Source organism: Anas platyrhynchos, chromosome 13 (assembly GCF_047663525.1).
Source record: "Anas platyrhynchos isolate ZD024472 breed Pekin duck chromosome 13, IASCAAS_PekinDuck_T2T, whole genome shotgun sequence".
Classification (NCBI taxonomy): domain Eukaryota; kingdom Metazoa; phylum Chordata; class Aves; order Anseriformes; family Anatidae; genus Anas; species Anas platyrhynchos.
The window spans coordinates 17,569,875-17,811,205 of NC_092599.1; the positions used below are offsets into that span (position 1 = coordinate 17,569,875).

A 241,331-nucleotide genomic window follows, 5' to 3' on the forward strand; every position below is an offset into this window, starting at 1 on the left:
TTACATAACCAAATTTGTCACTGAAAGGATGGGGTTTTTGTGCAAGGGCAATGAAAGGGCAGTCACTGTGCAGAGTGTTCCCATCTTGTTTCAAGTGCATTGTGTTCTCAGCCAGCTGTCCCAAAGGTATTGCCTTGCCATTTGTTGGAGGGACAATCGTGACTGCAGGTTTGCTACAGCTGGAGCTGTGAAAATGAAAATATATCTCTTTAGTGGCTGCCAGGAGGAAAGACCTGAACCCCTGAGTTGGGGAGAAACACAAATACCTGTATATGAAGGAGAGTGCGAACTATGAAATGAAGGACATTATTTCGAGTTTTAACCTCCTGTTGGTTTTTTTTTTTTTTTTTTCCCAAAACTGGAGAGATGAGAATTGGGTTTCCCATGACAAATCCAGCATTTGCCTGACCATTTTAAATAACCACAGTCGTGGAGGTAGGCGTTTCTGCCAAGCATTGACTTTTACTTACAAACAATTACAATTCTCAAAACACTGACCAATACAGAAAAATATCATTGCTGTGCAATTTCACATACAAAATCTCTGATTTTATTTTTTTCTCCAAAAACATTAAATACTGTGCAGTAGAAATGTGTATTACAAGGGGAAATGTAATAAATGGTGGATGTGAAGGGCAAGAGAGAACTCACGCTGGTAACCCAGGCACACAGGGAGGCAAGCTGTTGTACTGCACAGCAGATGTTTGTTTCCAGCAGTAATGCAGGACTGTACATCCCAGTCAGTGCAGTGTTTTTAAAACTGAAGAAAAACCTCTTCACTAAACATAGATGCTGTAATTGTGACTGTACATAATCACTTTTTTAGTATTTTATTTTAAGTGCATATTTTTAAATAAAAGATTTAGATAAACAGCCTCTAAATTAGCAATCCCTGATGGATTTAACAGATGTAGGCAGCAGAAATCTGATTTATAAATAGGTAGCACTTCTAATGCATAATCTCTCTAACTAAAAGGTTCCTAAATATTGTTTTTACTAGGCTTTGTTCTTACAAATCACCATCTCTTCAAGTGGCATGCAGCGTGGGAGGGAAGCTAGCAGTGTAATGTGAATCAGAATGTGACTGATGGCAAAATATTCCAAAAACATTAATATCAGTGGAGTCCTATAGATTTCAGATTTCTGCCATGATGTTTCTCACCTTTTGCAGTAGAGCTACATGCTATTCTTTAAGTTATTCTTTAAGTTAAAAATAAAAAAAAAAAAAAAAAAAAAAAGGAAACAAGTCTAGTACTCATATTTATCAAGAAAAGCTTAGAAATGAAAACAGTTAACTAAGGCTGTCTTCATGGCAACAGGTTACTTTTTGAAAAATAGGCAGTATGTATAAAGTAATGAGTTGATGCATTACATTGGAGCATGTGGAGCTTTTAATCTTAAAATATAACTAAACCTCTAGCTAACCTGCTTTTTCCACAGTTTGAAGTAAGCATCCCTTTTACCCTACCTGCAAATCCTCTCCCCAGTTATTTATACCTTAGCCAAAGTGACTCAGATCATTTACACTGCTAGCATGGTATAGCCATTGATCTCTTAATTGTTATGAAATTCAGGGTCTGTTCCTTTCTTTGAATACCAGCAATCCCAATTCAATTCCAGCTTATAGTTCCATGAAGATATAGTGATGTGCTGTACCAGTTCTCAGTCTCTGCCCTGGAGGGTATTTGGCAGATATGTGAAAAGAGCCCTTGTTCTAGGAGGAATTGCAGAATCTGACTTTGCCTCATCTTTGCTAGGCTGAATGAACTCAGCTTCTCAGCCAGCCCTTGGGGACCCCTGGGTCCCCAGCCATGTTGGTTGCCCTGCACCAGCCTCTCAACATCCTCTTACTTGAGACGATTCTCAAGTAAGGTACAGGGCTCATGGTAGTCTCACCGTGTTCTCAGCAGTGCTGAGTATTGGTGATGATAATTTCTCTTGATCTGCTGGACCCACTTCTCCTAAGGAACTCTAGCACGCTCTTGCTCAGGTAACAAAATGGCTTCCGTTCCACTGTACTTGTTCCTGTTTGGTTTTAGTCACAAGAGAGTACAGGTTTGTTCTGTGGATTTTTATTTTATTTTATTTTATTTTATTTTATTTTATTTTATTTTATTTTATTTTATTTTATTTTATTTTATTTTATTTTATTTTTTATTTTTTAGTATGTGTTATTTTCCTGTAGAATCAGCCTGAAAAGGTAACTGTCTACAAGGTTGGCTCTGTCTCCCATTAATATCTATGCAGTACTGTTACGTAGGTGCTCTACATGGCAGCGGTTATGTACAAGGGATGGACATACTGGAAAGAGGCCATGAATATGATCAAAGGGCTGGAACACCTTTGGAAAGCACCTCTGGAAAGGAGCGGAGGCCGAGAGCTGGGACTGTTCAACGTGGGGAAGAGGAGGCTCTAGGGGGTCCCACCGGTGTCTATAAGTACCTGAGGGGAGAGGCCAAGGAGGATGGAGCCAGGCTCTCGTCAGTGGTGCCCAGTGCCAGGGCAGGAGGCAGTGGGCACAAACTGGAGGCTCTGTTGAAATGTCAGGAAGCATTTCTTCACTCCGTTGGTGACAGAGCACTGGCACAGGTTGCCCAGAGGTGGTGGAGTCTGCTCAGAAGCTGCCTGGATATGGGCCTGGGCCAGCAGCTCTGGGTGGCCCTGCTTGAGCAGGGTATCGGGGCAGGTGACCTGCAGAGGTCTCTTCCTACCTCAGCCATTTTGTGATTCTGTGAAATTGGTTTGCAGGTTGGTATATAACTTCCATTAGGAAGGTTTAAGAGGAGTTTAGGTTTGATTTTTTTTAGAAAACAGAGCCAAAAATATCCCAAAGCAAAATTAATAGAGCCATAGATATAGATACAGCCATAGAAGATTCCGAACTTGTCACTGGAAAAAATCTGAAACTGATGAGTATTGATTTTGGTTGAATGCCAATTTTTTCAAACCAAGCCTCCTCTTAAAAGACTGAGTAGTTTCCCCTAAATATAAAGATGAAGTATATTTTCAGTTGCCTTTTTGCCCATGCTCCCCCTGATGTCCTCCTGCCACCCTTCTGTCCCACAACTCTCCCCTGGTTCCTCCTGTTGGAGGTGCTGTGACTGGGCCCATCTAAAGCCTCTTTTTTTTTTTTTTTTTTTTCAAACCCTTGTTTTACAGCCAAAATGAGGTAGTTCACGGGGGGTTATTAGTGACAGCCTTTCACACAGACAGGTGATAATGCGAGCCCACTCAGGTCACAACATCCTGGAAACATTGGCTTTTCGCTGTGCAGTGCATCTTGTCAGAAAATGTCCCCCCTTTTTTATTTTATTTTTTTTATTTTTATTTTTTCCTTGCTGTATTTGGTTTATTGTTGCTGTAATGTTGTACTGGGTCTGCAGATCGCTGTATCTTTCTGGTCAGCAAATTGCAAAAGGAGATGTGTTGGCCTTTGCCATGTGAATTGTCCCTCGTTATGGCTCTTTAATATTAGAAATGTTGTCCTTCAGATCTTGTGAATGTTGTTATGTTTTTGTCTGAGGAATTGAATAGAGTGTTTAAACAAAAGCACAAGCTGCTGCCTTTCCTTACCTAACCAAGAAAGTTAAAAATACTTTTTATATGTCAGATCCAGGCTAAAATACAAAATTGCATCTTGAGATTCATATGTAGAAAAGCTCAGATGTTTTTGTTGCTGTGTTTGTGCATTGTAAAGCGAAAGCAGGACGTGAAAGACAACAAATCTCAGTAGTCTAAAATTACCCAGACACTCTGCTTGCATGGTCTGGCTTCTGTACCTCAGGTTACGGACAAAACACAGAGCAGCTGAAACACCTGCTGATCTCTTCCATGTTTACCATCTCTGAAATGAGCCTAATTGAAGAATAAGTGAGTTTCCATAGCATTTAGCTAAATACTGGGTTTCTCTTGGCTAGCATTTCTGTGTATGTGGTACTGAAATAGCTCCAACTCTGTAAAATAAGTAGTGGTAGCTGCATGATGCTTTAATAAGAACTGAATCAGTATCCAAGTTTTGTTGTATCTTGCTGTGTGCCTAATTTCAGTTGGGAAGAAAGAATATATTTCTCCTTTAAAAAAAAAAAAAAAAAAAAGGAAGCAGTCTTTGTTTTTAATTTGATCTATTTTCTTTTGCATCAAAAGTGAACTACTTTGTTCAAAACTGTTTTTGTTTGAAAATGCTTTAGGTGCTAAGATTTTTTTTTTTTTGTCCTCAGTGACGTTGTGTCAGAGAAGGTGGAATCAGTAGCTCTGGCCTTTTGCAAATCAAGCTGTCTTTCAGTTAAGGTTTTGCTGGGGAAGAAACTGTTCTACACACACTCTTGGTATTGGCATCAATTTACAAGATCTCATTGAGTAGATGCTACATTAATTTGGCTAATATGCAGTTTGGCATCTAGATGGCAGTCTGCAATTATGGTGGTTAAATAAACAAGAAAATGTGCCATCTAGCTAGCAGAAGACCGTGGAGAGAATTAGAGGAATGGTTGGTACAAATAGGCATGGCTGGTACAAAGTCTCCTTTGCTATGTGGCATGCATATAAGTAAGTACATGTGAAATGTCCCAGGGCATGTGGAGCATATGAATATCTGATGGAGCTTTTATTTTATTATTTTATTATTTTATTTTATTTTATTTTATTTTATTTTATTTTATTTTATTTTGCTTTGGTCTGCTCACAACAGAATGTCATGCATGGCTTGAATGCACAATCTGATAAATGCTCTCAGTTTCAGGGACTATCAGATACGTGAATCCTATAGCCTCATTTTCTTGGTGTAGGAAACAAGTAAGCTAGTTACTTAAAAAGAACCTGTAGGTAACTTAAAAAGAACCTGTTAATGTAAGACACTTCTCATGGACTTCAGTTTTTCTCACTGGCCCACTTTTGCTGCCCTTCACAAATTATGCAATTCATTTCATGTTCAACTACAACAATGAAAGTAAATTTGTAGAATGTTTTATGGTAAATGATGTTATATGTCCCTTTTCTTCAAAAATAAATTAAAAATAAAATCCTTCTATAAGATCTGTTACTAAATGCATCATTTCAGTCGTCTTTCTCCAGTTTTCACTGACATCAAGAGCTATAAACTATGGTTTAAGGACTTAACCTGCTGAGATAAACTATTAAATGTAGCCCCTAAACTTTTAGGAAAACATGCAAAATATTTTCCTAGATTTTTAAAATTTCATTGGAGTTGTTATTGTAGTATTTGTTAACTAGATTAGTTATTTGTGAAAGTTCTTCCAGTGTGATCTCTGGACTGAATATTTAATTTCCAAACATAATTTTGAGGATATTATTACTGCAAACGTAGCCCTATAATGCTTTTGGAACCTGTGTAATGCAGAGAGTACGAAATAGAAAGTGATTAACTTTGTTCCTCTTTCTTTCAGACAGTTCCTTGAAACATATTTATGCAATATGCATGTTATTATCCCTGTAGCCCAAACTGTATAGAGCACCCTAGCTGAGAACAACCAGTCCTCATTCCATTGTCTTCTATTTTGTGGTGACCATGGTACCCATGCAGTCTTATGCCAAAGCGGTGTTTGTATGCTTGGGTTTCAGAGAAAAGCAAACAAAAATATATTTTTACAGTATAGATTTGAGCTAAAATATTGTTTGCAAGACAGCCTATAAGTTTTGAAAGCAATTTATGTAGCATTTGATTTTTTAAATAATCTACTAATTCACTGCTAGTCAGTAGGAGATGCTTTCTGTAGCAAAGCATTTCTGATCGTGAATAAGGCTAAAATAATTTTCTATATCAGTTTAAAAAAAAAAGGAAAAAAAAAGAAAAAGGAACACATTTCATTGATAGTTTCTTAGAGGGGCAGGAAATCTTGTTTTCGAACTACCTGGAATTCTGAAAGTCCGTTCAATAATGACTGCCCCTGCAAAATTCATTTGCTGCTTATTCTTTCCCTTCTTATTCATAAGGAAAGTACTGACTTTTTTCTCTACCTTTTAACCATCTGATTGCAGGTCAGAACATAATTTTTTTTTTAATTCTGTTTTGGACTATGCCTAGTACTTAGCTCCAGCTGAACTCACTACACACAGTACAAGCAATCCATTTTAAAAGACCTGCTTATTCAATTGGCAGTTCTTGAGACGGGAATTGATATACAGTCTTTTTGCAGTTGTCATTAGGAACAGACATACCGATATGGGTCTGGAGACTCTTTCCTTTGCTAATTTGGGCAGTAGATTAGAGTTGCAAGTGCTGTCAGGCTTGCAGTGGTAGGGAGAGCAGACAGTATAGTGCGTAAAGTTGGACTTCATTACTGTTCATAGAATCACACAGTGGTTTGGGTTGGAAGGGACCCCAAAGCCCACCCAGTCCCAACCCCCTTCCACGAACAGGGACACTTCCCACCAGCCCAGGCTGCCCCCAGCTCCATCCAGCCTGGCCTTGGGCACTGCCAGGGATGGGGCAGCCACAGCTTTTCTGGGCAGCCCGGGCCAGTGCCCTCAGAGTAAAGAATTTCTTCCTTGTTCAACTACAAAAGTTACAGGTGTCCAGAAACATTCTGGAGGTGTACTATGGCTCTTTGATTTAGCGGCACCAGCTGACAGATCACAGAATCATAGAATGGCTTGGGTTGGAAGGGACCTCAAAGATCCCTTAGTTCCAACTCCCTGCCCTAGGCAGGGACGCCACCCACTAGATCAGGTTGCTCAGGGCCTCATCTAACCTGATCTTCATCACCTCCAGGGATGGGAAGTAATAGTCCTCTTCCTATTGCCTTGCTTTCAGGTTTTGGTGTGTCTAGTTTAGCACTATTCTGCACAGCGATAGATGTTCTGAGATAACTCGTGTTACATTGCTTTAAATCCTGGTGTTGCTTGTCTTTCACTAGTTTTTATCATGGGAAGAATTCTTCTTGTTAAGATCAAGCTATTTATCTTTTGCTTATCAGATTCTGTAGTTTTTCACTGAGTTACTCAACTTAGATCTATTCTGACATTATAGGGGAGAATGAAAAGAACAACTTTAATATACTTAATTAAATACATATTTCTCTATAACATTATCAGTACTATTTATGAGGAACTTCTCAAAAAACAGAAAAGGTCAAATATTTAGGATATTCAGTCTGAGATTCTTAGCCTGTGTTTTTTGAAAGGAGTTTCATTACATTGGCTGTTTGGATGACCATATGGGATTAATCTATAGAAAGTAAAATTTGCCACTTGTGATACTTTTTTTTTTTTTTTAACAGAATTTTTCCCTACAAAACATTGTATCTTTTCCACCCTTATTTAAGTGTTCTACTTGGAGACCATAAAGAATTCCTGTAAAAAGATTATTACAAACACTATAACCTTCTGCTTTGTGTATGAGGTACAACTCTTCCACATATTTGTGCCTCATATGAGCACATAGCAGTGTTATCACTCAGCAGTTTGAAGTCAGCTGTACTGCATATTACGTGATTGTGGATAGAAGATGAAAGAGGTTAATTGCACTGTTTAATACAGACATTTGAGGGCATTTAAATATATTTTACTTCCTTCCTCACTGAACTATTGAAAATAAAGCAAAACAATGAGGAGATGGGTTTGGATGAATAAATCTCACTGGTATTATTTAAACAGTGTCCATCTTCTAGTTTTGTAGCATTGACAAAAAATTAAAGGTTATTCTATTTCCTACTCCTATCATTGTTTAGAGTTTCCTGTAAAGATAGAGTGCTTTTTCTCACCCAGCACTGATATATTGGCATAACCTTCATATTTTTAGAGACTTATTGTTGCAGTGGAATCTGGGGTGAGAACCCCAGGATGACAGGGTAATAAGCACTGTGGGCAAAAATGAAAGTGATAGCATGTAACAGAGGCATTGTTATGACTATTGAAATCAAATGTATGAATAGTTTTTGGACATATCTGATTTTATTGGTTCACCTTCAGAGTACAAGGTGCCAGCTACCAAGGTACCAGCATTGTTAATAGTTTGGATTCTCTAATTTTACTGGCTAAACTCCAGATATTCTAGAGTTTTTTTCCTGCTGAGTAAAATAAATGCACCTGCACAACATGCTTCATACTAGTGTTTAATGGCTGTTACACTCTTCCAAGCTTCTTCTTTGTAAATCCTGTCATGACTCAGTCTTTCTAATTCCATACAAAGCAATATTCTCCTTGGTCATCTTTTACTAATGAATGTGAGAAATATTCAAATTAATAAATGTAGTCTGTGATTGTTAAAGTGAAATACTAAACTGAATGAGACATAGCAAATGGCAATGAGCAGTGGGCACAGGTCATGCCTACAAGGGAAAACAGAACAGCATTAGTGAGATTTTTGCTTGTTGCACCACCTACTAAAGTCAAATTACGCCTGGTTTACAGAAAATGCAAGTACAACTATTAGCCTTCAAGAAATGCTAGGACACTGTGTGCTGTTCCTTTTGAGAAATTTGCTTCCTGTCTGACACGCATATTAAGAACTAAGAGTAAATATTCAGATACTGTAATCATCTTGCCATCTTGGATTTGGGCTGCTTTACTATGCTGTGCTTGTTTTTCCATCCTAGGAAGCCATATGCGAAAGGCTCACAGAATCAGTCAGACAGAACGTCTGTTTTTTCTTCCTAGAAATGAAATAGCATTCACTTCTTAGAATCTAGATCGACCAGAAGGGTGATTCTTATGTGGTTAGCCTTTGATAATACCGTTACTGTGCAGCATTAATTAGTGGTACTCAGAGCATTTATTTATAGCTAGGTAAATATGTGCCTCTTAAAGAGGTTCATCTACCCTTCGAGAATATGTTAAAATTAGAAGGCACTGGTAGAGAGCTCATCTTTAAAAACAAAATTAATCTGCTTTTGGATTTCACAAATTCCATTTGTGTTAATAATGACATATTTAATATAGCAAAGTTTAAAACAACAACAAATGACAACAACAGCAAAAACAATTGAAGCTCCCACAGAAAACACGAAGCAGGTTGGAAAGTAACAAAAAGGAAATCTGGAAAACAATGTGCACAGATTAGTGAACCTAGGCAGAGAGTTGAATCCTAGCAAAAGCCAGTAAGCAAGTTTCACTTCTGATAATTTGACATCTTTTGAGTGAAAGATTCATTTTATATATATATATATGACACATCATATTTTAGAGATATCCTACATAGGTAAAAAAATAAAAGAGAATGGTGTAATAAAGAGTTACAGAGAGTCTTTCCTTGGTGATTCCTAAATGATTTCTGCATCTCTGAGCCTTCCTTACCCTGCTGTATCTGAACTTTCACTTTATCTGCTGTCATACAGCCTTTCAAGACAAAAATAAAATAAAAATCTCTAAGCCTATGTTAAGACTCACTCATATGGTATTCTATTGAGAAGCTACTAATTTCTGAAAAATTCACTAATGAGCTGAAGAAGCTGTCAATTTAAAAGAACTATTACGAATAGAAAAATATGGTGTTCGTGTTTTACAGATTTCATTTGCTATAGTTCCTAAAATTAGCTGGATTTTTACTTTTATTTTGATTGAACTTTATTTTACCTGTAGCAAAATACAGTAAATCTTCCTTTATATAGGAACCAATGTCTCAGACTTCAGAAGAAAGCTACCAACTGGAATATGATACCCTCTGTAATTTTATAACACTATTCAGATTGAATGTATGTTCAACTTGGAATATGTAGTATCTCCGAAATTAGGATTGTAATGAATCTCAAGAGGTCATGTGGGCAAGTAAAATTCCCTTCACTTCTTGTTTTTAAAAGCTACAGATTCTACTTGAATGAAAAATATTTTATGGTATTCCATCATGGCGATGTTAGATATAGCAGAACAACCTTTTTTGGTCCTTGTTAGCCCTTTGTTTCTTCTTCAAAGGCAGGAATTTTAAAAAGATGATGCTCAAGGTAAAAGAGAAGAAGTAAACAAGATGACACTATAAAGGTATTCCAAACAGGTTTTATGTTGGTCTGGAATTATATTGGTATCTAGCAGGAAGAATACCAAATTTCTAAATCAGTTCATTGGTCCTTGCCATTATCTTCCCTCAATACCCATGTGATTCCTTGCATTTAACGATAAAGATATAAAACAGATGTCTAGTTTGTGTACAGAACTTCTAAATTTATAATTAAGCAGCCATTTAGTTTTCAGTATGATTGGCTTGGGTTACCAGGAAAGACAAATTGGGAGACTTGATTGTTAATGACACACCTCTGTGTTTTTGTTTTGCTTTTCTTGTTTTATTTTCTTAATAGCCAACAAAGTTTCTGAGAGGAAATTGCTCCTGGTTCCTTTGGGATCAGATACACCTAACTCTTTGCATTTTAATCTATTTTATGTTTACTGAAGGGACCAAAGAATTTTCTGAGGTTTCGTAGTCTTTTCTATTGCTAGCATGTTTTGTTGTACCATTTACATCTAGAGCGTTTTAAGACCATCTGGAGCAAAGCTGTGTGCAAAAGAAAGTCATAACAAAATTCACATTCTTTATGTAAATCTATTCACTGAGCCCCTCCTATCACTAAGGCAAGTTTTTATCGTGTCCCCTCCCCTCCCCCCCCCCCCCAGGATGGATGTGATACTGCTGCTTATATAACAATGCAATAAGTTTCTCTGTTGGAGGAAAAAGTAAGGTAACCAAGCAACAAAAATCATTCTTGCCCTTAATGAAATTGCTTTCCCATAGTTAGGATACTAACACCAATGCTTTTAAGAATTGAACAGTGAAAGCTTCAGTGTGAATAAGTGCCTTTTAGCCTTCTCATTCTTCTTACATGTTTTTTAGTAATGCTCAAAATGTTTTGAAACCCCCTATTTGTAAAGAGAAGCTATGGTGCAGTGCTGTACTCAAACCCATGTGACTACAGCAAAATGCAGTTTTCTTCATCAGGATCCTGCCTTGGTATGCTTATTTGCACATGTAGATTGGAATACAGGATCAAGGCACTTTATTCTCTGATTCAGTAGATTTTTTTTTCATTTATTCAGATTTGACTATAATATAGAAGTGCTAGCATTTAAGAACTTAATGTGAAGTTTAACATGGTGTTTGCTGATACCTCAACTAAATTAGAAGATGTTTAAGCTAGTGATTATCCCTACTCTTTCTTTGTACACAGTGTTGTACTCAACACAATGTGACCTTCATTTTTGGTTGAGGCCGTTAGGTTCTAATGCAATAGAAATAATTGTGCATCTTATAATTTATAAACACTCAAATATTAGTAATACAATTAGATCACACAAACTTGGAAAAGTATCTTTGCAGACAAGAATACTCATGTCTGAGTACATAGTCTGAAGTTTTCAAGTCACCAAATCATGTTGGTACAGATTTATTGTACATATAAATGCCTTATTTTGTTCTGAGAATTCAGTACTAGAATATTTTTGGTGAATGTCACTTTTTTGAGCAACATTTTATATAAGAACATATGTTATTGGGTTTTGAAACATCTGGGCTTGGGAATGTTTTAGTCTGTATCAAACTCAACAGAACCTCCAGTGAAGAGACTGTTTTTTTTCAGGGATCCATGTGTTATTTGAGAATCTCAATTCAATGAATCAAGAAAGAGACATATCCACAGCTATGGTCAAGTCAGTGCTTGTTAGGTAAGATACTAATTTATTTTGTGTGTTCAAGGGGCCATATAAAATGCCTGAGATTCAATTACCTCAGCCTGCTGTGTTTTTTTTTTTTTTTTTTTTTTTTTTTTTTTTTTTTTGTTCCTCCCCCCAAGTAGCAGGAAGCAAAGTCTGGAATACTTCCTGAGAAAGAGAAGAGTAAAAATAGGCACCTGTATTTGTGGAGATGGATTGCAAACTGCACGGAGCTGAAATGACATTAAGAAATGGGGTTTCTACCTATGTTGATGAAATTAACATGAGAAGATATATTTTAGAAATATATGGATGGCGCCACCAGCCAGGCAGACTTGCAGGCTTTCCGCAGCTCCCCAGCACCCAAGAGCAGTGGCACCACCATGGTCATTGAAAAACAAGCAGGTGTTTGGTGGTTGGATTTTGAATTACAGGCATGTTAGGGGATGTGAATGGTGAAAGGGTCTTTATCAACTGTGGAGGATGAAAATTTTTCAGTGTTACTTTAATACAGATTTCTTGAGTTCATTCATTAATTCCTTTCAATTTCTGTTCATGTACTTCAGATGAAAAAGACACGAAATTCTTTCACAGAGGTTTGCGGAATAAGCTTAAGGGGATGGTGAACGTGGCAAGAAAATTAAGTACTAGATTTCAGATTAGGACCTAGTTAGTTTGACTACAAGAGAGATTTAGGTTCAAATGCCCTAACCCTTCCTGTTTCTGACCCCACTTGTATGTAGGATTGTTGCTGAAAATGGGCAATGGTAAATACTAGCACAAAAGCCATATACGAAGGAGGAGGTAACCAGTAACATTTGGAAAATATTGTACAACATATTTAGTATTATGTAGTGAAAGGTAGGGTTAACAGCATAAAAGTGGAAGGAAGCATTGTCATGTGCCATCTCCTTAAAGAATCTAGATGAGAAGAATGTTTTATGAGGCAATGTGTGGTGCAGGACGCAGATGTCTGGTTTAAATAGGAGGGAGGACTAATATGCTCATAGATAGGCAGTGGCAGGTTGAACAGAAAGCAAGCAAGTTCATGATGAATTTTGATATAGCCTTGTTTTCTCTGGGGACTAGGAGCATGGATGCAAAATTTGGCAATGTGTTGGTTTCTGTGCTTCAGAACGTGCACTTTCAGGTGTGGGTTGTTCTACTTTTTTGCATGTTTGAGTATTGCAGGGTGAAAAGATGTTGAGAATATGGCTGTACACCCCTTTTGACAGGACAGGGTGAAATAGCTGTATGATTTGTAACGGAGGGAAGTTTGTCAAATAGGTAGACACTAATTGTTCTGGAAATTACCACTGAAGAAATCAAACAATATTATGAATGGATGAGAGGATGACCAAAGAAAACCAAACTGCATGAGGATATGTTTAACAAAGAATAACATGGCAGATAGCTGGAAAAACATTGGGTTTAAAAGAAATAATTAAAAATGAGTAGAGCAATGGGATGCAGAGGTAACCATTAATATGGAACGAGAGCTTTTCACAGTGTCTTGGGGATTGGGATGGAGAAGTAGAACACCAAATGACAAATGAGTAAAATACTAGATGCAAGGAACAGGAGGAGGTCTGTCACATTAACACAAGTGAGTGGTGAGCTGCATCATGGACTGAAGAGAGTGTGTTTTGTGTGTTTGTTAAACAAGCATAATAGGATCATAAGATGATATCGCAACCAAAATAGTTGTGACTGTGCCATTTACTGTGTTGCACTGCACCACACTGCCATGTTGCTAGCAGGGGAAAAGGAGGAAGGAGCATTTTAGTGCAGTGAAGAAAACAGTGTCTGGGACACTGAGCAAGGGTCTGAGAGTAGAGAATGGGGATAGGGCAATTTGTAGTATCAAATCAGTGGAGACTGGAAAGACAAAGGAAGTTGTAATCCCAAATAATGGGAAATTATGAGGAGGAAAAGCAGAATGAGGGAGTGACCACAAGGGAACCACCTCACTGTAACAACATCTGTACCCCTTCTTTCTCCCCAGCATCTCTAATCTTCTGATCCCAAAGATGCAGGCCCAGCAGAGCTAAGTTAGGCCAGTCAGAACAACAAATCAGAGGCAGTCAAGGGAATAGTTCTGCAAGCAGCCATCTGTAAATGACCGTGCTTCTAGTTGAGAGAGTGTGAGTGCTCTGTGATTTATTGCCAAGCACCTCATTTTGGGCAGAATTAAAATCAAGACCTTTCTGTAGATTCTGGCTCTGTACTTAGTGGTTAGGTGAACCAGGCATGATCCTGTTCCTTATTAGGGATAAAAAATGGACAACAGACACTGAGTTGTATGTAAAAGAGAAAGAGGTTAACTGAATTAACCTGATCTCTCCTGTTAAATCTAATAGCATTGTGATTTTATAGCTTCCTTCAAAATCTTGGCAAAACTGGAAGGAAACTTTATCAAATGCTCTCTCTTTCAAGAAGCTGTATGAGAAAAGTACTTAAAAAGGTAACATGATGTGGGATACAATCTTGGGAAAATGGATAAGAAATTGAATTTGACCGATGATGGAAGAAAATAGTTAAATTTAGCTGCATTACTACGTCAATAATCCACTGCATTTGTAGTGCACTGTTTTAAAATTAGTCTCTATCAATGTTGAACAAGTCTGTGCAAAGCCATCAGTGGTTATTTACATACAATTTCCCAGACTACCAGGAAGACAGAAAAATAACAATCCAGAGTATAATCACGCTTTAACCTCTTGGTGCTTCAGTGAAATGGATATCAATTTCTTCTCCCAAGGATGTTGTATTGCTTAATTAATACTTGAAGCCCTGAGTGATTTGGGTAGAATGCTTGTTATGCAATTATAAAAGTATGAATTTATTATTAATGTTGGCCATGGAATTTTAATACTAGTTCATTTTTTTTTACCACTCTTTAACTATACTCTGCACTACACACTGATTTTCCTAGTTAAGCTGTAGTTTTCTATGTTGTGCAACTGAAGAACTAGTCAAGCTCTTTTTCTTTTCACTGAGAAATCAGTCGTTTCACTGAAGCTTACTTAAAAACATACTTTCTAGTAAGTTAACATTTCATAGCTGTCAAATCTGAGAATTTTTGAGAGGAAAGGCAATATTTGTTGTTTCCCTCTGACAGAAATTCCATAGTTCTTTTTCAACTTCACAAGTCATTATGTAGGGGTGTTAGGGAATGGCACAGGAGAACGTTTAACACAGCTCTCAAGTACTTTCCATCTTCCTCTCAGGAAAAAACAAACAAACAAAACACACACACACACACAAATATTCTTGAGGGCTTCCTTTCGCATGCAGAGAACTCATTATTATAGTTCACATTTTCTAAGAGGATTGATTTACTTTTAATTGTAGTGTGTTGTAAATATGGCAAAGCTGTCACCTCAAGGCACCCAGAGGAGGCAGGGCCCTGTGGCAGCAGGCGTGGGGAGGTGCTGTGCCCCTGTGCTGGTAGCAACCCGCACCCACAGTTACTCATCTGTCAGAGCAGAAACAGAAAAGTGCAACAACTTCCGAGAGCCTGGAGGTGTTTTATGGCTTTTCTGTTACTTCCTGAATAATCATCTTTTGGTGTTTCTTTCCCTCTCCAACCTGCCCAGCCCTTCCAGCCCTCCCAGCTGAGGTGTGCTCTGCTGAGCACTCCAGGCTGCATGAGACCTGGCCACCTGCACCCAGAGCACTGCGTTTGGAGATGAGGGAGACACAGCTGGTATTTCTAAATTCCTGCAGAGTCATGTTTTCTTTGACTGTCCCTAAACAAATATGAAGTACAATGAATATGAATACGAGTTAGAACTGGGGTAGGACTCCTTTGATTTGTTAATGCTTCTGTTGCTTCCAGTCTTCCCCAGGCCATGTATTAATGTGCAAATTCCCCTTGTGCAGCTTCTCCTTTGGCTCTTCAGTCGATCATTGTTTTTGCAGCTGTCCAGGACAGAGGCCAACTCACCTCTCCATGTGCCCTGCCTGAGTTATACCAGCCCGCTGTGTTTTTTAGAGTATTTTCTTTCTCTAACTTTCTACTTAAAAACAACAACAACAAACAAAAACCAGCAACAAAGAAAATACCACAAACAAAACAACAACAAACAAAAACACTTTAAATGTTAAACACTTGAGAAGAAAACTGTTACAAAATACATTGGGAGTGAAACTGGTAGGTACTGAATAGAATTTAATGGAAATGAAATATTTACAGAGCAGGGACTCAAAAGCGGTACAGGATTTTTTATGGACAGAAACCATATTCTAGATGGCCTTGGTCCAGCAAAGTGCTTAAGGCCCAGGGCAGTTTCATTGAGTTAATTGGGAATATGTATGTGTCTTTAAGTGCTTTGCTGGACCTCAGCCTTGGAAACACTAGGCTTTCATTTGAATTCCATTTTTAGTTTTTATTTTTACGTGAGGGTACAAATCTCAGCTGGTTCATTACCTCATTATTGTGACACCAGCAAGAGGCAATATCAATCAGTACAAATTGAAATCAAGGGTGATTTTAAAAAAATGAGTATTTAATAATTATCCTTAAGAAGCACTAAATCTGTCCCATTTGCAGTAAATGACTTTAAAAATCAAATTTACTTTTGAACTGAAGTGAACTAATATGTTTTGTTCTGTGATGATCAGCTTTATGGAAGAAAACATTTTATAAAATTTTCTTCAGTTCCTTTCAACTATTTAAATTCATAGATCTGTTTCATGGAGAACATATTTCTGAGACTTCTATTTTATTTAAATGAATCTACTTAGAAGAAAAAGGGTACAGGATATGAAGCAAGGATGTATATATCATTCACTGTTGAAGATGATAATTCAGTGTTTCGAAATACTGATTAATATGAAGTCATTCTCTGTTCAAATCTGATTGGATCAACATAATTATCCTTAGTAAAAGTGTCATTAACTTTTGATTTATATTATATGACCAAAATATAAGTGATTAATTTATGCAATTGAAAGCTGAAAATGTTAATTTGATATGAAACCATGAGTAGGAAAATCAATGTTTTACAAAAGACTCAGATAGTTAGCATAAGATCATGAGAGTGTTCAGAAGGATAACATTGACAGACATAAAATCTTGATGATAATGATTAATAATGTAAAAAGTCCATTTGGTGAGACTCAACACATGCCTGTCAATAAGTGTCTGTTTCCATGTTCCTGAGCTAAACTTGCATAAAATTGTTCTTTACTTAAAAGAGGAAAAAAAAAACAAAAACAAAACACAACAGTGGAATCAATCCAGAATGATTTTGCCTTGCAGACGGCATTTGGTATTTCACAACTGGTATTCTGTCAAGAATAACTTGTCTGTTCAAATTTAAGTATTTATTTTTACAACGTGATTATTATGGGGAGTATTGTATGACAGTCTAGCAAGAAAACCCCAGTGGTACCTGCTGACATTAAGATTTTCCTGAGCTGCTTGTGTGCTGAGTACAGGATGTTTCAATTTTCAGTGGTTTTAGAGAAATATAACTTGCCCTTCACAATATATTTCCTAGGCAACATTTTTGTTATGCTATATAATTCATCTGCAGACTCTGATGAGTATTGTCATTTGGAGAAAGAGTGGTGGTTTGTTTGTATATTTATTTTTGATTTTATTTTCCATGAGGCTGGACAGACTTCTCACTATACAAGACTTATTGGATCACCATCATATTGGAAAACAACCTGTCCGGAATATATTAGTATTATTAAATATTAACTGAAGGCATTGCTCTTCCTCCAGGCAGATGTCTTTTCTGAAGTGCAGAACTTGAAGCTCCTTCCTATGCAAGGAATAAAATCAGAACAGTTGTTCTGAACAATTTCAACTTGGTTACATGCCCCTAAATTCCTTTTATTTATTTATTTTTTAAAATTTAACTGCATATACTTATTACATTTATTTTTCAATGCTCTATAGTACCCATCTTTGAGGAAAGTGTTCAAGTGTATTTTTAAATATTTTCTTACACGCATCTGGTACAAGGTCCTATTTTTGCATATTCCTAACACTGAACAATGTAAATGTCAGTAACCACCCTAGGCTCTTCTCCCCTGGTAGTCCCCCTGTCTTATGAGGAATAAGGATGCTGACAGACAGAACTTTTCAAACTGTTTAAGTTTTGCTTTAATTCTACAGATCCTCAATGGAGCAAAACCTTCCTTCATTTCTGAATAAATGTCCTAAATAAATCTTTTACCCCTTCTTTAGACCACCTATGTCAAAATGAGTTTGTTTAATGAAGCAGTCATATTAAGAGTTCTGGCAGAAAAGTCATAAAAAGAAAGTGGAATAATGTAATTGGACTAGAATCTCCCTTAGGGGAGTTATAAGAATTCATGGAAAGATAGAATTAATCCATTCTTGGGAGTAAACTGACCAGGAAAAAAAAAAAAAAAAAGCATGACTACTGAGGTCACAATTTTTTTTATGCTTCAATGGATAGCATGATGCTATATCCCAGGTTTATTAAAGAGGTGGCAGATTATACAATCTGCTGAACCACTGAATACAGAGACATAGCATCACGTGGTATCTGTATGATGTCAGCTCTTAATGTCTTTCTTCCTCTTTGTCTGGAAATAAATTAGGGCTTGGATTTTTTTCTTTTATAGCTGTTTGAGGATATATCTTATGTGCCTGCTTTTCATAAATATTAGTATTCAGTTTGTGTAAGAAAGACATTATGACTATTTTTCAGTAGAACCTATTAATCTTGATACTCAGACTCTTGTTTGCATGTTTTAAAGTGATGCTTATTGGTTAAGCTGCCGTTTTTTTTTTTGTTTGTTTGTTTGTTTGTTTGTTTTGTTTTGTTTTGTTTTTTCCCTTTCATTTGCATTACCTGTGGAGAAAGATGTGTAGTATGAGGAGTTCTATTTCAGAATTAGAGAGCTTATTGCTTTATGTAGCAACTTCCACAATCACATCTTTGGTTTCCCTTCAGTCATCTAGTCTGCCTTCTCAGTAAGGTGACCGTATTTTGCTTTCTCTTTCACTGAAATAAGTATCCTGAAACCTCCTCACTATCCAGTTTTATTTGTGTCTAAATATCAGACTGACAAGGAATTTCACATTTTGTCTGTGCAATGATACGTGAGTATTAAATGCATTATGATGTGCGGTTGAACTTAAGTAACATGTAGGCTATAACTTCGTGGCACAGAGTTTTCTGACTTATGGGTTGTTTATACCAATCTATTTTGACAAGCAAACAAATCAGGCAGCAGCATGTAAATTGTGCAGATCTTTTTCAATGGGCTTAAGCTTGCTGATGTACCAACAATCTTGAAAGAATAAGGTTAAAAGTACATCTGCACAGACTTCCAGCAAAAGCCAGGGGTTGGTAGGTTTATTTTACAGCTACAGATCATGTTTCATGAATAAAAGTAGTTTAACATTTTTCTGGTTCTTAATCCTTTGTTCTTTATTTTATTTTATTGCTCTTAATACTTTGTTATCAGGGTTTCTTACTGAAAATAGACAATATACAGCTTCTTGGTACACTCACTAATTTTGATTCATACAGCCTTTGGAATAGTAACCCAGTAGCATCAGCTGACAATTATGAACCTGCAGCTGTGGCCTTCTTAAAAAAAATCATTCATAATCACAAGAGAACTGTTATCACACACATTTCTGATAAATGTTGTAGCAGCTGTAAAGAGGGGTATGAAAGATAACTAAACAAAGCCACTGACTCTTTCAGAATTTCTTTGACCTAAGTACAAAAAATTTAGGATGAATCACATCCAGTGTCATGTCAGGTGAAATCGCTTCACAATTTTCTCTGAAAAATATTTTGTCTCTATGTGCCACTAAAAGGCATTAGAAGACAAATTTCTAACCCCAAAATGTGCAGACTTTATATGTAAGTGTGCAGAATTAGTATTTTTCATACAGAAATATACAAAGTAACACAGAAAATATAAAGTAATATGGAAATTCAGTGTGCTATATGGAGACATTTGGAGACTGGAGACATTTGTAGGTCATTTTATTTGTTTTTTTCTTAATCTTTCTGGCTATCCTATATTCACATAAGCATGCTACTGGAAACTTAAGGGAGTGTAAATGTGTAGGACGGCAGGAACTGAACCGTACTTGCCCCAGCATTTATCATGGTACCGGCTCTGTCTGTGAGCGAGGTGCAGACTTACACATCAGTAAGCAGGTAGCACAAATACTGTGTACCTATTCCTCCTCCAGCACATGGCACAATTCTACACATTGTAAAAGTCTTGCAATTTTCTGGTCTTGTACGTTGTTTAGAAAAGTTAAATCATCATATTAACTAAGTAGTCAAATACAACTGAAACACTTTATTCTTTGGGGGAACAGGTGTAATTCTATTGACCTCATGAAAGTATTGTTTAATTTACTCTCATGTTCAGAAGCACTCTGGTTCTGTTAAATAAAATGAGTATGTTGTGATGGCAAGCATTGGGAATACCCAGAGCACATCTGTAGGCTCTCTTACCTTGCCTGAATGCCAGAGGGCAGGAAAAAGGCTTTTAGAAATCACTGACTAAAAAGCAACTGCAATGCATTAGGAACCTCAACAGCATGCAGTTCCTGCTGCCTATGCTTCTATAAAAGTGTGTGTACGTGGATGTGTATGTACAGACTGTCTTAGGAGATGTTTCTCTCATGGATACTTTTCCTGTGCTGTGGATAGTACGGCAAGGCACACAGGCCAAGCAGATGTTCCGTTTATTTCTTTATATTTCAGTGTCTAAGGATTGCTGGAATTTTTGTTTGTTTGTTTGTCTGAAAAGGCATAGATCTCAGCAAGAATTTCTTTTACAAAAATTGGAGATTTACTTTTTTTACTCCTATGTTTATGAAATTAAATGTCCCTGGAAAGCAAGCAGATGCTTGTTTGCCAGAATACTGTTTTAAATGGAAATATTTCAACAAATCAAAGCTAACAGTCAACCATGAAAGCAAATGACTGAATGTGGATCCCAAAAGCTTAGCTAAAACACTTTTTCTCTCTGAGTTGCTACGTGGATGTTGTAAAGGACAAATGTCTGCTTGGTTTGGGAACTTTAAGTCCAAGCACATGTGGGGCTGCCTTGTTCACTAAATGCAGCAATCTTCACTTTATGTAAGTGTTAAAGCAGGTGGTGAGTTTTTTTAATTATTATTTTAAATTGCATTTACCTAAGGTATGCACCCCTAAACCAGGAGGTTTTGGGCAGGAGGGAGGCACAACTTTTATAGGGAAAAGAGCAAGGGGGAGCTTTAGCAAAACTCTCCCTGTCCCTTGCAACTTCTCCCACATCTCTGTGTCTTTCTGGACCCTGCAGTAACTGATGTCTGCTTTAAAGCAAGCAAGAATGAAATAAAAAGGGAGCTTTGTTTCTGTCAACCTTTAATTGCATACAGCTTCTGAGAAAATTGGACTCTTGAGTCTCTTGTTCATACCTTGGCAGTATCACACAGTGAGAAACTGTAAGTAGTATTTTCTCCAATGGTCCCCTGACACTAATTTATTATGTCTTGGTGGCAGATTTTACTCTTGGTCTTTCACTGTGATCAGTGTAGGTATAATGTTTTGCGGACAGTGAATACCGTACTTCTTTGGAGCAATCAGCATTGTTTAACACGCTTGTGCTTTCAAATATAAATAACCCCCTCCCTCCAATTAATCGCAAAACAAGAAAGAAGTGATGCATAGATGTAATTAAAACCAATTTCTTAGTGGATGCATACAAAATACATTCACCGAATATTCCTTGGTTACTGGGTCTCTCTTTCTTTTTTTTTTTTTTTTTTTCTTTCTTAAAATAGACCTACATTCTAGCATAAACTTTAGCCTTTCTACATGCAAAACAGGAATTCTTATATTTTTGCTTGTACATCACTTTTTAATCTTTGAGATGTTAAAATAAAGCTAGATTTATTTATGGTAATATTTAATCTTGCTACATATAGAATCAATTCATCAAAAACAAAATCAGATCTCAATTTCTCTTACAATCTTATGAAAATACTTGAGACATGTGCCCAACTACCTGGCCTGCTAAGTCAAATCCTGCATATTCAAGGATCTGCATTGGCCAGTAAAGTATCAAGACATGTCTACTGGCAGAAACAAATATATGTATCTGTATATTTTATTTAGCTCACAGGAAAGTAAAACATGGATCTGCTTTTCTCATTGAAGGCCCAGGAACCTGAAGCTGTCTGGGGAAATATGAAGGCCCTATTTATGGCAACATAGGTAGAGGACCGGTTCTTTTGACACTTTGGTGAAACCACCATAGAGTTCCTCCTTTTATCACTTTTTTGGAAAAGCATTGCTGTTAGTGGATAGAGTGGCAATTCTGAAAGAAGTGCTATGATTGAGATGCTGTGTACACAGCTCACTTCGTTTGATCTTTTGGAACAAGAAGTGTCCCCAGTGATTCTCAGGAAAGACTTTTTATGCAACATTAATGCAGTTTATATGTTTTTTCAGTGTGTTCCTGCATTGCCTCTGATAGCATCATTCTCATCCAGTTCCAACCTAATAATAATTAAAAAGAAATAAATCAGAGGAAATTATTTTTTGCAATCTTGATAGTAATATATACTGTCAAAGTTGCGATTTGATCTCTGGGTTCTGTGCACTAATTTTTGTTATTGTTGTTTGATCGTGTCAGTGCCATTTAATTAGGTAATGCCAGAAACAAACAATTTTTTTTTACACATGTAGAAGATAGCCAGCAAATATTCCAGATTTGGGACTGCTTGTGTATTTTATAAAACTTTTAATAATACTGTTTTGTACAAGTATATTGTACCTGATTTAAATACTTCATAACGTGATTAACGACTACTGAGTTGAGGAAACATTAGAATATCTCATACTGCCATGTGTGCTTTGGAAATGTGTAGCCAAAATGTACAATATTTTTACACTTATTTCAAGATTGTGCATTGACTTACAACAAGAATTAGGTAAGAATTAAGAATCAATTTGTTGGAATGTCATCACCTGTACTGGAATTTTTTCAGTATTGTCTGTATACTTGCCAATGTTCATGTAACAGTCTGTTTATAGAGATTAATTTGTCTTCATAGCAGTTGCTAATTAAGATTGTTACATCAAGAGATTTTTAGATAAGAGTACTGAAGCTCATTTTGAAGCAAAGCTCAAGTAAAAAAAAAAAAGAAGCTGACTGTAAGACCATAAGAACAGACTGTCAGCCTGAATTGTTTATTGCTTTAAATGAAGTTATTGCCTCAAGTTTTCTAATTCAGTTCTGTGTTCTCTTAATTTCTTCCTATAGTAGCAGAGTTTCATGTTTTAGAGAGATGTAATTTTACCTCATTTGTCTTGATGGCAGGGAAAGGACATCTTGATGGCAGGGAAAGGACATGACCAGAGTTAGCATGCAGGTTTCCTCAGTTGCTATCACAAAAGTTTCAGTTTGTCACTAGAGTTTGATAGGTTGCTTTAAACAATCCTCAGGTAAGTGACTCTGGTGACTGTGGTGTATAGCTGAGTTTCTGCCTTAAGAATAGGTTACTTTCATTATGCTTGCAATTAAAATTGATGGCACTTTATTGATTGATTGATTGATTGGCAGAGATAATTTCTATAGCCATAAAATGTTTTAAATAGAGATGGGAAAAATGTGACACAAATAAACAGGATAGATATTACAGTGTTAGTTGATAACATTTCGGAACTCTATTTATTTGTGATAATAAGAAAAAGTCAGAAAGATAAACTCTGAAAGGATAGAATTAATTTACTTGACATGGAAGAATACAGGGGCATATGAGAATTAAAACAATGCTTCCTGAATGATCAAATGAAATAAATGAAAATGAGCTTGCAAGTATTTCCCGATATTAGAAACCTCTGTTTACCTGAAGACAATTTCCATGACCTTTTTTTTACAAAGATCACATAACAAAAGTGAATGTTAACTTATAGCATCTATCCTTAGTTATTATACCTCATTTCTTTCAGTGACTTTTTTGTTTGTTTGTTTGTTTGTTTCAGAGTAGGATATATCCACCAGAAATAGGACTGTTTCGTTGTCTTGTACCTGTTGTGGAAGATGGTGAATGGAATGGCTGATTCAGGAAAACCTTTAGAGAAGTGTCCACTTAAAGGTTACAGTTAAAGGTCTTACTGACTCAACTACCTACATCCTGAAAACTCACAATATTTTTCTGGAATTGCCAGAAACCTCTTTTTTTTGGTGTGCTGCACAACAGTTAGAAAGCATAAACCCCTGTCAATATGAAACATTGCGTTATATACATACTCTCACACAGGACTTGAAGTGATGGGGCAAAGAGAAGGCCCCATTTTCTTATGACCTGCTGTGGAGTTTATTGCAGAGCTGTTTTTTCCTCCTTTTCAACCACTTCGAGACTGTGTTTGCCTGTGATGTGTACAATATCCACAGCTTAAAATTAAATGGATGAGGTTTCAAGACTGCCTCTGACACAAACATTTTCAGCAGGAATTCTTTTCATTGTGTTCATTTTTAACTGCTGTGCAATGCAAATTATGCCTCTTACCTATCTCATTGTCTTGTAAATAATGCATAGACTAAATTACATGCCTAAACAAACCCATCGTCTTCTAAAAGGTTTTCCCATATAAGAACTGATACAAAATTCTGCAAGAACTGAAAATGAGACAGAAAGTAGATTTTCCAGGATTTTACTGTGTAGCTCTTTCAGCCTTTCAGAGAATAAACAGACTAGGTGATGACCACACAGCTAAAAATTCAGCTGAGAGAGAAAGTACCGTTCTCCTATTGCCTCACTGGAGCAGGCGTACTTTGAGCATGTTGCAGCTTTTAGCAGTGTTGCTGGGATGCTGTTCCTTTATTTCAGCTAGTGACTCATACTGCAGTGCAACCAGAGGCATCACATTCACATCACCTATCAGCTTATTATTCAGGGCAAAGTAATTGTTGATAGCACGTTAAAATCTTCTGCTGAATACTTCATTTATGAAACATTAGAATTTTCCTTTAAACCAAATCTCTTCAACATAAGCCAGCTTAATATTTCTATGATCTTCCCCCTCTTCCCCCCACCCCAGCTCTCTTACTAGTATGTTATTTCTAATAATATCTTTTTTGTTCTGTTTTTGTAACAGCTAACAGTGTGTGTTTGCAATCACAAATTTTATCTCAAGCCCTTCTACAAAGTCTGAAGATAAACACCTTTGAAATGTTGCATAACTTCTCAGTCTGAAGGCAGACTGAGACTTGCTAATGGGAGATATTGCTGGAAGAAGAAAAAGGTTTTCGGTGAGGGCTAGGAGGTTAAAAACAGAAGCTAAGATATTTGCACCAAGTGTAACAGGGAGTTTCATAGGAAAACCCAAAGTGCCATTTTTCCTTCTTGATTAGTATTTGTGTAAAAATCATTATTTATATTTAAATTGAGGTGTTTGTTGTTGTTGTTGTTGTTTCTATTTTCCCTTAAAAACCAAGTTTCTGGGATCTTCTGGACTCCACAAGTACTAAAAAATAATTCTCTTACATTTATTTATTTATTTATTTATAATATTGGCTTATTCTTTTTTCTTTTTTTTCTTTTTTTTTTATTCTATTTTTAAGGGTTAGTGTAACTATACCAATAGGCTGATGATTTTTATTATGCTAGTATCTGTAGGCTATAAAGGGATTTCAAAACTAATCGTTTTCCTCAGTATTTTGCTTCCCTAAAGATAACCTGTAACAGGAGAGCAAGGCAAGCAAACAGAAGCAAGTAAGATACAGAGATACAGAGCAGACACAGCAGCAAATCTCATGATATGTTCACACAAATCGTAATGTCCAGCATGTTTGTACATTTCGGAAACGTTCTCCTTTCAAATATTCATCAATATTCATCAGTACCCAATTAAGTTAAATCCATCTCTCAGGACATGCTACTGTTTTGCAGGTATTCCTTTTTAATAATATGCAGCTTAATTACAGTAAGATTATGCTGCAAAACTGAGGTATCTTTATTTTTTTCATTAACTGCCACTAAACCACTGTGACTGGCCTAATAAGATTCTGCCAGTCTGCATGTTTCTACCAAGCACATTTTATTTCATTATCTCTTAAATCCTCTTTAATTCTTATGGAACTATTGCCACAGGACCCGTTCATGCTTTCATTTTAATGAAGTAAATTGGAACAGGTTTTAATGTCTGTCTTCCATAAATTAAGCTCTGTGGCTAGGGAGACATGTAAAGGCTTCAGTTTAAATTCAGTAAGCTGGCTTGTTTAACATGTCAGTAGCAGTAAAAAAAAAAAAAAACCAGGAAAAACTTTTTCATGCTCTTTTTTGGACTTGGCCTCTTCATGCACAAGATGTGGAGGTGAGAAGCTTGATTTAACTGTGAATGAAGGACGAGAGGTTTTTCTGTGAATCGCCTTCCCACAATCATTAACTTTAAGAAACTAACTTGGAACAAGGCAAAATGATGATTTAAATGAAAGCTTCCATTAAATTGTATTGATGTTTCTGGCGTTTTAGGCTTGAGACATCTGTGAAAGCATTCTGAAGCAGAAGAAGAGTTTTCAGTTCTCCAAGAAAGGACAGAACAAGTAGAGAGAATGGAGTAGTAGGATTTGTGTATTCTTTGCAAGTGTTGAATGTTTTGTTTTTCCCCATCTTTCTCCTTCAACTTTATAATAGCCTTTTAATTCAGCAATGCATGACTTCTTAGAGCAATTTTATTCTTTTAGCTTTTAATATGCTTATTTTATTAAAGCAGTTTAAGAGACAGTATTCTCCTACATTCTGTCTTGAATGAATTGTTTCCTCTACTTGACTTAGTTTAACTGCTGCCATTAAAAAAGCCTGCAGAAGTAAACTGGAAGTTAGATACAGTTCTTCGAGGGGGGGTTGGGGGGTTGGGGGTTGGGGGGCTGGGGGGTGATGGACGACTGTCTTGGCTGTGTATGCATCAGCTCAGTTAATAAGAAGTCAGGTTTTTTCAGCATGAAGATTTGAGCTACAAATTTAGAAATTAAACCCAACTTTTTGAGTGCAAAGTGAAAAAGAGGTGGCAGGTGTTTCTTTTAGGTTACAGACAATCACCAAGAAATGGTCTCTTACTACTTAAGAACTAGAGTACTTCTGGAAAGGAGGGCACAATTTTGGCGGTGGTTGTTGTTAGGATTTGCATTTTTGAACAGAACTAAAATGACTGAAGTCATTCTCTTGCTTCAAAGTGTACAGCTCACACTTTAATGGTTGCTTTATAATGACCATTAGTTCTGTTCAGAAATCTGTTCAGAAACTAGAGAAGTCTTTTTTTTTTTTTTTTTTTTTTTTTTTTTTTTTTTTACCCAAAAGTATTGGAGTGTAATCCAAAAATAGAAAGGATTAATATTCACATTTTATGTATGTAGATGCAAAGCCACATGACCACCAGGGAAGCAGTGACAGAGTGAGCAAGAGAGCTCAGTCCCTCTCTGGTAACTCCATTACTCTGGATTTTCTTTGAGAGTGCCAGTAATATTACTTTTCTGTTTTTTTTTTTTTTCTGGTGATTTTCGTCCTCCTTCTTCCCTCACCCCCCAAACAAAATTTAATAAATCTTTGCAAAGCTTTGATTCAAGCACAATTGGAAATATATTTGCTTATTTATTGAGCATGTGCAGTAGCATACTAATGTGGTGCTAACCCAGACTGATGCACACATGTGATGTCTGTCAGTATAACAGGCAGCAAAGAAAATAAAAATAATAATAAAATTTCTATCTAGATACCTTTCTCCCCAAAGGCCCTACACAACTGCACCTTCTTAACCCTTTTAGATAACTGCCTAGGATTTTTATTCTCTTCACTGGTGTTTATTGTGTAGCCCTGAAAACATAACCCCGAAAATGAAATTCAGGGAAATCCAGCTTTTAGTGGCATGAGTAAAAACACTTCACTGTAGGATGACTCAGGACATGATCTGTTTCTCCTACCAATCTACCAGAGAAAAATTTGCTAAAATTCTGAAACTGTGAACATTGTCTAAGAGGCGCTTTTGTGAATTTGTCATCCATTTACTATAATAGAGAGCTACTTGACTGGGAGATATTGCAGGTGTTATGTATTATATTGCATTCAAAGCACTTCCTACATGTTGCAGCTGATACACAAAAAATCATTTCAGCCTTACAAATGATGCAGTACTACAGTAATGTGACTGTCTAAATGCATGTGAAAAGACAATAAATTGTCAGAGATACAATTCTCTGCTACAAAATGTGAAGAAAGCATCAAAAAGCAGCTGCTAAAGACAACAAATACAGTTTAGTACCACTAGTGAATGGTATTCCTGTAATAGCCACATATTTAAAATCTTAGACTATATGCTGCAAGACACTGTCACTCAAAACAGGTAACTCAAGACCAAGTTCATTCTATTTTCATTTTAATTTTTTTCCCTCTAAGGACCAAAATCTGAGTTATTTTGTGAGCTGTCAGCCTCATTACTGGACAAAATACTGTGCTGTTTCATTAATGAACTGAGGACTATGAAGAATATCCTAGTAAAGGATTCCTGGAGGCAGAGACATCAAATTTAGTGGTTAATTTACTGTATAAACACAGCATTGACTGAAACCCTTACACTGTGCAGTAAACTGTTTAGCCTATTTTTGTGACTTAACCGTTACTGATTTGCATCTGTTAATCAGCTCTGCTTTTATGCAGTTTCTATTTATGTTTATAATGATATAACCGTATGTCCTTGCTACTAACGATGCAATATCTTTGGATTCTGTTTTTGACCATATCCCTTGATGACGATGTCTTCATCTCTTGAATAAGGCCAGCTAATTTATTTGCTTCCTACTAAGAGAGGTCTGACTGTTGCTGCAATAGTGACTCAGCTAATCTAAATTGTTGTCTGTTCAGCCTGAGTTTGAATCTTTTCCCTGTATATGGAACCAAAATGTAAGACTTTCTGTGAAAATGCACAGTTTCAAGAGAAAATTCATATTGATTACATATAAAAATAGGTAATTGATTTCAATTACTTTGTCAGAATCTGTGATAAAGCGAAATTTCTTGCAAAGTGTAAGCATCTGACTTTTTTCTGGTGCTTTCAATGCTTTATATTTAACATTAATATTTATGCCTGGATTTTAGTTTGTGAAAAAGAAGCTTACAGAAAGCATTATGAGTCCTTGGCAGAAAGTTAAAATTACTGTACCAATAGGACAACTACTAAATACTAAATATTTTTTCTATAAATTAAACGGTATACATTGAAATTAGAACCTGCCTAGTAGCTGGCAAAAATGGTACTGTCTTGGAACTAATTATCATTTCCTACTGTAGAGGAGCCCACCCATGTTTGCACAGCAAGTTTGCTTGTATGCTATAGAGCAAAACAGCTGTTGTGGGTGGAGGCAGTTCCCATACTGTGATGTTCACTTGGAAAATGTCCTGCCAGCTGTCAAAATTACTTATTTACCGGGGGAGGGAAGTGAGTATAACTCGGGGTTGTCTCCTTGTCATAACAGATGGCACAGAAAGGGGTACACCCTTGGAGTGATGCCCACATTTCTAGATTTGAGCGAACAATGGTGAAGTCAAGCCAAATGTGTTTTGAATAGGACCTAACATCTTGTTTTAAGGGGAAGGTTTCTCTAAGAATTCTTAATCTGAGCTCTAACTTCCCACCTGTCACAATTTTCTTCCATGCTGTTTGGATTTTCACTCACAGGCTGAAGTAATTGTCCTGCTAAGGGCTGGAGGTTCTGTGTTTTTCATCCCAGACCATTGCTTATTGTTCAAATCAATGACAAAATGCTTATTGTTCAAATCTAAATGCAAGGCATTAAAGCCTTATCCAACCAAGCAAAGGTCAGTGGCTGATTCTGTAGCTTCATGTTATATAAGGTGTAGGGAGCTCTGTAATCTCTTATATTACTAAAAGAACACCCTCTAATATCATCCCTGTTAAGCAGAGAAATATTATGTAAGCACAAACAATATAACTCAGGTTTTGTAGTTTATACAGAAATAAAATTATTTTAGCATAGCGATTTAGTGAGGGATAGGAAAAGGGATTCTTACATAACTTCTCATTATTAAGTCTTGTAGCATCTCTGAGTGTCAAACATCACAGATTACAGAACTGAAACAGAGCAGGAGATAAACGAGACAAAACTAATCTCTCAAATAACCCTGAAGTCGTTCTAAGAAATCAAATGCTTAAAGCACAATTACCTTTAGAGTGATTTAAAGGATACGATTAGTGTAATGCAACTGCATCACAGAATAGCTATTAAGAATCAAAACTTAGAAACTCTTCCTGCTTTGTTAAGACATTCACATTCTGTTAGTGACCTAAATCTGTTGTTCTGCCTTCTGCCTTTCTCTCTTAGTTCTATTCATTGCAAAGAGCATACTGGAAAGTTTTCTTTCACTGTTTCACTTGTTTGTGGTCTCTGGAAGGAGTATAGCTCTTAATGAAACATCTGCATTTAAAAATTGATGTTGTAGTTTTAAAAGCATTTATAGTGCATTTACAACCATTACCTCATACGTTTAATTCACAACGTGACATAAACCTTGTCACTGCGATGCACTACCCTTCTTGACAGTAATATATATATATTATATATAGGTAGGCAGGTTGGGACTCATATTTTGTATAGCTGTTTTCAGATATTCTTAATTATGGATATCATAAAGGTTTATTTTTAGAAAGCATTCAGACATCCATTTGAAGTCCAATTGATTATTGGTGGGTTGTGCCTCCAAGACCAGAGTAGATCATATGTTTAAGATTGGTAATAGGTTCAGCAAGTAGGACCAGAACACAGGTCTTTTTCAACTGTCTTGGGAAATTAGGGACCTCTGTAATCATCTGTGGGTTTTCAGCAGTGGACAACTAAAGCAGCTGCATTTCTTTAAATGGTCAAATTACGTATAGTGATGTATACCATGAGAATATTTCAGGGCATAAATGATCATTATGTAAATGATGAAAGAGTGTTTCCTTCAATACATTAGGGTTTTGCAGTATTGAATTTCCCTAGCTAGTCCTAAAATTACTCTGGTTAAACGTAAAATCAAAATTAGCTGATAACAGCAAAAGTGTTGGACCACTGTTTATTGTACACTATATTGGGGGGATATAATCAAGAATTTGGCACAAAGTTGTCTGCAGACACAGAGTCAATTTCAATGCAAGAGATGTATCCTTGTTCACTCAGCCTTCTGTGGTTATGTTTAGGCTTTTAAATCTGCTGTAAAGGAGAACTGAAGATTTATATATTTCTAAGAAGAGAAGAGGATCCTTTTTTCATTATTCATTGTACAATAATTTGTTCAAGTCATACAATTTTAAAAAGCAACAAGGCAAACTGTTTCACAGTCCAATACATTATAGTAAACAGTTATTCGTTGGATTCTTCAGGTCACTTGCTCTCCTTAGTTATTACTAGGTTAAAAGCTCTAAGGTTGACTATTCATTACACAATAAGTGGATGATATTAAATCCAGTACAAACAACAAAATGGAAGTAACTTTCTCAGCAACATCATTAACAGAGACATGACAAAACTTATTGTTGAAGATTAAAATCTTCATAAAACTACAAAGACTGAAATACAAATGTTTGTCTTCCTGTATTAGTCTTACCAAAACCCTTGAATTACCATCTGAATACAGTTTTCTACAAACTGTTTCTTTCTTTAAGGTTAGAATTAATAGGTTTGTATTTCCACACTTTTTCTATGAAGGGGAAAAAAAAAACAACTCTGATTCTGAGTAACTCAGAGTTAAAGCCCTTTTTACCATGTATTGTCAGTAAATTATATTTTGTCCTTTTGTACTACATAGAAATTTACCCTTCATGTTTTAAAAAATAATTTTTAAAATAGGCAAGTGCAAGTTGATGACAAGTGAATAATAATATTATGAATATATGAATAAAGTTTTCTTTATAGAAGATAGAGAATTCATATTCCTTTCATAATTAAAAAGTTTTTAACGACAGTGATAAAACTTCATAGGAGAAATGAGCCTGAAAACATCCTGAAGTTGCTTGTAGTAATTTAAATTTGCTTATAGATAGTACAGTGTGAATGCAGCCCATTGTGATAATTCCTTCTAATCCACATATAATAGAATTTCATCAAATAACTTTCTCGTCAACACCATAAATTCTGTTTTGAATTTAAAATACCTTCTTGGAAGATATTTTATTTTGATGTAAAAGCTTCTGCTGACAGAAAATCATCCATATCCATAGTTACTTTTTTCTGGTAGACCTTACTTCTGGACCACCTTTGACTACCTCTGAGTTAAAGGCATAACATGTTACCATACTACTACCAGATTTTTTTCTTCTATTATGGATTTTCTATACTGTGACTTGCACTTTTTTCACATGATACTATGACTGTTTAATTTCTTTTCTTTCACAAGAAACTGTAGCATTATAAACACTGTGAGAGGAAGCCCAATCTGAGAGAGTTAATAATGACATTTATCAAAAGTATTAATTTCTTTTGGTGATGAATGTATAGTGAAAGGGGTGGCTATATGGAATATTTAGAGAAAATTTTGCTAAGTAGTGTTTGAAGAAGCATTTTTCCAAAGGCTGTTTTCCTATTAGATAGCTTTCTGCTTGGATTTTTAGTGTTCATTTTATTTGCTAGTGCATGACTTGATGACTTGAGACCAAGAATGTTTACGTTCTGAAATATTTTTAAAGTGCTAGCTGAGCAGAAAAGGTGGCTGCATTCTTGATGAATAGGATGCTCTGGGCTTTCAGCAGGCTTCCACTCTGCCAAAGGAGGGCTGATTGGATTTTGCCAGCAAAATATAGCCAACGGATTTCTCATCACAAGTTCCATATAAAAGTGAAAAGTACTGAAGGGTTTGTGAACCAAGTAACCATGATGTAATTTTTGTATTTTTTTTTTCTCTCTCTCTCTCACACACACACACACACACACTATTATTTGACAGATGTTTCAGCCTTAGCTTTTAAGACATGGCTATTTGAAAGATGCTGGATGCATGCATTTGCATAGGACTGCATGATGAATTTTACATCTTCACTTGAACTTTATTAGATAACTGAATTATATGGTCTTGTATTCAGTTTGTCAGGAAATGTTTGGGAAAGGCCAGTTGGAAGGCAGGGTTTAAGTAACTTGGTAACCTTGCCTGATTTTACTGCTTACTGGACTGAAGCATAAGGCTCTGATGTTGCAGTATAGAAAACTATACAGTGTAGTCAAACTTCTAAACTAATGAATTCTGCTTTTGAAATGGTTGAAGATGCACTTGTTTTCAAATGGTTGCTTAACTGTTATTTTCTGCTAGTATAAAAGAAGTCTGTTAAGAGTATCTTTGAACTTTGTTGCATGAGCAACATAGTAGAGAAGATGAATTGCAAGCAAAACCAAAGGACAAATCAAGCTTTCTCAAGGACCTTGACAAATTTGTAGTCTAATCAAAGCATAGCACTCCTATGGAGTGAAACTACTTCAGGTTTTGGTACTAAGGAACCAGCTTCTGAGAAAACAAAAGGTATTCAATTTTAATGAGACCATAGAATAAACAGTGTACTATTGCCCTCAGCAAATCATGAACACTGTACGTAGCATTAAATTTGTAAAACAGAAATGACTGGCCAAAAAAAAATCTTAGATAACTGTCTTAAAAGAAAAGAAAAAAAATAGAAAATGATATAAGATATATTGCAGGTTGTGTATTTCAGCCTGTATATCCCTTCCCTATGTTTAGCTAATTATCTCGAAGAAAGCATTGGGAATATGTGTAATTATATCTAGACATCTGTAATATCATACATGTGTATAAATACATGTGTTTAAAATATATGATTTCAATATAATATAACTCATCTTTCACCTATGAAGCTGTTCTTTTAATTCTTTATTTTACAACAGACATGTTAATGTTTTACTTTATAGAATAGATCTGCATTCATTGACAATGGTGAGATGAAAGGTAATTTTTGAATGTCACGCATGTTGCATAATATTTGCTTTGAATTCATCTGAGAAAAAAAAAATCAATAACAAAACATAATTATATTGTTTAGCTTGCGTGCTGCCATCCTTTCAATTTTTGGTTCATCTTGCATGCTGCACATTAATGGCTTATCAGGTTTTCACATACATGGTATTCAAAATGAATTTGTGGTGACTAAAGCAGCCAATTAGTTAAATGCACATTCATCTTAATCATTTTGTAAGTCATGTAAAAAGAAAAATACAGTTTTATTGTGAAGGCCAGGTTGGATGTAAGTGCGACATAGTTTCTGTTTGCTGTATTTCATCTAACATTGTGGTGTACAGTTTTTTATTCTTTTTTATTAATAGCCAGTCCTGTGTTTATTTTTCACTGCATCACTGTGTTTTAGTTGACCTCAAATTTATGTATTCAATCAAATAAAATATATGCACCATGTAAGGGTAACAAATTTTCACACAAATTTTCATAACTCATAAATTTCATTTAAAAATATTAAAAAAAATAAATCCTTAAGACACAGGATACAGTGAACAAAAATCAGGTAACTTATTTATTATTAGGAAATGAAAAGATATGACTTACTACTGTTATAGATTCAGATTTTGAAATAAATCATGAGACAAACTATTTTAACAGATGTAGTCAGTTATTTGTCCTATAGATATTATCACTCATATAGACTGCAGTCTGCCTTTTTCTATTACAGGTTATTCTCGCATCAGAGTTTTTTGAGATCCCTCTTACATCTCAGCATTATTCATGAGACTACAAAGTTCTTGTCTGCCATGTGCATTCATTCATGTTCAAAGCTTGCTAAGGTAAAAATATGACTCTAATAAATCATGATTCCTAAAACAAATAGTCACGGGTTTTCCTACATAGAATTTACTGCACTGTAGAGCACAGTGAGTGTACACAACAGTACATATATAGAGATACAGATGTATATTTTATATATATATATTTATTCATTCATTTATTTATTTTTCCCCCCCAGGAATGCTACTTGGTTTCATGTCCAAGAAAATACTGCCGTAGGATCATTTGCTTTTTGTACTGACAAAGAGGCAAAACGTACCCTGTGACATCAGGTCAGTTCAGTCGTTGGAGCCCTTGGAGATTACAGCATCTTCTTCCATGCTCTTGGTGCCCTCCCTTTGGAGTTGCTATGAGTGGGGAACAACCTACTGTTTTGGGAACACAGAGGCTGAGAGGTTCTTAACTGCTCTCTCAATTATTAATTGGCTCTCTTGCCAATGTAGAACTCTGTTTAAATTGGTGTGTTTATAAAATATGAGATTACTTTAGGCCAGGTAAATATTTACTAAGCTGACATAAATAAATAAATAAAAACACTCTGTATAATTTATCCTCTCTGCTACTGTTAATAAGTCAAAGCGTAAGAGCTGAGAAATGAAGATGAAGTTGATTTTGTGTCCTTTCTGAAGCAATAACTGAGAAAGTTACTCATGCTGTGCCTATTTTTGTCACATCTTCATATGGCTCAACTGTACTTCTGCCACCTTGGACAACAAAATACAAGGAAGATCAGAAATAGAAAACTGACATGTTTTTGCTTCAGGGGCCTCATAGCAGCAGGTGTTCTGGGAGAATTCACTGAATCTGTTTAATGAAACTAAGTGAAATTGGGACTGCTGGATTAGGAGGTCAGACATGTATGGTGAGTGAAGTTGCCATGATGCACTTGGAAAACTGGGTATATGCTTGATAGAAATAATACAGGTGTTAGAATATAAAAAAAAAAATGGTCCATCTGCTTAACAAATGCATCACAGGTGAAAAAAATGTAATTTGAAATTTGAGCTTAAAATGAGTAATATTTCAAATTCAGCAAATCCATTCTCATACAAACAGTGCTCTCATACTAACAATCAGCATCAACACAAGTAACTCAATTTGTGTTCATGAATAATACTGTATAACTATCCTGCTAGTTGGTACATGCTTTTAAGAGAGAAAAATATTTAAAGACAAATCGGGTATAAATAAAATATTGGAAAGGATATAGAATAGTACTATCAACATTTTTTAACAACTCAGATGTGTAACTAGACACTGGGATGCTGTATGTCACATTTTTGCACAGCATAACAACCTTGGCATACAGTGTATATCCACTTCAGCCCATATTTTCCGTTGTATTTTCTTTACATGCATGTTTGTATGTTGCAGCTGTCATATTTGTATGGAGTTGGGAAGAAAATTTTTGTTTTGTTGGCATGAGTTTAAGAGGCTTTCAAAAAGCTTCATAATCCTGATCTCTGTGAGGATTGGCAGGTGATATGCTACAGTTCAGAGGAATACATACCTTGTGTGCCTTATTTTCAGCACAGTTTCTGTTTAACATTTATCATGAAAATGGGCCTGCTATGCCAGAGTTAGCTGCACTGGCAGCTACCAGCAATGTTCCTTTACCTCAGCTGTGGCTTGTTCCTCCTTTGGGCAGGTGAGGGGTTGGAAAATGTCACTTTCCTAATGCAAGTGGACCCATGCTGACAGCAGCCCTGATGACCCCACTGGTACAGGCAGCCCTCATCTTTCCCTCTTTATATGGGCTGAACTCTATCTGCACACCTGGACACAACATTCAACTGAAAGCATGCCATAAATTGGTACACAGGAAACACAATTCACTCCAATAGGGTAATGTTTTTTTTTTCCTAACGATGCAGTGCACAGAAGTCCACGTGGCACAGAACTTGTATTAGCAAATAACAGTAAAAAAAAAAATGCTTTCCTGGATTCCTTCCATTCCTGTTTTCCATTACCATATGCATAGTGTAATGTACAGAGTAGTGGTTAAGATTAGTCATTTTTCTCCATTAAATGTAATTATAATTCAGTAGACTTGCATATTTTTATAGAAGAATAACTGGTAACATGAGGTGTTAAGTAGTTTTCATTTAAAACGTATTTAAATTCAATCTGCTCAAGTGGTAAGAATCCCTGATTTCTGGTATGTATGACTTGACTGACTCATTTCCACTACATACAGTTACCTGAAAGTCACTTCTCCCTAAAATGCTAATAAAATTTTAGGCTTTTGACCAGCCTAGAGTTTAGTTTTGCATTATATTAGTAAAAGAATATGAAATCACATCATACTGGCCCTAACCTGCCTGTACATTTTTTTTTTTTTTACTACTCTTCTGTAAAACATGAACTTGTAAAAGTTATTTCTGTATTAATACTTGTGTTATAGATGTGATAAGTCATTATAAAATGTACTAGTTGGGGTGTTTTTGGGGTGTTTTGCAAACTCAATCCCCAGTCATTAGATTTTTATTTTCTTTTTTACATTGCGGTGTCCATGTTAGGAAACAAGACTGGATCAAAAATTTTCTATTGTACTGTCTGCTTTGATATCAACTCAATTTGTGACATTTGTTGATCAACAAACCTGAAATTCAGTATTCTATAAATAATAGTGAAATGTCTCACAATGTGAGGTGATGAAGTATATAATGGTAGCTTGGGCAAAAGGTGTTGGTACTAATTCTTTTGGGCACAGTTTTGCCTAATATATTTATCAAGCTCTCTGTCATCCTTCAGATATTCTTTGAACAATTTTTTCCTCTTGTAGTTACAGTAATGCTACAGGAAGGACTCTTTTTGTTTTGTCCTGCCCTAGGAACCATGCTCTTTGAGATTTTGACCGAGTGCAGTTGCCAGTTGCCCTTGTGCAGCTTTGTGTTTATCAGGTCATTGCAATACTCTGAGGGGTGGTCTAAATGGCAATATGCTAAAGGATGTTTTTTTAAAAACAAACAAAACTCTGAAGTCTAGCACTGGAAAATGCTTCTAAATTTTTAACAGTTTAGTCATCATAGTGGTAATGTAAGGAAGTAAAAAAATATGCATCCTAATTTCTGAAGAGATGCTTATAGAGTAGAGATAGTGCATTCAGAGTGAATTACATAAACTATGAACTATCTAGTGCACAGGGTGTGAGCAAGGCTTCTGCTGCTTATCTCGACATCTGGTGCAACCATGAAGGGCAACCCTATCAGAGACTGCTGGCCATGATTACAATTAGGGTCAGGCTGTGTAATCTTAAAGTAATTACTTTGCTGGACTGATAATATACAGGAAAGTACTGCAGATGAGAATCAGATTTCATCAATTAGAAAACAAGTTTTCCACGCAAATATGTTAATAAGGATGGATCTCCCATCACACAAATTGTGCTGCCTAACCACTTGATGTTTAATCATTTGTTATTTCATTTTACAGTAATGGATCCTGACATTTAAATTGCTCCTTATCATTTCCACTTGGTACATGTATCTTGCCTTCATACAGAAGAGTATGGCTGACACTAAAGATGGATTTTTGCCCTGTAACAGAGCCCTGCTTAATACTTTTGTTAATGTGCAAAGTGGAGTGGACTGCAGTTCATTCTGCTGTACTTAATTTGGCTCTGCAAGATGTCTGATTGTTGTCAGTAAAATAAGCAGCTTCTGAGTTTCCATAGGAAGCCGTCTGTCCAAAGGGGCTGTTTTTATACAGTCACTCTTCAATGTAGAACAGTAATTTCAAAAATATCTAAGTACCATTTTTCAGGATCAGACTGATTTAAAATTTTCCAGAAATACCTTCACGGGGCAGTGAAACTGCTCACACTTTATGAAAAGTCTCTTGAAAAGTACATGTATAAGCAGACCCTCTTTTCTTTACTTAGGCCTCCAGCTTTTCAGAAGAGAAGGCGGAGGGATTGCTGCAACTGTTGCAGCAAGGATGAATGAAACAATTCTCTTCCAACCCAGAAATTCTGTGATTCTGTGATTCAGTCTTGTGGTTTTATCAGCTTTGCAGATGTGATACCAGTGGAAATGAGACATACACTTGCCACAGCAAAGCGCAGCATCCCACCTCTGTGTGCAGGCAATTTGCTTCTGTGTCGCATTGTAGGTGAGTCAGCTTGCAGAACTGGGTTTACATACACGGTTTTCAGAAGCACAAATGGCCCCAAGATATCAAAATGCTATGGAGAGTAACAGATTCTCTGAAGATCACACTAGCTGTCCATGGCTTTAGGTACAGGAGTAGCTCCATGACTCCTTTAGAAGCATGAGCCACAGCTGAGGGAAATGCCAGGAACACTCAAACTGCAGCAGTAGCCTCAGCTTGTTCGTCTTGTTTAAACTTTTGTGCCCTTAAAAGCTGTACCTACCCATGGCCTGTGTTGTGGCTCAGCAGCACGAATCCCCCACTGCCTCCCCCAGTTTCTGTGGTGTTTAAAAGGTATTTTTAATAGCCTTGATACTGTATTTTGTTATCAACGTTCCTAAATTCAATGATTCTTGAAAGAATCCCAGGCTGTTATACCTTTGAACGCATAAACTTTAAACTGTGGAAGTTTTATTGAGAAAGCTTTATCAAATTTCTGACCTGAAAAGACCTTTGCTGCATGCATTTGCCGTGTATAGTGCTGGAGCACCTGTTACATTCACTAGGGCACGCAAAGATCAGTTGCAAAATATTTTGCAGGTATGTATCTGGGATAAAGGTGTGTGTTACGCTGAGGGCGTCTGTCAGGCTTTTCCGTTTAAATGCATGACTGAGGTGAAACAGACTTTAAAGTAGGCAAGGCCCAGCCTGCACCTTCGGGCTGTGACCATGCACGTCCTTCTCCTGACAACGCAGCATCGCCTCGCACACGCACTGCGTCGCCTTCCTTAAACTTTTTTCCTTCAAGTATCATCACGAGGCCCGCCGTGGAGGAGGCGGAGTGCCGCCCGGGGCTGCGGCGGCCGCTCCCGGGGACGGAGCGTTTCGGAGACGTGACGGGAGCGGCTGCAGCGCCCGGCCTTGCCCTGTCTCCCTCCCCGCAGCGACCCTCCCGCAGCCGCTGTGCCCGGCGCTGAGGCGGCCGCGCGGCCCCGCTCCTCTCGCGGCTGCCGCCTGGAGGCGGGCGGGAGCGGCGGGCGCGCGCCAGCCGCTGCAGCCGTCGGCCGCGGCGCTGTGGTGAGGGAAGGGACGGGAAGGGAAGGGAAGGGAAGGGACGCGAAGGCAGCGCCGCCCCCGCCCCGGCCGGCAGTGAGGCTGCGACCGAGCCCGGCTGCGGATCGCACAGCCCCGCCGCGGCGCCCGGCTGCCAGCCAGCCCGCCCGCCCTCGCTCCCTCCCTCCAGCTCCTCGCTCCTCGCCGCAGCTTCGCCCTCTCTCTCGCCCGGCCAGATGATGAACTTTCTGCGGCGCAGGCTCTCGGACAGCAGCTTCATCGCCAACCTGCCCAATGGCTACATGACCGACCTGCAGCGGCCCGAGCCGCAGCAGCCGCCGCCGCCGCCGCCTCCCTCGGCCTCCTCGGCCCCTGCCTCGGGCTCCCCGGCCGCGGAGCGCCGGCAGCCGCCGCAGTCGGCGCCCCCCCAGCAGCAGCAGCCGCCGCCGCAGCAGCAGTCGGCGGGCAGCAGCTTCTTCAGCTCGCTCTCCAACGCCGTGAAGCAGACGGCGGCCTCGGCCGGGCTGGTGGACCCGTCCTCCGCCGGCTCCTCGGCCGCCGGCAGAAAGTTCAAGCTGCTGCTGGTCATCGACGAGCCGCACACGGACTGGTAGGTGCCCCCCTCCCCGCTGCGGCCCCTGCCCCTCACAGCCCGGCCCCATCCGCGGGGGGCTGCGGGACCCCCCGGGGGGGCGCCAGGTGCGGCGCGGACCCCGCCGGGGCAGCCGAGCGTGGGGGCTCCTGCTCCGACAGCAGCCCCGGTAAAACGTGTGCACCGCGCTGCCTAGCGAGATAAACAGCTCGTGTCAGCAGCGGAGGGGGTCGGGGTGTCTCTGCCAGGGGTTCTGTGGGGATTCAGGCTGCTGAGCGGGCTTGTTGTGGTGCGCAGCGCGCCGCTGCTGCTGCGGCTCCTGAAATGCGTCTCGGGGTGAAGGTCCTTCGGGAGGCTGCCGGCGAGCCCTCAGCCTGTGAATGTGAATGTGTGCGGCGGGGTTAATTAACTCCGCGGGTTTGGTGCGGGGTGGGTGTTTTGCTTCCACTACAGTCACACGATACGTGCCATTTACAACGCCAGAACTTGTATGTCAACTCGTCTCTTCCCGTGCCTGAGTGCTACCAGCAAGAGAGGCTGTAGCTTTTCCAGACCCGCTGGTCACGTATGACATCCCTGAACGCTGTGGTTATAGGAAGGGTGCACGTTTAGTAATCATACGCTATCTTATTTCCCGATAACCAGTGTTTACACATCAAGCTGTGAATCATCCTGTTCGGTGTTGCCAATTACAGTATATCGTGTCTTAAAGGTGCCTAAAAATAATACTGAGTAAAACAAGTATGTTGTTACAGCACTGACATCATCCGTATCGGATTGTGGGTCTCTGATTTTATTGTCAGCTTCTCAAATGTGTAACCTTACTGTCTGGGCGGACTTAAGCATCTCTGATTTTATACAATTTGCTTTAAAATGGCACTTCAATAAAATACTTGAAACAGAAATTAAAGCCTAATAAAAACGGTGTTGCCTATAGCAAATGTTATTGTTAGCAATGTTACCTGTTATGTTTCTTGTTTGTTTTGGGGTTTTTGTTTGTTTTTGGAGAAGAAAAAAAAACACAAAAACATACAAGGTTGTTGTATCTGCCAGACTAAAGAAAGCCTCTGTACCTACGTCATGGAGATGCATCCATGGACACTGCTCACTGCCTTGCAGATACATTTATTTAATATTCTACAGTGAAAATGTTTTTGCTTGGTAAATTAAATAACTCTGTATGTTTGTAATGTCTGTTTCTGGTAACATCTTTCTATAAGTACTGAAGCCAGCCTGTGTATTATAATCGTGGCATGTTCTACGTATCTCATAAATGCATCTGATATGAACACTATTTATCAGCAATAGCAAAGCTTTTAAAGGTCTGTTTTGTGAATGTCACCAACTGCACTTCAGAAAGGAGACTACATGCATTCACAAATATACACAAGGTTACTCCTTGTCCCTGTTTCTTCTTTTTTATTTTTTTTCCCTCTTCTTAGTATGTGATGTGGATATGTAGTAGTTCTAGAAAGAGCAGTTTATTGTTATTGTGCTGGTACTGGCTCTTTCCCCTCCAAAAAGCTAATCACTTTTTAATTGGGGATTTTAAAATCAGTATTGTAATATAGATGCATGTACTCTAGAAATATATGCAGAAAAGTTTATTCCATATCTTTGGAATTATGGACATCCAGATTGACGTGTACTGAACTGCAATAGATTTTGTCTATATCATATTTATGAGCAGGCTTGGAACGTGATTATTAGTGACAATTTGAAAAAAAATATTGAAAAATTGGAACTGGCAATAGATAAACTACAATGATCAGATGGCTATCACACCAGCTACCCTGCCTGGCATGATGCATTGACGTACGGTTTAGCAAGATGAGGTATAGAGATCTGCTGTCATGTGATACACTAAAAAAATGCCATAAATAACAACAACAACAGCAAAAATTACCAAGTACTCTTGAGTCAAGGTAGATTCATGAGAAACGACTGCAGCTGCTTTGCATTAATCCTGAGAAGAGGATTATATGGTGGGAGTTTTGAGCTGTGTTGTGTTTATCTTCAATTCAAAATGTCCTTTTGGGCAATTGCCTTTGGGTTGCAGTTTAGATAGAAAGAAGAGAATTTCAATCTGGATCGTAATGAAATCCTACTAATTCAGTATTCTCTTTTTAGCAAGCTCCAGAGGATGTATTAAACACCTTATTTTGTGAGCAAAGGATATAACCCCTTACTTCTAGCATCAAAAGTGCATTTTGCTTCTAGTATATTTTAATTTCTATTAGAGACTCATGCTTGAGGTCTGAGTTTTAATAACCTTTCTAATATCGTTGTTGTTGCTATTGGATGCATACGGGATATTTTACAAATAAATAAATATCTGGTTGTTGCTTGCATTTTTTAATCTTGATCTAGGTGACTTCTTTTATAATTTTCTTGTCTTAACAAGTTTGTCCTTTCACAGGTTTTGAAATTCTCTTTTTTCAGTTTCTTTATTTTTATGGTATAGGATGGGGGAAAAATTGGAAACTTATATGGTACTAATTTGCATATTTTTACCACACTATATTGTCTTACTCTTTAAGGAAAGAGAGCAAATGCAGTCATCCTGTCAAACCATTCTCTTTTCTCCAGTGGCACTCAATCAATGGCGTGTGAGAGCTGTGAAAAAAGCTTATTTTCTTACAGGTTCTTCGGAAACTTGCAGCTACGTAGATGAGAAAGACCTTTATGGACTTCTAATAAAGACAACACTGCAAAATAAGCCAAAAGTCTTTGTATCTTTTAGTACCACTACACCTGCCTCAATGACAAGTGAAGGGGAAAAAATGAAAACAGGCTAAAGCTTTCAGTCAACTACCAGAGACAAATCCAAAACAAGCTATCTTCATTGGTTCTGGTTCTCATGGAGTACTTTTTTCTAGTCCCCTTCTACAGTAAATGATCCTTTGGTCCAAAGGTGAAAGAAAATAACAATCATTTCCATCAATTATCTCTGAAGCTTTCTCTCGTTCTAGACTATCACCATGAAGAAGGGGTGACTTGTAATGCCAACGCTCCTTCAAATGAAACAGCAGTATTCATTCATATGAATGCATTAGAAAGCTCATCTTATTTTGTGGCCCGTTCTTATGCATTTTAATGTCACATTCTTTTCATCTGCAGCTGTGTATTGAACAGACATTTTTAATACCTTCATTGATGTCCAGAACCCATTCCTGAGTTACCACATCTAGTTGAGAACCTTGCAAAGTAATTAAAATGTAGAAGTAAGTAATTTTGATGGAAAAAACTTATGATTCACAGGCATTTAATGGATCTCTTGGGGAAGGGAAAGCTTCAAGAACCAATTTGATGTTTAATAATCATTTTATATAATAGACTTCAACCTGATCATTTTATAGGTTTTGATATTTTTATAAATGGAAGAAACTGAGAAGTAATATCTTTTGCTCAAGGTCATCCAAGAGCCTAGTGACAGAGCTGAAACAAAATTTCGGTGTTTTGCTTAGCCTGTTCTTTTAATTCTTCTTTTCTAGCTGTTGGTCTGCAGTAAGTGCCCCAAGCTGCCAGCTAGCTACATTTATTTAAAAATGCGTATAATTTTCTCAGGAGATAACCATTTTGTTCTGTATACAAAATGTACTGAATATTTAGTGCTGTACAAGCAATTGATTAGCGGGTGTACATCAGTGGCGAGGTGCCAAAATGTGTGCATAGAGTATTCTCCTTATTGAAAGCTTATGTGTAATATTTAGAAAGCTGCTTCAATATTGAAAAGAAAGTACTGGTTGGCTGCTCTCATGCTTTAAAGATTAAATGTAAGACTCATTGGCTGTTAACGATGAAACTATAAAAAGAATCAGATGGAAAAAATGTGTTCCTATTTTTTTAAGCACAAATCTCCTTGGAAGTATCAGTACTGCCACCCCTGATAATTGTGCATTTCCTATAATGTTTACTGCTTTCGTAGTTACTTATCTTTAGATAGGCGCAGAAGATCATTTCCAAATGGCTGGTACAAATCTTGTGTGAACAGAAAGCTTTCTATTTTAAAACTATTGAATTATTTATGAGCAAACATTGCTCATCATAATGTTTTTAGTTTGAAAGCATTGTCTTAGTGCAGAAAGACACGTGTTTATGATACAAAAATTTACTCAAGTGAGTAGAATGAGGTTTTTGTTTGTTTGTTTTTCCTATTTTCCAGGCAACTAGAAGGAGGAAAATAGTTGTACTCAATTATATGTACAGAGTTATTGTATATAAGGGTAACTGCCAAATAACTTGCATGCTACAATGAAGTTTTATTTATTTATTTAATTCCTGTAGGGTTGGTTCAATTGTGCATATCCAATTAGGTTATGAATATTTCCTGAATGAACTTGAACTAGCATTAGAATTCATTTTATTTGGTAGTAACATGTTGATTTAGTAACTGCGCTATTTCTTGCATTCAGTGCAAGTCTTCTGTTAGCAAGTTTTCTAGTTTGGGAAGGTGTCACTTAGATTTTAGCAATGAGGGCAACTGCTTTGACAGAGGTCTAGGTTATCTTCTGGGTAGCAGCAGGATGATACTCTGTAGAAGGAGCTCTTGCTAGCCTCCTGGCATTGCAAAGCACAGTGCTACTCGTATAACATATAAAGACACCATGTGAAGTGGGGAGGAAAGCCCAGGACATGGACAAGCTGTGTAAGCAGTAGTGATTACGCAGAGGGAGAGTCTCTTAGAACTCATCTAGGGGCTGAAGGTGAGAAGCTTTTGAAAGCTGGCCAAGGAAGGGACTACTGTGTTGCAGAGGTATAGGGAGACTGATTTTTAGAAAGGTGTGAGGTCTTAAGAATCGCTAAATGTAGATATGTGCCTTCAGGCAATGAGTATACAGTGAAGGTAATCTTACCAGTATATGTATTTTATATAGGAAGAAAGACAATAGAATAGAAGTTACTTTTATTACTTTAAAATATTAATTAAGAACTGCTGTGCTTTTTGCAACAAGAAACTCTTAATACGAAAGGAAAAGCAACTTTGCTTTGGCGTAGTGCTCTAACTGTCTTGCAAGGAGGAAACAGGTTCCTTCATCCCCTGAAATTTAGCAACATTGATAAAGATGTTACCTTTTTTTCTCTTTAATTGTTGCTTCATATGACTTCGTGTTTTGAAGTGATCTTTGTGAGGAGGTTCATCTGAATCTTAAAAAGTTGTCTGTGTGGCAATCTAATTACAGTTTTGGCCTTTGGACTAAATTCCTAGTCCTCTAAAAAGGGGATGGCAACCAGATGTTAAGTTAAGTCAATACGTGCTTAGGCAGCTTCTTACAACCAGGTAATAAGACCAGTACTACTTCCCACCGCATTCTGAAGTTTTTAGGTTGGATATTAAGAAAAACTTCTTTACTGAAAGGGTTGTTAGGCATTGGAATGGGCTGCCCAGGGAAGTGCTTAAGTCACCATCCCTGGATGTCTTTAAAGATGTTTAGATGTAGAACTTAGTGATATGGTTTAGTGGAGGACTGGTTAGTGTTAGGTCAGAGGTTGGGCTCGGTGATGTTGGAGGTCTCTTCCAACTAGACAATTCTGTGATTTTTAACTCTACATTAAGGCTCTGCATTTTGCAATCAAAATAGCATCATTAATAACAAAAAGATGGAGGCATAAGCAAAGGTTACTGTGAGCACAAGCAGCACACCTCTCTGCTGGCTGGGAGGACAGATGGGCACACAGATTATACAACTTAAGTTGTTTTAAAAAAATTTATTTTGAACTCTCTCTCCTTATTAGATGTGAACAACTCAATCTGTTTGTCTGTTTGTTTTTACCAAAGGGGTGAAAGTATAGCCCAATGAGCATTGTTAATTGGTCTTTGTCCTCCCCCCACTCCCCTCTCTCTCTCTCTCTATATATATATATTTATATATATATATATATATATATATATATATATATATATATATATATATATAAATGGGTGCTGGGCAAGAACATGAGAACAAGGATATGCACCTGCACTAACTGAAGTACATCATGTAATATGTTAACAAATCTGAATTTGTAGTATACAGCAATCTCATGCAAGTTGTATTTCAGCTCTATACTCTGAAATGGCCACTGATACCATTCTCCACCAGACAACGTGTGTACTAGTATTTGAAGGTAATGTAAGAAAAGATTCCAGAGGGTTTTCAGTTTATCTACAGTTCTGTCATGTGTAATACTTGGATGCTTTGCTTTAGTATAAATAGTAAAACACAGTACATGATGGAGATTGCCTTTTTGACAAGATATTAAAAAAAAAAAAAAAAAGACCAAAAAAAAAACCCAAAGCTCTTACTGGGAAATGCTTTTGTCTTCCAAAATGTGTGTTTCTCTGTCTAAACAAGCTCTTTAATGTTGTAATGTTATTTCTTAATGTGCATGATATGCTGATTAGAAATTTAGACATTTTTCTCCCTATGTGCTCAGAATCTTAGTGAACCTATTTTTAGTCTCTAAAGAGACCACCAACATTTCTGAAACTTAATGAAACCTACAATGACATGTTTAGCTCTATAAGTGATTTTCAAAAAAAAAAAAATCTATTTGCTGATGTTTCCTTCTAATGTTTCTGTTAATGGAAAAGAAATGGAAAAACTGGCAAGTAAGTAACTAATAGTTTTCAGGTAGGTATAATTCAAAGCTACAAGATTAAAGTGGGAGATAATGGCTTTTAGGACTTTACACTTAAGTTAAATAATAAATTCTGCTATGATTCAGAACTTTAAAATTTACCAGTGGCAAATAAAGATCATTTATTGAAACAGGAACAGCATGAAACAAAAGTTATTCAAAAACATTGTTAGATTTCTTACTGATCCTCTTGAAAAGTGAAGTGTGTCTAGAGGACTCTATATTTTGAGTTGTTTCTGTTTTAAACAGATATTATTCTGTAAACAATGTAGGACAACATGACTGTACACATTTTTGTTGAAATCATGTTTCTCCAAAAGACTGATGCTAAATATTCTAATTATCAATATATTCTTCATGTAATTACTTCAGTTTCTGCATTTTTAGTACTCAGTTCTTAATAGTACGAGACAGTTACTTACAGATCAGTTACTCTGATCATCCTCGTGGCCCTCCTCTTAAAGTTTATCAACTTTAGTTATTCAGCCAGCCTGCCCACTGTGAATGCTCTAAACTACAGAAATGGGTTTTTAATATAACTGAAGTAGATGATTTAGATTTTTATGTTTGTAGATAAGATACACCACAACCTGAATTTAAAAAAAAAAAAAAAAAAAAAAAAAAGATAAGACTTTAAAAAGGTAAGACTTTAGTGAAAAGTTGTGTTTGAGTACAAAGTTGTGCCTGATGAGGAAAACTACAAATATAGAAGGTTGTATTTGGTTACAGAACCTCTGAAGAAGTTTTCTAGACTTGGCTGGATGAAAACTGCTGGATGAAAGGGTAAATAGAAGTAGGTAAAGTAGTTATAAAGAACTGAAAAGAGTAAAATGGCAAGGAGAACCATATTGTAGATTTCAAAAAGAGAGGTAATAAATTATGAAGTAAATATTACCTGAAATAATGATATTGCTTCCAAAGATGAGAGGCTACTTGTAGAGTGAAAAGAATGTGCAAGAAGGTGATATGACTTTACAAATGTCGTAAGCTGGAGGTCAATGTTATAGCATGGTCTAGAATGTAAAATATTTGCTTGATAGCACTGCTTCATTTGCTAATTAAGCAGCTTTATCTGCGCTGAGTCAAACTCACTTCTCAGAAGAAAGCAGTGCACTTTTAGACAGCCAGCTGGAGCAGAGGGAGGGTGGGTATTCATGATAACATGAACTGTAGACTAATTTGAGATTTTGCAAAAGATGGAAAGACTGTTTTCTTTTCTCTATTTTACAATACCCACTTTCACCGCAAGTGTGTCCCTGCCTGGCTGATGCAGAAATATTCATAAGCTGTGTTGATGAATACTCTGATTCCTAACAAAAAATTGGTGACTAATGTCAAACTGGTTTTCATATTTTTGCAAGCAAAAGCTATATGAATGATAATTCAGAAGATGCAGTCTTAATAAAGAACCTTCTTATTCAGAAGATGCAGTCCTATAAAGAACCAGACAAAGCTGGTGAGGGGCCTGGAGAACAAGTCCTACGAGGAGCGGCTGAAGGAGCTGGGCTTGTTCAGCCTGGAGAAGAGGAGGCTCAGGGGCGACCTTATTGATCTCTACAGATACCTTAAAGGAGGCTGTAGTGAGGTGGGGGTTGGTCTGTTCTCCCACGTGCCTGGTGACAGGACGAGGGGAACAGGCTGAAGTTGCACCAGGGAGGTTTAGGTTGGATGTTAGGAAGAACTTCTTTACTGAGAGGGTTGTGAGGCATTGGAACGGGCTGCCCAGGGAAGTGGTGGAGTCACCATCCCTGGAGGGCTTTAAAAGACGTTTAGATGTAGAGCTTAGGGATATGGTTTAGTGGAGGACTGTTAGCATTAGTGGTTGGACTCAATGATCTTGAGGTCTCTTCCAATTTAGAAATTCTGTGATTCTGTGAAATCTAAAGTGGGTCTTCCTGGTTTTCCTTACAGACCAACCTGGGACCTTTTTCATCTGATTCTAGTGCTGCTAGAGCATGTTTTGTAAAGATAGGAGTATTAGATTTGCTAACTTGTTGCTTTTAGTAATGAGCTACTGCTTTTACAAATCTGCTACTGTTAGCTCCTTTGAACACTTCTGGTAATTTTGCAGCAGTGGAACTTGCAGCTGTTCCATTTGATATTGCTCTGGGGGGGTCTCTTTAATGTGCACAGGAGGATCTTGGAAGAGGGTGCTGATTTTCAGGGCAGAACAACATCTGAAGCAGAACAGGATTGGCCCTCAAGCTGTACGTAAGGCTGGGTATTTTGGTTTGAGCAGTGTCAGGCAGTAATGTGAGATATCCAGGGCTTGCATTGTGATTGTGGCTGCCTGTCAGCAAGGGGGCTGGCAGGGCAGGTTAGCTGATCAAGGCTATCAGAGGATACCTGCTTACTCTATTCCTTCTTGAATTAAAAACATTGGCAGAAGTGGGATTCATTTTATGGAAGGATCCAGTGGATAGCGCTGAAGAAGATGGAACTTCCATTTTTGAAGGCTGTTCCTTTGCCCCCTCCAAATTGTCTTCATCTTTCTTCCAGTGTGCCAGTGACTGAAGAATATGATCCATGGGGTGTCACTTAAATTGCTTAAGGTTGTTACTTAAGTGCAGCTGGGAATGGGTGAGAATGATGTTCTCTTTACTATTTTCACCTCTGAACACGTGCATTTGGACTCAGCTTTTTTTTTTTTTTTTTTTTTTTTTTTTTTTTTGGTAAATTGCTGCGTTCTCCTGCTGCTATAAGAGTGGCAGAATTCAGGCTCTTTCTTCCCTCTGTGGACATTAGGACTTAGTGCAGACAGAGGTGTAAGCATACTTTCCCTGTTTTTGTAAAACAAACAAATACTGTGTAATGCTTGGTGCCTAATGGGGTGTGATCACCCCTTTTTCACCTCTAATGAAATAGATAGGAAGAATAAAAATGTTGTGTGCCACCGTCAGCCAGTCTGGTGCCAGAAATTGCAACAAAAGACAGTTTGGGTACAGTCCCTGCAATGCACCAAGCCCCCCACTATTGATCCTCAGAACATGACTTGTTTTTTGAGGTGTGAAGAGATTCTGTCCTGGAAGGAAATGGATTTTTATGTTCTCCTTCTCATTGCAGGAACACACTGGCGAGTTCAGTGGGTCCCATTTCTTCTCCGAAATGTCAAGAATGTAGACTCCTGCATTCGTGTTTTCTTATTTTTGTTTTTCTTACCAGTCATATTTCAGTCTTATAATTGACTCAGTGTTTTGAAAGGCATAGTTTATGTTTGTACATTGCACTCCTCACCTCCATCCTATGCTGCTCCTATGTAATGTGTCGGGAAATCTTTTTTTTTTTTTTTTTTTGTGTGTGTGTGTTATGTATCTGTTCTAAGGGAGGGAAGAAGATGGTCTAACCATTAAAATGAATTTCTGAAATGACTGTTCCATTTTGATGCTGCCTGAGTTACCACTAGATCTTATATCCCAACTGGATTGATTGCTAAAAGGAGTTAAAACTAAATAAAATAAAATAAAAATAAAAATAAATTCAAAAGTGCACACACTACTTTGAATTTTTATCAGGTGATGAAAGTAATTTTAAAAATATTTTAATCTGTACCTCAGATGAAGTATTTTAAATAGCTTAATTTTGTTCTAAAGGATCCACATGCAATGATTTGAAATAAAATAATAGATTTTTAAATTAAGTATGCCAATTTACGGATTCTGGTCCTTAAAAACAAGTTTTAAGATCTTGCCTTTACAGAAATGGAGCAAATGTAAGTAAGCAAGCATTAGGGAATCTGTCAGTGAACAGATATGATTTTTTTTTTCCTTTAAAATAGGTACAGTTTCCTAATGAGTACTTAAAACTGTAATAGGAAGTTGTTTCCATTGCTCGTAGTGAAGAAAACTCATTACATCCATTAAGAACTGTAGTAACAAAATGTTGTGTAATGCATTTTTAAAAAGTGAATCGACATGATCTGAACAGCAACAGAACATGGATGCAGTAAAGGCTAAGTAGAGACTTGGTTTTATTTTATTAGGCATGGCAGTAGTCATCCTTTATAGCTGATTTATGCTTTGTTTTCAGAGTGGGGCACTCACTTTCTGACAGGCTACTGATAAATCTTTATTGCTAGACTAACCTTTAGGCTTCTGGATTTCTGAGTTAAGCCAATTTGTCTCATTTTGTATGCAGCTCTTGTTTATTTGTTAAATAGGCATGATTAGAATAGGGGCGCATGCTTTTATGTAATTTCAAATTGAATATAAACAATCATTAAGTAAATATCAGCAATGTGTGCTGCTTCTTGGAAAACTGCTGCAGATAATTAGTTTAGTTTTTGCTGAGAGTGTGAGTGCAGAAAAGACATGAGTAAAACTTGTGGCACAGGTAGTAATAAAATCCAAGTTACACTTGTGTGTAGATGTGTCCAGGAACCAAAGTGTTTGTATCCCTGTAACTTTCTGAGTAGGTGTTTCAGAATGGAGTGCAAGTTGGGATGCTCTTTCCATGCACATCTGAAAATACAGTGGTTCCCTGGTCCAAGAAGTGCCCCGTCATTCTTTCTGTGTTATGGCTTCCAATTAAGGTGATTATAAGTCATCAAAATTGCTTTAATAGTATTGTGCGAGCATTATGAAGAAGTGTGTGTTTGTGTGTGTGTGCACAAATAGATATGTGTATAGATAGGTATGCACACTTCAAAAAAAAAAAAAAGAATTTTCACTAGTAGATAATATTTCTGTAGTCATAATTCTGTCATTCTGGTACTATTGGGGTGCACTGGAATAAATGGAGGCTCTTTCATTATGCCACTGGTTAGAAAGGTTACCTGCAAAATCTCTTCTATTGGTTGTAATGATAGAAAGCATGAGTATTAGAGATTCAGTATTTTGTGTGAGGTTACACTCTATTTAAATTCTTTCAGTTGATCCCTACTCTAGAATTTCCATACTGGCTTGTTTCCCTACTCAGGAAGATATGTCCAAGTATAAACTACCAACAGCTCAACATACAAGAGGGTCAGATTAGTATTCTTGGCAGTGGTAATATTTTAGAGAAGTTTAGAGCAAGACTAATATTAATTACAATTAATGTATATTGAGATTTACATTATCTTTGTTAAAATAAATTCCACTAGGTTGGTATTTGTTCTTGAAATGGGTAGGTAGGAGGACAGACTGCAGGTCTGTTCTTGGATTGGTGAGGATCTTACAACTGTCTTTTTCAACATAAGTCCTATGGTGCTTGTCTAGGCTTTTTTGTTGGAAGTCCTTTCCAGAAAGTTAGGCAGCTTATTAAAGTGTTTGGTTTTTTGTTGTTGTTGTTTGTTTGCACTTTTTTTTTTTCTCTTCAGAGTAGCACGACCCATTAGAAAGTACACATTTGAAGTCTCCAAATCCTTGGCTGTTAGGTGGGATATTGAATACATATCAGGTACCAAGTAGCTTTCAGAGTAAAATGCTACTACAGAGCAAAATGGGATATTCCTGTGTGATTGATTTTGAAACTGAATTGTCCAAGTCCCTTGGTTGTAGAGCCCATATATCTCAATTACAGTAGCCTGGAAAGCTGATGATATAGAATAAACACATTAGAGACTGTTATTCTGAAATGCAGGCGGTGTGTAATTTTATGTTGTAATTACAGTTAAATCTCTGTTTTCTGGTATGCCATCTTTGAGGTGGGTTGATAATCAGGATAATGTAGGCTTATTCTAGAGCTTTTGTTAGGCATTTCTCATTTGGATGATTTAGAACAATAGACTTACGATGTTTTCTGTGGAGTAGAATTCCAGTATTGGTTTCAGCCTTTGAAAAAAACATATGGCAAACTGCTGTCTGTCAGTCAAGATGGCATGAAGACTTCATGCATATAGCTGCTTAACAAACACCAGTGTGAAATTTAAAGCATATCACTTCATTGAAATGCTCCTTTACAGTTTCTTAATTTTGAAATGAAATTTGAAGGGAAGTGAATCTAATTTGTACTGAGAAAATATTTTCAAAGGACAGAACAATAATTCTAAAAGACACAGTCATAACTTTTCAAATAAGTTACCAGGACTGTTTGCACCTAGACCTCCTATCTCAGGCAACAGTGTTTATAAGTGTTACATTTATAAGTTTACATTGCTTTGACTGGCCTTTTTTCCCCCTAATTATTTGATAAAAGACTTGAAATAATTCTAAGAATCTTAGTGTTAATGTATTTGTCATGTTCTTAGTGCTAGGGTTTTTGTTCAGAATAGCTGAGATAATCTAACATCATATATTAGGTCATCTGCAGTATCCAATTTTTGTAAACACAAAATTATTTTTATAAGTGTATTTATTTGCATAAAATGTAATGTAAATATGTATGTCCATGCATGAGGAGTCATAAAGTGGTCTTATTGCAGAGAGTAATAAATGTAGAGCCACCTCTCAGGAAGTGAGAGGTACTCACTGTCACCTTGTTTGGCAGTTTGTCTAGATGTTAAATTGACAACCAATACTTGAATCCTGGTCAGTGGCATAGAAAAGATCTGCGTTGGTGTTTTGTTTGCATGTATGCTTTTTAGGTATGTCATCGTAGCACTTTTGCAAATACATAAATAGTGGAATCTTATATAGAAATTTTATTGTATTATCAAAACAAGTAAACATTTACTAACTGTTCATGCTGTGTCATTGATAAGACTGTTGGTTTTTAAAATCTGGAGCTTGGACAGTCAGTGAATTAGATACTGTCATCATCCTATTAATATAACTGGCAGTATTAGAATGTATGATGGCAACAGAAAATTATTAAAAAAAATTATAGAAGCAAAAAGGAAAATTTGAGTAAGCAAAAGAGATCTTTAAAAGAGTCAGTATTCTTACCACATGTTAGAATATGTGCACTGCAGAATTTTTGATTTATTAATAAGCTCTCTATTTTGACAAAGTATTATAATAGAATGCATATTTTTGTGTTTCTTGAATTAATATGTTTTTTCAAATAGTTTGTTAATAAATGATTTGGAAATTCTTAATCTCTAGACACCCTACTTCTAGAAGAGAAAATTTTCAGTTTGAGAACTTTAGCAAGTAACTTTCATGGTGGAAAATAGGATTATGTGCAATAGATACATCAAAGTAAAAGATGTTAATCAGCAAAACCAGTTTGTTTTAATGCCTAACTGATTAAAGTTAACATCTTTGCTGCATCTGCATTTAGATAGTGTGTTGTAACAGATAATGAAGTTATCTATAAAGTGGATTTCATTTTATTTACCACGAAGAGAGGGCTTAAAGTGCACCCATGTAAACGTGTACATATGTATGTCTCTTTCTGCAGTAAATCAGGGTTAATTTTTCTGAAAGAGCTGTCCAGCTTATAAAACTGTTCTTCATTTCAAGGACAAAGTCTTTTGATTTGTCTGAAATGTACCCTGAAAACTCAGGGTAAATATCCATGCATGTGAAACTAGTAGCAGTTCAAGTATGCAAATGGGAAAAAAAGATTAGAAAGAGCTTGGATCAGATGGTTAAAATTATAAAAATGCATCCATCATCCATATACTTTAAAAAAAAAAAAAAAAAAAAGGAAAAAAGGTACCAGTAGCCAGGACCAGCCCATATAGATCTTCTTATTCTGGATGGAACAGTGTGTTTTGTTTTGTTTGTTTCCATTCACACTCAAATTAAACCAAGTTAGTGACGCACATTTGCTGTCTTTTACAATCCTCTTTGTCAGCTGTCTCCATTAATAATGCTAAATATATTTTGAGGTCATTGTGTAGTTGGTTAGCTTAACTATGTTGAGAAAAATTACAGCAAACTTCTAGAACTATTTAAAATCTGAAAATGTTATTTAATAATGTGTTGGAGTTTGCTTTGGTTTCACTTGAATGCTATTGAAATTGTTTAGAGAGGGTGAAGAGGAAAACTCAAGGTACCTGTATATTTCATGTTGTCTTTTTTTATTAACCAGTTCATATTTGACCTTTGTGTTGAAACCTAAATGGAACATTTAGCATGAAATTACCGTGGAGGTTTGCAACTGACAATGAAAGGTATAAATTACTAATGAGGTATGGAATGTCATAACAAATCCTATGTTTATTTGTTCTTGTAATTTTTCCATGTGAGCAGCTAAGTATCTGCAAATGTCACCAATGACAATAGCTTTTTGGAAAAATAGTATGGGTAGTCATAAAATTTTTACTAGTTGCTACTACTCAAAAGTTCTATTTCAAAGCACTTCTTAGGGATCAGTTGATTTTTCTGGAAAGCTCATGACTTTAATTTGTCTTTTTTTTTTTTTTAATTTTTTAATAGGAAAATTTAATGATGTGTTTGTTATAAATTTCTAGATTAAGAGATGAAGGTAAATGTGCAAAAAATATAAATAAATTCAGATATCTTTCAAGCAAAAATAAATATGTACTAGACTAAATTTATAGAAGTCAATATTGTGGTGTTGCATGTTCAGTGTACCTCTGTGGCTAAGGAGAGCTCTGTTCAGATGATTATGTTGACATTTAATCAATCAATTCAAGCAATCAACTGTGGTGTCTTATGTTGCAAAACATTACATTATTTTTTTTTCCTTGAGTTCTCAGTTGGAAAATTTAGAAGTTAGTGTAGATTTTTATATGAATATTTCATGTCAGAATGTACAGTGACACAATTCTTAGTGTACATTTAAAATAGTTACCTAGAAATAAAATATTTGCCATTATTCAAACATATTTTCTCAGAAGTACCTTTCTGATGCCTAAATAAAGCATCCATATAGCTAATGTAGGTATTGCTTAGTTTTTTTATTTTATTTTTTTGAACTCTTCTCTCCATTATTTTGGTGGGGTAAATATGTGTTTGACTTGTGCCTTTTTCTCTTTGAGAAGTTGTATGTCTCTATATATAGTAGTAACAAAAAAAAAAGGGAAAACGTATATGCATCAGATGTATATTGTTGCATATGTACATCAAATGATGGAGACTTCCAATCTGATTGTTCCTTAGCCATTGATAGATGGTTTCTTTGCCAGAATTTCTCTCTACTAGAATAATGGTCATTACATTTTCTTAATTTCTGTTGTCTGCTAAAAGCCTATTATGAATAGCATTTTAAATATGATGGTTAGACCAAAAAAATCAAATAAAATGGAAATTAAAAACTATTTGAACAGCTGTAAGCTGTTTCCTCTGCTTACTTGTGGTTCTCACATTTATTTTGTTACGCACACTTATGACAAAGCAAAGTTTTCCCCATTACACATTTCTTGAGGGCTTATTTTTACTTCCTCCGCTCCCAGTCTTATATGGAGTGTTTGTTTCATTTTGATCAATCAACTCTTAGTTATAAGATGTACTCAGCTTGTTGAAAAGGCATATAGTTAACTTGCTTCATGAACTAGAATTAATTGTCCTTTGTCCATTTGTAATAACTGATTTAAAAATTCTCAGAACTGGCTGCTGATGTACTCTATATTATTGACATGTTGAAATAAGTTCAGTTCCGGAGTAATTTATTTTTTTGACATATATTTAAACTACAATATCACTTGCATTTAGGTTGTCATAATGCAGAGTGCTTGCTGTTTGTGTGAAATTACTTTTTCCTTGCTTAAGAAATGTTATCAAAGCAAGTTAAAACTACTAGAGCTTTTACTTCATTAGAATATTCATTCATAAGAATGTATTTTTAACTCACAGTTGTGTTTCCCTCTATCCCAGCATCCAATCCCACTGTAAGGCTAAAATTACTTGCTAGATTTCCTATGATCTTCTTAGTGTTTAAAAAAATAATAATTTTATTTGTGTAGTATTTGCATGTGAAGCAAAGTTTAAATTAAGTACTAAGAAGCATCTTATAGTTTTGGTAATAAAGAAGACCTTTAGTGCTCTAATTGCTAATGTAGAGAAATTACTGTAGGAGCAAACATTCTACATTCTGATCAACTGACTTACAAATGCAGTTTGAAGGATATTGGAACCATACTTTCATAACAACTCTTTATACAATTTATACACTTTTTGTCTGTACATTTTTAGCATCTCAGCATTTTACATAGATTAAGCAAGTACTAATTTTTTACAGTGTACTGCAGGATACTCATGAAGAAGTAACATAAATCAGTTGTGTCAAATTCTTCATCTGACTCCTGATTTTGTTTAAAGACAGAATCATATGCAAGATGTAATTACACTCGTATAAGTTGCTTATTATATTTTGCAACTAAGAACATGAATTAGAGCAGAAGCTCTGCTGGCAGACAGGGAAGAATGTATTGAACAAGATATTCACCTTTGAAAAATTTTTATTTTTATTGTTTTTAAATCAGAAAAAAACAGTTGTTACTGGAGTTTGATTTGTAAGACAGTGTTAGAAATTACAAAACAATTCAGGAGCAGGATGAATTTGTCAGCTTTGAGGTAAGGCTTCCCTACTACAAGGATGAGCAGAATAGAAATATGGTAATTATTGCCATTGATCATGTGTCAGCCTAGGAAATGGCTGAAAAATAGCTGCAGTGTTTCCAATAGTTACAGAAGCTACAGGTAACCCCATATTCTCCTTTTTATTTTCTTACAAGTCAGGAATGCTTGTGGTGATTAGATGTAGAAAACTCTCTGAAATTTCAGAATTCTTAAAATTTTGTAGTAAAGAAATACCCTGCTCAGGCAAGAAAATTAATCAAATGAAGCATGTGGACTTAAATCCTAGTCAGAACTACCTGCATCATTGAGCCATGTTGCCCAAGAAGCACATACAGAATGAAGAATAGCACAGATAACCATATGTATGCTAAACATATTATATATGTAAAATAAGCATAGGTATGCAATATTGCTAATGAAAATAAAAGCCATAGTGAATTACCAAGACTGGAAATTAGAAACTGGAACACAGACCACAGTAAAGATGGGTCCTTTTTGCAAACCTGCGCTGAATTCTGCTCAGTTGTTGCCTGGCCAGATATAAAGCCAGCGTGTGTGTACTTCCCTGTGCCGTAATGGCATTTTATTTTTCTGTATGTGTGTTCTGGGGCTCTGTCTTTTATAATAGTCTATTGTAGGTCATGAACAATAGCCTGTTTGAGGGAAAGAAGGCTGGTAAATTTCACTCGGTAATATTAATAAAGTAGAAAAAAATGCAGTCTACTTTAAAACACAGTAATACCTGGGAATGTAAGAAAATGAAGAAATTGCAGTCTACATTCATTCAAAAACTCTGAATGGAATTCTGTTTATTCCAAGAACTAGGTATACGTGTTTTATATTTCATTGTGAAAATAAAGTAGCGAGCATTTTTTAAATGCTTCTTTAACTTCTTGTTTATGTACTTAGGTTGATTTTTAGTAGATTATTTTTCTTAGATTAAATATTTGTGGAATAAAATGGCCTAATACAAAACAGAGGAACTTAAAATGAACCAAAAAATTCAGTTTCTGCATTGAATTATTGTTTACCATTATTTCTTTACTGCTTTTCAAACAGTTCTATAATGAGTAGTAAAGCATATTTATCCCTATGGGAGTCTTGCAAACTTAGAATTAAATTCATAAATACTAACAGAGTTTTCAGCTAAGTACTTGCAGTGAGGTTTGTCTGGCATTCCGCATGCTGACTGTCTTGAAATATTGAGTCTTTGGGTAACAGAGTATACTTTGATAATTTGATTTTTTTCTTTAAATAATATTGCCTTTTTTATTATTATTGTTATAATGATATAATATATGCTGTTCTGAACCTGCCTTTGGAGTTTTATCATTCAATTTCATTGTCATTTGAAAGTGGTTGCAGGAAAGGTGACATTGACCTTCTGCCAGCTGATGGACAGCAAAGACTAAAAGTTTTCATATGGATCAAATTTCCTACATTTCTGAAGTAGATACTACTGCAAGCAATTATGTCATAAGAAATTTGGTGTTTGAATCTCTCTTCTGAATTTCCAGGACTGCTTAAGACTTTGATGTAATATATATATAGGTGTGTGTGTGTATGTATATATATATATTTATGTATTATATACAATATATATTATGTATATTATGTATACATATAATATTGTGCATATTTGTACCTTATCAAAAACTACCTTGAGTACAATAGAAATGACTTATATTTAAAAATATATATATATATTTTTGTATGAAATTAATGAACCTTGAAGTTTCCACCAAATTTTAATGGAAGTGTATTTTGTTTCACCTTAAGATTTCAGTGAAATTTTTGCTATATATTGGGAGGAAAAGGGGAGCATAGCACTAACCCTTCAAATGGGAATAAGGATATGTTTTTATTAATTCCTTGAGTAGACATTGAAATGCTGGAAATTCAGCCCTCTGAATATGAAAATTAATCATGACTGAAATGTATCTCAGCTCAGAGAAAATCCCTCTTCTGGGCAGAAGTCAGCACCATGACTCAGCTGCTGCTCTTTTCTGATAAAATGTATGTGGGTGGTTACGCTGCAGTAATCTCTGTAGCCTTCCCTTCTGTTAGTGCCTACAGACATTTTTCTTACACCCACGCATGTTCTCTGGTTCCATACAGCAGATTAATAGTACCTTTATGACACTAGAAAGATGTATATAGCAGATTCTCTTCTGTATGTGTACAAGAGATGTAAACTTGTTGTTTTAAAGAAAGCACATTTCTTGAGTAAAACAGATTTAGTCAGAAATGTAGGAAAATGTTTAAATAAAAGATAAATCTTAAATGTGAACACTGGGATACCTCTATTCTCTGTAAACATTAGGAATTTATGATATTTCCAGGGTGAAGTGTATCTGTATTTTTCAACAGAGATTATTTTTTCTATTCATAAGAAATCAGTGAACAAAAATTACACAATTTTTCATGCTAAAATGCATCTTACAATACCTTAAAAAGCTATTAGACATTTTGCTGAAACTATTTTTCTCTAAAAAAGCCAAAGGTATTGGACAACTGTCAGAATCTTTAGCATGTGGAAGTGGAGAACTTAGAAAGATCAGGATTGCTTGTGTTATTGGGAAGACGAGACATATTCTCTGGAAGCCACTATCCACATTCTGTGTTGCTGTGTCATTCCAAAAGAAAGGAAGAGGAAAAATGTGTGTTACTTGTATTATGTCATATGGCACCTATTAGCTTTTTTTGAATTGTTTCATGGTTTTCTTTTCTAATTTTTTTTGAAAATTTAGAACTAAATTATATAGTGACCAGTGCTGGTCACTCTTTAAGCGATGCCTCCTAGAAGCACAAGATCAGGCGATTCCTAAATATCGCAAGTCAGGCAGGCGGGGCAGGAGGCCGTCGTGGCTGACCAGGAACATTCTTATGGAGATTAGGCGGAAACAGAGAGTGTTTCGCTACTGGAAGGAGGGCCGGGTGACATGGAAAGAATACAGGGATGCTGCTCGTGTCTGTAGGAAGAAAATTCGTGTGGCTAAAGCACACCTTGAGTTGAAGCTGGCTGTGTCTGTGAGAGAAAATAAAAAGGGTTTTTTTAGATATGTGAATGGAAAAAGGAGAACTAAAGAATACATAGGGCCGCTCCTTGACAGGGAAGGTCTTCTCACAGACGATGACATAGGCAAAGCAGAGACGCTTAACGCCTTCTTTGCCTCTGTCTTCAATGCCGATGATGGGCTTCGGGACCCAGGGTGCCCCGAGCTGGAGGACCGGGACGGTGGGGATGACAAACTCCCGACCGACCCTGAACGTGTGCGGGATCTGCTACTCCACCTGGATCCCTACAAGTCCATGGGTCCGGATGGGATTCATCCCCGGGTGCTGAAGGAGCTGGCGGACGTCATCGCGGAACCTCTCTCAATTATTTTTCAACGATCCTGGGAGTCTGGAGAGGTCCCGGTAGACTGGAAGCTGGCAAATGTTGTGCCGATTTTCAAGAAGGGTCAGAAAGAAGACCCTAGCAATTACAGGCCTGTCAGTCTCACGTCAGTGCCTGGTAAAATCATGGAGAAGATGGTTCTCGAACGTATTGAGGCGCACCTGGGGGACAAAGCAGTCATTGGTCCCAGCCAGCATGGGTTTGTGAAGGGTAGGTCCTGCCTAACTAACCTGATTTCCTTTTATGATAAGATCACCCGTATGGTGGACCAAGGGAAACCAGCTGATGTGATTTTTTTGGACTTCAGCAAGGCTTTTGACACGGTTTCCCATAGGATCCTACTGGACAAAATGTCCAGCGTACAGCTAAATAAAAACATCATACGATGGGTGAGCAATTGGCTAACGGCCAGGGCCCAAAGGGTTATGGTGAATGGGGCTGCGTCAGGCTGGCGGGCGGTCACCAGTGGGGTCCCTCAAGGCTCCATTTTAGGGCCGGTACTTTTCAATATTTTTATAAACGATCTGGATGTAGGAATAGAAGGCATTTTGAGCAAGTTTGCTGATGACACCAAACTTGGAGGAGTTGTGGACTCGAATGAGGGTGGAAAGGCCTTGCAGAGGGATCTGGATAGGTTGGAGAGCTGGGCGATCGCCAACCGCATGAAGTTCAATAAGAGCAAGTGCCGGGTCCTGCACCTGGGACGGGGAAACCCTGGCTGCACGTACAGACTGGGCGATGAGACGCTGGAGAGCAGCCTAGAAGAGAGGGATCTGGGGGTCGTGGTAGACAACAAGTTGAATATGAGCCGGCAGTGTGCCCTGGCAGCCAGGAGGGCCAACCGTGTCCTGGGGTGCATCAAGCACGGCATCGCTAGTAGGTCGAGGGAGGTGATTGTCCCGCTCTACTCTGCGCTGGTGCGGCCTCACCTCGAGTACTGTGTGCAGTTCTGGGCACCACAGTATAAAAAGGACATGAAACTGTTGGAGAGTGTCCAGAGGAGGGCTACGAAGATGGTGAAAGGCCTGGAGGGGAAGACGTACGAGGAACGGCTGAGGGCACTGGGCCTGTTCAGCCTGGAGAAGAGGAGGCTGAGGGGAGACCTCATCGCAGTCTACAACTTCCTCGTAAGGGGGTGTCGAGAGGCAGGAGACCTTTTCTCCATTAACACCAGCGACAGGACCCGCGGGAATGGAGTTAAGCTGAGGCAGGGGAAGTTTAGGCTGGACATCAGGAAAGGGTTCTTCACAGAGAGAGTGGTTGCACACTGGAACAGGCTCCCCAGGGAAGTGGTCACTGCACCGAGCCTGACTGAATTTAAGAAGAGATTGGACTGTGCACTTAGTCACATGGTCTGAACTTGGGTAGACCTGTGCGGTGTCAAGAGTTGGACTTGATGATCCTTAAGGGTCCCTTCCAACTCAGGATATTCTATGATTCTATGATTCTATGATTCTATATCACATACCATATATAGATAAGATGACAAAAATTGAAATTATTTACTAACTTATAGAACTGTTTAGAAATCACTGAGGATGTGTGTTCATGCATTCATTCTCATTCATTCAGAGTATTCTGGGGGGTTCTATTACCATCGTACACATATTTCAGCTTTACCTTACAAGTCTAAACTTGCCAATCTTGTATTTTTATCAATATATTTTATCAGGTAGAACTGACCATTGTGGAAGAAAATCATAAATCAAGTGCCACTGACCAAATATGTACTTTAGAAAGGATCAATCTGGAAAAGTGATGTACAGCCAAAGTCCCAATGTTCTGTTTTATTTTTATGCAGTATGTTAGGTAGCTATAGATCAAGTTGTCTCGATGCTCCTGCCTGAAGCTATATCCATGCTTAGCAGATTACAATGAGACCTTTTTGATTTACAGGTTGTCTAATACCTGATCAAATATTACTTTTTTAAAAATTCCCCACCTGGTTACATTCACTTCACCATTTTGTGCCTTTTTTTTTTTTTCTTTTATTAAAAAAAAAAAACACACTTAAAACTTCATTGAATTCCAGTGAATTATGGGAATAATGATAACGGTTTGAAGACATCTTGGTGTTATTTTTATGATAAACAATGTTCTGTAGACATCAGCAATGATGCAGGCCTGCAGCAAAGATCTTCATTTTCAAAAATATTGCTAATCTGGTGGCCTTTATTTAAGAAAAAAAAAAAAAAAATTGTGTCAGTTGGCAAGATGTTTTGGGTTGCCTAGAATGAGATCCTGAAAGACTTAGAGGCTCACAGCTTTCATTTGTTTTCTTTACAAGTGTTTAAATGTTATTTAGCAGATTATTCAAGACTTTTTTTTATAAGCTTCCCAGACAAAACAATTTTTTTCATGCTTCATATCCTTTTCTAATTTAAGTAATTAATCAATTGGATCTGAGATGATTGTAAAATACAGTTGATTATTGTTAGAAAATCTTTTCATACATCAAGATGTAACTATGAAAGAATTGACCAGTATATAAAATATAAAATAAATTTAATTTCAGAATTTATTCAGACAGTGCTGCTGATTGATAAATTGATGCTTTGTATTTCTAAATCCAGTTTAGATAGAGGAGTGGCAGTAGAGATTTTTAGAGTATATATTTTTTTCAATTAATAACATTTTAGATTTAGGTATTACCATTAACAATGGTAATATTAAAGTATGGGTTGTAGAGAGTAAGTTTTGGTTGAATAACCACAGATTTAATCAGTTTTATTTTACAAATGCAAGCATTAAGGATTTCCCATTGGTTTACTGATTGAGTCTTGTAGCATGACTTATAGTTTCACATTTTGACTTTCTATGAATTTTCTTCAGATTTAGTAATTTTGTGGATTTTTACTTTTCCAAGTGACTTCCATTCTTTTTTTGTTTGTTTTGTTTTGGCAAGATTATCTTCCTGAATAAACAGTTTTCTGTTAATTTTTTTTTCATGGAACTTTACATTTCAAATGCAAATTTAAAATTTTAGTATTTAGCTTTATGCTTTCCAAATTGAGCATTGAGAGAAGTTTTGCATCACATGGTATCCACTAGATTGCATCTTGTAACAGTATTTCAAAGTCTATACTGGTATCGAAAGTATGTAATTGAGCTAATTTATTCTATTTTGAAAAATTATCTTCATATTTTATATATAAATATATGTATATACATACACATATATCCTGTACCACAGTCTTAAATTACAGGCTATATTATCTGCATCAAACATAATTTTGAAAAATAATTCCAGTATCTAAAGTGTTTTATAGGAAGAAAGTATAAGAAACTGACTGAAAAATGGAAGAATCTTCACTGTTGTTCTTATGACTTCTTTTTGGAGGTGGTGACATAAGGATGATCCTTTATGTCTATGTGGGAGATGTGACTGATGGAATTTTTAGACTTAAATAAAAGAAAAAAATACACTTTTTCAGTAGTTATCCACTGACCTTTGCTCACTGTATCATCTCTAATGTCAAAAGAAAATTCTGTTACCAAAGTAAAATTTACAATATTGCTAATACTAAGGTTTAATTGAATTATGGGTTTCCCTTAAATCCTTCACTAAATGGAATATCTTTAAAAGACATAACATTTTATTTATGTTTTAAATTGCCCCTTAAATGGGCAATGAAAATCTTTAGGCAGAAGTACTCATCTATAAATGAGACAAAATCTGATGTACTGGTGGAAATCTCATTAAAGCTCAAGTAATTATGAAAACTTGTTGAATGTTCTGTTTTGATTAGTTTGTCTCTGTTCCTGTAAACAAGCTATCTACCTCCACAGACCATGTCTTTCAACATTGCAGATTCTGTATGGTAGGGGAAAATGACATTTCCACCATTTGTACCATTTACACTAGGAAAGGTGTCCCACCCCTTGGCTCTAAGACTTCAAACAGTATTTGGTGACTCAATATGGGGCTCTCCGTGGTGTAATGCTTCTTTGTTGTTGTTTAACTCTGCAGTTACAAGTAGTACAATTTAGTATCTGTCAGGAAGCGAGGTGGTTTGTTGTTATTGTTTGGTTGGCTGCTTTGTTATTATTTTTTAGTTATTTAATGTTTACTGTTCAGTTAAAAAGGTTGTGTGTTTGTGTGTGTCTGTGAGATAGGGCTGTATTTGAAATAGAGTTGTGCTCTTTTGGGCTGCTGTTGTTCTGAAGGTTCTGAAAAACAGGAAAGCTAGAATCCTGTTTGGGCCACAATTGTAAGGAAAAGGAAATATAGAAAGAAGTGTGATTATATATATATATATATATATATATATTTTATGGATTAAAAAAATGAAAGTAGTAAAGCAACATTTTTTTTTCCCCTCAGAACAAATATGTTGTGCATACCTCTATCAGTCTACTCAAAACTGTTTATTTCAAAGAACACGTTTTTCTCTTTTTTTTTAAGGAGGAGAAAATGATATCACAGACACTGGAAGTATAATAGTTTACATATAGATATAACAGCAATTATACATTGCTTATTCATTTATTCTTATAAAGTGTTCTTACTGTTTTCTGTAACCTGTATCAGTGACTCTGAGTGACTTCAGTCTCTTTAAATAAGTAAGGTTTTGCAGTACTGAATAGAAAATACTACTTTATGTGTGCATACAGGAAACTTCTTCAAATAGAGTATGTTATGTGTAAGATCATTATTAGAAATGTAACTAAATAATGAAAGGTTGTGACAAATTTATTGAAAACCAGAACTAGAAGAAACAATTCAGTTTTAAGTTTTTTTTTTTTTTTAAGCTCTGTCCATTTAGACAACTCAAATGATTGGGAAATGGGAAAATTTTCATGATTATCTCACACAAACAGAATGTCATCAGCACAAAATACCAAAGATGGACTGCTTGCTTGTGTGCACGTACATAATCCCAGCTGATCAGTTGAGGTTGTGTTATGAAGAGATTGAAAGTGTTTTTACTGGGGGAGCTCACTTCTGCATAGAGAGGCTAGTGTTTCTTCCTGTACTTTAAAATAAGGCTGGAGAGATGTTACTTCTTGTTTCCCCTAGGAAACTACTACTTCACAAAAACTGACTGAAACTAAATTTTCATCTCATAACTCTGTTCCAGTCTTTCAATTATGGATAAAAAATTACTTTAACAATATGGTTTGCAAAATACATCTCAAATTTTATTTTAAAATTAAAGCTTCCAGTTATGTTTTTGTTCAGGTAGATTTACAGAAAATAGATATCTTTTTAAACCATTTACAAACAACTTTCATGACAATACCTTAACTGACTGAAGATAGGTTTCTAAAATGCTAATCATTGTTGAGAGGCACTAAAATGCTGGTAATTTCACAGAATCACACAGAATCACAGAATTTCTAGGTTGGAAGAGACCTCAAGATCATCGAGTCCAACCTCTAACCTAACACTAACAGTCCCCACTAAACCATATCCCTAAGCTCTACATCTATTTGACTGAATAAACCTTTTTTTTTTTTTTTTTTTTTTTTTTTTTTTTTTTTTTTTTTTTTTTCCTGCTATTCATAACGTAACGTACTGTAGAAAGTGTTGCTTCAGACTCTGAAGATAATATATTCACACTGTATATACTTCCCTCAACTCTGATTATGTCTTGGTTTGTCTAAGTAACTCATACTCCCTTCAGGCTCTATAAAAGCCAATGTAAAGGTTATCTAAAATAAGCAAGCTTCATGTGTTGACCTACATAACACATACACGACTCTCACCAGCCTTGTAGGCAGTTTGTTTAGGACTTACTGTCTGGATGAAATTTACATTGTCTGCTTTTAGTGACATGCTTAATTCTAAGTTGCTTTTTACAGTGTTAGAATGTATGAAAAAAAAGATTACTAAATATGTAGGGGAAATTATTAAGTAAAAGACAGTGTAAAACGAAGAAATACTCCTAAATGGTTTTGATTTTAAGTCTAAAATCAGAAAAGAGTTTCTTCTGGTAAAAGTAATGTTATTCCAGAACAGGTGTGCAAAGAAAGAAAGGAGGCATAATTACATTCACTTTGAAACAAGCTATGATACAGCTTCGTGTATAGTAGGGACACATCCCTAAACACTAGCAATAGCCATGAGATCATAATAAACTGTTACCTTTTGAAACGAGTGTTTGAGGAAGAAAAATAACTGCTTTTTTATTTTATTTTTTTCCCTGGCCTCTAGTAGACTAGCTTGTTTCTGCATAAGCCAGGACACTATTACATCACTTGTTTGTTTTTTTCAGAAGATGGTTTTTGACAGCAAATTTTTGCTTCCAGTGTCAGAGGGCTGTACTTGCCTTTTTTCACTGCTTGTTCTTCTAATTAAAATCAATATTTGATTGATAATGTATTTATATTTATTGATAAACAATTCATTTATTTTTCTTCCTAAGTATAATTGCCTAATTGTGTGTTCTATTTAGGTATTTTCCTCCCTATCAGACTCTTTCAGTACATTTATGTTGACAAGGTTTATGTATATGCTTTCTGGAAAACATATAAATAATTACCACAAAGTGTTCTTTTCTAGAATGCTGATAAGACAGCATAAGTTCTGAAAGCTTGCTATGATAAATAACAACAGAACAACATTGGTGATGCAAAACATTTAATGAGAACCAGACTTGCATAATTTGCCTTTACAGGAAATACATGGAGTGTTGTCCATTTCTTGAAGTGTTGTGATTTATCAGGTCTAATTTGGCATGATATGGCATCTTAACTTGATCAGGTTTCAGTTCCCAGAGCAATATGAACACTATCTAGGAACTGTAATGTTCCAAACTGACTGGAATTAGTTCTCCAATCCTGCAATATGCTTTTGATTTATTTTTTAGGATAGTTATTTAACGCTTGGGTACTCTAAAGAAATGTAAACTCTGCTCTCTCTACTAATTGTGGGACCAGAATCATGTTCCTTACAGTGCTTGGCCAAACAGTCCTACGTTTTCTGTAGGTTTACGATTAAACATAGTTAATTTGACCTGAAATGATATTACATGAATGTGGCTATCTGAGCACATTGTGTGTTTTGGGTTGGTTCCTCTACCAGTAAAATCTAGGGAAAGTTGAGGATGATTAAGCATATTGGTTGAGAATTTCTTGAGTAAGACTGTTAGATGGTTTATCTCTGGTATGCTGCTACTAAATCCACGAATTGACTGAGCATGTTTTGAAGATGACTTACATGTAGTGATACATGCAATCCTATTTGTACTTTGTTGTTATTGCTGCATTTCCAGACACAGTGTTGTATTGTTCTTCTGTCCAAAGTCATAGGAAGTTTAATACATTGTCTGATTCTTCATAAGCTAGTAACTTAAAGAAATGTAAGATTTTACATATCCATACAGAAGGGAAGGAGGTACCTAAGAAGAAACTGGCCTCTGATCAGCTCTCTTCCCCCACTGCTATTTGCTATAATTAATGGCTGTGGAATTCAAGGAGTCGTTTTAATAATGTGAGCAATAGTTGGAAATAAGGAGCTTTGTCAGTGTTTGTACTTGATAACAGGCTTGGACAAAACAAAAATGAATCTCCAGCTATGACAATTATGTCAATGTTGATAAAGTTGTCTCTCTGTTCTGCAAGGGCTATACTTTGCTACAATATAATCACCCTACAACAGTTGTTTTTTTTTGTGTGTGTTTTTTTTTTTTTTTTGCTTTGTGTTGGATTTATCTGGCACAGCTAAATCTGCTCTACATCACTGGTAGTATTTTTCATCTTTTCACTTACTTTCCTAATAAAATGAGACATGGACAGCAACCTTCAGTACTGTCAAATAAAGATTAATTCTGTATGATGCAAAATAGGTAAGATTTAGGCAATTATAAATCGTGCAGATACTTCCAATCCTATAAGATAGTAGAAATTATTACTATAAGATAGTAGAAATTATTCATCTTTGGAGAATGAGCTGTATGTCAACCAGTATCTGATAGTCTGTATCATGATTTCCTTTTGTTGTATAGCAAAATGTTGTGATACTGACACAATATGACTTTGATAACTACTTTGGTCATATCATTTCCCAAATGTCTCTTATCAGTAAAATGCAAGGAAGTTTAGATTGGAAAATCAGCAAATTCAGATGTGTTTTAGTGCATATACAAGAATAAGAATATTATGTTTTAGATGATTACAAATGATGCAAAAATTCTTCTACTAGTCATGATTCTGAAATCAGGAAATACAGATCAGTTCAATGTGTATCATGTGTACTCGATACATTTATTTATGCACTTAGATTCTTTAGGCTGTGTCTTTCAGTTTTGAAAGTCATTTGAGGTATGTGAATTTCAAGCTATACAAACCTTACTTGCAGTCAACCAACACTGATTTTAAGCATCGTTTATTCACCTCAGACTCAGGGAAGCATCAATAGTAAAAATTTGGCATTCAGCATTCCACATCAGCAAGCTCTGTCGGACTTTTGTCAATAATAAGCTTATACCTTTCCTGCTGAGGATTTTCAAAATCAGAAGATAAAACACAACTATACCAGTGGTGCTATAGTTTCCATGTTTGTAGGTATAAGTGCTTTTAGAAATAGTATTTAGATACCATTGTTTAAAGCATTGTAGAATGTGAAATAAATGGGAAATAAAACTATTGTAGAAAGGAAAATATGAGAGATTTTTGGTTTTCTACCCCTGTAATTTTCATCTTATATTGCTATTTATTAAGGACTAACACTGTCTAAGAGGCAGTCCTCTGCAATAGAATTTGGTAGTTGTGGAAAGCAAGAAGGAAGTAAAACAAAAAGAGACTTGTGAAAGTTGGTGTTACTGGGGGGGAGAAAGCACCTGTAGGACTGAGAGAAAACAACTGCAGGCAGGGACAAAAAATGTTAAAGGAGGTTGCTTTTTTTTTTTTTTTTTTTTAAAGTGAGGAATGATTTTATGTTTATTGTTTTATTTTTTTATTTTTTTTTTGTAATAATTTTTTGTTTTTAACCAGAATGTGTGTAAAATTCTGGCTAGTTTCATAAACGTTTCAGAATTGTTTTGTTCTGCTTCAAAGCTGTTTCATGTTTTTAAGACAATGGTTTTATAGCAGTTCTGGTAAAGCGACTACTAGCTTTATTCACCATGCCTATTGCTCAAAGAGGAGGGAATGTGCTTTCTGACCTCATTCATAAATATGAACTTTAAATTGCCTTACTAAATGTCAGGTGAAATGCAATAAAGCTTTACTCTTCCATGACAGTCATAAGGGACAGATAATGTGAAAATAATGCCATAGATAACTGTTTGGATTGCTTTTCTGTTGTACATGGGCTATTTCAATAGTCTCTGCTATTGATATATGTTATTGTAGAGGCAAGCTCTTCAGTTCTCTGCTGTGTTCATCATGCATAGCTTCATCTTTGTGTGCTTAGCCTAAGCTTATCTTGAAGACAGATACACTGTTTTTATGTTTTATCATGTTTAAACATACACAGGGTTTGCATACATAATTTAACTATGTACATAATTTAAAATAGTTTTAATATTGATTTTATTGATATTGCAGAGAAACTGTAAATTCCTGGTCATATTAAAATAAGTAGTCTCAACTCCAATATCTTTATGTGTTATATCCTAAAATATCATAATGTGTGGTGATACTATGATGTGTATGATACTAGTCTATCGGGAAAAATAGATTCCATATCAATTCAGTTATTTATGTTAGTTTATCCCACCAATCATATATATTTAGAAATTTCTCAAATATATTAAAGTTGCAGTGAATAAAGAAAAATAAATTGCCTTTTTAGTATGCACTGTCCACCAGTTCAGGGGAGGGAAAAATCAAATGAGGAAGAAGCAGACCTGCTAATAAACTTGGGTGATTTCTGCATAAGCTCTTATGTTACAGGAGCTGTATGCATGCATAAATAGAAAAGCAGGAAACCAATTTTTGAATGATGACTTTAACGTGTCTAAGCCTTGTTTAAGCAGAACCTAATACGCTGGTGGTTGGATCTGCCATTTAAAAATCTAAAGGAAATATTGGTCCAGATAGTGCAAAGATAAACCATAGCAGTGACAAAGGGCATGTTATTAAACTATAGGACAGGAACACATGAAGAAATGAAAGTTAGAGCTCTCAGAGAATCTGTGCAAGTACTCCAAAATGAAATACAGTGACTTCTATTTACAAGTCTGTTGATAAGAACTGAGGTCAGGAAGGGAAACAAATTCTCCATACCAGTTACTGTCCACCTGCTTAAAGCATTTTATTTTTTTCTGCATGTACAAATTGCTTGTTCTGTTACCTCTGACTGTGTAGAATGTGGATGGAGCTTTCTCAGATATGCAGGAAATTGCATTTGGAGGAAGAGGATTTGCTAAGGATATGCTAGGTATGTTTCTGCTTCTCCTTGTTGAAAAATGGGTTCATAGCAAGAAGAATGTTTACTATGCTATCAGCAACTTATTTCTTGAAACTACAGTACGTAAAAGAAGAAATTAAAAAAAAAAAAAAAAAGAAAAGAAATTCAAAGTAAATACATTCTCTTCAAAAAGAGGATTTTAATTTATGCATTAATTTATAGAAATCATTAGTGTGGGTATGACTCCAGCATGTAGTTGCAGTGAAACACATTTTGTATTTTTGGCTGTGCTATATCTACATAAATTAATTGATTTGATTAACAAAAAGTGATTAAAATAGCAGCAAGCTTGTGTCAGAATGGTCTGATACTAACAGGAGATTTAAAACTGTTTGACACTATAGAAAGGGGTCTGCTTACGCTCAGGCACTTCATTCACTTTGCCAGACTCTCCTTACTGCTCTGAGGCCTTTTGATAGAGATGATAATAATGTTGTGCCCTTAGTGTTCTTTTTCTGTTGTGACTGGTTTATACTATAGTTATATGTAAGAGGTTTATTTTTGGACCAGAAATGCATGGTGTGTGCTAGATGCTATAAAAACATGGAATAAATGGTCCTTACCCTCACAAAGGGAACATTGATTTCAAAATGCATCATCATATCAGTAGACAGAAGTGATTTAAGGAATATTTTAAACTAATTGTTAGCCAAATAGTCATCTGTCATGTGCAAAACAGCATCATACATGCTTAATGAAACTTCGTATTTGTCCTTTCATTGGGCTGCACTGAGGAAAAGTCTAACTCTGTCTTCTCTGTTGCCTCCCATCAGGTGTTTATATACATGGATAAGATGCCCCTGAACCTTTTCTTCTCCAGGCTGAACAGTCCCAGCTCTCTCACTCTCTCATTGTATGTCAGATGCTCTTGTCCTTTAATCATCTTTATGCCTCTTCATTGGACTCACTCCAATAAGTCCATGCACTTCTCTTCTCCCTTCCCCTGCCTACAAAGAAGTTATTCCTGGGTTTTGTAACAGTAACAAAAAAGGCTGACAGCAGTAAAAAATATAGTGAAACCTTTTAATAGTATGTCCTGAAATAGTTGTGGGTTTTCTCTTGAGGACTCCTTGATTTTTCTAATATATATGATGATTTGTACTAAATAAAAAAAAAAAAAAAAAAAAAAAAACAAATAAATGTCTCCTTAGCACTATGTTGCAAATTATTTTAAGATTGTTAAACATAAATGATGGGGAAAAAATCTGAAACTTTATTACTTGGGATTTTCAAAATCACATTTCTTTGTTACAGAGCGTGGTTATACTGGCAGGCACTTTTCATTTACTGAACTTTATTCCCTATAGTGTAAATAAAACTTACACTGGAGGTTGCTTCCAAGTTAATTAAATCAATATCTTGAATGCTCTTGTTCCTTTCCAGTATAAATGATGTTGGCTGACATTATTAAATAAGTCAGAGTCCCAAAAATAAAACATAAATATTCCCTGTTCATCTTGTTTGCTTGGAGAAGGGAGACAGGACTACTTAAAAATAAGTGTTCTAAATAGGAAAATGTGTTTTACTTCTACTCTCCAATTCCCTTTCCCGATTTCTTTGTCTGTTGAAAGCAGGTGTTTCTGACAAGGCTTAGATAATCATCATGTAGTTAAGTGACAATTATTTCTTTCAGATGTGAGATGTGATAACACTGGCATATATTCAAGTACACAATTACTTGTTGTGGTACAAATTATACCAATATAGTCCTAGGATGTGACTTGCAGAATCTTTATGGAGTTGTTACATTGGTTTATAGACAGTGGGATCGAGTGCGCCCTCAGCAAATTTGCAGATGGCACCAAGCTGAGTGATGGAGTTGTTACAATAGAAAGAAGGGAGGCCATCCAAAGGGACCTGGACAGGCTGGAGAACTGGGCCCACATGAACCTAATGAGGTTCAACGAGTCCAAGTGCAGGGTGCTGCACCTGGGTTGGAGCAAGTACAAGCTCGACATGAGTGAAGACTGGGTGAAGAACTCATTGCGAGCAGCCCTGCAGTGGACTTGAGGGTTCTGATGGGTGAAAAGCTCGACTTAATCCACAGCCAGAGTTCTAGGTTGAAAACGGGTCCACCTTGAATGGCAGCCAACTTTTTGGCAAAGAACTTCCCATTGAATAAATCAACTCTGAGATCCAAATACTTTGTTATGACAGGCATGCATTAGAAGGGGGACCTATCATGTTTGTTTTTTCTTTAAAAAAAAAAAAAAAAAAAGGAATCTAACAGTCACTGTGCTCAAAATGAAACTTGATGTGTGATCTAGGTGCTTTTAGAGTCTTAACTGTCAAACAGTGATCATATATTACACACAAATGGATTTCCCAGGTGGGCATATACAGATGACATTTAAATTAGTTTCACTCATACAATATACTGTGTCTTCTGACATGCAGATTGTGTCTAAGCTTGAAGAGATAATAGACTTACTCGTGTCTTATCTACATAATCTTTCAGACAGAATTTCTAATACTGAGTTTGTTTAATGTAAAAAAAAAGGGGGGGGGGAGCTGGGGAGAGAGGTGCTCTTTTGGAAAGCAAATGGAAAGATGAAGGGAAATGGAGGAGAACAGATCTGCAAACTTGATCCTAGCTTTTACCTAAAGGCTTCATGTAAGCCATGTAAAGAAAATTAAAACTAAAATCATATGCTTTTAATGAATGATATGATTTGCAAAGAAATATTGGGTCGTCCCAACTGGTGGAAAGTTTCAGCTTCTGAATTTCTCAGTTGTGGTGACAGGATAAACGTCACTTTTATAGATGACAGGGACATAACCCAACAGGTATGTGTTAATAGTCTATCAAATTTGCAAACGTCTATTATCAGGATTCATAAATGCTGTTGAAAGTGCATTGTTTAATCAATCATTTACCTAGAATACCTTCTTTCTGAGTAATGATCAGTTGTTTCAATACTGTATGAAAGCTAGAACGTTTGTGTGGAAAGTCAGTATACAAACAGCCTTGATATGCCAACAGTTTTATTAGACTTGTTTTCTTGCATGCTTTGTGTGTTTCATAGTAAAATTCCTAAACAACATTGTTTTTACTTAGTCAAGTTTCATTACAGATTTTTTTTTCATATACATCTGAAGAATTCTGGAATAATAAGGAGTATTATGAATAAACATTAGAGAAATTTATATTTTACTTAAAAATGCTTACATCCTCAGATAAAATAGTAGTGCTTGAGTGTCTGATAATTACTTACGATTAGAAGAGGGAAGTCTAGAAAGTATATCTGCATAGAGATGAGGAAGGGAGCTCAGAATGAAACTGGAAAGCAGAACTATCTTGTTGGGGATGGGTCTGACTGCAGGGCTGATGTAGAGTACATGGCCTTGGCTTTTCACTATAACAATTCATATCTGAAAATGATGGTTCTGCTGAACAGTTAGAGGCAAAAAAATCTCATCAAAATGCTATTTAACTCTACTGGTGAAGCAAAGTGTAGAACTCTATGTTGTGGGGTTTTGATTTTGTTTGTTTTAAGGCTAGATAAGGCACCATCTTCCTCGATTTATTTGGTTTACATAGCATGTGTTTGCAAATACTTATGGACTGATAAAATTATGTCATCTATCTAGAGGGGATACAATTCTGCCCTGTCCAATGCATGGGCTGTTTCTTTGCAGTTATTAGTAAATTCTATTTACAGAGTGTATATTCCATATATCTGTAACCAAGGAGCATGAGTCTTGAAACAGGCTGGAAAGTATTCTGAAGGAAAGGTTTTAAAGAGTTTTTTAAACCCCGGTTGTCTCAATGGTCATTCCTTCAGCAGAAAACGATTTTAATGTTAATAAAGCTCAGGAGGAGATCTGAAATAGTGGGTTACATCTGTTGCTGAATCAGAACAAAGCTAAAAGTGACAGGGAGCTTTACAAAATTTTAAAGATTGCAAGTGCCAGGATGTATAAATCCTGACAAAATGAAAGTAGGGTCTGCATAGAAACATGGTTTCCATTGTACTTTTCTAAACCTAATGTACGCTGTTGATTATCTTACTATAGTGAATAAATACTTTATTATATACTAACGTGTTTGCTTTTTTGAAGGATGATTACACTGCAAACTCAAGTTAGAGGAACAGATTAAAAATCATGTCGTTTTTTTCTTTTTAATTTGATTAAGGATAAATTTATCAAAACTCACTGATATTATCTAGATGTGATATAGGAAGGTAGATGTTTAATTTCTATTCTATGTGACTTCTAAATATCTTTTAGTAAATGCCTTTCCTGGATTCTGTAGCACAATTTATTCCATGGGCTGGAAATCTAGTTTCAATAATGGGCAGTTGAGTGCTTACAGGTACCTTCCAATATAGGAAGGACAATTTGATATTTGATTTTCTTCAGCATATGCTTTTACTTGGAGCAGGATATTGCTAATACTAGGTAGCCCAATAATGCTCTATTCATTTATTTCAAATGAGAATGTGTAATTAGGTCAGCTGTAATTTACATGTGTTGTGCTTAACTTGTAAGACATTTTTCCACCTACTGTGTGGAAGTTCAAGTCCTACGTTACCTCCAAATGGGAAGACGTTTTTGCATCTGGCCGCTATGCCACAACACCTGTAACTGAGAAGGGAGTATGAAGTGTTCCAGTTTCCAGCAATTTCTATCTTTGTTGTATTCCTCAAGCACAGAAAAGTGGCTCAGAAGCATAAATAAAAGGGCCTACTAATTCTAGCTGTAAATCTGGTAATTGCATCAGTACTAAGAATTGGCTTTCCTGATGTTTCCATGAAAAAAATAATATTTCAGACAAGTTTATGGCAGGATCTACTTTTGCTGCACATAATATATTTGCATATATTTTCCACATACAACATATGGCAATTATTCAGATTGCAACAGCCAAGTGTTAGCAGCTTATGTGTTACTTATGTCCAAGTATATCTCAAATATAGATTGCTGTTCCAATCAGATTTATAAAGGTTTTCATTTTGTCATGCCTGAATAACATTCGTTATTCAAAATCTTGCCCATTTCAGTTTTGGAAAGTTGAGTCCTTCAGTTGCACTTAATCTGTATGTTTCCAGTTAGTGCCTACATACTAAAAAAAAAGCACAAATAAAATACAAGGAAATTTCATCATATCTGTACATTGCTAAATGAATCTGTATCACTAAGATGTAGCAGTAGGATGTTTGTTTTTAGATCTTCAATTATGCTATACTTTTATTTACAATTTTTTTTTGTTTTGTTTTGAAACGCTGTCAAAGTGCTTAAAATAACTACTTAAAACTTTGAGAGCTGACTTAAAGTAAAATAAATTATAATTCTTTTATTTCTAGAAATTGAATGGTATATAAAAATGGAACTTCACAACCACATTACAAATTAATGAAATATTTTATTATGGTAGTCTATGGAGTTTAAAAAGTCTGAGTCAACATTCAGCTACTAACTTCAAATAAAGAATATTCAATTTAGATTTAAATAGAGTGTATGAGTCAGCTCACCAGCTTTCTGTAGTTTGCTTTTTATCAAGGGAGAGCAATGTTGAAGTTTAGGATATTTTTCAAAATATAGATAGTATGGATAAATTAACTATGAACAAATTAAGGCCATGTTAGAGTCCACATTTCTTTAGGGTAATTTTTCATTTGTTTCTTCATATTTCTGGTTTTCCTTTTTTTTTATTTTTCAAGCATCTGTGTCTTTAATTTGTGCATAAAGCTAAGAGATAAGATATGAAATAAAAAAATGTGCTACATGGAATTTTACTTGTCTGTGTTGTTACGCAACTCTAGAGCATAAGAGAAAGGATGAAAAACATCAACTATGAACTGTCCAACATGCTAAATGGGATTGTTTTAAAATGCTTCATTTGTTTGCAAATTTTAAGTAACCTGTTTGGAAGCTTTATTAGGTAGAAATTCTAGTATTTTTTTCAAAGCAGTTTTGACTGGAAATCTTAATTCTTTTCAACAAATCTCTGAGCCAAGCATATGCTTAAGAACCTTTGCAAGGATGATTGAATACAATAAGCTTTAGTTAGGCAGTTAAAATATTTTCTCATTTTTCTTCTGTTGGGTCAGTAGAAAGCAATGCATAAGGGAAACCATTTCTAATGAACAATGTTAAAATCATAGCTGAAATTGCACATAGGAAAACTATAATAAGAGATGTGAAAAAGGGATTTTGCAAGCAGAGATCAATTTATTCCTTAGAATAGATCCAGACTTTATTTCACATAAACAAAAAGTACTAGTTCAAAAACAGTTGGGAAATGAATCAGAAAGCCTTATCCAGAGTTGTAGAAAGACTAGTGATCTTTTCCCCATGTACTTACTGAGACTGGTTCATTCTACATCAGTTCATATACTGTATTGCTATGCAGAGATGGATCCTCCAAAATGGATCCTCCTCCTGTTTGGAGGATCCTGCTAGAAAGTTTTCACTTTGAATATAACCACAACCAGCTCATACTAGCAATTTAGACCAGTAAAGTGTTATCTAAAGTTTCTTATAATGAATGTTTAAATGTGGCTAAATCTGCCTTATTCCTTTATATGCCATTGAGAGTTGCTTATTCAAAGTCAAATTATTTTTTTCCTGATTAAAATATAAATGGTTACAAAAATACTTGGTCACAACAGAGGAATGAAGTTAACTATTGTCCAGAAGCATTTGTAGCTTTAGTTTATTTTTTTTTCAGAAATAAGTAAGGTTTTCAGAGAAAAACAAGTAAAAATATGACTAAATATGATGTAATTTTTTTGCCGTAAAATGTCTCCTAAGGATGGTTCAATACAATTTTTGCAGTAATTCCTTTCCCATCACATATTTTTGCATTCTTTTCTGGTAATGTCCTGTCTTATAACTCTGCCTTTCCATAGCTAAAATGTAAAGCTGAAAAACTTGCATACTTTCTGGAGGAGAAAACAACAACAACTTTGCTGCCTGCTTCATTTCTCTTGTACCAAATAATTTTGTTTTCTCTTTCCCTGCATAATTTTTATTAGTCATGCATTCCTTAATAGTCCACCTGATACAGTTTATTATAGGAGAAGGAAAAAGAAGACAATACAAAAATCGTTATAATGAAAATAGCTAAGTATAGTCTATTTTAACAGGGTAAATGTACATTCTAGAGAAGAGTTCAAAAAAAAAAAAAAAAAAAAAAAGAAAAAGTTTCATACCTTTCCCTTTTACCCTCAAACCATTTTCCTGTGGAATACATGTGTCTATACAGATCTTGTGGTATTGTTCTTTTGTCCTGTCCTGTCCTATTCTACGTTGGTGTTTTGGGAATAGAGCCTGTTGTATCTAGCAGGAGCTGTTTCTGTGTATGATTTCTTGGTGTCACATAATGTGAAGTTGTCTAAAGATGTGGTGCAGAATAATTTTAATCTGCATTAAGTAGTTTAATATAGCACAGCTGACTGGCTACACTATGCTAATTTATTTAGATCAGATAATGTCAGAGGTACCTGTGAAAAGTTTGCCATAATTTCCATTTTTAATAGAAACTTGCAAATTTTAAGAAGCAATGCAAAGATTGCACACTCTTCAACAGGTTATGCCTGCATACCCTTCAGTATTTTTCCAGCAGGATGGTGTGTCAGATGATACACTAACTTCATGAGTAGAGTGAATCACATCTGTCATGTCTCTGTGCTGAAAAAACACGAATTTCTAAAAGTCACAGATTAATATCTGAAAAAAAAATATATTTGTTTTATGCCATAATAAAATCTTTGTTAAACATTAGTGGCTATATGTTGCAGATACTTTCAATTTAAGGTTTAATTGTCAGCAATGTGAAGAGTTCCAAAATACTGCTGATGTTTATGTCTGTCTTTACCTGTTTCAAAATAATCCTCTGAAAGTAATATATTCTGTTAAAATACAAGATCAACATAATATTTTAGAAAATATAGTTAGCAAATGTAGCTAGCTTACTTAGTGAAAAATAAAAATAGTAAATATTTTTCTGAGAGACAGATCATGCTATGGGTGTGGGCTATAGGATAGAAATCATATTCTCAAGTGTTGACTAAGTGTGAAAGGTTTTGACATACCGTTTTGGTGCTGCAGATGATCAAATGTTTTCAGTTATGATTTTGGATTATTGATGTTGTGTGTACTCTGGAGCATCATCTACAAAGTTGCTTTTATTTTTTCATAACAGTTAATGATGATTACACTTATTTTAAAGAAAGATACTGCTTGTACATGAAAAGCCTCTTAAATTTATCTGCTCAAGTCAGGCAAATTTAGGACTTTTGCTGGAAAATACACATTTATCTTTTTTTTTTTTTTTTTCTAAATAAATTCCTTATAGAATACTTGTTCAGTTTTCTTCAAAAAAAATTTTTTTTTCAATAATAAACATACTTCCAGTAATAGAAAAGGACTGTTTGAATTTGGATATAACAGCAGATTTTACAGGTTGGGCTAATAATTTCTTTTTGTTAGTGCTAAAAATGGCGTTGGAGTGTTAAACACAAACTACAAGGCACAGCCAGTTTTCAGATATATTCAGAATGTTCTGTTACAAATGACGTGGCTTGCTAATTGCTTTTAAATTAGGGTATTTGTGCCTATGATGATTATTGCAAAGCGTCATTAGCATCTAATAACTGGAGTAGTGTCCTAATTGGGATTTGATTTTTCAAAAAGTACTTGAGAATTTGGTGCTCTGGATTTGTAGTCATATTTTATAATATCCAAACATCCTTGTCAAATGTACATCACTGTGCCATCCTCCCAGCAGTTATTAAGTAGTAGATGACTACAATACATAAAATAAGTAAGGTCTGTGTTGGAGGGAATGATTAAGTCATTTCTTAATCTGCCCTTTTCTATTATCATTTCTGAGACTCTGCTTTAAGACTTTTGTAAATTTTTGCTTAGCCATTTAATAATTTGCCTTTGGGTTCAGCCTTAACAGTTAAATTTCAAAAAGGCAAAGTAATAATACAAATAAATAAATTGATTTGCAAGCAGGCTTTTCATGCAATCTAAGGAGTATTCAAACTGGGGAGGAAAAAAAAAAAAAAAAGAGAGAAAAATGAGAGAGGTACATATTCTATTTCTGTACATCAGAAAACTGTTATTACCCCCAAAGATTTTATCATCTCTAAAAATTCAGAAAAAGTATTGATAATTAGGTATAATTTGTTGGTGAGCTGTGTATCTAAGGCATCTATTTCAGACTAAAAATGCTTTACTACATCTGTGTACCTTTGTATACATACTACATTTGTATACCTTAAAAGTAGTAAGTGTACTGATACAGGTGCTAGTGTGTGCAAATAGATGGCATTCAGTATCACATTCAGATGCACTTATATACTTTTTTTTAATTCAGCATGCTTTTCTATGCTTAGGTAATTTTCAGCAATAATCTACATATATATATATGAACCTGTAGCATAATCCCACTGTGTTTTCATCCTTTGAAGAAATCTTGTAGCTATAAAAACAAACCTTCTAATATTAGTACTTTCTCCATTTATTTTTTTCATATACTATACATCCAATAATGGCTCTGTGTTACCACAGTCAGAACTGATTCAAAGCTTACCAAAGTCATGTAAGAATATTAGAATCTTGTGCCTGTATTTGTGACGTAATTTGTGCTTCCCTGTCATGTAACTTTAGTTACACCTTCCTTGTCTCCCTTGTGCATCTTCATCTTTTTCTCTTGGGTTGTCACAAACTTCTGGTGGCCATCCAGGCCTGAGCCCCCAGCTGGAAAACAGAAGCCAAAATAATTGAATGAATATAGTTGCTGAGAAAGTAGGTATTTGTGTGGGGGAAACAAACAAAATTAAATTTACAATTCAATTTACAAATAATTTAACAGTGGAGGAGAGGAGGAGTCATTTTCTGACTTATATTTGCCCAGAAATAAAAATCTGGATAGGGAGCTATGAAATATGTTAATCGACACAGATCCTCTTGAACATCTGCAGCTGGTAGGTGAGGTAGGGTTTTTTGTGTGTTTTCCATTATCTGCTGATTACATGTGCAGTTTCTTTCCCTGGGGGTGGAACTACTTGCTATTTTGAATTTGAACAGAGTGGCTATATGTAACTTTTTACAAGCCATAATATAAATTAGTCAAATTAACACTGTGTATGGAGATGCCTGGCATTTCTTTGTATTTTCATCCCAATATTATTGGACTTAATGCTGCCATTAAGATTACAGAATCACAGAATTTCTAGGTTGGAAGAGACCTCAAGATCATCGAGTCCAACCTCTGACCTAACACTAACAGTCCCCACTTAACCCTATCCCTAAGCTCTACAGCTAAATGTCTTTTAAAGACCTCCAGGGATGGTGACTCCACCACTTCCCTGGGCAGCCTGTTCCAATGCCTCACAACCCTCTCAGTGAAGAAGTTCTTCCTAACATCCAACCTAAACCTCCCCTGGCAAAACTTCAGACCATTCCCCCTCGTCCTGTCACCAGGCACGTGAGAGAAGAGATCAACCCCCACCTCACTACAGCCTCATTTGAGGTATCTGTAGAGAGCGATAAGGTCGCCCCTGAGCCTCCTCTTCTCCAGGCTGAACAAGCCCAGCTTCCCCAGCTGCTCCTCATAAGCCTTGTTCTCCAGACCCCTCACCATCTTCGTCGCCCTTCTCTGGACCCGCTCAAGCACCTCGATGTCCTTCGTGTAGCGAGGGGCCCAAAACTGAACACAGTACTCGAGGTGTGGCCTCAACGGAGCCGAATACAGGGGGACAATCACTTCCCTAGCCCTGCTGGTCACACTGCTTCTTATACAAGCCAGGATGCTGTTTGGCCTTCTCGGCCCCCTGAGCACACTGCTGGCTCATATTCAGCGGACTATCAATGTCATCCGACAATGTCATAGCCGACTATCAAATGTAAGCTTAAGAAAGCTTACATTTTAACTTTCCATCCTAGATAATACTGATTGTTTATTTAGTCCAGGAGCATCAAATACTGCTGAAATAAAACATGTCAGAAACTTATTTGCAAAAGATGAAAAGGGGCAAATCTTCCTGCTTCCTTTTTGTATAAGCTACAGTACATTCTCCTTGCGAGGTTGACCAGAGCCCTGACTTTAAAATTTAATGTTGCTTGTATTATCAGTTGCTGTAAATTATATAAGCTTTGGATGTTTTTAATATGTATGTTTAATCTCTTTTTAATTTTGTTAAGATCTTGACACATCCTGTGGCAATGAGATCTGCTATTTAATAATGTTCTACCGATTCTGACATTCTGCCCCTTCAATTTAGATTAATTTGGGGTTGTTAAAGAACCACTTGTTCTTTTGTTATGCACTTGGAAGGAAGAAAGAGGCTCAGGTTGGAAATTAGGAGAAATTTCTTAGAAAGAGTGGTCAGACATTGGAACAGGTTGCCCAGGGAGGTGGTGGAGTCACTGTCCCCGGAGGTGTTTAAGAAAAGGTTGGACCTGGTGCTTAAGGACATGGCTTAGTGGGGCATAGGGTGGGGTAGGGTGGGGTGGGGTGGGTGGGTGGGGACCAGATGAACTTGGAGGGCTTTTCCAACCATGATGATTCTATATTTCTATGATTGTAATCTGAATGTCACAAACAGGAGAGCACAAGTTTTAAGGTTGATTGAGGACAATCACATCAACAGTTGGTGTCTCACGGCTTCTTGGTACATGGATTAATTTAAAGGAGTCTGTGGAAGGTGACTAAGAAAGCCAAGTTCATGTAAATTATACCTCTGAAAGGTGCGAACTTTCTAAATGGCTGGAAAATTAAGACATCTTAGGAGGTGGACAACTGCCTTTCAACGAGATGTACCACTCACAGTCTTTCTTTACACCAGCCATCATTGCATACTTTTCTGGCTGTTGCTGTGCAGCAGCATTCTACAAAGACCAGTTGGTAAACTGTTAAATGTTTCTCCACTGAACAACCTAGCATGTGATGTAGTAGGATGTAACATTGCCAGCAGCAGTGGGACTGCAGGGCAGCAGGTGCGCACAGCTGAACGCTTGGATAGAAGATGGGAACGGCTCAGCATGGAGCTGGCAGAAGGACTTTAGGATGTACCATATGTGTGCAGAGATGCTAGCAAGGAAATAGCAGAGCAAATTTGGATTCACACCACACCAAATATATGTTTGTTTGACTGTCCTGTGCTTGGTGGATGAGGGAAAGGCTGTGGATGTGGTCTACCTTGAATTCAGTAAGGCTTTTGACACTATTCCCCACAGCATTCTCCTCAAGAATGTGGCTGCTCACGGCTTGGACTGGCATACGCTTCGTTGGGTTAAAAACTGGCTGCGTAGCCAGGCCCAAAGAGCTGTGGTGAATGGAGTCAAATCCAGCTGGAGGCCAGTTACTAGTGACGTCCCCTAGGGCTCGGTACTGGGGCCAGTTCTCTTTAATATCGTTATCAGTGATCTGGATGAGGAGATCGAGTGCACCCTCAGTAAGTTTGCAGATGACACCAAGTTAGGTGCATGTGTCGATCTGCTCGAGGGTAGGAAGGCTCTGCAGGAGGATTTGGATAGGCTGCACTGATGGGCTGAGGCCAACTGCATGAAGTTCAACAAGGCCAAGTGCCGGGTCCTGCACCTGGGGTGCAACAACCCCAAGCAGAGCTACAGGCTGGGAGATGAGTGGTTGGAGAGCTGCCAGGCAGAGAAGGACCTGGGAGTGATGGTGGACAGTCAGCTGAATATGAGCCAGCAGTGTGCTCAGGTGGCCAAGAAGGCCAAACAGCATCCTGGCTTGTATCAGAAGCAGTGTGACCAGCAGGGCTAGGGAGGTGATCGTCCCCCTGTACTCAGTTCTGGTGAGGCCACACCTTGAGTACTGTGTTCAGTTTTGGGCCCCTTGCTACAAGAAAGACATCAAGGTGCTTGAATGAGTCCAGAGAAGGGCGACGAAGCTGGTGAGGGGCCTGGAGAACAAGTCCTATGAGGAGCGGCTGAGGGAGCTGGGCTTGTTCAGCCTGGAGAAGAGGAGGCTCAGGGGCGACCTTATTGCTCTCTACAGCTACCTTAAAGGAGGCTGTAGTGAGGTGGGGGTTGATCTCTTCTCCCACGTGCCTGGTGACAGGACGAGGGGGAATGGGCTAAAGTTGTGCCAGGGGAGGTTTAGGATGGATGTTAAGAAGAACATTATGGAAAGTGTTGTGAGGCATTGGAACGGGCTGCCCAGGGAAGTGGTTGAGTCACCGTCCCTGGAGGTCTTTAAAAGATGTTTAGATGTAGAGGTTAGGGATATGGTTTAGTAGAAGGCTTGTTAGTGTTAGGTCAGAGGTTGGACTAGATGATCTTGGAGGTCTCTTCCAACCTAGATGATTCTGTAATACTGTCAATTGCTGTTCAATAGGAAGTAAAGAACCAACTGGACTCCATCTAAACATGACGTGTCTTCATGCAGAAATGTAGGGACTTTTGTACAGAATCATTTTTGTCTCTTAAAACACTTCAAGTTAAACATACAAACACGAAGAATTTAAAGTATCCAAAGTGTTACAGAAAAAGCTTAACATGGTTGAAAAATGTTTGGATGAAATAACCAGTATGTGTTTCCCTTTGAAAAAACACTGTTCCTAAGTATTATTCTATGGGTTTTTTGTTGTTGTTTATTTGTTTATTTATTTATTTTTACTTATTATTATTTTCATTAGGCTAAATGGATTGTAAGATTCCATTCATCCTTCAAATTGGATTGGAATCGCCCAGGAGGTTCAAAGTTTGCTAAGTGTACAGGATGACAGCATAAGCATTGCTTTACTGGGAAGATGAACTAAGTTTTCCAGTAAAAACTATATGTAGTTGTATGAGACTCATTGGACTAATTTTGTCTGTCATTTGTAATCTCATATGATGTTTGGTTTTATATCATTAAGAAAAGCATATGGCTAGTAGTTTTGGGGGCACAGAATAGATATTGTCATGCATTAGGTGCCTGATGTAATTAATGATACTGGGACATGATCACTTTAAAAACCGTTAACAAATGGCTTCACATTTTGTCATGCAACAGTTTTAATTCTGTGAACTAAGTGAAACATACGAATAGAGCTGTTGCCTTACTTTAACAAAATAAGTCACCATTGTTTCTACATACCAGTGTGAGCATATGTGTAAGATATTTTCAACTATTTATGATGAATATCACCCAGTGGTGCTCCTTATACATCTTTTGATAGCTTTCCTTGACTTTAATAGCATTAGCTGCTAATAGACAAATGGTGTTTTGTGAACAGGTAAACAGGTGCTGGCAATAGCTATTAACACAATTCTGAGCAGGTGTTCTCAACATAACCCATCAGGTGGGGCTGACTTTTGATGTGAAAGTCTGTTTTGTGAAGTACTAAACAACATGTCCAAAAGCATTAATATCAATTTTGGAAATTCTGTTCAACTCAGTAGTCACTAAGTTTCAAAAAGAAATGTAGGAGCAAAATTCTCTCAGTTGCAATCTACATGTTTGTCTTCTCATAAGTGGAATTTTAGTTAGTTCATGGATATAGGATTTTGATTATTTAGGTTTAATTTTGCTGTTATAATTTCTTATTTGTTGTGTTGGCTTTGTTTTATCAACTGTTTATGTTTTTGCAATAATCAAATTCACCGGTATGCATTTTGCCCAATCATACTCTTGCTGATCTGAGGAAGACTGAAGTGAGGTAACTTGAGTACCACAAGCAGGTGGAAAGATTTGATTCTGCTCTACTAAGCATAATTTAAATGTGAAGCTTGATTGTCTAAGCTGCTAAATTCCGCTGCTAATGGAAATACTTGCTTTGTGTTTAAGCACTTCTATTCCTAAGTGCCTTAAATCATGGAAATTCAGGCATGATTGCAGTGGAAATTCTGCTGTAAAACTGAAGTACAGCTTCAAGGAGAGAGCAAAAACACTGCAACTCTTTACTAAATATGTGCAGCATAGAAAAAGCACACATAACAACCTTTTAGTGATTGATAGCTTATACTATATTTAAAATAGAATTAAGTATTTGTATTGATATTCAATATACCTGCTTGATGAATCAGCTGAATCTGATTACATCACTGACCATCTGTCCTTGTCCTTCAGGTGAGAATTGGAATCTTGAAGATCAAGGTGTCTCTGTCTCTTCTAGCTGAGATTTATATTCTGCAGGTTTCTTGGCATGTGTCACTGATCCCTGTAGTTTTCCAGTCATTATTGCTACTTCACTTTTTGTACCAGCCAGGCTTGATGTTTTTGTGCGTGAAGCTATACAGTATTCAATTATGTAAGCATTATTTCAGATATACATGATAAAAAGTTAATGTCTGTGATAACATTACTTATAACATTGGGTGGTGTTGCACCATGCTGGAATAATGTTGTGAAGCAGTGGAGCACTTGCACTCTTTTCAGCAATTTGACTCAGATCATAACAGTGTAATGAGGAGAGCATGCATGCAATTGCTCTTTGCTGTGCTGTGATACTTTTCTGCTTACTACACCAGTAGCCAGCATGGGTCTTGTGACTTATTTTGCTTGGATGAATGGTCACAGGGCCTTGGCAGCAATATTTATGTGTAGCTAAACTGTGACAGTTGTGAGGTACAGGAATGCTACTTTGATCAGTTATTTTCTGAAGCAGTCATACTTTTGAATGTGGATGATAGATTTATGATTCCAGTTTTCAGACATAAGTTGTTTGCAGAAAAAAAATATGTTATAAAATCTTTGTTTTTGGCGTGGTGTTTGAGCAAAAAGAATCTTAAACAGGTGCCAGCATCCTGAGTCAGCTGGACACCAGGAAAGTCCATTCTTCTGTTAGCTGGTTGCTAGAGGGAGATTCCATGGTTGGTGATAGTCACTTTGCCATCTGTTAGAAAATGAGCCTGAGTGAGAGGTAATAAAGTTGACGTGCTTTTTATATTGAATTCAGCCCAGAGAGTCTTATGATGACAATCATAGGGGAATATTTTGAATATAAATTCATAATCTGTGTCTGAATGCAATGTATATTTAGTTATGATCCTTCCTTTTCATGTAAGAATGCGCAGCTAGGACTGCTCCTCTAGGGAGGATTTAATTTCTTAGTTACTTATGAGTCAGTCTGTTCACAGATAACTGATGTTAGATCTCCCTGCCTCTACCATGTAGGAATTTTGGGAGAAGACTAAGTGGGATAAAACGCTTTGCATCTTCATATGCATCTCCATATAAAGTGTGTGTATGCATAGGCTGTCCATTTAAGTGCGTGTCTGAAATAATCCATCCCCAGAAGAACTTAAGTTGGTTTTGTCAATTTGTAACTGTGGCTAGATGGCTTCCAATTGGCTCAGAGTATATTAGAGTGAGTTTATTACTGCTGGTAGAAGAACATACATTTCTAGAATGTGTATGTATTTATACCAGCAACTGAAAGTAATATTATCTTGTAGTGCTTCCAAAAGTACAAGAAAAAAATGTGATTTTACTCCTTAGATTAATAATGTTAGTATTAGTATATTCTAATTAACAGGTGAAAGAAAATAACCAATCAGTTCTGTACAAATCATGTAGGAAGGACATGTATGTATTTATTTACTTAATATGCACATGTGCTGTAAAGTGCTAGTTTTGGAAATACTGAAAAAACATGGCTTTTTTTTTTTTTGAGTAGCCTACGGCAGATTTTCTCCTTTTTTTTTTTTTTTTTCATAGTGCTTCTTAAAAAAATAATAACAATTTTACATTGATTGAACAAAGCTTTTGAAGAAATTGCAGCATTTGTTTTAAATGGAAGGTTTCTAAATAACAATGCATCTCGAGTTGCAGTATTTGTAAGTATTTTGTGTAATTATAGATTCACAAAACTGACTGGCACTCATGCAAAGAATGCTTTGGTGGTATTACAAAATATTTAAGTCAAGAATCCAAAAAGCAATAAAGATTTTTTTAAAAAAAAAAAAAAAAAAGTCTTCTGGAAATTAAGTGTGGAGCACTACAATGAGAGGAAGGAAAAAGAAGGGATACAAAGTGCAAGCACAAAAGTCCTATTTATAATTCAGTTATATAACAGTGTGGAAATTTTCATAATTTGGTATCAGCAATTATTTCAGGCATTGCTGAATTCAAGCTAAAAATATTGTAAATTACTTGCAAACCCCCGTACCACCAGATGTTAGTTTATTAAACCACATCTTAGTGGTTTAATTCTTCTGTGATTTCTAATATGAACCTTTTGTTACATAACAGGCAGTAGTGGATTCTGAATATGTTTATGGGTTTTTATTTTTATTTTATTTTTTTTCCTGTGGAAAGCCCAATGTCACCAGATGCTTAAATGTAAAACTTTACAAATTAATTCCTTCAGCTGTGCTCAACATAGACACTGGTAAGTAAAAATGCTTGGAGAGAAAGGATAAAATACACCAATCATTTTCAGATAAAATTCTGGCAATACACATACGTTAGTGTAATTAATAATATCAAGTGTGTCAGTATGTGAACTTCAAGCCATCTTTTTGATAAATGATGAGTATTCTACTATTTAAAGTCCCTCTTCTAAAAAGTTCCAAAACATCTACAGTGGAGATCTGCCATATCATTAGGTTGGTCATATCATATCATATGACCATATGACTGTGTACTGGGCAATGTGTTTGCATGTGTCTTACTTATGCATTAGCCGTACTTTTTGTCAGTCCTACTGTCTTTTTAACAAATAAATAATATATTGCAGCTATTAGAAAATACAAACAGATCCTGTTTGGAAACAGGAAAGCCATTATTTAGCAACCTTTTTCTATATGTTGTTCTAACAGCCTTTGAAAATGTCTTGTAATATGTAACAATTCTTCAGTTTAGAAAGTTCATTCCTCTGCTACAAAGAACAGTTAAAGATATTTTAAAGATTTATTGGCATAAATGAAGTTTTCTGAAGGGTAGGATTCTTTCTTGTAATTCTGTATGTGAAATATCTTTATTAAGATTGGCTGTAAAAGAAACAAAAGTGGTGTCACATGCAATTGGATTATTTATGTTCACAGAGGAAAAAAAAAGTTATTCTTTCTCAAAATGCAATAAATGTCTTACTTCAAGCACAACAGCAAGATATTGTGAAAAAAAAGCCCTCAGTTTTTAATGCTGTTGTAAAAAAATAAAAATTAAAAAATATTTTATGTGTTTCATTGCAGTAGACTTTTGAGTATGTCCTTGCTTTTATCAGGTTTCTTAATCAACTTGTACTATATTCATCATGAGAGTAACAGGAATGTTAAAATGTAGCAACAATAATAAAAATGAACAAAGGTTGAGAAGCATCACAGAGGATAGAACAGAAAGAGAGAAGGTATGAGTCATCCCATTTTGCAGAATCACTGACAATCTTTTATGTTTATATTCTAAATGAATTGGCACTGTCCTGAACTCCTTTCATTAGTCTCTCTTTTAACTCCCCTTTCAATACAATGCACTTTGTCATTCAATTCACGTTTTTCTCTATTTTTTTTTATTCCTTTGTGTTGTTTTTTTTTTTTTTTCTCTGCAGGCTTTCTTATAGTGCTGCCTGTACTGACTTGTTCCTAATTAACTGTCAAATTTAGGTATGACCATGAGCATTAAATGACATACAAATGGATTTATCTAAAAACAAGGAGACCTTTGTAATTGAGTGGATTTTGGAAGCTTTTAAATTGTTATGAATGTCTTGCTATGAAATTTTATAGAGCAGAGGAGATTTTGCTACTGATAATTTTCACGTCAAACATTCTTCAGGGACTTCTTCATGTTTTCAAACACACTAAGACACTTTTGTATTTGTGAAAGAAGATTGAGTAATCATACTTCTATATTTAAAAGTAATCCAAGAGCTGATGAAATTTAGAAAAAGAAATATTGCACTCTGGCATTAGAGCAGAATGAGAAATGATAGCTAAATGCTCATTTAATAATCTAGTTTTAAAGCCAGTTGGTATCTGAAGTACACTTGCAATTTGCAAGGAATAAACTATGGTTATATTCCATTTTGTTTGTTTTGTTTTGTTTTTTAGTGAGCATGCTTTTAAGAAAGGAACCAGCCTCCTCTCACACAAAATGAATGATATAAAATCAGTGTGACAGATAAGAATAGCATCTGTGGTTATATGGGATAGAGGAGGAATAATTAGCTCCCTGTCTACTACTCTTTTAGGGTAGGATAATATACAAATGCATGTGTGCTCTTTGGGACAGGGTTTTTGTTTTTCGCTGAGAAAGGCTGGAAGCCATATGTAGGCAGATAAGGAAGTCAGCACATTTTTAGTAACTGTGGAGGAAGGGATAGACATCTGCTGATTTGCCTTCAGCTGTAGAATCTCTATAACGAGTCTGTCTTTGAAGCCATAATAGAAATTTTGGTGAGGAAAACAAGTAGAACGATATGGCCTATTTAATGTGGTAGTTCTTTCTATTCTTGTGAAGATAACAACCTTCTAAGAGTAATAAAAATAATAAGAAAATATAGGTATTGTTATGTTTCTAAATCAGCAGTGGAAAACCAGCAGCATTGCCAATTCTAGGTGTTCATATAATAAATTCTCACCCCCAAAAATACTACTTCATCAAAGCATATGAGGCTTTAAAATATGTTAGTTTTGAGAAAGAAAGCAGATGAAGCCTTTTTTTTTTTTCATTTTCTTCTGTTTTCAATTTTCTTCTCGAAATGCTCAAGTACAAAAATTTTTTCTTTCCTATTTTCATCCAGTGCAAATTAGATTCTCATCTAATAATAAATATTCTATTGAGATTTAATATTGTCAAAGCCCATATAATTAACTAGGAAGTCTGTTAAAAGCATTAATGAGTCCATAGGTAAATTAACAATATCCAGTTTGGTACCTGATTTTCATGGATCATTATGCCCAGATCATCTTGAGCCATTAGGCATATATTTTGTATGGAATACATGCCAGCTTTGTTAATGTTTTTCCAGTTATTTTGAAGTTACATGTAATTTGTTTTTGAGGAAAGAACTTACAAATCTTTTACCTGGACTGACATTTTTCGTTTGCTTATTAAATCTGCCAAGCACAAGCTGGTGCTTGATATGTAGGTATTTATACCTTGCTCTTAGGAAACTGGCTAAGCAAATTGCACAAATAAAAGATACAGCAGACAAAAATGAACAATGCTTACAGTGCCCATAAGTTTTTCTTTTACGTATGGGTCATAATTCATGGGAGCTCTGAGAGCTTTTTGTCTTCTGCTGAAGTACAAAATCTTCCTCTAACCAAGATCATCAGTACTGAAACTGACTGTGCTGTTGGTCCATAGGAAAAAAGAGCCTACCCTCTAAAATGTTTCTATGATCTGAACTCCTTTGGTGTAATAGGAGTTCAGAAATCAGTGACCTCAGAAGACACAGGTCAATAGCCTACAAATACTAAGTGGAATTTCTGAAATATTTGTAGGGGAGGAGTCTGTACGTCTGTCTCATTATTCAGAATAGCACATAAGTGTATTCCATTCAAATTAATGGAGCATTAACATTTGTTAGAAAATGGCATATTCATGAGCTGCCATAAATTATTCTGTATATATATACTCAAATGTTTGTTGGAACTGGGTAGTAGTGATCTACTATGTATTAAAACTCTGAATAATTTATCTTTGTTGAATGCATCCTTCTTTAAAGTACAGGTAGTGTGCCAGTGACTCAGGCAAGTGGTATTAACTTTTGCAGTGAGTCACGAAGTGAAATGAGTAGAATAATTTTGGTTTAGGATTTTACATAATCAAAACCTTGCATTGATTTTTTTTTTTTTTTCATTTGAGAAATCCTTTCTGAAATAATTTCTTCTTTTTGAGAGAAAGATTTTATGTAGAGGAAAGTAAATTGTTTTGCCTACTGTGTGTTAGGGAGTTATTCTTTCAGTTTTCTTACATGCATCATATTCTTCTGTGCCTATAAAAATGTGACTTTTTTTCTTTGTTCTATTAATTGACCTGTATTTTTGCAATGATTCTCTTGCCCTTTGTAGTTTTAATCCATGAATTCATATTACAATAAGTGCAAAAAATTAAATGAGAAAGCGTTAGCATATGTTTTCTGTAGTCTGATGTTTTTCAAAGAAAGAAGCATGTATATCATGTAATGACAGGTTATGTAGTTGTTCGTTTATCTGCCCTAAGAATTGACTTACTTGGAGGAAGTTCCTTGAAGAGATGAAAGTCTCAGTTGTTTCCATGAGCTTCTTAAAGACTTTACCAATGCAAATGAAGAACGCTATAGTGATTGTCCTCATCTGTTTTCAGCAGATAACAGGTTTATTTAAACTGGTCTATATAACTGTATTGGGGATTTCATATTGCCAAAGTTTATATGGCAACAATGCTACTGATAATTCAGAACTGGTCCTCATCCTTCTTACCTTATGGCATTTAAAAAAAATGTAGTGATGTCATTCTGCCCTCCAATGAGATTTATTGAGCTTTTTTTTTTTCCAGTTTCGTTTGAGTCTCTTATCACCACATTGGAAAAACTGACTAGGCATTGAAATTCAGGTGATATAGATCTGAAGAGAGTTGGTGAGTCATACTCTAGGGAGAATACTGGATTCAACTGGCCTAGCAAAAATTTTGTTCTAAGAAATGGTTTTCCAATAATATACATATATGTATATATATATATATATATATAAATATATATATATACAATTACATGTAATAACTAATATTGAGTTTGGTTAATATAATTAAATTCTCAGTAAAAGAAGGCACTTGTAAAAAGCCATTCTGACTGTTTGCTATAGGTGTCTTTTATACAGCAAGTTAATGAAATCAGTTTCCCTCAGTTCCTTAAACAATAAAAATAGTAATTGTTAGGTGTTAACAACTCTACCTATAGAGCCGTGCGAGTTCTTGAGGACTGCAGATTGCATGAAGTTTAATTTTGTGGATCCATGTCTTTTGATCCTTTAAGATCATCTACTTTTGCTGTGTCCCCCCCCCCCCCCCCCCCCCCATCCAGACCCATTCCCCTCCTGCTGTTTCACTGTCAGCACAAATGTTCTTAGGACAACAAAAATAATCACTAGCATTCAGCCAAGCCTTCCTCACCTGGTTGACTGTGCAGGTATGTGAGTGCTAGACCAGGATGGCAATGTGGCTCTGCAGCCCCAGGGAGGGCTAAGAAAAATTGTTTTTTACATCACTGGGCTCAAGTCAGCTTTAAGTGGTTGTGAAGCTTTTCTGTCTCTCTGGACTGCTCCTCTGGGGCTTCTTTCTCCTCTTCCACATGAAGAGTGGCTGAAGGAACTGGGGCTTTTTTAGTCCAGTGAAAAAGGAGGCTGAGTGGAGACCTCATCACTTTCTACAATTACCTAATAGGAGGTTGCAGCAAGGAGGGCGTCAATCTCTTTTCTCAGGTGACAAGTGATAGGACATGAGGAAATGACCTCAAGTTGCTCTGGGGAGGTTTGGGTTGGGTATCAGGAAGAATGTCTTCATGGAGAATGTTCTTAGGAATTAGAATGGGCTGCCAGTGGAGTCCCCGTCCCTGGAGATATTTAAGAGATGTATGGATGTGGCATTAAGGGACATGGACGAGCAGTGGACTTGGCACTTTTAGGTTGATGGTTGGTCTTGATGATCATAAGGGCCTCTTCCAACCTAGATGATTCTATGATTCTTCCAAGTCAGCTTTTCCAGTACTGTTTCCCTTTGTCTCCTTTCTTTGAAGAAGGGTTATATTGATGTGAATTCATTGGTGGTTTGATTTGGGGAATAGGCTCTGTTGCTAAACTGGTATTTTCCTTCTAAACTCACTCTTTCTCAGCTTACTATAGATGTACCTACATCTTCATTTTCATACCTGTCACTATCAAGATCTTGGGCTTCCACTTCATATGTATGTGAACAGTGCAACAATTTTTCACTGACTGCCTTGGCAGCACATGCCTGTGCATTCTGGGCTGAATTTGACTGTGTGTATAATGGCAGAAATGTGAAGCCCAGGAAAAATACAATTAAGCTTTGTGCAGAAAGCCATAAATCATTGGCACTCTCTGTTTAGGAAAAAAAAAAAAAAAGAAAAAAAAAAGAGAGAAGAAAAAAAGCTTGGTTATATTGAGCATATTTTTTTGCTGTGCCTTCATTAAGAGGTTAGGCAACAGATGACAGGATGGTTGTTAATGCAGGTTTCACTCTGTAAATTTACCTTCTGTCATCTTGGTGATGGTTTGCAAAACACCACATAATTAGTGATTCTTGACTCTGGTACATACTTGCACTCTTGAGAAGAAAGCCAAGGTTTTGTAGAATTAATAAAGGAAATGTGACATGCTGGTGTTCTGGAGACCTCTAAACACACGTGTATGTATGTATATACATATACATGTGTATGTATATATGTACATGTAGGCATACACAAACATAACATCCATGGCTTCAATTTTAGATTAGACATCTCTTGTCAAAACAGTTTAATATGAAAGAGAAGTGCTACAAATAAAGTTGAAGTTCCACAAATCTATCACAGAATTGCTGACAATTTTTTTTTTTTTTAATTGGTATAAAGTATAGTTCTGCCCATGAGTCCCTCCAATCAACTTGAAAAAATAAAGCAGGGGAAAGGGGAGAAGGGAGAGGAAACAGAAAAATAAGCTGCTAATGACTTTACTGACATAGTGTTAAAATATGGCCTGCAGAGAAGGGTGGAAAACTATTTTAAGTAACTAGGAAGACAACAGAAAGCATGTAGGAAACCCTGGTTTAGTCAGTCTGTATTTCACATTATTAAGAAATGCTTAGCTATTCGTCTGGAGGGTGAAATTAAAGCAACAGTGGTACAACTTCTGTATAGAATTGCTGATTTTGTCATTAGGAGACTCATCTCTTCAGTACCACTCTTAGCAAATCATTCTAAATGGTTGTCTCTCCTGGGGGAAAAAAGAGATACCCATTCAAAGAATAGCAATGATAGATTTTTACCTTTCTTGCTGGTTTTGTGAATTTCATGTCTTTCTTAGTTTTCAAAACATAACTATTAACTTTCAATTCATAATTCATAAAGATAATTTTGTCACTCAAAGCTGCTTACTTCTTCAAGTCTGAAGATGGAAGCAAACATTCCCAAATTGTAGAGGAGACTTAACAGTTAATGAATGTAACCATGCGTTCTTTGGGTCTGGTTTGCATCCTTGGTGTTTTTAAATGAGGTAGCACTGAGATTTAATTAGAGCTGAACAGTAGTCCTGGCATAGCACCTGTTCAAGTCACAGCCAAGTCCGTCTGACAATTGCTTTTCCACACCTTCAGAAAAACCAACACAGTTTGCTAACTGTCCTAATATTTTGAGCAGTCATAAATTTCTTCTGAGCATTATCTTTTTTTAAATCTTTTTTATTTAAAACAAACAGAAAAAAAAGATAGCTTTTCCAATTTAGTAAGAATCTCAGCTATATTTACAAATAAATAAAAAGGTTGCACTTCATTCAAAGGGAATCAAGAGAAAACAAAACAAATTCATAGAGCAAATGAAAAAAAAAAAGTGTATGCTTTTAAAGATACATGTTTCTCTTAAAATGTAGAGTTCTCTAATTCCAGTCTTGTGATTTTATCAGGCCTGTGACTCAGAGATTTATTTATTTATTTATTCATATTCTAAGTTCTTGTACTGACAGATTTTGCCTTCCCACAGACTACCTCCCATCTGTTCAGGGTAATGGGTTTTCTGCCTATACTCAGAAAGGAGCATATTGTGGGATTTGAGTGAGAAATTTTACCCAAAGAAACCATTAGTTCTTGGAGTCTACTTAAACTTGGTTGCCAGGACTACTCCATGCTAGGTAAATAGGATAAAAATTTTTATGTCCTCATGTAGAAAATTGAGAACCATCACCTGCCTACAGAAAGAGAAGAAAACGTGTGTGATAATGAAATATAAACTTTGTATAAACACTGTGTTTGTGAAATGTTCAGGCTCTCTAGGTTTAAATATGTGGGTGGAAAGAAGGAAAAAGGAATAACAAAAAGGTGTGAATCTAGGAAAGAAACAAAAACTTATATTACATTTTCTAGGGGATACTACAAAAGTAAAAGACTCAAAGTCTAAATCAAGCGATGTGTACAATATTATCTCATAATAGAATAGACAATTTGTCAAAATACTGTAAATTTATGTGATTTTGGATTAAGCCCTTAAAAAGTACTTTCTTCACACTGACAAATCTGATAAAGATGCTCAAAACACAATGACTTGCATGTGTATCAAAAGCATTGTTTTAAGACATGATCACTACTTCTGAAGACTAAAAAAAAAAAAAAAAAAAAGTAGTTTAGTAGCATTCATCCTTGCTGTTTCTGTTGCTACTTTAATCCTTCTCATTTGCTATGTAGCACTCAGTGCTTGTTGTTTTCCAACTAGGAAATTAAGATTCGGAGGTTAGCAGGTGGTCCTTTCAGTCTCTCTATGGTATCTTGAATGGTGTTGGTCTGTGCACTGATGAGAATGTTACACTAAATCATGTTCCTTCAAGATTTTAAGATTTCTGGGAATAGGTGCATAGCAGGGCTCTGCTATTCAGTGTTTCTGTTCTTTTGCCTTTAGTTATTGAAATAGTAGCTCTTTGGCTTGTGTTTTAGTAAACATGTTATATTTACTAGTGAGGAGGGAAGTGAAATGTGTTCTGTGACAGGGAAGGGGAAATGAGTGCACTGTGTCTTACCCTGAAGCGTTAATTCTGTAGAATTAAAAGTTATGCACTGTACTTACGGATGAGCTGCAGTACCTTGCAAGTGTAAGTATAAGTACAGCCTTATATGGAATATCTCCGAGGGAAAGAACTGTATTAATCCCTACCAATCAAAAGCATATTCAACAGAAAAGTGCAAAATAGAGTCTAATTTGGACAAAACTGTGTAAGAGTTTTCAATACTTCTCTATTGCGTGTTTGAATGCACAATAATAAACTTTTGTACAATTTTCCCTTCTTCTGTACATGGCATAACTTTATCCATGAGGTTTTCCATACTGGGAGAGAGAATCTAATTTTGGGGAATCTAATCTAGTTGTTATTCTTTTCATACTTTTCATAAATAAATATGCTTTTTTTTTTTTTTAAGTTATTTTTTCTGCCTCTCAGACTTAGATAAATTGTAAAACCAAAGTAAGCTGGGACTTTTTTTCCAGCACTTTGGTCTTGTTTGTGTTTAATTTGTGAAAAACTGCACTTTAGTCTTGTTTTCTGTTTAATTTGGTCTGTGATAGGTTCATTTTTTATTTATTTTTTTTTAGTCTAATGTACTTTTTCCCCTGAAGTTGGGTTTTTCTGGAGCTTCATCAGTTCACAGAGAAGTCTACCCAGCAGATGGCAGTGTTTAACCAACATGTAGGTGGAAACCTGCTCTGGATTTGTTCTGTATAGATAGCAGTTTGTGCAGAAGCTCAGGTTCATTTACAGAAATTCGTTACTATACAAACATAGGCATTGTAGAAATTCGTTTTGGTTTGTTATGCTTTCCTTTTCCAGCAAAGTAGTGAAATTGGGCATACCATTACATTTAATGAAATTACCGAAGATACAAAATAATGTAAAGTGCAGAATTTCTGACTGAAGTAATTCTTCTTGAGTGGACAGATTTTGCAAGGCATTTGGAAGAAACATCCATAATCATTACAGCCTTTATGAAAAGTTTTAAATAATGTTTTTGGTTGCTCTTAAATCTTGATGAAAGCATCTGTCCTTATTCACTGCATACCATTAGTGCATATTATGCCAGTGTATATTAAAAAAAAAATAATCCACTAATAAGTCTTTACCAAAAATAACATACAGTATTCTGTTCATAACTCAACAGTCTGAATGAATTTCTTTTGAATTTACTGCTGGGCAATGGAACGTAGTGAGCAGTGTGTCAGAAGGGAGAAACTCAGGCAACAGGAGATTAAAATGGAATTTCTGAGCATAATGCTCATCAGGTTTGTTGCTGATTGTTACAGAAAACAGCTGTTGAAGATACAAATGGGCTTCTGAAGTGGCATATACAGGGAAAAAAGATAGAAAATGCTGACCTTAAAAGTAGTCACTTTTTTTTTTTTTTCTTCTAAAGTGCTAATTGCCATATCTGCAAATCCTGGTGACTTTGTTTTCACTGAGCCATTAGGAATTTAGTGATTGCTTGCTCATTTTGTTCCTTTTTGTTTGTTTTGTTTTCCTATTTCATAACTAGAAAAAAGAAGGATTTTAGGAAAAAGAGTGGCGGTCTGCCATTATGTGTGAGTTTAATATGAGAACTGTCTCAAAGCAATCAGTGATATAACTACAGACTAATTTGTGTTGATATGGTAGCAAACTAGAATGAGTGTAGCAGCATTTCTTTCTTTAGCTAACTTAACTTTCAGTATGAATATAGTGGGTCGCAGAGTCTGAAAGGTTTTCAACACATCCTGATTTTTTGTCCCAACAGACCTTATTGTAGAATAACCAAGAAAACATTCATACTCTGAGTAGTGTTATTTGTTCATGTTTTGTTTACTCACCGGGATGATCATCCCTGCCCAGAGTCATAAATTCACTAGCAAAAATATTTACCAGTAACTAGTTGCAGATTTTGGATATTACGTAACAAGGACTTGCACATGCCTGCTATTTAGCTCTTTGCCAAATGGCAGTATCTTCATGGGAAAAGTACTCCCGTCTTTTTCTCTAACGACTCCCCATCCAAATGAATCAGTGCCATGGACTGCAGACTTGTGGTTGCCCAAGGATCCATTAGTGGAGAGGTGACTAGTAGCATAAGTGAGCCACTTCCCATTAGGGACTGAAGTGGGTGGGTGTAGCCCACAAAATGATGTAGGGCTGGATTCAGTTCATCTCTTGGGCATCCTTGACTAATGTGCTCTATGTTGCCAACTACATTTAGAGCGCTCTTTCCACAGTACGGCTCCTAGAGGGAAGATCTCTTCAAATCTCCGAGAACTTGGAACAACCTTTGCTATTGTGTGCAAAAGAGAGCAGGTCCTGTTCTCACCCCTATAGACCCTGGAGGAATTAATCCCATAGATGTGAATTGTTCAGTTGTGAAATTATTACAATAATGCTATGTTTTAATATATGTCAAAAGAGAATGCTTATTTGTGTCCTAGTTATTTCAAGTCTGCCAAAAAATGGCAGTGACCCTCACAATTACATGATAATTAACAGCATTTAGTTGTGAAGAAAAAAAAAAAAAGGAAAGAAAAAAAGAAAAAAAGAGATGAACAGTATTCAGCTGTGAAGGGGAAGAGAAGTTGGAATACAGTTTTGTGTTCAGCAGATGCTTCTGCTCCTCGCAGCTGTAATGTACTGCCAGTCAGCTAGGCTCTGGACTGCAGGGGGGCTTGCAACAGAGCCTCATCAAATTTCTGCTCAAGAGGTTGGCACACTGCTGAATTTCAAAATCTGAAATTTGAGGTACAGCATGCTATTGTGTGTGGCTCCACTTTCAGAGCTGAATACAGCCTGGGTGCAGTACAGACCGTGCTCAGAGTAGCCTGTGCAGCTGTACAGCACACATTGCAGCAGTGTAGGACTTGCCTGATTCCAGTCTTCATTAAGCACTGAAAATTCAGATCAGTTTTGTTTTGCAAATAAATGAGGAGGGTGTGAACAGTCGTGGGATTTAGTATTAAAGCAATGTGCAATATGACCAAAATTAATATATCACTCAGGAATATTTTTTATTTATTAATCAATTTGGCTTCTAATTAGATACACTGTAAGCAACTGGGTTCACACAGCTGCTTACAAAACCCCCAACATGTCAGAGAATACTTTCATGAAACTTATTATCATATATTTTGGTTATGCTTCTCATCTTTAATAGCTGCCCCGTTGTCACAACATCCTTGAGGCTTGTGGTATGTTTTGTGTTACAGATTGCACTAGACTTTTAGTTTTTCAGACTGTTCCTGGACAGGAATTGTTAAAGCCCATACTTCCAAGGTTGCTTTCATTTAGGGAAGGGGTGGATGATGTTTTCAGGCTAGTGTACTAGCTGTGGTGCTAATTTATTGTAGAGAACAGATTCATTCACTAACTTCGGCAGTGCTTTCTCTGCGTTTCTCAGCAGACAAAATTCTATTATTCTCTAATCTATACTGGGAAGCTGAGAGTCCTGAGGAACACAGGCTCTTAATTATTTGACTTCCTTGATGATTTTAATATCAGTAAAACAGATGTTGATATTTTAAGTACAGGCAAAATTACGTGTGATTATACTTGTAAGTACACCATTAAAATTAGTTTAGTTTTATAGCATACTTGGAAAGCTTAATTCTGAGCAGAAGAGACAGTTCCTTTTAATGAAAGGGTTGGAATATTGCTAAAATGTATTCCTTGCTGTATTTTCAGAACAACTCGTTTGTGAATATTATGTAGGAGTTAATTAAAAAGTGTTATTCTTTCAGGTCTTACTAATGTTATAGCATCCAGTTTGGAACTTTTTCTAGTGGTCATTCGTTAGGAAAAAAAAGTCCTAGTGTGTTTAAAACTATGACCAAAGAATATAGGAAGGTACATGAAACTGGCAAATAAATAAAAAATATCAGCCACCTAGTCATTGGCTCCGTCACAATAGTATATATTCTGCATTACACAGCATTGCATTACCATCTCCAACCAGCAGGGACTTTGCCTCATTTTTCCATCCCAGATGCTGCACGTAGAGCAATAGAGCCAATGGTAAGAGTTCTGGTAACCTGCTGCATCATTCTGTGTATTTCCCTGCAGAATCAGGCATAAAATGTGATTTAGAAACAAACAAAAAAAAAACAAACGGAAACTGATACTGGCAAAATTTTCTATTTTCGTGGTAACCCTTATTGTCCTGAGAATTTTCAGTATAATGTGTTTCTGATGGCTACTATAGCTTCAGTATCCTGAAGTAATTGTTTTTTCATGGAAACATGCTGGACCTTCCTCCATAGCTTGTGGGTATATAAAATGTGTGTTTCACAGAATCACAGAATTTCTAGGTTGGAAGAGACCTCAAGATCATCGAGTCCAACCTCTAACCTAACACTAACAGTCCCCACTAAACCATATCCCTAAGCTCTACATCTAAACGTCTTTTGAAGACTTCCAGGGATGGTGACTCCACCACTTCCCTGGGCAGCCCGTTCCAATGCCTCACAACCCTTTCAGTAAAGAAGTTCTTCCTAACATCTAACCTAAAACTCCCCTGGCGTAACTTCAGCCCGTTCCCCCTCGTCCTGTCACCAGGCACGTGGGAGAACAGACCAACCCCCACCTCTCTACAGCCTCCTTTAAGGTATCTGTAGAGAGCAATAAGGTCGCCCCTGAGCCTCCTCTTCTCCAGGCTGAACAAGCCCAGCTCCTTCAGCCGCTCCTCGTAGGACTTGTTCTCCAGGCCCCTCACCAGCTTCGTCTCCCTTCTTTGGACCCGCTCAAGCACCTCGATGTCCTTCTTGTAGCGAGGGGCCCAAAACTGAGCACAGTACTCGAGGTGCGGCCTCACCAGAGCCGAGTACAGGGGGACGATCACCTCCCTAGCCCTGCTGGTCACACTGCTTCTGATACAAGCCAGGATGCTGTTGGCCTTCTTGGCCACCTGAGCACACTGCTGGCTCATATTCAGCTGACTGTCCACCATCACTCCCAGGTCCTTCTCTGCCTGGCAGCTCTCCAACCACTCATCTCCCAGCCTGTAGCTCTCTTTCATTCTTCCATAATAACTGGTAAATTAATAGTTTTGTTCTGTTGAGCACAGTGCATGAAATTCTTTTCTTTGTGGGGGGCGATTGGACTGGAGTGTACCACCCAGCTTCTGGTGCACTGGGAATCTTAGCTTCAGTTAGAAGAAACTCTCAGGAAGCCAGTGGAGACTCAGTGTGTGTATTCTCCCTCACAGACATGCATGTGTAAAAAGTACCTTAATGTTATTCACTAATTCATTCAGACATCAGTGATAACTGATTTCCTTTTTTTTTTTTTTTTTGCTAACCCTGTGTTAAATACATAGAGACTGTTCATATTGTTGCTGTTAATATGCTTTCTTTAGCAGATCTAAAACTAAGTACAGGTAAGATTTATACTATCTATCATGCATAACATCCATAATTCAGCACAAATATCTAGGTAACTGTAATGATAATGAAGCATTTCCTGTGTTCTCAGCTCCTGCCTTTGACTCCTACCTGGCTGGGTTGATACCAGAGTAGAAACCTTAAAAGACACAAAAACAATGAGATGACCATGGTTCTATATTTTTCCTTGATTGGTAACCCTTTTTTTTCACCAATCTGATATATATTTGTTTCTACAGAAGAGGGCAGCAAAAGCCATACACTTTCTTTACTGCATCAGTGACTATGAGCTGTAAAGACTAGGGTTTCTAATTGATCTATTTGGAGAAACAGGGCGGCACACAGCTGTCTTAAATCTAAAGATAAGTTATGCTTACATTAAAAAAAAAAAAAAAAAAAAAGATTAAAAAATCGAAGACATTTCCACTGACTGTTTGGAATCTTGATGTAAAGTATTCCTGTAACATCAACTAAATAATAGAATTGTAATGTCCAGCTCTACATGATGGAAGTGAAAGGATCTCTGAGACAAAGATTAAAGCAGCTGCCAGTCTGTGAAAAATCATTTAATCTGTTGCTCATTTAAATCCAATTCAGAGCTGGTGAGGCCACAACATTGTTCAATGGGTATTAAATGCTTGTTGGAGTCCAGCTGGAAAAAAAAAATACTCTGTCTTGCCTGTACCGCCACTGTCATCCTCTGCAGAGGACACGTTGTGATTGTGTTGTGAGTGTGTGTGTGTGTATTGTGTGTGTGTGTGTGTGTATAAGTACATGTATATCTCCAACAGGATATTCTGGCTCTTATCTCTTCTCCTCCCATTGCCCACTGCTTCCCCTGAGTCTTGTCCCTGCGTCTTGCCCCTGAGTCTTGTCCCTGGCTGAAGATTTAAGGTATGATGTTACGGTTGAACGTTTGATGTTGCAGTTAAGCTCATTTAACTACGAGCTGTGGCTGAAAGGTGTGCATCTCTTTATCACTTTCTCTCCAGACATATATGTATCTTACATGCTTTCCTCTCTCTCTCTTACCTCATCTTGACTTAAAAAAAAAATAAAAAATAATAACAATAAAAAAAACCGCTCAGAATCTCATCTATGGGTTGAGCACAGGAGTGAAACTAGATGGAGAGGTTTTTAAGGTACATATTCTGTACTAAGTGCAGGATTCCCAAAGATGAAATTTCAAACATGATAGCCCAGCATGTTATATATGACTATCACTTGGTAATGTCTGCAAGCATAAAAGATTCATATATTCTCATATCACATACAGTCATGCATCTTGCTGAGAGGCATTTAAAACTTAGAGCCTTAGAGATTTCAGTGTAAATAGAAAAAAATGAAAGACAGATAAATTTCTGCTAAAGATTTTATCAGTAGTATGGATTCAGTCTCAAAAATTCTTTCACTCCAGACTGTTTTTTATGGCATTTCAAATATTGTCAGGAATTACTTTCTGTCAGTGAACTTCAATGGGAAAAAAGCAAAGAAAAGTATCACTAGATGTTATTTCTATTTTTTCTTCTATTGAACAATCAACAGTGGCTTCCTTGTGTGACATTTTTGCCATTTATTCAAGATAGAGTGCATTACCTTCTAAATAGTAAAGTTGTTTATTAGCTGTTTGTCCTCATTTATCTTTGTTGTCAGCAGAGTGAGAAGTTGGAAAGAGTGGACTTTTAGTTGTTAGGGACTTGGGGTTGGCAAATCTAACTTTATTAGTCTAGCCTGCAATATTTTCATATTGACTTATATTTACATAGATAAGTTTAAGGAACTTATCATAACTGCTGCAGATATGCAGTTTGTCTTATAGTCCTAGGAACCATTAAAACATCCAGCAGTATTTAGAACAATAATATTTCTTAATATGGCTAATGATGGTTTTCTATATGAACGTTTGGAATTTTTCTTCAAAATACAAAGTATTCTTATGAATCTATACTTGGGAATGTGTAGTAATTGTTTGTTCCAATGAGTCTAACAGATTTGGAAAAGGTTATATGTTGCATCAAGTATGAGGTCTTCTAGTGATTATTCTTTAAAGTATTTAAAAATACTTTCATTTGTCATCTAATTTACAAAATAAACCCACAGAAATTACATCGTGACTATAAATCTTCCACAGTATTGGGATAATGGTAAGTATTACATAATCTGAGGTGTGGGATTTTGAGACAAACAGAAAGGCAGTCTAGCATTTGGTCATGAAAAGTACTTGTTTAACCTTGAGTGGGCAGAAAATTAGGCATTTTCAGTAAAGCATGCTGTTCTGAAAAAACAGCAAATTTAAGCTCAAATTAGAGATTCAAGAGTAGGAGGCATGTTCCTCTTGATTAGAGTTCTAGCAAAATACTGTATTCAGGCACAGAACAGAGTGACAAATAGAAGGGCTCCTGTTTAAAGCAACAGAGAGGTGGTTCTTGGGCTGGCAGGTCTGTACTGTGAAAGAAGAAAAATAGTTCTGTTTTGTTTATATCATCAGAGTAAAAAAGATGAATATTCTGATATATGCCAAGGAGATAGGATAATTTGTTTAAAAAAAAGAAAAAGAAACAAAGACTAGTAATAAATTATGAGAAAACAAAACAAAACAAAACAAAAAAAACCACAACCAACCAAAAACAAACAAAAACACACCACTTTCCAGCAAGGGAGATACACAGCACAGGAAGGGAAGTGGAATATTTGCGACTTAATAGGCTTGGATTCTATATTTCTATATTTTTTTTAAAAACGCTTTTAGAGTTGAATTTCTTTGGGCAGCTTCTCTATTGTTTGGGCAGGAGAATCCTCTGCTGAAAAATTCCTTTTCATGAGCTTTGCCATCACTCATAAAGGGAATGAGGAATGGTATGACAGTTGAGTGCCTCTGCATGGAGGAGTGAGGAGATCTGGTTTTTAGGATATATTTAACAGAAAGTTCTTTGGTTCAAGTTACAGAAGTCAAGGAAGGAAAACCCTGCACCAGAGCAGGATTGTTTCCTACAGATGTTTTGTACTGCCCTGTTAAGTTTGAATTGCGCAAGTAACTGTGCTTCCATGCTCCCCAGTATAACTGGGCAGATCAGCAATGAAGAATCCTATTAGCTTGACAGAACTATCCATGTGAAGTATTTAACATTGCTAGGCCATCTGAGATCATGTCCTTCATCATGTCCTAATATACAGTAGGACCACAAGTGCTTGGCTTTATTTCTAGTAATTCTCTTTTCAGGTATTTTGATTGACTAGGGTGGCAAAAATCTTTGTTGCTAACCAGTCTTGAACTTGAAGACTGGGTTTGTTTTCCCTTCAGTATTTTCTATTCCATGTCTGAGGCTAGTGATCCAGATGCTAAGGTCTTGGAAATCTGTCTGCTTTTGTCACAGTCTGCCAAAATCTTTACATGCATCTGTTAATTCCAGTGAACCAGTTATTTGAGACTGCGGTGTATGTATGTGTAAGTTACCGTGCTCAAAGTTAATTAAGCTGTTTATGCACATTGACAGTCTGCAATTTCTGTACTCTAGAGGGTGCTACTGTTCTAATTGGTGAATAAACTTTTGCCCAGTTGTAGTAAGCTGGCAATATTAATTATTTTTTGAGCATACAAAGCTCTTATTGCTGGGAACAGAAATTAGTTCCCGCTGTTCAGGCATGCCCAGAAATCAGTGCTTAAGCTGATCTGAATCCTGTGTACATTGTACAGAAATCGGACTACCAGCGCTGTGCTAATTGACTAGAAGGGCAAATTGCTGTGTTTAGGAATATGCAGAGCTGTGTAAATAAGAGATTTACATACATGAGCAGTAGTCTGTAGGACTGGAACCCATTCTTTTGCCGGATGCATGCTTTTGACTTTAATAATGCTGTTGCTGGTGAACTCTGTTGTGGTATTTAAGAATGCAAACTAAATTGGTCTAAATCTATTGCATGTTAGCAAATGATTTTCCTGTTGATTTTGTTGCCAGCTGATGTAGCACCAGTGTTAATGCTTTGTTCATTTACGTCATTGGTTTCATGGCACAGTAAGATATTGTGGAAATTTATGTAGATGCTGCGTAGTTTGAGAGAAACATTTCAGGCCTTTTTTAATATGTTTGAAACATTTTTATTGCTCACTACTTTATTCATCGTCCTTGCCAAAGTTAAGTAGCATCATTACATATATTTATGTACTTATATATATATGTATTTACGGCAACTATATATTCTATAGTTGGTTAATTTTAAATGTTCAAGATTTTATCCAGAAAATGAATTGTGAAGCAATAAATATATAAATATTTCACTTATTTTGAAAAGATCCTGACTGCAAGAGTTCATGCTAATACCTCTAGTAAGGAGCATTCATAGTAGTACCTGGTCGTTTTCTTTACATTTAGGCTTTGGAAAGCAACTGTTTACACAGGGACTTTCATATGAATAACAGTACTGCTTTCTTCCCTTCTTTTCCTTACAAACAATTCAAAAATCATCAGCAACGGGCAGCCAAATGTTACTTGACTTGGGGCACATTTGTTATATTATCTTTACTCATACTGACAGCTAAACTTGTACTCTTCTCAAACGCCTTGACTAGAGATTCTGAGCATGAAAGCATTATGTTCTTTCTCCTGAGGTGCTCCCAAGGTTGATACACAGACATTCCATGCTTGGTACTGAGAGTAATAATGTTTAACTGGAATTTCAAACTATGTTTAAGTGACTTTTTTTTTTTTTTTTTTTTTGTAAAAGAATAATGCCATATCATTTTGTTTCCCATCTTCTCTTAAAAACGTAAGGTAATTAATAAGGTAATAAATGTCTTTCTGATAAGACTGTAAATAGGAAAAAAACTCAAGCAGGTTATGACTATATTTCCTAAGCACAGTAAATAAAATGCAAACTAGGTTCTATTTCACAGCACACTCCTACTAAGAATATCTCAGAGTTTCTGAAATTAGACGCATGACTTTTTATTGTAATGTATTTTTAGAGAGATCTAGATAAATTCTTGCAGTTTGTGGCTCAACATTTGGAGAATATTATTGAATATTACACATTTTTATCAAATGTGGGTTAATGCTCATGTGAAATTAGGTCTCTCTGAATGTTTAAATGTCACATTTGTTTTCAAGCCCCAGATGGCATAACTTCAGTACTTACTATTGCTGTTTATTTTCAAAGCTGAAGTCATTTGTTGAAATGTGAATCATGCCAGAATTTAGTTTTTTAAAGGTTGTTTCATCTCTAAAGGATGTTGAAGTAGAAAAAGTGAATTTAAAGGGATAGCATTTCACTTTAACTAATGTTTGGAGCATATTCCAATAAATGCTTAGTGCTAAAGAACAGAGGAGCCTCTCTTTGGCTCTTTGTGGTTTCTCAGTTCCATTTCCTGTCATGACGAAGAAATCAATTGCTGATATTTGTTAGGGTAAGCACTGTAGGAGGTTTAGTCTCTCTATATGGTCAAGTTACTATTCAGAACAAACTGGGAAAAAAATGAATACTATTTCTTTAAGTTAGACTTGTTATACAGTGTATTTAACTTCTACTTTCTTTTTTTTTTTTTTTTTTTTTTTTTACAGGCAAAAATATGTGATAATGTTATCCTCAGTAGGCACCTTCTGTAATAAAATAGTGGATTTAAAACTTAGTATCTCATCTCTATTAATTAAAAGAAAACAGTATAAACCAATAATGCAAATATTTTCTTCATTTTTATCTTCTTAGTAATTGCATATACTTACAGAATTAATTGCTGAACAATATTTCTATATGCCATTTCATTATAAACAGTTTCTTTGATTTTTTACCATCAGTTATCCAAAATATATAAAATATCGTTAAGAAATATGTTGCCTAAGCAGTGTTTTCTGTTGATTATCATGGAATTTAGTTCTTCCAATGCTGGAACCAATGGTGAAACTCTTCTCAATCTCAGTGGGAAAAGGATTTTTGAAAAGTAACAGTGAATTTTTTTATTATAGAGTATATGCTACTTTCACTGATGAGGTAGATTTAATTGAATATAATAAATAAATAAATAAAATAAAATTGAATATAAATATATAAAATAAAGTTGAATAAATAGCATTTTGTCAAATGTTGAAATGGACAAAACAGTTGTTTTTTTTTTTGTTGTTTTTTTAAGCACTTGCAGATGTTCTGTTTTGTTTTATTTTTTGGATGTAGAGTAGATTTTTGCTTGTTATTAATAAAAGTGGGAAAGGTACTTTAAACTTTGGCTTGAATAAAGAAGTTACAGAGACTGATACCCTTTTCCAGCTTCAGAGTGTTAGAGTAATTCCCTTTTATCAACAGGTTTTTATTTCATTTCTGTTTTCTCCAAAACAAATAAATGCTAGATAAGTCATAAAACACAAAATACATTGCTTGTGAGGCCTGAGGTTTGGACCATTTAATTCAGTTCTGTTTTATCAAAACAATCACAGTGCATAACAGTTGGTAATCTCTCTTTCAGGTTAATTACACTGCCACAAGTTACAATCTAGAAAAAGCAAAACTATTTAGTAAATTGATCACTTGCAAATTTAGTGACAACAGTCTCCAGTACCTATGATACTTCCTTTAAAAACAGTTGAAAGTTTTTAGGCATAATGTTTCCAATAAACCATTTTTTTCTAAATAAATTAAGTGAACAAAGATTAGTGCGAGTGCTGTTGCTTAGGATCTTGTTCACACTGAAGTGAATTTCCATTGATGTTGTCGGTTTTAACGCAAGCAGGATTGCATCTTGTTAATGGTACTCATATTAGTAACTGTGAAATATGTATTTAAGTACACCTTAGTATGTACTTCATATTGGGTGACTGCAGGAATCACATAATAGTATGTGACAGGATATTAAGGACAAAAAGATGATAAAGGGGATAAAATGTGTATTCTTTTAGTATATATGCATATTTTCAAGACACTGAAGGCCATAAAGGAAGCTTTATGCAGCTACTGATTACAGATATACATATCCTTGATTTTCTGTCTTCCTTCTTTCTTGCAGGGCCAAGGCTTTCCGTGGAAAAAAGGTTCATGGAGAATATGACATAAAGGTTGAACAGGTAATTAAATGACTTAATCTGAATGTTATTTTTATGTGCTCGTGTGTATATATACACGTACATGCATGTATGCATAAATAGGTATGTAGTCCTTTGTACTTCAGTAAAAAAAAAAAAAAAAAAAAGCAAATTGGGTAGAACACTAAAAGGTTGAATTTTATTTGGAATTTCAAGGAGTGAGGCAAAAATATCACTGGCACTGTGGATCCAGCTTATCTAAATCACTTTAATGCTGCACTACCTAGCTCTGCACTGTTCTCAACTTGGAACTGCTTTGCAGGGATTTTCAAGAGTATTGAGAGAGGGGAAGAAGGAGACAAGCTATTTTGTTCCAAAATACCACTCACATCTAAATCAGAATGTGCAGTTGACATCACGTACACTTTAATGCTAGCACTGTGTAAGCCTAGAGTTTCCTTCATAAGGTCTTTGTAGGACCAAAACCACCTTTAATCAGCAATAGATTGAAGGCTTCTGAACCCTATTAAACACTTTGTAAAGCATTGACACCTTTACTGTTTGTGTACAAATAAATTGAGTTAGTAACTTCAGTGTTCTTTTCCTAATACTGAAGGGCATTATTTTGTTTGTATACTGCTTACAGCAACCTACCTATAATCTAAAATATTTTCTATCACATACTAAGTTTTTAAAGTATGAAATCTATACTGTGAATCCATGTAATTTTTTAATGTAATAAACAAATGGGAGAGATTAGTTTTCAATCTTAATTTTTAAATGATTTATTAATGTTTTGTCAGCATTTATGCAAATATTTTAATCTCTCATCATTTGCACTGATTTTTCAAAGTCTTAAATCTGCTCTTTGTGTTTAAAACATTGATCCAAGAAAGTATATAAATGTATACAATTTAACGAAGAATTATCCATGCTTGAAATCAAGCACATACTTAAACTGTTGAGTTGGAATGGTGGATAGAGGAGTCAACACTTGCCTTAAATGAACACTAATTCTGAAAGCCTTACACAGATTTTACTTAGGAAGGGCTTCAGTGACACCATTTTTCAAGAGGAGACTAATGAGAATTCTGACAGTCTCTGCTCTGTACTAGTGTCCAGGATAGCAAAGACACTTTTATTTATCCTCTAGAAGACAGTTGGCTGCATTTCAATTATTCTGCTGTGTAATGTTATTGTAAAGTGCTTTGAGAGTCTAAGCTGATGAAAGACTGTGGATAAATGAAAAACATCCTGTTCTTTTATTTCAAATAACTGTAGATTCAGAGTATGGAATTGGTTCCTTTTAAATGCCACATTTCCAGTGTGAGAAGATACTTTGAAAAAATCCTTTATTTGTGAATTTTGCATGTCAATTGTTTAGTAGCAACCGATCTTTTAGGAAGAAGACTAAATGCACATAAAAGAAATAGAAAGGAGTAAAATATGTGAAGGAAAGGGAAGAAAAAACAAAACATACTAAGTGTGATAAGAAAATATTCCGTTTCTCATATTTACCTTAACACTGTTTTTGTGCTATTTGCTTCAGCATGTTTGGTAAATGTTTGTTGTGCCTTGATTAATTTCTATAGCACACCATACAAAGGAAATAAATCTCTACCACCCCACAGTCTTTGTTTATGCATTTTTTATTTTTTTTTCTTTCTTTACATTTTCTAATTTGTTCGATTGCTTCATATATGATGCATACCATTGGATTAAGATCCAATTAAGAAGATCCTCTTAGTGCATATTGTGTTCCAATTATATATTGTCAGCTGTTCAGATATTAATACTTAACAGAAGGGATTTAGGAAAATAAAGGTAAAATAAAACAGACCGACTAATGCAAGTCCTCCTTTCACAGGCAGAATTTTCAGAAATCAACTTGATAGCCCATGCTGATGGCAATTATGCAGTAGATATCCAAGTATTTCGGAATGGCACTAAAGTCGTCAGGTAAGAAAACTAAATACAATAAGAGCAAGAAGCAATAGGTTTTGCATGTAATTTGACATGCATAATGTAAATGTACATGTAAAATATACTGAATGTTGTGCTTTTTTTTTTTTTTTTTTTTTTTTTTTTTATACGGTGATAGGGATTTTTGCCATGAAAAGTATCTGATCAGTGGAGTAAGTCATGTGACAGGGCCTCCCACGGGCAGCAGCTCTTCATGTGGGTCTGTACCATGGGTTCCATCTGTCAGGAGCAAACTGCTCCAACGCAGGTCCCTCACAGGTGGCAGCTCCCCCCACACCACCCGCTCCTGCGTGGGCTCTTCTCCATGGGCTGCAGCTCCCACCCAGGGCCTGCTGTTTTCTATTGACATGGGCCAAGTCATATGAATTCTTTCCGGATAGTTACAGTAATATAACAGTCTAGATAATTTCCTATTAGGCTATTTTGTCCATAAAAGAATTATTCCAATGGAAGTCAGGGGTCTTTTCACCATTTTATTTATTTATTTATTTATTTATTTATTTATTTTCCTCCAGAGAGAACATATTTAGCTTTGTAAATGTAGGGAGGGAAACAGGAGTACATCAGGGCAAAGTAAAAGCTTAATTTACATTAGGAAAATTATTTCAGACAGTTCTATAACAGGGGAATTACTCTGATTTTGGTCAGTGCAGTTAATGGTTTAAGTGTAACAGTTTGGCTGAATGGTTGCATATAGAAAGGTAGATCACACAGCTGACAGTGATCTGGTAGTTTCCTACTTAGGTTTATCTCCAGGAAAGAGTAAGAGTTCAGGGAGCTGGACTGCATACAGCATGTCTAGTAACTTTGTGCATTTGCTCAACATCTGTCCAAATAAAAGACTTGAAGATTTTTACTTTTTCATGTTAAAAAAAAAAAAATCAAGAAGAAAAATATTGAAAATAAGCATACTTTATGCTTTAAAACTCATAGCTGTTTAATTCCTTGTGTGCTTTAAAAATATTGCAGCTTAATGTAACAACCACTTATGCCAAATCCACAAGATTATTTCCTTAGAAGAGTAAAAGAGTAACAGATCTGATTTCCCCCCCCCCCCCCCCCCCCCAATGAATGAAGTTTTGGAGCCAAGAAATCTTGCTCCTTAATGGCTTTGCTGTAGAGAATTTTCCAAACAGAACATAAGTATCGATGCCCAGTTAGGATCTCAACATGTCAATATTTAACGAGAGCTGGGAACCTCAAGGAAACAGCATCTGAAATGATGTATATTTGTTTAAGAGAGAGAGAAAAAAAAAATAAACTGCTGTTTATGTTAAAAAAACAGAGAAATCTTACCACGTCATCAGGCAACTCTAATAGTGAGGTAATGCAGGATTTTATAGTATCATCACTTTTATTTATAATCAAATTTATTTAACCAAATAGAGCTACCTGAAGTTGATATTGCACTCATCTTTGTGTGGGATGTTTGCATATATGTGTGTGCTTTCTGGTGTAAGAGGGGTAAGCAGACATGATGGGAGCGGTTCTACATTTGCATGACAAATAACTTTTCTGGAGATACAGAACATGTTGGGGGGGGAGTTTTTTCATAAAAGTTCTAAGTTCTGTTTCTTCAGGTATCTGCAAGTCTTTACCTTGCTTTAAGCCTTGTTGGTTTGGGAAATTTGTTGCCTGAAGCTTGGTGTATGGTTCTTGTGTTGCTAAGGAATGCAGAGATACTGAAGGATATTCAGTTAAGGAAGTTCTTTGAGAGCCAGCATTAACTATGGGTCAGTCAATAGCATATGCAGTACATTGCTTTTTTTCTGTCTCAATTGTCAAGAGAAATAGGAGAAATTTCTGGTCCCACTGGTGTGAAAATTTATATTGAGTACAGACTGTAAACATATTACTAAAAAGGTTTATCTGAATACTGTGATTAAAATTCTTATGTTCTATTGATGTGATGTCCAAAATGACTTTCTATCACAGATATATGAGCAAAATATTAGTTAATTAAATCATAGAAATTCCTGTGACAGAATTTTGCTGACTGGGATTAAGAGGAAAAAAAAAAAGTGACAGGTACTTGTTCTACAGTTATACTTCTTCAAGACATTGATATCTTTAAGCTAGTTAGTGTTTTTTCCACCTATAAAATCTGAATACAGAGGAGAATCTTTCAACATTCAAGTTTGAGCGAGTTCCACCTGTTGCGTTATGTCTTCTATTTTCTGTAACCTTTTTAAACTAGATGTCAATTCTTAAACTGGATGTCAGATGTCACCTTACTTAAACTAGATGTCAGAGTTTAAGTAAGGTGAAGGTGGTGCCAGACTGTTTTCAAAGGTGCATAGTCAGGACAAGAATTAATGAATTTTGCAACACAAGAAAAAATGATTAAATATCAGATGGGGGGTGGTATCTTGATCAAAAGTTGAACTCTGATTGCCTCCAATTCTGATGATTTCTTTTGCAGGCATTAGGATTGCTTCATCTCTTTCTATTGTCCTTAAAACACTGATAATAGCTGTGAAAGTAAAAATATTCCCTAAAAGGAAAGCATTAGAACTTGCTTAAGCTTCTGGCAGAGGTGTTTGCCTGCTTTATCTTTGTCGTTGCTCAGGAACCAATATACATAGAAATAAACTAAGAAATACTCAGAATTGATGTTTCTTTCAGTGGCAGAACAACCTGAAAAGCCATGTTAATTTGTCTCTCTACTTAATGGAGTCACAGTATTTATTAGATGCTGTTTTCAGAAACAATGTGGGTATTAATTATTATCAATTTTCCTTGCTAGGTCATTCAGACCTGATTTTGTCCTTGTTCGACAACATTCATTCAGTATGGCAGAAAATGAAGATTTCCGAAACTTGATCATTGGGCTGCAGTATGCAGGCATCCCTAGTGTCAACTCCTTGGAATCCATCTATAACTTCTGTGATAAACCATGGGTGGTAAGTCTTGTACTGAAAAGTTCTGGTGCAGGCTTAGTGACTTCTGTTATTTGCTTGTTTAATTCATGCTTGTGTGACAAAATGCAAAGTCACAGAACAGTGAAACAATAGTGAAAGAAATAAAAAGGAAACTAATGTATTTTATTTTATTTATTTATTTATTTATTTTTCCAAAGAGACAGTGTTGGCAGTGTGGAGATGGAGAGAAAAATATGCACAGTACAAATAATGAAATAAGCGAGGAAACTAACGGAAAGCCTATTCGTTGCTAACATCCTTCCTCAAGTGATGAACGTGTATTTATTCATAATTTGTGTGGGAAAAGCAAGCTGAGAATATTTTTCATATTTGTGGCTTTGAATATAATTTAAAAAGACTTTTAGCCAGTATTTTCCTCCTGCCTGTGAAATTTTTGGGGATATGCTTCAGCAAGGAAATCTGAAGCTATTAGTTTCCTCATCTGAAAGCTCTTTTCATAACCTTGTGCATATGAGGTAGAAGTTAGTCTTTTTTCAGTTACACATAGAGTAACGAGGCACATTTGAGAATCACTGATATTTGCCACTTTTAGTGTAGATGCTATTTCAGCTTTTCAGTACATACTTTGTAGGGATGAAAGTAGAATTTGATGATCTTTTTCATTCATACTGGACTAGAGCTTAGTAGCAACAAGTTAAAATGCAGTGCTGTGAAAGATGATTATGGATGCAATCACTTTGTTTAATAGATGTATTCAGTTGCCCAAGAGCTAATGAAACTTTAAAGAATACCACTTGTTATAAATAGCCAGTGATTCATAATTTTTTTCTTTTGATGTTTGGGTAAGAAAATAAGACTTTTCAGTGTTTTTCACACCAAAATAAACTTTTACTGTAATGATTTAATACTTTTTATTGCCTTGAAGATGTTTATTTTCTCAGATTTAATTTGAAAACCCTTATTTAAAAAATGTCAACAGGTTTTCATATATATCTCTTGCAGCTAATTTTGTCACATTTTTATGTTTCAGTAATGTACAGTGGGGAATAAATAATTGATAAAGCATTTATAAGTTTTCAGAATACATATTGTACATTGCTGAATCCATTACATTAGTACGTCATATTTTATATGCTGTGTGGCATTTCTTAATGCTTTGATTCATTGTATGCAGTAAAGTTGGGCAATGAAGCAGTAACAGTAGCATATATATGCAATAACGATGCAGTAGAGAGAAACTGAATAATTTTTAATAGTCTTCTGGTGGCATTAGCGTAATAGCCGTTCTTTCACCAAACCAATATATGTTTCTTACAAATGGTCTCATTTCACAGAAAATCACTGTGCTGATTTTGTAGACCAGTAATAACTGGGATTGATTGGGTGTTATTGAAATATTTGCTATAATAATTGCTACAACTGCTTATCTTTGATTTTTTCAAATATTTTCTTTTTGTGCTTAAATTTCTGTACTGTAGCCAAGCCTCGATACAAATGACATTAAACTATTTTTTCAGCTAAGCTTATTTTATTGAAACATGCAGAAGAATGATATTTTTTCCATTGAGATTTTCCTACCTTGCTGTTTCTGCATCTGACAGCCAAAATTTTTTATTTGAAATAGATTTTGCAGTCTCAGCAAAAGTCCATTTCACATCTCTTGGATACTTCCTCCCTAATAGCTATCCTAGAGAAATTTTAAAGTATCAGACAGGTCACATGCTTCAAACTAGCGTTTCATGTTTTAATTTACTACAACAGTTCCCTTCCCAGAAGTTGTTAAATTAAGGTATGTAATACAAAGAGGGCCTCAATTCCACATTTTAACTACATGTAATGATAAGGTAAGCGTGCAATCATGCAAGTGATTCCTATTACAAATTTATATCAGAATTATACATCAACTGGATCCTACTTTAAAAGAATGCAGACTTTTGATTTGAGGACAAAAATAGTTTCTGTACAAACACAAGGTGGCTTGTTTAGGCTTTTAACTTGGACTTTACTGACTTCTGTTCTCACTGGTATAGACACCTCCCATTATGTACGGGCATATTAATCCTAGACTATTGTGAAACCTTTATCAGGTATGGGGATGGTAAGCAATGCAAGAAGTCATGTAAACATGTTTCAATTCATGTTTGGAGTATTTACCCATTAGCTATTGCTAATGGGTAAAAATCTGTTGATCCTTTGATTCAGCCAGTTTTGCGAATGTTCAAATAATGCAGCATAACTCAGGGACTGTTAGTTTTGCTAGTAGTTTCTAGCTTGTTAGATTACATCCAACTCAAACATGCTACCTTGCCTATGTAAAATCCCTGCAGCAAACTGTAGTCTAGTTTTAGATGCTTTTCATCTCAGGGTGTGCTCCTCAATCATGCATAATGCTGACATTATGCATAAAAACCACTGATGCCTATAGCATGCTTCTAGATGTACCTCAGACAGGTAAATCAATAAGTGTTCTGTAGTATTAAAATGGCATGTATTTAAGCTGAACTAGAAAACATAGTTAAATTGTAACTAGAGGGAAAAAACAAAGCAAACCAAAAACTAGCAGAATTATTCTGTTATTTCCTTGCTCAGAAGTGAGTTCAACATATGCAGCACTGTTTAAAGCTTTTGAACCACCTACTATTTTAATATCTTATTATACCCCGAACTTCATGCTTGGGTAAAACTGAATTTGTACGTTTGCAGATAAATATGTTTTCTTATTTAAATCGTTGTCTTTCTCATCATGGTTTAAATATCAGAATAGATAGTGATTCTGATTACATTTTATGTTACTCAGTCTTAACATTCATATGAAAAGTAGTTTCCACTTCATACATATGTTCTTTTTGTAAAGTACATCCTACTGTCAGAAAGTATTTCAGAAAGCATATTCAGCAGTCATGACTGTCCATGTCAATTTTGCAGTAGTGTGAAAAAGCAAACGAGCTTAGACTGACCATAGATTAGGCCCATCCTCTTCATACCACATAAAGGATGCCTTTCTGGATGATTCCCTTGTTAGAAAGGTTGATTTGTTGTTTTTATGAAAGCTATTTCTATAAAAATTGCTAATTCAAAAATGTTAAAAAGAAAAGTAGAACTCTAGATAAAGCCATAAATCACCATCTTTATTAATTGATGAGAACTACATTGACCCTCCAAGTAAAATTTCAGTGGCAGAAGTAAATCACAATTTCTATAATAGCAGAAAGAGACAGGGCAACAGTGTCCAATGCAATGGGACTTTAAAGGATGATTTTTTTTTTTTTTTTTGAATTAGCCATGGCCACCAATTGCACATATTTAAATAAGTGTAAAATGGGGAGTAGTATAGAATTGGTGGAAGGGAAAGTTAGGATGGGTAGGCTACAATTATAAAAGGACTGTGGGATAAAATAAGGGTTAGAATCCAAAATGCAATATCTTGTTTTTTTTCCCTTAATTTGCTGTACTTCACAGTATCAGGTCTTTGCTTTTATTAGAACCTATAGCACAGCATTTTTTTCTACTCTGAGGACAGATTCACAACCTACATTAAAAACTGAAGCACCTGCCCAAAATTTTTAGGTGGAACTCTTTTCACATTGTGTCTGCAGACATAGTTTTCTATGTCATTGCCAATAGGCAGGCAGTATTTAATCTAAGATATATTATCAAAAGATGGGGATGTGGGAAGGTTGCTAGAAACATGGTAAAAATATTTTTAAAATAAAGTCTTAAAGCCCGTGTTTTCTAGAGTTGGGAAATATATTATTCCTTCAAATACAAGTCAAAAGTTCAAAGCACCATATAACTCTTTAAAAATTTAGGATGCTAGCAACTGTGGCAAAGAAAATATTGAATTGAATGTTTGTGGTGAAATGTTTGCATACTGAAATATGTTAATGATTTGGAATTATCACAGTACTCCTGTTATATCACTTCTGTGATAATACTTACCACCTACTTCATGAAAAAATCATGATCCTGGCTTTTGAGATGTATTCTACTTAAATGTTAGTAAGAATTTCAGAAAGATACTTACCTAATATGGAAGCAAGACTTTTATAAATAGCCACTATTGGTTGCTACTAAGCAAATGCAGAGCTGTGGAGGAAACTTTTAAAGGTCTTTATCTACTTCATTGGAATGTTTCCTTGCATTGTCATGTTGCAAAATCATAGTCATCCCATACTTATGATTAGGGCTGGGGAAATGTTATTTTAAAAAATATATCCAGTGTATTGGGTTGATTTTTTTTTTTTTAATACTTTTCTTCTGTCCTGCATGCATCCTTTTGCATGTTTCCTGTTAAGATTTCTGTGAAATATTCTTGCTTAAATGTTTGCGTTAAGCGAACCCTGCTCTTGGTTTTTACTTTCAATTGCAAGTATTGGTAGGAGTATAGTAATTCCACAAATTATTAGCTTTTCACTCATACAGTGAACAATTGGTCAATAAATGGGCTCATACAGTGAGATGGAATTAGCTGGTGACGTCAGTAAAGATGCTAACTCTGACATTCTTGTCAGGGACTGTAAAGTTCAATGTCCATATCTACTATAAATAGAACATTTTATTACAGTTCAACCTTGACTATGATATACTCATTATGTGCATTACAGTAGCTGGATTGCTGTCTATAGGTTCAGATAGTGGTGTTTTAACAGTGCAGAGATAACAGAACTGCAGCAATTCTACCAACCACAGTTATATGTTCCAAGTCCAATCACATTATAGCAGTTCTGTTTCCTTTGCTGCAGAGGAAAAACGTAGTATCATTTGTGGCTGGCTGCAAATCTGTTCTTTTGTTAGCATGCCTTGGGAGGCTACTTAGAAACTGTTGGTTTAGACAGCTTCCAGGATCCACCAATACATTAATTACTCACTTACTCTGGTGAAGGAGATGGTACAACCTACAACTTGATAATGGGTATACTATAAGCTCATCTGTGAACTTCATGACCTTAGCTTGCTGCCAGGTTGGTGGAAGTCTGTGTTTAACTTGAAATGCTGACTTGATATAATCCCAGAGGGGATGTAGAAGCTCACATTAGCATGCCAAGCTACTGTGTAGTCATAACAGCTTGTGAAGAGAGATCTGTCACTTCATGGATGAGAAACCTGGGTGTTGAGCAGGTTCAGCCTCTAATGAAGAAAACTTCGTCACATTGTGACAAAGTGCTACATCATTCTCTGGTTCAGCAATGTAGGACATAAAGAAAAAAAGAAAAAAAAAAAGGAAGTGTTTTTTGGTCAATAGCTGGCAGAGTAGAATTAAGACCCAGAAGACAGACTTGTCTGTATTTTAAAGATATCTGAAAGAATCTGGCATTTTTTATGTAGAGTTCCAGATGTGAACCCATCTTGTACTGAAACACCTTCAAAAGATCACTGGGACTTCGCTTCATTGTAGGAATTTTTTGCTATTAAGGATTTCAAATGCCAGAGAAGTATGATAGAACACTCTGTTATGCCAAAAGTGATTTCCTCACTCATCTGCACTCAGTCTGAGGGAAGGCTGATCATGGCTTTTCCACTTCATAGTATTATAAAGATCACAATTCTTCTACGTGTCTTTTCCTACAGTTTGTGAGTGGATATCCAAGTAGGTTTTTTGCAAGTTAGTTGATTATTTTTTTTTATCATGCTCCATTTGCCAAGCTTATGTAATGCTGTGCCTACATGTATTGTGTTTTACTTTGTTTCTTTTGCAGATGATTTTCCCCTTATCTTCCTCTTTCTTGTATTGAACACTTTCTCTGTCCTCACCTTCCTTTTTTTTTTTTTTTTTTTTTTTTTTTGGAAGGTCTGTTTTGACTGTCCTTTGCTGCTTTCTGATGGTATTATAGTGTGCTAACTTGCCAGCTCCCCTAACTTGTTTTCTCCTTCATGTGTTCTGTAAGAAGTTGCCCCCTTGTGCCTTTCCAGCCTTCAAGATATACTTCTATAATCTGAGCAACAGACTGGGACACTGGCAGGAAAGTTGTAGACACTCTGCAGGGAGGAGCATATAAAAGAAATGATCTCTGTTCATTCCAGCTTCCTGTTGACAGAAATTATTGAAACTATGCCAATAGGCAGACACAGCCACATAGATGAGTTTCAATATTGTGTCAAAGTATCTTCTGGAGAACGAATAACAGATAAAAATGAATATGCATAAGAATAAAAGCCTTGAATATCTATTTACTGTAAATCTACTTCTATGAATGATCCTTCAATGCTATTTTACATCTGTTTTAGTGAAAGAACTAATTTAACTAAATTTCCCCCAAATTTGTTGCACTGTAAGAAAATTCTGTGCTCACTAACAAGAGTAAGATTTGTACAGTAATGCTGAACAATGGTTTAGAATCTGGTTGTTGTATTTCTCTATATCCCAGAGGGATTTTTTAATTGAAGGTCAGAGCTAAAAAATGTGTCCCTAAAATTGGGTTCAACACAAATTTGGGAAGAAGTTTAGTAAAATTTAATATCTCTTATACATTATAAATTGTGGAAACGTTCAGACCTGTGCTATACTTAATTTTATATATTTCATGAGATGAAACCCAGAACCAGCACTAAACTTTCTTGTTTCAACCATTCTGGCAAGATTGATCTACCTGATAGAAAATGATGGGGACAGTGGACAGCCAGAATATGGAAATACGTAGATCCCACCCACACTTTTCCTACCTTTACACTTCAGGAAGCTAATACAGCAAAAAAAAAACAACAGCTCCTTTCTTTCACTTCAGGACAGCAAGTCAGGTGCTGCCCTTCTCTTTCCCAGGCATTGAAGAATTGTTTTCTCAGGCACTAGGCACAATCACATGACCGGCAAAGTCTGAAGAGCTTCATGTCATAATGTGTGACATCTCCTCAGCAAATTCAGTTTACCTATTTGCAAACATTTACACAAAGGGAGGAGGTGTTTTAAAACCGTTTCTGTGTCTCTTACTCATATGAAGGGTATTCCATAGGACAGCCAGAGAACAAACTGTCCACATGTGCTATTCTTCCAGCCCTGATCCAAGCAGAACATTAAATGTAAAAACTGTAGTTTAATTCTCTGTCAGCCAATGAAGATTTTGGCCTCTTTGCTCAGTCTGCCAGTTAAAGCAAAACATGTTGATGGATTTGTAGTGCAAGAGCTGAAAGTAAATTCACAAAACTGTGTCAGAAGGAAAGTAAAAGCATTTTAAACTCTTTGGTTAAAAGTAATTTACTAGCAACATCGAACACTACATTGAAGTAAAGTACATAATTATTTATTTAAATATGTAACAGAAATCTACATACATTGAACAGTGTGATTTCCTCTTTGTACCTACTTATAGAGCTACTTATAGAGATATTTAAGTTTATTCCTGCAATAAAAATGGAATATTATGGTCTTGCTTAATTTTGCTTTCCTAAAATATGTAAGCTCCCTTGAAATTCCTTGAAAACAGCAGAGACCCTTAAATAATGAATATAGTAAAGTGTAGTGGTGATTTGACTTCTGTTCCATACAGCACGTAACTCTTACAGTTCTGTATTCATCAATCCTTGCCTGAACCATGAAGTACTTTATATATAAACTAAGTATATACTTTTCCCTTTGAGAAGCATTTACTCTCATGAAGTACTATTTTAATGCAAGAGGAGTTTCATGAGACTATTTTAATACAAGAGTAGGTTCAGATTTTTTACTTCATTGCTGAATTTTTGTGGTAGGTTGTTGTCACTTTGCCCTGCTCTTCTCTGCACTAAAGAGCAGCAGTGGGAGCTCTTGACATCCATTGCAGACTTTCATTGCCTTGAACATTTCCAGTGGCAGAAAATTGAAACAGACTTTTAATAATTTCTTAGCTTATTCTGAAAGAAGCTATGTTTAAATAAAGGTTGTAAAATTAATCTGAAAACCAGGACTGTGAAGCTGGTGTTTGTATCCCTTGTATATCTGCTGTTCCTTGTATAGAGTTGAAATTCAAAAAGCTGCTTTTGTTCTTGCTTAAGTCAAATACCAATAATTGAAGACCAGTCTTAATATTTATTTGAAAAGCAAACCTGTGTGATACATTCCCCATTAAAGTACCTTGGATGATAAACTAGCCAAAAACTAGGCAGAGATTATATCTGTTTTTCATATATAGACATGGTCACTCAGGCATGGGGAAAATCTGGGAGCTAGAAGCCCGTTCTTGCAAGGAATTTGTGAGCCATCTGGGAAACTCCCTTCCATTGTACTGCCTCCCTTGCCATAATCCCCACTCCTTCCTGTCCCCTCCCTCCCTCTACACAAGCATAGCTGTCCCACATTATCTTCAAACATTCCACCAGTGCTACTATTGCTATCTGATTTCCTCATGGTCATTCCTTTATGTTGAGTTTCTATTCTTAGCTCCAGTTCACATCTGAAAGGGATGCAAAGTGGACTTGTTCTCATTGGTTTTACAAAGTCTAGTAACTATGAAACTATTTATAAATTTTTGTGAAGTCTAGAAACTATGAAATAGTTTCTTTTCTAGTTTACTGTTCAAACTGCAACAGAGCATAGCATAGTTTGGATGCTGGCCACCTCAGAGAAGTCCTGTGACTTTATGTGCTGTACTCGAAAGAGATCATGTTTGCCAGTCCTGTCTGGGGGATGGCATTCTATCATTGAGCTTTGTCAAGGGATAATTTGGAAAAAAAAGTTTATTGATTTTCCTCATCTTGCTGAGATGCAACAGGAAGCATCTCAGGTCAGGAAAGTCCATGTAAGAAGTCCAATTTGACTGAGTCTGAATTCTGTGAACAAAGTTGTATAACTCATGCTTGTGTTTCTCATCTTGAGAAAGAGAAGAAAAAAAAAAGTAATTTATATATTTAGGCAGTTTTAAAATGAGGTTTACTTTTTCAACGGTTGCACACATAAATAATGCATTATTTCAGAAAATATCTTCATATAGAGACACCTGAAGACCTGCACAAAATTTAACTACATAAATCCTTATCAATGACATGGGAAAGCTATATATGCAAAACTGACTTTGCATTATAGAATAGATTTCTTCGTATTCTACTATGATGTTTCAGTGAACTCAATATTTCATTTTTTTTTAAAGTAACTGTTTTAACTGGAAAATCTCAGGATCTTAGCATCTTAGGGAAGAAAAACAATCAACAACTACAATAAAAAAACAACCATACTACACAATAAAACCTTTATTGTAGCAAGATTCAACCCCTTCTGAAAAGTGTTTAAGCATACGCCCAAGTCCTATTAAAATAAACAGGTGCACAAATGTTTCCTTGAACAGGACACTGAACTCAATGTTCCCATTATAGTGGAATCTACTACACATTCTTATTGCTGCCAAGTGCACCCAAGAAAGAGTTCTCATAGCTTTTATTTGAATGACTTAGTTCAATAAAATCTTGTTTATCTCTGTAACTTTTCATTTTAAAATAAAATGTTCCAGAATGGCTCTTGATCTAGACCTTATGGTATGATTTTTTGCTAATTCTTTTCTAACAAACATGCCTAGATCTGTTTCTGTTTTATGCTCATAGCTATTATTCTTTCTTTTTAATCCTCAGGTCTCCTTTAAATCTCACTTTCCTCACTGTTTACACATTTTGTCACCTCTTCTTTCATCAGCCAAGGTGGTTCTTATTGCCAGATGCCTTGCTACCCAACTTTGCAAGCCAAGATGAAATATTTTTCTGTCTGTCTGGGATCCTTTTTCTTTTTTTTTTTTTTTTTTTTGGTAACATCCTGCTTTTCTAATCGTTGGATAATTTATTTTTTTTTTCGTCTCACGGGTGCACTGATAGTTTGTACGTGAGAGCTCTGAAGTTTTTCTAAGGGTGTGAATTTCTTGTGTGTGTGTCTTGTAGAAATTCCTAATGACTTGTGCATCTTGTCAGTTGTGAAAATATTCCTGCAGTTATTTACAGCCATGATTACAACTGGAGAGGTGTACTGCTCAGAAGAGAGGTACTCAAACTGTAGAAGAGGTGTAGAAGCCAAATAAACGCCTTCAGAAATTCTGGGTAATGTAGAGTGGAGACGCCCAAATGTTTCAGGGAAGGGTCAACACAAACCACGCAGCCTTAACAGTTTCATCTCGGTAGATGCAGATAGACACCCCAGAGGGTAAGGAGGGAGCTGGAGTTAAAGGAGTTGAGGAAGTATCAACTACAGTCAAGGGGGGAAGGAAGGAAGGAAGTGATACCATTAGTCCCAGAGTGATGGGTCAAGCAGCAGGACTCAAAGACAAGATAGTGGTGGAGGGCACCTCAGCTTGGTGAGGCAGAGCTCATCACCAATGTTTACATGTGAGGCTGGGCTACAAAAGGGTTGGGAAACAACTCATCTGTGTTATAAAATTACTGCTTGAATTGTGATGTAGGTTCCCTATAACTTATCTTTCCATTCATAGTCCAACTGTATTCATTGGCTTTGAATAGTAATAATGGAAAACTACTGGAGGAACATCAAGTTCTTTTGTCAGTTCCCATCTTTTATGTATTCTGTTAATATGCCCAAACTGATTTGTAGGCAATGTTTCATTGTTACATTGCCATGTCAAACTTTGAATTCACTTTGAAAGTTTGAATACTTTCATTAAGTTGTCTGTCAGATCCTGCTGACAGAAAGAAGTACTTAAGTTACCGTCAGCAGACTATTCTCCTTGATTCTTATGTTAAGTATCAAATAGCAAATCAAATGTGGATATACCCGGCCTTCTGGAAAAGTATTCAATGTTTGCTAAATCATAATAGAAGAAATGTTGGCCAGTCATAACAAAGAACCAATATTATGAAGAGCATAAAGAAAGTAACACAGATACTACTTAGGTAATAATTTAAAAAATCAGTACAAGAAAGTATCAACACGAAACTGTAAAAATAAAGCATGGTGAAAAATCTTTGTTAAATTCACTCCCACAGAGTGCATGTGTCAGATATACCCTTCCAGACACTTCCACACAATTACTTAATTTATTTTCCTTCTGAAGTGTTTACAAGTGTTTGTTTCTCAGTCTGCTGGCCAACAAGGACCCCTGATATGTTTGTACTAGTTATGCTGAGCCTTTTAACTTTTGAATGTCTCTTATGAGGCAATCTTTTTTTTCCTGGAATGACCAGCCATGTTTCTAAGCCTCAGCCTAAGAATGGTTTTAGAACATTTTTCAAAGTGTTGTGTCATTTTCTCTAATAACTTCCTCTAATAGAAATGTAACGTAAATCAGCCTATAATGTAAACCAGCTTGTCTTCAAGATTCAAACCCTGTAAGAGATCTCTGCATGTCATTATAGGGAAAATGGAGCTTTTCTGTACTGAAAGGGAAAATCCAATTGCAGCAGTCCCATCCATGCTCACATTTAGTGGTGTGTATGTTCAGGCATCACTTACTCAGGTGTGCAGTTCATAGAGAAATACTAGCAACCTCTACAGCATTTCCTTGGGAAGCTATTTTTCATCAATTCTTAGTCTTACAACAGAATGAGTTAAGATTTTTTGCTCAGGTGGCCAAGAAGGCCAACAGTATCCTGGCTTATAACAGAAATAGTGCGGGAGGGAACTGATTCTCCCTCCATACTCAGCTCTGGTGAGGATGTTGCTCAAATACTGTGTTAAGTTTTGAGGCACTCACTACGAGAAGGACACTAAAGTGCCACTGGAGAGTGTCCAAAGAACACTGGAAGCTGGAGAAGGGTCTAGAGAACAAATCTTATAAGGAGCAGCAGAGGGACCTGTTTTCTTTTAGCCTTGAGAAAAGAAGGCTTGGGGAGACTTTACCAAGCTCTGCGATTACCTTAAAGGAGGCTATAGCAATGTGGGGATCAGGCTTTTCTCCCAAGCACCAAGAAGGAAATGTCCTTAAGTTGCACCAGGGGAGGTTTAGGTTGGTTATTAGGAAAAACTTCTTCACTGAAAGGGTTGTGAAATATTGGAACAGGCTGCCCAGGGAAATAGTTGAGTCACCAGCTCTGGAGGTATTCAAAAATGTGTAGATATAGAGCTTAGTGACGTGGCTTAATGGTGGACTTGGCAGTACTAGGGTACAGGTTGGACTAGATGATCTTAGAGGTCTTCTCCAACCTAAACGATTCTATGATTCTAAGTATATAGTAGCATGAAAATTTCATTGTGTCTTAACATTTGATCAACATAGCAACCCAATCTTCAAACTGTCCTGCATCATCTGCTTTTAGGTAATACATGCTCACAGAAAACTGGCAGCAATACTGACTATTAATATCATATTAGAAACTTTGAAATGTTATTTTAGTAACTTCACCCATAGGCATTGATATATTTATGTTAGAGGACGTTGCAGGAAGCATGGCCGAAAGCACGACAGACACCAGCATAGTCAGATCATGCTCCATTTTATTGCCCGAATAGCCTAACTTTTATAGTGAACTTAACAGGGGTGGACAGTGTTTCACCCAAGATTATTGGTCAAAAGTACTCAGACAAACAACTAGAAGAAAACAACCCCACCTGCAAGAAAACAACCCCCCTTGTGATTAGCAGTCAAGAAAACAACCCCCTTGTTGATTAGCAGTCACATAGATCTTGTCCTTGAAGCCAGCTGCTGGTAACAATATTTTTCTGAATTCCTCAATTGGGCGATGTGGGAATCATTGTCGTGGGAGCTTCTCATAGTTATTCTGGTAGCTTGGTTTGCTCAGCTACAGCAGGCCATGAGATTTTCTAAGGCCTACTCCTGGTTGCCTAAGGCAAGCTCAGATCGAACAATTGTTCCACGGACTCATGTCCACGCCCTGTATGCCAATTCCCAACATATTTAGTATCATGTTTAATATATTAGGTAAAAGGTAAATTTATCATGAGAATACAGAAGTGTTTACATCTCAGCAAAGTTAAATCTCAAGTAAAAGGATGTTTTTTTACAACAGAGGGATTCAAAAAGAGTTCACATAAAAGTTTTCCTGTTTCTCTACTGCTAGAGAATTCCAACTCATCTGGATTTGTGAGTCCAGGGAATTTTGTGATCACTTAAGTTGTTATCATGCAGTATTAGATGGCAGGTTGGAGTTCTTCCACTGTTAGCAGAAATAAGCCTTGTAAAAGGCACAGATAGTGAATACTCGCAATGAAGGAAAATCTCTGACAGAAAAGGTCTTATAATACGTAGCCAAGGGGTACTTCCCTACTAGGCAACAACTGTGCAATGCAACACATTGGCACAACCAATGTGAAGTAGTTTGTTGCATCAATATTTTATTCAGCGTACCAGGAACTGGGATGGGCAATATCCTTCAATCTGGCAAGAGAGACTAGAAAATTTCTGGAATACTTTTAATTTTGTTACTTTTAAACAAAAAGCACCATCTGGAATAACTTGTAAATATATCTAATTATTTTTAAGGGAAGAATTTCGCCAGTTTGTTCAGGAAAAAATATGAGCATTTCAGGGATGACCTGCTTGCAATTAGGTACATTTTAAACTCATCTAAAGTGATAATTGAAGTAATTACTCAATCTTTAGGAAGTTAACAGAGTGGGTTTTTATAAGTGTTCACTGATTTGGTACAGTACAATATATGCAGTCAAATGTATAGTGTTCCATTCTTAGTGTAATGAAACCCCATAAAGCTTTTATATGACATCAAAAAGACTAAGCGTTTCACTTTGTTAAAACGTCACTAAGTCACTAACCATGTTTTTGACTAATTATTTCTTCTTATCTATACCATGCTTAATTGGAGAAGAGAAAAAGTGCAGCTGTTCCTATCCTATCCTTTTTTGGAGGCACAATATGTAGGCCAATATGAAAACTTTTAAAATAAGGAGAGTTGAAATTACAAGGAATGCTACAAAATCCAAGTATTATCCTTTAAAAAAAAAATCTGAAAAGCATAACTATATGTACCTGAGAATCACCCTCCTAGAGATGAAAATAACAAAGTTATTAAATTTGAAAATGAAAAAAATATTTCTTTTTATTTTTCCCATAGATGTTGAAAAGTCTCCTGCTGAAACATTAGGCACTATGAAATTGTATTGTTACATAATTGGTAAAAACAACAACAACAACATCAACAACAAACAGGGTTCTTGGCATACATATGAAATACTTTACTTAGATATTGTGTAGCTCTGCCAGTGTTTTCTATTTCATAAGCATCCTGTATCTGAAAACATTCAGCATAGGATTAGATAATAATTCAGTAGCTTATCATCTGAAAAGTTCTTGCTCAGGTAAGGATTTGATGAATCTTACTGTGATTTAAAGGCATAACTTAAAGATAGATTAGTTAGTGCAGTAAAATGATCTTCAAAACACAATAAAGGCAGAACATTAATTTGGTTAACTTAATGTATTCTATACTTTTTCTTTTCTTCTTCTTGGAGAAGGTCTTTAAAAAGTCATATCAGACTTGTTAGCGTAGTTTTCAGCAGACATTTAAAACCTAGTCTGGATAGAAAAGCAGAAAAGACGGAGGGTGGTATTCCATTTCCACATATTTGTAAGGCCTGTGTAGCTCCTAAACTGTCCATACAGAGCAGAATTTTCAGAAGTGGTCTTTTGCTTCTGTCTGTATAACTAATGATTTTTTTGGTTCTCTCCTTTACCTCAGGAAATTTAAACCTACTTTTCCAATGTGCTATTTCATAGCTTAATTACTGGATTATAGGGTACTTCAGGCAATATGTTACAGGTGGTTGGTACTATTTTAAGTAAATAGATGTTCAGCAGTATTGATCTGAAATAGAGTTTTCTTACCTCTTCAGCAAATGTCATAATCCCCACAGAGTGTCACTGTCTCACTCTTTTGTTTGCTTTCAGTGAAAATGGAAAAAGATCAGGAAAGAACCACAGGAGATCCCATGAATTTTTTAAAGTATTTTAAAGATAGATTTATTACTGAATAGATCTATTTTAACAAAATAGTTTGGTAAAAATCACATATTTCATAGGCAGTATTTCCTTTTGAAATTTTAAATTTGGATCTTGGATAAGAACAGGAGTAAGTTGTCAGGAATTCTGTTCACAAACCACCTTATTTTGGTAGCTGTGATAATATTTCCTTTCCTTGAGGTCTGTTTTGTACGGTACATGGTCCAGCTAGAAGTTCTTATGTTTCTGGTGAAAACTACTCATCATTAAGGTATTTTCCACTGGCCTTCAAAATTTAAATATGTGTTTTACCAAACCTAAGTAAACACCACTAAATTAAACAAAATCTCTATGCCAGCTGGATATGCAATGCAAAGCTTTCATCATTTATTTATATTTTTTCTTCAGTTTAAATGCTTCTTGCTAGCCCTGTACCCTCAATTACATTAACAGAGTAGGTATTGGATTAAACCGTATCATGGACAGAGTTGTATTGTTCTTTGCTTTTTTCCTGTTTGTAACCAGCAAATCCCACTGTTCAAACTGTTGTGCTAATTTGTTTATGTCTCATGTTGGCATAATGACAATTAAACACATCATGGGCATGTACAAGCCAGAGCTTTGGAGTCTTGAAACAATAGTGGTCTTCTGACTGCCAGTAGTCTTGCTCCCTAGAAAAATCATTTGCTAAGCTGTGTTTTCAAGTGTGACTTGGTTTTTAAACTGCTATAACAGAAGAGTTGATCAGTTCACTAAAGAGGACAGCCCTTGAATACATTCCTATTTTGAAAAAGATTGTCTCTTTGTGTTTAGATGTTGCTTTGCTTTCTGTGTTTTTACTACTGTCTACATTATAGATAGCGAGGATATGTGTTGGGGAAAAAGCCCAGAAAGATGAAATGTTAATAAAATATTAGTAAAATTGCCAATAACCTAACTGTTTAAATTATCAACATTGTTGACTGGAGGCAGTGATAGGATGGTCATGTGGCTATGGCACATGGCTGGAGCCTCAGAAATCAAGTCTTGTTTTCTCTTCATCTTGTCTGTTTCCCAATTTTGCAAAATAGCATTTCAATGTCAGTAAGATGCCAGAGGCTAAATTAATGTGGAATATATCTGATCTTAAGATTGAAAATGGTAGAAAATGCAGTGTTATAATGGTTTTATCACAAAATCAGCTTAAAATATGGAAAATATGATATATCTGAAAATCAGTATTCCATTTTTTTAAATTTTCTGTCAGTGTGAGGATTGACTCTTAGAAGTATTGCTGTTTGTTTTTTTATATGTCGTAGCTTGGGTGAATTAAAAAGATGTGTATGAGAGAGAGAGGGAGAGAGAAGTGTACAATGTTTAAGTGTATTTTATGCTAATTATTGAACACGGAAAGGAAGCCACACAACAGCATGAGAACATTTCAGTAGAATGTGATTTCTCTCCTAAGATTTTGTTTTGTTTTCCCTTGTTTTACAGTTTGCCCAGCTGGTGTCCGTCTACAAATCTCTAGGTCCAGAGAAGTTCCCTTTAATTGAGCAAACGTTCTATCCAAATCATAAGGAAATGGTACGTGCAAATACCAATACTAAATTAACTTAATGTCTCTGTAAAATAGGAACTGTAAACACACATGACCTATTTCTCCCCTTTACTGTGCATTAAAAAAAAAATAATAAATTTTGGAAGCTTTTAGAGGGGTGAGACTTGGTGACCACTTGAAAACATTTTGGTGGTTAACTGGAAGATTTTCCTATTTAAAGGTAGTCATTTTCAGCTAATCAGCTTCAGAGAAATATTAAAAAGATTAAATGGTTATAAAGACACACAACAACTGTTAACGTGCAAGGGGAACTTTTATGGTTTGTTTCAAACCAATTCTTTATGTTATGTTTCAAGTGTCTATTATCTGTGTTGATGATGTACCTGTAACTGTGGAACTTCATTTAAAATCAGGGTGTTTATGATTTGTATCTTCTTCATATACCTGAGCTGACATAATTTGATTCCCAGTCTTTTATACATATAAATGTAGTCATGAAAGTGGCACTCATAATCTTCACTTACTTTATTTTTTCTTAGAACAAAATTATTCTAGAGATTTTAGGTCTAAGTGAACACCTTTATCCTCAATAGTTTCTGAAGACACATAGGAATAGGGTGCATCACTGTCATTGTTTTCCCAGAACTGTTTCTGAGCGTGTAAATAACATAGTTTTCTACTTATAGATGAACATACAACTGTGATTATTTCTGTGCCTGCATATGCAGGATCTACATGAACCAAAGAAAACATCATTTCTTACACTGCACACATTTTTTTCTTTCTTATGCTTTCTAAACAGAAATTCTTTCCTGAGTGTATATTTTTTTCAAATGGAAATATTTTCAGCACTGAGAAACTAGAAGGAGGTTATTTGCTGATTAAATAAACAAGTATAAAGACATCAATTGTTTTTAGTGGATAATCCTGATCTTGCCATTCAACATCTATCACACAGCTGTGATTAAAGTGCATCAGTTACCATTGCAACATCATGATAAAATACATTATTTATTTAAGGTCCCCAAGGTGTAATTGCTGTGTGTCTGTCTTGAGACTAACACTTCATTGTTGTAGGTGCATCTAAGGCTTTCCAAGTTCTCTTCCTTGTTCCCTTTAGACTATAAACTCACAGAATTTACTCTCCTTTTGTCACATATGACACTTAGGAAAAGAGCTATCACCACAGGTACATATTTAGAACGTTTGCTACATAGACATTTTGGAGAGCCAAAGGAGAACGGTTATTTATCTGGAGCAGCAGAGCTAAGTATTGGATAACCAATACTTTGGGAAGATGTTTTTGTTAATGGATTTGTCAGGAAAATATACAACTTTATAAAATTTATATTTTTCTAATGCAAAAGAAGAATTTTATGCCTTGCGGATTCTTTGGAACAGGTGGAGCAGAATTACAACTTTTGTTTTTCAATACATTTTTTCTAAATAATAGTGAGTTTTATATCTGTTTTCCTGAGAATGGCCAAGATTAAAGCTGTTTCATATTTTTCTTCACAAAATGTATTGTTTTTCATTATTTTATCAGCTACTAGTCATTATTTTATTGAAAAAGCGGGCTTTTTAATGCATTTCTAAATTGTAATACATAGAACAAGGAAAATTTCCTATAATTTGGGCCAAGAATTTATGTTTGAGATTGAAATTTTTATGTAGTATGATCATTTCTAGAGAAAAGTTCTGTCAAGATCTACCTGTTAAATTGCAAACTGCTGTCTTGAACAACTCGTTGAATAGAAATTCAGTAATAGAACACAAACAAGCAAATGTCTGTATGAGTTTATATGGCACATTTTGCTTGTTAACATAATATAAGAAATATTTGAGTGTTTTTTCCCCCTCTTCCCTTAAGATATTTTGTTGTTCTACATTGCTTATTAATGTCTGAACTGATTTGTCTTTTGCTTGAACTTTTGAATGCTAGTATTCTCCATGTCTGAGATAAAGATATATATATTTTTGCATATTTCTACTCAATGAATGTTACGTCTAGAGAAACTAATCCCTATGTCAGTATTGCATTGCCATACATTGTTCAAAGGTGCTGTACCATCTGATTGTGTTGAAGCTCATTCATATGATTTTTCCTTCTGATGAAATTCTCAGGGAACTTTATGACTTGAAAAATAATCAGGCAGCTTGGTATGAGATAGCATTTTAATTGACTTTCCAGAATGGGTGGTAAGATTATTTCAATATCAGTTTTATTAGTTGATGAATTGAAATAATATACTACTTTAAGTTTTTTTTTTTTTTTTTTTTTTTAAACACCATTGACTAGCCTCTTTTGCATTTACTCTTACAGAATTTGTTTTTTACCTTTTAATTTTTTGAAGTTCCTCTTGTGCTCATACATTATGTATTTTCCCCCAAATTGTAACCTATGTAACTCTCCCTTTCATCCAGTGCAAACCACTTGGGGGCAGGGGAGAAAGCAGGGAAAAACTGCAAATCTCTGTGAACTGAGTTTTCACCAAGCATGCCAGTGGTTCTTCTACTTCTTTTGCTTCTTTCATACTCTGGTGATCATTTGTACTGAGTCTTTAGAAGGCAATAAAAGGTAAATAAACAAAGATGCCATTCTTTTGTGTAAAACTGTAGCTGCTTTAATGAAACACTTTTTGAAACAGAAACATTCATCTCAGAGTGATTCAAACTATATAAAATGATGTAAGGCCTTTGAACTCATTGCTGGTTGAGTCATATTACAGCTTTTCCCTCAGTAATTTCCCTTTATTTCACTACATTCCCACCTCCTATGTTCTTTCATGAAAGAAAATATATATTTTTTTCAATAAAATTGTTGGGCAATTTTAATTAAAATTTAACTGGAACATGTAAGGAAAAAAACAGCAATATTAAAGCATTTTATTTTTTTTCCATTCACCTGTACACTCTCCATTCTCCAATCCTTTTCTCTACTCTTATCATAAGTCACTATTTTCATATTAAAATCAAGGGTTGTACCAGGCCGTATTTCTTCTCTGACCTCACATACAGTTTCAGGAACTAGAAATAAAATGTAAAAGTAACCTGCTGTTAGTAATGTATTGGTGCTACTGCAGTAAAAAATCTTGATAGGAAAAAAAAAAAAACATAATCAGAAAGCTGCAATCTATTTCATAATCCTTAGCAGTGCTGAATCTCAGGGAAAATAAAAAGTCATTCTGAGGGTTTATTTTTTTAACGCTTTTCTTGCCATATTTATTGTTAAGAAAAACAAGACAAAAAACATCTTTTTACCATCTGTTATGGGGAGTTTGGCCAGATTTGTGTTCAGACAGAAGTCAAACTGGACAGCCAATAATTCTGAAACACCTCATATTGGATACTTTATGGCAGGTCAAATATAAAATGTTAAAAAAACTAATTATAGCATATAATTCATATTACAGTTTGTTCATAAATAATTAAGAAAACATTTATTTTTACAATGTATATAAAGAAGGCAATGAGATTTGGTTTAGTTATGTTTAAGGTCTATTCACTATAAAACTGAAACAGAAACATCTATGTTTAGTTGAAAAACAGAAAATATCTGTTTACTGCAGAGTGCTATTCAAACTGCACCATTACATCAAAATGGAATTGGAAACACATGCTACACTGTACATGTAATGAATATTAATTAGCCATGTGCTTAATTCAGACCTTGTATGGTTATTAGGCTCTTGCAGGCTCATCTAGGAATTGTTTTGGTTTCACATGAGGAAATTGTCTGGTTTTTAAATATATTTATAAGCTGGTAATATAAATGCACAGCCCTTAGGACTAGTAATTAGCACTGCCAATATTGTCTTTGCAATATGAATTCCTTTTTGGAAGAAAAGTCGCCTACATATTTCATACAGGAACAAGTAATTGTATGTGTATATATATTTTATGTTGATGGCCAAAATTGGCCTTTGGTAATTTTTTATTTCTCTCCAGCAAAGCAGAAAACTAATTTGACTTTATATTTGGCAGCACAAATATATGATGTCTTAATTTAGGATTGTAAATTAAAACACCCAAACTGTTTTACAGTAAAATAAAAAGTGAATCATTGACTATTAAGGGAAATAGGCAACTCTTCCTCAAAGGAATAATGCTGTGCATTCCTGCTGGCGTTGCAACATTTGCGCTTCCATCAAAGTGGACTTTGATAATATTTTACTTATTGGTAAATAGATAAGGGGATAGATAACAAAGATATCTTTGTTGATTTGTAATAATTACAGTATGCTGCATTCTGTTTCCCTGGAAAGCCAAAGCAAGATAAAAAAAATAATAATAATAATAAAAAAAAATCATAAGAGGTTATAAAGGTCATAAAGACTAGTTTGAAATCCTGTTCTTGTCCAGGAAAATGTGGTGTCAATCAGTACTCTCCAGCTTTCCAGAATGTATGCAGCATGGTACTTCAGGTTTAACTCCTTCTATGTTAATGCTAGATAATATCTTTTCAGTAGGGTGAACTGAAACATGATAGGGTTTCAACATTTTTTTCTATTTATTTAGTTTTACAGTCAAACAAAATATAAAAGCCCTTATGTAAGTACCATTTACAATCTCCAGCAAAATAGATTTTTACTTTGTTGCTTTTCTGTAAGTATTAATTTAGCCACAAGAAAAGTAAATAATATTCATTCTCACAATTGTCTTCTCAAAGTTGCCATTGTCTGTCATTTAAATATGGATTAATGCAATTGTCAAAATAACAGAAACACTAGAACAGAGTATGTCACAAAAATCATTTATACAGTCTTTTGCAAGTATACATTTTATATCCAATGACATATCTTAGTAAGACAATTATGTAGGACACGCTGAATTTTAAGCTCAAAATACACCTTCATTGAATTGAATAGAATTAGAAATGCCCATTCACTTAAAGAAATGCATATGTTCTTCACAATTTTAAGTCTTGATGATTTTTAAAGTTCTCAATGACAAATAGACTAAAGGCACTATGTGTAAAACTGGACCCTCGAGCCATCAGGCAATAACAGCTCTAACTCTTCATGAATCCATAGGCTGGAAATGTCACAGTATTTGTGTTAAACTTTCAAATGGACCTGATCTATCCACATGAGAACAGAACTGTCTAAATATTTTTCTCTGCCCATTGTTCTAAATTCCTATATGAGGAACAAATGAGAGTAATCTTTAGGTAAAATTGGAATGAAGTTAAAGAAATCCAATAGGGAAAGTTAAACAGAGTAAAATATAGGTTGTAGCTGTTACAGATCCATAACCTGTGTGATGGTTCTCATCCAGTTTCTAGAACACAAGCAGTTTGTCAACTACCTAAACTTTGGCATTTACCAAAATAATTTCTTCAGTTTTACCACTGTGAATTGAGTTACTTTTGTAAACTTAAATATGTGTGAGATTAGCTATTAACTACGGTAATCAAATTGTAAAAGTTTAGACTCTGAGAAGCTAAAAGATAAACTATGTTGCAACACTTCATTAGGGTAAGTTGTAACACTTCTCTAGGATGAGTCAGAGTTTAAAAATTTGTCATGACAGATGTCAATGGGCATTCATGAATGAAAAGACATTAAGGCAAATTTAATGTATTATTAAATATGAACAAGTATTTGAGAGCTTTTCAGGAATCACTTGCACTGTAAGTTATTAAATATCTACTGCATATATTTTTACATGAGCTTCTAAAGCCAAGGCTTTAACAGTCCTGAAGTAAAATGACCTAGTCACACATTTAGAGAGGTGATATCAAGTACTACAGCTGCAGTGATGATGGACATGTAAATTTCTGTAAATATAAACAGTTTTCTCTTGTCATTATTTATGTTGGTTCTATAAAATGCTGAAGCATTAGAACATCTGCCTTTATAGTCTGCAAGGTATAGCTAGTTCACAGGAATATTGAATTGGATAAGGGGATTTTGATTATCAAGGCTGTGTTTTAACTTAATTATCTATGAAAGTTATGACTCTGTGAATAAAGAAACCTGTGACATAAGTAACATACAAAATATGGAGCACAGATTGGTTTAACCACTGAAGTGTTTAACTTGTTTTGACAGGTAAGGAGAAAAAAAAACACAAATTTTTGAATCTTTTATAGCAAATTGTTATAATACTTTGCATATACACTGTACAATAATTCTTTTGTATCAGAAGACTTTCATACAGAAAAAAATAATAAAACATTCCTTAGTTCATCAGAAAGGTTTGGAATAAAACATGGAGCTCTTTTAATTTGTAGATTGACAAAAATAGGGAATGAAATTCTGACCATTCTTATGTTCTTGTACATTCATATTGGTTAAAAAAAAAAAAAAAAAGTTGTTATGCCTTAGAGAACACAGAGAAGCATTCTCAGCTTCAGCATCTCTGTATAAGCTTAACTTTACAGAGTAGCTACCTCCAGGAGATTTGTTCCTCTTCTTGCCTGAGTGCCAATTCCAGACTCATACTTTAGCTGTACAGAACAATTTGTTTTTGTTTCTAAGCAACAGATACATTAGGTGATAGCAGTTCAAAGCTGTGAGCGTGCAATGTTTGATGGAATTAAACTCCAAGGCTTTTCAGGAAGTCATCACATTAAGGTTCGCTGATATCAATAAACTCTTTCTCTGGAGGAGGGCCACCTCGGTACCAGCTGCAAGTGCCATCACTTCTTTTGATACAGGCATAATGCTTGGCTTGGTGCCCATATAGCTTTCTTTCTATCAGCCAGTCTGTCCAGAGGCACTCATTTGGTGCAGTGATCGAGCAGGGCACCATGTAGCAGGTAGTAATCTAAATGTGAAATAGTACATTAATTCAGTATATTTGTGGTTTCTCAAGAAAATATAAATTATATGGTATATAAGAGTACAGTTCCCAACAGTGAAAAATGATATGGGCTGTAAGGTGAGCTCCACTATTAAAGAGTATTTTGTGCTATACTTACTTTACAGCCACAGCCCATTTGATATCTCTGATTAAGACTCTTCTTTTGAGACAAGGATAAATCATCCCATGGTTCAATGTAGTTGCACAAATGGATGAAGACTTTACCATCTTTTAAAATTTGGCCTACAGCATGAAAAAAATAAGAAAAAATAAGAAAAATAAGCAAAGAAAACAGTTTTCTGAATGCTGAAATAAATTGAAAAGATGTCCAAAGTTTTTAACTAATTGCACCAAAGTAGTCGTAGACTTTTTTCCATGGATGTTATTAAAACTGTTAGAACTATTCTGATGAATAAATGCTAAAGATTTAGCAAGGATATTTCTCACGAGATGCTGATAAACTGCCAGGAAGGGATGGATGCAAATTTGGGTAGTATGTTAAACCAGGTTACAGGACTCCATAGAAAAATCTGTAGTTACTTACACCACCAAATCTGCGTATGCATAGGTATGTGTTGTGTTGTTAAACATGTTTGTATTCATAGGAAAATCAGTAGGTTTGGTTTAAAAAGAACAATAATGGCATAGTTTTTATTTACTAACTATATAGTTACTGACTTTGACTTCCTCTGAAACTGTTTTAAGATCTTCCAGTGAAGGATGGAAAGCATGCAATATTACAATATAATTGTGGCTTTACACAATTTGTACATTTCATTCTGTTTGTATTATTTAGACAGTACATAAATATATTTTTACAAGAGCATATTTTTGCAAAGTCAATCAAATTGTACATTGAGCAGTTACTTTTGTTCTTATAGGTACATTGTTTTTTTTGACTCTTACCTGTCAAAAGATATTGTTTTTTGTTGTTAGCTTCTAGTTTCACTCCACAGAGTGATGAATCAAAAGGAGTATAGACGTACTGGACATCCTTGAGCTTTTCAAATCCTTTAAACATCTGAAAATTATCAGAAAGTAAAAGTCAGTAATGGAAAACAAATATGAAAAAACAGTTGCAAGCAACAAGTGGAAATATATGGTGCACCTCTTGAAAAATGACTCTTGAAGTCTGAACTTTGATGAGAAAATACCGACAATTAGACCCCATCTCTACATCATATGAAATGTCCATTGTTTTCAGAAGGAAATTAGGTCCTTTTCAAATTTAGTTATAGTTTTGAAATCTGCTTTTTCAGTATTTTTAATGGATCTTTAAAGCTTTCTCTTCAAATTATATTCTACAGACATCTTTGTCTACACACATCTACATCTTTAAGAAATAACCCACACCATTCATTTTAAACAAAGTTCTGCAGTGTTGAATCTTTGAAGATGCAAAAAATTTTCTTGACATGTTTACATGGGAAATCTTATCTTGATCAGTGTAATGGTATATAACTTCAAGAACATGAAACATGTTAAGGAACAGAGCATTATTCTTATATTCTGTCATTAAAACATGCCGTTTTTCCATATCTAATTGATAATTTTCCCAATGCAACCTTCTCAAGTAACTGTTGAAAACTGGGATCTATTTAGGATTTATGGCCTTCAGCACCAAAGTGAATAAGCTCAGAATCAAAGCCCATGCAGTGCTCAGATTATCTGCTCCTTTACTAGCATTTCCAACTTTGAAAATAGTGCTTAAAGTAACCATTAGAAGATTAATAACAAATTTAGTTATATCCAAATCAGAGAGGGAACTGTTAGATGCTAATCAAATTCAGAATGCTTGTCATCACCAAATATGACATAACTGAAACCCCAGCACTCCAGGGGCCCTGTTTGGTTACATCATGCTGTGTGTTGACAGCTGTGGACGATTGCAAGCTTCACAGCTCCCAAGGGCAAACTCTCCCAATAGCAGCTGGCGTCTCTGGAAAATATGTTCACATTACCCAAGTTCTCTTGGGAGATTTAAATATTACAGGGCACTTCAAAATACATAGTAACATGTTAGGTTTTTTTTTGAAGCCTTAATTTACAAAACTAAAAAAAATATATAAATAAAAGTCAAAGGTGTTGTTATTGGTCTTCCCATCCAAAATTATTAGATGATAACTTGAAATACTTAGTAGAAGTAAACGTCCTCCAAAGCAAACAAACAAACAAAAACACAACAGTAGACTGTACAGCAGTGAAAATATTAGAAAATGTATATAATGTTGATGGACAATGTATTTAATTTCATTAGATAAATGTAGTCTGATATGTCAGCCAAATGTAAAAGATCTCAAAAAGCTGGCCAGATGAGGAAGCAAGAGCAGGACAGGTATGTTGCACAGTATCAGTCTCATTGCTAGCACAAGCTTCAGGCAGACCTTCCTCATTCCCATTGAAAGCCATTTTTATACCTGCCATCTTTGGAAATGGAATCCCTAGCTTCTGCTACACTTGCACCCACGTTATTCAGGGTATGTGTGCTAGACAGCTGTGTCTAGTACAAAGTAACTGCATAAACTATGCAAGCATCCTCTAAATTGAGTTCTCTTCACGTTCAGAATCTTTTGATTGTGCTATACTGTGTAGTAGAGCACAATTTTTATTTGAATAACTCACCACCTAATAGAAATTAACTTAAGTGGCATTATGTGGACAACACAAATTGATTCAACAGTAATATATATGTATATATTTATATATGTGTCCATAACAACTAATACTGTAGGTCTGGTCAATATTGAAATGTGCATTTTGAGTTTCATTGGAGCTGCAGTTTGGTGTTTAATAAAAATATATAATAAATGAGGAGCTCCCTGCAGGCCTCATCAGGTTGGGGGTTTTTGGGGTTTTTGTTTGTATTGTTTTGTGAAATTCCAGCTCTGATCAGTCTCTGGTTTTGAGATAGATATAGGTTAGACCATTTCTTAAATTTTTAACCTTCTTTTTAATTTGGTAAATCGTATTTGATCTTCTCTGTCGTATTCTCTCAACTCCTAGAAGTGTGGAGTCTTCTGTAAAGGGTTAGAATAGGATGTCTTGACTCAATTCTACACTGCGGTATGCTCCATTTACTTCTGATGTTCTGGTAGGATTTATTGAAGCAAAATACAGGGAGGAGTCAGGAGAATTTACAGGCAAATATGAGAAATTATTCTGTAAGCAATCAAGAAAAGGAACTCTATAATAAATATATATATATATTAATATTTGACATATGCTGTTTAGATTGTTTAAAATGTTATCATCTGAGAGAAAAGATAAGAAATAGTGTGATAAGGTTATTGCTGTGATCAGAAAAGTTTTAAGTTATTCAGGAAACTGCAACGATACACAGTGTCACTGATCCATGTAGGTCAGACTTTGAAGACAGCTGACAAGCTATCCTTGTGATGTTATTAACACTTGCAAATTAAGCTTGAATCAGATTCTCAGAAAAAATCTTACGTCAGTCTCTGAATTGTCCCACTCCACTGAAGTAGCCAAATGTGGCCCATGGTGTACATCTACATTATTTTAGTTGATTCCTTTCCACCTACCAAATGTTTACAAGCATGAACTTCTATAAATTCCTCACTCTTTTTACTTTTTGTAGCTCAATGCAAACTTTACAGTGTTATCCATAACGCTTTTCTGATAAACTTGTTTATTTAAAAGTGAATATTTCTTGATAATTTTTCAGTATACCCGGTCCTGTTTAATTTTCACTGGTATGCCAACTGAGTTATATGCTCAGAACATAACTGATTATGTAACTTTTTGTCAGTTCTTGTAAGATACATGAAGTACAGATAAAGTTGCCTCTACATTTATATTTTTAAGTGACATGTTGAGTTTTCTAGCCATACCACCAAAGAATTGAAGTGTACAGAATCTCCTGTTGGCTCAACCACTTTGTATTGCAGAGATTTCAAAACCAAATCCTTTTATTGTGCTTGTTAGACAGTGAGCAAGGAGCTGGATCCCAACTCAGCTGAGCAGCCTGAGTGTGCCAGGGTGGAAGCCTCAGCTCCTCCTTCTTCTTAGCTGTCCTAGACAGAAGTAGGAATTTGAAGGGTGGGACCATTGTGACCCCCCTTGTCTTTAGTCTACGGTTGTGTGATAAACATCTTTTATTAGATAATAAACCTCCCTGATATGTCCAGTCCTAGCTGACTTGCCTTCTGAAGCACAGTGGAGTTAAATCAAGATCTCTTACTGATGCGTGAGTTTACTGATGACCAGGTCTTCACTTATGAAATTTTGGGAGAAATTCCAAAGCAGCTCCAACAGTATGTGAATGGATTGAAGAAATTTCAGTGTGCTATTATTGAAGAATTGGTTTACAGGCTGGAAATAATAATCACACAAACTAGACTTCTCATTCTTCTGTGTTTTTTTTTTTTTTTTTGTTTGTTTGTTTGTTTGTCGTTTTTTTTCTGTGCTGAAGTATAAGATTTGTGTTTCTATTAATTTACTCACTTAAGAGTTGCAGGGTAGCAACATAAAATTAAAGTTCTAGTGGGGGAAAGAGAACTGGTATTTATACAATTATTTCTATGAAGAAACATTTGGAAATATTCTTAATAGCTGAAGACGACAATATCGCAGATGGTAGAGTTTTTTGCTTTTATTTTAACAAGGCTAAATTATCTTTAATTAGCTTGTTGAAATTGCTATAAAACCTTAACAGACATCATGTATGATACTATGCTTGTGAATATTTTGAGATATTCTAGTTTACTTGAACTGATATACTAGTACAAGTTGAGGAATTGGATTTTTTTACTTATTATTTTTGAAAGCACATATCAATTCACAGTGATCTGCTGAAGTGTTCCAAGTAAATCACAGAAAGGTTAAGGTTGGAAGGGTCATACAAAATATTCCATGAAAAATTAGAGATGAAACTACCTGGAAAACTGGAAACAGAAGAAAGAAAGAGAAAAACAAAACAAAACAAACAAACAAACAACAACAACAACAACAAAAAACACACCATCATAATACATCATTTTAATTGAGAGATACTCTTTATGTATTCCAGAAACAGGTAGGTCATGACCTTTTAACATAATTGAAAGACTGATGGTAACTTCAATGGTACCAAGAAGTATCTTCTTAAAGAACATTAATGAATGTGTCTTTTTGTTGGAACTTAACAAATAATGGAAAAATCTTGTGAAATTCTGAATCACTTTATTATTTTGTGTACTCCCACTTTTTGTTTGCTTTCCTAGCTTATATTCATACAATTGGATTTTTGTTTGTATGAATATCAGGGAAGGACTCCTGTTTCTGCAAATATTCCTGTCCACTTGTGAATGATCCTTGCTATTTGAGCTAGAAATGCTTTCCTCTGTTCAAAAAGTTTGTATCATCCAATCAGAGTTGCAACACTGTAATGCTACATATGTGATCACGTTCTCACCAGAAACAAAAAATAAGTAAATATAGTGAATACCTTTCCATAGACTTAATTGTTTTCATACAATCTTAATAAGGCAATTGTGAATAACAAAAGTATTATAAAAATACACTTATTTAGCAAGTAGCTGTTTTGACCTTCATGAGTTTTCCTTTTTTTCCCTTTTTCTTTTTTTTCTTTTCTTTTTTTTTTTTTTTTAATACTTCTTCTCTAATTCTGTGTTGTTCACCTAACTCTAACTTTGGAGGCAGCTGGATCCTTTTGCAGCTTAAACCATTTGGGGTTTAATTGTATTTATATGCAGAGGTTATTGTTGAACTTCAAATTAGCTGAGTGATTCCATGTACCTTTATTTGTTTGATTTCATACCGGATCATTTTGTGGGTATCAAGAGGATCATCACTGGCAGGAACCACCTTTTCACTGGAGATTTTTGCTCGAATCACTGTAATAAAGGAAAAAAATATATATATAAATAAGCATACACCTGATTTTACAAGCAATAGCTAAAATTACATTTATCTTTAAAAATATATATTTTGATAGATTTTAGATTTTTTTTTTTTTTTTTTTTTTCACTTTAGGTAGAACTAGATTTTAAGGCTTGTCATTAGAGTGTGTTAAGAGCTGAAAATAACAAATGGGCTACCTATGATACAAGTACTTATTTTTGACAGAGGTATGTTCTATTGCTTCCGTATTTCCTGACATTTACATCCAAATTTTCAAAATCCTTAGTGCTACCCTTGAGTTAAAATATCCATAACTAAATTAGAGCAAGGCTAACTGTTGAGGTTCATGCTAATTATGGTTATGGCTGCTATGATTATGGACATTTGAAATAAGTTACCACTGAGTTTTAATAAAGTAGTCCTTCAAAATCTTTGAAAGACCTGAATACCATAACTTTTGATAAAACACTATGATCAGGCAGCAAGAGAAAAGGAAACTCCCATTGAAGACGTGATAGTTTATCAGTTAAATAGACTTGAAATTGACACTCAGAAAGACCAGGCTAGGCAAGATTAATGCATCAATTTTACTCACAAAATTAAGAAGACAAGCATACTTTCACTCACTTTCCTAAGACCATATATTTTGGCATTTTATTAGTGTCCTTAGTTGTGTTAACCTGTATAAATGAATTACTCCCTCTCTTGACACATTCCATTTATTTCCTATCCTCTAAGCAAGAAAGTAAGAAATTTTGTGATGGAGGAAATGATTTTTTCTCCTGTCTGTGTTTGTTTTAGGCATCTTTCATGTATATTGTTTAAAATATACCAGCAGTATTTGTCACAGAGAATAACGGCATTCTAAGAATATAGCATGTTACATTGAGGCCAGAATTTCTCAATGTACTTCTACATCTCCCAGAAACAGTATGGAGTCCAATTTTTGCTTGGTTCTGGATGGCTGCTATTGCAGCTTCTCTGCAGACATCCTACTTGTCAGAACAATCTGTATCTCCATGGAGGGATAACGGCAAGGGCCTTAGTAATCAACAGTCCAACCTCACTTCAACTGTAAATCCAATTCATAATTGTGCAAAGATAGATCTGTCCAAGAACATCCGCATTTTTGAAGGGAACAGTTGAATTCATTCTCTCTGTCATAGGTATGCTACTTTTTGCAGATATGACAGCGACTAGAAATTATTTCTCAGCATGGAAGCAGTTCACTGCCTCCCTGAGCCCCTGTTCCAGGATTTGACTATTCTTATACTGAAATCCTCGTACTTTTTGTTACCTTCAAGCTGAAGCAGCTTTATTATTATTTTTTTTTTGGCATAAAAATCCTTCTTCTTCCTCCCCTCCCCCCAAAATATGTATGCAATACATTAACCTCCAACCATCAAATAAAAACAATAAGAAACTCAAACTGTAATTTTTCTTAGGTTAGTCTCATATAAGAACGGGCAATTCTCATTTCCTCACTTATTAGCAGAGCAACCTAGATGTCATAATCAACATGATGCAGGTATCTGCAGCTTCAAAGCTTGAGTCCTCCATCTTTTGGCACAGTGCTCCCTTCTCCCAAGCCATTCAAACTCTTTTAAAGCATTTTAGACTTATGTGTTGGATTGAAAGGAAAGAGTTCTTTTAAGTATGAAGAAGCAAATTCCTCTTTTCAAATGCTAAGTAGCAGCATCTCTTTAATCATCTGCAGATGTGTAATGTTCCCACAAATTAACAGTACTTCTTAGGTGCTTTGATCTAATTCCAGATAAAAAGTGTTGTGGATTGTTTGTACTATACTACTGGAAAGGTCAAACTAGAATCATGTTTTGTTTTCCTTTGCAGCATTTCTTCCTAAGGAAAAGTATTCTCACAAAAGAGTTGATTCAATGTAGATGGGGCGAGACAACAGTTAGGAGCTAGCTCCATAATTTTCTTTGTACCACAATGTGTTTTATATGCAGGAAATACTTTCCTGTGTACTCGATGCAAACCTATGTAGAATAATTAAAACTACTTTTCCTATTGTATTTAATATTGAAATATTGCTAGTTTTCATATTTTTATTAAATTCTGTTCATTATGGTCTGACAGGAACATTACAGATAATCTATAATAGCTCAAAGAGTCTCCATGGAATTACATAAGGCAGAAAGGATAATATTTTGGGTTTTGTCATTACGAGATCTTTTTGTGGGCGTGTAGAAAAAAATGAAAACTATTTTTATATTGTGTGTGTTTCACTTACTTGTTTGTTTAAGAGAAAGCTTCCAGATGGTGGAGGAATACCAAACTAAGATTTATTTATTTTTAATGACAAGAAAGTTTTATTGTTAAAAGATGTCTAAATCTTTAGTTATTGGGGTTTTACTTTTCCTGTTCTCCTGAAATCAGATTCAAATGTACATATATCTTTATGTGCCTTTCAAGTCTTCTTATTTTTTTACTTTTTTTTACTGTACTTTGAATTTTTTTTTTTTCAGTCATTCGTCTAGCTGTCTCCTAAAGCCTCTGATTCATGTGGTTGCTTCTGTTTTTAACCACAAGCATTTCCTGATTTAGCATTCTTGGGCCTAGCCATCTCCTCCTCACTTGTGGTTCAGAGGGTGGTTATAACTTAGGATTTCTCCTAGTCTGCACTTTCTTTCAAGAAGTGATATCAACAATATTATTGTTGGATTTGCTTCTCTATTTGGCTGAGAAGAGCCTCTGGTTGTTTAGGGTAATAATGCCATTTATCTATCAGACAGTTATTCATTCTTTGTGAGGAATTTGCATATATAAAATACATATGCATAGCTTTTATATTCTAATGTCAATAATTCAGTCTGCCTCAAATTTGTTCCGCATTTAAAATCTATGACATATTTCAAAAGACATTCGCTCTTATATTTCAGTAGTAGGATGTAGCATTTCTGCAGTCATGTTTTGTAACTCATGGTACTTTTAAAAAATACAAACCTTTATGCCTACTTTGCAGCCGAAAGTGGTATCAGGTATCTGAAATAAAAGTTAATGTGATCAAAGCTACATAGGGGGGTCAATTAGAGCCTTAGAATAAAAATCATACAGTTGCAGCAGTTATTGGCTCCCACTAATATGCTGTGTCCATAGGGTCAAGTTGCTGCCCCTCTGAGCAATCACTGCTTTTATTAGTAGTGTCATAGAATGTTGCAGTATAAGAAGGACAATGTTCTATATAGTAAATCAGCTTGGTTATTGCACATTTATAATTAGATATAAACCAACTTGGTTATTGTGCATTTGTTATTAGATATCCGTTAAGAATATTTTTAATCCTTCTTTCCTGAATTAAGTAATTTTGAACTGCATAAAGATGGACAGATAGGGAAGCAGATGCCTGAAGCTTTGAAAATCTCTTTTGTCAGCTGATTGGACTCTAAAAACACTCAAGATGAAATTCCTGAACAAAGTTGTGTTAAGATCATAGTAACATGAGAAATAGAGACACATATTGAGTTGTTTTATTTAGATTGGGTTCAGTATTTTTATTTCTGAGATATGATTTCTAGAAGTCTGTGAAGTACTTCTGATAAAAAACATGTTTATAAAACCAATTGAAATAGCAGTGAACATACTTTCTTTAATGATAAGAAGAGTCACTTAATGAGAGAATATGTAGCTGTACCCTTCTCAGATGTGATAGGACAAGAAACAACTGACACAAGTTGCAACTAGAAAAAATGTGACTTGGTAGTAGGGTAAAAAATGAGTTGCAGAAAGGGTTGTTGAGTTAAGCTGACATACACAAATACTCATTGCTGATGGCCTGTATTGTCGCCTACAGCAAAAGTTAATTTTGAAGGTAAACAAAAGGAGAGAAATGGGTGTAGAGGGGTGGAAAGAAAGAAAAGTGAGAGAGAAGAAAAGTAACGGTCCCCTGTGGTCAGCCAAGAAGGGGAAGTAAGACAAATGTTTCTGATATGAATGTCCTCTCCAGGCACAGAGGTCCCTCCTGTAATATTTTTCCCTTAGTAAACATATGGTTTTCATCAGGACCTGATTATACTCCTTCCTGCTTGATACTATTAATGATACTGATATAATAATAGCACTAACTGAACGCTGCATTGATCGGGGCAGGTGTTACACACCAACTAGTTTAAGCTTTGTGCATGCATATTATTGTATAATACTTCTGTGAATGACTGTTACTTACTTTGTTATTCACTGTTATGTTCTAAGCTAAATTGTACAATATAAAGGGTAAGAAAAAAGTGTGAGTCTTTTGCTCATGACAGTGCCTTCCATAAGAAGCTGTCAAACCAAGAGTAACAGGGTTTGTAAGTGGAAGGCCTAAAGAATTATAGCATTAGCCAAGAATGACAGAATGAGAATGGGAAAATGCCACAGCAGCTGAGATGAAAGTGCAGATGGAAGTCAGACTGCAGGATTGCAAATGTAAGGTATTTTAGAGGTTGAGGGTCTTAAGGCGTAATGTAGCAGAAGGTAATCCATCACCGGAACATGTTGCCCTGCGAGACTGTAGACTCACCATCCTTAGAGGTACTCCAAATTCAACTGGACAAGGCCACAAGCAGTTTGATTCAATTGAACCTGCTTTGAACAGAATGGACTAGACAACCTACAGGTCCCTCCCAAACTAAATTATTTTATTGATTAGAAGTGCTGGTAAGCTAAGACTGCAACACTAAGAATGCTCTTATGCCTGAGATAGTAAAGACTGTTCTAACTAGTGCTGAACGTTTTATTTGTTTCTTAGAATTTAAAGAGTGGACTCGATCTTGAGGTCTCTTCCAACCTAGAAATTCTGTGATTCTGTGATTCTGTAAATATTAACTGCGCTGGAATTTTCATGCTATCAGTAATAAACTGATTAAATGCCCACAATTCTTCTATTCAAAACTCCAGTTAACGCAATCTAATCCTTCAGCGATTAGGTAAGTTAATGAGTAGAAGGACAAAATTTTCTAGGCTGGGATGCCTCAACTGATTTTTGTATAAAGAAGAGCTAAATCCTGTCCTTTTGGCTTGTAATGGATTCTGAGGTCATCAACAAAGTGTGATTCTGCATGCAGAGGAAACCATATTGCTGGGTCTATCACAGCCATATATATTCCTGGTTTGCCCCTGGATTTATCTCCATTCATGTTCTTGCAAGTCTACTTGCAAATTTTAGAAACAGTCTTTTGAGCAATTATTTCTACCTGTCTCTTTAACGTCTGACACTTCAGTCAAGCTGTTGCCAGATTCTATTGCTCATGTATTCTTGTAAGGCTGTTATATTTGTTGCCTTGCAGGGACAAGGAAAAAGCGTCACAGGGAGAGGTATCTCAATGAGTGTATTGTTCTGTGGATGGGTTGAGGATGGCATCCCAGATACATATGGGAACAGACAGAAGAAAGCATTTGAAAGTGCAGAAAGAGAAAACAGAAGGTTTTGTTGTGGTTTTGTTGTTTTGTTTTGTTTTTTCCTGAAATTACATAGCAGTTTGCATTTGCTATAAACATAACTATAGACACACAATATATGTGGAGTACATAAATTTGAAAGGCCTTACATTCAAATGAACCCTTATATTTTAAAATGTCCTTTCACCCAAATGAGAACGTTCGCATATAAAATAATGCATCTGTTTCTGCTCACCCTTCTACTACAATATTAGTTAAAACTTTGCAGTTGAACTAGATAATCTTTGAAGGTCCTTTCCAACTCAACTAGCCTATTCTATTGTATCTATACCCAGAACTTAAACTTTTTACCTCTTTGAGGTGTAGTAGTTTAAAATACAACTTGCTAAAAATATGGTTGGAATATTACAGTGTCTGTACCAGATAGATTTATACACATACTGAAAACATTCATCAAACAGTCAGGAATACAGAGTCCACATAATTTGTTTGAAACTGTAAATGTTAAGTTTCCAGGTCCAGAGATCTAAAATAATTGCAGAGTAAACCAGGAAACAACTGAAATGAGGTCATATAGGTTTGCTATGCAAAATGGCTTTTTCTGTTGTATGTTTGTATTACCTAGGAGTACACTTTTTCCTCCTTTCTGAGGTTTCCATTCCTCATTACAGATGATGGAAGGATAAGGGTTTTTCATGAAACATTAGTAAAACTCTTTTTGTAACCACCATCGCGAAATGGGGTTATTTGCCTGTTTGGGTGTATCAAAATAGAAATTCATGATAAATCCTCAGTTTACCTGGTAGTAATTCTTATAGGTGCTAATACAAATTTACAGTATCTGATAAAGATATGCCTGTTGCTTTTAATTTAAATTAGGAGTGTATATTCTTAACTGTAAAAGGCTTTCTTTGTTTTATATGCCTTTGTTTATTGTGTGGTATCATAGGGGAAACTTCCAGAACTGATGCATTAACTGATCAATGACATAATCCTGATGATAACTAGAGGCTGCAGTACAGTGGTGGTAGTGCCACAGATTATATTAGAGCAAGAGCTAATCTGGTCTATTCAACCACATACCTGGTGACAGGATGAGGGGGAATGGGCTAAAGTTGCACCAGGGGAGGTTTACGTGGGATGTTAGGAAAAACTTTTTTACCAAAAGGGAAAGGGCATTGGAATGGGCTGCCCAGGGAAGTGGTGGAATCACCATCCCTGGAGGTCTTTAAAAGACATTTAGATGTAGAGCTTAGGGATATGGTTTAGTGGAGGACTGGTTAGTGTTGCAACAGAGGTTGGACTAGATGAGCTTGGAGGTCTCTTCCAACCTAGATGATTCTGTGATTCTGTAAGCCAAGAGTTGTCAACAAACATGTGCAACCAAAGCATAGGTTTCTCTTTGGGGTGTTTACCTATAGAATTAAGAACAAAAAAAAAAAGTTTTAATAAAACCCTGTCACTCTTTCTTTATATTTAATCATCACAGTCCAGGATCACTCCCCTCTTTGTAGTATGTAAGTGCTTAAATACTTCATATTCTGTAGAAGAATGCAGGCAAATCTGGTAATGAGATTTTCAACAGTGCTTGTCTTCTGTTTTGGGGGTGGGTAAGTTAATTCGGCAGAATAAATGTAGGAGATTGAACAGGAGAAGAAGCTCGAGATCAGAGAAGGGGCAGTAATTTGTTCCTTCTTATAGCTCAAGAGCTGCTCCAGGTAGAATTTCTATGTGCAGAGTAGTCTGGCCAGCATACACAATCACTAGTCAGATTTGCTTCCAGTTTAAATCAGACATGAATCTTTAACTGTCCAAGAATTTAAATGCAAGCTAACTAAAAGACTGTGAGTAGAACTGGCTTCATCTACCATAGTCACCTGAACTCAAGTTAGAGCTAAACGATCTTAGGAGTCCAAGATAAATGCCATGAAGTCCAATTCCAGGGCATAGACACAATTTTTATTTTACCTTCTCTGTGTCCAGGTGCCATTGATATTATACCCAGTATATTTTGGTCCAATCCTACAAACTTTGGTTTAAATAATACTGGCAAGTAAAGCTATCAGAGCCGCCAGAGGAATCCAAGAACACTGTTTTGAATAGTTGGGTTCCATGAGTACATAGACATGACAAAAACAATTACATTTATTCTTTACATTGGAAACTAGGCATTTGATATTGCTTAACCTCTCTTGCACAGAGGAGAGACTCAGAAGGCAAGGAGAATAATCTTAACCACAAAAAGGAAGAGGAAATCTGCACAGAATTTGTCACAACAGATGAAAATGAATGAACCCACTTTAAAACAATACAATATATGCTTGGATAGAAAAGATAGTTTATACAAGATGTTGTAGAAGTCTTACTTCACACTTCAAAGCAAATTCCCATCTGTACAACATTCCCACTTTCTTAATGCAACTCTGTTATATTCTTAACTAAATACGCAGAAGTGTTCAGTTATATAATAGACTTGCCACATTTTCTTATTGTAAAGCTTTGAGTTTCACCAGTGAAGAAGGCAAATGAACTTCCTTAAATATTCATATATCTTTATATAGAAAAGATTGTAATTTATCCAAATATATATAAAAAGAAAAAAATATTAAGTATTATCAATACATAAGGAGCATCATAACTTTGTTTTAAACTCGCAGGTATTCCTAATACTGACAAAAGAAGGCATTTCGTTTGGAAGAAGACAAAGGTTATTGATATTAACATATTTTAAAATAAGTAACTAAATATCTAACACACAGTTTTACAGATACTCTTATTTTTAAAGCAGATTATTTTAGGGATATATAAATAATTTTAAGGAGATTTAAGATTTTTATTTCCTTAGATTCGGTATTCAATTTGCATGTGTAGTTTCCACAAGAAAGCAGTAATGCTTTCTCAATCATTAAATTCAGTAGATGCATCTGTACATGCATCTGTATAGAGGCACTTGAGCATTCACATACTCTTATAATAACAGAATGTATGTATCCATTGATATGGTAAGAAGTTGTGGAAGACTGTATTACAAACATTACTCGGAGCAGGGATCATGTCTGCTACTTTTTAATGAATCAAAGTAATGATTATATCAATACATACATGTATATAATCAATATAATGATGCAAATACAATCTCATAAAAATGCCATTATTTTTTATTCAGTTCCCATTTATAATTTTCTTCATGTATTTCTCCTATAGGTCCAAGAAAGGCTCTACTATTACTGACTTCATTTCACATATTTTTAGTTGAGATGGCCTGTACTATATGCAAAGCAACCTGTACTCTATTTTCAAAAACTACTCCATGTTTTATCACTTCATTTTTTATTTATCTTTGAGGCACGTGAATCCTTAAGTCTATTTGCAATAAATTCAAAGGCACCTTGCACGTTTGCAAATTAACTCAAATTTCTGATCTCTCTGGTTGTTACAAATTTACTAGAACACTGAAACTTCTTCATCTTCTGTTCATATGCTATTTTTGAGTTTCTTTAAAGAATCTGTCAATCCTGTGGATGAGGTTCTGTCTTTTAAATGTAAAATATATCTATTTCATTGTGTTCTTCTGATTTCTTTTTAATATATATATATTCTATGGTTTACACTTGCCATAATTTCCTCTATGTCAAGCACTTCCAATGAGCTATACCACTTCTGTCATAGTTGTACAAATACCTCTGAATATCCCTTAAAAACAAAAACAAAACAAACAAACAAACAAACACTATTTGCTAGCCACTATTATCACATTTGCAAAATATTTTCATAGTATTCATATATTTTTTTCTTCCTGTGCTGAAGACTCTACGTCTCTATGTCTTGGGTTGGGGTGAATGGAATTTGACCCTAGGTACAGAGTGAAGACTGATCCTTTTATCAAAATGTTTCACATAGTGTTCATGGGACATCAAGATGACTTCAAGATTCCCACAGTAATGCTACCAAATTATTGACTATAATGCCAATTTGGCAATGAGATATAAAAATATCCACTTGGAAAATAAATCTAACAAATCCAATGATGTCTAATATTGTCACAGCCATATGGTATATCTTCCAAGAATCATAAGCCAAAACGACTTGTGCTTGAGCGGGTCCAGAGAAGGGCGATGAAGCTGGTGAGGGGCCTGGAGAACAAGTCCTACGAGGAGCAGCTGAGGGAGCTGGGCTTGTTCAGCCTGGAGAAAAGGAGGCTCACGGGCGACCTTATTGCTCTTTACAGGTACCTTAAAGGAGGCTGTAGAGAGGTGGGGGTTGGCCTGTTCTCCCACGTGCCTGGTGACAGGATGAGGGGGAATGGGCTTAAGTTGCGCCAGGGGGGTTTTAGGTTAGATGTTAGGAAGAATTTCTTTACTGAAAGGGTTGTTAGGCACTGGAACAGGCTGCCCAGGGAAGTGGTGGAGTCACCATCCCTGGAAGTCTTCAAAAGACGTTTAGATGTAGAGCTTAGGGATATGGTTTAGTGGGGACTGTTAGTGTTAGGTTAGAGGTTGGACTCGATGATCTTGAGGTCTCTTCCAACCTAGAAATTCTGTGATTCTGTAAAGGAGATTGGAACCATTCTTCTGCACCTTTGATTTCTGAATTATTGTTCAAGCTTTAGTTCTTCCAGACTTCATTAGAGAGATAGAAAATTACCTCAGGATATCTGCTGAGATACTAAGATCACTCATTCTTTTGAGATTGGAAATCTAGCAGTAAACATCTATACTTTCTGTTGTCTAAGCAAGATGCTCTTGAACGATCTTTAAGAAGTTGGGGAAAACAAACAAACAAACACTGTTTGCTAAACATTTGGTCTATCTATCAGTTTAGATTTCAACAAGACAGAGTAGTAAGCAGCACTTTCATTTCCAAACTGTAACATAGCTCAGATGTCTGAAGCTGGTTTATTTGTTCAGCTCTAGAGATAAATAGAGTGATGCAGCAGCAAAACTGGTCCAATACTGAGTGAATCTGAAAAAATCTTTCCCTCTGTGTTTGTGGGATGGATTTCTTAAACGTAAGTCTACATTGTTAATATTCACTCTTTCTGCACAATTCCTAGAATGAAGGCCAAATAATATGTAGTTCAAAATATGTATATGCTAGTTAGAAGGTGAAGACAGTGTTTTCCTGCTTTGTATCTCAGTTTTCTGATATTCCATGAATAAATGTTCATAGCCATCTGTAAAATAACTAAACCAATGGCAAAGTAACCAGTGAAACCACACATTTTGAACATCACAAAAAAAAAAGTGGAACTTGGTGGACTGTTTGGACAGAAAGGCTTTGGATCTCTATCCACATATCTTGAAGAATACAACTATAGCAGATTTTTATTTTATGGAAAGCAACATCTGAAAGAGCATTGCCTAGTCTTGATGATGTTTCCAGCTGCATGAGAAGGTAAGTGTGGTGACATAACAGTCTTATCCGTAACTTTAAAAACAAATTCTGAAACTGGAGTGTTATCACTCAGTCTGAAAGAACTCAAGGGAGTTTTTTAAAAGGAAAGACTAACTTAAAACACAAGCATCGGGCCAAATCCAAGTCTATTAGCCCAACATAAAAATAGACAATAAGAAGAAAAATATGTTGCAGAAACCTACATTTTGCCTATTGAAGGAAAACATCACAAATGCGTTTGTAAAGGTTTCATATGTTAATCCCTATGAGTTATTCTAATCAATTGATATTGCCATTGTGCAAATGATTTGGTTACAAAGGGCAGCAGTGCAGCACTTTCTTCTTTAGATGATGAATTATGATTTATAAGATATAATTTGTTGTTTTTCATGGTGTTTTTATTCCAAAAAAATATTACTACATTCCAAGACTCATCTACTTGGAAAAAAAAAAAAAAAAAAAAACAAAAAAAACAAACCAACAAAATTCTGAAGTCTATAAAGCAGGTATGAAAGATTGTTTTATTGCTCTTTCATATGGATGAAAATTTATACTGTTTATCAACCTTTTTTTTCTTAACATACATGATTTGCAGACTTTGATTGTTCTTTTGTGGTTTATTAATAGTTGTGTTTGTCTGCATCTGAAATACACTTCCGTGTGAGGTTTTCAAACTGTAGGAGGCCTATCTTTTTCAAACACATTAGGACTTTCTGGTAGGTCAGGATTTTGTGAGGCTGTGTTTTTGGCTTGGGATGCAAAAATTCCTTGTGTTGAAGGGAAGAGTCAATTTAGTTTGGCTGCCTTGTTAAACCAGATTTTGCAGTCTCTTATTGTTATTAGAAGAATACATTAAATTTATAAGAGAGAGGTTTTTAAATCTAGTTTTTATAAACTTTCAAATGGAAGAGGTGATTTTTTTTTTAAACAGATGTGCGGTATTCTTTTAACTAAATATTACATTAAAAATAGCATGATTTCCTAATGTTGTTCAAGGTCAGTTTTATTTTTCTGCACTGTTTTTACAGCTGCTACTCATGTTACCAGAAATATTTCTCTCTACTTCACAAGCCTCAAATACCACATCATTTGACTAGTAATCAACATCTGCCTAATTTCAGCTGAAGAATAACACTTTCTTTATACTCTAAAGTCTGTAGAACAACATACATAATGTTATTGTAGATTTCCATTCATAGCAGCATACCTCTTCCTCCATGCGGAAGAAACACGGTATTGTTGAAATACTTTTTAATGAGAAAGTTAGGGATTAAACTTGGTAGATTAATAGGATTAAGAGTTTGGCAGTCTTTCCTGTTCTCTTTTATATTATTTAATCTTTGTTCCTAAGCTTGCATTTTGTTTTCCACACTGTATGCAGCATGTTTTTGAAATCATGGGTGTTAGATTCTTACCCCTATAACTCATGCTTTTATTTAAAAGTAACACAGTTGCTGAATTATCTTATCTTGCATTTATAACATTCAGCAGTGAGATAGTATTTCTGAGTTACTTCTAAATCAGTGAACTACCATAATACTGAGATTTATACTACAAAATATTCAGTTAGCTTTTGGTTCTTTTACCTAATACTTCTTGCAAGAAACATGTTCAGGTGCTGTACTTTTCCTGTTTTTATGTGCATTTTCTCAGGGAGGGAGAACTAGAATAGAAAAAAATCCTGCATGTTATTTCTGTAATCGAATTCACAGTTCCTGGAATAGAAATTCAGCCTTCATTTTGGCTTGAGGTCCCTGAGAAATGGTAGGTGCATAATCCTTTCCTGTCAGTGACAAGTTACTCTAGAAATATACATGTAACTATGCATTATTGTCTCTGATTTCTACTCTAATAGCAGGACATCTTTATGAAACAGAGTAAAGTCTGCCTCCATTTGGCAGGAAAATAATATAAATGCAAGTCATATTACAAGTACTATATTTTTTCCATGCTATACAGAAATCTAAAAGTCTTTAGGCAATTCCATGATGCAATCTGTGTGAAGCCCATGTCTGTCACTGAGATGTCAGGATCCAGCCATGGTCTGCAGACAGCCTTCTAAAGCAAGGCCATGTTGCCCATTTTCCTCCAGCAATGGTTTCAACAGTTGGGATTTTTATGGAACTCTATTGCATCCCTGTCTTTAATGGTCTTTTGTTACATGATACAGTTATTACTTTTTGTATGACACTAGTCATAAACACAAAAATTACACAGCTGCTTAATCACGGTGTGACCACTGCTTGGTCACACTACTCAGAGCAAATAGGCTCTATAAGAATATAGTGGATGCATATAACATAATACAGTATGAATAAAATATAAAGTCTACTTCAGTTTTGCTTTGTACCTTTTTTTCCCTTAACTTGGAAGGGGTACTGTCAACATTTATAATACCCTTTCCAAACCTGATTCTCCCCATCAAACAAAGTTACTTCCCACTCTAACAAATTAATCTACTCCAGTACAGAGCTAAAAGTTATATTGCAGTGAGACAAAATTGTGGGGCACTGAGCCATGAACACTTTAATATTACAGTATGCTATTTCTATATTATTGAGTTTCATATTATACCAGAGGAACTGAAAAATTAATTCTGGTATATTTAGATAAAACATTTTATAGTTATTTTTAAACATGATTAAAATTTAATATAAAGGCATTGTAAAGATATGCGAAATGATCTTGGTGATCATATGAGATTTTAACAGGCTGAAAAGACTGCCAAGCTTCAGCTGTAAAGTTTCCATTGTGTTTTGAGATGTGCCGCTCTTCTCTAAAGCTATACAATTCTCAGAAGCTATTTTCTGTATTTATTTGTACTTAAGATCTGTTAGTCATTTCTATTCCAATCTCATACCCAATATACAGTAAAAAGATTGTTTTAATTTTTAAGAAAAAGCAACAAATGTAAGAATTGGAATCAGAAAGATGTCTACTTTAAAATAGGGTACTAGTGTAACTTATCTTAGAAGTGCAAAGTATTTACATATTAGTCCTATTGTCCAAAAAATAACCTTGCTTTTGCCTAAAAAAAGGAAAAACAGCTTGAATTAGAATTGATAGACTTTAGAAAATAGTTAGTCCTCTCAATGTGTACCATTTCTCTGCTGGCTATATAATTTGATGTGAACACTGGTTTGGAATTGAGTCCAAGAGTGACTGAGGTCAGCGGCAAAAGCAAAATATGTCCTCTTGGCCATCTGATAAACTCAGTTTTATCCATGTTTTTTTTTTAAAAAAATTCAGAGGACACTTCTATCGTCTTGAAACTGGGGTGCCTCACTACTGAATTGGAATGGTTAAAACAGGACATCCTCATCGTGTTTCATTTCCATACAGAGAAAGCCTCCTGAATTCTTTGGTGAGGATACTCAGCACCTGCAATCACTATGCAGTACATGGAACTGCTGTTTAATAAAGCTCCCATCTCCATTTCAGATGGAAATCCTTTTGACAAGTATAGGTGTTCACTGAGGTTTGAAGGCATTCTGCACATTATAATTGGATTTAAGCACCATTTAGAGGAACACAAAAGAAATGTATCTATTTTCTACTAAAAGGAGCATATCTTCATGGTGCTAGGCACTTCATACTGATGAGGATTTACTTCTCTTTGAACTGAAAATTAAAACTGAGAAATTCATGAGAGCTACCTAAATCTGTACGAAAATCACACCTTTTTAAAGCTAAGCAGGAAAATTAATAAACCCAAGGTCACATAAATGGCAGAGCCAACATAATAGTCATGATTTCTTATCATATCTACTACCTCATCATTACTGTTCTTCCTGTGGAATACAGCCATGTCACACATGCAATGCTCTTCACTCATCTGTTGTTTTTGTTTTAGCTACCACCTTGCCAGGACCAGAAACACTCTCTTGCTCTAGGTCTGTAAGAAACTTGACAGAAATAACAGGCTTTCTTAGGTTGTGTGGTAGCTGTTGAGTATTTATGAAGAATGTAAAAGCACAAAAGCCTCCTGTCAGGAAAAGAAAACATAGCACAGTAATAATCAGATAACAAATGTGAAAGTGAGAAGAGCTTGTCCCAGACTTAATTTCTTTATGTTTTTTTCTTGTGTATCTTACATAAATGCTAAGGTTCCTGAGTAGTGTTACATATTCTAGTGGCTGAAGTAATGTCTATAGAGTGAAAATGGAGGTGGAAGAGGTTGAATCTAAATCCCAAGTGATCCTAAAGGAAATTTGAAAACTTACAGATAGCAAAACTGAGAAATAATGCAGTAACTGAAGTACATATAATGGCTATGAGCAAGACTGAGACTATCTCATGTTTTACTTAACATGGAACTTAGAGGCATGGCATGGTTTCTTGGTTTTAATAAAATGTGATGGATTTTTATTCTGCAAGGGTATAATTGAATGTGTTTGTGAGTACAGAGATGTATGAACTATTCAACATTTGCAGTTATTTAGTCTTAGTAAAAAGCTGGATTAGCATTTAACTACCATGGATTTTGGCAGCTGAAGAGCTGGCCTCTTTGTTTATCAATATTTTCTAAGTATGAATATGTTGAAATTAAGGTACACATCTTCAGTTTGAGCTTTAATCTTCTTGTATCTTAAAAAGTATGTATATTTGTATATGTATATTATGTATATAAGTCTGAAGTAATCTACTACATGGGACACTTAATAGCATGGCCCAGTTTACGCATTCCCTCTTAAGAGCCAAGTAGCATGAAGGACACAGGTGTGGCTTCAGACCTGCTTTGCTTCAAAGGAAGCAGCATTGCAGAGGCATAGCCCTAATTCCTGTGGGGATTGTGCTGTGTGGCGGGACTCCAGTCTTGTGCTCCCCAGGAGAGTCCCAGCCCTGGCATCAGGGATGGAGGAGCTGCCTTTGCCAAAGTGGTTTGCAGAGATTTCTCTTACACAGTGCAAACACTCCACTGGTGTTCTCCAGCTCCTTTAAAGTCATTTTGCTCTGCTTATGTGAGGCATTGTGTCCAGAATAAAGCAATTAATTCATCCATGAAGGCTTAGAGCAGTATGTACATATAAGCAAATGTATATATATGCATATCTAAAGGTATATGTACAAATATTTCTGTGAATGAATATCAGTACCTCTCTATCATATTAGAATGTATAGAAATGCTATTTTAAAAATGATAAATAATGAACAAAGGGATTCAAGATGTAAACATACCTTAGGTGAAAGGTGCAATTTACTTAAACAGGAGTGTCTGTGTGAGTCAGAGCCTGAGCACCAAGTCCAAATATAACATAGTTGTATTTTACATAAATGTAAGGTACATTATGTTTTATTTAAACATATATTAAAAGTAGCATATACCTACCCTTTTAAAAATGTTTCTGTGGGAATTTGCCTTAATATGAATGGCCAGAATGGTTTCCCTAAAGAGTATAGCTTGTAATGAGTATTTCCTCTGTACTGTGAAATTATTTATTTAGATAAATCTCTAAATAAGTTTCTTGAAAATTGTTACTTCATTAAATCTAGGAATGCAGCAGATTAATGCTGTTAAATGTATACATACATAGTTAAGCTCCTGGAAGTACAACTTCTATTTTCTTTCACACCTGCACTCCAAGTTTGTAATGCCTGGTGTAGGTAATTTAATGAAAAAGATTGCTTAACACAACCAGATTAAAAACCACTTTTACTGATGGCCACAAATAGAGCTTAGAGTTTGTCATGGCTACAAAGATTTTCTGTCAGGGTATAAAAGCAATTAATCAGTATGCAGAAGGTATTGCCTGCCCCATAGAGATGCTAATTTTGTGACACTTTGGAAACTCATGTTCTACATTTACTGTTCACACTAGATGGAAGCTAACCAGCCTCAGCTTGAGCTAATGAAATCAAAAGACTGCAAAATGTCACATTTTCTTATCCCCATGCAGTCTAATTTTGAGATCTTTAGTTTCTTTCTATAAGTCATTTGACAACCACAGTGTTGATTGAATATCGTGAAATAAAACTGTCCTAAAGACTGGAAAGTCGTATTTATGCAGAAGTCCTGTAGACAGCTTATCTGCGTAAAATAAAGGGCATATCAATTTTGTCCTCAAGTACTTTTTGGAAAGCAACAACAACATCAGCAAAATAAGATATTGTAGTATAGCAGAACAAAGATCGAGTGTTTCAAGATGTTGTCATCAGGGGCTTTTATTTTTGTATATTTTCTTTTGTTTTTTCCAGAGTGCCATAACATCTATATGCATAATATTTATTTATAATAATAATATTTAGATAGAATAGTCTATTATAGATACTGTGGACAATAGACATTTAGAAGTATTATTCCCTGCTTACTCTAAGTTAGGAGCTAATACACAAGTTTTTACTAAGAAGGAAAGAAAAAGACTAAATAATATATTAATTTCAACAATTTGTAACCACAAAATATTCTGGAAAAAACAGACAAACAAAAAACCAGAACAGTTACTACCACATTTTTTTCCCCCATAGCCATATTTTTAAAAGGGATGTCTGCAATCATTTTGTTTTAAAATCCTAACTGCAGACTAAGCCAACTGGTTAAAATATTCCCCTACAGCAGTACAAAAAAAAAAAAAGAATAATTAAAAAAAAATAAATTGCAGCAGTTGGACTAGCTTCCTTTGATTTCCTACCATCAAACTTAGAAGCATATAATAGTTGTGACTCACCTAAAGCAGAATCGCAGATGAGCTGCTGCGGGTGAGCAGGGGCACAGCTGCACGCCTCCACCAGCTCCTGAATTCTGTGGGTCAGCAGCAGAAGCACTGAAAACAACAAGGTACTAAGTACTGGATTCATGCTGCCTTAAGCACGGCTAATCGGTCAGCCAAGAGAAAATGCTTTCTTACTGTTGATTTTATATCTAAACTTCCTAATAACTATCTGATTACTTCACTGCTCAGTTTCAACAGCCTTGGTTTAGAAAAGCCCTCTAATGCTCAGTCTCAGTATACGGTTATGTTAACTGACTTCTAATTTCCCTGACATAGGACCCTCTTATTTATGGCCCTGACACTAACTTGTAACTCCGCCTTCCTTTAAGGAAAAAGCACATCATTGGTGAAAATCATTGTACCAGCAGTGAGGTTACCTTAGTAAGCATTGCAACATTGCTCTTATGAGTCAGTATAACTGTTAGTAATCAAAAAGCTTTACAAAAACATCTTTTAGAAGTATCTGAAGCTGGTTTTGTGATCTTTAGCAAAACAAAGATTTTTTTTTCTAGTAAATTTCCTTCCAAAAGTAAAAAAAAAAAAAAAAAAAAAAAAAAAGAACAGTTCTGCTACCTTCTCTATTTTGGTCAAGTAAACAAAGCTGTCCTTTTTTAAGCTCTGTTTTCCTTTGCAGTCCCTGATCTTCCCTGCACTTCTGTGCATTTTCTTGAGATGACGTCCCTGCTTGCAGGCTGGACAGAACTTCATTCATGAAAAGGAAATGTTTCAATGCTTATTTGTAAGACTAGAACAATTGGTAGTTACAAGGAAAAATGATTTAAAAAGAAAAGCTGCAATAAAGAACATTTTTTATTATTTTATCACAGATTTACTTTACATTTAATGTATACTGGAGGCACAACTCTTTCTCTGCATTCCTTTTTAATGTACATGTATGTCCTGATCAGCATAGATCTGTATCTGCATTTTCTGGCTCATGCTATACATGGAACACACATAAATTCAAAAGTTGGCAAATCTTTTTCAACTGCAGATCTTCTGTTGCTGTAACAGTCTGGATATGTGTTACATGTTGTTTGTTACATGTATTAAAGTTGTTTCATGGGGGAGTTAGGAGATAGATTTGATTAGAGAGTAATAAAATATATAGACTGACATGGACGATAGAACTTAAAGAATTGCTTTTTTTTTTTTTTTTGTCACAATTCAAGTTTGAGAATTGAAAATTCATTAATGCAATTTGACCATTTCAGTAGAGACTCATGAAAATCTTTGTTGTGATTTAGGTGTACACAAAATAGTTTGTTACGTATACATAGATGTGTACATGTTTCACAGCAGCAGATTTATTTTTTTTTTTGTTAAACAGTAAGTTAGTTTTACCACTAATAGATGCTCAGACTCCTTTTTTTCTCATCCTGCTCAGAGACACAGTCAATTAAAAAATATAAATAAATATAATATAAATAAATAAAATTATTTGAATTAGGTCTTATTTTCAGATTTTAGATCGAGATTCAAAATTGAGCTGGGAATGTTTTACATGATATCGTGATTTAGTGATTTAGTTCAAGTATTCATGCTTTGATTTTTGTTTTTTCTGTCTTAAGTTTTGGCTTCAATCATAAGGTTAGATCCAGGTCCAGGTCTAACACCTGAAAATAATTTAGACTTGTTAACATCTCTGTTCTTACTTGGAGGAAATTTACCTTTTTCAGGAAGCTTTTTATGTGAGTATAAAGATGTGAAACTGAAACCTTATTCAGGTTTTTCTATTTTCAGGAATAAGGTTTTTGTATTTTCTGATAAATCTTAATTATGAAAAAATAAGATTTGTCAAGTAGCTTTAAATTCCAAAACTAATGCAAGATAGCTGAGAAGTATCCTTAATTCTTTTCTGTCTGATGCATAACATGGGTGGTGAAGAATCCTTGAAGCCAATGCACAATTCACTTTGTCCATGGAGGTAACTTTAAAAGCAACCTTCTATAGGTAAGCTGTTTTGTGGTGAAATCCATGCGTGGCTTCTGTGCCAGCCAGTACAGGTGAAAATAGTTGCCAAAACTATTTATTATATAGTCTGCAGAGAATAGCAGACATGCATTCCAAATACAAGGCTCTCATGGGTAAACACAATCATGGGTATTTTCAATTAATATCTAAACAATGACTCTATGACTAATGAGATGAAAAATGCAATTATTTAAGGCAAAACATTTGAACTGATATGACTGGAAAAAAAAAAAAAAGTTACAGAGAAGTTATATTCCAGTAAAAATTCTTAAACCCTTAGGGTATCATTACTTGAGAGAGGGACCCATCTGCTGAGTTCATGCCATTGCACAGTAGTCTGTAACTTTACAGAAACAGGAGTTAGAGAGGCAAAAAGGGGGCAACTTGAAAGAACATTCTCATCAAATTGCAATTGCTTCCAGTCTTTCAAAAACTAAAGCTTTTTGACCAGTGATGCTAGGCCTATATTCCTCCACTTTTAGGTAGTTCAGAGAATATGGTATATTCCTCAGACGATTTATTTTCCTATAGCTAATATACTAGGTGTGTGTAAAGGAATTGAATTGTGACTAAAGTAATGGTACTTCCGGTGGCAGCAATATTATCATTTTACCATTTATTACACTATGGCTGTTGCTCGGGTGTCTCTATTGGCTTCTAAATATCTAATGTGCCTTAAGTCAGAATGACATTTGCAAAAAGGAAAAAAGTGATTGAGAGTTATTCTAATCTGAATTTAGACATATTTATATCATAACATTAGAAAAGGATTTTACTAAGTCTGAAAATCTCTGTACTTGGGAACATGCTCTCATAAAAATGCATTTTTAGTCTGTTTATCACAGGAACCAAATATCTGTAGCTTTTGTATCGGTGCAGTGTTTGAGTACCTATGGCCACAGTATCAGTATCAGTAAACATTAGGTCTTAGCTTGAAGCTACACTGTTTTTTCATATTATAGTTCATATTTTTCATTGAATTAATAAAATTTTAGATCTAACTTCATTAGTTATATTTTGACCCTGTAAAATACAGAGATTACTTCCAAAAATATTCCTTGGTCAATTTGGAAGTAAAAATACTCTTTTATCTTTGGTACTAGTAAAGAAAAGGTAGACAACATTTCATAAACACAAGCAGACTAAAGCAAATGAAACACTTGGTCTTCTTCATTTTGTATAAAAGGACTAACAGTACATTTTCACTACACTGTTATGTTATAATGTTGATTTTCCTTTAGTTTGATAAATAAGCCATGATATCATAGCAAATTATGTCAAAACACTAATGAAGTATGAAGAGTTGCAGGATTAAATAGTGCCCACTCCCTGGTTATGTTCTGATATAACTAACACTAATAAGAAACAGAAAACTCCCTGTATCAAGGGACATAGTTACACTGACTCCTTCAATTCATTATTGACACAGTAGAAAACACTTGGCACTTTCTCATTTCTGTCCAGCTAAATAAGACCAGTGTAGGACAATTCATTTCTATTTTCTAGTAAAATGCAAGAAAATAACAAGGATTGGGATTAATTCACTATATTTGTTGATGTGTACAGTACAGAAAGAAGGTAGAACACCTAGCAACAGTCAAATCAGCTTCATCTCTTCTCAATGGATACTGTAAAAATGTGTATTCTTATAATTTTGGAGGGGCTTTATGGACTGTGGGTTGTCATGTTCCTTATTATTTTTACTACCTAGCATTGTCATCCATCAACAGCATTCTGGAAAAGCTTGAAGGTCATTAATTGCCAACTTTGTTTCTTTTTCATCTAATGGTCCCCAGAGACCCATATTAAGAACACTCAGTCTCCCTTTGTTTTGATACTATGATTTTATGATACTCTCATCTCTTCCCCAAGCAGACATCTCTTAACTGTCTCCCCTCTATAGTTTTTTTGCTTGTTTGTTTGTTTGTTTTTAAGAGGCAGCGCTATGAATTCAGTTTATAGTTTCCTGGATACTGATCAAGAGTATTTCTGCAGGCCACCTTGAATTGGGTACTTTGACTTATGTCAAGTTGCTCTGAACTGTGTTGCATAGGGATTGTCCATACAGCTTCTTTAAAGGCTGTTTAATTATGATGGGATATACAACAGAAAGGTTGTTTTCCATTCCAGCTGTCAAGCAGTTTGAATCTACATGGTGTTTTTTGGTTGGACTGCTTGCTCAGCACATTAGCTCCTGACTGTCTACAGAGTATATATTTTTTATCTATATCTATCCTATCCTCTTTCTACTGTGGAAAATTAATCTTATTTCAGAATGATTGCAGGCAGGAATCTCCACAGTAATAGTTTATCTGTTGCCTTTTTGATGCTTTGCTGGAGTTCTATATTCCCTAATTTTCATTTGGTGTTGCATTTTCCTATAAATAACCTGGAATAATCACAACACACATCCCATCCAAAACCTGTATAATTATATTATAATTATATATATTTTTTTTTTTTATAAAATCAAAATTAGAATAGTATTTCGCAAAAAAAGAAGAGCTTCCATGGATTTTAAACTCCAGTATCTCCATATGTACTATAGCCCACTTCAAAAGGGATGGTACATAATGCTGTCACTTCCTAAATACTCTAGTTAAAAAATGCACTCAGTTTATGGTCACAACAGTTAGGGTCATTTTTTTTGTAAGGTGGTGAAATGTTATTTTGTTTTAGAGGAAGCAGATTGCAAAATAGTTGATAGAATGATTGGAATGGAATGAGACACTGACGTTCCAAAATCAAAATATAATTAGTCTCTGCCAAGATTTTGTCTTCTCCAGATTTTCTATTAGAAACCTGTGAGAACTGCTCTTTTTGATTCACTGACATTATAGTTAATGTTTTTCTTGTTCATGAAAATATCTGTTTTTAAGCTGTACTGACATTAAAAGTGTAAGATTTTTCTACCAGAAGGTCACTTGTGTATTGATTTAGATAACTTCTTTTTTTAATTGAACAAAGTATGTTGTGACAAAGGTATTTTGGATTGATTTTCTGGTTCAGACTTACTTGCCTGTGTCCCTTTATGCACTAAGATCATGTAAAAACATGTATTGATTTCAGTGAGTACAAAGAGAGTTGGCTTCATAAGATCCAGTCTTATGAGGTGATGTTAATGGCAGCTGAAGGAACTGTGTACAAGAGGTACTCAGAGAACCCAATTTGGCATCAGCTCCCATATTGCACTCAGTCTATAAGCCATTTTAACCCTCTGTTCGGAATGAAAAAATCACAATTAAGCTGCATTTGCCTCTCTGATGGCCTTGCACACTGATCAATTAATGCTCTACTCTTCTCATTCACTCAAGCTTTTAGATTTCTTTAACACTCATGTTTCTGAAAAGATAATACAAAGTGTTTAAATTCCCCTTGGCTTGCTACCAGTGTAAAGGGACTACAAAATATTCCTGCATACAAATTTTTACACCTAGTTATTTTCTGTCAAGGTACAAGACAGTGGAAAATCTGGCTCAATATCTTTGAATTGTTCTTTGTTGAGAATAACAGCTGCTTAAGCATGAGGTTTTTGCTTTTCTTAATCGTGAGAGGAATATGTTGAGCTACCCCTGCTGGTGAGAGAGAGAGCTTCTGCATGTCTGACCCAAACTTTTATCTTGGGATTGTTTTTTTTAAACCAAATAGACCAGAGAAAGTCCTGCTTGTTTATTGATTTAGGACTCTTCCTGCCTGTTTCTGGGAAAGAAAAAAGTGAATAAAAAGCCACCTTCATTATTTCATTTTTAATTTCCTTTCTCCAAAGTAAGCAGAGCAAAATTAGATTTAGTCTGTTGCATATTCCACAAATAAATTACATGGAACTAGAGTGGTTAAATGAACTTTGCTTGGGGATTATTGGAAAGATAAATATTTAAACACTGAACTTGAGGTAAGTTATGTTTATGAAGTATCTATTTTTTTGTGTTGCAACTTTTTTCTTTTTTTCTTTTTTTTCCTTTTTCTCCTTCTAGTCAACTCAACCATGAGGACATTAAAGTCAGGATGAATGCCCCTTCAAAAAACTGTTTCCTGCACTGTTGCCAGCAGAGCGCTTTTTTTTTTTTTTTTAATTAGATGAAATATTTCTAGTTGTATTTTTATATACAGCAATGAATGTATTTTACATTATATCTTGGTTAAATAATAAAAAGTAAATTTACAAGAATTCAAATTATTTCTTGAAAATAAAATATATTATGTAACTGTAAGCATTGTTTAAAAATACATAAATTGCAGAAGCACTTACAACCCTTTGAGCAATTCAGTGTATGAAGCTTAACTTTTAAGAATTTATATTAAATTGATAGACTTACAGTGATGCAATCACAGGATGAGACTAGGAAGCCTGGCTCATAAACTTCAGAAAATTTCTGAAAGAGGAAACGTATGCGTTATTCCCATTACATACAGGAAAATACAAAAAATAACACAGACGAAGACTGTACTGGCTAGTTAAATAACCACCTACCAGTTAACAAAGCAATATCATCAGTAATATAGAAGATAATAACAGTGCCTTTGGGTATTAGATATCAAACTAGAATACTTATTTCTACAGTAGAAAGTATGATAAACACATTTATGAAATCTTTAAGTGCCCAGATATTAAAAATTAGTTAAAAGGTAGATAGATAAATGTTGCTTATCTTTGTAAAGTCAATACAAATAATCTTCAGTTTTAAAACTGATGCAGATGAAATTGCTTCTGAGTTTTATTGTTACCGGATAACTTCCATGAATGTAATTTATAGTCTCTAGTGTATTTTGATGAGAAGTTAAAGTATCTATAATGGTCAGAGTTTACTAAATGGTATTACATTTTCAAATTTATCCTAATTAAGAGCATAGGAACTTCATAGCTATCTAAAATTAAATATTTATTCAATTTATTACAAAATGGAAACATATTTTGTAGCTAATCATGGTGTTTTATATAGAGACCTCTGTGCAGTGTAACTGTGTAGAAAAATGTCCTGCAGTGCCAGTAACCAACAGGCTTCCAAGCAGTAGAAATGGGGATGTGGTGCATTTTGGCCATTGAACCTAAACAGGACCAGGCGTACACAGCTCTGTGAGTTCAAAGTCAATGCTTAATTGGACAATTCCTTCAAATTTTATGATGGTAAAATCATGTCATACTCTGCAACTAATTCGAATTCCATTCAGGGAAAATAAATAACTAAGTAGGATTTCTGACTAAGAGCTTTAGGCTTGGCTCAGGTTTAGAAGAGAATAAACTGACAAAGCAGAAATACATTGTAAGAAAGGGATGTCAAATCTCTGATCTCTGCATAGATCCTAAAAAATGAACCTACATTCACCAGACTAATAGTGCTGCCAGCTGCCTCTAGTTACAACGTATGTTTTGTTTCTTTTTAAAACACAAGTTAAGTTTATTTTGTCAGGTTCACTGGAAGGACATGGCTCTTGTTGAGACATTCAAGTAACAGGAATTTTTATCCTGGTGCTGCTGCTGCTACAGTGGAACTGCAAGCACAGGACAAAAATTTCAGTTTAAAGGAAATCACAGTCATGAATTCAAGAATAGAAGCACTAAGTACACCTTAGTAAGAAGTACTCTGGCATATCATTTTTTATTTTTCAGAATAGTGCATTGAAAATACAGGCAGCAGTATAGTGTAAACTGGAGGTCTTTAAAAGACATTTAGATGTAGAGCTTAGTGATATGGTTTAGTGGAAGACTTGTTAGTGTTAGATCAGAGGTTGGACTAGATGATCTTAGATCTCTTCTAACCTAGATGATTCTGTGATTCTGTGAGCACAACATTAATCAGATAAGTGTTCATGAGCTTATCTGTTAATTACCTGTTAATCTTGTTAATTAACTGCTCAGAGGTCACAGTTGTAGTGCCTGTTTCGATACCTTCCTTTCTACAGAGCAGTTTTCATATTCTTTACTCTTTCCAGGTTTTCTCTGACCCTGTAGCCATTGTTACTGCTTTCCACCAAATTCATTTACAAAACTGTGATGTTTATTGAATGTTGTCATTTTCTGCTTCTTCTTTTCACGCTTCATGCCTGATGGTGTCTTCTTGTTCTGCACCTATTACATGGTAGTTCCAAAAGGGTGATCTCAACAAAACAAGTATCCCAGGCTTGGTGACTGTTTCCTCCACTCCCCCATATTGCAGACTAATGGATATACCCACAAGTTTTGAATTATGCTAATGAATACTTTTACAAATATTCTCTGTGTGGATAACAAACTAAATCTTCTAGGATATGGATTATTTCCTTTTTCTTAACCAGAAAAATAAATAAATAAATAAATAAATAAATAAATAAATAAATATTATGTATATCCTTTGCCAAGTTTGGTGAGAAGATGAAATGGGAAACTGTGTTTAATCTTTAACTATTTTTTCTTCATATTTTGCTGGCAGGGTATTCTTACTTTTCAAAGTGAAATACAGTCTGTACACAGATAGCTCGCTATTTACATATGTACATCTGCAGATCTGAGGCCAGGAGCTTTCACATCGTTTTGTGCTCATGAGTTTATCTGGAACTCATGGTTTTAATGGTTATCTGATGTCTCAACAGCTGTTCTGTCAGTACTTATCCTTTCTGAGTACCTGTACCATTTGACTGGTGTCCTTCTAACCACTTTAATTTGGCAATTTTTTTCTCATATTCTAGCAATGTTAAAGGCTAATTACAGAATTTTCTGAAATGGAGCATTCAGTATTTCACTGTTCTTTCACTGTAATTATTAATAAATGAAATCCTAGAAAAAGTTAAGCCAGCCCCAAATCTTTTATAAAAGCAATATATGTGACTTCCTGGAAATATCTTGACATTTCAGAAGAGCGGTATGGTATTCTTTTGCAGCTTTTAGGCATTTTAAATACATTCTGACCAGTGACTACTGAATCTTTAAACTTAATTTGTGTTTGAAGTCTGTTCAGTAATTATCCTAGCAATATTGAAAAGGGGTGTTTGATATAATAACTTACATCAGCAGAAGAATAAAATTCCAAAGCATTTCACTGCTCTCAACATCAGCAGTTGCCAAAAGCTTTGTGGTCTCAAGCTAGCTAATCCAGCAGATGTCATGACATGATTCTGAAAGACTTGATATTAGAAACATCTTTCTGTGATACATTTCAAAACTATTTGTTGTGAGTGCATGCTTGCCTTAATTATTGTTTGTTCAGCAATTTGAGAATATTGGGTTAAATTTCTCCTTGGATTTAGTAGTTCTGCCAGTATAACTTATTATTGAGATAAGTCTTTGTCTATTATATATCTAAATAGTGTAATTACAACTAGAATTTGCATTGTATTTTCTCCCCCTTTCCCTTTCAGGAGGGGGAGTGAGAGAGCAGCTGTGGTGGAGCACAGTTGCCCACCCAAGTAAAACCACCACAATGTCAAGCATGAATGAACTCCCAGTATGAAGGAGCTCTGTATTAGCAACCATAAGATTTTTTCTGTTTTTTAAGTATGTAAATTCTCGCTATTAGTATATGATGGAAAATCCTAAAAGCTATCATGTCAGAAAAGCAAAGTCAATGCTAAGTATTTTTCATTTTGAAATTTAGGAATCTAGTGTTCTCTTGCCCAGATTTTAAAGCCATTCTCCTTCAGATGTTTTACTACTTCCTTTCATCTGTAAAACATGATAGACTTTTGCTCTATAGATAAAAGGAGCACCTACTCCTAGTAGTACCTTGTCGTAGTCAGCATCTTGAGCTATGCAACTTATTCCAAGTTATTCTAAGTTGTTCTGCAGAAATGAAACTTCATATTAATTATAAAATAACAATGTGAGAAGTTAAAACCACAGAAATGAAAACATATAGACCGAAACAGTCTTTTTTAATTTTTAGTAGCCGATAAAACATTTTAATACTCATTGTCATTATTTTGATTAAATACATTGTATTAGCAAACATAAGTAATGTATCTCAACTGTTTTTTATGTAGATTCCAACAAAGAGCTATGACAGGTTTTCCAGTTGCTGCATTTATTTATTAGCAATCCAAACATAGTTATATCTATCTTTGGAAAATTCTGTTGCATGTTTGACACATGTATTCTCCTTTCTCACTAATTAATAATAATGCATTATAGTTTATTGTATTGTTATTTAAGTTACAGTGGAACTGTTTATACAAAAAAAAAAAAGTAAAGAAAAAGAAATTTAGATACATTTCAGGTATGTTTTATGTATACGTCAGAAATTGTGTGGTATAGACCACTTCCATCTCTCATACATATGAACCTGCCAAATATATCAATGCAATTTCTGTTGCTGGTCTTCCAATTTTGAATTCTGATTTTTTCCATTTTTAATTGTCACAGCAGAATTTGTACTTAACCAAATTAAAGAAAACCTTTAGCAATATTTTCATATTGCTGGGAGGCCTTTCCCTCCCAGCAATAGAATTGAAAGAAAACAGAAAACATGCAAATGACTCACATGCACCAGGGGAGCTTTAGGTTAGAAATGAGGAGACATTTCTTCTCAGAAAGAGCAGTCAGGCATTGGAACTGGTTGCCCAGGGAGGTGGTGGAGTCACCATCCCTGGAGGTGTTCAAGAAAAGTTTGGACCTGGTGCTTAGGGACATGGTATAATGGGTGACATTGGTAGTAGGGGGGTGGTTGGACCAGATGATCTGGGAGGTCTTTTCCAACCTTAGTAATTCTCTGATTCTATGATTAGTACCAGCTCTATTTAAAACTGATCCATTCATACTTGCTAGACCTTCTTTCAAGGTAACTTACTGCCAAGTAACTATACTGCAAATTAAAATGAAACCCATGACATTTTCAGTGTCAGTTTCGTTCACCCAAATGTCTGAGAAGTCTTCAGATTGCCTGCTCTGCTAAGATGAAGTAACAGAAAAGAACAGATTGAGAAGAGGTGAGAGGAGGACTCAAACTGAGTTTTCCGCAATTTCAATAAGAAATTTCAGTTTTCATGATAGTTTGATAGAACAATACCACACACAATTGGAAACTAGTTAGTATTAGCAAAGTGACTGTATGAAGGCACACGTGTAGAGCCTCCATATGCAATGGGAGAACTGTGGTAATTACAGTAATAGCAGGAATAAAGAAACACTGCTAAAAAAGCAAAATAACTACAACTTCATCATCTCTGGATTTGTGGGCCTGTCACAGTGATAGATATGAAGAAGGAAAGCACTGGGATAACTTAATATTTCACTGCCTTCTACGCTAGGTTTTTGTCTGTCTGATTTTGCAGAGCAATATTCAGTGTTTTTTTCCCTGCAACAATATATTCTCTTTGTCTATATTGGGATGTGGTATAGCACATGAAATCTTGATATTGGAATCCAGAGCAAAAAGAACAGTATTACCTTAAATGTTGTTAGCACATTTTTCTAAGGGAGAAAGCAGGGTTTTTTTTTGTTTTGTTTTGTTTTTTAAGTTAGTGTTTGTTCCTGTGGTCAATAAAGGATTCCACAGCTATGGAATCACGGGAAAATACATGGTCCTCTTAATTACAGGAGTGCCATTTGTATTGCTATACTTAGAGGTCTGCCAGTGTTTCCATTACAAAGCCTGTTTCAGTGGTTTATAGTTCAATCATAAAAATGTGCTGCTGCCATTATGAATCTTGAGTCAGGCAATGATTTGTTCCCACCTCCTCGAAATTGAAAAAATAAATAAAGAAAAGGAAAAAAAAAGGTATTTATAAAAATGTGTCTGTTTTTAAAATATGAAAGCAATAAATAACTAGATGTTGACTATATAGGACTTTGAATTTCTACAGTTTAAAAAGAATTTTATTTTGAAACTAATCATGTTTTTTAATACTTACATGATTATAAATCCCTTTAACTTAAATTGGTTACATTGGAACAGCTCTAGAAACGTAACCAAAACAGCTAAAAGTATTCTGCATTCAATGCTTCTTGAACCTCCGTACACAGTAATAAAATAGAATGTGTCAGTATCACAAAGTACTCTTTCATGTACAGCTCATTTACATCCTATGTTCTTTACTTCAGGATAACTGAGAGCATTGAACTGACTATGTAAGTGAAGATGTGTAAAATGCCATTAATTAAATACATTAATTTATTATATTAAGTATAATCCTTTTGTACCTACTTTAATTTTACTCTTAAGTTAAATTATCCTTTGATATAAACTACCTTTTTCCTGTTTTGTACTATATCCAAGAGATAAATACAAGTATTTTAGTATAATAAATTTTGGAAATAAACAGCATGCAAGCACTCTCCTAGTAATTTATCATATGAATTATGAAGGGAATTCTAGTCCATTACTTTATATATGAATTTTGCTCTGTTCATGCTCACAAATTGAAATCTCAGCTGCAGCTGGGTCATACAGAAACAAAAATATTTTTCCAAAAAGAACTATTAGGAAGTTATCTTCTCTTATGTCAGAGTACCTTACCAGTGAATTTATAAGTTTATTCTTAGCAAAGGATGTTCAGCATTACAAAAGAAATTTCAAGCTTCTCTTGTAGAGCCCTCAGTTCATAGTCACTTTCTGTTATGACAATCAATATAATTTTGGAGAGGGTGGGGAAATATAAGAAAGCAAGCTCCATTATATATTTTCCTAGTAAAACAGCTGTAGACTCTAATTTAAGAAATGTCTTTATATTTCTTAATATAGAAGAAGGGGAGGGGAAGGAATAGGTCAAACTGATGCCAGTGGCACATCCTGTTGAGCAACAGTGAAGTGAGTGGGAACTGGGAAGTCAGGAGATAACAGCCATCCGCTGTGTCTGTTAGAAAAGCTTCCATGCTAGATGTAGGAAATTACAAATGGGCTACAGTGATGGGTGTCGAAAGTTCCAGCTACACTGTGACAGGCGCACCAGAAATGTCAGTGAAATTCTAAGTGGATCTTCCTTAACTTTTTTGTCATCTTTGGCTGTATGGTCTTTAAGGAGATTAGAAGATGGGGTCTTTTTTCTTTTCCTTTCTTCCACTAAAACCATATAAAGCATTCACAGCAGGATAAAATTACCCCCTGGAATAAGAGCACTAAAATCTGGGAGAGGAATCTATGAAACTTGAATTAGTGTATCTGACACTGAAGAGCTGCCATGTTGTAAGTAAACACCAATCTTGAGACTTAAAACTGCCAAGAAACAGAAAAACAACAGGCAGTGAAGTCTGAAGAGTCTAGTGCTTCTCCAAATCAAAAGCTATCTAAAAAGTTGCAAATATTTTTATGATAGTTCACAGAGAGGGATTTTTCCCTGAACCCTAACTTTAATGATACAGTGCTCCCATTGTGCATATAGCTGCTTCAGAGGACTTTTTCCTAAAATGACTTTACAATAAGCAAAATCAACTGCCTCTCAAACTTCTTCCAGTAAATACTTACATTTCCCTGAAACTAACCCTAAAATAACCAACATCACTTGTGATTTTGTGATCAGCTGATAGATGGTAAGCAGAGCAAGATTTAACATATCCCAGTTCAATATAAATTAACACTTATGGTTAAATGAAATATCAGAACAATCTGTAGATGCCTGTTCAAATAACCATGTGGCAAAAACAGATTTGACTACATTACGGTTGTTTAAATCATTTTCATAAATAATTTAGCTTAATCATTTAACTCTTAGTTGATTCCTCTAACATTTCTTCTTTGTTTTCCCTCTTAGCTAACAATGCCAACATTTCCCGTTGTTGTGAAGATTGGACATGCTCATTCAGGCATGGGAAAGGTGCAGATGCTACTTACTGCATGTTAGGAGGCTGGGTGTTTGTCTAAAACAAATGCATGTTCCATTGCTTCCTGGATATTTTAATTTTCACTGTCCAAATTCTGTCTCTGATCCTTGCTCTTGCAAATCTCTACTTGTCTATTATTCAAGAAAGCACCTCTCTTTAGGAAAATACTTGCATAATATATAATATATTTTCACATTAACATGTAGTCAGGCAGTTGTCCTTTGTAGGACAGTTTTGGAAACATGCTGAGATGCTTTCCTGAAGCTGAACCTTGTTTATTAATGTAGTTGACTGTGGTGAAACTATTGAAGAGTCAAGGTCTATCTGTACAATCCAAATTTTTGGACCTGGGAATCTAGGAAGATTTTGCCTTGGTTCTCTGTTAGTTTCAACTTGATACAGATTTTTTCATTTCCTGTCTTAATGTATTCTCTGTGATTGTTTCATACCACTATATAACTGCTGCTTTCTTTCTCCAAAGTAATTGCATTCAGTGGTGAGTACAGTTGTTTTGATATCACTTATCTCACAATGATGGTTCAAGGGATATGATTTAAATCCCACTTTCATTGATGTCAATGAAAATTTCTAGTCATTACCAATTAACCACCTTCCCTCACTGAAAACACTTTAATGCTGTAAGTGTTTTAGATTTAAAATCATCAGAGAATAGTTACATTTATCATCTTGAATCTCCAGAAGCTCCATAACATAATATTTGACACTAGCAATAGAAATAGAAAGATGATTTATTTGTATTTTATTCAGTAATTATGCAGCTTGTATATTATATTCATTGCCTATGACTGCTTTATTTAGTACTTAGTAAGTCAGTGGAACTCTGGCAGCCAGCTTAATTGAGAGCAGAATTAACTATTAATTACTTAAACTGTGGTTTCTGTGGATGGCATACATGAAGTATTATGATGTTTATACTGTATTTTCAATATTCACCTCCTGTTTATAGAAAAAAGGAGCTATTTGACAAAAATATTCAGCATATCAAATGTCTACAAATAAAAAGAAATTTAGGTGTTGGTGTTTGTTTTTTTGTTTTGTTTTGTTTTGTTTTTAGCTATAAAGTATTTTAAGTCTTTAAAGATTAAATGCCGGTCTTTTGTAGTGAAAAGTTTACTGTCAGCCCAAATAAAGATTCTTCTCATACCCTAGTCCTCCCTAGAGGGATTACTAGGAGTAGTGTTTCCATTTGTCATAATTAGACTCACATAAGCTATTAAGCTTTCAGAAACTGAGTTGAGACCACTGTATCTGGTTCTGTGGCTCTCAAAAAAATTACTCTGTATTGTTCTTAATCTGAATTGAGAGCAAATACTTAGGCCTTATGGCTTATTTTGGCTTCACAAGATACCATTTAATATGCAAGTCCTATCTCACAGCTGTGACCACTGTTGCCTACAGGTCCCATTTTAAGTATCAGGTGACAGTGGAAGCAAATAAGATGCTGGACTTGCCAGAATGTGCAAACTCTCCTAATATTAGATAGCATGGTACATACTAATCTCTATTTCCTTTCCTCACCTTTCTGAAATATACTTTGGGTTAATGTCTTGTTGGAGACATAGTTTCCCCCTCATAGTTTCTACCAGCCCTAAGACTTCTCTTCTGAGTCACTTTTTCTACCCATTTCAACCAGCTTCCTTTGAACTCAATGGTAGATATGTGCCCTCCCTGTCCAAAAGTAATACCTCTGCCTGCCATCTGTCCTTTAAAGTCTCCTTCTCCCTCTCCACTGAATTAATATTCCACAATTTTCCACCTCCCTCTTACTTCAAGATGTTACAATTGGTGGTATTAATACCCATCACCATCTTATCGTAGTGTTCTATATCTAGGAAATCCTACTCCTAGAAAGCCTGACTCCTTGCAGAGAAATAGGACAACTGATTCTGCTGTGTTGAGCCAGCCCTCTGTGTTCCATGTGAATATACCTTCATCAGAATGTCTTTACGCCCTCATTTCCTCTCTCATGGGAGATAAGTGACACAGATGCGATAGTTCATGATGGGCTCCATCTACAATCATTTACATGAGCAGTTTAGAAAAACAATTGCATATAAATTAGTGTCACACATTATCACACCTTTGAAAATTCTCCTAAAAGCTGCAGATCCAAAAATTATCAATCAACACTACAAATAATAATAAGAAGAATTAAAAAAAAAAAAAAAATTGGAAAGAAAAATAAAATCTACTGTTTGCAAGTTGCTTTCTGCAGATGAACTGGTAACATTTTGCCTAGGAAAGCAAATACCTTAATGCAGGAATGTTACAGAATCTAGAAATCAGTTAAAATATCCAATACTTTTTTATGAACTCATGCTATCAAAAAACATATTTCTCATGAATGCCATTTACAACTGAAGTCTACATTTTATTCCTAATTGCTGTTTTTTTCTTTTGTATATGCTGTTTATTTGTGGTATGATGACTACAGATCAAGGTAGACAACCACTACGATTTTCAGGACATAGCCAGCGTGGTAGCACTTACTCAGACCTACGCCACTACTGAACCCTTCATAGACTCCAAATATGACATCAGGATCCAAAAGATAGGCAGTAACTACAAAGCATACATGTGAGCCAAAAACTTATCTTCTTTCATCATTTATCTCAAAACTAATAAGCACCAATAAGAATAAGACTGTTGGATGAGCTTCTGAGTTGAAATGTGGGGACTCTATGCCTTCATTGTCATATTCTTCAGAAATATAGTATGTTAGACTTTCTGTATATATCAAGGCTTTTTTCTTTAAGTTGATTGTCACTGGGAGGAGGAGAGTAACACAAAAGGTGAGCCTGCCAGAGTGGTTTTCCTGCTGATCTTTAATTATTTTTTCATTTAAAGAAATGGAAGGGGATTTGTTTTCTATAGAGGACTTGTTTTTGTCAAATTTTCTCTCCCTCTAAGAATATTTAGATGGCATTAATTCACAGAAACCTGAACAATAAAATTTAATGGAAGGAAGTGCTCTTCTTTTAATATAGCAAATGTAAGAAAATCTTACAATGGCTTTCACATATATGGGTAAAAATCTCTTCTAATTCGAGAAGAGCTCTTGGAGGATCCAGATATGTTTAAAGATTATGACTATAGGGAGGTTAAAGTGGTGTTTCAGTTTTAGACACATTAAGCAAGAGTAGCAAAACAGATTATGAGGTATTAGTTGAGTATGGTAACTGTCTTTATGCATTTTTTTTTACTGTGTTGACTATTGATTATCATTTCATTCATGTTTTTAAGACAAGTTAGATTATCTCATATTTGTTCCCTCATGCTTACAGTTTTGAAGCAGGAAAAACAACATGAATTAAAAAAAAAACAAAAAACAAAAAAAAAAAAACACAGTAAGGGACAGTCAATTTTTTAGTAGTAAAATTGTTTGAACTTTAAGCAACCTACAAATGTGAGAAGCAAAAGTTGGAGCTTGGTTAAAGAAAATGTGTGAAATATTTTTTAATGTTAAAGATAGAGTTAGCATTAGGTTTCAAGTAATTTAGAAACAACCAACAAGCTCTATCAGAAATGCAGAACCTTCTGCCCAGGATCAGGGCAAAGATCAAAATGTATCTCCTTTGGTTGGTATTGAAGGGCCATGTACTGTGACTACCCCCCTGTGACATTACTCTCACAAGATCAAGACTGTATGAGCAACTGCTGACCTCTCCTGACACCAGAATTGAAGGGGTATTTGAGAATGACTTAATAGTCCATCTGCCTCTCGCTGTGCATCTGAGAAGAAAGGACAACACAGAGTAGGGTGGACATACTGTCCCCAAAGGTCAGATCCATCCAACAGTATGGACACTCTATTCTTCTGCTCTATTTTGAACACAGAACTATAAATTTTACAAAAAATGTGTTGGAAATTTGAGCTGGGAAATTTGAGTTGTGTGCCATTACCAAGGCAGAATCTTCAAATAAATTGCAAGATTTGGGTGGTTTCTGTAATCCTTAATCCAAAATTCCTGATTTTGTGTGGTAGCAAGGCAAGCCAGAAACTTTATATCTCAAGCTCCCTACAGAATTTCAGATGTGTTGGGCCTACCCCAATACACAGCCTCTCCCTATAAGCTTAAGAATCAAAAACAAATGCTTTTGAATGATACACCTTTTAGTCCCCGGTTTCTCCAGGAAAGTCAATTGCAGTTCTGCTCATTTGTCTGACATTGATGTTCCAGACTGTTGACTTTTCCTGGCTTTAGCCCCATAATTTGAGGCATCCATCCTACTTTTAGGAAAAGTAGCACCATACTCCTACACCCCAAAGTCTTCTATATCTGTTCAAACAGTATCTTGGTCCGGATTCACCTTTTCCCAGACTTCTAACTTACCTCTTCTTATCTCTTATGCCTTAGCCTTCATTTATTATTGCTCCAGATTCTTCCCTGCTCCTTTTATTCTACTCAGTGACATTCAACAGCTGTGCTCTCCCTCTACTTCCAGTCACCAGTCAGCCTCCTTTCTCTGCCTTAGACCTTGTCATGCAATTATTTCAGCCTCTTCAAGGGTAGGTTAGTGCTTGATAGGTTTGATAGGTAGATTTCTTGTACTCTGCTAGCCATCTCTCCCCTCCTCTCTTGTATATAATAAGCAGAGTTGATTTGTCTCTATCTTACAGCTCCCAAGTGGCACAGTCTTAGCACTAAAGCCCAGCTGTTAACAGTTATTGACATACCTCCAGATACCAGCAGTCAGATGCAATATTAGTAATTTGATGGTTCATTCTCTATGGTAGAAACTGGACCACTACATTTCACAGGAGAGAACCCTACATTTTTTTCCTTGACTTGAAATTAAAATTCGGTTTAGTCTCTGGAATAATTTTTGTAATAGTTAGTCACACAACGTTTATCATTTTTAAACACAAATGTTTCTTCTTCACAGAAGAAGCAGTTGGCCTAGGGGACAGAAAAAAAAAAAAAAAAAGTATAAAATGACAGCCTGTTCCTGCTACCTTTTATTTATTCTTATGTTTCTGTTCCCTCAGAAACTGAGTTCATCCAGATGCTAAAAGCCTAGCAATATTTTTTTCTCTAGATTCTTTCATAGAGTTAAATCAAAAAAATTAAATACTGATCCATTGTTAGAAAGCATCATGAAAGGAGAAGATTTACCAAATGTCTGTAAAATTCTTCATATGCATACATACACATTATGTCAGTGGTATATTGTTTTACAGCTGGTTCTCATTTTGTTCTGTGACACAGGAAGAGCCACCACAAAAAATACCAGCTGAGCATTTGTTTGTGTAATTTAAAGAGAGTTATTGAGAGCTTCGGTTTTATAATTCTGTGGGAAATTGTGGTATAAGTGGATCCATGACTCACAAAACACTGGTGCTTATCATCTGTCAGTTGAGATTATAGCCAAAATGCAACATTGGATCCCTCTAAATACCACAGCTCCTCAAAACTTTTTGTGACGCATACTTAACTACACTTGGTACCATTACAGAATTCAACTGACTTAGAGGAAATAGAGTTTAAAGGGTCAAACACAATGAAGAAAAACAGAAATACAAAAAAGCTACCTTTAAATCTCTTCTCCAAAAGCAACACGATGAATGCGTAACAATTTACTTTGACCAAAAGTTCAATAATACAAAAGTTGAGCACATCAGCCAAAGAACAGTGCTGTAGTAGCAAACTGCTAACTAGACTACCTACAAAAGAATTGTAGGCAAACCTTTCTACATATTTTGTGGCAATGCTTATCCAGACAATTTGTATTTCATGCTTCAAATGGTACTAAACAAACCAGACAGGTGTTGGAAAAGGGGAAAAGTCAAGTTACCATGAACTATATATAGCAATCATAATTCCCTTTTTCCCCAATTTTAAAACAGTTCTTTGTGTTTTCAAAGATCAAATCAAGTGAAAGCATATTAAGCCTAAGTGTAAAGCACTCAAATGTGATTGAAGTTGTTCTCTGTATTATTGAGTATTTATTAAATGAGGAGGAAATAATGATGTGAAAAACCCTTAGCAATTATCAGAACAGAAGTGAAGAAGGGTGGGAAACTCACGTATTTCAGTAGTGGAGATCATACATGACTTTTATGAAATCATAACTAAGGTTTATCATACTGGATAGTCAGGTAAAGGCACTTTTGCGTCACTTAGCCATGGTCAAATGGACCAGCCCCATTGTTTTGGAGTCTCTTGCATCAGTGGCTCCAGTCCACAAGCTGTCAAGATTACAACAGTTAGGGCGGTGTCCATAGCATTCCTCTCAGTCTTCATCTGGTCCCTATGGCATCATTACAGCCATCCATACATCCCGTCTTGATTCTGCTTCAAGTTCAATAGAGGATGTTTCAGGTTGTGGAGTAAAAATACGGCTTAAAACATCTTTTCCTCATTACTCAACAGTGCTTCTTCACTACTCAACAGTGCTGAGGTTACATCAGTGCAGCTGAGCATCAGGAACTAAATACTTACTAAAAGTTTTCAGGACTTGGTTTTTTTACTTTTTTTACTTTTTTTTTTTTTTTCTGAATTGATCACACTTGTCTTCCTAAAAGACACCTTATATAGTACATGTTAAGGAATGCCTTTGTTCAGATGTGGTTTGTGAGAATTATAATCTCTCTTCAGAAAGCGTGTGGAGAAATAGTGAACTTAAAACATTTCAATTGTTCTGTAAGTGCACACATACAAATAAATGTCACAAAATAACCTTATTACCAGGAAAAGTTACCTTACACATAACATGTCATGTGGACCTTCCCTTTTCAATATATTCTCCCACAACAAAGAATAAGAACTTTACGCTTTAAAATTCAGCTACCTTTATGAGACTTCCGTAGAAAGGTTGACATTCCCCCACAATTGCTACTGACCCTTGTAATTAGGTTAATGGTAAATGGAAACAAAACTATTGCTTCTACCTAGTATACTTTTAATATATTACAGATGTTTCGGTTATTTTATTAACTGGAAACACTTCATGATTTGTATCCTTAGCCTATTCTCAAAACAACATTTAGGTTTCAGAATAAAGCTATCTTCTCAATCCTGGTAACAGTCCTAGGGTCTGAGGAGGAGAAAAAATATATATATATTTCTTACAGATAAAATAAAAGATGGTATACTTGAGCCTGAACTATGCTGCTTAGATTATATTAGTAAACTTGCAAAGAGTGCAAACTGGAGGAGAAAGAGAAGTCCAGCTCTATAAGAGATCAGAGATGTAGAAATCTTGACTTTAAAGTAATGGGACCTAAATCTGTAATGGTGTGGATTTGAAATGAGAAGCTGAAGCCTCACTTCCTTGACATTTGCACTAATAATATGTTACAGGCTATTCAATCCATTTATCACTGACAACAGTTTATTCCTAACACTTACACTTAATCATAGTTTTAAAAATTTTCTTAAATGACTAAATGGGAAACAAAAATTTCACAGTATTGTCATACTTCATAATATTGCGATGCCTGTTAAAATTCTTCATGTTTTAGATGCTCTACTGTAAGCTGTCAGACATGAAAACAATGTAAGAACCGCATTAAATATTAATGTTAGGATCAGAGTAAATTAAGAGATAAGGAAAATATAAAACCACTGGCTGTTTTTGTAATATTTCCCCATTTTCAGGAGGACTTCCATATCCGGAAACTGGAAGACAAACACGGGCTCTGCAATGTTGGAACAAATTGCTATGTCAGATAAGTAAGTCCAGTCTCATGTAAAAGGTAATTAAAAATACATATATTTTTATTATTATTATTATTTAATCACATTGGTGACATGCAATTCACAGTAAATGAAGATTCCCCATTCATTTTGGAAAAAAACCTTGGAATTAGATGAAAGAACATGAGCCAAGAGTTTCCAGAAGAGTTGTCTAGAATTAAGTATCCAAATTAAGTACTTAATGGTCTTATCCCATGTCACAGTGTTTTAAATTTTTCTCCTACATCATCGATTGTAACCAAGCAACCTGGTCTAAACATTGTCTCTTTAAATTGTATTTCTCTTTTCTATTAATCGTTTGTCATTTCTGAAATGTCTTTTCAACTGCACTGTCTTTTTGCCCAGATGCTGAGATATTCCAAAGCTTATTTCCTTCATATCATCATTCCAGCTCTGTACTTTGGTATACTATACTTCTCTTTTCTCTTTCATCCTTGTGCTGGTTACCTCTTACTAATTCTGTCTATTACAGTATCCACGCAGTACCATTTTGAAGCTCCAGTCTACTACTCTTCAATAGTGCCCATTAGCTCCAATAACAACATATAGGCCTCTTTTATATGCAAAGTGAAGCTGTGAATTTTATTTTGTCCAGCTTCTCCAAAGTTTGCTACCAGTGGAAGCTGAAAAAAATCTGTACAGTAAAAACATAATCTAAAAATTTCTAAAATTCAAGAGTATTTTTTTTCTGGTTTTGTTTGTTTGTTTGTTGTTGTTTTACTTTGATTTTTTTGTTTGTTTGGTTGGTTGGTTTTAAGTCTGGAACCTACACTAACTTGTTCCCTCTTATGAGCTGAGAGAGAGACAGGAGTTGAACCATTGCCTGCCCTAAGAAAGGTGCAAATAAATAAGATGGGAATTACAACTCCCTGCTGTCCAACCCCTGTCTAGACTGTGTCCTCACTAATCTCCCCTCTGGGAATGGAGTGGAGCCACATTATTTTCTCTTTCTCATTCTCCTCCCACCTTCCTTTAGAAAGTGAGGTTATACATTCACTGAGAGGGAAAAGAAAGTGCTTTAGTGAGCATAATTACAGTCCACGAACTACTTCTCTGTAAAAACGCAGGCACGTAAAAACGTTTGGCCATAAGGAAAACTAAACAGCAAGCATAGGCAATGAGTATAAAATGCTAACCTTGCCTAGCCACCTCACTGTAAATGCTCTATGTTGCTTTGCTGCTGCTTCCACTTTTGAATATAACACAATTAAAATATAGCAGGTATTTTCCCATTAAAAAAAAAAAAAAAAAAAAACAGCCAACAAAACAGAACTTCTTTTATGCTGATGAAGAAAAAAGCATAGAAAAAAATGTACGTGTCCTTGTAACAGAAAGGGGTATGTATCTCATGCCATGCTTTTAGTTTGATTACACACAAAGCAGATAAAGGAAGAAAAGAGAATTTTGAAACTTTCTGAAGAGTTAAAGTACTTTAAAGGCATACCAAAAGCAATCAAATCTAATGAATGTGCATTTCAGGGCACTTATAATACATCTCATGATCTAGAAAAAAGTGTTTTGAAAGTGCTGCCTGAGTCAACATTGTTGACTGAATGCAAATGTTAGTCTAGAAATTTGGAAAAGAAAATGGAATGTGGAGCAGTAAGGGATGATGATGAGGCACAAAATGAGAAAATTTCAGTGATACGTATTCATATTGACCCCTCCATTTCAGAGGCATTGCTCCCCAGATAGGACCAGAACAATATTTACTTATTGCACACACCTCATATTTCATGTCAGACACCCGAGGAACAGTACTTTGTTTTCTGTCAGTTCTGAGGATGCTGCACTTTTTACTGGTTCTGGGAAAACAGAACCATGGCCTCTGGTCAAACCTACTGTGCAAGCCTTGGGTTTACAACACCAGAGGAGAGTCCACTCAAGACCTCTCTTCCCAAATGTAACTGGTGTTACGTCTCCAGGTGTGCTTGTTGGCAGAGTATAGACTACTAGAAATTCTCTTAATTAAATCTGATTAATTTTTAAGTCTTTTAAATAAAATGTAGTGGGTTTTTTTGTTGTTTGTTTTTTAATAGAAAGCTCAGATAGTTATTGTTAAAGACAAGTTTTGCTGTCCTCATGTCTTCCTAAGATACACATGGGTATTTTACAGAAAAAAAAAAAAAAAGAAAAAAAAAATGTTTGTAAGCAAGTGCGCTCAAGCAGTCCAGTCAGTCAGTGCATCTACAAATGTTGGAATTGTCAGGCATCCAAAAAAAACTCTCATTTTGGACAAAAATGTTTTTCTCACAGGAAAAAAAAAAAAATTGCTGAAATACTACCATCAGGGTTTTTTCAAACAGTTGTATCATTTTTTTATTTTTTTATTTTTGTATTCTGCTTAACAGAACATTTTTTTCCATTGCACAAAAAAACTATAAAGAATGTGACCTAATAAGTTTACTTGGAAAGGATGCCATTACCAAAGATATTTTTATATGAATAAGACTCAGCAATGAGTTTCCTTTGATCCTACAGTGAAGTCAAATGCTAGTTTTATAACATCATTTTTTTGCAATGGAAAACACTATGATGTGGCATATTTATCATTATGTCTTAAAGACTGGATCAGGGAGGGAGGATCTAAAAAAGGAAATAGTTCTCATTTATACCCAAATACTAGCCAATGAAAGAGAAAAAAAAAATATGATAAATGACTGCTTTAAAACAGTTTTTTTGTTTGTTTGTTTTGTTTTGTTTTGTTTGTTTGTTTTTGAGGAAAACATCCTTCAATTGGTGGCATAACAGTGTCTGCCTTAATAACCTTTCAAGATCATATCATCACTTACTGGTGCTCAGGCACTACTGTGTTATTAGTTAATTAAAGTTCTCAATGCTATTTTGTGTCTATACATGTAAGTCAATCCTTGCCATTTAGCACACATACACAACTTACGTCACCTCAGAATGCTCTCAATGAAGTATTACAGCTCCCTATATATGTCACTAACAGTTCTGTGCTTGATCACAGGAATTGCCTCACTCTTCTTCTAGAATGTCCCACTTCATTTCCTTGTTAGTCAGATAATCTCTCTATTCATAGGATGGATAAAGGTCTTCATGCAAGAAAAATAGATCACATTACCGCATGTAGAATGGGTAAACTGTCCATTCCTCAGTTCATATTTCTTACCATGAGGTTAGAAATGAAATGCAGGAGTTCAGTGCTGTATGAAGCACTCTGTTGTAGGAGCTGTAACGATTCTTCAGAGTTCTTTAAATTTCTGTTAAATTTTACTGTAGTGGCCTATAAACCTACATGAAGCATATTACAGTTTTCTGCATGCTACATAACTTTTACTTAGTGTCATGTGACTGTTTCTTTTTTGTCTTGTCTTGTCTGTTTTGTCTTGGTTTTTCTTTTGCCCTGTTCAGTAAAGTTTATATAAAGCTCATTGCTACTTTGAAATACAGTTTAGTCAGTAATTTAAGACAGAGACTCTCATTTTAGTTTTCCTGATAAAAGAATAAAACCCATACATAATTAAATACACTATCAAGTGTGGTAGGCAAGAGGATTTTCACACTTGAATCAGTGCACAGATGTACCAGTTTGAATTTCACAGGAAACAGAACCCCCACCCCCTACTGTCTAAAACTCCTTGGCATCACTGTAGCTATAAAAACTGGTCAGAAGATAAATCCCCCTTCTGGGGAGTTCTCCCATAGTGCACAGCCACGACTAGCAAGCTGTACTAGCATAAGGTGGTAGAAGTGGAATACCACTAAATGGTATTTGCGTTCCAGCATATCTTCAGGTTACTCACAGTTTAGAGCAGAGACAGGTTTGGACCAATGTAAGCTGGGAGACAGCCAGCATAACACTAGCTCAGGACACAGAGCCACAGCTTTTTTTTGAATTCTGCTGGGAAAAGCAGAGTAATCTACTCAGAGTCTCTATGCTACTATTCTGGAAAAAAACAAATTCAGTAAAACTGACAATATAGTGAAAATTCTGAGTTTCAAGCAACCCTTGTATAAAGTGCAGTACTGGATTAAGCCTGTAAAAACAAAAGCATGATGAGATACTCACAGAAAAACTGTTTTTGTAAAACAGGTACAAGCTTTGGGTTGACACCTGTTCTGAAATATTTGGTGGTTTGGACATCTGTGCTGTTAAAGCTGTACATGGAAAGGATGGAAAAGATTATATTTTTGAGGTAAGCAATCCCACACTTTTCAATATATGCTTTATATATTACAAATATGGAAATAAAGAACATTTGTGATAGTTAGGCATTGGCCTATTTGTGTTTCAGGAAAGACTGCATTTTTGAGCAATGTTTAAATCATAATACAAAGCCACATGTCCAAGTTAGTGGCAACACTTGCTGGAAAATGTAACCATATCATATGGTAATGTTTTTTAGTGTTTCAGGAAATGTACACAAACTGCAAAACAAAACCAAATGTAGATGTCATATTTTCCTAGCCCTTATGATTTTTTTCCTAAGCAGGCTTACCAGTTTTTCCTGGAAGGCTTATAGATAGCACTATCCCAAGGGAAAAATGATATCTTTACATGGAAAGGGAAATTAAGAACAAAGTGTAAACAATATTTATTTATTTATTTATTTATTTATTTATTTATTTATTTATTTATTTATTTATTTATTTTTGGTAGCCTAAATGTTACCTTTAGGATCTGATTCCTCATGAAATACCAGTACTAGAAGATGTTGCTGTGGATCATTTTGAAAAGTTTTTTCATTTACCTTAAGTTAATTACGGATAAATGTAAACTTCGTCTACCCATAAAACAAGCTACCATCACTTGCCTATCACACAATTTGGAGGTTTATGTTTGCTAAAGCAAAAATAAGAACATTTTTTCTAAACCATGACAGTAATCTGGGATCCAGAAGGAGGTTATAGATGGATTTCCTTCTTCAGTTATTTATATCCATTTATAACAGAAAAGCTCTGCAAAAATAAAAATCTTTGTTTTGCCACAGTGTTAAACTTTTGTAATTTCACAAATTCATTTCTCATTATTGTAAGTGCTAAGAATTCCCAAATCAATCAATAACACTTTAAAAGGCTGAGCAGCTTGTAGAATTACAAGCAAATCAAACATAGTTAGTCACTACCTCCTGATATACCGAGGAAGATTTCAAGAAATCCTGTATCATTAGCCTGTCCAGCCAAGCCAGAACTTATTGTGTTTTACTGCACCTTAACTCGCTGTAATATAAAATGTAGGATTCCACACTAAAACTCCTCTTTTGTTCCTTTGTATAGTGCAGTCCATCCCACCAAAAGGTCCTGTTAAGTCTGTAATGGTTGCCCCAGTGAAACCTGACTGAGATTTGAAAAAGTGGAAAAAATATATTCTTCTCTTTCTGAGAACAGACTGCTCTGACTTCTGGTGAGACAAAATAGAGGAAATTCCTGAACATAAAATTTGTCAGGTGTTCTGCTTCACTCTTTGGCTGTAGGCACAGGTGTATCTGACATAGTCTGCTTACTGGGAAGGTATTGATTTCTGCTTACAATTAAAATTCTCTCCAGTACTTGGACTTTGACAGCTTCCCTTATGCCATTCAAAGCTTTATAGGATACTCTGCAGTTCTTATGGCCCCTAAAAGTCTCAGAGGATCCCAATTTAGACACTTCCCAATATGACTAAATTCATTACATTAGGGGTAGCTCATACTGATTTGGCTGGCTTTAAGCCACTACATTTTTATACTACAACTATAAAATAAAATAAAATAAAATAAAATAAAATAAAATAAAATAAAATAAAATAAAATAAAATAAAATAAAATAATAATAATTTAAAAAAAAAGATTATTTTAAGACGTAAGATCCTAGTTACCTCATAGGGTAACGCTTAAAAACTGAAAGATCACTGGCAAAAAGATACAAAGCTTGAATAGAGACCATTTAACAAGTATATCCTTGTAAGAACAAGAGTAAAAAAAATCTTTCTTATTTCCTACAGACTGTAGCTAAATCTAATCTGAAAAATGTCTGGCTTCAACCCACTCTACTTAGTATCTCCAAATCTTCCTGCTGTTTTCTGCTCCCAGTGCATTTAAGGATGCATTTTTTATTTTATTATTTGACATTTTTCTTGTATTCCTCATTTAGCAAATTCCTATCAGACTAAATACACCACTTCTGTTAACTGAACTCCAGTTTCAACATTTTTGATACTGCATTGTTTTGAAATTTGAGAGGAACTCCAACCATTGCCATCGACTTCCACTGGTCAGTGTACACAAAGTAACCAGACCTGGTTGCTCTTTTGGGTAGAAGGAGAAGGGGGAGTAGTTTTTCCACAATGAAATAGCCAATGAAAATTATAGAATGGAACAACAGAGAACTTCAATTCCTGCTGCTGAACAAATGCTATAGTTTTCCAAGCCAGATACATTCATACTAAAACATAAAATAATTTAAAAAAAGAGAGAGAGTTCTGACTGCGGGACACATCATGAACTGTGTTTTTAGAGCATTTTAAGTACTGTACATAATAGATGTACAGTAAAAAAAAAATAATAAAAAAAATAATAAAAAATAATAAAATAAAATAAAATAAAATAAAATAAAATAAAATAAAATAAAATAAAAAAAATAAAATAAAATAATAAAATAAAATAAAATAAAATAAAATAAAATAAAATAAAATAAAATAAAATAAAAGAGTGGATAGAAGCATGATAATTCTTGCTGTCCTATAGAATCATCTGAATTGTTTGGAAGATGGAATATCAGCAGGAATATTTAGAATCTCTATAACCCATTGAAATGTAGAATTGTTTGCAAAGTTCACATCCAATAGAACATCTGTAAAACTCATGATCATTTGCTACTAAAAAAAACAGCTTACGTCAACAGTTATTGCACTATAATTGTAACGGTTATTGCACTATAATTCTGTTATAGAATGAAGAGCAGAAAAATGTCTGTCCCCATACAGGAAAAATTTGTATTTTTTGTGTACTTTCATCATGGGAAGATAAATGTGTCATTAAAGCTAGCTTGTACATGCTGCAATCAAAAACCAGTAGCTGAACAGGACAATTGGTCTGTAAATGCTATGGTCACTCCCCAGTTGCAGTACCAAACTGAAACCCCTGCTCTCAAGTTTTCCTGGTGACTGGTACATCTATTACAAAACTAAAGCTTTCTGTGTTGCTTACACTTTCATTCTGGACATGTGATCAGACAGGAAACATACAAGCTTACTAATGTATGAAATAATGTATGCAGATATGATCATTTTAAACCAGTGTAGCCACCAGCAGGAAAGCATACATACGTTTTGACCAGATTCAGAATGAATGTGAATTAAGGTACAACAGTGCTAAAGTATCTTTCACATGTTCAGCGTTCTAGACAGAAAATACAGAAGGATTCTCTGTAATGAATTTGGGAGAACAGCATTTTACAGAAATGAGTACTTAAAGCATATTTATGTTTTGACAAAGGTGTTCAAAAAGAGCTTTGGAACATGCATAATTCAAGACAATAGTTTTAAAATACCTACAGTACTTAAATATTACATGTAACACCGCGTATGCATACAAAAATCCATTCTTAACTAATGTCATGTATAAGACATGAACTTTATATGTCTATGTCTGGAAAACTATTAATTAACTTCTTATTTTCATTTACTTTCAAATCCTATATCAATAATTTCATTATTTTGGTAATGTTGCCATTCAGCTGCTTTGTGACGGTCATGTTGTCATTCCTTGTTTTAACATTCTGTTTTCTTTCATTCCCCAAAACATGGAGGAACAAATTGTACCAGTGGCTGATATTACAGAATCAGAATGACACTGTGTCTCATGAATTTAATATTGTAGCTGTACTTCTTAAAAAACAGCATACGAAAGTGATTTTTTAATCTATGATCTAGTACAATATGCTTACATTGCAGGTAAGAATGTATTGGTTCTTAATGTTAGATCCAGTCATCATTCCCCACCTCTTCAAGATGGTTACTTGATTTTTTTTTCTATTTTAGTTTCTCTTCCATATATATTTGGTTAAAATAATAATTTTTACATAAGTTATTCTAAAGCTTCATGGCTGTTCAAGTTATAGAAAGTGTGCTTGCTGTAAGTAAAGTTCCTGCCTGCTCAGAAACAATGTGAAAGGATTAGAGAGCTAAAAGGAAAAAAAAAATGAAGGTTATTTAGTGACACTGAAATACAGTTCCAGACATTTAATTTCTACGTACATAAATGTTGTTAGGAAATAGAGAAATACACAGATCCAAATTACTATGAGCTTCTTGTAGATGCCTCCCTCGTGTGATGTGCATGTTCCTTTGACCTGGTAGTTCTCCATATAATAAACAATAAGAATAAACTACAGTGTTAAGTACACCTTCTCATATTTTTAGCTTTTGGGCACATTTTATAGATCTGGGTCTGTTGTCTGGTGCTACTTTGTACATTGGTATCTTTTTACTTTTTTTTACACCCTAGAGTTTCTAGTCATTCGAAAGAGCTCAGGCCAAAACTACTATTTTTTCCCCTAATAATGACAAAAAAGATACATTTTCAGTGTGTCATTCATCTTTCCACACAGCTGTAAATGCTACTCCAATGCTACTTCAAACATAATAAACAAACATTCAAACATAATACAGCCTCTGTTTTTCTGAGAAGCCAGAAGTTCTCTACAGTTTTTCTTAGAGGAGGGCTGTAAGAAGTAACTTTGCCTTTTAAAAGAACTAACTTTGCCTTTTAGAAGAACCAAAAGGTGTTCCCAAGAAAAAAATCTTTCTCTAGAGGAACCCTGTGGGATTTTTGTTTTGTTTTGTTTTATTTGTTTTGTTTTGTTTTGCCTTTTACTTTTGTCCTCCAAAGAACCATCTCCAAAACCCTACAAGGGAGAAATTAATTAAAGAATCACTTAGCTTAACAGGAAGGATTGCCAGGTTGCTCAAGAGGAAGTTCATGTCATGACTGTGTCTAATGAGCTTAGCTATTCATATAGTTTCTGTTCTTTTCACCTCAATTTGAATACTCATCTGCCAAGCATCATCACACCAGAGACAAACTGTAAAAATAAGGATTTTATGAACACATCATTTCAACGTACACTGTTGTAACTGCCTTACCAATTCTTGCTAATACAACATCAAATTAAGGTCCATTAAGCTTTAACATCTTAAATGGGAGAAAGACTTTTAATCTTTTACTTTTTAAATTAATACTTCTGTAGTTTTTATACCAGAAGGAATACATACTTGAGCATTTCATGTTTCTGACTGCACTGAATATCTCTCATGATTCATTCTTGGAAAACCAAACTTCTGGGAAACAAAACAAAAAGCTCACATCATGATGATGAATGCAGTAAAAGAGAAGAAATGTAACAGAATCCTTTAAGGCAGCCTCACAGGCAGTTACGAAATTTTGCTCAGAATTGAATGGGTGGGTGGCTACTGCAGGTGTCTTATTTCTGCTTGCTTATTTTCAACCTAAGCTATATTAAAGTTAGTTTCCAAGTAATTTATAACGTAGCAAGATGAAAACCATTTGGATTTCCTAGGCAATATTTTCAGTAACTGTAAGACAATATAAGAAATTAAGAAACAGAATTTATTTTATTTTATTTTATTTTGTTTGTTTTTTTAGGTCTTACTGTAATAGACACCATTTCTGAAGGTGCTACAATTTATCAAACTACTACAGAGGGATATTCTGGGTTTCTTTTCATTCCAGATTGAAATACAACCACAGAAGTTTGTCTTCAAACTTTGAGTCCTTCATCTAGGGATGTCTGATTCACTTTCCCAGTTGTTCTTACTTTTTTTCTGCAAATGTTGTTATTCACCCACTGCAAGAGGAACTGTAAAATTTTCCTAGCAGTCACCACTGATTTCCTCCTGTACTATCCCTGCCAACTTCTCAGGTGTGGTTACATTTCCAATTACAAATCTTTCCTGCATCTGCTGTAAAGACCTCTGGGAAAGCCCCATGATTACTTCATATCCAGTCACTCCCTTACTTCTCAGAAATCACACCATCTTTCCTTACATCCCACTCAATCTTAAATGACATTCTCGAACTATTACTTTTCCTTAATGTCAATTACTTTCCCCATAGTTAGAATTCTTCAATTAAAATCTGTATCAGCTTCTGTCTTTACAGTCAAAATTTTCACCACAATTGCTTACATCCAGGTCCCACAAACACAATACAGAAGAGTAACACATTCATAACATAGCAATACAATCTAGCTTCTCTTATTCATCTTATTCATCAAAAGTAAAGACCAAGACCAAAGTAAATTTTGGTGGTTTTTGTTTTTGTTGTTGTTGTTTGTTTTTTCCCCAGGCCTCATACTCTCAAGCATGAACCTCCAAAATTCCTCTGATTTGCAATGAAATTAATTACTCTTCACTTGCAGGTCATCATATCTTCTCCAGAAATTCCCAGTTTGTGGGTTTGTTTTTGTTTTTGTTTCTTCATACAAAGTTCTTGTATCATTATCTTGTCAGAATCCTTGGGCATTTCTGACTTTGTATTTTGTCCATTCCCTCCTGTATTTTAACATCCTGACACCTTCTTTTCTCACTGTGTCACACAGAATTCTTTAACTTTCCCCTCCTTTAATCTCCACAGCTCTGTCTTTCCCAGCAGCATTTGAGCTAGGTCTTCCTAAAGCTCTAGGTAAGAAATCTTTCATAACCCTTTGGTGGTAAACATATTATGTAATGGAGAAGTATGCCTGGACAATGACAATTAGTGTAGTTTGTCCTTCAAACAGGGTGATCCCTTTGCAGTTACTGATGTCTTATAACTACAGTGGATCCCTTATTAATCCCACCCCATTTCCTTTGGTGGTCATCAGAGTTAAACAGCATTTCTCTTCTCTTTCTTGCCAGTCTCAGCCCAAATCTTAAATACTTGCCTTATCTACACTAGCAGTAAAGGGCACAGACTAATTTACTGAAGCATCATATCACTGAAATGTCAGTTTTTTATAAAAGTATTTTGTTGACTCAGTCAAGATTCAGTAGTTTTTGTTATCACTTATAATATATATACTTGGGCTCTTCTAGGTTAACATAAAGATGTATTAAATGCATTTCAGTGTATGTTTTGTGGGTGGTAAGAGAAGTTCATCCTATGGAATTGGTTATTGAAATGCATATAAATTACAATCAAAAGCAATATGAATTAAGTGATCATAATTTGTAGTTGCCAATGTTTTTACTGCCATCTACATAAGTAGCACATTTGACTTGATAAATTACAGATGACTTTCTTCTATGAATCTACTTAGTTGGAAACTCCAACATTTTAAATAGTTAAACTAGGTACTGAAAACAGACCTGGGTAACTGTATAAATGATATTTTAAAATTAGTACAGGCTGTAAATAGACTGTTTATAAACAGGATGCCTTGTGTGTGTTTAAACTTTGTAAAGCCCTCAAAAGTGGGGGCAATGCCATCATGGCATTCCTGTTAGTCATTCACAAGTTTTAAAACCTTTTTTAGTGTTACCCAAAATATTTTTAATTCTTAAGATACAGTTATATAAAACATTAGTGATTTTTGATAACTGTCATTAGCTGTTTTACTAGGAAGGAAAATAGACTGCATTGTCATAAAGAAAAACTATAAAAAAAAATACAACAAACCCCAACCTTATAAAGACTTTACTTAATTGTGCTGCTGTAGTTTCTATTATTACTGCTAATATATACACTCAGGCTCTTCTAGGTTAACATAAAGATGTATTAAATGCATTTCAGCATATGTTTTATGGGTGATAAGAGAAATTCATCCTATAGAATTCTTGATTGAAATACAAATAAATTAATGACAAAAGCATTATGAATTAAGTGACCATAATTTGAATACCTATGAAAGTTTACCTTGATTTTATCTACTTCACCAAGAATACTAGAAGTGCTTACTTACATTACCTTCTTCCCTTGAGAACCACAGCAACAGCAACATAGAGAAGGAAGCTAAGCCTCTTAGCAGCCACATGCAATACTGGGTAAAAATGGTATGTTTTGGGCACTCTAGCCATTCCCTCTCAGCAACTCGAGTTATTACACTGAACAGTGTCATGCAGTTGAACCACTTTTAAGACTTGGTAATCTTTTACTTAGCTATTAGCAACATGTGCTCTGCTCTGGTGAGGCCACACCTTGAGTACTGTGTTCAGTTTTGGGCCCCTCACTACAAGAAAGTTATCGAGGCCCTGGAATGTGTCCATAGAAGAGCTACGAAGCTGGTGAGGGGCCTGGGACACAAGTCTTGTGAGGAGCAGCTGAGGGAACTGGGGTCACTTAGTCTGGTGAAGAGGACGCTCAGGGGCGACCTTACTGCTCTCTACATGTACTTGAAAGGAAGCTGTGGGGAGCTGGGGGTTGGCCTCTTCTCGCAGGTAATAGGACTAGAGGGAATGGCCTCAAGTTGCACCAGGGGATGTTTAGGTTGGAAATTAGGAGACATTTATTCTCAGAAAGAGCAGTCAGGCATTGGAACGGGTTGCCCAGGGAGGTGGTGGAGTCACCATCCCTGGGGGTGTTTAAGGAAAGGTTGGACATGGTACTTAGGGACATGGTTTAATGGGTGACAGTAAGTAGGGTGATGGTAGGACCAGATTATCTTGGAGGTCTTTTTCAACCTTAATGATTCTATGATTTCACTTTGGGATCAGTAGTTTTCTTGATAATCTGATGCATTACTTTCTCTTTTTACCACTTTGTTTACCAACTTTGTACTTCACCAAAGCAGCAGAACAGATCTTAACTTAACATCTCTGAATGCTTGACATCTGGCTCAGTACTTGTTCAGTGTTAGGTTCAGCATACCTTTGACCAGCAATATTAATTCAATTAACCCCTCAACAAGAGGGTTTTTAACAATATCAAAACCTGTCCAAGTGAAAAATGGTTGTTTTTTATGTCATGCATATTTGAATCTGCCTCAATATGTGAACATGACAGCTATGCTTGAAAATACTGTCTTCAAGAAGTGCAAGATTTAGTTTAAAATATATCTGAGGGCATTCAACAGAGGCTCCTCTGGATCTGAGGAAAGATCTGCCAGAACATTTCCAAATATTAAGTCCTTCAATACCAAATCCAAGTCACTTAAGCATTACTGAATGCCAGGACTATGAGCTAGTGCTGGCCAAGTTGATGCATGTCAACCAACCATTCTGTCAAGCCCAGCAGGGCACATTCACTAATTAAGCAGCCTGGACCATTGCCATTGAGTATGAAAGCTCCACGGATTGTGAGTACTCACGTAGTTTAAGTTGTGGTTCTAAGTTCCAGGGCATTGATTGAACTGCCATGTTTCTGCCTAGGACACAAAAGCACTATCAGGGGTGTCTAAATTCCATTAAAATGTCATTGCTGGAACTCTGATGTACATTACCTCTGTTTAGAGGTGTCCTAATTTTGCACTTGTGTTTTTAGATACATGAGGTGACAAATTTACCCTACCCTGCTTCTGCAGATGTCACAAGCTAGCAGCCTAAAAATGGTAACTCTTAACTTAATATTCTTCAGTTAAATCATATATCTGTCATAGGTGAAAGTCGAACAATAACCTGACATCTATTCTATTTTATTTTAGAATGTGTACAGTTATTTTTCATTCCAATATTTAATCTATTCAGACTCAAAACTTATATTCCTTTGCTACATTAATGCAAAGTTTAAAGCAATTCTGCCTAATAACCAATTTTTTGTATGAAACTGTGTTCCATCCAAGCAGATGAGAGTTATTTTACAACTGGCATTAAGCCATTCAAATCTCAGAAGTATAGACGTTATCTTATTTTTAAAACATTCAAACAGAGCTGAGATGGGTTTATAGATTTACTGAAGTGTTTGTGGTGTTTAGAGCAACACCTCAAAGCTTTTATCCTTAGCCATAGAATTAAATTTTTCTTACATGCGGTACACAACATAGCAGTATCTCCTAAGAAAAGTTATATGTGAACTTGCAGTCATAGAAGTATTTAGAAATAGAAATTCAGAGTCAAAACTCAGTCCTCTGGATCTTAATCCTGTCTGATCCTTTAGCAAGATCTTGTTTTAGGCAACTCATTTCACAGTCATTCCAAATACAATTTTTTTTTAGTGTAAGTGGATATTAAACAAGGTGAGGTTTTCTTTCCACACTTGTGAAAGAGGGATAACTGTTGCTTCTTCATACATTCATTCAATTCTTATGAAACTTTTGCTCTGGATCTCAATTATTATTTCTTTGTTTATAGTTGGTTTATTTTAAAGTCTCTTTTCTGTCATGAAGCTTAGAGGGGACATCTAAATCTGGAAATCCCAGAAAATGTGTTGCCAACATATTTCTTGCTAGTGTGCAATGTTAGTGTCTCTTATAAATGAACAAATGGAAAAATAATGCAAAAGCTTTTGGACTTCAGGCTAATCTCATTATTAAAACGAGGTAGTCTTTTTCAGTCTCAGTGAGAATTTCTTTAGAACTTATTTTGAAAATCCTCAAGCTTAGATAACATCCTTTACAGTGCAGCTTATTCTCAACAACAGTGCAAGAAATATTAGACCAGTGTTAGAATGAACCTACACATTCTTTTAAATCCAAATGCCAATTCAGATACCCAGTATCTGATACCCAGACTAATTCCTAGACTAATTCCCAGACAATTCAAATACCCAGACTAATTCCTAGATGCATTTGAATACATAAAGACGGAAGGTAGAACTTGCTCTTGTCTATAAAGAAGATAGATAGTGTGCAGTGTAGGCTGATGGACTAAGAGTTTTGTTCCTACTACATCCATTCCACCCTATGAAAAGCAGATGCACTAGCTTTACGCTCTTCAGTGTGACTGTTGTGTCACCCCTACAGATAACAACATTCTTCCACTTTAAATATTTTCACAATCCGGTCTTTCTATAAAATTTCTATATCTTCCCTTCAACTACACAAGCTGCATAACTAGCAAACAAACAAACAAAAAGCTCCATGCAACAACCTACAGCAGAGCGCCTACCTGAAGAGATGGGAATCAGCAACTCCAGACAAAATAGCCCTGCCTGCCTTCAGCAGAGCCCTCTTTCCTGTTTAGTCCTTTTGCTAGAGGTTGGATGAGAACGAGGGAAGTTTAAGATGTTTCTCTGACCCTAAGCACCTGCAATTGCCTGTGGCAGAAAAAGTCCGCCAGCACTCTTTTGACTCTTTTGAACCTTTTCAATCTTCTTCCATTTACCTGCAATAGAGAAAGAACCACAGAAGCCAAAGATACACAGGAAAGTGCACTTCTGGAAGCTCTAAAGCACCCCCGTAAAATTCACTGATTCTTCGGCATTGAAACCTATGAGGATTCTTTCCTTCTTCATCTCTCTTACCAACACAGCTTACTATTGCATTTACTGCAAGATTTACCTACACTACTGAGACATCTTGTCCAAGACTTTTCAGGTGGACAGCTTTTCACAGACTGAAAATTAGATGGCAACAACTCAGTTTGTACAATCTAACTGGATGAGACATAATGACATCTATAGAGTATATTACTGCTAATGTAGTCTAACTGCTTTGTGCCTCACTGCATTTTATTAGTTACTAATACTATTGCTTGTATTGTAGGCCTGAATCACTTGTGATCCATTGCTATTGGAAACACCAGAATGCTGCAGGTGATATGCTGTCACCTTTTTCTGAATAGCATTGACACAAACTGAAAAAAGGATTGCAGATTCTCAAAAGAGAATTAAATCCTTTGTTATTATCAAAATAAGAATGGGCAGTGCCGTTGTGATTACCAGTTGGGGTCATTACCTTATTTTCTCTTTCAGGGAAAATAGAGATACACCAAAAATAGGTACACTGTGGAAATCACAAATAATTCTGTAGAAATAAGAAATCATCAGAACCCACTGAAGTTAACTGAATTCAAAATCAGTTTTATCCACCCAAATAGCATAATGAAATAATTGCTGAAATATATTAACCAGTCACATGTAGAATGGAAATAAACACTTTTTTATTTGTCTGTCTGATATTCTGCTTTCATTATGTTTGTTTGTTTGTCTTTTCAAATAGCTAAGAAGCTTTATTTGAAGTTTGAAGTTTTGTCATTTCCATGTTCTGTTTCAGCTGATGATCATGGTATGAGCTACAAAAACACCTACAAGAAAAAAAAAAAAATCTTCAGAAATGTAGCGTAGACAGCAGTGCAGAAAAGTACTTTCAGTACAGAAAAGTTTTCAGCAGTCAACATTATAGTCTAAAAAAAACTTACATCCCTTATCTGCTATATCTATGTGCTTCCTACAGGAATCAAGTTCTATTTTCTATTCTTGAAAAAAAAAAAAAAAAAGCCATAGCAGTCTACACATATGTGAAATAAGTTTATGTTGATGTATTGTTTTATTTTACAGGTAATGGACTGTGCAATGCCTCTGATTGGTGAGCATCAGACTGAAGACAGGCAACATATAACTGAACTAGTCGTAAGCAAAATGAACCAAATGTTGTCCAAAACTCCTATACCATCTCCTCAGAGACCCACTGCCACTCAGCAGCCTCAGGTAGGAAACCTTTGCTTTTAAAATAGAGCATCTTATTCCATAATTTTACACTCAAAATTTTCCTCTAAGAATTTGGCTGGATGACTACACAGACATACCCTCAACTACAAGGATTCAAGAGCTTATCAACATATTTAATAGGTTTGTCATATTTAAATGAGATTATCTCTAGAAATAATTGTGTAGTGCAGGTAATATTTTGTTTTGTTGACGTGGTTCTACTAGTAAATGGATAACTCTGGTTTCAGTGAACTCCCAGGTTTTGTATTGTTTCCATTCAGCTACAGCTGTATAAAATATCATGGAGGTTTAAATATCATGACAGATCATGACATCCTTGAGGATGTCAGTAAGAATGCTGAAACAATATTTCTTATGCATTTGTGAGAAGTGACTACTTCATGACTATATGATCATCTTTTGCTACCAGTTGTCTTTCAGACTTTGTAAATCATTTTTGCGTTTCAATTTCCACGCTTACAAAACACAAAATCTCTTTTATTGATCCTTCAGGTAACTTATGAGGCTGTAGTTTATTTGCACAAGGCTCTAAGAGTGTAAAAGGGGTATATAAATGCTAACCAGCTTGTTGTATCAGTTCATAGGCCTAGACAGCAGGTCTGGTCAAGAGCAGCATTATTAGCTACAATTTTCATGTACTTCTTTTAACATACTGAGGGAATAAACCATGACAGTACATTCTGACATAGACTATTAAGGACTGTACTGCTACTCTATAACAGTGCAGCTCCATGGTGATCAGTGAAACAGCAGAGTAAGCCAAACAGTAATACAGGAATTACCAAGCCTAAATCGAGAATCTATTTTTATTCCTAGTAGGCTCCACACCAGGTAAACAATTTGAAAACAATTTTGTGGCATACCTCAGACAGACTAGTTCTTGAGGTAGAATGACTAATATGTTCTTCAAATATATCATCATGTTTTAAGTTATAAAAATACATCATCCCACATAAAAAAGTGCTGTGGTTTCTATTTTTATTACAGCCACTCAAAACTAAGCACAAAATTGTTTCAACCACAGAACCACATACAATGGAGAAGTTTCCATTCAACATGACTCAAGTCTATTGTAAAGAGAACTGAAAAAGAGGGACACAGAGAAGAAAAAATAAGTCACCTAATGCCAAAATACCATTTCTTTTAGGATGAGTAGTTTACCCATACACTAAAATGAAGCAAAGTATATAATCCAGAGATGCCTGGAGCATACCACTCAACATAAAACAAAATTTGTAGCATTAATAGACAGATTCCCAGTTTAGTTATAAAAATTAGTGGAAATAAATTTTAAAAAAAAATAAATAGAAAAATTAGAAAAATTAGATAGATTTAGTGTTTGAGATTTCACATTCTGGAGAGAAAAAAAAATAACCTAAGGTCTGGATAGGCATGCTATGCTTCCTTGGATTTCCAAGAAGACAAGGATGGAGAAATGTTTGTACGTATTGGTATCTTCTAAAGAAACTGGTTATCTGTTGTATGTAAATAGAGTTTTCATATGTTTCTAAAGAACATTGCCTATGTAAGACAAGGTCTAAAATGAAAATAGGATAAGCAACATTTTTAGAAAGTTTCTAAACTCCTCAGTCATTGTTGTCACCTATCACGTCCATGAAAGGTTTGTGTGTTTTTTTGTTCTTTCCTCTTAGGCCAAAAATCTTTGAATGAATCAAAAGATAATATTTGCTGTGTAGCTGCTGAATTTCTGTTATCTTTCTGCTTACTTACTTTAGGTTACTGAAGAATTCAGCCTTTGCTAATGGCAACAGGATGTTATTCAATGTTAACCTTATTTTCCTTATCATACCCTTTAATTATGAGTTGCAGTTAATCAAAATCAGAAATATCTCTTCAGAATATTTGCAATATTTGTTGATCAGATTCTGGTTCCTTAAAATTTGCCTTGTCATATTATCCACCAGTTTAGGACAGACAAAAGTGACCAGAAGTTCTGCAGAAGATGCCATTTGAAAATACCCATTAATCTTCCCAGATTTAAGTGATGATTATGAATGATCTATAGTATTTAAAACAGGTATCTCCTCACACGGCACTTATTTTTAACTAGTTTGTTTTCCTAAGAATAAAATTAGTCTGTTAAAACATACTGTCCCTTGCATCTTTGAACAGTTTTCTTCTTTTCTAATCTGAGACATTATTTTCTATTCTTGAAAAATACAGCCTGTTCATTGGTAGGGGTAAGGGGAGATACTGCATATTTCTGAACGTCCTATAAAATGGAAAGCCAGTAATTTATCCCAAATAAAGTATATGCATATGTATTTGTGGTTTTAGAGACCAAAGTAATACAGATATCACAGTTAAATGAACAGTTTGCAGCCAGTGGTACAGCTATAGATGAGCCGCATTTTGAATTCCCTTATTATCTGCATGGCATTTTTAAAAATTATTTATAATGTGTTCACTACTGTGGCATTGAGGGCGTCCTGCATAAAAGAATGCTTCAATTTATAAATGCCCACAATGGTCACTACTGTTCCAGTTAACTAGTAATCCATCAGAAAACAAATCAATGATTAGGAAAACAAGTCTTTGTTTAGAGCTATGCAGCCAAATCTTGATGGAAACGATTGGCCTTGTAATATGTTCTGAAGGCCAACAAAGTTCTCTCTGTCAGAGTGCCAGAAGGAGCAAATTCCAAAGGTAAGGCCCTCAGATAACTGTGTTGCTTATGTTGAAATCTCACTGGCATAGATCCTGTGATTCTTAATCTGAAATATCAGTTACATAGACTTTCAAAATATATATTTTGTATATTATTTATTTACCCATTTGTTTATTTATAAACACTTGGGCAGACCCTATAACAAGTTACACTAGTACACTGAAAGGCAGAGAATTAATCTGTGAGTGAGAAAAGCTGTTCTTTCTGTTGCACCTCACCCCCCTGATTCTGGCTGCTGCCAGCAAACTGTGTGTCATGCTTTTGAGGTCCCAGGCTACTGCATAACTTTGACAGCATGATCGAACCATACCAGGATAGAAAGTATTACAAAAAGAAAGTAATTACAAGATTCAAAGCTTGCCAGTTTTGCTCTTATCAATTACTTTGGGAGTCTTCCCACTACAAAGAAAAGCAAGAATCCCTGGGCAGTTATGTCTGTCTGATATAGTTGTATATAGTCAAAAACTCTTTCAAATATTAACCTATTTCTATTTATTTTAAAAACATGGAAGCTTGTTTTACCAACAACCATGATGAAAATACATAGTAGAACTCTAGCTAGGAATATGACATTTATGGATGTTTTTCCATGAAAGACCAAAATCCAGGTGCTCTACTTGTGGGCAATAAATGAAATCTAAATTTCTTCCTTTTGTAGCCTCTTTTAACACTTTTGACAAGTCAGCTGAGGAGCCTCTGTCAAATCTTCCTTAAAGCAACAACCAGTACATTAAACTACCCAGTGAAGTGTTCTAGGTAGTGGAAGCACTTACCTGTCTCCATCTGTTGGTAGGAAAGATCACCAATTAAAATTCTGCTGTCTGAATTTGCAAAACTACAGGTGGTTGTTCAGTAGAGGATATTTTAAACTTGTTTCTGTGGCAGCACTTGTATATAAAACAATAATAGTAAAACATAGTCAAAGCTGCATATCAATTCATGATACTAGCTGTGATGGAGTAAATTCTGTGTAGAATATTACATTATGCAAGAACATTACCATAAAATGCAAATGACTACAGTAAAGTTAGCAGTTGAAGCTAAGGAACATCATATTAGAAAGTGTTTTCTCAATACAGCTCTGTTGAGACCATGCTGCATTATACACAAAAGATCAAGGAATTTTGTATCCTTAATGGAAGGAAGAAATGCATGCACCAGAGGCACAAAATCCATAACCACACAACATGACAAAGAGCATAGCATTACCAACTATATCTTGGTTCTGATCCATTTAAAAGAAAGGAGTAGCACACCAGTTACAGAGCAATAAATAATGCAGAAGCAAAGAGGATGGTACTTTAATAGTTTTGAGACTAGAACAGCAGAACCTGGCATCTTTCATTTCTTAACATTATCTTCTGCAAATCTGAAAGGCAGCATTAATCTGCTTGTTAGGTGAAGTAAACTTCTCTGCTAAAGTCCAGGTGTGGGCCTCATTTCTAAATGACGTTCTGCTTTATAGTCTCATAGTTGATCTAATTTCTGGAAGAGAAACAGGGCCATGACTTGTAGGTTTGCTACAGCTTTGTGGCATCCTTAAGCTGCCTAATACTAAACCTACTCACATTAGCCAGGCTGTATTCATATGACTGACTAGCACCACCACCAAGAATTCTCCTTCTGTCACAGTCCCTTGGCACTTATTTGGAGGAACATATTTTTCTTCTGTGTTTTTGGAAGGAAAGACTGCCTAACAAATAAATGATATGAGATCATACTACATCTTTTTCTATGAAAGAAGGTAAACATACAGTTTGAGTATTAGTATTTGAGAATCCTACTGCAAAACAAATCACTTCCTGGTGTGATTAAATCCATACTAACAGACAGGAGGTGTATTTTATGAATAACTTGCATTAAGGAGGTTGCTGCATTTTCTGATGACCCCTAAAAACATATGTACTATATTTCTTTTCCTTAGGAGGACTTTTAAATAGGGGATAAATGGCAGCTCTGACATCATATAACCATAAAACAGATGTACGTAGATTTGTGAAGCAGCATCTTAAGGAAACCCGGATCCTTAATATACCTAAGAGATAGCATGACTTCCTCTCTGCACAGAGCAAGGCAGCACAGAGAACCTGGAAAAAGTCTGGACAAGGTTTTACTGTTATGTCTCTTTAATTGTTTACTTTTCCAAATTCCTAATCATATTACTCTGTATAAACAAAGCAATATGTATAAACAGTCAATAAGCAAGTGGTATATCTATGTAGCTGTTAATTGAGCATCTTCTGTAGTCTGCATTAGCATTTAATATGTATACTCTGTTGATAACCTCAGAAAGTTTGTATGCTCTTTGACAGGCACTAGTAAATACAAAGAAAATCTTACTAATTCTTTACTTCTTGCTATGTGTATCTAGAAGCCCTTTTAAATCACAGACCCTAGTAAGCACATTACTATGTTAAAACATTAGTTGACTTACCATTGTGACTTTAAGAAAAAATCAGGCAGCACCAAGTTGGCTATATTGCCAGAAAATTTAAGACATTGTCATCAAGACTTACCAGAGACAATAAAAAATATTGCTGGTGCATATATATGCCATAGAACACTAAAAACTACATTTCAGTGGTTATATAAGTCAAAAGTCATTCTTAAAACTGGCATGTTAAACTGATTTTTACAAGTTATTTTTGAAATTGGATGTTCACTCCAGAGCTAGAATCTGTTTTACGTTTTGGTTCTTTGAATCCCAGCGACATCTTGTGGCCTCTTCTCTTTCTAATAACTGATTTTTAGAGCTGTCTTATTTATTACTACAACTTAGTGCATCGTATTACAGAAAGTATATCACCTTAAACAACAAATTGGATATATATTTTGCCAATATAAAATGTTTCATTTTCAACCATTTCGCATAACGCTATTATAAAGAATTTACACCATTTAATTTCATTATTTTAATATGGAATATATTTTAATGTGTTTATTTAATGTATACATATATAGAAGTGTATTATATATAAGTACACACAATACTTAGCTGTGTATATTTGGAACAAGTTTATTTTAATCAAAGTTTTGTGTTTTTTTTAACCTTTTAGTTATTTTATCTTTGTGAAAATACAAGAAAAACAGTTGTTACCATTTTAGATCCTAAATGTACGGAATTACGAAAAGCAGAAGAAAATAGAAATATAATGGAACTTGAGCTCACCCCTTCCTGGTGAAAGGTGCAGTGGAGGTACACTTCACTCCAGTTAAATTTACACCAGTCAAGTTTAATTATCACAAGTATATAATGGTAGCATATATTTTACTGCACCAAGGATATTTTGTGCATCATTCAATTAGACATCTATCTGAGGCAGATCCTACAAGAATGTAGAAGTGATAGAGATCACAACGGAGGTGGAGATTCAGACTTAACTGCTGGATTAAGGATGTTTTTAAGAGCCTGGATGAGGTATTTAAAGCAGTCACTATTTCATTACACAAAGTTTGATTTATTTTAAGCATTTGAACTTGATATTCATGTAGTGTAATATTAAAAACAAAGTTCATGCAGGAAAATAAATCCTAATATTTTTAATATTGACAACAGTTAAAAAGTAGTGGAACACAATATACAGATGTTGAGAAGAGACTTTACTAAAAAATTGGTTATAAAATTTAGGATAACTTATTTTAAAATGGCTATTAGGATCCCATACCAGTAGGTGGAGTAATTACTAAGGAGGTAAGTATATTTGGTCAGTTCTTTGCTTATTTAGTATTGTCTCTGTAGAGCAGGAACAGGTAAATAGCTTGCTGGATATTTGCTAGTGATGTCTACATAAATGTTTTTGGTGGTTAGCTGGGAATATATCAATTAAATGAAAATAATTAAAACAAAACACTAATAAGTGTTTATATTTCCTAGTTTGTTTTGAAATAGTGTGCAACAACTAAACAAGTATGCCTTACAATGCCCTTTTTCAAAGGCTCTGGTGACATTTAGATAATAAGAGAAAACATACTAAGGGGCATATATTAAAGATTTAGGATTTAGGATCTGCTAACACCGACAGAAATTTGTACAAATAAAATAAAAGTTTTCAGTATGTTGCCTGATTTTTTAAATTATTTTTTATTTATTTATTTATTTTTATTCTGACTACTCTCTGTTGAATTCTTATTGCCAGCAGAGTACCTGGAAGAATACATGACTCCTGCAGATAAGCTGAACAGATAAGCTGAACAAAGCTTGATAACAGAAAGAGTTGCTCACAAAAATACTCAATAGAAAAGAAAACCAAAGAAAAAAGTCCCAGTGGCAACCTGACAGAGTCAAGCATCAGGTCCAGGATGATCAGGATAACTTAAATTTTCTGTAGGGTATAAGGCAGTAGCCTTAGTGATAATCATTTTTATATTATGGAAGACAACAAAATGATAGCTAAAACAGAAAAACATAACAAGTATTACAAGATAATACTTTTTTCACGCTTATTTTAACCAATATAAAAGTACTGTTAAAAAAAACAAAAACAAAACAAACAAACAAAAAAAACAACACTCTTTTTCTCTTCACTATGCAATAAAATAATGCTTTCATTAACTTTTTGATCATCTTCAGCCAGATGATTTTCTGATCATCTACCAATCTACCAATTGTGTTGGCAGAAGCAGACATTCTCTCTGAGAACTCTGAAATTTGATGGTGTCTACCCTGAAGGATAATTTAAACATTTAATTCTTAAGTATTGTATATGTTCTTAGTAGACTTCTGTGAGGAATAGCTTTCTTGTCCCACAGGTATTTTTTGGAGACTTCAAAAACAAATATCTTCATTCCATTATAGGGCAAAATGTAGTCTTTTCAAAATAAGAAGGAAAACATTGATCCTGTCACCATGAAACAGGCAGTACGGAGAGTCTAAGTTAGTCTCTCATTGTTTGGTCTTAGTGCTATAATTACTATCATATAAAATCCTTTTGATTTTTTATTTTTCCATATTGTTCATCTATTTTTACTATCTGATTTTTTTTTTTTTTTTATCTAACCTGAACGTGATAGAAATACCTTTTTTGGGGAGGAGGTTTTCCTTGGCCTCCTTTCTTTTCCCCACTGTGGTGGGTGTTTGCCTTTTTTGTTATCATTCTCTGTCTCCACTTGACTTTTTTTATTTGATTTCTCTGACCTTTAAATCATAACCTGTTAAGCAAAGCCATTTGGCTTTACTCTGTGTTTAACTTTCAAGGATTTTGTCCATCTCCCCAGCAGTCATCACCACAGTTTATTTTGAATAAGGACCATGTGCTAAGTAAGCACTGTGATTTTTAAACAAGGATAAGCACAAAGAGAAATCGTGGCAAAATCCAAAACAGAGCAGCTCATTTTCAAATATTCTTGACTTGTCCATAGGAAAACATAAGCATCCTCCTTTTCCCCTCACCACTTCAGTCACTAATCTAGTGTCCGATCAGTGCTCCATCTGGATAGTTGCCAGTAGAGCAAGTTTGTCCTCAGCTGCCCATAGATCATTCCCCAGTGTCTCCCTGCTCCTAGCAGAGACTCAGGAAGGTTTTCAGAGTTCAGACCAACCACTACTGATGCTTCATCTTTGTGGCTCTGTACTTGTGCTGTACCAAGAGAAGCAAGGAAAGAAGCACATGCAACCGCTGACAGACAAGTCTTATGTTCTGTTCAGATTCTGAACTTTGCTTTTAGTTGTGGTAGAGCTCAAGTGTTTAACTCTGTGACTACTTCTTTCCCAAACCACCTCCTGTTCCACTATTCTGTAACATAGATACAATCATATTAAAATATACCATGGTTTATAACACTGGCCCTGAGATAGCTCCATCTTTTTTCCTACTCTGTTTTGAAGCACAAACTTTAGTTCTAAATTGATCCAGCAATGATGGATTGTTGGATCTCCAGATGAAGTTCTGCAGATCTTAACCTCTTCCTGTTCATGAAAGGATCACTTGTCACAAAAAAAAAAAAAAAAAAAAAAATAATAATAATAATAAAAAATCTGTTTTTGGTTTTGTTTAAAGACTGGAGGAGCAGATACAGCATAGCATCAAACAAGGTCAAAATCTCTGGGTTCCAGGGTCAAAACCTTCCTTACCATTTCAAAAAACAACATAGCATTTTGACACTATCAAGCCCCGAGCAGTACTTTACCCTCTATGTATCCAGAGGTGTCTATGTACACTGAGAAAGGAAGTTTAACTTTCCTGTAACTGGACAGTCTTCAAAATATGTTGTACCTCTTTCATTTGCCTGGCCATCTATCTCTTTCTCTGGTACAAACGTGCACACACACATTTCAGTCTCAGCTGCTTTAGCACACAGGGGGAGCTCTCTCCTATCACATAGCCCACATTCCTACCTTGTCTGTGGGGAGCAATTTTTCTACTGGGAAGAACTGCCTGAAAGCTGCTGTGCAACTGCATACTTTCAGTGTTCCCTTTTCAAAAACAGAAGTTGAAATCTGGCTTCATTAAGCAAGAGTTGCAATAATATCAGATTGCATCCTTGTCCATTAGAAATACTGACTGTTTCTGGGAGGGGACCACTTAGCTTCTACAAGTGTTGCTACTTCTTCAGAAACTCTTTTTTTTTTTTTTTTTTTTTTTTTTTTGTATATTGTATATTTTTTTTGCATATTGTAAATATTAACCCAAGTAAAATTAAGCTGTATAGCTTGTTTTCTCCTCTTAGCAGTCATTTCCCGTTCCATTCAGAGGAAGATTTTACAGGTTTTGCATAGGTAGTTTGGAAAGCTGGTTGAGCAACAATAAAAGCTGGTCTAAACTTTTTAATTCTTTATCACAGCTTCAACATGAAGAAATTCTAGGCTGGCATCAGTTTTGCTGAGTATATTTTCCATATAGAGTTCCTTAGTGGAGAAGGGCAACACTGGACACTGATACCCCAAAAAAATGTACAAAGCAGGAGCCAACTCTCCTATAGCCGGCCACTTTGTACTAGACAACGTGAAAGTGGCTTCTTTTTAAGGTGAGCCTTAGGGCATCTCTCCATCATCACTGTAAGTAGGCCTGTTTCACTGCCCATCTCATTCCACAGGGAATAAATAGCAAAAACTTTGTAGTCCTGTTCAGCACCACTAGCAACACAAGGAAGCATTTATAAGTCACCTATGCCAGATTCGCCCTGTACAGGATGAGGTCTGTACCAGCAACTGGTGAGAATCCCTGCCATGCTCACTGCACACTGAAGGTATGAAACAGTGAACGGTTAGGCACTAAGGAGTTTCTTATTTTTGGATTCTCCACATCATAATGTCACTTCAACATCTCCTTGCTTTGCTAAGTAACACACTATGTGCTTATTTCCTGCCCATTTTTATTGGTTCACATAATGCTTTAGTTGAGCTTGTTTCCACTTCTTTACCACTACAACATATTCGCAAAAAGCAACCATACTGCCTTCGAGCCTCTATTTTGCTAAACTAAGCAAGACACAATTTTCCAAATTTTGTGGGTATGGACTCTTCCTTCATCTGGTAAGTTTACATTCATCCCCTTGAACAGGCGTAATGTTCCTCTCTTGTGAGGACAGAGTGTCTAGATCTCTGTCACTTTTCAAGCATTCATTTACTGTTGACAGCCTGCTTAAAGGATCTAAATTACCTCTCTGCTTTGCAGTTATGCTTCTTCTTAGTACTCCTGCTTTGTTTTACTTTTATTCTTGTTTCCTATATAAGATCAAACTCAGCCTCCATTTTGGCAATTCTCAATTGACCCCTCTATTTCCTGACCTGAACAATATGGCTTTCCCTTCAAATATTGAAATATCTTAGAAAAGCTTCTAGTATTACATTATAAAGAAAACCAAATGAAACCCAAAAACAACTATATATGCTCCAACTATAATTCACAAAATCTTCAAACTCAGCCAAATCAACATCAATTTTTGCTGGGACTCAGTTTAGCATCTCTCATGCCCAAGGGCTATTTCCCTGACAAGTTGCTGCTTTTGCTCCCACCCATTTCAGCATTTTTCAGATTATTCGAAATTCAAATATATATGAATCCAATCTGCATTTATATAAATATAAAAGACAGAAAAAGAAGTAGTACCACTGATCAAACTTTAATACATCACACTTGGAAAAACAGTCTTTTTCTGCAGTTCTACTCCCAAAAATTCTAAGGACACTATTTCAGGTGAATGTTGAAAGGAAGGAAGTGCTACAGAGACACCTACAGACACTTATCTTCTAGATAAGTAGCTGGGTTTCTGCTTTGGCTATAATTAATTTAGCCAATATTCTAAACACCACTATACAACCAAAGCATTGTTATACGCAGAGCTGAGAAATCACTACAGCGTATTTGTAGTATTCATGTGGCTTAGAGGCTTCCACAAATAAAGCTGTATTTTTTGTAATAGCTATGTAAACAGTAAATCCTCTTTGAAGAGGAGAGATTCTATAAGCAGCTCTAGATAATGTTACTATCAACAACAGCAATCCTGTCTTTTTTTGGGGGAATTTGGATGTGATGTGAAAGCTGTACTCCATAAAATGAAAACCAAAACGGCTCCTTGCCCCAGCAGTTACCACACCTCACTTAGGTAGTCCTAAATCATACTGAAAACTGTAGTTTAGTTTCTGTACTATGAATTACTGTACCATACTGTACTAGTAACTACTAAGCCCTGAGCATCCAAATAATAATCTGTCCAGGGCTATCTTCCATGACATATTCTGCATTCTAATCCTTGATTCCTGTAAGGTTTGAATTAAGCAGTAAGCAAGTTTGTAGATCAGAACTGCAGTGCAGGAAAACATGTTTGTACTAAAAGAAACTGGTAGGAGGGTGAGCAACTAGGCTGGGCAACAAAGGAAAAAAAAAAAAAAAAAAAACAGAAGGGGTGAAAACATCTGCAGGACAGGTCTAGTCCAGCATCTGTGTTCAGAGAGATTGTGTTGCCTATGAGGAGTTAGCAGCTCTTACAATTACATTGGCACACCACCTTGGAGAGGTGAGAAGTAACACTGTAGTCAATTTGCCAACAACTGGTGTTTTAGAAGAAGTCTGGATTTTATTAAAGGCCTTGGCTCAGGACAGCAAACAAGACTCTGGTTCAAAGCTTGTATTTAATATCAAGTATCAAGGTTTCTGACTGTCTGGAGAAAAAAAAAAAAAGAAAAAAAAAACACTCTTGAAAAGGACTGGATTACTACAGACCATTGAAAAACCATGAGTAAGATTTCTCAATTAGGAATGTAATGCTAATTAGTCTTTTTGGGTCAGCCTGGGTGGGTTGGCTAATTAGCAAAAGTAATATACCCATGTGATTGGCCTGGAGTGTGGGTGAGGTTCCTGGAAGCACCAGGTGATATCTGGTGAAAAAAGGATGTGTGGGTGGTAAGATCAGGACAGCTGCAGTCAATGACTAGAGTGGGGGAAATACATCTTCAACAGAAAATGCACAAAAGCTCTGAGCTTTCAGAACAGTTGAGGTAAGGATTAGCAAGCTTCTGTAAGGTTTATTGAAAGCCTAATTTAGGATAAAATAATTTCATGGTAAGATGGAGAGATATGCAGATTGCATAAATACTGATGTTGTCAAGTCAGTTAAGTGGTGTGTGTGATAAAAGCTGAGACCATTCTGGTGCAAGAACAAATAGTAGACTTGCTTCAGCCTCAAGGCACAGAGGAGACAGGGGCCCTACAGATGTTGTTTTAATATTCAAGTAGGTGTGAGTTTTAATCACCAGCCTTTGTTCTTAGTTTCTAAATAAAATATGAGTTTTACCTATATAATCTTTTATTTTTGTTTTAGTAGAAAAATAGCCACATTCATATCCTCCCTAGTTTATGTCTGCCACTGCACAGAACTATTCAGATTGTTTTATGGACCTCTGTAAGGCTAGGAAATCTATCACATGGTAATAGTAATAATGTTCTTTGTAAAATACTATATGTGCTTTCTAACAAAAGTCACATGATCAGTTCAGTCCTCCAGAAGACTCCTTCTGGAAGTCCTTAAGCCCCAGTACTCACATTTTCACTTTAAGGGCACACTCCATGTGTCATACTTCAACACCAAAGGAAACAGAAGCTGTCTGTGATAGAGAACACCCAAATGCCCTAAGGTATATAGGGGAAGGTGCCAGGTGCATCTGAACAATAGTACTAGAATATGAAAGGAGTTAGCTCCTCTAGGGCAGCTTTTCAAGGTTTCCACTCTCTGTGCTAATTTCCCCAGTGTCCAGGGAGTTACTGGTGTGTGTATGTATTGTTTAAATGAGCTCCAGTGCATCATACAGAGCAGGTATTGCAAATACTTAAGGTGTCATGAAAAATGCATTGGATAAAAAGTGAACTTTTATACATGGTTCAGAAATTTAGAGAAAGGAGATAAACAAAACAAAGAAGACTTTACCCCACACTAAAACATTTCATATTATCTGCTGGCAGTGTCTTTCCTTATGAAATTCTCTTTTTACATATCCTCATCCTTACATTGATGGTTACCAAGAGCTATGTAACTGGATCAGTTAATATGAGAATCAGATTTCGCCTCATTCATTTTATACATATGATTTTTACCCTTCATTTGGCCTTGTAAAGGTTGGTAACTCTGAATAATTAGAGTTTTGGACGTGTCCTATTTCCTTTTATTTATGTATCTAAACAGACGAAGCAATTTGGAACAGCTGCATACAATAGAGTGTTGTTGTCTTGTAACATTTAGAAAGTATAATTTCTAGATTGCTGTGCTGAAATTTGCATCACTATGAGTAAGATTTATTTCTATGGTTCTGAGATCAAATACAAATCTATTAGAAAAATCAAAAAACAGTAAGTTTTACAAAAACAAAAAAAACATGCTTAATTAATTTTGCATTTATTATTTAATACATTCTGGGTTTTTCCCTCAACAGATGGCAATTTAATCTCTGCATCCTTAAAAAAAAAAAAAAAAAAAAAAAAAATCTAAGCTATTACATCCAATGATTTAACATGTTTCATTTTTTAAAAAATATTAGAGATGGGCCCAAGACAAAGCTTGGATTCAAATCCTAATGTTCCCAGAGGGTGTTCTGCTCCAAGGTTTTGGTTCAGGCCCATCTTTTCCTCTGGACAAGTATACATTTGAAAAAGATACTGCCAAATAAATCTCCTGTTTTGAAAAGTTAAGTATTACATGTGTTTCTAATAAGATGTCAGATGGAGTAGCATGAAGTAATTTTAATTATTTTCATTATTTGTCTGTGGTTTTTGCTTCCTTCTTTAATTTTGCTTAGTGAAACAGCTAACCTAGAGTAGTCCATCTTTCTTCCCATTTACAGCTGGAGAATCAAAGTGAAACTAGCACTGCTGTGCTACCACTTCCAGAAACAAATGTAATTAAAAATACATTATTTCTTGAATTACACAAATATATCTGTTGAAGTCCCCTTTCTATTCAGTCTATCCTAAAAAAGAAAGCAGAATTAATGAGATACAAAAAAGTGTTTCAAGGTGCTAGGAACTGAAGGAGAAAGACCATACACAAATAGCAGTAAGATTTGAGAAGGCACTCCTTACATCATGATCACATGCTGCAAAGGGAAAACATTTTTATTTTTTTTTCAGAACTCAGCTTTGAATTAGTCCAAGATTCATATGTCATGGCAGGCAGCAACTAAATTAGAAAATGTTATCTGGAATAAATTAAAATTAGATGTTCAGCCCCCAAACATTAAAGAGATTTCTAATGAAAATAAGGACAAATTAGTGGAAAATTGGAACTAAGCTACTCTAATTTTTTTCTCTTCTGTTTTCAAATATATTTTCCAGAGTGGATCACTAAAGGAGCCAGAGCCAAACAAAATCCCACCTCAGCGACCACCACCTCAAGGTTGTTTACAGTACATTCTCGACTGTAATGGCGTTGCAGTAGGACCAAAACAAGTCCAGGCTACTTAGATAATTGAGACTAAAAAGCAAGGGTTAAAACAAAAATTATTTAAAAAAAAAAAAAAAAAGGGAAACAAAAACACAATCTTAAAAGCAAACATACCAGTTTTGTTCAATTTTACATTGTTCAATGCTGACCTGGACTGTGTTTTTTCTATGCAGTGTCAACTATACCGTCTGGTTGTTTACTTGTTCATGTCTGTGCGTGTAATGCTTACCTACTTTTCTCTGTAAAATTTGTGATTTCAGGGCTGTTGTCAACAGTGTACAAAGAATGTGCCTCTTTAGAGCCCAGTGCAACTGTATGGATGGTTAGACAGTATTTTTTGAGTATTATATATCGTTCAGTAAAATACCACCGAGGTTCAAATATAAATACTTTTGCTTACTCTGTGAGTGTGTGCACAGTATACTCATCGCCTTTATTTTTTTGTGTGTGTGCGTGCATGAGTATTAGATAGGTGATCCAGATATATTTTTTAAAGTCTAGATTAGAATTTGCTGGTGAGGCTTTCTATTTATAATTTTATAAAGTTTGTTAACATTTAAGTTTTACTTATAAGCGAGTGGAAGTCTAATATTTCAGAGACTCGATAAGTATGATACAGTTCTTCCCAAGGAATATTTAAAATATCTTCTATTTTACATACTGGTATTCATATTTTTAGTATTTCTGCATTAAATTATTAGCTATAAAGCTATGTAAATGGGCCACCTATGTGCAATATCTCAGTGAAAGTGTGAGTATTTAATGTATCTTATTTCAATGAAGTAGTTCCTTTTGTTGTCATTCCGAATTAGTAGTATCTATGGAGATTTTTAAATAAAACAGTAATGCAAATACTTTCAAAATCTTATACTCACCTAAGAGTTAAAGCCCAGGTTATTTGGTGAGAAGTACCTCAAGGACTGTTAAACTTCCTGTAAGAGCTCATTTTTTTTCCAAATACTGAGATGTTGAGAGATGGTAGACCAAGGTACCTTTAACCATCTAGAGATCTTGCCCTTTGATTGGAATGCAATGTTGGTGGTTTTCTTTACTAACTCAGGTCTATGATTTTAAACCTAGAAATATCAAGATAGCTATAAAAAAAATTCAGTCCCAGCATTATCCACTTAAATAGGGTTTATAACAATTGCTTAAAATCAAATGTGCAAAAAGACTTGAGATGCCTGACAACTGCTGTATTTTCTATAGGAAGATTATTTATGATTTTTGCATAAGCAGTTTATAGTGTAATATTACAAGAAATGTACAGGTGGGCAGTTAATCTGTTGTGAGAAATCTAGCCTACAGTCACAAGCTACACAATGCTAGCATACCATAAAACTTAGTCGCGAGTGAGCCACAAAACTATAATTTGAATTTAGAATATGTACAAAGATGAGTAGTGGCCATTAGTTTAGTGCAAACAGTTTTGTTTAAAGGGAAAACAGCTTTATGTTCTACTTCTGTTTTCCCTACAAACATTGGAAAAAAAAATTATCAGTGAGAATCATCGTTCTTAGCATTTCTTTTCTTTGTACATGCTGGCTGGTAAGATGAGAATTAAGGTATGCATTATTAGCTATTTAAATGTTTGTGGTAAGTGCTACTGTTTACTACCTATCAGTAACTTACATGAATATTTTGCTTCAGTGATCAGCATTTGTCTGGGTCAGTAATCATTCCAATGATGGCATTGGATATTTTGTTCTGTATTAAGGAAGTACCACTTAGAATCAGGTTCACAAATCCTTACCTCCAGATACCATAAAAGTGAATAAACAATACTGCCCTGGGGTGAAGAAATGAATCTGATGATTGATTTTATTTAAAGCAGTTGGTATTTTTTGCATGTAGTAGTACAAGTATTCACAAGTGCTTTTCACACGACATTTGTGAGCTGTGTGTGCAAAGAAAAGATGGGTGTTTCAGACAGGATTTCAGCTTGTTGACTGTAAAGGATTTACAAGGGCACACATTATTGCTACATACCACAGACAAGAAGCAAGCCAAAATGTCTCTCTGCATGTAAGCATGCTTAGGTGCAATATTGTGGGTAACAGGGAACAGATGTTTTACAGTGTAGGCTTAATGTTCAGTTTTGTTGAGTTATTTTTGGTAAAAGTTTCTTTCATGATTGTTGCCTTTTGTACAACCCAGCTGCAAGAAAGTGAGCAAATGCTGGAAGTGTGACAGCAGTATATCTTTTATGTGAAATATCTTGTACAGCTTAATGTGCAATAAAAGAAAGTTATATCTGTCTTCAGTGTAAAGTTTCTGGCATTCAAGCCTGTATATACAAGTGGGGGAAAAGAAGCCTTTCTGTTTTTCAGTATTGAGTGAAGGGAGACTAATAAGCAAATGATCCTTATTAAGATGTTGCAAGACCATGTTATCACCTTCAAATATTTCCTACAAAAGTGGTTAAAATTAATAAACGATGAAGGCACATTCCTTAACATACAGTACGTGCTATTTATCTTTCTGCACCACAACACACTGCTACAACTGTATTAAAACTTCTTGAAGAATTAGTACGTGCTGTTCTCAGACACATACGCTGGAATCTCCTATAGTAAGTGGAAAAGTATCTATAATAACAATTAAAAAATATATATATTGCAACCGTATTTCCAGATATGAACATTTTCTTTTAGAGACCCACACAAGTCTTTTACTAGCATTGAATATCTGTGTAAGACTAAAAATTCCCAAATATTCAGAACATCTAGATCAGTTGTCTTGTATAATATTTGCTGTTCAGCAAAGCTCATTTCCTTACTGAAGCATTATACAAACAAATCTCTCAGAATTTCATCATGTCCCTTCATCAGCTTAACTCAGATGTCCTGTGTGCTTTGTCACATGGAAGAATAAAGATTGTTTTAACAAATATCATCCAAGGAAACCACATTCGGACATCTGATGTGAGATAAAAGCAGCATGGCCACTGATATCTGATGCAGCACTATTTCAGTCAGAAAGAGGAAAAAAAAAAAACCTCGGTGATGATGTAGCATCTTTCAGCCATGGATTTCACAATCAAGTCTCTACTGCACATGGTAGTTACACACTTGCTACCATATTTTTTCACTGTCATTCCTTCACAGTGGGAAGATCTCCTTGGTAAAGAGTTAATAATGATTTTCTTTTGTTTCTTGTAATGTTCTTGATGTATTTCACCAAGATGTTAGATTAGTTATCAAAAGACTTTAAATTAGCCAGAAAATTTTCAATATAAAGTTGTTCTGTTGCTATAAGAATGAATCTAAGAGGAATATTACAAAAATAACTTCTAAACTTTGGGGGAGCAAAATTGTAATAACTACACAGAAAATAGTAGCTGTATTGCTGAATTAGATATTTTTGATATATTCAGTTCTCTCACAGCCTCTCCTTTAGCTGGGCCAAAATTATACCAGGTGTAACTCCACTAATCTAATTTGAAGTCAGTGGAGTTACTGCTGGGATAAATTTGGGGTTTAGCATTTTTATGGATGAATCAGATGGCTCCAAGCAAGTTACTAATGTACCAACTGTGATTAGTAGTATTGACTACATTAAGCTGCAGTCCACATCGGTAGAATTTTGCCTCAAAAGTAAAATTAATCACATTTGAGGATTATTTTAAAGTGTTGGATATGAATCTAGTAAGAGCTCTTTGATACTATAACATTATGAAGTTTTTCTTGTACTGAACCTAGGGGGCCCAGTGCAACCCCAAGGAATGCAATCACAAAGCCAGGAGCCATTGCAGCCACAGCGCATGTACCCCCCTGGGCAGGCAGCAAAGCCCTCAGCTTCTCAGCCACAGCGTCCGCCTGGACCTACAACCCAGCAACCGCGTGCCCAGGCTCAAGGTCCCTCCAGCACCCGATTAGCAAAGGAAGCAGAGCCACAGCCTGCGCCACAGCCACAGCCCGCGCCACAGCCACAGCCTGCACCACAGCCACAGCCTGCGCCACAACAGAAGCCTCAGTCTCATCCCCAACTTAAGTAAGATTTGCTTTATCAGTTTTCTTGTCTCCTCATGATATGCTTGGATTTGTCATTGCAGCTGTAACTTGGGAGATGGTCTAACATTCATGAAAGGATATACATATGTTCCCAAGTCTAGAATGATACTAAAAAGTTTCAGAAAGCTTATTATCTGTTTACCATTAGGAAGAGAATAGCAGTAGTTATATCCTGTGCTACACAAAATTTCATATATTTGTTGTGCAATTTCTAGCAGCTAGGTCTGATGTAAAAACTCTTCATCTTACTCTTTTTTTTTTTTTTTTTTTTTTTCTTTTTATGTCACTGACTCATGATCTGGGTGTGCTGTAAGCTTGCACAGAAAAGAGGAAGTCTTATCTGTTTCAACTTTTAACCTCGCAGTCACTCAAGGAACAGATTCCAGTTTCAAAAGGCCTATCTCAGAAACAATGCAAATGAACACGCTGCCAAGCCGTGCTTCTTACAGTCACACTCTGGTCATGGTTATACATTGCCACTGACTGTACGGCACAAGTAACTCAAGCAGGCCCTCTCCGAAGGAGAGGCAGGACTCGCACAGACAGCTGCCTGCCGTTACCTCACTGCTGGAAGGTTCTGCTGGGCACAGCGCACCGGCAGTGCTCTATCTGGGCAGCTGCATGCAGCAGCACAGAATGTGAGAAGGATGTGTAGCTACATATCCCCTCGCAGCTTTAACCCAGTAAGCAGAAAACCCGGAGAAGGTGTTAGCAATGATTTGCTGGTTTTCAGCATAGTGATCCTGATACACACTACTTCCAATGAAGTCGAAGATGCATTCTACTTATTTTGATAAGTAAAAATACTTGCATGTAGTTGTCATTTTATCCAGTAACTCAGATCCCCCTTTTCCATCCGCTGATTTGCTAATGCTAGTGTGAACCAATTCCGAGTCCTTGCCTGAGTACAAGTCAGGGGAACAGACTTGTTAGGTGACAAGATGCAAAGATAACAATAGTCAAAAAAGGTCAAATATAGTTGCTAATGAAGGAAAGATTTTCCTTGCTTTCCTAGGATAATGGTTTTTTTAGTTTTATAATCAGTAAACTTGGATTAATTCATCCACTGCTTAAGTATACCTACAGAATAGGGAAGTCAATTTTCTTAAGCTAGATGGAAGACTATAAACTACTTTAAAACTTAATGTGTGCATTTCTGACATTTAAGAAAAATGGTGAAAAACAGGTATGGAAAAACTGTACTGTATATACTTTCCCATCTTTCTCCCTTTCCTTAAGTCAATTCTTCAAATGGAGATTCATTTTTCTCTTCCTTGAGTGGAATAGTCTCTAAAACAAAAATAAAAACAAACAAAAAACAAACAAACAAACAAAAAATACAGATTTTAAACTGCTAGCCATATTAAGAGGAGTTTTTCTAACTTTCAAGAAGCAGTTTTAGGTCCACACCAAGACTCAAATCTCCTGCCTGTAGGATTAACTCTATTTGCATGTGCATGCTTTGTATTCACCCACATGCTGTTGCCTAACCTGTATGTACATGTTATTAATCTGTGAATAAATATTTAATTAGGCTACTTATTGTGTTACTAATCAAGTCAAGTGCTGCTTCCCACCCTCCCTCTTTCAGTGAGTACAAACAAACATTTATCAGTCTATTCTCATTAACACAACTATAATTTATGAAAAACCTAAAACGCCTGTAGCACTGTTTGCTGTACATTATTAGTTCAGAGGCAGAGAAGTTGCAAGCCATGGATAGTATAAAACAACCTGAATAAGGAAAGTGTTTCAGTTTTACTGTAGCCAAAACTGAAATCCTATTATTGTACTGAGATAAAAATGAAATCAGTTAACTAGTTTTACTAATGCATGGATGTCTTCATAAAAAGATTATAACTCATTAATGTTTTCTATTTAAATTCAAGCCTACCTTTTAAATGTTATTTTACCTGAGTTAGTTTTAAACTTCAGACATTTCCCTTCTTGTACATTACTTTATTCATGCTTACAGAGACTTAAACCATGATTACATAATAGCACTAAAAACAGAATAGGATTACTAGACTAAATGCTTACAGGCAAGCAAAATGATACCCAATTTGGGGAATTTTTTGAAATAGGAATAGTGTCATTATATTTCTGAGGATGAAATATATCTAACACAGCAGTGGAGTACATTACAACTTTAGGATTCATTCTTCAAACTCTTGTTGATATACCTGATTTTTCTGTATGCATATATTTTTTTGCAGACTTCAGGAACACAATTATTCGTCATCCTGTGTTGGGTAGTGATTTGGATTAAGACAGGCCCAGTTTTTCCTTAAGTTCTGATTTCTTTCATCCAATTTACTAGACCTGTTTCAGATCTGTAGAAAGGCAGTTTATCTTCTAACAAAAAGATTATCCTACTTTGCAAATCAAACTACAGAAAGAACATGCTGTATTGCAGCAGCTCTGTATGCTACGTCTAACTTTATTGAATATCCATTTTGTTCACATGGAAACTGTCTACATCTCATGGACATTTTTCCTTTTCTCATAATTTATATGCATTATTTGTGGATGGAAGTTGATAGACAATACGACCATACAAAACTTGTTACATTTTTGTCTTGCAGCAAGTCGCAGTCTTTGACAAATGCCTTCAGTTTCACAGAATCGTCCTTCTTCCGATCATCTGTGAATGAAGACGAAGCAAAAGCTGAAACCATTCGAAACTTGAGGAAATCTTTTGCTAGTCTTTTTTCTGATTAGCCTGCTTCATCTAAATGCACATAGCATATAGTCTAAAAACTCCGTGAATGTTACATAGGTTTTGTTTTCCCTGTGACAGTATCCTTATCTCCTGTGCTAACTGTTGTATTAAGCAATATGTTAAACTTACACAAAACCAGAAGAAGGACTTTGTTGAGATTCCATTCAGGAACATGTATAGAGGTAAAGAAAGAAGAGTTCTATTACTAACACAGAATGCCAAATTCTGTGGTCCTTATCCATTGTAATATTGTGGCCTTACTGTGACTGAACTATATAATCCTATTTGAGACTCCTTTGTAGAACTGTGTTAATAAAGCATTGAGTTATGGGTTTCTTCTTACTTTACCCATTTCCAATGCATTGCAATGCATGTGTATTTTGTGCGTAAATGTTTTGTACTGCAGGAGTATAGTCTTGGTTTGTTCTTGCCTCTCAAATTTAGGAGGCAATTCACACTGACGTTCTTGTCAAGCTGCATAAATAGTGTGAGAAGGTGAAGCAGTTTCTTCTTCCTTATACAATCTTTCCATCAGCTGATTGTAGACTTCTGATGTATTGCTGACAGTTATCAGTACACAAATTAATGTCCTAAGTAGAGTATATATGTACTACTGTATCTCTGTGTCTATTTAAATTTATTTCCAAATTGTAACCATAACTGGTTTTAGTTGCAAAGAATATGCATGATGTTACCCTTATTTTTGTGAACACCTTCTAATAAATGTAAAGTCCCAGCCTGATTTAAAAAATGTCTTTGACAAAGCTTGTTTCAACACCAGTATGTATTGTTTATTTTAACTGATATCAGAAGGGTACCTTTGTGATTATAAAACATTGGACATAAGACACAACTGGAGAAAATAGACTATCAGAAATAATTCCCTTTTAGATGGGCATAAAAAATATACCTTTTAGGAAACACATTTATATTTTCTAATAAGTCATGTATTTTATAAATAACTTGTGAAAACAGAATTGATCTCAGACTTTGGGGTAATAGCAGCATATATTTTTTATTATCTAAATGAAAGTGAAGTTGATTAGTAATCTCTAGACTATCCCTTTTCAAATGAAAACCATGCCATTCTGCCTATCATGAATTATATGCAGCAGTATTCCTTGCTAGGAAAGAGTGCTAGCAGGAGAAACAAGAGAAAATAAGTGCTCTATTAGCATATTCAAGGGAGAAAGCAAGCAGCACAAGTTTACATTTAAACCCTATGGAATTTGTAGTGGGTTTGTAGAAAGTCATCTAGTTGTCTCAGACATTGTACTTTCTGTACTAACACATACACAAGTGTTAGCTTATGAAGTATAGGTAAATCACAATAACCCTTTGAAGGCATACGTCCTTTCAGCAGTTTTGGATTCCTTTGGATGAAGAGTCTGGCTTAGGCCAAGAGGTTGGCAATGAAGCATGGAAAGTTTCACCTCCAGTGATGTCAGAATTAAGTTCGTACATTAGTATCTGATAACTCTCTGTCAACATGGTCTAAGTTGATGATCTTAGCATATATATTTCCTGAAAAGCAGGCATGTCTAAATCACAGGCAACACAACTGATATGCTTTTTGGATTGATAGCGAGGACTGACTCAATATTGCAGTTGCCCAGAATAATGCTTTCCTCCAGGTTAAGACTAAAATGAATCTAGGGTCAAGACTGCAGCACAACATTACAGACTATAAATGCATAGCACTGCTCTCTGTAGGATGGAATATCAGTCTCTGCGTTTGGCACATAACCCCCAAATTTGTGGAACGGCCCTCAGAGAAGCCCCCTTACAAAATTAAAGACAACTCTTTCTCTCTCTCTCTCTCTCTCTTTTTTTTTTTTCCCCCTGGAAAAAATGCACCGTGTACACAAGTCTATAGTTTAGACCATGAATTCTGTGGCAAAAGAGTACACCAGAACTATTAGCAGTTTCTATTAATTGATAAATTCATACAAGCAAATGGATTTGTTTTTAGTTTTGTCCCCTTCCTGCCCCCCACTGCATTGAAACACCGTTCACTGGGCTGCAATAACAACCCTGAGTAGTTATATAGCCTTTCATGTCTGAGAAGCACTTTACTTTTAGATTAGAAAGATTAATCAAAGTTGCTAACGCAAATTAATTACTGCTACAGAGAAGGCATAGTAATTATGCATAGTTTGGCATGGTTCATGATTAGTACATGCCTAGTTTCAGCAGTATTTAGTACAATATGAATTACGGGTAGTTCATTAGTCCAGGCCCCAGATTTCGACTTGAGGCAAAGTTTCTTGCTCATATAAAATTCCCTCCCACCTCTTCCTGGGAGAAAACGGGTTTCACTACAGTCTTTGTTTTACCATCTGGAACAAAAAAAAGAAAGAAAAGAAAATAAAAGAAAAGAAAAAAGAGAGCAAGATGATGCAATCAAATCTGCATGGTGTATCCTCCCACACAATGTACATAACACATTGCCTCTCCACAATGCCAAAACTTCTTTATACCTCCAAGCGTGCTAAAGCGTGTCACATTCAAGCCGATGCATGCTTGTGTTTCTTATGCACTGTTTCATGGTTAAGACATTTTTAAGCAATCTATAGAACATCTCCAAAATACCCATCAGAAAAAGAATTTTTATGAAAAGTCTATTCAAATATTTATTGTCCATTTTGTCTGACTTCATTAAATAAATTGTACTTTAAATTCATGTGCAAGCTCTAAATACTCAGTCATCCAATACAATGCTATCTAGGTTTGCATAAGTGGTTACACAGAAATAATCGGAGTGTCTGTGGTTCAGCTTTCTGAACATTAGCCTAGGTACCCGAGGTCTGTACTTCATATGCACCTTTTCTATGGAGATACAGATTATGATGCTATAGGTCAGTATGCACAGTACTCCATCCTTTTATTCATCTTTCACTTACAAATCGATATAATATGAATTCTATAGAGATATTTATCAAGCTTAGTCTTAAGATTGAGATGGAGTCATTTTTTGACCATTAGGCCTGCAGCCAATTCAAAGGATTGAAGCAGATTTCAAGAGATTGTAATTATGGATGAAGAGACTAAACTAGGTTTGAAACCACCACTAACTCTCCAATAAAAAATAGTCAAATAGTACTAATGTACTTTGTAAATATTGCGTGTACTTTGTATACTTCCTCCTCTGCAAGAACAAAGTCACTTCGCTGAGCCAATGTTGTCTCAATGAACAGATCACATACAATGAAACTGCTATTTACAAAACTGAAAAAGTCATTGTATATTGTCTATGCGTTGACATGGTTGTTGCCAGTATTTTGCTGAATACTATAAATAAATATCCCAGCAAGTTGTCCATCAACAACAGCTTCCAGTGAGGTTGGGTAAGATGCTGAATATATCCAACAGAGCTACCTAATGCCTTTTCAGACTGCCAGTCATGACGCCTTTTTAGTAACCGAGATAGCCACGCAGGGGCTGGATATGATACAGATATGATACAGGATTTGTGGGAGACCTGGGCTATTCTAAAATGGCACTTGGAGGCCAGGCAGGATATATAGTTTGATTTAAAATGGCACTATTTGCCTGTGTTTGGGACAGAGATTCCCCTTAAATCTGGCTACTCAGCTATCTCACGCTGTGTAATCATTCAGGTGTGGGGTAAGAGCCACCTTAACTGAGCTCTGCCTTTCTTCTCCCCTGACTAAACAAAGCCATCTAGCAAGCCGGTGCTGTAATCATTTGAAAAATTTGATCACTAATAGAGTTTATCTTTCCATACCAAAAATAACTAGAAGTGAATGACTCAGAGGAGTTTAAGAAAGATTATCTAAATTGTCACGAATGCCAGCACAAATGAAATTAAGTTCAGAGTGAGAATACGTCTCCAATATGGAAATGCTTTTTATTAGACATGTATTTCTAAACAAACTTTTTTTTTTCTTTCTTCTTTCTAGATGATTTTAAAATCCTGTGTGAGATGTTTCAAAATAGGTAGCTAAAATTAGTTTTCCAAATGCATGGTCAGTTCTGCAAATAAGCAACCAAATTTGCAAAATCACGTTTTCCTCATTTCCTCTAATTCCTCCTCATTTTCTAAGGAAGCATGTTGCACCTCAAGATAATAGTTTATATTAACGTTTGTGAAGCATTGATTGGGACATCTGTAGTTACATTCTTGCACCTCAAAAATTAATTTAAGAACAAATGCAAATAAAATTAAGAAAAACAAAAAAAAAATAAAATAATGTCTAGTGCATCAAGTGAGTTCTTTAAACTTAAAATGAGACAAGAAGAACAACAGAAAGACTTTCCCCCTGTTAAACTTTAAGATAGGCCAGGAGTAAAAAAGACATGTTTGTGTGTTTGTTTGTTTCATTTTTATTTTTTTTTCCCGCAGATCATGTTACTAAGAGTTAGAAAAAAATCCAATTAAAAAAAAAAGTCTCTCTCTCTCTCTCTTTTTTTCTCTCTTTTCTTTTTTTTTTTTTGTTTGTTAGTTTGTTTTTGTTTTTGTTTTCACTAGGACTGGAGTTTTGACTTATGTTAGTAGTGGCAATACTCAAAACATCCAAGGGTGGATGTGGTATTTAAAAAATAATGTACTTTATGTTACATGACAGCTAAGTTTTCCAGTACAAGATATGCACTGTACTGGGAGAAGATACCTGGCTTTATGGCTAAATCTCTGCTTTGTACAAGTGATGGTAACAGAAAATAAGTAAAATGCAAGATCAATCGACAAGACTGAGAAAGGATTAACTGGGAGCTTAACTCCTCACATGTGGTATTTGTTAGCATTTACTCTTCCTCCTAACCATTCCTATTTCATTCACATATGCCTGTTCTTCTCACAATTGCAATCAGCCAAATTTACCATAAGGATTTATAAGCTCTGTAGAGTATCTGAATTTTTAAGGGCAAATCTTTGAATTGTTTTCGTCTTCTGCTGCTGCTCTATGCTTCCTAACACTGTGAAGACAGATGGAGAAAGTAATAGAAGATGGAAAGCTGACTGATCTTCACTTACTTTCTTAACTAAGAGAGAAGCTCTGGTAAAAGGTAATGTAGATTTTAAAAGTATGTGGACAGGCAGTACAAAAGAACTTTTTTCTATCCAGATGAGAGACAAGAAAAAACAAACAAAACCAGTAGTGCATACAGGCAAGCAGCTAGCCATTTTCTAATTTGGGAGCTACTTATCAAAAGTCTGTTACAAATATTTGAGTAATGAGCATTTTTTCCAGAGATAATCTAGTACAGGGTCTTAAAATTATACAGATAAATCTCTTCCATTAGTTACAGGATTACTGAAGTTATGAAGAAACATTAGACAGTACGTTAGACACATGAAACTAAAATTAATGAGAGCTGTACTTCATTAGTATGCCATGTTCCCTTCTGAGGCTGTAGCAAAACCTAAAGTGTGTTTTTGATTTTCCTGTAATTCATAACAGTGAAGATGATCACCAAAAGAATAAACATGGTCTGTGGAGTCAGACTTTCAGTAGTTCTACTCCTAAGGAAAAGCTAATGCTATTTTTCCCTCATCCATCAGGTACTTCACATAATTCTGCCACCTAACTCTCCTGAAGCTTTGTTTGAGGGAACTGGAGCTATTGGGCAAATGCTTCTCAGTTAATCAGAAGGAGATATCAATGCAATAATATATTTATCTCATTCCTACCCACTGTAATAAAATAGGAACATCTCGCATCTTCACATAATGTGCCGCTCCCCTTAAAGTTATGAGGAGCTTTAGCAAAAAGGGAACGCATCCTTTCACTAAGTATTTGCAGAATGCCATACACTAACACCTCACTTGATAAGTGTGCTCTGACTGGGGATACCATGTACGAGTCTCAAACTGATGATTATGCAAATCTTACAGATAGGCCCTTTAACGAGTAGATTACTATCCCAACTACTTTTGCTATCACTGAGTCCTTCATAGTTCTGGATAGTTCAAGCCAAACTCCTATTATCTTTGCTGTTTTGCACATTTTTCTTTCTTTGCAATAATAATAGTGTTCTGAGAATGAATATATCTCTAGGCATGTTTATCCCCATGTGTTTTTTCAGTCATGCAGAGCTTGGGACTACATATTCCACTGGCTTCGTGTGAAATGTGGCGTGCTACTTAAGAGACTGCCAATAGAACCAGGCCACAGATTAATTCTACTGCCAAGGTGCTGTATCAGTTTACTCTCCATGTAAGATCTGTCCTGCATGGTAGATCCACCAAACATTTGTAAGTGTGAGGCATTATAGCTTAAAAAGTAGGAAATTCTCCTTTCCTCCAGTCTCCTCATGGGGAAAAGGAGATTAGTTGTCTCCATCCACCAGCTGAACCAGACCTAATTGCTACATAGAAATGACAGTAAATCAGACTGTAAATCAGTGCTGAACTGCATTAGTTGGCTGTTTGTCTTGGTGACAATTTAAATATATTAATTAGCAATGTGTGCTGTATGATTCATCTTAAGACTCCTAGGAAACTGGTAGTGTTTCCATATAGAACAGAGTCCACCTCAGACACTTACTACAGAATCCCAACCAGCTATTTATCTTTTAGCAATCTTGAAAATGGGTGTTGCTAGCCACATCCACTGCTATTTACTGTAAAGAAGTCTTTTCTCATTGCTTGATGGAATTGTAACAAATTTGGGTATATGGAAGAGGCCTGTAATTTAAAGGCCTCTGCCCCACCTGTTATGGGAATGTCTCTGAACTGGGATCAAGGAAGCATTCTTTTTCTTATTTAGATGTTTTTTTCTGTTTGCAAGTCATGACTTAATCTATTGAAAACTGAAATGATTGTTTTAAAATTACAATGTATCAATCTCTTCTACCCTTAAATTCTAGTTCACTGAGAGGTGACCACCACTCTATAATATATATTCATTTACTCAGCTTTGTTCTACAGTACATTTTTAAAGACATTAGCATTTTTCACACCTTTTTTTTTTTTTTTTTTTTCTCTTTTTACTAGAAAGGGAAAGCATGTGCATTGACTCTGAGCCATACAGAGCTGATGTAATTTCATGGCAAGAAGACTCCTGCTGCCCTTAAGAATGTTAGTACAAGTTCTGAACTGACTTACCCTCCTCTGGAATAATTATGCATTCCACTCTGGCACATTTTATCATGCAATTCTCCTGCTTTGTAGATTACATGTCTTGAGGAGGTACAAAAGGGAAGAGCAAAGACTGTTTTATTTCTATACATGCATCTAACAATTATATATATACACACATACACACCTCAAATAGTACTTTTAAATGTAAAATTATGTGAGAATTTACTTTACAGACTTACTTAATATGTACATTAAATACAGGTATCCTTTCATGCATCAAGGAGATGCAAGCATCTCTTGGGAGGAACACACAAAGTATGGGGAAAATACATTGTTAAATTATAATTGAACAAGCTGGAACTTGTTCACGTTAAACAGCCCACCCTCAAACTGCAAAAAGCCAAATTACGCCCTCAGCAACTTCTGAAAAGCAAACTGCCTTCAGTGGATTTCTGCAAATTTAACTGTCTAGAGCCTATAGCCACATCAGAATAAGTCTCACTGATCTCGGAGATTAAGCAGTCCCCAGCCTAGTAAGTATTTGGATATGAGACCACTTGGCAATTCCACATAGTATTAGATGTTAGCACAGGATACATTTATAATTGAGAGCTTGGGTGTGAGGGGGTGTTCACAACATCAGACTTACAGATATCATAAATGAACCTTCCAAAGAGGCATTAGGAGGAATTTAATAGCTTACATCTCTCTGACTACAGCAAAAGCCTAAAATAGGTTAAAAACAAACAAACAAAAATTTGGAGGCTTATCTTAAGTGGTCTGAGTTCTCTTTGCTAATAGCAGATAGTAAAATCAGAATGAATGAAAAGACTGAATTCGTTTATCTGTTCTGAAAAATAGAGAATAAAGTATGGTTATGTTCACGAAAGATTATAGACCGGATCACTTTTTAGACTGAAAGACGTAAATACATATGTTACCAGAGTCAGCAGAAGCATACTGGGAAATAGATATGCTGCATAAAACTACTAGGGCCCTTGTTCTTCAGGATAAAGCCAGAAAGAGGAGACTTTACCATCCTTAGAGTCACTCTTTCAGATATTACAGTGTATTTCCTTGAGGTTTGTGTTTCAAATCAACATTTCTTTTTGACTTACAGGATGTCACACGTGAAACTTTGAAGAGGTTCAAGTGCTAGGAACTCTCTTTATGCAGTGTTCCATAAGAGATCATATTTCATCCCCTGAAACTCTAATTTGGTTATTAAAAATATCTACCTTGTTGAACAAAGCAAATAATTTTCCTTACTAAGTATTTATCTGGACTGATTGGTCAGTAATATTGATTTGGAAAGTCTGCGTTTCTAGTGGATATGGAATATATATAAATATATGTAACTAAAAAGTTTAAAAAAAGACCCACCGGTATTTTCAGTTCTCATCTAATTCAGAACTTCAGGAAAACTAACAAGACAGAATAGTAGCAGAATGGAGTAACTAAGACTGCTGGACCTATCTATATATATGAACTATACCTAAAACTTACAATCCTTCCTACTGTCTGCACACAAGTCTTCCTTTTTGGAAGTTGCCAGCTTCATGTTCAAACCAAAAGCAAATTTTCTACAAATGGATCAGATTTATGATGTGGGGTAGGGGGGGAAATACACAGGGCATCACAGAGGCCACATAGACAAAATGCAGTTATTCTTTATTTTTACGCCTATTCTCCCCACTACCAAATTGAAGCCTGTGTTATATTTTTTTTCACTTTTTTTAAAGTCAAATTTTCCATTAAACTGAAAAATAATGTGTGAAGTTGTTAAATGATACTGATGCTTTTTGTTCTCCCTCACACATATGGCTAGCTGAGAATACATAGCAAGTCCAAGCTTGAAATGAATTTTTTTAAGCAACCAGTATATAACACTAAACATGATTTAATAATGGAAAGACTGGCACAACCTTAAAGGAATATCATCAAGTAGGCAAGGTATGCTTGTGACTTATTATAAAACAGTTAAATCAAGTAGGAAGCATAATCCAGATTCTTTACATAATTATGGCAGAAGGGTGTGGAAGAAGGAATATCAATTACTTCTTAAAGTGGAGATATAACAGCAAAATAAGCTATACATTGATCTCCCATTTCTCTCAACTGTCTTGAAAATGGCCTGTAATACTTCAGTTAATGTTATAGGCAGCTTAATGTTTTGGGAACACTGGGCTTACTCTGTTGCAGAAGTTAGTAAAAAAATTTTATTGCAATTGTTACCAGGTAAAGCTTAACATCCCTAGGATAGTATTGTCTCTCCTTAATCAAACTGATCACAGAAAAAAATGAAACAGAACTGGTAGTCCTTGTTTTAACTTTAAATTAGTCACAAAGAGAAATTGCTTGGTAATAATAGTGGAAAGATACTATTCAAAGTTATGTATGGTATTGTAGAAGTGATTGAAAACACTGAAGACAGTTTTATTTATGAAGAATTTATTTTATGGGGTTTGCATTTAAGTTAAAGCTCATATAATTTCTGCTACAATTAAAAACAGATTCTGTGTCAAATGGCACACAACGAGGACTTCTGACTAGTGTTGAGAATGAGATACACATACACATAAAAACATGTTAATAATATCCTGCATTTTAAAAGTACTTTCTTTCTGGATCTCTTTGTGTAAGCCACCACCATGGTAAAAGACTGAAATTTCCTTAGAATTTTGTCCTTTAAAGGCTTTCAAGTTTTACGACATTATTCTTAGAGATTGAGACTAGAAAACAGAAATGTGATTTGTACACACTGGGTTAGGTCTGAGGAATCAACAGTCCTTTACTAAAGCTATTGAAATCAGAGGTGTGTCTGTGATTACCAAAGAGATCTTCCGGTGATAAAAGAAGAATTGCATCAGCTTTTGGCTCAGCGTGTCAGAATGACTCAGCATCTCAGAAGAATGTGTTTCCATTTTCTTTCCGGTTGGAAGATGGTGAGCCTTCGTTGATACTTTCTCTTAAAATGCCATGAAACAGGCAACAGGAGGATGTTAGATTTCTCAGTGGACTAACTTGACAGCCTTTATTCAGAATAGTATAAAACCCATACAGAATTCACTAATACCTTTCTAGCATATATCCTTTCTTTGCAGTAGTAGAAGGAAAAGGTTTGTTTCAACAGCTCTGCAGCTCTCCCATAGTAAGTTACCAGATCATTTCTGCAAGTTTGTACAACTCATGGCACAGGAAATTCTAATTTGGAATTAAAAGTTAATTGTGTGAGCAAACATTCCTGGTAATTCTGGTGATTAATTAGTCCTTTCTTCTATGATTTTAGCCCTCAATCCATAATTTTGTCCTTTCTATACAAATTCAAAGAAAAAAATAGAACATCTCAAGAAATTCTCATTAACCATTGCTCTATATTTTGGGTATTATATCAAAGTACCATGATCATCAAAATGCAATTAACCATATAGTATAGCATTTTCTTTTTATCCTTCATACTGCCAACAGTCAGAGATTGAATAGTGAACTATATAGCTGTTGTTTTGACTCAGCAGGATGTTTCTTGTGCTCTTTTCTTCCCTGTAAGCAATGAGTTTGCATGAAATTAAGGCAGCCCAAGTTAAAGTTAATTTGGCAGAAGTTTCTTCTGAAAACAGAATTATAACTGTGCAAGTCAACAAAGTCAAAAATTGCCAGCAAGACTTGTGAATGCTGAGTAAATTTACCTGGATATTTGATTTTAGTCTGCACTGAATCAGTCAGTCTCAGTTAGAACCAGGCAACTCTATAGCTGTTCCTGGAGAATACTGCTGATTATTTTGAGTACTTCTGCTGCTATCACTGAGGACTAGAGTTAACATCCAATTGCAGGCAGTTTACACTTGTATATAGCCTTTTATCTACACTTCTGCTCTGCTCATACAACTGCAGCGCCCTCTGACAAGCTCAGACCACCACACCTTACTTTCTATTCTGTCCCTGCTCTCTAATATTCAAATCACTTCCTTGACCACTGGCAGGAAGCAATTACAATCTCTGCATACTTTAACAAGATGTTTAAACAAGATATCATGAGACCTAAACTAACTAAATTTCATCATCAGACAATGACAGACCCAGCACTTCCTTTAGGCTCTACTGCGCCTAAAAAGTGGTCTCAAAGAACTGGAAAAATCTAAAAGCTACATCTCCAGTTAGCCTTATTCTTAGAAAAGGAGCCTGAAAAGATCCCTAACAATTACAAACATGTGGGGATAAAATAGACACAGTCAAGAAAAAGAACATATATTTAAATCAATCAATCATTGTCAAATATTATACAGTGTTCCAGAAAGTCTGTTTTTTCTCCTGATATAAGACTATGCATTTTCTAGGTTATATTCATGAAGTTTGAAAGGAAGTTTAAAAAACATTTTTTGAAGTCTGCCATTTCCTTTGCATCAAGTTTAATAAGTCTGAAATAGGCGATGAAATAATGATGAAGTCAAGACTAACTTTTGTGTACAGTTTGCACAATACGGTTCTAAAATACAATCCATCATCTAATCTAGAAAAGCATCTCAATGCCAACTGTGGTTTTCAGCAACATGCCCTTTTGAATCAGCATTGAAAGTAATTTAACAGTGTGACTGATCACCCCCCCCAATTACTTAGTTCCTGACACACAAAGAAGGCTAAGGGATTTTCTGCTTATTTAGTTGATCTTGCTGCAACAGTGCTGAAAGTTGTTTTACAATAATTAAACTAATTTATGTCGTTTTTGTAGGAGTTGGTCATTTCTTGGAACAGACTGAGCTTTGAGAAGACTGGTTTTCTATGTGAAATATTGGCACCCAGTCTGCTGCTACAGTAAGCATCCTCTGTTCACAAAACCCACAACAAAAAGAGTCGACATTTACAGGCCAACTACATTTATTTTTAGCCTTGGTTGATAAGCAAGTCAGGTGTGTACTATCAGAATGACTGAAGCCAGAGAAGGCCATAAAGTTGCAAAATTGCTGCCTAGCACAAGGACATTTCCATTTTAAACAAATGGAAGCATGGGTGGTGTTTTGTTTTGTTTTGTTTTGTTTTTTGTTTTGTGTGTATCAGCATTTCACAGGGTATATTCTTAATGGAAGAAATATTTTACTGGTGAAGATACCAGTAAAAATTTCAAAGCTCAGGAGGAGGAAAACATGTTGATTCAAAAATTAGAAGCCTCCTTTCTGCCCAAAGCACCAGTCACCTTCTCAGAGTTATTTTACCAAAAAATCCTGAAAAGCAGGTAACTGCCAGCTATGACCAACTATGCTGCCTTACAAGAAAAGTGGCGATGAAATGAGCAGCATACCAGAACACTAATACATGTGTTCCATTGTGAAAGATAAAGCACAGGGACCAAACATTGGTTGATAGGAATCAAGAGGATAGGACCCCTTTGAGCGAAACACTGAAAATCAATAGCTGAGCTGTTCCATGCCCCTAGACACCACCTGCAGTGACAGACACCCAGATGGGTATGTGAGTGTGCTTACACTGGATCCCTGTGTGCCACCTTCCAGCGAGCAGAACAGCATTAGCCTTAAGTCTTGGCAAGTCTTTCATGCTTCTGGGTGAGGAAGAGGAGATTCCCAAAAGGAACCACCAACATCAGTAAGAGGTACTTTCTAATCAGGGAAATTTTTTGCAGTCTTATGTACATAGATGTTTAATAGTTTCATGCATCTTACCCCAACATCCTGCTTTTCAGTTACCAAGAGAAAAGAGAGTTCACATCAGTGTCTTGCTTCACAATGCACACAGGACATGTAATCCATACGTGACTCAGTGACCTGTATTCTCTCTCACTCTCACAACATAAGTTTTTGTAACTGTGTACTAAAAATATATATCAAAGACTCACTTCAATGCAAAAGGCCAATTTTCTCTCTTCTGTTAAGCAGATTTGGATAGAATGGACCTTCCAAGTCTATTGCCACCTTCTCTATAGAGATGTAACTGTTCTTTGGTTGTTGTCTCCTTGATATGATTATAAAAAAATCTCACAATGAAAATTTCTGTACTAGAAAACTTCTGTTAAGATACTGGGTCACCTACAATATTATCAAAACAAAAGCAAAAAGAAGAAAAATTAGTAGGATATATTAATTCACCTAAGTTTTCTGCTATCTTATTCCTTCTGCAATACACAAATATCCTGAAAGTAATACTGTCTATGTGTGGAATTAGTGGTTTGTCACTCATTGACCATTCCAATCATTACACCACTGCCTAAATTGCTGCTAAGACAATGTTCATGTGTTATAAGTTCCTTGCTTTTACATTAATCACTAGAAACGAAGGCATTGCACCAGTTCAGCAACTGCTACCACACCCGGTTCCACCAATGTCAAACAAACATCTGATAGAATTTCTGCCTGATGCAAACACATACAAGATCAATCTTATTGATTTTGTGAGATGGCTGCTAACTATTCTCAGTTTATTTGTAACTGTTCCTGGAAGAGTCTTACACCTTTACACCTGTGTTTTGGATTTGAACTTATCTGAAAGAATGTAATTGAATGACTTCTTATTATTACATTAAAAATTAAAGACCAAATAAATTATATTTGGAAGATCAATCTGGATAATCGAAACAAATCTGGATAAGGCAGCTTTCAGTTCTATTCTGGTTTTGAAATAAAGATTCTGTTGTCTGAATAACACAAGTTTAGAGAAATTGACATTCAATTTCTTTATTAAGTTCAGTTTCAATGTTGAAAACTGCAGTGACAGACTTTAAAAGACAGATTGTAAAAGACAGATTTTTTAAATTTTACAAAAAAAAAAAACAACTAATATATTAAAAAAAAAAAAAAGTATTTCACATGCTTTCCAGCAGGGGGCAATACCATATGGAGTTGCTTAACCACATGTCATGAACCCTGTACTCCACAGCAAACAGGGGAGTAACCCCCAGTCGAGTAGTGGAGTTGTCCACTTCTTGATCAGACAAGTTCTCCTGCCCATAGCCATCAGGAAATTTCAGGTTATAAACGGGGTGTAGCAACAAACTTGTATTAGCTTTTCTTCCAAAATACTTGCACAGAAGTTAAGAGCCCCAATGCCATTAAAACTGAAAGCATGGTAAAATTCAAATACATTTATTATTTCCTCATTTCTACTTTTTTGTTTAACTCAGCTTGGGCTACATTAGCTTGGAAACTTCTGCCTTCAGACAATGAGAAATTATATGAAAAGGTCTTGCAAAAAGAGGAAATAATACAACTAACAGAGAGACATTGGGCTACAAATAACTGAATGACCTACGGAAATACAGCCAAATCATGTCCTATATTTTACCCATGATGGCAAGATTGTTTTCAAAATAAGTGCATGGTTTTAAATAATACTTCTGTTTTATATTTTTAAATAAATTAAATTTTATTAATTTTAAATAATATAATATGAAAAATAAAGCGTGCTGTAAAAAAAAACCTTAGATAGCACTCTAAAAATAACACCAAACAAAACAAAACAAAACAAAAAATCCATCCCTACAATTAAAATTTTCCTGTCAAGTTCTTTGGCTGAGTATATGCAGGCACTAAATTTCACTTTCTTGTTTATAACAGCTGCAGGAAGGAGGCTTTTGGGGTTGTTCCTCTGGCCTCAACCCAAGTGCATGCACACACAACCACATTGCCAAATTCCCCCAGTTGACAATAGGGAGATGGGAGGGAAAGGAGGGAGCAGAAAAAGAAGAGAAATAAGTCCTATTTTTCCCACCCCTGGGCTCTGAAACAGGTCTTGGCTGCACTACCTATAGGAAAGATACAATTGCAATTAAGCTCATAACAGTGTAGCATCCCAGTTAAACACCCGCATTTTTATCATTTTTATCCTTCTGCATCTTTGCACATAGACTCTGTAAGTCTTACTTTAAAAGGGTAAATTGCTCCAATGCTGAGCCACGTGTTGGCAGAATAACTTGCCTTTACCATGCAAGACAATTCAGACAGAATATGTCAGATCAGTCCTGGGATTACCTCCCACAGGTGCACCCAGACACCCACCCACTCCCAAAATCCTGCCAGCAGTGTCACACTATGCTGATCAAATGCCAGTACACTCCTGTTCATAAGGGACTGGGCTTATAATGAGAATACCCCAGTACTGCACATCTCCAGACTTGGGTTCTTTACAGTATCTAGAGCTTAAATGTCACAATGTGCTTTCCTTCCCCTTTCATAACAGATAACTAGATACATCTACTTTCATCTCCCATGTCTTAAACAGAACAGTATAAACCAGCAAATTGTTCACTGACATAGAAAGTATTAAGCAAAAATTGTTTCACCTTGTCCTAAAGTAAAATGCTTTTCTGCTGTGCTTCAATGGACACTGGGTTGCCAGAAACCTCATACACATTTTATAATACGAAACAGCAACTGCATTTAAAGTCACAAATGCTTACTGCCATTCATGAGTAAATTAAAAATAGCAGAATTCGTTCCTGATATTTTACCTAAGTGCATACAAATATATATACATATATAAAGATTCAAATTCTGATATTCCTTCCCTTCATCCTCCAAACGGTTAGGAGTAGAAGTGATCATCAGAAGCTGAAAAGCATTTTGATCTTTGTTACATTGGGACTATGGAATCTAAGCAACTATTTTACAAGGCATTGTAATTGTTTGTACTTGCAAAACTGGATTAAGAAATCACTGCTATTCTTAAAACACATTTATCACATACATACAAAAGTCAGCATATTTCTGCTTCGAGCTGAGCCTTCAGCCAACCAGAGTGAATTCCCGTGCACCGCCCACGCTCATTCTCGCATCCTCCCCTTCCCCAGAGCAATCACTGCATCTGGCCAGTAAAACATGAAAAAGTCTCCAACATGCCTTACCAGGGTACACCTGCCCTATGGATGACCCATGTATATCTCACCTATACTCTATTGATGTTGTCACTATTTCCAGCAATTTCAGTGTAATTACTGAAACACAGGCATTAGAAGTGCTGCATAAAGAAGGTGAGATTGTGGGAAAAGCTTTCGTTTAATGTAGAAGCCCAAATTTATTTCAAAGGAACTGAGAATTAAAGCAGTGGCATTAGTCCTTCACAGTAAAGCAGGGAGAAGAAAACGAGGTAGCCACAGAAAGCAAGGTTTCATCAGACCTCTAGAATTTATAAATACAGGGCTTTTCTGCACTTTTGAAAGTTCTATGAAATATTTTTTCCTGTAGCTTACATCCATTTGTTCTTTGGTAGAAGCTTAATTTAAAAAACATGTCTTTTGAGTTGAGTGGAAGTCTGACTAATTCTGTTGTAAATGCTTTTAAAGATGAACAAAACTAACACTCTAATTGAAAAAAGACTCACGCATATACAACAGCCACAATCAGGCTAGTGCCTGAGTTATGAGACTACAGCTCTCACTTTTATTAGCCAATTTAAAATCAACGTCCAGTCCATACTGCTAAAGTTTGTAATAATCCATAAGGAAATCTTCACAATTAGGGATTCAGAAGCCAGAGTTTTACCCACCTATTTTCTCTGCCTATTTCTTCCTTTTTGAAATGTCTGTCTCTTCTGTTTCAGCCCCAACACCACACCCCCAAAAATACTCTCATTTAGATTTTATCCTTCCATCTCTTTAGTAATACACTCTCCTTTGTAGTATAAACTGAACAGCATTCACAGCCCTTTAGCACCATTATCTCTGCCATGTTGCTTCTAAAAGGAAGTATGGTTGGTCTCCAGCCCCTGCCTCAGTGGCAGGTCTGCCACTCTTGTCTCCACTCTCCACACTCCACAGAAGATGAGAAAAAAAGCAGCAGGGATATCGTCCTCCTTTCCTACCTCACCTCCTCTCTCCCTCTCCTGCCCATGAAAAAATTCAGACCTCTTGGAAACTAGATGAAGTATCAGTTTACCTGATGAAAAGTAGTGGTTCTGTTCATTATGGTTCATTCTTTATCTGCTCCTATACTTCCAGAAACCTCTCGAGTCTTCATGATATCACTACTTTTCATATTAGAATTTCTCTTAATGATATTAAGTACTTGTAACACAGTGCCTATAAACAAGATATCCTAATATTTTTCATAGGTACCAATCTCATCCTTTATTTTAAATTACATTTCCTGCTATGATCTATACTAGGTGCAAATTATGAGATGTCCAGTTTCCTTTCTACTTAAATACTTGAATACATCTTCCTTCCCTCCATCCTCTATATGCAATCGTCTTTAAAAAGAAAAGTCATTCTAAACTCCCTGTGTCTAAGAAAAAAAACAGTTGCTCAAAGGAAACTTGATTTGAGTTATTGGAGTCAAAATATATTGTTATGCCCTTCTTGCTGGCTAAGAATGCTGCTTTAGCCTTACCTATATTCTACCACTGCCAAAGAAGGAAGTCTATTTTTTTTTTCCTCTTGGCAACTCTTTTGGAGGTACACTATTGTGTTCCCAGAGTACTCATTCTCAAAGGCTATTGTGAAAACTGTAGTAAACAGAACGCTCAGCATCAGGATGCAAGAAACAGGATCCAAGGCTGAAACTATTTGCCAAGAGTGGATGTGACCGCTGCCCCATTCAATCCTGGATGGTACAACAGTTCATCTCAGCTGCTAGATATAGCACATTCTGTAATGAGGAGGACAAAGGTGGCAATTACTGAGAAACCATGTTGTTGGAGAAAACAGCATCAGGATGTAAAAAAAATTTCCTTTCCATCAGGCAACTAAACAACGGATCTCAATTACAGATAGTAGGTTATAGTCTCAATTTGTATCGGCATATTTCCACATACTGTTGAGGAGCTGCATGATTACGACAACTGAGTTGATGACAACTGAGAATTTGGCCTACAGATTGAAACTGAAATACTCAGAGTATTTCAATTAGCTCCTCTGCTTTTTGGCAGAACATGTGATGTCAGACTTGCCAAATGGTTCACATTTGTATAAAACTAGAGAAGAACCAGAAAGTGGTAAATCTAAACATTTAGGAAGCTAAGATTAAATACAGAATTAAACTATAAAGCAGAAGTAGTATTACATAGGGAATAAAGTACTGTGAATAGCTATGGAGGCATTGATGTTCTTTCATTTAGAATATGGAAGGAATAGTGAAATGTACAGGGAAAAAGAAAAAAAAATAGATGATAAATCTGATGGTAAGAGGAATATTTAATGGATTTTACTAATAATTAAAATATTTACCATAGTGAATACTTTACATAGAGAAAGAATGTATCAGAAAAACTCCAGTCAAAGGCAAATAATTGCTTGATACTACCAACCATTAAAATTCAGGCACATCAAGAAAGACTGTGGATGTTAAAGACAGAAAAGATTATTATCTGATTTGAACCCCTATAAACCATAGAAACTTCTCCAGAAATTGCTGTATCAAACCTGTAGCTAATTCCTGGTAAATCAACCATATCTTCTAGAAATATTTTCAAAGTCAGTTTGAAGGCTCTGGGTAATAATACAAAACTTTCCAGATTACTTGTTTCAATTATATTCTTAATCTGAATCTGTATAGTTGAAATCATAAGCATTACATCTTGTACCTCCTCCTCTAGTTTCCATTGCTAGAAGAACCCTCCCTACATAGATAGTTCCTGAGTCAACTGACCTTTAACTTCTCTAGGTGGGCCCAAGACCCTGATGTTGACAAGTTGTAACAACACTAAGAACTGCTGTGCAGCAATCTTACTCTCTTCTAGTACAGCTTCCCACACACTATTATATTACACTTGAGTCATATCAACAGTCCTCCAATGATCTTTGCAATGTAGAAGCCCATTTAAATTGCGAAGCAATTAGGGAAACATTACTAATTTTTACTAATAATCCACCACTTCTAATCTTATTAGTAAGTGGAATAATTGGTGTTGTAGTAACCAAAGATAAAGATGCTCTTTGCTGTGTCTGTACATCCTTGCTGGCACATACAGCCAAAAAGGATCACTACTATCCATCAAAAACTTTCTGTGCAGAAAGATGTCTTTTCTCAGTCTTAACACTTTATCATGAGCCACTAACACAGTGGCCAAACAGAAGTACCTGGCACACAGTTACTTAAAGAGGAAAAAGAGCACCTGTAACCACAGAAGAGATTCAGGTAGGAGTTGTCCGTGAGAAGGACAAGTAGAGGGTCATCTGCAGGCACAAATTAATACTTGAGCAAAGCAGGTGTTCGTATAACATCTTAGAGAACTTACTAACTTTATAGAAGCTAGTTTTCTCACCTTTGTCACTTACGTCAAGTATGGGGTTTTTGTTTGTTTGTTTTTTTAGGAGGAACAAATATTTCTGTTTGTTTAATAGCTTTCACCCATGCAGGAATCTGAAACAGCTTTTAAGAACTGAGAAACAAAGGTACGGGCAAGTAACTGTTTTATTCTACAGTTCACAAATGGCTGTTTTCCATAATGGACTGCAGAAAAGCAACCAAAACCAAAGAGTTGGGGCAAAGAACCCCTCAGAAACTAGCCAAAATTATGAGGAAAGGAGCAAGAGATTATATTTTGTTTATTTTACCCTCATGCATGTAAAAGTCTTGATTCCTGCAGTTATAGACACACACAAACAAATAACTACTACATTAAAGTAGTTCCATGGCAGTGACAGTAGATGTGTGTAAACATATGTGGCGTTGTGGTCTAAGTCTAAGCACTAGTACTACAGTGCTACTTTTTAAATCAACAAAGAATACACAAGATATTCGGTGACACACCAAATATCTTCCTGAACTTTTCTGTCATTCGAGGTACTGCTCAATCCTTCAGCTCCATACTTTAAGGAAGGTCATAAACAGACCAAATCACCTAACTGGTTTAAGCAGTGAAAATAACATTAAAAAAGTAATAGCTTATGGAAACATTTTTATTCACCAGGAACAACTTTGTAAAAAGAATTTCCCAAACTAAATTTTGAGCAGTGAACAGTCTGGAAACTATCTCTATAGTAATGCTTTAAAAATTACTCACAGCCTAATTAACATCTGCTTTAAGAGTTTAAGTTATTACAGGGTCATTTATCTACTCAAAGCATCTTCTACACAATTGAGCAAATTTTTAAGGTTTAACGTTTCTACCCATAAACTGCCAGTGAAAGACATTCACCTAAAAGAACATGATAGGTAATTCAAGTCTATGTTTCCCATCAACGTCTCACCTAATGACAGTTTTTCTAATCACAAAATAGGTAACAAAACATATGTAAGAAACTTTATTATTTTTTTTAGAAAGCTCAAAGCAGACAAAAAAATTTAGCATCAAATGAGAAAATAACCAAATAACCAAAAAAAAAAAAAAAAAAGGCAAGCAAAAGAATAAATAAATAATAAATTAATAATACAAATGAGAAATTCTATAGATGGAAAAGAAAATATTCTCCAGAAGTTCCAATGACCATGTTCTTAAACGCATGCTATTATGAAATAAGCTTAGAAACATATCTTGGAAATGTCCTCTCTAAATTTTCCCCACCTGCAGTTAGTCTTTTCTGAAACATAGCTGGCTAGAAGGTGATCAACCAAACTGCAGCTATTCTTCTTCCACCAAATGCTGTCCTAATCTTTTAGGGGAATTATTCCTCTGAATTTCATTTTCCACTGTTAGATTGGCCAGGGTCTTACTAGAACAAATGGGATGGACGTTGGGGAACATATATCACAGGTTGCATTGTTCAGACAGGGAAGAAAGTTCAAGCACTCAAGATTCACTTTTCTCATCTCAGGCAAACTGCAGCTTGCAGCACACACATAGGTGTGTTTCTCTTGTGTCCCTATGACTGAGAAAGTATAGGCTTTACTAAGGGAAATTTGAAAGTTATGAAGAGTTCTGTGTTTAAATGAAGGTAGAAGGGAGACCTAGGAAGTCAACCCTTTCTAATCTCATTTTGTTTTTCCTTAATGTTTTGTATTATGTGAATCAATCTAAAGACTCTGGAAAGTCTTTTTGATCATCATTCTGACAGTTGTTTTACTTTTGGTTTGATGTTTGGAATTTTGTTGTTGTTATTGTTGTGCCCTACACAACAAGCATAAATTTCTAAATTAAGAAAGTATTTCTTTTAACTAGCTTGTGTTAATCTGTAATCTCTTTTAACAGCATTTGGCAAAAGCTGAGAATAGAAAACGTATCTAATTAAAATAGTAGGGAGAATCAGAAAAGACAACTTTTTTGTTGTTGTTAATGGCATTTTTACTAAAAGATGAGTTCCAAAGCATCCACCTGGAATCACTGCTGCAAAGTACCCATGAAAGATCAAAAAAGCCCTCCTAGTTCCTTGCTTCCCCAAGCACAGAAACAAAATCAAGGCAGTGTTTCAGTTAATGCAATAATGAGGTCAGAAGAACACAGAAAATCTGCTCCTTGTTATAAGAAACCTCAGAAAACCTTCTTTTCCTTTTGTCTGTGACCCCACCCCAACCATACACACAATTTATCAACTATGTTATTACGTTTCCTTGCTTTCCCTTTTCTCACTCTCCCATTACGAAGCTAACCCACTGAGGGCCCCAGCCAGACCCCGGGGACCCCAGCTGCGCACTTGCGGATCACGATGCACTCTTCCCTTTTTTGGACATTGGGTGAAGCTCTTTGCTGCTGCACAGCAAAAGGGGATGCTAATTCAGGCTGTGCATGCATTGGACCAAATTCTGATCTCAGACACCCACACAATTCCTGTTGTAAGTCACATGTGTGCACACTTCTGACAGCAGGATATGCCCACTTGCACTGTCTTAATGCATCAGCAAGAGTGGTGTGGCTGCCTTTTAACAGAATAAAAGTGTAAAGAAATTATTTTGTAAAACTTGGGGGCGTAGGCAGACTGATAATGTTCC

At 35.5% G+C, this 241,331-nt stretch overlaps 2 protein-coding genes and 2 long non-coding RNA genes across 6 annotated transcripts; 3 read left to right on the plus strand and 1 right to left on the minus strand.

Moving 5' to 3' along the window:
* Window positions 1-11,503: 11,503 nt before the first annotated feature.
* LOC113845072 (uncharacterized) lies at window positions 11,504-36,469 on the plus strand. Its single transcript, XR_003500307.3, has 3 exons — window positions 11,504-11,601; window positions 34,275-34,386; window positions 34,566-36,469. It is a non-coding gene; the product is annotated as an uncharacterized lncRNA (long non-coding RNA).
* A 3,087-nt stretch (window positions 36,470-39,556) lies between these two features.
* On the plus strand, window positions 39,557-220,224 carry SYN2 (synapsin II). 2 transcript variants are annotated; one of them, XM_038186159.2, is made up of 13 exons: window positions 39,563-40,142; window positions 108,814-108,871; window positions 110,697-110,788; window positions 113,559-113,715; window positions 129,984-130,073; window positions 173,850-173,912; window positions 176,375-176,517; window positions 181,542-181,616; window positions 185,701-185,803; window positions 198,017-198,166; window positions 212,639-212,699; window positions 216,449-216,740; window positions 219,346-220,224. In XM_038186159.2, exons 1-13 carry the CDS (start codon window positions 39,769-39,771, stop codon window positions 219,479-219,481), a joined length of 1,794 nt encoding a protein of 597 aa, XP_038042087.1. In that variant the 5' UTR covers window positions 39,563-39,768; the 3' UTR covers window positions 219,482-220,224. The 2 variants fall into 2 exon arrangements, with proteins under 2 accessions (XP_038042088.1, XP_038042087.1); XM_038186160.2 differs by lacking the exon at window positions 173,850-173,912 and having other exon boundaries at window positions 39,557-40,142.
* TIMP4 (TIMP metallopeptidase inhibitor 4) lies at window positions 134,785-160,531 on the minus strand. Its single transcript, XM_038186162.2, has 5 exons — window positions 160,176-160,531; window positions 142,612-142,709; window positions 137,761-137,875; window positions 136,973-137,097; window positions 134,785-136,818 (listed from the first exon to the last, which is right to left on the minus strand). The coding sequence occupies exons 1-5, from the start codon at window positions 160,303-160,305 to the stop codon at window positions 136,621-136,623; spliced, it is 666 nt and encodes a 221-aa protein (XP_038042090.1). The 5' UTR covers window positions 160,306-160,531; the 3' UTR covers window positions 134,785-136,620.
* A 4,096-nt stretch (window positions 220,225-224,320) lies between the features above and the next one.
* On the plus strand, window positions 224,321-227,830 carry LOC119718294 (uncharacterized). 2 transcript variants are annotated; one of them, XR_005269237.2, is made up of 4 exons: window positions 224,321-224,510; window positions 225,531-225,637; window positions 226,441-226,524; window positions 227,648-227,830. It is a non-coding gene; the product is annotated as an uncharacterized lncRNA (long non-coding RNA). The 2 variants fall into 2 exon arrangements; XR_005269236.2 differs by lacking the exon at window positions 227,648-227,830 and having other exon boundaries at window positions 226,441-227,416.
* The last annotated feature ends 13,501 nt before the right edge of the window (window positions 227,831-241,331 follow it).

Excerpts from the sequence above, each read along its gene's own strand:
- SYN2 (XM_038186159.2), top strand. The coding sequence starts at position 39,769 with ATGATGAACTTTCTGCGGCGCAGGCTCTCGGACAGCAGCTTCATCGCC. Across the intron at positions 113,716-129,983 it reads TCTGTGATAAACCATGGGTG|TTTGCCCAGCTGGTGTCCGT; the intron begins GTAAGTCTTGTA and ends CTTGTTTTACAG. Across the intron at positions 176,518-181,541 it reads AGTAACTACAAAGCATACAT|GAGGACTTCCATATCCGGAA; the intron begins GTGAGCCAAAAA and ends CCCCATTTTCAG.
- TIMP4 (XM_038186162.2), bottom strand. The coding sequence starts at position 160,305 with ATGAATCCAGTACTTAGTACCTTGTTGTTTTCAGTGCTTCTGCTGCTG. Across the intron at positions 137,098-137,760 it reads AAAACAATATCTTTTGACAG|GCCAAATTTTAAAAGATGGT; the intron begins GTAAGAGTCAAA and ends TTCATGCTGTAG. Across the intron at positions 136,819-136,972 it reads AAATGGGCTGTGGCTGTAAA|ATTACTACCTGCTACATGGT; the intron begins GTAAGTATAGCA and ends TTTCACATTTAG.